At 45.1% G+C, this 288,358-nt stretch overlaps 1 protein-coding gene across 1 annotated transcript in view; it reads right to left on the reverse strand.

Annotated features, from left to right (window-relative positions):
* Positions 1-284,474: 284,474 nt before the first annotated feature.
* Positions 284,475-288,358, reverse strand: part of ALK (ALK receptor tyrosine kinase) — a 2,452,973-nt gene continuing 2,449,089 nt past the window's right edge. The window contains exon 30 of the mRNA XM_078647129.1: positions 284,475-286,186. Coding sequence (XP_078503255.1) covers positions 285,491-286,186 — 696 coding nt within the window. The 3' untranslated portion in view covers positions 284,475-285,490. The remainder of the gene's footprint in view (positions 286,187-288,358) is intronic.

Raw genomic sequence — 288,358 nt, forward strand, 5'->3', positions numbered from 1 at the left:
CAGGGGGGGACGCAGACGCCAGACTGACAGAGGCCAGGACGGACCATGATCGACACCTGGAACGATTGCGCACCATTAACTTTGCGGCACATTCTGCCCGAATGCATCGCCAGGGTGACAGACCTGGTAAATTGCTGACCTGGCTGATCGCGCAGGAGGCCCGCTCGTCCCCCATCTCGGCAATACGGGCGGAAGGAGGTGACTTACTCTACACTCAAAGTCACATACATGAGGCGTTCACCAGTCATTACTCGATTCTGTATCGTTCCCGACTGCGTGCCTCGATGACTGACATAATTGAATATCTCCTGCCGATACCCCTGCCCGCGTTAACAGCAACGCAGCGAGATGACCTAGGGGGGTCCTTAGACCCAGAGGAACTCCGAGACGCCATATACCACCTTTCGAATGGCAAGTCTCCGGGGCCAGATGGCTTGCCGGCCGAATTTTACAAGGCTGCTTCGGACGTCCTTATTCCCCAGCTGGCGAAGATGTACACGGCAGCCACAGACGATTTCCGCCTGCCCCCGACTCTTAACGAGGCCACCCTGGTGTCACTGCTTAAACCTGGCAAGGACGGTGAGCTGATGGGATCCTACCGCCCCCTAGCCCTCCTAAACACGGACTATAAAATACTCGCCTCCTCGCTCGCTCGCAGACTGGCCCCTTTCGTGCCCACGCTGGTACATCGAGACCAGAACGGGTTTGTACTGACACGACATACCTCCCACAATATCCGTCGGTTTTTCCGACTTCAGGAATATGCTCCACGACAATGGCCGCGCGCTGGTTGTCTGGTGCTAGATCTGGAAAAGGCGTTTGATTCTGTGGAATGGCCCTACCTCCGAGCGGTCATGGATAAATTCGAACTAGGCGACGACTTTCTGACCATGGTAGGCCTCTTGTACCGAGAGCCCACTGTTAGAGTCCGCACTGGTGCTCTCCTTTCTGACCCGATCCCTGTGCGGAGAGGCACCAGGCAGGGCTGCCCACTGTCGCCCCTGCTTTTCTCATTAGCGGTGGAACCCCTGGCTGAAATTCTTAGATCCCATGGGGAGAGATGGGGAATTCCGATGGCAGATGGCCTACATGTGGTGTCGCTATATGCCGACGACCTTCTCCTTTATGTAAAAGACCTTAGTGATGTTCCAGAGTCCCTTACTGGCATCTTTGACACTTTTGAGGCGATGTCGGGCTTGAGAGTTAACTGGGCTAAATCAGGAGCCTACTCCTTTGATCCAAGCACACCGGAGAGTGAGATAACCATCAGCGGTGTGACCCTACAGTGGTATCCCACGACGTTCCGGTACCTGGGGATACATATCTACCGGGAACCCGCAGATATCCTAGACGGGAATCTGCTGCGGGCGGTCGCATCCATCCGCTCGCAGATTGGATTCTGGAAAACGCTGCCGCTGAATGTTCCCAGTCGTGTAGCCCTGATGAAAATGATCGTGCTGCCGCGCCTTCTGTACTACTTTGCAAATATTCCCACATATGTCCCTAACCGGGTATTTCGGGACCTAGAGGCATTATTGCGGGACCTACTTTGGAACAAGGGCCGCCCACGCATCGCACTGGCGAAACTATACATGCCAACTGAAGCGGGAGGCCTGGCTGTTCCCCAACTGGAGCTGTACTACCTGGCAGCGCAAATGCAGTGGGTGTCGGGATGGCTGGGAGGGAAGGACCTGGGAGACACGGCCACGGATGTTATGATCTGGACTCAGTTACAGGTCCAGGTACTCTTCCACCCTCTGACCAAGACACCAAGTCCGTCGCAGCTTCATCTCGCGACGGCGCGCAGGTGCTTCCTCTGCTGTCTGCGCCTAACGCGGGCGACCACACCATATGCTCCGGTGCTCCCCTTACTGGGCACCCGACTGCGACGGGGGCACTCACAGCCGCACAGCTTGATAGCTGGACCGCAGCAGGAGTGGAAACACTGGGGGACCTTTACTCCGACGGCGCTCTACTCCCCTTCGCCACCCTTGCCGACGACACATCTTTACCGGCTGGACAGTTCCTATTACACGCGACCCTCACACACACGCTGACCACGGCCTGGGGTGACGTCGCTGATGAATTACCCACCCATAACTTCCTACAATACCTACACGTCATGAGTAATGGCACACACATAATTCACTGGCTAGCACAAGCTCCCTTTCTCCATACGCATCCTGCCACGGCGCAATTGAGGGGAAAATGGGCAACTGACAGAGGACGGGACTGGACAGATAAGGAGTGGGCAATGATTTTAGCTGGTCCGATTAATGTCCCCCGCAACCCCCGCTTTAAAATTATACAACTATACATACTGCACCGTGCCTACCTCACCCCGGACAAGATTAACAGGTACTTCTCAGTCGGGGACGCAGCCTGCAACCGCTGTTCCCAAATTGGAGCGGACCTTTTGCACATGCTCTGGCATTGTCCTACCCTTCAACAGTATTGGGACGGGGTGACCACGATGCTGACGCATTGCACAGACGAACGAGTACCGAAAACGTGGGAGGCCTGTTTGTTGGGGTTGTACAAACGCACACGCCTTAATAAAGTTCAGGCCCGGTACTGGGACCTTGGACTCATCACGGCAAAACGACTACTCACCAAGCGGTGGAAAGCCGATGCGCCTCCGCACATCCGGCACTGGAGCCTTTCACTGGCAAACTGGGCCCGGGCGGAGAGCACAGCGCTACGACGCGAGGAAACAGCTGGCCTACGAAAATTCCCAATTGCACAACACTGGGACACTATCCTCCAGTCCTTCCAGCAGAAATGTATAGAACAAGGGATCACATGACGGACTATGGACCACCCCACCATCCCCACGCAGCGTTGAACAGCACGAGCTGTGCTCACTTCTAGGGAGCCTTTTCCATGTGCCTATTCCCTTCCTCCCAGGTCCTGCTGCGATACTGAGATATAACTGCTGCTACAACGCTCACCACTCCCCTAGGGATCCTAGGTCACAATTGCTACACGCTATGCGCGCGACTGCCCTGTATTGCCGAGTACGCAGTATTTTCCACACCAGTGCCCCCACACACGCTACCACAGATGGGAGTCTTCCTGCCGCCTACGGGCGGAACGATAGTACCCGGAAGTGACTGCCCTCACAGATCTGACGCGCAGACGAGCCCCCTCCTTCTGCTCACCCCACTACTTTGCTACTTACATACAGGAGATACCTCCCCCCTCACCACATGGCTACCTCTATCACACTCCCCCTCATCCTTACATACGCGCTTCCCTAGTTACCGTTACAACTGTTTTTTTTACCTTTTGGAACCCCCAACCCCCAGACCACAATCTTCCCAGCTGCCTATCATACGCATCACGCCTTGGGGTCTTAGAGGCCGCATGTCAGGGCTACAGCTTGACTATCCAGCTTCGACAATGAGTGCCTAGCACCACCGACAAGCTGACCGTATCATCTACCCTCCACTTACCGCCACGCTTGCGGCACTGTGCTACAACATCTCTCCCTCATGCAATCTCGCGCCCTTCTAGGGAGCGAGATGTCTTACTACCCTCCACGTGCCTCGCAAGTGTTTTGACGATCCATGGCTTACATACGGTCGCTGATGCGTACTCCCAATACACTGAGTTCTTCCTTACATCTGAACGCTGTGTACTGTATATTTCCAATAATAAAGGTCTTTTTAAAAAAAAAAAATTTTAAAAAATGAACACCATGCGCAGGGTATTCGCAGATCTAGCGCGCAAAGGCCCTGGAGCAGGGTCCTACATTCGGGAGGCCATGCTCCCTCCACCAGGGCACCCAACACTCCTCCCTCTTCCCCGAGAGCAACAGGAGGTGGGTTCTTTGCTTCCGCTGCAGGTCCCTCGACCTCCACGGACCAAACCCCTACGGTCCATGTCATACAAAACCAGGGCATTGCGCTAGCCCCTCCAGAACGGTTTTTTGGGGATCCTAAGAAGTTCGAGACTTTCCTGAACCAGTGTAGGCTCCATTTCCTTTGTAAACCCACTGTGTTTAGGGACGATGCGGCGAAAACCGCTTTCATGATGTCCTATATGGGTGGGAATGCGGCCAGATGGACCATACCTCTGATGGAAAGAAACGATCCGGTGTTACACCAATTCACTGACTTCTGTACAGCCTTGCGGAAACTGTTTGACCGCAAGTCCCACATGTTGACCCTGGATAAGGAACTGCTTACACTGCGACAAGGATCACAGGACCTGTTATCCTATATCACTTCCTTCAATCGTCTCGTGGTTGAAACAGATTGGCCACAGCAAAAGAGAACCTCTTTGTTCTACCAGGGCCTAAGAGGAGAACTGAAAGACGTGCTTTCCCAAGTGGTCCAGCTACCAGCCACCTGTGAGGAGGTGATCGATCTTACGGTACAGTTGGACCATAGGTTGTTGGAAAGACGAGGGGATCGGAATAGGGCGAGATAAGAGGTTGGTATCCCAAACCGAAACCCCTTACGGACAAAAACCCCAAGCCTACCGACGGAACCGAGCCTATGCAGATCGGGGGTATTCGAGGCCCCCTTACTACGGAAGAACGTGAACGTAGGAGGAAGCTGAAGCTATGTTTATACTGCGGCAAGAGCGGTCACTTCATAAGAGAGTGCAAGGCAAGGGCCCAACAACCAGACAGAAATCCGGCTCCGCGCAGAACCGCTGCTCTGGGACAGAAAGAGGCATCGGAAAACTGAAGAGTCCGAACCAGACCGAGATCACTGGGTTGGACGTAAGACACACACCGATCTCCTCATTACTTGCTAATACGTTGATGCCAGCTGTGGCCCACCTCAACCTAACCGTATCATTGTGGGTTACGGCAGAGGAAGCCACCATAGTGGATGCCCTATTGGATTCCGGGGCTACCGATAACTATATAGATATCGAGTATGCACGCTCCTTGGGGATCGCATGGGGAAAGAAAGAGGAACCTGAGTACGTGAAAGCGGTGGACGGCTCCGCGTTATCCTCTGGACCCGTAGTAAGGCATACTCTGCCTCTTCAAATGCACATCCAAACAGAACATTCTGAGTACATCCAGTTTGATCTAATCGCTGCTCCGCAATTCCGTCTCATCCTTCGTATGCCATGGCTGACCTTACATAATCCCACTGTGAGCTGGGCGGCGCGCACGGTATCCCTGGACTCTGCTTATTGTAAGGAACATTGCAGTCATCCTCTCCCCTTCTCTTCAGAGGCAAAGGAAGGAGAAACCTCCAGTGCACACTTCCTGGCCGCAGCTGGCGCAACAGAACTGACGTGTAGCGCCACCACCCTGCCAGACGACTATGCGGAGTTCCGACCTCTGTTTAATAAACAGAAAGCCACTCGTTTACCACCTCATCGGGTCTATGACTGCTGCATAAAACTACTACCTGGTGCGGCCATTCCCTGCAGTAGAGTCTATGCCCTCACTGAAAAAGAAAACATATATTTGAGAAACTATATAGACGACAACTTGGCCTCTGGTTTCATTCGTCACTCCACGTCCCCTGCTTCTTCGCCCCTGTTTTTCATTCCGAAGAAGGATTGTGCCGAACTAAGAACGTGTATTGACTACAGGGCCCTGAATAACATCACGGTTAAAAACAGGTATCCCCTTCCTTTGATCTCGGTGTTGATGGACCAGTTACACGGAGCACGCTACTTCACGAAGTTAGATTTAAGAGGGGCCTACCATTTAGTCAGAGTCAAAAGAGGAGATGAATGGAAGACGGCCATCCGGACAAAGTTTGGTCTTTTTGAGTACAGGGTCATGCCGCTTGGGCTTTGCAACGCCCCGGCAGCCTTCCAGTATTTTATGGACGAAGTATTGAGAGGATTGCTAGATACCATTTGCATGGTTTATATTGACGATATCCTCGTCTACTCTCGTACTTTACAGGAACATGTAGAATACGTCAGGGAAGTACTGGGTCGACTGCAGCAGCATGACTTGTATGCCAAACTAGATAAATGCCTCTTTCATACACAGGAAGTGTTCTTTCTAGGATATGTGATTAACGCTAACGGTTTTGAAATGGAGAATGGGAAGGTGGAAGCCATCACAAGATGGAAAACCCCTCAGTGTGTCAAATCCATACAAAGCTTTCTGGGATTTGCAAATTATTATCGGCGGTTCATCAAAGACTTCTCCAAGATCATCCATCCCTTGTCCAGACTGTTGAGGAAGAACGTTCCTTTTCACTGGGGAGAGGAAGCCGAACATTTGTTCCGGTACTTAAAAGAAAGATTCACCCAGGCACCGATTTTGCGACATCCTGATGCACGACTCCCCTACATACTGGAAACCGATGCGTCCCAATACGCTTTGGGAGGGGTCCTGTCTCAAAGACATCCCACGACAGGACAAATCCACCCAGTGGCGTACTACTCGAAAAAACGTAGCCCTAGCGAACACAATTACTCGATCACAGACAAAGAGCTATTGGCTATAAAGAGGGGGTGCGAAGAGTGGAGACATTACTTGTTGGGAGCCCGTCACCCCTTTGAAATCTACACGGACCATCGAAACCTACTGTTCCTCAAAACAGCCAAGGCGCTGACACCGCGACAGCTCCGCTGGACTCTCTTTTTCTCGGACTATGATTTTATCATCAGGTACCGCCCAGGTCCTCAAAATGGGAAGGCCGATGCTCTCTCCCGGAATCAGGACATTCAACCACAACAGACAGCTGAAGACGCTGAGCCGCCATCCATCTTGTCCGAAAAAGCCTTTCCAGACCTCAAGATAGCCATGCTCACGACCTCTGATTTCCTCGAGGATCTCAAGGTGTCGGTGGCAGAGATTGACGACAAAACCTGGCTCCAAGAAGAACCCCAGTGGCGATCAGTGAACGATAGACTCCTGTACTATCGTCATGCCATGTATGTACCTGACCCAGGGCTACAGATACAAGTGTTGAATTGGGCTCATGACTCTGTGTTAGGAGGCCACTGGGGTGTGTACAAAACCATCGCCACCATAGAACGCTCCTTCTGGTGGCCATCCGTGAGAGACGACACAAAGAAATACATCAGGAACTGTTCGGTGTGTGCTCAGGGTAAGGCGCGACACAGCAGGCCGACAGGGCTCCTCCGTCCCATACCCATTTCACCCAAACCATGGCATACCGTCTCCATGGACTTCATAGTAGAAATACCCTTGTGTCAAGGAAAAACAGTGATCCTAGTCATAGTAGACCACTTGACCAAAATGGGACATTTCGTACCGCTAGACAAGGTACCAACATCAGCAGAACTTGCAATGGTGCTACTACAACATCTAGTCAGGGCCCATGGTGTACCGAGTGTCTTCATAACCGACAGGGGGGCGCAATTCACTTCCCGTTTCTGGAAGGGCCTATGCGAGACTATGAACGTCGACGCCAGGCTCTCAACGAGTTACCATCCACAAACAGACGGCAAAACAGAACGCCTCAATCAGACGGTGGAGCAATACCTGCGTTGTTTTTCCTTACAAAACACTACAGATTGGGTCACACTCTTATGGTTGGCTGAGTTCACTTATAATAACTCTGACCATTCGACCCTGGGTTGTTCACCGTTCTTCTGCCTTTTGGGCTACCACCCAAACATCCTTCCCTTCGAATGGCCTGTTAACTCCAATCTTCCCAGCATTCAGGAACATCATGCACAGATACAGGCGATCAGACTCGATGCACAACGCCATTTATCAGCTGCTCAAGAGACACAGAAACTTTACGCAGACAAGAAACGCAGTCCAGAACCAGAATACCAAGTAGGAGACAAGGTGTGGTTGTCCACCAAAAATATCCACCTTAAAGGCATCAACAAGCTAAAGCCTAAATACATTGGCCCCTATGGCGTGGTGGAAATCGTCAATCCCGTAGGTCTGAGACTGGCTATCCCCCACTCGTGGCACGTCCACCCTGTTTTCCATGTGTCTCTGCTCCAACCTTGTCCCTTAGACACTAGAATGCCCATCCATCCACCGCCTGTGCTAGTGGAGGGTTTAGAGGAGTACGAAGTACAGGAATTGTTGGATTCCAGGATACATCGGGGAAGGGTCCAGTACCTAGTGAGTTGGAAGGGATTTGGAGTTGAGGACAGGTCCTGGGAGCCGGAACGGAATCTCCATTGCCCTGATTTATTGGCTCGATTCCATCAGGCCCATCCGGGCAAACCTGGTCGACCGCCAAGTCGGCAGTCCTTGAGAGGGGGTTCTGTAGCGATTCTGAGCAGCAGGCATAAGGCGGGGCGTCGAAGACGCAACAACACTACAACTCCCATAACGCCCTGGGCTCTAGCAGTCCGGAACCGGCGAATGGGGGAGTGGTATTTAAGCGCCTCCCAGGAAGTATGAGGTGCTTGTCAATCGTTCCAGATTCCGAGCCAGAACCCGACTCCCCGCTACTTTGGACTACCTGCTGAGACCGCGGACGCTTGCCTTCCCGCTACTTTGGACTACCAGCTGAGACCGCGGACGCTTGCCTTCCCGCTACTTTGGATACACACAGCTGAGACCGTGGACGCTTGCCTTCCCGCTGACATTCGGAGGTAAGACCTAGCCTAGCACGGCCATGCTAAAAGCACTGTTACTATTATTTAGTTTCCTTTGACCCTGTTTGTTTATAAGTACGGGTGTACTTTTCCCGGTCTACCAACCCCGCCCGGCAAGAAACTAATTCGGCACTGAGGTGCTCCCAGTAAGCACAGTGACTCCTTGCCTACGCCCGAATTACCGAGCAGTCCTCTGAGCTCTGTGCAGTAACAGCCAGAGGATCTTCGCTTGTGTTCCTTACCCTTCCACCGAAGATCCAGCATCGAACGCTGTGGGGCATCCAGTGAGTGTTTCCATAAGTACACCTTATACGTATTTGTCTAAGCCTCGTCTTCTGTGCAGAAGTAACAGTGTCCTTTGTTTTCCTAGCTGCGCAGAACCACGTGAGACCAGACCTAGAGGGTGCCCCAGAGACAGCATCTTCCTTATCCTGTCCCCTTCCCTTTTCCCCCGGAGTGCTAGCTGTCTCCAGTGTGTTTGTAACATTGGGAGGGTTGGCATTTAAGGGAATTGGGAGGTCTCACTTCAGACTGTGGTCCCCGCGGGCAAGAAAAGACAGGTTAGTGGCAACTCCGTACTTGTTGGGGTTCCTACCCGTCTGTTCCGTGACAATAAGAAAGTTCTTCAAAAATCTATAAAATGTTTTTCAACAGGTCACTGTATTTTAGGGAATTTTATTCAGCACCCAAGGGTTTTGTCAGTCTGTCTTTAATTTTCAATGGCTCTTTGGGATCTTCAAACAAAAACTGAAGACCTTTCAAGTTGATGTCTCTCTGGCACAGTTCTTCCCAAATACCTCCACTCAGCCAGGGGCTGTGTGCTTCTTGTTTGGCTTTCTTGTCCCTTTGATTTACGTGTTGCACCTGCCTCTGAGAATTCTTCAGGATCACTAGTATGATTTTCTCTCATTTGTTCAGTTACTTTTGAACCACCAATTGCAAATTGACGACTTTGTGCAATGCTTCATGTGAACTCTCACTTTCAATTTGAACTTGTTTTCCTTGAGTTCTATTTGTGAGACTGAGCTTCCACTCAAAGTTCTGTTTTCATTGTTTGCTTTTGCACTTTGGTTTTCACTGTGTTTGCTTGTCTCTTCTGTCAACACCCCCTCTATATCCAAGTTTTGGTTCTGGCTCTCTGACTCAACAACTCGAGATAAAGTGTTTTTGGTACCCACACTCTCGGAGTGTGTGAAGCATGAATCCAAGACATGGCCACTGGTATTATGAGATTGTGCATAGTTAGTAACTTGCCTTATTTGCCACATAATCCATCAACTGCTGCATAATATGCAGATGTTAACAAAACAATTTGTTTCTTGCTCAACTGCTTCAAAAGTTATTACAAACACAGCAGCATGTGTTGCTGCACCTTTGCACAGCTTGTCGGATCACCTTTCCTGTTGTTAATTGCTATATTTATATAATTATGTATATGTAACTGCAAAAAAACCATATGATCAATGTCTAAAGCAGCGTAGATCCACTTCATGACACCTCAATCCAATTTGATACTCAATGACATTCCATACCTAGGGATCAACTCAGTGAGCTATAATTTTGAAACTGTCAGTGCATCACATCTCCTTGTCGGTACACAGTCAAAATATCGAGTTTAACATTTCGACCTACCAAAATATCGTGTTTGAAATTTCGAAGGTCCAGAATATCGATGTCAAGAATATCGTAGGACAGAATATCGACCCTAAGGTAAGTAATATCGAATTTATTTATATCGATGGAAGTAATATCGAAGTTAGTAATATCGATAGCATATATATCGATGTAACTAATTTCGATGTCACTAATATCGATATTTGTATTATTTTCATGTTTTTTATTATGTATGTGTTATATGTTTCTGTTAAATATTTAAATTAATTTATATTATATGTGTATTATTTTTATATATTAATACATTTATTTTTAAGTAAATTATATGTTTTAGTACCGGAGCGGGTTGTGGGTTTATAGGGGAATAGGGTGGGAAGTAATTTAATTGTAAATAAATAATGATTTTTTTATGTATAACATTTTTTTTATTTAATTATTAATTGGCAATTTATTATTTTAATTGATAAATTAATTATTTAATTGGTAATTTATGTACATTTTTATTAAATGTTATGTTTTAGTACCGGAGCGGGTTGTGGGTTTATAGGGGAATAGGGTGGGAAGTAATTTAATTGTAATTAAATATTTATTTTTTATGTATAATTTATTTTGTAATTACTTATTAATTGGCAATTAATTTTTTTAATTGATAAATTTATTATTTAATTGGTAATTAATGTTAAATTAAATTAAATGTTATGTTTTAGTACCGGAGCGTGTTGTGAGTTTATAGGGGTATTGGGTGGGAAGTAATTTAATTGTAAATATTTAATTATTTATACATTTTTTGTTATGGATAATTAATGTATTAATTATTATTAATTATTTGAATACATAATTAATTTATTTAATTGGCAATTAATATTTTTAATTTGTAATTATATTTTAATTAGTAGAAAAATTCGTCAATAAATTAGTAAACATTTTTTAATTTTTTTAAAATTTTGTATATTGTTTCTTTATTGTTTTTTAATTGTGATTTAAATTTAAAAAATATATATTATTTTTATGATAAATAGTTTTTTTTATATTTATTATTTGGTGAGTAATATTTAATCATTATTATTTATTGGTGTTTGTTGTTAATTTATTGTCAATTAATGATTCAAATGTTATTGGTTTTATTAATTATTAATAGTTTTTTATTGATGTTGATGTATTAAAAAAAATAATTATACATTATTTCAAATATAAACATTAATTATAAGTATGTTAAAATAAAATTCTACGCTATTGAACGCTTTCCCTACTGTTGCACCATTTGGAGTTGGAATAGTAATTTTTCACCCTACGCTATCCAAAGCTTTCCCTACTGTTGCACTCTTTGGAGTTGGAATAGTAATTTTACCCCTACGCTATCCAACGATTTCCCTACTGTTGCACCCTCTGGAGTTGGAATAGTAATTTTTACCCGTACGCTATCCAACGTTTTCCCTACTGTTGTACCCTCTGGAGTTGGAATATTAATTTTTACCCGTACGCTATCCAACGCTTTCCCTACTGTTGCACTCACTTGAGTGGGAATAGTAATTTTTCCCCCTACGCTATCCAAAGTTTTCCCTACTGTTGCACCCTCTGGAGTTGGAATAGTAATTTTTCCCCCTACGCTATTCAACGTTTTCCCTACTGTTGCACCCTCTGGAGTTGGAATAGTAATTTTTACCCGTACGCTATTCAACGCTTTCCCTACTGTTGCACTCACTGGAGTGGGAATAGTAATTTTTACCCACCCGCTATCCAACGCTTTCCCTACTGTTGCACTCTCTGGAGTGGGAATAGTAATTTTTCCCCCTACGCTATCCAACTCTTTTCCTACTGTTGCACTCTTTGGAGTTGGAATAGTAATTTTACCCATACGCTATCCAATGATTTCTCTACTGTTGCACCCTCTGGAGTTAGAATAGTAATTTTTACCCGTATGCTATCCAATGATTTCCCTACTGTTGCACTCACTGGAGTGAGAATAGTCATTTTTACCCACTCGCTATCCAACGCTTTCCCTACTGTTGCACTCTCTGGTATGGGAATAGTAATTTTTCCCCCTACGTATCAGAACCTTAGAACTTACTCTTGACTCTCCAGCTACTGCACAGGAACAGAGATGCTAGAACCCAAGCCCCTCTTGGCAATGCTGGTGGGTCTTTACATAGAACCCTCCATCATTACCTCAAGGGACGGGGGAATTGGATAAAATAATAAACAGAGAAGAGATTGGTCCTGCAATGGCTTCCTCAATCAGCTACCCTCGGTGCTGTCTTGCAGATGGAAACCTAAAAGCAATAACACATCGTTACAATCCTAACCTCCTGCTCTCTCTATTGGATTCTATTCTGTTATTTCCTCTCATCCACCACTATGCAGCTGAACCGTAGCTCCTCTTCTTATGTGTGTGATGTTTTCTGTTCTCCTCTATTAGTTGTCACTAGTGAGAGAGAAAGGAACAAGGATTGATTTATTTATATATGTATTCCTAGGATTCCTAACTGACTTAACATTGAGCTCTATGTAAGTGCACTTACTTCACTAATAACGGAGAATGCCTTCTATTTGGGTTTCTGGTATCTTGGTGTATTCATTAGATCACTTTTCCTGTTTTCTAACCTTGCCTTTTTCTTCTTTCCACAGATAGCTGAGTTATTAACACTCCTGACTTTTTGGTGAGTTCTTAAACATATTTACATTGTATTTACATTGCTTTTGGTAGGACTGCGTATTGTTCATATTTACTCATGGTATATTTCTCTTTTCCTTCTTCAGGTATGACCAACAAAACTGTATTTTCTTTCTTTCAGAAAAACACACGGTAAGTACTGAAGATTATGCTTGCGATTAAAGTCTATTAATTCTCTTCTTCACTTAGCTCTATTTTCGGGTCTGTGTTCCAGCGCTTTCCTTCGCCGTCTTGGAACTGTCTCTAGGCACTGACATCTCTTCCTCAGTCAGGCGCTCGATAACGGCCACCTTCAACTGCCGTTCTTCTGGGAAAAGCCTCGGCAACCCGCGCTTGCTCTAGAGCCGGGTACCGAAGGAGAAATGAGGTACTTCAACTGACGCTCTCCTGGAAACCTCGGCAACCCGCGTTTGAATCTCACGCCGGGTTCCGAAGTGCAACTAATTCTTTCTGAGTATGCGGGGGTATGACAGGAACTCCTATTACGACCTTCACTACTCTGACAGAAATTTACTGATGGTCACGAAAACGAACCTCCATGGGCGATAGACTTTGGTGAAGTGCGCATTTCCGCCGGAGCTCACGCTTCACATTGCGTTCACGAAGCTCGGGGTCAGAGAGACTAGCGTGCCTACTGAGCCTCTTCCATGGCCGCAGCGGCGGCCATCTTGAGTCTCCAGGAGCGCACCCTTTTCGTCCAAACATGTCGTTCCATGTTCATTGTGGTCGGATAGTAGAGGGCTGAACCTATGATTTGAGTCCTGACAGTACCCCCCAACAAGGCAGGTCCTTCCTTTCCTGGCTTGGAGGGAAATCGTTGATGAAAGGATCTAATTAACCTGGGTGCATTTACATCCTCCACTCTTTCCCAGGACCGTTCTTCTGGACCGTAACCCTTCCAGTCTATTAAATAGTACAGCTTTCCTCTGGATCTTTTGGAATCCAAAATTTCTTTCACTTCGTACTCAGTTCCTGTTTCTAGCTGAATTGGCTTTGGGGGTGATTGGCGTCGCAGGCTTGCAGGGGCCTTCTTTAATAATGAAACATGGAAGACTGGATGTATCTTGAACTTGGGTGGCAACTTTAGCTGATAAGTTACCTGATTGATTTGCTCCTCGATAGGATAAGGACCGATGAATCAAGGTTGAAACTTCCTGTTTCCCCTCAACCTCAAATTTCTGGTGCTCAACCAAACCTGGTCTCCATTAGTCAAGGATGGCCCCTTGCGTCTTTTCCGATCAGCGTATTTTTTGTACTTTTCCTTGGCTACTCGTAGATTGGCTACTGCTCTTTGTTGAATTAGAAGCAGGTGCGACATAACTTCCTTAACTGCTGGGACTGCTGTTTCCATTTGTCGAATGGTAGCATTTGGGTGCCTGCCATTGTTCAGGAAAAAAGGGGAATAACCGGTCAAATTGTTCTTCGCATTATTGTGGGCGAATTCCGCTGTCCACAAATAATCCGACCAATTACCTTCCTCTTTCAAAAGAAACAGTCGCAAATATTGTTCCAGTTCTCCCCCTTCCCCTTTGTGTGTCCCCCGGTTCGCTTTACGCCTCTGCCATTCTCTTGAACACACGTTCGGCTGTAAAAAATCAAACTGCTCTCTTTAATCTACTGGACACTGACCCCCCGGATTTCCTCTTTCTCACTGAAACCTGGTTTTCCTCCCACTCTCTTCCTGATCTTCTCGCTATTCTCCCGGCAACCCATTACGCCCTCCGTGCTGACCGCCCAGATGGTAGATCTGGCGGTGGCGTGGCGCTGATAGTTCACCGATCCTTGCAGTTCCAGCTCCTTTCGCATCCTGGCATTACCAATGTTGACTTTCTGGTGGCCCGTTCTCTCAACCTTCCGGTTCCCCTCACGGTGATTCTTCTGTACCGTCCCCCTCAGTATATGTCTTCTTTTGTGTACTCTCTGCAGGATCTCTTGGCCACCCTGGCTGTAGATAATTCCTCTCTAATTCTACTCGGGGATTTTAATTTTTGGCCGGGCGATCCGCAGGAGGGCCCCCTCTCGAAAGACTTTTCCGCTACTCTCCGCTGCCTCAACTTTTCATCTCACGTCTTGACCCCCACTCATACCCACGGTCACATTCTTGACCAGATCTGGTCTCTCCGCTGCAAACCCCTGGTGTCTTCTATTTCTCCTTGTGGCTGGTCGGATCATTTTCTGATCTCCTTCTCCATCCCCCTGGGTCAGCCCGAGAAAGCTACCTTGCCCAAGAACATCTGGGCTCGGTGCTGGAAGAATGTTGATCTTAACGACCTTTCCTCTTCTCTTTCTCTATCGGCTCTCGGCCTGACTGATCTCCCTGTGGAACACCAGGCGGATGCTATTCGCACTTGGCTTTCCTCGGCTTGTGATCAGGCCGCCCCTCTCAAAAAGATTAGATTGGCCCACCATCACGATGCCCACAGGTGGTTCTCCAACGACCTCAGATCCCTGAAGCTTGAGCTCAGACGGTCGGAACGTCGCTGGCGTCGTACCTATTGTCCCACTCTCCGCCTGAAGTATAGGGCTCTTCTTAATAACTATAAATCGGCCATTCTAGCGGCCAAATCTAAATACTTCTCGGACCGCGTTGCCCTTTCGGCTAACAAAACTCGCGAGATCTTTTCTCTGGTCCGTAGCCTTGCCACCTCTGACCGTACTGGACTTTCCCCTGCTCCTTCGCAATCTCTTTGTCTTTCGTTGAACACCTTTTTTATTAATAAAATAATCACCATTAAGGCCAACATTCCGACTGTGCCTCACCCTGACCTCCCGGCCCACCCCCCTTCCTCTTCCTCTGTTTTTGATCACTTCGCACCCATCTCACCCGAGCTTTTCCTTGACCTCCTCGTCAAGGTCAAGTCCGGCTCCCCGGCGGATTGCGCACCTGCTCGCATCCTCAGAACTCTATTTACCAGTTGTCCCACCCCTCCCCTTTCCTTCCTTAATTCCTGCCTGGCTCTGGGTTCTGTCCCTTCCTTCTTTAAGTCTGCCATTGTGCTTCCCATTTTGAAGAAAGCCGGCCTGGACCCCTCTCTTCCATCTAATTTTAGGCCAATCTCCCTCCTTCCCTATCTTGGGAAGATTCTTGAGAGCCACGTAACATCCTGTCTCTCATCCTACATCGAGGAGAATAACATCTTGGCCTCCCACCAGGCTGGCTTTCGACCGGGCCACTCCACTGAGGGCATGGTCCTCACGGTCCTTGACGAACTGAAGGGCAGGGCCGATGGTAATCTCCCTCAGGCCTTGGTCCTTTTGGATTTGTCCGCTGCGTTTGACACGGTCGACCATGCTATTCTTCTTGACCGTGTCAGCGCAGCGGGCATCCAGGGCGTTGCCCTCTCCTGGATCGCCTCTTTTTTGCAGGGACGCTCACAGGCAGTCCACCTCTCCACCTTCTCTGCCCCCCCCCTCCCGGTCATGTGTGGGGTACCCCAGGGCTCCTCCCTCTCTCCCCTTCTTTTCAACCTCTATATCCGCCCCCTTATTTCTTCGCTTCTAGAGCTGGGGGTCTCGGTGTATAACTACGCTGACGACCTCCAGCTCGTCTTCGATCTGTCTTCCCCCACTCACTCTCTTCCTAAGCTCAGGTCGACTCTTGTCTTTATTTCCCAGTGGATGAGCCTCAATCATTTGAAGCTCAACCCTGACAAGACAGAGCTCGTCCTCACTGGTGGCCCCTCTAATCCCTGGTCCTCTGCTCATTGGCCCCTTTCCTTTGGTCCCCCTCCTTCCCCGGTTTCCTCTGTTAGGACTCTGGGCATCAAGGTCAGCAATGATCTTTCGATGCAGGCGCATATTAGTTCTGTTGTATCCTCTTGTTTTCTTTCCCTTCGTCTTATCCGCAAGATCTCCCGGTTTTTTTCTGTTGATGCACTCAAAGTTATTATCACTGCCCTCATTACATCCCGCCTGGATTATGGCAATGGCCTGTTTGTAGGCATCCCTGCCTACGAGACTCGTCGTCTCCAGGCCATCCAGAACCAGGCGGCCCGTCTTGTCCTTCGTCTTCCCAAGTTCTCCCATACCACTCCCGCCCTTAAAACCCTTCACTGGCTCCCTGTTCAGTACAGGTCCCAGTTTAAACTTGCTTGCCTGGCCTTTCGGGCGCAAGCCCGTTCCGCTCCTTTCTTCATCAACTCCCTCATCTTCTCTCATGCCCCTCCCCGCTCCCTCCGTTCCTCCTCCCTCTCTCTCCTTCACGTTCCCCGCTTCCGAAAGTCTCGCACAGGGGGCACCCGCTTCTCTGTGCGCGCGCCGCAGATCTGGAACTCCCTCCCCCTCTCTATCCGTTCCATCCCCATCTTTTCTCACTTTCGGAAAGCCCTCAAAACTTTTCTCTTCCTTCAGGCTTTCCCGGACTAATTCCTCCCCCTATCTGTTAGGCAGATGCTGATGTGTTCCCCAGCGCCAGGAAGCCGCTTGGCCACAGAGCGCTCTATAAATCCCTTTTTCATTTCATTTCATTTCATTTCATTTCATTTCTTGCTTCACCCTTTCTGTCTACCCATCTGTTTCTGGGTGATAACTAGTGGAGAATCTGACTTCCGACCCTAAACCCTCCATAAAGGCCCTCCAAAAATGGGACACGAATTGGGAGCCCCTATCCGAGATGACAATTTTAGGGATCCCATGTAACTTGACAATTTGGGAACTAAAATGGGCGGCAAACTGTTTAGCTGAAGGAACCCCTTTTGAAGCTGTAAAGTGGGCCATCTTTGAAAAGGCGTCCACCACCACTAGGATGGTGTCGTACCCTTGACTAATTGGTAGATCTGTGATAAGGTCTAGTGTAACTGTATGCCATGGGTGGGGAGGTGTGGGTAGGGGTTGCAAAAACCCCTTTGGAGCCTGCCGTTCAGACTTCCCCTGCGCACAAATCTCACAAGACTTGACATACTTCTCTATATCTGTTGTCATCCTTGGCCACCAGTAATGTCTTTTAATTATCTCTTCGGTCTTAGCTTCTCCTTTGTGACCAGCCAATCTGTCATCATGGCATTCACGCATAACTTGCTGTTGTAACTCTGTGGTCGGAAGGTACAAGGCGTCTTGATGATAAGGCATTTGTTGAATGATTTTTCTGCTGGCATCCTTCTCCGCCCTACTTTGCATAGCCTCCGGGGTCATGATGTCAGTAATCGATTCTTGTAGTCGGATGGAGGTGATGGCTCCTATGATTTTATCACTGGGAATGATTGGCTGAATGTCAGTGACGGTCTTCTGTGATTCTGTACCAATCCTGGACAAGGCATCTGCCTTTCCATTTTGAGCTCCTGGACGAAACGTGATCACGAAATCGTAGTCAGCGAAATACAAAGACCATCGTAGTTGTCGTGGTGTAAGAGTCCTGGCTGTTTTCAGAAATTTTAGATTACGATGATCGGTAAACACCGTTACTTGGTGCCGGGCTCCCATCAAGTAGTGTCTCCACTCCTTAAAGGCATCCTTAATTGCCAACAACTCTTTCTCAGTGATCGTGTAGTTTACCTCCGCCTGAGTCAACTTTCTTGATCGATAGGCCACTGGGTGTAGTTGGCCTGTGGTCTTATGTCGCTGCGATAAAACTCCTCCCACAGCTAGATCTGATGCATCGGTCTCTACATAAAAAGGCTCTGATGGGTCAGCATGCAACAAGACAGGCGCTGTGGTGAAGTCCTGCTTTAGGGATTGAAAGGCCTCCTCCGACTCCGTTGACCACTCAAACTTGGTTCCTTTCCTCAACAGTTTCGTGAGGGGAAGAATCTTCCTGGACAACTCGCTAATAAATCTTCGGTAGAAATTGCCGAATCCTATGAAACTTTGGACTTCTTTTACACTTCTCGGAGATTCCCAGCTCTTAACTGCCTCCACCTTACGTTGATCCATCAGAACTCCCGAAGGCGACAACACGAACCCCAATAACTCCACCTGTGATACATCAAATGCGCATTTTTCTAATTTCACAAACAACTTGTTCTCCTGCAGTTTCCGTAACACTCCCTTCACTTGGTCATGATGCTTCTCCACGTCCGAGGAATAAATGAGGATATCATCAATGTACACTATCGCACACTGGTCTATAAATTCCTTCAGGACGTCGTTGATGAAGTGCTGAAAGGCTGCAGGAGCATTACACAGTCCATAGGGCATCACTTGATATTCGAAAAGCCCAAATCTAGTCCGAAATGCTGTCTTCCACTCATCTCCCTCACGCATACGAACCAGATGATAGGCTCCTCTCAAATCAAGCTTAGTGTTGACTTGCGCTCCCTTCACTTGGTCCAGAAGCACCGAAATCAATGGCAATGGGTACCGGTTCTTCTTGGTTATCTTGTTAATGGCTCTGTAGTCAATACACATCCGCAATTCTCCATCCTTCTTCGGCACGAAAAATAAGGGAGAAGAAACAGGAGACTGGGACGGTCGGATGAAACCATTGGCAAGGTATTTATCCAGGTACTCCTTTAGATGTTGGTGCTCCCTCTCGGTCAAGGCATAGACACGACTACATGGTAAGTTGGATCCCGGCTCCAGTTCAATTTTGCAGTCGTAGACTCGATGTGGAGGTAACTGTTCTGCTTCCACTTCGTCAAAGACGTCCGCAAACTCTTTATATTCTTCGGGAATCTCCTGAACGTTAATCACGCACATTGAATGCTCAATGGAGCACAAGGACAAGGCTGGGTTGTTCCTTACCCATTCGGTTTTTGAATTTAAACAATTCTCTCGACAATAACTCGAATCCATTACTACAGTTCTGGAACTCCAGTTGATTGTAGGATTATGCTCCGTAAGCCACGGAAGACCAAGGATCAGCTGAAACTGGGGAGTGTCAATTAAATTAAACTGGATCTTTTCCTGATGACCGTCATTGGCCGTCAATTGGATTACTTCCGTGTGGCTCACGATTGGTCCTGAAGAAAGATTCGTCCCATCCACGGCCCAAACAGGCTCGCTCTTCAACTTCCGGATTGCTTGGATTCCCACCTTAGCGGCAAATCTCAAATCACAGAAATTTCCTGTAGCTCCCGAATCTATCATGACCGATACTTCCGTTAAGGTGGTTTGCCCAAACTTCACTTCCATGGTCATGACTAAATGCGGAGCCACTGACTGTAGTGTATTTGCTACTTGATACTCATGCGGAGTTATTCTTTGAATCGCACCCACCTGCTCAACTCCTCCCACAGGTGGTGCCGTTAGTTTTCCTTCGGCTTGAAGGTACTCTTAGGCTTCTTTGGGCAATCTCGAACAAAGTGATTCCCAGATCCACAATACATGCATTGATTATTTGCCCTCCTTTTCTCCTTCTCTTCCTTGGTCAATGGGCCTCTTATTGTTCCGATCTCCATTGGTTCGGCTCCCGAGTGAGTCTCTGAGGTTCTAGCTCCATCTGACCGAACCCGGTCAAACCGCGGGGGTATCACCTTGAAATCTTTTTTCCTTTTTCCTCGTCTCTCCCCCTGGCGGAAATCTATCTCCAATACCAAATCTATGAGTGCTGATACCTCAGTAGGCCGATTAGGAATCTGAGCCAAGGTGTCTTTTAATTCATCTCTCAATCCACGGTAGAATATCGCCGCTCTCTTGCTCTCTGGCCAATCAGTCTCCACCACTAACTTATTGAACTGAGCCAGATAGGCGATTAAGTCTCGATTTCCTTGTCGCAAGTCAAGCAATTCGTTATCCACCACTTGAGAAATTCTCCGTCGGTCGAATATCCGTAAGAATTCTCGTTTGAAATCTTCAAAATTCCTTAACAAAGGATCATCCCGTGTGACTAATGGCATGGACCACGAAGCTGCATCCCCACTTAGATAAGAGAGTATGAAGGCCACTCTAGACTGCGCGTCTGGGAAGATTGAAGGGCGGCACATGAAGTGTAATGAGCATTGGGAGAGGAATATCTGCGCCTTCTGTGGGTCCCCGCTAAATCTCTCTGGAGCTGCCAATGGTATAACTGGGGAGAGGGAGTGTATTACTTGTGTGATCGTCCTATTGGTGGTCTCTAATACTGGATTCATGGCCTCCCTCTCAAAACTACTGGGTTGACGTAACCTTAGCGCCAATTCAGCTGTTTCTTTTCTGGCACTAACTACCTCTTGTCTCAGGTTTCGATTCTCCTCCCTAACTGCTCCCAATTCTTTTTGTATTGCGTCTAGGATTGTTCCTAAAGAATGGACATCAATTCCTTCCGCCATCTCTGTTCTGGTGCGAAGGCAACTTGGGCACTTCACTCTGTCAGAACCTTAGAACTTACTCTTGACTCTCCAGCTACTGCACAGGAACAGAGATGCTAGAACCCAAGCCCCTCTTGGCAATGCTGGTGGGTCTTTACATAGAACCCTCCATCATTACCTCAAAGGACGGGGGAATTGGATAAAATAATAAACAGAGAAGAGATTGGTCCTGCAATGGCTTCCTCAATCAGCTACCCTCGGTGCTGTCTTGCAGATGGAAACCTAAAAGCAATAACACATCGTTACAATCCTAACCTCCTGCTCTCTCTATTGGATTCTATTCTGTTATTTCCTCTCACCCACCACTATGCAGCTGAACCTTAGCTCCTCTTCTTATGTGTGTGGTGTTTTCTGTTCTCCTGTATTAGTTGTCACTAGTGAGAGAGAAAGGAACAAGGATTGATTTATTTATATATGTATTCCTAGGATTCCTAACTGACTTAATATTGAGCTCTATGTAAGTGCACTTACTTCACTAATAACGGAGAATGCCTTCTATTTGGGTTTCTGGTATCTTGGTGTATTCATTAGATCTCTTTTCCTGTTTTCTAACCTTGCCTTTGTCTTCTTTCCACAGATAGCTGAGTAATTAACACTCCTGACTTTTTGGTGAGTTCTTAAACATATTTACATTGTATTTACATTGCTTTTGGTAGGACTGCGTATTGTTCATATTTACTCATGGTATATTTCTCTTTTCCTTCTTCAGGTATGACCAACAAAACTGTATTTTCTTTCTTTCAGAAAAACACACGGTAAGTACTAAAGATTATGCTTGTGATTAAAGTCTATTAATTCTCTTCTTCACTTAGCTCTATTTTCGGGTCTGTGTTCCAGCGCTTTCCTTCGCCGTCTTGGAACTGTCTCTAGGCATTGACATCTCTTCCTCAGTCAGGCGCTCGATAACTGCCACCTTCAACTGCCGTTCTTCTGGGAAAAGCCTCGGCAACCCGCGCTTGCTCTAGAGCCGGGTACCGAAGGAGAAATGAGGTACTTCAACTGACGCTCTCCTGGAAACCTCGGCAACCCGCGTTTGAATCTCACGCCGGGTTCCGAAGTGCAACGAATTCTTTCTGAGTATGCGGGGGTATGACAGGAACTCCTATTACGACCTTCACTACTCTGACAGAAATTTACTGATGGTCACGAAAACGAACCTCCATGGGCGATAGACTTTGGTGAAGTGCGCATTTCCGCCGGAGCTCGCGCTTCACATTGCGTTCACGAAGCTCGGGGTCAGAGAGACTAGCGCGCCTACTGAGCCTCTTCCATGGCCACAGCGGCGGCCATCTTGAGTCTCCAGGAGCGCACCCTTTTCGTCCAAACATTTTGTTCCATGTTCATTGTGGTCGGATAGTAGAGGGCTGAACCTATGATTTGGGTCCTGACACTACGCTATCCAACTCTTTCCCTACTGTTGCACCCTTTGGAGTTGGAATAGTAATTTTTACCCTTACGCTATCCAACCTTTTCCCTAATGTTGCACTCATTGGAGTGGGAATAGTAATTTTTCTCCCTACGCTATCCAATGCTTTCCCTACTGTTGCACTCTCTGGAGTGGGAATAGTAATTTTCCCCATACGCTATCCAACGTTTTCCCTACTGTTGCACCCTCTGGAGTTGGAATAGTAATTTTTCCACCTACGCTATCCAATGCTTTCCCTACTGTTGCACTCTTTGGAGTTGGAATAGTAATTGTACCCCTACGCTATCCAACGATTTCCCTACTGTTGCACCCTCTGGAGTTGGAATAGTAATTTTTACCCGTACGCTATCTAACGTTTTCCCTACTGTTGTACCCTCTGGAGTTGGAATATTAATTTTTACCCATACGCTATCCAACGCTTTCCCTACTGTTGCACTCACTTGAGTGGGAATAGTAATTTTTCCCCTACGCTATCCAACGTTTTCTCTACTGTTGCACCCTCTGGATTTGGAATAGTAATTTTTCCACATACGCTATCCAACGCTTTCCCTACTGTTGCACCTTTTGGATTTGGAATAGTAATTTTTCTTTTCACGCTATCCAATGCTTTTTTTACTGTTGCACCCTCTGGAGTTGGAATAGTAATTTTTACCCATACGCTATCCAACGCTTTCCCTACTGTTGCACTCACTGGAGTGGGAATAGTAATTTTTACCCACCCGCTTTGCAACGCTTTTCCTACTGTTGCACTCTCTGGAGAGGGACTAGTAATTTTTCCCCCTACACTATCCAACCCTTTCCCTACTGTTGAATCATTTGGAGTTGGAATAGTAATTTTTACTCTGACGCTATCCAACGCTTTCCCTAATGTTGCACCCTCTGGAGTTTGAATAGTAATTTTTACCCTTACGCTATCCAATATTATTTATATTTATTTATGTATTTAATATGTTACATAATGTAGTATTTAATTAATTTTTTAAATATTGAAAGTATATTTAATTGTTTTTATTTATTAAATATAAGTATTTATTAATATTTATGTTATTATTTTATGAGTGTTGATGTATTTGTAATTTATAGTATTTTTTATTTTTTTAGATTAATTAAAATATATATATATATATTATTAATTAGCCATATATTAAATATTGTATGTTTAATTTTAATTAAATGTTTAATATTAAATATGTATTATTTAATCATGTTAAACATTATAACATATTTTTAAATAAGTTTAAATTATATATAAGTATTATTAACTTAATTTAACTTTTTTTATTTAAAAAAAAACAATATTTTTAATTACGATATTTTTAACATCGATATTTTATTTTCGATATTTTTGTACTTACCATGTTGTAGATAGGGTGTCGATATACTTGCCATCGATATTCCAGCGTCGATATTTTGTCTGTCGATATTCTGACCCTCGATATTCTGTCATAGATTCCTCCTTGTCAGGTATGCCTCAATACACTTTGAAACATGCACACCACTACTAAAATATACTTTAGATAATTAAATGATGGCATTTCCATAAAACCAGCCTGAAATCTAGTACCACATGCCTTTCCTATATGGCTCATCACTGAATGTGCTTTATTTCCAACATTATTTGGCTGATAGAGTGCACACCTCTGGCAATGACTTTCTGCATTATTACTAAAGTGGGGATTTCAGCAGCAGCGATGAAATGTATTATTCATACCATCTTTTCCAACATGATTAGTTCTATGAAAAATTTCACTATTTGTGCTGAAAGTGAATTTGGCAAGATAAATCTTTCATCTTTGTTTTTCAAGGAGCCACATTGTCCTTGTTTACAATCAGCATATTCCCCACTCTTTCTTTTCCTTATCTTGCACTTCCTGCAACTCATCCAATGTTTGTATTGACACCCAAGTGAGAACAAGTGCTGGGTAAACATCAACCCGCATTGCCAATTCATTACCTAGTGCTGCATAATAAACGTGCAACTGCATCTGCATAATTATGTCTTTTAGTGACATCATCACTCCCACATCAACGTGCCTCAGCATCATTTGTGGTCCATTTCAAATTGGTGTCCCAAGAGAAGTCATGAGACCACACCTTGACCACAATTCTCCAAAATCATGCACAAATCCAAAGGTATATTGACTGTCAGTCTAAATTGAAATACTTGGTGCGCGATCAATACAATAGGCTCTAATAGGACCAGTCAGCTTGGCAACCTGGGCAGAAAACACATTGCACACATACAATACTTAAAAAATATCTGCAAACATTATCTGTTGCACACACATTTTCTTCAATGTGTTTTAGACTAGAGCCATCAGCAAACAGAACCAAATTAGCTTAATTCAATTACACATCTTGCGTGCCAGGTCTGGGTTTTAAAAGACACACACTTGATGGACGGAATGCAGAACAAATCAAAACATTCACCCCAGTCAAGAGATCTGGGTTAAATCCATCATTCTTTTGCTCATCATTCTACCCCAGTTTAGACCTGACCATATGCAAATCAGTCTTGACCCTGAGCCTCATGGGAACAGTCCAGCCTGAACTGCTAAGCCAGGTCCTCCCTGGACCGGAAACAAGCATCTTAGGACCGGTTTTGGGGTTTCACCCATCTTCAGCCAGGATAGCTTGATTTCAGTGGCACAGTGAGCCCAGGACCCACGTCTGGGCATACCTGTTGCACTCTGGGCGAGAAAGCAAAAGACACACTCTTGATGGACGGAATGAAAAACAAATCAAAACATTCAGCCCCAGTCAAGAGAGCTGGGTTAAACCCATCATTCTTTTGCTGACCATGCCACCCCAGTTTAGACCTGGCCATATGCAAATCAGTCCTGACCCTGAGCCTCATGGGAACAGTCCAGCCCGAACTGCTAAGCCAGGTCCTCCCTGGACCGGAAACAAGCATCTTAGGACCGGTTTTGGGGTTTCACCCCTCTTCAGCCAGGATAGCTTGATTCTAGTGGCACAGTGAGCCCAGGACCCACGTCTGGGCATACCTGTTGCACTTTGGGCGAGAAAGCAAAAGACACACACTTGATGGACGGAATGAAAAACAAATCAAAACATTCAGCCCCAGTCAAGAGAGCTGGGTTAAACCCATCATTCTTTTGCTCACCATGCCACCCCAGTTTAGACCTGGCCATATGCAAATCAGTCTTGACCCTGTGCCTCATGGGAACAGTCCAGCCCGAACTGCCAAGCCAGGTCCTCCCTGGACCAGAAACAAGCATCCTAGGACCGGTTTCCGGATTTAACCCCTCTTCAGCCAGGATAGCTTGATTCCAGTGGCACAGTAAGCCCAGGACACACTTTGGGCGAGAAAGCAAAAGACACTGGGTTTCATGCACAATTCTGTGACGTCCAAAGTATCATGTTCTTTCATCATCATTGTCAATATCATTTTCTACTTTCTGAACTGGTAAAAGAATAGCAGGATTTAAAGTACGACATATTCTTATTGCCACATTTGGGACTGAGAGAATTATTAGTTCATGCTTTTTTAACCTTCCATGGGTCAAATTTTGGACCCTCTTTGGGTCAAAATTGTCTCCACTGAGAGTAGTGCAGAAGAAACAAGAGCAACCCAATATATACACATGAACTTGGGTAAAAGCGTAGTAACTAAGCACAGGTGTTCACCTGGAACTCATTTTCAAACACAGTGTGATTACACTGACTTCTGTGCAGTTAATCTTTTTACAAGTTCGAATAATATTCTGCCAGTCAGTATTCCATCATTTCTTTATCCAACTCGATTCAGCCAAATTGTTATGTAGAAATGCATGAAAAATTGATTCTCATCGTATTTATAATGAAGTGAATGGTGAAAATATTTAGAAAAACAGTCCATGGGAAAAAAACTGTACCAGACAAAGTAAAAGTGAGCATTTTGGTGAGTATGAATAATAAATTGGTTTCCCCTGGGAAACAGACAGTACTTCTTTAAATCATGAGACACAAAAGGTAAATACACAATGTGTTCATTGCACACAACAAAGGTCTGTCTCCTTTAGATTAGTTAAAGAAATTATGGAATAATTTTTTTCAGAATATTATTCAGGCCTGATTACGAGTTTTCCGTTCCGGGAGCAGGCCGCCATGCCAGCGCCCAGCTACAAAACTTCCAAACCTATAGTCTGTCCGCCCACTAGATTATGAGTTGTAATCCTGGCGGGTGGTACTGCCGTGGCAGTTCCATGGAGGTACCTTTCTAAGGCTCATAGGAGAGCCTTAGAAAGTTTAGAAAAGATTATTTGGGAGTTCACTGTAGTAAAAGAGGTTTAGGACGAGTCAGAGAGCCTGTAAGTTGGATGAATAGGATAAAGGATGGACAGAGGAGAGAAGAGTTTGGAACGAGTTGTTTGGGAGTCCATAGTAGTAAAAGAAGTTTGAGGTGAGTGAGAAAGTAGAGGAAGGGATATTTTGGAAGAGGAATAGTATAGTTGTATTATAATTGCCTCTATATATCACCAGACATTAGAACGCTACAGGGCCACTCTGTCCAACCCCGTCAAAGCCAATAGATCTCACATAGGCGAGACCTACTGGCTTTGCCAATGCTTTATTACTGTTCAAAAATGGCAGAAGGAGCAGTAAATAAATGGAGTGCTAAACAGTGGAAGGATACAAGTCCTACAATGAAACAGATGATAACGCGGCTTTTGCTCTGGGAAGGACAAATAGGATGTAGCAATGAGATTGACACGAAGGGCCAACCAATCCTACACAATGGGCTGGCTGGCATTGTTATTGCCCAAAATTGGTCTTTAACAGCAGATAGATAAAAGTGGTCTGTAGGCTAAACATAAATATTAAAACCATTTACAAGACAAGCAGCGAAAACCAGTGGAATATTTTCTCTAGTTCACTCTATTTGGACATTCAATAAAATTCACCACTAATAAGGATCCTAGGGCCATATATATTAAGCACTAATGCGTTCGCAAACGCAGAAATTCGCAGAAATTCGGCATTTGTGAACGCATTAGTGCAAAATGGTATGTATCACAGAAATCTGCGTGCAAAATAAGGAATCGCAAAATTGTGTTAATATTACACAAACACTGAAACAATGTAAAGGTGCTTTTGAAGAACTATGCAATTCTCTTTCATATTTCTGTTTACAAAATAATATGAACATACAATGATACAGAAAAGACAGTATCTCTGATAGAATGTAAACATCATGACTTATTACTCAATTTTCCCTACACTCTTTATCACCCTCTGAATTAACATCTGCATGTGGTTCTGCAAAGGCATTTAGTGAGTCAAGGCCTAGCAGCAAGGGAAACATTATGCATTCCGTTTATTGTAGCATTAAGAAATTTGGAACGTGTGCTTACCAGCAGTTTTATGGAGACCACTAAAATGGAATTGCTGGCACAAGTAGTGAACAGGGGCCCTCCCGAAACTTGTAAAGTGCTGCCTATGCAGATGCAATTATAATGTCCTAAAATAAACTACCAGGGTCACTACGGAGTTTGGCAAGAGTGCATACTAGGCGCATTTTGGGAGCTTGCAAAGATGAGTAGGTTAACACATGCAATATGAAAACTAGTGCCTCGAAAGTTGTATCAAAATTGGTGCCAGCCTACTAACAATTTGGAAGTACTTGACCTGAATTACAAGGATGGGTTGCCATGTTTCAACCTTGAAAATGCACTGACTCAATGCAGGAAACACCATGCATGTTTAGGCTTTACAAACCTGTTTCCAATACTCCAATTAATTGATTTGCTATTGACCTTGAGATGACCTTTTACACTGTTTATTGTTAACAATTCTCTGTCCATGAAAGAGCAGATTGCATCAGTATGTGGAACTTGCTGTGGTATTTTTTGCATGCTGCACAAAATCTATACTTGTTTCCAATGCAACTTCAAAAATCTATTACACAGGTTCTCATCCCAAGCAGATTGGATTGTGGTAATGCACTGTATGTGAGTACGGCGAACTAGCTTTAAGCTTCTAATCTACACGTACAAAGCCTTTCACCTTTTTGGCCCTCTATATCCAGGGTCACTGTAATTATGTCAGTGTGGGGCTGCGACGTTTTGTCGCATAGTTATGGGTCTGCTGCATTTGCAACATAATACATCACCTGCTACATAATCTGCAGATTTTAGCAAAAAGGAAATAGTTTCTAGCTCAATGGGTCCAAAAGTTACAAAAAATGCAGCAACACGTGTTGCCGCGCAGTGAATAATAATAATAATACAGATGCTTGTAGAGCGCGAACAGCTACCTCAGATGAGGTGTCCCGGCGCTAGCGAGTCCAACGGCCCAGGGCGAGTAGACAGGGGGAGTTCAAGATTATTGCATAAAGAGCCAGGTTTTTAGAAGCTTCCTAAAACTAGCTTCTGTAGTGGCAGATTGGATGGCAGGGGGCAAAATATTCCATAGCTTAGCAGTGCCAGCAGAGAAGGACCTGCCTCCAAGTCTAGCTTTCCTCACACGTGGAGTGGTTAGCTTGAGCAGGGAGTTTGAGCGGAGCTCTCGTTTTTGGTGGTAACGGGGAAGTCGAAGTTTAAGATAGTTGGGGCACGTGCCTTTTAGTGCTCTGAAAGCCAGGGTAAGCACCTTGAACTTAATTCTGCTTGCTACTGGCAGCCAATGCAGCTCGTGCAGATGCGGAGAGATATGCTGCCTAAAAGGGATATGTTTTATCAATCTCGCAGCCGCATTCTGCACGATCTGTAAGCGTTGCACCGCATAACTGGGCAGACCGAGAAAGAGGCCATTGGAATAGTCAAGGCGAGATGTGATTGTTGCATGAACAACCGTTTTTCGACACTCGACTGGTAGCAGGGGCAAAAATTTACGTACATTTCTGAGCTTGTGTAGGCAACCAGCGGTAAGCTGTTGTATGTGCGGCAGGAAAGACAGATTCTCATCCCATCTTACTCCTAGGTTTTTTGCATGCGTCCCAGGAGATGGGGCAGAGCCCATTTCCGTTGGCCACCAAAGGTCCGGAGGGGGGTGTTTGAGTTTTCCAAAGAATAACACCTCTGTTTTGCTCGCGTTCATTTTGAGTTTATTAGTGTTCATTCATTTGGCCACGTCACGAAGACATCCCTTGATTTTACTAAAAGCTGTCTCTGACGTGTCTGTATAGGGGAAGACCAATTGAGTGTCATCCGCGTATGATATAGCCTTAACCCCCCATTTAGCAATCAAGGTAAAGAGCGGGGCCAGATAGACATTGAACAGCAGAGGGCTGAGTGCCGACCCCTGTGGGACACCGCACCTGAGGCTTTTAGGTTCAGAGGAGAAGGGGCCCAGAGCCACTTTCTGGGACCGATCTGTAAGGTAGGAGTGTAGCCAGTTAAGTGCTTTGTCTCCAAGGCCAATGTCCTTAAGTCGAATCAGCAGTATGCTGTGATCTACCGTGTCAAAAGCGGCGGATAGATCCAGGAGCACCAGCATAGCTGATGCCCCTGAATCTAAGGACCACCTGATTGACTCGGCCACCTCAATGAGGGCCGTCTCGGTGCTAAAGCCGGCCCTAAAACCGGATTGAGTTTCGTGTAGGGCACCGCTTTCTTCAACAAAGCTGTTAAGCTGCCGTTGGATTAATTTTTCGAGCATTTTGCCAGGGGCTGCCAAAAGGGAGATGGAGTGGCCTGTTTCCAGCAGTCAGGGAACATACCTGTAGTGATGGACGTGTTCCATATATGTAAGAGGGGAACTGCGATTTCGTCAGACATTAATTTCCACAGTTTAGGTGGGCAAGGATCATCAGGTGCCCCCGATTTGCATTTTTTTATTTCTTTCAATGCCTCGGAGAGGGTGATGGGCTGAAATTGATTTAAGGAGGAAGCGGATGGCTCGGAAACTCCGGGCTCAGCCATAAATGTCGGCTCGGGGTTAGTAAAGGTGTCATATACTTTTAATATTTTGGTGTCAAAGAAATCGGAGATGGTTTCACAGAGTCTTGCGGATGGGATAATATCCGTTTCGATGGCTCTTGGTTTAAAAAAAGATTTAACAATCTTAAAAACCTCTTTACTCGATTGTTCCGCCTGCTGGATGGAGGTTGCAAAAAAGATTTTTTTAGCTTTTTTTATAGATAAATGTAAGGCATGGAGGGCCTTTTTATAACTGGTTTTGGCTGTATCGCCATAATTCGCTCGCCAAAGGCGCTCCAGTTTTTTGCATTTACTTTTTTCGGCCATCAGCTCAGGGGAGAACCACGGGGCAGAGGGAGATTCTCTGCGTGACGTAGCGATTCTGGCCAGAGCGATAGAGTCTACTACATTGCCAATCCACGCGTTCAATGATACAGCATCGGAATTAGCATCCGAGGTAAGGGGAAGGGAGTTAGCTCGTAGTGCCTGGCAAAGAGTGTCCGTTGTTAAATTATCCCATTTTCTTCGCACATAGGAGCGTTTCCCTGTGATCTGAGACTGAGAGGAGATTGAAATGGACAGAGTGATTAAGTAGTGATCGGACCAAAGCAGTGGTATCGGCGGATTAGCTTTTGTGTTTGATATGTTGGAAAAGAAAAGATCCAGCATATGCCCCGCCCGATGCGTAGGGCCTACAATAGCTTGAGTTAGATTGGCCGATTGCAGGGTAGAAATGAGGTGAGTGGCCTGTGGACAGTCAAGATTGTCGGCGTGAAGATTAAAATCACCGGCTACGATATAATGCGGGTGGGCTAGGGAGTTTAGGACTATAAAGTCCATAAGCTCACTCAAAGATGATGCCGGGCAGTCCGGGGGTCTATAAATAATTAGGCCTGTAAGAGACAGTTGGGGAGTAATTTGAAGGCAGAAGTGTAACCCCTCTGTACCTGGGAAAGTAGTGGGAGTGGAAGACAGCAACGAGTATTTTTCGTTGTAGATGAAAGCCACTCCTCCACCTCTACGGCCTTCCTTTCTATTAGAAAAGCTCAATTTAAAACCTGGTGGGATTGCTAGTGAGATGGATGCCATGTTGTCCTCATTAAGCCAAGTCTCCGTAAGGCACAAGGCGTCCCAATTAGAATCCGCTATAAATAAGCATAAATCATCAGCATGCTTGGGAAGGGATCTGCAGTTCAGTAGACCGATCCTAAGTTGGGTAGAGGAGGTAGTGCGAGATGGTTTACTTGTTTTTATGAGAGGTCGAACTATTTGGGGAGAGACAGTGCCAAGCGACTTTAGGCAGTGTGGGCAATGAGGCGGAAGATCCTGAGTCATCAGATTGAGCTCAGGCAATTGACAGGGAGTGGCGGCGTTCAGAGACTGTAGCTCCGCACTAGACCAAATAATCCTGTGATTGTGTGAATGGACACGGACAGCATGGCTGGCGCTGGACGCGATCCGGTCGCGGACGGGCGCAGACGGGCTTGCCTTAGGCGCGCCTTTGGCGCGCAAACGGCGCGCCCGCTGCGCCTGTCCGCTGCGCTTCCGAGGGAAGCACATATTTTTATGTTGGGAGGGGGGGGTGTGGCCTGGAGGGGGTGGGCGTGGCCGCAGTCTTCCCCTCACCCAGCGCCGGTGTGTCAAGATCCCTCCTGAGCGCTCAGTCGGCTCGTAGGGAAAGTGCCCGTGATAGCAGCAAGGTATTTGTTAAAAGCACAAAGATTTTACACACAAAGCTCTAAAATACAGTTTTAAAAACCTCCCGGCTTTTCGCCTCAGGAGTTGCAGGAACCGTGACCGCGCTAGTGAGTCAGCGCGCACTTATATAGCAGCGGGAAAAGGGGGCGTGGCCTGGAGGGGGTAGGCGTGGCCGCAGTCTTCCCCTCACCCAGCGCCGGTGTGTCAAGATCCCTCCTGAGCGCTCAGTCGGCTCGTAGGGAAAGTGCCCGTGATAGCAGCAAGGTATTTGTTAAAAGCACAAAGATTTTACACACAAAGCTCTAAAATACAGTTTTAAAAACCTCCCGGCTTTTCGCCTCAGGAGTTGCAGGAACCGTGACTAAAGTTGCAAAAGTTGACTGGTCATCTTTCAGCTGCTTATTTCTATGTTCGGGTGTTAAACTGTTACTAAGGAGGTGCAACATTTTCCCAGACAGTGTCAAGTGTAAAAATTACAAAATGATGAAGTGATACAATCAGAAAATGTGCTGTATTATACTGCATAATTTGCCTTTTCTTGTCGCATAATTTTGTCCACTCTGCCGCATAATTTGGCCCTCTCCTGCCGCATAAATCCAGTGGCCCTGTCTATATCTGTGCCACGGAATCTAGTTTTATAGACCAACCAGACCCTCAAGACCTGCTAATCAGGCTTTACCATATACTCATGGAATTATTTGGGCATAAGCAGGTGGCAGCTAGGATTCTCTCCTCAGTATCTCCATTGGGTTAAGAGAACTACATTGTTCAGAACACTACTAAAACATGGTTGTTCTTTTAAAAAATATATATTTTTATTGGTATTTTGCATAGTACAAACATATAAAACGTTGTGACATTTAACAAATAGGGAGTTACACGGGCGTGCCAGTAGGGTTGCATGATTTACACTTGTGTCTGCCCATACATTTCTGCTAGCGACATTAAACATTTAACATTGAACATGTAGGTGTATGCATGTGGGCGCTTGGTGTGGCGTAAAGACAAAACATGGATGTGTTTGGCGGCTGTTTAGTGTTAGATTACACTCCCTACGCTGGGTTATTAGTAGCTGGTCAGGCGTGTACTGTTGTTTTATGGAGGTTTGTATGAGCCGAGGAACTTGTCTAGTGTTGACCACATTCCTCGGTTTGGGTTTCTCCATGGTGTCGGTCTTAGTGCGGTGATGTCTGCCCCTCTTAGGAATGTGACTCAATTTAGCCACCCCTTGAATGTGGCTTTGGTGGTGTCTTTCCACTTGGCTAGTACTGTTTTGACTGCTGTCGTCAGGAGGAAGTCCAGTAGGGACCTGTCATGCTGTGTGGCTAGATCTGTTGTGATATGAGCGGTGGTTGTTGTGGCAAACAAGTGTTCTTGAGTTCATCCTAGGGCTTCGCTGATGAAGCTGAGCACCTTCCCCCAGAATGTGCCTACCTTCCTACATTGGAAGATGAGGTGTGCATGGTCTCCCCCAGCTGCGCCACAGTTCCAGCAGCTGTCGTTGTCTCTCAGGCCTAAAGCTGCTAGGCGAGCAGGTGTCCAGAATGCATGGTGTAAAAGCCAGAATTTAGTTTGTGCTAGCACTGGGGATATCATGTTTTTTGATGGGGCCGCCCAGAACATTTGTAGTTCTTGTTCAGTGAGATTGGAGCCAAGTTGCGTTGCCCTGTATCTGCTGGTCTTAGCGTTTAGTTTGGAGGATCCTGGGCGGAGGAGCTTGTACAAGTGCGAGACCTGGTGACCTGTCTTGTTTATGTTTCCCATGTACTGGAAGATTGAGGGCTTGTGTTTAGTTAGTTTAGATTTTGTTAGAGCTGTCTTGATAGCTAAGAAGTTGTATAGTTCTATGTCGGGTAGGTCGTGACGAGTTCTCAGGCTATTGAAAGTTTGGGGCGATCCTTTCTCCTCTAGCTGAGCTGGATAAGAGAGACCTGCTTTTTTCCATGTGTGCATATCGAGGGTCTTCCCTCTGTACTTAATCTTTGGGTTATCCCAAAGTGATTCCCAGAGTGAGTTCTTGATGCTAACTTCGAGCTTCTGGTCTACTTTGAGCAGAGCTTGCCTTGTGATCTTGAAGATCGGGTTGTTCTTATGTGCTTGCTTGTTGACTGTGAGGAGAGTTAAGGGGTCTGCATTATTTAGGATGGCTTTCTCTATAGAGAGCCAGGTTGGTGTGTAGGGCTGTTTGGTCAGTACCCAGTGCATTCCTTGTCTGGCTATGAAGGCTGTCTGGAAGGTTTTCAGGTCCGCAACATTAAGACCTCCTAGCTTCTTACCTAGTCTGAGCTTTTGGAGGCTGATTCTGGGTTTTTTGTCACGCCATATAAATTTGTTTAGTATTCGGTCAATTTTTGTGTGGAATTCATCTGTGAGAGCCAAGGGGAGCATGCCCGCTAGGTAGTTTACTATGGGAGTGACCAACATCTTAACAGTGTCTATTCTGCCCCACCAAGTGATGAACTTGGGCGACCAGGTATCTAGCAGATCTTTTATCTTTTCTAGAGTGGTTTTCTCATTCTGTTCCAGGGTTGATCTAAGCGTTTTACAAAAGTGGACACCTAGGTATTTGACAGAACTGGGTTGCCATGCTAGCCCGGAGGAGCCCAATACATCTCTGGTTGTGTGTATGTTGAGGGGCATACATTCCGATTTGTCTCTGAGTGCTTGGCGTAAAGTTCGATGGTGTGCATGAGTGTTGGCATGGAGTGAACGGGCTTCTCCGTTATCATGAGTATGTCGTCTGTGTAGGCTGCAAGTTTGGCTGTGGTGTTGTTAATGTTTACTCCCTCTATGTTGCTGTTGTCTTTGATATTTCTGATCAGGGGTTCGAGGGCAAGAAGGAACAGTAAAGGGGATAAGGGACACCCTTGTCTCATCCCCCCTTCGAGATTAAAAGGGGGTAAAGTCGCTCCATTGATTGCTATCTGGGCTTTGGGGGATTTGTATAATGCCATGATTTTCCGTGTGAAGCGTTCGCCCAGGCTATGCGCCTGCAAGCTTTTCTCTAGGAAGTGCCAGGATACCCCATCGAAGGCTTTTTCCGCGTCTAGCGTGATGGCTACAGTTGGGTTAAGTGTTTTGGAGGAGTGTTCTATGATCTGGCAGAGGAGTCTTGTGTTGTCATGGGACATGCAAGTTTTTAGATAGCCTACTTGTGAGTTCCCGATAAACTGTGGGAGCACTTTATTTAATCTTGTGGCTAGGATTTTGGCGTATAGCTTGCAGTCTAGGTTTATGAGTGAAACAGGGCGGTAGTTTTTGGGCCAACGTGGGTCCTTGCCTTCCTTGGGTATGACAATTATATTGGCTTGTGACATGGATTCTGTCACTGCCCCCTCTTTCCCGCAGTGGTTGAAGACTTTTCTCAAAGCCGGAGCTAATTGGTCTTGGAAGGTTTTGTAAAAGGGCGCGGTGTATCCGTCTGGTCCTGGGGCTTTACCGTCTTTTAGTGCCTTGATGGCTGTAATGATCTTGCTAGATTTTATGTCCTGACCTAAAGCCTTGGCTTTCTCTTTTTTTATCTTGGGTGGGTTAAGGCTGTCCAAATAGGCTGAGCAGCCCTCCTGGTCTAGGTTGTCATCTTTTTTGTAGAGTTCTTTGTAGAATTCCATGAATGTGTGTATGATTTCTTTGTTTCTGGTGTGTGGCTTGTTGTTTGTGTCCGTGATTGTAGAGATGCATTGCTGTCTTTGTTTGTATTTGAGGTATGATGCAAGTGTTTTACCCACTTTGTTAGCCTCACATAGGTTGATTTGTTTGTATTTCCTTATCCAAAGACCCGCCCGCTCGCTCAGAATTCTGTTGAATTCGTATTTTTCCCTTGTGAGTCCTACGAGGGCTGCTGCGTTCGAGGTATCACTAATGTGTTTCCTTTCAAGTTCTTTGATGTTTTGTTCTAATTGGTTTAGCTGCGCCTTAGTTTCTCTATCTTTCCTGGCCTTGATTTCTATTAACGTCCCCCTTGATGGTTGCCTTAAGGGCGTCCCATAGGCACTTTGGGTCTGTGTCAGTTGTATTGTTTTCTGCGATGTAGTCCTTTATGGCTTTCTCTATTTTGTCTTTGACCTCCTTTTTTGCCATGGTTATGTTGTTAAATCTCCATTTGCGTGTGATATGCTCGTTGTGTTTGCCCGTGAGATGTAGGCTGATGCACGAGTGATCTGAGATTGCTCTAGCCGGGATGTCTGTGTGTTCTATTGTGTGTGTGTGAGGCTGAGATGAGGATGAGGTCTATTCTACTGTATGAGTTGTGTGGGATAGAGTAAAAGGTGTAATCCCTTGTATCGGGGTGTTGAAGGCACCATGGATCCTCTAGGTTAAACTTTATGCATAGGTTTTTCAGAGTATTGAAGGATGCCGGGGGTCAGGTTTGTGACCCTGATTGTCTGTCTAGGGTGTGGTCCAGGGCTAGGTTGAAGTCGCCTGCCAGCACATTCATGTCGCACCTCTGATGAGCCTCTATTCATCTTGTTACCCCTTCCCAGTAACTAGTGTCGTCTGTGTTAGGAGCGTAGGTGTTGGTTATCAGTATGGTCTTATCTCCTCTTTTCAGTTGGGTGATCAGTAGTCTACCCTGGTCGTCACACTGTTCTCTCTCAATAGTTAACTTGGATCTGCTATTTATCAGGGTGATGACGCCCCTCTTTTTTCCTACCTCCGGTGATCAGGATACCTGACCTATCCATCTTGCTTTGAGCTTGATTACGTCTTCTCTGGCCAAGTTGGTTTCTTGTAAGAGGATGATGTCCCCTTTGGTCTTAGCTAGGTAGTCTAGTATTTTCTTTCTCTTAACCGGGTGGTTGAGGCTCTTGACGTTGAGGGAGACTATCTTCAGGTCAGTCTGCAGTGTGTTGTTGATGTTTGGCATCATGGTTTGCGGGTTAGTTGAGGTGGTTGTTTAGGTACATGTGATCTAACTGGGCATTTGTTAGTGACTAAGACAGGGACGTGGACAAAACAACACGAAACGACGATAAGTACGGGACGGACAATATGTACACAGAGCCCTACCTCCTCCCCCCTCTCCCTTTCCCCCCTCCCTGCAACTTAGTCGTACAGTAGACGTGTGACAGCAAGGTCCCCCCCACGCTACTTTCCCCAGGATTGTCAGTGTTCGTTATGTACTGCGCATAACCTTGGCTGTGCGACTATCGGGGTTGGGTCTGTATTTTAAAGTTGTCTTCCCATTGTTAGTTGTCGCTACAATGACCCCCCTCATATGAAAATTAAAGGATATAGTCATTCATGTGGTTCGTGTCGCGTCTCTGTTCGCTTCTTGTGCATCGTAGTGTAGGTTTGGGCTCTGCCATGTCTTTAGCGGGCCTTCCATGAGGTAGATTTTGTTGTGCAACTGATTCTTGGTGCGTTTGTGAGGTAGATTTCTCATAAAGTCAAGTGGTCTTATCGCATGTCCATTTGTTCCGTGAGAGTATCTTGGGATCTACGTTCTTGTGCTTTGGTTTTGTTCTGTGGAATTAACGAGTTGCATCCTGTGCGTTTGATTAGTCTGTGGAATGGTCTGGTGAGGCACTTCTCATGCTAGTGGGTACTGACGTCTCCATTACTTGAGTGGTTGGATCATCTAGGTAGCGAGCTAGATCCATGGGTTCTTCGAAGGTTAGTATGACTCCTTTGTTTATTATTCTGAATCTTGTCGGACCGGCGAATGAGCAGGTGATGTTCTCTTTCTTTAACCTCTCTCTTTGGGCTAGGAAGCCCTTTCTGATGTAGACTGTGGTTTTTGAGTAGTCCTGTGTGAGGATGATTTTGTTTCCTTTCCACTGCAGGTTGTGATTCTTCCTTGCCACTACGAAAATAGCTTCAGTTTGATGTGATCGTAGTGGTTTGCATATTATTGGTCTTGGTCCTGTTCTGTTTGAATGTCTTATGGCCGGGACTCTGTATGCTTTGTCCAGTTCAAATGGGTTCTCGAACCTGAGGTTGGTCGGCTTGGTAATGAGGTTTTGCAGGAGTGACACGCACGAGCCAGCCTTGTCTTCTTCGCCCTCTGGTATTCCCTGAATTTTTATATTACCTTTTCTGGTTCTCTCTTCGAACTCTGCCGCCTGTTTGTGTAGGTCTGTGGTCGCTTTAGCTATGTTTCCGATCGCCTTTCCAGTGAGCTTTGATCTGTCCTCAATATCACTGACTCTCTGTTCTACTTCGGAGAGCTTACTGTTCACTGTGTGAATGTCTGCCCTAACAGCTGCCAGTTCGAGCTGGATCACGTCTGTCATTTTTTTTGTAGTCTTTGCTAGGTCGTGGACTTCCACAAGTTTTTTAAGGATGCTGTCTACGGTGCTACTGATATCTGATTTTTGCTTTATTGGTGACTCCGAGACTCCTTCTGGTTTCGTCTTTTTCGGCATTTGCTTACCATCATTACCGGCCATTTTGACTCTGCCCCTTTTTTTTTTTAGTAGGCTATCGACTCTCTTACCTCCTCGTTGTGGAGATGGAGGAGCTTTATTTCTCTGTGCGCTGCCGCTTTGTGAGTCGTTGATCTCTTGTGGGTTTGCTCTTGTATGTTTATTCGGTAGCTGTTGAGAATGCCGCTTGGATTTTCTTAGCTCCAGACTCCCTGATTCGCTGACCTTGTTGTATGCCCTGCTTGCTTCGTTTGCAGATGCCTCCGTGGTTGGGCTGGCTTGTTTGTCCTGTTCCGGGTGGGCTGATGGTTTTGTGGGTCTTGACCTTTCCCCTTCGTATCTTGTTTGTGCTCAAGATAGCGTTGTTCTCGGCGTGGCTTAGAAGCCGATGTGATCGGCAGCAGGAGCACCGATCTCCGCTAAGGGATCCCCGCAATATCCTGATTTAACGATCCCCTAACCCACCCAAGCAACAGCCGAGGGTTGGATGGCGAGGGGATGTTGCATTGGAGCACTTTCGCTCCAAAACGGCGAGTTCTGGGACTCTAATAGCGGTTTCCAGGGCTGAACTGGCTGGTAGCGGCGCCCTCAAAATAGCGGCGCTGCCCTGACGAGAGGCTCCCGGGCTATGCCGCTGGAGCTGCGGACCGCAGCCTCGAAGCCCGAGGCAGTGCAGGATCGAATCTGGGCACAATACTGCACTATTTTCCGGGCTGCAATACGAGGCTGCGACAGTGGAGAGCGACCCGCATGGACCGCCGCTCCGGAGCCCGCTGCGGCTTCACCCGGCGCCCGGCGAAGGTTTACCCCCCCCAGAGGCTGAGTGGCGCGGTGGGGCCAACGGGACAGCTGTTGGTGACCGGGAGCTGCTTGGAGGCCCTGCACTGGTGAGTGGGGAGCGGTGGGAGCTGGGACTGCGGGCCGCGGAGGAGAACGTGTGACCCTGGGGACGCCGCTGCCTGCGAACCAGGGCACGGGTGGTAGTCGCTGACCTGAGACCTGAGACCTGTACCGGCACCTGAAGGTAGAGGGAAGTGGCCGCGACTGGTGGGGCCTTGCCCGGTTATGCCTGGGAGTGAACCCTGGAGGTGCTGTGCTGCACAGTGAGGCCTGAGGTGGCGGCGGAGGGAGGTCTGCTTTCCGAGCAGGACTGAGCGCTAAACCGGGGAGACTTCCAGGGCCTGGAATGCTTCTGAAGGGCAGAGAACACAACTGGGTGCTGGAGAGGCAATAACAGACGGGACCATTGAGACTAGGGCTGGTACCACCACAACAGCAGGGGGTAAACGGAGAGCCATGTACCTGTGCATTTACAACTGGCAGGGAGTGACGTGGTGCCTATGGCCCAGTGCACACTGGATTGAACAATGCTGCTGAGCCTGCCCTGCTCTGGCCCACCCTGACAGCGCAGTTGTCAAGCGGACCTATCTAGAGACGATGATATAGATGACACCGACTGCGGAGGCTAGCTCCAACTGACAGACCAATATTTGAAGTCACTTTGCTGGTGTTCATTCCCTGCAGCTGACTAATAGGTAACAGGTGATCTGGCACTGCAGGCCCATCGGGCACGAGCTGGCAAACTTTAATATGGGCAAGCCGAGAGGAAAAAAGGAGGAGGCGTACCAACTCTCAGATACTGAGTCCCCATCTCAAACTAGGCAAGATACACGGGAACACCCTCAGGACTCTGGTCTACAGCAACAACTTGATAGGATACTGACAGCCATCGCAGACTCTTGTGCTGCCCTGCAACAGGACATCGCGCAAGTGGCAAGGGGTCTTGGCCTCCTGCGGGCGGACCACTCGAAGTTGGCGGACAGGGTAAAGCATGTGGAAGGGGTGGTCCAGGAGGTGGCGCCTGCACAGACTATGCTGGCTGCGAAAGTGACAAGTGCCCTGGACCAAATTGCGGCGCTGGAGAAGCGTGCTGAGGACGCTGAAGGTAGAAACCGACGGAACAACATCCGCGTAGTGGGTCTACCTGAAAAAGCAGAGGGACCGGACATGGTGCACTACTTGGAGGACTGGCTGAAAACAGTGATAGCTCCTGAAGGTTTGTCTACCTTCTACATCCTAGAACGTGCGCACCGAGTCCCCGCGAAACCTCCGCAGCAGGGACGCCCCCGACCGGTGGTAGCGCGTCTATTGCATTTCAGGGATAGAGACTTGCTGCTCCAGAAGGCCCGTACTGATGGCCCATTCCACGTGGACTCAGCGGCGCGGCACGTCCTACCAACCAATCAGTCAAAAAGGAACTACGAGTGGAAGGGCTCCAGTACTCCTTATTATTCCCGGCCAAACTGCACATAATTCTAGATGGGAAAACTTGCTTCCATGAAACACCAGAGGATGCATGGACATGGCTGGAATCTTATAGAGCTGGTAAAGATGGACTGAGATGGGGGTCCAGAGAACTTGCTGTAAACCCTAAGTTCCGTAAATCACAACGGATAAGACACCCACGGCGGGGATTGAAGAAGCCATCCACCTCACAGACAGAGTTGGAACGCAGAGGAGCGCTGGATGCGGTGTCGGCGATTTCTGGTGAATTGTCGGTGACTTCGCTGAGAGACTCAGACCCGAGAAGGACAAGGATCAATCGGAGGCTGACTCCTCGGGTTCGGATAGTGTGCACTTACCGCTAGTCACACCGAGAACGGCGGATGGACTACTGGATGAGTAGAATCTGTAATATGTGAAGGGATGTGTCTGTTGGGGTTGGGGATGGAAGTGAGGTCATTACTGCTGACTCAATATGACGCTACCCCGAAATATTGAATGAATGAATGAATGTGCAACTTTTAAAGCACGAACTTAGCCCAAGGGCATCAAGGCGCTGAGAGCAGACATCATGCAGGCAAAACCGATTCTCACTCAAGCCGATCCTCGGGGGAACAGCCATGTCTTGAGGGCTTTACGGAACAGTGAGTGTTCCTGTTGCCCAAAGAGAGAGTTCAGCAAAGAATTCCAAGCACCTGCAGCAGCAAGTGAGAAGGCCGTCCCGCCCCATCTCATCTTTTTAACCCGAGGAACAACAAGGAAATTCTTTGTTGCAGACCGCAGATTTCTGGAGGGCACATACTGTTTAAAAATGGTCTTTAAACCCAAAGGGCCCCGGCCATAGTATGCGTTATGGGTAAGGCAAAGAGTTTTAAACATGATTCTACGATCCACCGGGAGCCAATGTAACGCCCTAAGGGAGGACGAGACCGAATGACGTTTTGGAATGTCCATCACCAGCCTGGAAGCAGCATTTTGCACCAGTTGTAAACGTCGCAGATGGCCTTTATTGATGCCTAAATAGAGGGCAATATTGAAGGGTGGAACCCCGGGCCTGGCTCTCTAAGGGCACACTTGAATGATGGCCGAGTGCTAAAGGGACATGGGATTATATGTGGGGGGAACTGGGAATGCTATGCTCCTGCGGGGTTTCTGAGGCGGTAAATAGGTGCTGTTTGGACTGATTGTTGTTTAATTACTAGGCTCTATCCAGCCCCCACCGGATGGTTCCCAGTTAGTATGCCTTAACACCTTGTGGGGCGATTGTTGGGTCAGTTTGGATGGGATTCACTATGTTAGTGCCTGTTCTAGGGAGGGAGGGTAACGTTGAGGGTGGGATGGGATTGTTGGAGGGGAAAAGGGATACCTTGACTAGGGGATGGCACTCACCGACGTGTCTAGAGAGGAACATTGAACTCCTGTGTTGGTTGCAATTGTACGATGGGTCCATTACCTGATGTAAAGTGTATGACTTGGAATGTGCGGGGATTGCACTCTATGCAGCGCAGATATAAAATTCATTCATATTTAGTAGGCAGGGGCGCGCAGATAGTGTTTCTGCAGGAGACACATTTGATTAAGGCGGAGGGGCTAGCACTGCAGCGCAGATGGCGGGGGCAGCTCTATTATACCACTTATTCAGCTTTCGAGTGTTGATTTGGGTAAGGGCAGGGGTCCCCTTCCAGATGACTGACCAACTGATAGACCCTGAGGGCTGCTATGTAGCAGTTAGGGGATGCTTATATGGGTGGGATGTAACCCTATGTAGTATTTACGCCCCTAATGTGGAACAGGTGACTTTCTTTGCACACTTATCGGACACCCTGGCAGTTTACTTCACGAACCCGGTACTATTAGGAGGAGACTTCAACTCCATTGCAGATGTAACCATGGATAGATCCCACCCTACGTTATCTACCGCCCCAATTCATAAACTGTCAAACATTAGAACCCAATGGCAAGAGAGGTGGGGATTTATAGATGTCTGGTGGGCGCAACACCCTGATGAACGAGGTTACTCTTACTTCTGAACTCTGCATGATTTGCATGTGCGGCTCGATGCGGTTTTATGTAGCTCTGGCCTTGCCACGATGGTAGCTGGTAGTGAATATCTATCGCGCACCATCTCGGACCATGATCCACTGCTGGTGAGTTTCTGCTGGGCCCTGGAGCGCCCAACTGTCCCGTCCTGGAGACTGTGTCCGGAATTGCTGGAAGACCCGGTCTTCCGCGCTGAGTTGGAAACGGGGATAGGGCAGTATTTTAGTGAGAATGAAGGCACGGCTACGACGACCGCCTTGGAATGGGACGCCTTTAAAGTGGTGATCCGTGGGTTTTGCATAACTAAACAGGTGGGTGTGCGCAAACTGCTCTTGCGAGAAATAGACACTGCAGAGAACCTTAGAGAGGCCGAGCGGGCCCACTCCCCTAACTCTGAGGTGCGGGAAATGGTTCTGAAATTGAAAGAGGCTGTAGCAGTGGTTGTGGAACGCTTGAGGTGCTTTGACCACAGGGCCTATTTGGCCCGTGCACACACTGAGAGGGATAAAGTGGGGACTCTTCTGGCATGGTTGGCCAACCCCCTCCCAAAATGCGCTCCTATTTTAGCACTGACCTCCTCATCGGGGCGCCTAGAATACACTCAACTTCAGATAAATACCCGATTTCGTAACTATTACGCTGATTTATATGATAGCCACTTACAGGCCGTAGAAGCAGATATGCTAGTGTTCGTGGAGGATTTGGAGCTGCCTACGGTGGATGCGGAACAGGCAGACTCCCTCGGCCAAGATATCACGCTTGCTGAAATTTGTTGCGCTATAAAACAAATGGCACGCAACAAAACTCCGGGAATTGATGGACTACCCATCGAGTTCTACTCGGCTTACGTTGATATCCTGGCTCCTAGGCTGCTATCGGTTTTTAAGGAAGCCCAACAGCTGGGGGTACTGCCGTCCTCGACTATGGAAGCCATCATCGTCCCTCTACTTAAACCGGGGAAAGCCCCTATGGACCCATCTGTGTATCGGCCACTATCTATGCTCACCACTGACTATATAATTCTGAGTCGTATTCTGGCTACTCAGCTCCTCCTCCAGATGTTGCGACTGGTTCATCCCGACCAGGCCGGCTTCATTCCTACTCGCAACACCGCCGGTAATATACGCAGGCTGATACGCATAATGGGTGGAGACCACGGCGAGGACTGTAGGGCGATGGTCCTCTCAGTGGACATTGCAAAAGCATTTGATAGCTTGGAGTGGCCCTACTTGTTTTTTGTTATGAGAGCCTTTGGGCTTGGAGAGGGATATGTTCGATGGACTGAAATATTGTATTCCTCGGCGAGTGCTAGGGTGAGGGTGGGTACGGTCGTTTCCTCCTCTTACCCGGTGGGGCGCGGCACCCGGCAGAGGTGCCCGCTTTCCCCATTTTTATTCGCACTTGCCATAGAACCACTGGCAATACACGCCAGACTGGGAAGGGCGTTTCGGGGCCTGCAGCTCTGCGGCCGGAAGCATTTTATTTCATTATATGCGGACGACCTCTTGCTGTTTTTGGAGGATGCCTGAGAGGCATTAGAGGTAGCGCGTGCTCTCCTTCGCAGATTTGGGGACATCTCTGGTTTAAGAGTCAACTGGGCAAAGACTTGCACCTTCCCAGTGGTCTGGACATGCGATCCACCTGTGCCTATGCATGGTATTGCATGGGAGCCCAGTTGCCTCCCTTACTTAGGGACGCACATTTATCACGCCCAGGACGACTTGCTCGATGGTAATATCGGCAGGCCAATGAGAGGACTTCAGTGTAGCATGCTGTTTTGGGGATCTTTGCCATTGTTGGTGGCGGGCCGGGTGGCTCTGTTGAATATGGTGGCACTTCCCCGGCTACTTTATTTTTTCCGAACATTGCCAATACGGATACCTGTTGCAATTTTTAGGCGGCTCCGTTCAATGGTGAGCAGCTTTGTCTGGGGGAAGGGGAGACGACGGGTGGCGCTGGACACACTATTGCACCCAAGAGCTCAGGGGGGACTTGCTGTCCCGGATTTTGAGTTATACCACCTGGCTGTACAGTTCCAGGGCCTTACCCAGGCGGTGGCGCAGGAATTTTGGGGGCCAGAGGGAGTTTCGAGCCGGATGTGCCATGACATGTGCTGTCCTTTGTGATTATACAACAAAAGCTGCATGCAGACTCCCTATCCATTGAAGAGAGCACTCTGCGGCATTGCTGGAAACGTTACCACAACAGGGTCGGGATGCAGCGACCCTACGCCCCAGAGATACCACTGGGCATGTGTGCAGCCCTTCGGCATGGTGGAGATTGGTCGGTCCTTGCGAATGGGAGTCCTTAGGATTGCAAGTGGTGGGAGACTTGTATGGAGATGGGGTCTTATTGCCCTATAGTGCGATCCAGGAGAGCTTTGGGCTCCCGCGAGGACACTACTTAATGCATACGGCTCTAGTTGCTGCCATTCATAAATACTGGGGCACGGGCCTATTGGAGCCACCGGTGAGTGCGGCGTGCCAGTACGTAGTGATGTGATTAAGGCAGGGGAAACCCAATTTACCCTTGTAGGCTTGGGCACTAGATCATTAAGGTCAAGGGGTGCTACAAGGGACTTGATTCTGAAAGCAAATGTACTCAGTTGGGAGTCGTATTAAATTATCGCACTCCAATGTATCAACAAGATATCACGTTTTTTTTTTAAATCAGAGACTAGAGTAAATCAGTGGAAGGAGAAGGATACACAGAGAGAATAAAAATGTATTCAAAAGAAATTTTATATGTTTAGTAATACAGTTTCAAATGAAATGTAGGGAGACAAGAGAAAGTGAATTCAAGCAAACGAAGTTATGAACAGAGGTATAAGTAACATAAACACATCAGTTCACAACTAAACATCAACTCCTGACAGTTATAACAGACAACCAGATCAATTAATTAACAGTGGTTGTGTGCTTGTGCCAACGCAACGTTGCTGGAGATGATGGGAGTGTCGACGTTTTGGTCTATTATGCTGCCGTCATGCAGACCATCATCAGGACCAAACAATTCATTGCTGGGAAAAAAAACCTAAATTAAAACAATAAATCAACAATTATTCTTTATACAGGTTAAAATATATCTCATCAGTTTGTTAAAAATTGTTCCGTGTATCAGGTAAAAGGATAGTAACCAAAACTGTAAAGCATAATACCCCTTCCTGGTACTGCTTGGTTAAGAAAAGACGCATCACAATTTATGAATAGATTCAAAATTAATGCAAAACCATCAAAATGAGGCTACATTGAGATAACAATAGATGAAAATTAATTGTAAACATAACAACGATAAGTCATAATTCTATCTTTGAGAAACAACATAATTAAACAATACTATAGAAATTGACATTGGTAAACATAAACATTGAGCCTTAATATGGATAAAACCATAATGATGCCTAACAGTAGTGCAGAAAATGTATTAGGTTCCTCAAAGTTAACAGATACAAAATGTAAGACATTCTGATTGTCAGAGGCCCATTTAGAATCATATTGAGACAAATACCTATTTGTTCAAAAAATTATTGATGTCTACTAAATAAGAAATGATCTCGAGTGTCACCTGAAAATTCACAATGGAAAGCTTCTCTTTGAAATGAGAAGTAAAGGTCGTTGAAACCGGGAGAGGAGCTGGATCTACAAATGAATAAAACAGAGTGGTAGCTCATGTCTGAATAGAACAGAGGCATCGGGGGAGGAAGGGGAAGGAAGGAAGACCTACCTGATCTACGGCGTGTGAGTTAACGCTGAGATGTGCAACGCTATCTGAAAGTCGTCATAGGCAGAATGGCGTATGGAATCTGCAACAGTGTAACAAAGCGTCCGTGTCAAGCTACGTATAAGTTCAAGGTATCTAAACACGCGATAACTGACAAATAAGGGTCGGCTACTAAATGAGCATAGAGAAAAGGGGGTCTATCTACGTTACGCTAAAAACCGACATGACTTGGTGTAGATACTATACCATCCACTTCCAAGCAATCTTTTTTAGGACAGGGACAGAGAGGACAGGGGCCTCCTCCCAGAGGGCAACAGAGACAACCACACAGAGGATGGGGACGGAACAACTACACCCCTGGGTTCCGACGTACAAGGAACCAGTACTACGAGTGGTAGAAGAGAATGTGAGTTTACCTATTTTTAATTTATCCAAACACACTTTAACCACTATTGAAATAAATGTATAGTATTTATATAGCGCACTTCTACCCGGAGGCCTCGTAGCGCTGTATTCATACCGCTGTGGAACCCATCCTGGCTTTCCTGTGAAATGTCCACTCCTGGGCACCCCCAAGGTGAAGCCAGGCATCCAAGCGCTGCTGGGGCCGTAGTGGAGATTAAGCAAGCTATTTCCCAGAGTCACAGAGTGGGACCCATGATTAGACTAGGCACCGAGGCGAGAATTATCAGGTCCGGGGAAATTGAGTCCAAGAGCCGCTGAGGCGGGAATTGAACCCTGATCCCGGGCCAGACCTCTGCATCAGGGTCTGCCGCTCTAACCATTGAGCCACGCTTCTCCACCATTGAGCCACGCTCTCTCAAGGACTATCCTTTGTGCCTACTTTTAAGAATGAACTCTTTTCCACCAAGTTAGAGTTATATAGATTCTTCAGAGCAATTCGTCTTAAGAACTTCTTTGCCAACAAAACCACAATTCCATGCCTAGACGCTACTGGTCTATGCCCCAATTCAACCTTCTTTCCCCCAAATAACTTGGTAGCCAAATAAATCATCACTTTTGAAAATGTGGTTTTGACTGAGATTGAACATCTTCTCAAACAACCCAAATGGGCTCCATATAACCTCACCAAGGAACAACAACAGGCTCTATTCCATCTACAATCCCTCCCAGACACCATTATCAAACCAGCCGATAAGGGTGCTGGGATAGTACTCTGGGATGAAACAGCGTATAACCTAGAATTACAAAAACAATTGTCGGTCGAATCCAACTACCGCAAATTACCTTGTAATCCAACCACTCAGTTGGCGATGAGGATTCTAGCTCTCTCTAACAGAGGATTGGAGGGTGGTTGGTTGAGTGAAAAGGAGGCAGCCTTCCTTATTAACAAGGCACCTACGGTGCCAGCAATCTATATACTGCCTAAAGTCCGTAAACATCTGACTTGTCCCCCCGGGCGCCCTATTGTGTCAGGGTGTAACTCCATCCTAAAACCCCTGGCACAATATGCGGATTTCTTTATCAGACCTTTCGCCACAGAAAATAAGAACTATATTAGAGACACTATGGCAGTTATCAACAGCGTTGAGAACATTGATTTTGATAGTGAGAGAGAACCTTTGGTGTCCATGGACATCGAAAGTCTCTACACTAACATTCCTCAGAACGACGCATTAAACATCTTGCTGTCTTTACTCGAGAGTAGACCCAGACCTCACTCAGTTCCCTCTGAGTTCATCATTGACTGTATTCGCATTCCTTTATGCGAGAACTTTTTCATCTATGACAGAACCTTTTTCCAACAACTGAAAGGTGTAGCCATGGGTGCAATTTTTGCACCAGACATTGCGAATATTCATGTCGCGGATTTTGAAGAGAAATATGTCTATAACATGAATAATCCTTTCGCAGCCCATCTTAGATGTTGGCTGCGTTATATAGACGATATTTTCTATATTTGGCAGGGTAACTGTGAAGAACTTAATGATTTTCACAATTGGATAAACTCTAGAAACAACAACTTACAGTTCACCATGGTCTCCAATAAATACAGTATTGACTTTCTTGATATTTCGATCAAAGTCAATGAAGATAAGACCCTCTACACCACTTTATTCACCAAACCCACTGCTAAAAACACTCTCTTGAAGTACAACAGCTGTCACCCACAAGCTTTACGCGATGGGCTCCCGTTTGGACAGTTTCTACGTTTACGTAGAAATTGTTCCAGACGGATTGACTACTTTCGAGAAGCACAACTTCTTAAAATCAAACTGCTCGCACGTGGTTATCCTAATAGACTTTTAAAACGCTCTTTGAAGCAAGCTTGGTACAATGACCGAGAGTCACTACTTCAGGTTAAGGCGAGAACAACTGAACCAAAACTTGTATGTGTGACGACATTTGGCACATATAGTAACTCTATTAAAAAATCTATTTCAAAGCATTGGTCTCTGCTCTCAGATCTACCCGAATTGGTTCTGAGAGATAGGCTGGTACATGCGTAAAAGAACAAAGAAACTCACCTAGTGGGTAATATGAGACAATTGAGTCCACTACAGGGTCACTATAAATGTAATCATTGTACAGCTTGTAACACCACTAGCAATATTAAACAGTTCACCTTAAACAACAAAAATTTCCTTCTCAAAACGTTCTCGAATTGCAACACAACCAACGTTGTTTATTGTATTGAGTGCCCTTGTGGCCTTAAATACTTTGGCAAGACATCTCAGCCCATCAAAAAACGAATCCTCCAACACCAATCTAGGATCCGCTGTCGGACTGAAAATGCTCCACTTGTGGACCATTATTCTGCCAAAAAACACAGCGAGAACGAATTATTCTGGTGGGTCGTGGAGGTTGTCAAACCTTCAATTAGGCAACCCAACGTGGACCACTTATTGACTCTTAAAGAACAGCGTTGGATTTGTTTGGCTGAGTCTGTCAAATTTGGTCTTAACTCCAGTACAGAATGGCATGCGTTGGCGTGCCTGGGTTAGGCCAATTTTTTTCTGCATAAATAAAATCTACAGCCACATAGACTTTCCCAATTTGTCATTATGATATGTCTAACTCTTAAACTTTTTTATATATATAGATGTAATCTGTTGTGATAACCAGATGGAACTAGCTAGCATTATTGTTTTTGTTAACCAATGATATTCGTCTGTCACCTTATACTCCACGTAGACCCTGCCCCTTCCACACTTTCGAGGTAGTCCTTCACACTAACTGTGGACGACACACCTTGGCTGTTTGTTTCTGAGGGATCTTTTAAATTTTCTGATATTAGGAACGCCAATTAACATTATTATATGCTTTTGAACTCCTTGTTTTGGGAGTGCCCCCATTCCATCATGGCGGCTGTTGTTATGTGTACGATTGAGGTTTACCGGACATTTTCTATCACTTGGATGGTCATCAATAACACTATATACCCCACGATCATTTACACATGAATTTGGTGTGCCACAGTTGGGGTTTAGTTGAATAATCCCTTAACCTGGTATCCTGATCTTTCTTCGGCTTTTCCTAGAGCAAGAATGTAGTTAATGTACTTTCTCCACCCTAAAATGGCGGCCGCGTTACTACATTTTTAGATAGGGTAACTGAAGGAAGTCAGTCCTCTGTCTACCTCTTAGCGGTACCATCTGCGCTGGCTTTAAAAACCGCGCAATTACAAACACATTTGACAAACTTTGTTACTCTTGGACCCTGTTTCCGGTTGATGTACACAGATTTGCTGAACAACAAGGAATTCAGTAAGTAGTCATCATCGTCTTGCGCTTATGTCTACGATACTGTTGTTTGACCTGCGAGTGTTCTATAGCCTTGTTATTGTTATTTTATTAACTCGACACGATTAGATTGCATTACTGTGTCCAACTCCCCGACTTAGTCCCGTGCCACTAGATTGGTTTAGAAGCATTTCTCTTTCTCACTGTTGCTCCCACGTCATGAGATAGTATAGTATCTACACCAAGTCATGTCGGTTTTTAGCGTAACGTAGATAGACCCCCTTTTCTCTATGCTCATTTAGTAGCCGACCCTTATTTGTCAGTTATCGCGTGTTTAGATACCTTGAACTTATACATAGCTTGACACGGACGCTTTGTTACACTGTTGCAGATTCCATACGGCATTCTGCCTTTGACGACTTTCAGATAGCGTTGCACATCTCAGCGTTAACTCACACGCCGTAGATCAGGTAGGTCTTCCTTCCTTCCCCTTCCTCCCCCGATGCCTTTGTTCTATTCAGACATGAGCTACCACTTTGTTTTATTCATTTGTAGATCCAGCTCCTCTCCCGGTTTCAACGACCTTTACTTCTCATTTCAAAGAGAAGCTTTCCATTGTGAATTTTCAGGTGACACTCGAGATCATTTCTTATTTAGTAGACATGAATAATTTTTTCAACAAATAGGTATTTGTCTCAATATGATTCTAAATGGGCCTCTGACAATCAGAATGTCTTAAATTTTGTATCTGTTAACTTTGAGGAACCATATCCATATTAAAGCTCAATGTTTATGTTTACCAATGTCAATTTCTATAGTATTGTTTAATTATGTTGTTTCTCAAAGATAGAATTATGACTTATCTTTGTTATGTTTACAATTAATTTTCATCTATTGTTATCTCAATGTAGCCTCATTTTTATGGTTTTGCATTAATTTGAATCTATTCATAAATTGTGATGCGTCTTTTCTTAACCAAGCAGTACCAGGAAGGGGTATTATGCTTTACAATTTTGGTTACTATCCTTTTACCTGATACACGGAACATTTTTTAGCAAACTGATGAGATATATTTTCACCTGTATAAAGAATAATTGTTGATTTATTGTTTTAATTTAGTTTTTTTTTCCCAGCAATGAATTGTTTGGTCCTGATGATGGTCTGCATTATGGCAGCATAATAGACCGAAACGTCGACACTCCCATCATCTCCAGCAACGTTGCGTTGGCACAAGCACACAACCACTGTTAATTAATTGATCTGGTTGTCTGTTATAACTGTCAGGAGTTGATGTTTAGTTGTGAACTGATGTGTTTATGTTACTTATACCTCTGTTCATAACTTCGTTTGCTTGAATTCACTTTCTCTTGTCTCCCTACATTTCATTTGAAACTGTATTACTAAACATATAAAATTTCTTTTGAATACATTTTTATTCTCTCCGTGTATCCTTCTCCTGCCACTGATTTACTCTACTCTCTGATTTTTAAAAAAAACGTGATATCTTGTTGATACATTGGAGTGCGATAATTTAACCGCATGCGTGCGGGCGGAATTCCGCTCGTACGCGGAGATTTTTAAAAGCGCATGTTACGTGACGAGCTGGGCTCGTCATCAGCGTAGCAAGAGGCTACCTCATGACGAGCCCAGCTCGTCATCAGCGTGGAAGGGGTTAATACGACTCCCAACTGAGTACATTTGCTTTCAGATTCAAGTCCCTTGTAGCACCCCTTGACCTTAATAAGTACGTAGTGATGGCGGCGGGCACTTATAAGCTGTCACCTGCTTATATAGTCGGATGCTCGGGGAGGGGATGTCACCTCTGCAGAGGTTGCGCGCCCAATGGGAGGGGGATGTAGATAAAGAAATTCCTGACTCGGCCTGGTCGCAAATAATTAAAAGGGCGTGGAAAGGCACTAGAAATGCCAGATTCCAATTGGTCCATTTTTTCATACTGCACAGGGCATATCTTACGCCGGCGAAGATCAACCAATATTTTCATGTAGACACAGCACTATGCCCCCGCTGTAAGTTGCAAGACGCGGACCTGTTACATATGCTATGGGATTGACCGCATCTGGGTACATACTGGGATGATATCAGTACCTTACTTTGTAGTATAACAGAGTGACAGCTTAGTCCAGACAAGGGAACCTGCTTACTACATTGGTTTCCACATACCAGTAAGACTAAATTGACGAGTAAATTCCTAGATTTGGGGTTAATGCTTGCCAAAAGGCAAATTACGTCCCGTTGGAAAGCAGTAGAGGGGCCCAGCTTTCCCAGATGGAAGGCTGCGCTACTCACGTGGGCGGGGAGTGAGAGCACGATTCGCCTACAGCAGGCTCAAAGGTCCCATAATGATAAGGCATTAGAAGCAGCATGAGCATGGGAGGCCCTGGTTGTAGAGTTGAGGGCCACAGATATGGACTCCGACTCCGAATCGAGTGCCCTTACCGGGGATGGGGACTCGTAAAGGGACTGGCATAAGCAAAAAATGGGAAAGCGTGGGTGAATTTTTTATTTTTTTTATATTTTTTGTTTTTCCCCATCCTGCAATAGTCATAATATTTAACATCGCTATATATAAGGTATTATGTCTAGATTCCAACTATATAATTTGCCATTTTGTTGAACTTTGCTATTATAGTTGACACGCCGGTGAGTGGTTGGGGGGCGGGAGGGTTGAGGGAAGGTAACATAAGTAGTCCTGTTAAATAAGGCCTTGCAACATACGTAGACAGTTGTGCATGACTATCCTGGTATTAATATTGAACAATTCACTGATTACAAGGTTATTGACACCATGGTTTGTCTATCAGGTATTCTGCCCTGAATGTAGCATTACATAACACACGATTCTCCAAGTGCCTTAGAATATTATGCTTGTTGTAGATATTATTGGTCAGTATGTATGTTGTTTGTATTCGGAAAATTAATAAACAGAGTTTAAAAAAAAAAGATAGCGTTGTTCTCAGGCCCACTTTGTTTCTGTTATCCCCCCTTTTCTTTCTTTGGTGACTTGTGATGGTTTGTCTCGTTCGCGTTTGCGCACCCTGCGTGGTGTTTTCTTGACCCTTTCGGTTGTGCTCCTCGGTGGTGTGGGTTGCACTGGTGTGGGTTGCGCTTTATCTCCGTGCTTGGCCTTCTAGTTAGTGGCCAGTTGTTCCTTTCACGCAGTTGGTGGCTGGCTGTATGTACTGGTGCAGCTTATGCTTTTTACATGAGCCTCATTGATGATTGTTCCAGCCGCGCCAGCCCTGTTTCTCCTCGGGTGGGTCTGCTTATTGTTTCGGTTTTTCCCCCTTGTCCGAAATGGGCTCCTCGCTTGGTTGGTCAGCACAAAGATGGAGGTTCCCTTGGTTGTTGTCAGATTCTCCCTACGCAGATCTGGGCTGGGCACTGTTAATTTTCGTTCCTTCTGTCTCCACCTCCCCAGTAGTGAGTTGAAGTTATCCCTATAGAGGACTTTGTTTGTTGCCCACTAGCCTTAGTCGCGCCGTCCGCAGCTGCTGGGGTGTCTCAGTGGGAGGCGATTGTTGCACGCCGTTCCTCTTTGGGTGTGTCAGCACAAGATGGCGGCGCCCTTGGTCGGTTTCGGTTTCACCTCTGCTTTTTTGGGTTGGGCGCTGACGCTGACTCTGTGGGCGCTGACGCTGTGTCCAATTGTATTGGTATCTTCTTTTAGCAGGTCGGGTGGTTAGTGGAAGCTGTAAGGATAGTTAGGGCTGATCAGGCCGCTGGATACCGCCTTTACCCCCCAGGATGCGCCCCGGCTGTCTGGCTTCTCAAGATGGCTGCACCCTGCAGTTACGTTTACGTTTAGTTTCACTTTCTGCGCGCCAGTGGTGAACACGGCCCTTGCCAGGGATCAGGGGAGTGGGGTATACTACCTGGGGAGGAGATGATGCGAGTACTGACCTCTTGTTGGCAATTTTCCGAGGTAGACTACTTGCGCAAGTGCCTTCGTCGTATCGCCGATTTGTTTTTCCTTTTACTCAGTCGCCGCCATTTTGTTTTTGTTTTCCTTCTGTCGGGGTTTATTTTCTTACACCGATTTTGTTCGTTGAGTCGTAGTTGTTGTTCTGTATCTCTGATGTCGTTCTGCTCCCCTGAGTTTCCAATTTCGTTTGAGTCGCTTGAATTTACATCTGGTTAGCAGGTATTGCGCTTAGGACTCGATGTTTGTCCTGGGTGTAGCGGAGATACCCCCAGGGCTGATATGGACACTATAAATAAGAATAATTTAACATACTTATGGTAACTTGAGTACGCTTTGAAATTTTTTTACGTTATTGTATTTCAGCATGCCCCTGTAGCCCATAGTGGTCTGCTGGCTAAGTTGCTGATTTTTGAGCCTGTGCCCTAGGTTCAAATCCCAGCTACACTGTACGCCGGGAAACAGCATGATACTGGACAAATCACTTCATCTCCCTGTACCTAACATTTTTCATATGTGTGAAATAGAACCCTAAAACAATTCTTGTATTACAGTATTCAAACTAACAAGCTTTAGCAATGTTAATAATAAAATGCCACTTATAAAGCATCCTTTGTTGCTACATTTCTTAAACAATGCGGTTCCAAGAAAATAAACAAATTCGAATTAACTAGAGAGAAACAGTTGCGAGAAAATACATTTAGAATAGCTGTCATAATTCTACAACATAGAGCTTCTCAGGGACAACACCTGTAGGTATAACACATATTGCTACATTTTATGTGATTCTGCTAAAGGCAGCTAGGTGAAACCTTGAACATGTACAATCTGCTGAAACAACGTTTTATTATCTTGGGAAGGTCAGCGTCGTGCCTGTGAAAACACATTCAACATTATTTTACAGAGAGATGAAAATACGAGTTTGTCCACGTGATACAGAACACTGGTAGCAAACATCACAAAGCAAATTGAATATGAGGCTTACAATTGCAGTGTTAGCTTTTTTCTCATTTATTTTTTGAAAAACAAAGTTAACAAATCCTCCTCTGATGATTCACTAGAATCATAACATCTTGACCTTCTAAACAGAGCTTTCACAATTAGAAGTTGTCAGCTTGGGATTTTTGCGCCTGGATTCTTCTAGTTTCCTTGTCTCATCATAAACTTGACTTTTGAGTTCCTCAAATTTGATGGCACTCCCTTTCCTTTTTCTTCTGCTTGTTGAGGACAGCTTCGTCTTCTCACAATTTGTCCCACCCCCTTTCATATGCTTTTGAGAATCGAGAAATAGGCTTGGTCGCCCAGATGTATATGTTTGAAGACATAGGCCCAGATGTAGGTAATAGCAAATTACCGAATGGTGAATACCGAATTTTACCGATTTGGTATTTACTATTCGGTAATTGCTATGTAGGTAAAATATTCGGTAAAAATACCGAATCGGTAAGATTCGGTAATTACCGATTCGGTAATTACCGAATCGGTATTTGCTATGGAATCCTATGGACCTCGAAGCCCATAGGATTCCATAGCAAATACCGAATCGGTAATTACCGAATCGGTAAATTTACCGATTTTACAAGGGGGACATGGTGTCACTTTGACACCCTGTTGCACCCCTGTTTCAGGCTTGTGTGCCATGTGACACACGTACATGCCCTTAGGGCATGTCTGTGTGCCACATGGCACAGGTGTACATGCACAGATGTGCATGTACACAGGAATTCGTGTAATAGTATTAAATGGTAAATACCGAATCCTGAATGGCCTGTTAACAGTGCTACTTACATAGCAAATTACAGATTCGGTATTTTTACCGATCGGTAATTTTACAGAATCTGTAAATTTACAGATTCTGTAATTTTACCGATTAATTACCGATTCGTTAAAATTACCGAATCTGTAGGTTTTTCACACCCCTACATACCAATGTCCAAATACCGGTCGGAAACGGCCGAAAATCGGTATTTTCGGCCGTTTCCGACCGGTATTTGGACACCTACATCTGGCCCTTAGGGCCTGATTTTAATTTCAGTGGACGGGTTACTACGTCACAACAGTGACAGATATCCCATAAGCTGAAATAGAAATCCCATTGGAAATTATGGGATTTATATTTCGACAGACAGGATCTAAATCAGGCCTTTAGTGATAAGTACGTTAACCCCTTGGCCGCGGCGGTAATTCCGCCGCGGCGCTAGGGGTAAGGGGTGCCGCGCGGCGCCACCATGCTCGTGACGGAACCACTCCGTCACGAGCCACGGGCGCGCTGTGCTTGCGACGGAGTGGTCGCCATCACGGCCCGCCTGCTCAATAGAACATGCCGCGCAGGCGCGGAATTCCATCAGCGTGGGTGGGGCGGCCGCGCCGTGACGGAACCATTCTGTCACCAGCACAGCGGGTCCGTGGCTCGTGACGGAGTTGTACGAGCACGGAAAGGGTTAAAGGTGATTCATAATCAGAATAAATCAGCTTGATGGTGTACTGGGGACACCAAGGCAGGAAAAATGATAACTTGTACTTTGATCTCATTAGTGTTCAGTATCAGTTCAGTTCTTTGGTTGTATCAGTTCCACCACATTCTATGCTACAGACCTTTTTCTATCAAGATATCTAAATTGGCAGTCGCCTTCTGCAGCTGGATACCTATGGGTTCTAGAGTCTTTCAACTGTTGGCCTAAGGTACCATTTTAAAAATCTTTTCTCCTTTCAGTGAGGTTTTACATGTTAATAAATCATTTGACATAATTCTTTCCCCTTGACTACAATCTCTACATTTCACGGGGGCTATCCAAAGATAATCTGAAAGTCATTTAAGTCAGCATCACTTCTCACAAGGTAAGTTCATTCAGGGCCTGAGTACTTCTTGTTCGGTTTTCCGAGTCTTCTTGGTCTCTTGACTTCTGGATGCTCACTGTCACTACGATATATATCCTCTATATTGCATTTACATGTAAACCAGCCGTAGCCCTCCTAGCTGATCAGCCAGAGCGTGAGTTTATTATGGAATGTTGGTGACTGTGATGCGTGAAATGCCTGGGTGCCTGAGTGGATGGGTGTTGGCAGTTAGAGATGGGCTGAGCAGCTAGGTAGGCTGCTCCTGGTGGGGCTGGTACTTGACCAGAGCTGGCTCGAGTTAAGATTGTTGTTACTTGGACATGGAACTAATAAAGAAGACTTGGGCACTTAACATGGCTACCTGTGTCTACTGGTGTAAGACACAACATTATTTTGGTGACGAGGATGGGATACGAACCCACGCATGCAAAGCACAATGGATTACGTATGTTGTGATGCCGCAGTTTTATGCTTATCAAAGGATGGGTGGTCCATGGGTTTTATGGGTGGTTATCACAGTCAGTTTATTCCCTTACATGTGGGATGGGTTTGGGTAACAGTCCCATTTTAATTTCACAGTCTGTGACCCTTACATGGGGGAAGGTATATGGATGAGCTCCCTTGTACCTGGATATGGTATTAACCCTTACACAGGGTTGGGTTGTGGGTGTCAACCCCACTTACATGTACAAAGGTACAACCCTTCATAGAGTGGGTGTTATGGGTGCTAGCCCCATACACAGGTTCCATGGGTCACTGTCCCATATACTTGTTAGTTCCCTTGCAGTTGGGATTAGTGTTGCGGGGTGTGTTACCCTTTGCATCACTTTTCTTGATGTTGCAATATGTTACTCTGCAAAATTTTGCAAATGGTTTTCGCTACAAGTTGTTACAATGTGTTTACGCTTCGAAATGTCTTAATAATTTTTCATGGGTTTCATGGGGGAGGATGGGGGATATTGATACTTATGTATGTTGTATTTTATCCATCCTTTCTTGTTTTTTATTGTTCCCTCTCTCGTGATGTTTTGCTATATGTTGCATCCCTGAGTTTAGAACAATACTACTTTATTGTGAATAGTTCTTCTCTTGAAGTTTTGTTATTTTTGTTTTAATTTAAAGGAAAGGGATAATGTTATATTCTCTATATTGCATTTACATGTACACCAGCCTTAGTCCCCCTAGCTGATCAGCCAGTGTGTGAGTCGGTTACCGAATGTAGGTGTGACTTTGATGCGTGGAATGCCTGGGTGCCTGAGTGGATGGGTGTTGGCAGTTAGAGATGGGCCTAGCAGCGAGGCAGGCTGCTCCTGGTTAGGGTGGTACTTGACCAGAGCTGGCTGGAGTTAAGATTGTTGTTACTTGGACATTGGAACTAATAAAGAAGACTTGGAAACTTAACATTCCTACCTGTGTCTACTGGTGTAGGACACAACACACTACCTCTAAGCTCTACCTATTCTGCATCCTCTTGGTCTCTTTTTCCTCACTAATGGTCTCTGGCCTTCTTGATCTTGTCAGCACTCTACTCATAAATCCATTCCATGGATGTAGTTCTTTCCACAGAGGTGCTTGCAACTTCTGATTCATGGTGCATATTTTCACCTACAGAGTCTGAATTTACCCATGCTCCTTCTTCATCATCTTCAACTGGCTGTGCACAGATTCCTGGTTGGTGGCTTTCTGCTTTCCAGAGCCCAACAGGTACTCAGCAGATGCGACGTTTCAGTAATAGTCTCTGAGTTTCTCCCTGAGCTAAAGACTCTGGTACTTATTCTGGGCTTCACTCTGGCTACTTTTTAGGCAGGTGGTGCTGCAGACTCTCAGGTGTCACCTCTTCTTCCCCTCGCTCCTCTGATTCTTCAGAAACGTTGAACTGAACTGGACTCAGAGAATCAGCGAGTGTTTCCCCCAATTCTTCTTTGCTCTGTATATTCGAGGTATGTATGCAATTTGGTAGGCCTGCATATTTCATGGCAGTGTTCATCACAAGGATTACTTGATGAAGTCCTGTCCGTTGCGCTTCGAGACATGGCATGTGCACATGCTTCTTCAGGAGAACCTACTCGTCTGGGTTCAGACCGTGGGAAGGTTCGGGCCTCATTGCTGGAGTCACCAAGTCAACCTCATGAGAGATAGAATGTACCACATTAGCCAGCCCTTTGCAATAGTTGAGAACTATGTCATCTGCAATATTCACAAGGGCAGCTGCAGGCACAGAAGGAATTCTTAAGGCGTTACCATCAGGATTTTGTAGGTGGAAAGTCCTATTCTTTTGTACGGGTTACTCCAGATGCTCATAAGAATCAGCTTAGTTTAATCATCCTGTTGACCCTCACCATCATTCTGGATGCTTCTGGCTTATAACTGCAGTGAAACGTCTTATTGATGTGAGGAAAATTGAATTTTGCCCTGCTATGTGTCCCCTACGTGTTCCCCAACATGTAATATATATATGCATGATTTCTATGCATGTTTCTTCCATGGCCGAAAATAAAGACGCATTTACAGTTGCGTCCAACGTTAGTATGTCAGTTATCCAGTCCGTGAAAGCAACGTGAATTAGGCTTTTAGGCCTATGTTGCCAACGTATTTACATGGTGCACGTTAAATCATCGAGATGCACCCGTTTCTAAGGCCCCACAGGGCCCGGACACCAGATTCAGGCCTCAGGCCTCCTGAACCGTTCCGAGAGAAGCAGCCCCGCCCGCATCCCTGACCCTTCCCTTACTTCCTACCAAGCAACGCGGTGCCCGGCTCGGCCTGGCCTGCCTGCCAAGAATATGTTATGCCTACAGTTATCTGTTCAGCTCCCCGGAGTCACATTCCTAGCTAACGAACAGCATAAACATATCCATCACAGTCTAGTCTTTCTGTCTCCATGCAAGTGATTTACTGAATTAATATCCATAGAAGATCCATAGCTCACGCAATACATGAAGAAATATATGCATACACTAGCCTTTAGTGACAAGTAGCCTTTGCCCTGATGACTTTTAGAATCAAGCAACATGTACTCCAAACACAAGATATCAGATACGCTATAAGTACAGGTCGTTCTGACATCCCAGACTTCAGTCTCCTCTACTAGTGCTAGAAGTCAGCGCTCCCCAGCCCTCCCCAGTTACACGTCATGACTCGTTTTGCGCGCACCAGTAGGTTAAAGGTTCCAGCTGCCCATGACACCCCCTCCATGTGTCCACCCACCTATGACACTTCTGTGACGTCTACATCACACACCTCCGTGCAATCCCTGTGCACGCCTTCTTTTACGCCCATATGTTCTTATCTTTCTTTTTTCACTTGTTACGCCTACTGTATTCAATACAACTGTACAGTTCTACTATATATATTGTATGATGTTAATGAAATGTTGAATGTCCCTTCCTGAACCTTAGTAGGTGATGGAACACGATGTCCATTGGCTCGAGCCACTTAATTAAAGCCCGTATGACTCAGATACCACGGACTCTGCCTCTCATTTATTGAGCTATCCTTTTCATTTAATGCATAGAAAAATAGTCCCGGTAATTATTATTTACCACATAATGGCGCCCGAACAGGGACGTCCCCTTCCCCACGCGCCGGCGATGTAACGCAGGCCCCCTGACCCCTTCTACAGCCGTGACGGACCCCTTCTGCGCACCTGCAGGTTTTCCTGCTAAACTCCCTCAGGCCCACGGAGGAGACGGAGACTGCGGTCCAGCATCCAGACGAGGCGGTGAGGAAGGCGGAGAGTCCCGACCAGAGCCCAAGCCGAGAGAGCAAGGTCCGAGGTATCTGGAGGCCCACCTGTTTCCGAAGCCCGAAGCGCATGCGTAGTGCGTAGCAGTAACCAGACGTCGTAGCAGTCCAGTCCAGTCCAGTCCAGTCCGAGGCCTTCAGTATTGCTTCCCGGTGAGTACCATTGCTGGGAACGCATCTAGACGGGTTCATTAATTTGTGCCCGGTCCAGACGGGTCTGGGTACACAGATCCGGTCCGACGTGTTCACCTAGGTGGATACGGTATGACGTGTCTCTTTATGAGACCGGTATGTTCTGTACTGTTTTAGCAGTGCATCCAGTAATTCTGTTTTCTAGTATAGTCTCTCGAGATTTCCAGTATTATGTTTCCAATGTACTAGGTAGTATCTGTTCGAACTGTTTTTTTAATGTGTTTTGATGTCGTGGTATGAATGATTTGTTTGCTATTTCATTACTGTGTTCATTGTGTTCAAGTTCAAGTACGTTCAAATATGCCTCTGTTTTCAAAGTTACGTCAGATAGGAACCAGAAAAGGGATACTCGAAGAATCAGTTCCTGTCCCACCTAGGGACAGTCCTGGACATTTCATGTATCATAAACATGGCTTAGATGCCATACTGTACTTAGACTTATGGGTAGATTATACCAAAAATCTGGAAGAGAAATATAGATGGCCTGTTTCAGGAACCTGGGATGCTGAGTGCATCATGAGAGTAGAAGAAGCATTATGGAAAAAGAAAGCCAGACAATCCCAGAAAGATGCCATAGAATTGTGGCGTAAAGAATCGCATAAAAGAACAGAAAAAGAAATCAGAAAAGCAGAACTAAGTAGGGAATCATCAGAAAAAGCCCAAGAAAGGGAACTACTAGAAGAAGGTGAACGAGTTAGAGCAGAACAGTTAGACAGACAAAGAAATGCCCTTATTAAAGGCATGTATCCCCTTCTCGCCGAGGGCCTGCCTAAGGCGACCCCGGAAACACCCTGTAATTTACCGCCACCATTGGTCCCGACTAAGCTACGTCATAAACCGACCGCAGCTGAAATTTTCCTTTCTTCCTATTTAGACGACACTGTCCCAGAATATACAAATCCGAATCCTCCTCCGCCTGCTCAACCTCACAACCCTGTTAATAACGCAATTACTGTTCCTCCAGCCACTGGTCCCGGGAATCCTTTTAATCCACCAGTAACCCAGGACCAACCCACATTACGCTTGCCTACTTTACCAGTCACATTACCAGCAACGGCACATCCAGTATTAGTTGCCGATTCTAGTTCAGGAGGAGCAGGGGGAGGTATCCCTATTACCCCGCCTCAAGTAAAACGAATGACGCTGAGAGACGCAGCATTACAACGCACGCCAAAAGTGGCTACATACGCAGCCCTCAAACAATACCTTACTGATTGTAGATATGACCCAGTGCCAGGCGAAGATCAGATGATATTATATTCCATACGTCTACAACGAGTTGCAAGCTATTTGACTATCATACCAGAAATGAGGGAACATTTAGACAACATATATCATTTCATCAGGACAGGGGAAAGACCAGAAAGTATTCACGAGGCTATGGCACACAGGAAAGTCGAGACTCAAAATATGATCTTGCAGTTTTTGATAAATTGTTTAATAAGAGAACAAGACCAGCCAGGTAAAAACAAAGACGAGATGAAAGTCCTGATAAAATGGAGTGACAACATAGCAGACGGAAAACACAGTAAACAAGGTTGTATAGAATCCATGTATAGAAAGATTCGTAAGGAAATTCTAGGCATACATGAAAGGGAGAAAGCAACGAGAGAAACCGAGAAAGAGAATGACACCTCAGACGAAGATGTAGACACAGAGAACCCAGATAGAATAGCATACGTAGGAAGGACGAGACCTTTTGACAGACACACACGCCTAGAATGCAAGAAAACTTTTCTTCCTCCCGTACCAGAACAGTGTTCTCTTGAGCATTTATTCCAAGCTACCGATAGAGTTTTGAAACAACGAATAGGTTACAGTGAGCGTAGTACCATGCATGAACAGGAACTAGCCCGATCAGCAGTTCAATGGACTAGTGATTCTAGCACACTTTCAGACGAAGTAGTGGCTCAAACGTTTCTGAAACTTTCCCCAGACGAACAGCGACTGGTGGGTATGTACATGATCCAGCACCTCATTACACTGTACGAAAGTCAGCATTCTGACCCAGGACCCCTATATAATGTATTGGACGAGTTACTCCTAAACAAATGGAAAGGCCTAGGTACCGATTTGATTAATGTCATTTTAGAACAACGCCACAAATACAGAACGTTCCTGACTCCACATTTCGTTCCTGTTCCACCCCCAGTAAGGAAGACATTTTACATAGACAGACAGAATCCCTTGCGAGAAGTCCATCCTGTTCGGACAGGGGGAGGTGCGCTCGAACGAGTATTTGTTTACACCCCTTTAACGAAAATAGAACTACTGGAAATGAAAAAGTTAGTGCCCTGTCACGATAAAGATCCAGCAGGGTTCCACCGTGAATTAAAAGACATGCTCCGTATGGGAGAATACACGTATCCCGATATCATTAAAATGTTAAAGGTCCTGTTGCCTGCAGGCATATATGAAAAACTTAAAGAAAAAGAATGGGAGGTGGGAGAGAAAAAGATTGACTGGGCAGAATTAGAGAACGAAGATAAAACACGAGTTCCTGGTACTGGTCTCGGGGAAAAAGCCAAAGCATTGCCTGAGTTGTTAATACAAGTCTTGCCAAGATTACTAGCCACGAAAAAGGAAGACTGGGATGCCATCTCAGCCTGTAAACAGAAACAAGACGAAGACACTAGTGATTTTTATTCCAGATTTGAGAAATGTTTCATTATTAATAGCGGCTTGAAAACAAGTAGTGAGTCGTATCCACATCTTTTTGTTACCAAATTAGTAGAGAATTCCTTATCACAAGTTAAAAATCGAGTACTGAAAGTTGAGAGTACCTGGCAAGCTAATACCCCGTCCCAAATGTTACAAATGTTACAGTATCACCAGAACCGAATCAGAGAAGAGCAGGAACATGAAAGGAGACGTATGAAAGACACGAAAATGAAAGTACTAGTTGCACAGTCTGTTCCGGTGGATAGTCAGAAGAGGGGTACGAATCAGACCAGTCACTCTGCAGCTCCTGTAAAAGGGACATGCAATTACTGTAAACAGCCAGGTCACTATATAAACGAATGTGCTGTTCTGAAACACAACATAGCTACTGGTAAGACGAAAGAAAGACCGCGTCCTCCTAGACAGGAACATGTTCCACAAAACACGCAACCACCACAGAACGCACAACAGACAGTAACAGTACCGCAGCCTATAGCTGCCACACAACAAGTCACACAGCAGATGTACCAGTACGCACAGTCAGATTATCCAGATTATCAGCAGTATTCATGAAACAGCCTGGAGAGGGAGGTTGGCTTGCCTCTTATCGAGGTTCCTGTAGATCAAGAGGGTCCCTATGTACACAGTCAGGTATTAGGGAAAGACAGAAAATTTCTGATTGATACAGGGGCAAGTAGAACTACCATCAGTCATGACGAGGTTCCAGGGGCCCCTCTCTCAGGCTCAAGAAATGTTTCCCTGGGATTTTCAGGAAAGCCTATTGTTAATGAAATATCGAAACCAGTTTCCCTAGAAGTTGGTCCATTGTATCGAACTACAGACTTGTTACTTACGAAATCATGTCCAGAAAACTTACTTGGTATTAAAACATTGAAAGAATTGGGAGCAGTGATTTGTTGTTCTCCAGAAGGAGTGAGATTGTTTTTACGTGATTTTAAAGGACATTATGTGTTAAGAGATTTCGATCCAAGATTATTGAATGTACCACAGCATTTATGGGCGCAAGGTCCAACTGATGTAGGTTATATGCACATTACACCATATCGTGTCACTCTGAAACAAGGAATTATACTACCGCGAATCCGACAATACAAATTGCCACCTGAGGCTGTAGCAGCCCTATCGAAAATCATTGACGAGCTCATTGCTCAAGGAGTGGTTGTAGAAACTGACTCCAATGTATGTAATTCTCCTATCATTCCGATTCTTAAACGTACTGACCCAAATGCACCTCCAGTTTATCGACTAGTGATTGACCTTCGAGAACTTAATAAATGTATCATACCCCAGTACCCAGCGGTTCCAGATATCTCTTCCCTATTGACTGCCATTGATTCCGAAACTGCGTTCTTTACTGTTATCGATCTCAAGAACGCCTTCTTTAGTGTACCCATTCATCCGGACAGCCAGTTCCTTTTCGGATTCTGTTTAAATGGACGAAGTTATAAATTTACACGTGCACCTCAAGGGTTCACAGAAAGTCCTAGTATTTACAGTCAAGCACTGAAACGACAGCTAGATAGTATTCACATGCCAACTGACACTGCCCTGCTCCAGTACGTTGATGACCTATTGATTACAGCCCGTACAGAACGTGACTGCGAATGTGCGTCACTAACAGTCTTGTATTTTCTGGCAGAAATGGGACACAAGGTATCCCCTTCGAAACTGCAATTCTGTGTCCAGCAAGTGGTATACCTTGGTCACTTACTGTCCAAGAGGGGTAGACAGCTGACACCTGACCGTATCCAGTTAATTGCACATCTTCCACAGCCCAAGACACAGAAGGAGGTACGAGCTTTTATCGGCCTCACTTCTTACTGCAGACAATGGATCCCTCAGTACGCATATCTAGCCAAGCCACTGATACAGTTGACAACACAGGAGGCAGCGACATCGACTGTCCTCCCTTGGACCCAGGAACATACACTTGTTTTCGACGAATTAAAGAAAGCTTTATGTCAAGCACCTGTCTTAGCGACGCCATGCTACAATAAACCTTTTACACTTTTTGTCACTGAACGTGATGGTACAGCATTATCTGTTCTCACACAAGATCAAGCAGGACAACACAAGCCTTGTACTTATTTTTCTAGCACATTGGATCCAGTAGCCCAGGCTTTGCCTGCGTGCCTCAAATCAGTTGCAGCCACAGCTTTAGCTATCAGACAAAGTGATTCCATAGTGTTAGGACACTCCCTGACAGTACAGGTTCCACACTCCGTGGAAGTTCTTTTAAACCGAACACAGACTCAGCACTTGACAATTGCACGATTGACAGGATATGAACTGACACTGTTTCAGCCACACATAGAGATCAGACGATGCAACATATTAAACCCTGCTACACTGTTACCCTCGATTACCTCAAACCCTGCAACACATGACTGTGTGGAAGTTATTAACACCATGACGAAGCCAAGACAAGACTTGACGGACATTGCATTACCTGACCCAGACCTGACACTTTATGTGGATGGTTCATGTATGAGAACAAGTACAGGAGAGTTAGTGGCAGCATATGCAGTGACTACTGAAACTGAAGTTATAGAAACACATCGTATTGACACCCTGTCTGCTCAAGCAGCAGAGCTCATCGCTCTGACCCAAGCCTGCCTACGAGCCAAGAACCTGAAAGTAAACATATATACAGATTCAGGTTATGCATTCGGAGTCGTTCACGACTTTGGAGTCCTCTGGCAAGAAAGAGGTTTTATGACCTCTCATGGAGCCAAGATTCAGCATGGCCCCCTCATTCAAGTTTTGTTAGAAGCAATACATTTACCTACAGCTATAGCCATCATGAAGTGCAAAGCACATACGAGAGTCACTGACACCATTTCCCAGGGTAACGACCTGGCAGATCGAACAGCCAAGCTTACAGCCCAGACTCCAGACATTCCAGCTGACACGACAAAGACAGACGTTTCAGTCCTGACGACTTGCATGACAGTCAAGGATCCTACACAAGACGTACTAGACATACAGACACATGCTACTTCAGACGAAATCAGGAAATGGACTGAACAAGGAGGGGTCCAGACAGATCAGGGATGGTTGACGAAGGGAAAAGCCACATGGTTTCTCCCCGACTCTATGGTTCAAGTCATTATTAATACAGCACATAGTCCAGCACACTTAGGAGAAAAAGCCATGTTAGACAGCATCCAGAACCTCTGGTTTAACAAGCATTTACGAGCAGCAGCGAAGCAGAAAGTGCGTACCTGCATGATCTGTTGTCAGTTCAATCCAGGAAAAGGTGTTCCCGTGGAACAAGGTGGATTTCATCCTCCTGACCATCCTTTTGAAGTCCTCCAGATGGATTATATTCAGATGGATCGATGTCGAGGATTCAAGTATGTCCTCGTAGTTGTATGCGCTCTGTCCAGATGGACAGAAGCATATCCAGTCCCAGATTATACTGCCGTGACCACTGCCAAGCAGCTGGTTCGTGAGTTTTTCCCTCGATATGGTTTGCCCCGTGTCGTGTATTCAGATAATGGACAGCCATTCTCGTCCGAACTCATGAAACAGGTATCACTTCTGTTAGGGTACCAGTGGAAATTCCACTGCGCACGACACCCCGAGGCAGCTGGCCTCGTCGAGCGACACAATCAAACTCTGAAAACACGATTAGCGAAGGTCTGTGCAGAAAAAGGTGTAGATTGGATGGTAGCCCTGCCGGTTGCCCTCTTCTATATGCGAATGGTCGCCCATTCTAGATCTGGTTTGTCACCATACAAAATTGTTTTTGGTCGTCCCCCAAACATGTGGGGTACACCTATGCCTCGTAAAATCACCGATGTTGACATTAACATGCTGACAGATTACCTAGCTTCCTTGATGTCTGCACTACTCTCTTGTCGTTCACAGGTCGCGGCTGCCTTCCCGGACAACACCCAGGTGAAACCGCACGAGATCGTTCCTGGAGATCTAGTTCTGGTTCGAAATTTTGATCGCTCAAGCCCTCTGGAGCCCCGCTGGAAGGAGCCAAAACTCGTTCTGATGACAACAAGGACCGCCGTAAAACTAGAAGGAAGAAAAGGCTGGCTCCATTCCAGTCATATCAAGCGTTTCCATGGACCGTGTCCAAAGACTTTTTTCAAGGACTGCCCCGATACTGACTCTAAACTTCCCCTGTTAGAGAAAACTCCGCAACAGGAGTATAAAGTCAAACTGAGGTCTAGTAAGTCAGACAGCGTTTAATTGTTTAAGTCCCCCTCGGATGAAGCGGTTAGACAGGTTTTCTGACATGTATGAGATAGACCCACATAGTGAGAGAGATAGATGAAACTTCAAGAAAATGAAATATTGTAAAAATCTCCGAAGCAGATGCATCGTTACATTATTGTTTATGTTTATTCTGAGTCTTGCGATCACATGTATAAGTTGTATGTTACATGTATTTTTTCCTCCTCTTGGTTCACATTCACACCTTTCCTCTAATGATACTGTAGAGCACACATTTAGTGAACTACCCCCTCACGAGTTATCCTATCGACTTGCAATGCGCAACAATACTTTTATTCGTATGTTACACTATTCGCATCAGACCAGCAATGCCACTAATTGCTGGGTATGTGGCCGACTCCCCCCTTACCAGACAGTGAAGGGAGCTCTGCCACTCTTTCCCTATCCGTTTTCACACAATGGTTCGTGTGGAGCATGGTTTACATTGACGTCATCTTTAGACGATAAGTCCACGGTTTCCCTTCTGAATACAGTTATGAATAAAACCTGTTTCCCAGACAAGGACGGTCTTCCCCATAGGACAGGGATAGATCTAGAAAATGAAGTATATGATCTAGGCAATTTTTCCTTTAACCTCATGGTTTTGAATGTTCAGTCCGAGACTAATTCAGACTTGCCTTCTATAACAGTTCTACCAGTAAAAGGCGAATTATGTGTTAGAAAGAATGGTTCAGTACACCTAGGACACAGTGATTGTACTACTGTGGTCGAATACAGTGACAGTGGGAAGTCTACTTTCAAAGCCTCACGTCATTCCTATTTTATATGTGGTCAGACCGCTTATGTACGTTTGCCCCTAGATTGGGATGGAACATGTTACATTGCATTCCTACTGCCACCAGTTTTCCTAGCACCATCCGATTATCACCGAAATACCCATCTAGTACACGTCAGACATAGGAGGGAGATCGAGTCCCCAATTGTCGATCAGACTGAAACTGCATTGGAACAGTATACGGATTTCAATAAAGGTTTCTTTTTCTTCATAGGTCCTGTCCAGAATAGTAAATTAATACGCAGGTTAACCAGAACCCTTGAAGCAGTAGTGAATGAGACTACTTCTGCCCTAGGTAACTTAACAGAAGAGCAGTCTGCTATGAGATTTGTTGTTCTTCAGAACCGCCTTGTCCTTGACGTCATCCTGGCCGATAGGGGCGGGGCTTGTAGAGTCATCGGATCTAGTTGTTGCGTTTTCATTCCTAATAACGCACCGTCTGTGTATTCAGCAATAACTAGACTTCATAAAATAGCTCATCAGCTACACCAGAATCCAGGCACCTGGACTTGGTCCGGCTGGCTCTGGAGTGTAATATCTGCATGGGGATGGAGAGTACTGTCATTCCTGGGAGTAATAGTAATGATCATATTCAGTTGTTGTCTCTGTTTACAATGTGGCCCGGCGATTTGCGGCTTGTGCGCTACAGCCTGTATTCCACGTCCACGATCCCATACCCAAATGAAAAAAGACGAGCAAATGATGCTGTATGAACAGATAGACGGCCTCATGAATATTGATGTTTCCTGAAGGGAACGTAGGGAACAAGGAGGGAATGAGGAAAATTGAATTTTGCCCTGCTATGTGTCCCCTACGTGTTCCCCAACATGTAATATATATATGCATGATTTCTATACATGTTTCTTCCATGGCCGAAAATAAAGACGCATTTACAGTTGCGTCCAACGTTAGTATGTCAGTTATCCAGTCCTCCGTGAAAGCAACGTGAATTAGGCTTTTAGGCCTATGTTGCCAACGTATTTACATGGTGCACGTTAAATCATCGAGATGCACACGTTTCTAAGGCCCCACAGGGCCCGGACACCAGATTCAGGCCTCAGGCCTCCTGAACCGTTCCGAGAGAAGCAGCCCCGCCCGCATCCCTGACCCTTCCCTTACTTCCTACCAAGCAACGCGGTGCCCGGCTCGGCCTGGCCTGCCTGCCAAGAATATGTTATGCCTACAGTTATCTGTTCAGCTCCCCGGAGTCACATTCCTAGCTAACGAACAGCATAAACATATCCATCTACAGTCTAGTCTTTCTGTCTCCATGCAAGTGATTTACTGAATTAATATCCATAGAAGATCCATAGCTCACGCAATACATGAAGAAATATATGCATACACTAGCCTTTAGTGACAAGTAGCCTTTGCCCTGATGACTTTTAGAATCAAGCAACATGTACTCCAAATACAAGATATCAGATACGCTATAGGTACAGGTCGTTCTGACATCCCAGACTTCAGTCTCCTCTACTAGTGCTAGAAGTCAGCGCTCCCCAGCCCTCCCCAGTTACACGTCATGACTTGTTTTGCGCGCACCAGTAGGTTAAAGGTTCCAGCTGCCCATGACACCCCCTCCATGTGTCCACCCACCTATGACACTTCTGTGACGTCTACATCACACACCTCCGTGCACGCCCTGTGCACGCCTTCTTTTACGCCCATATGTTCTTATCTTTCTTTTTTCACTTGTTACGCCTACTGTATTCAATACAACTGTACAGTTCTACTATATATATTGTATGATGTTAATGAAATGTTGAATGTCCCTTCCTGAACCTTAGTAGGTGATGGAACACGATGTCCATTGGCTCGAGCCACTTAATTAAAGCCCGTATGACTCAGATACCACGGACTCTGCCTCTCATTTATTGAGCTATCCTTTTCATTTAATGCATAGAAAAATAGTCCCGGTAATTATTATTTACCACAGATGGCTAAAGCTTTGCATAGCACCTCACTTTTAAAATGACTGCCTTGATCTGACTCAAAACAAACAGGCCTGACAAACCTGTCAACACAAAAGTTGTTTGGCCTCAGTCAGACTATCACATCTCTTCAGGTATGCCTCAACCGAATGTGAGAACAAGCACACAACTACTAGAAAGAGAAAGAGACTAGTGGTGCATTTCCAGGAAATCAATCTAAATGTGGTTAAATCGGCCATCTGATTTGCCTATGTGACTCATGGACACAATAGCCTTTCTCCCTGCATTTACTTTCTGACACTAAGTACATCTTTGACATAAATCCACAGCCATGGTACAAAATTGTGGGTTGTACTAATACCATTTGAAGATCTGCACCATTCCATTGCTGCTGGTGTGGGTTGAGCCATGTAAATGTTGAAACATAGCTGCCAATATTGAACTGGTTTCCCATCACTAGACACCCAGATCTTGCTGGCATGTCTCACACAACCTTCCCTTTCTCATTTTTCTTTCTCAATCTCAGGGACCTCGTTTTGAAGCTCTCAGAGCTCACCAAAGGTCAGCACAGTGTTTAATAACATGTTTGGGATAATTTAATTTTCATCATTGTATGGTTCCTCCAATTGAAATGTGCTGGACTCAGGGCACAATACCTGCAATTTTCAACAGTGTAACGATTACAAGTCGCACCAAAATTATCAGTAGTTTGTGGACAGCACACTTCACAACTGCTATTTACCAGGGTGACTGAAGTGCATTTAATAAATACATGCTGTTTGTATAAGGGAAACATTGAAGGTCAAAAAACCTCTCTGCGACCACAGCTGCCCGAAGTCGTGCAGCATGCTGAATCCATACTGGCTGTCAGTATAAATGGTAACCCTCAGCCGATCAAACATGTAGCATGCCCTTGTCAATACAATTATTACAACTACTTGTGCCGAGGTTATATTATAAGTAAGATGGTTCCACAACACCATTCGTTGTGCAAATGGCACAGACTGCTCTTTAAACAAGAGTCATCTAGAAATAGTGCGCAAACAGATGCTTCGAGTGGAACATCCAGAATGTCTGGTCTCGGCTTATCTCACAACTCTGTTACATTGACACAACTACGGTCGAACTCATCCTTTTCAGAATCACTGTCAGGAATGGGCAAAAGGGGGGGCGGGGTCACCTACATTACATCACCTTAAGGACACATTTTCAGCTGCAAAACTCATCTGCTCATACAAAATAAGGTGGCTACTCGTTATGTATTGAGTTTGAGTGCGAGTCAAGAGGATTCCGAATGAATGCTGGATCACCACGATGAGTGCTTAATTAGGCCTGTGGCCAAAAGAATATATTTTGGGTGGAGGGGCGCACAGCCCTCAGCTATCACCAAACATTAAAGCTGTGCACTACAGGTGCATTCTTTCCTAAATACGTGTTGGGAAAAAAGTACAGTATGCAAGGTTTCAAAGCACAGACTACGTTTTGGTAATTTTGGATTATTATTGGTTTGATTCGATGTACTTCTAAATATTGACCCCAGAATATCGGGGTACAAGAATATTGAGGGCAGAATATTGAAAGGTAAGTGCACATAGGGAAGTATAGATTTACAATTCCTAACTCCACATCTATGTAGCTTGAAGATATGTATATTGAGTAGGTACGTAAATGTGGAGTGAGGTAAAGAAAATGTATGCTTACCTACCTGTCAATATATTGGGTTACCTACCGGTCAATATATTGGGTTTCATATTCTGTCCTCAATGTTCTGTGCCATCAATATTCTGGTTTCGATATTCAGGGTGCACATCGTGTGATACAATGTGAAGGAAATTGTGAATTTTTAAGATGCTTCTTAAATCACACTCAATCAGCTTTTCATACTTTAACTTAAACCCTATTAATTAGATGTGATTTAAAGTAGAGGGGTGTAAAGTTGTAAAGTCATCTGACTTGCAACTTTGTATATTTTCTAAAATGTTCGACCTTTGTGAAATGCAAAGCTTCTGAATTTCTTTTTTATTAAAAAATAAGCTGGCTTCTGATGAGAGCCCTCCCTCCAGCACCTCTTACCTGAGGTGGTGGATGTGCAGCTTGCGCACAACATTTTTGCTGGGGGATGCCCTTCCTAGGACATTCTGCATCAGGAAATCATCACATTTGGAAGGCCCAATGGGATAAACTTTACGTGATGTAAAGTTGAGAAAGTTAATCTGCTTCATAAAGTGTGGAGTTTCCTAATTCAGCCCAACTTCGGAAGTGAAGTTTTAATTTAACTCGCCACTAATGTAAAATAACTTCAAAAATAGCTTGAAGCACATCCATCAGGGATATTTTGGGAAAGAAGTTGCAAACAGTGTGTTTTAAACATTTTAGGGTTGCAACAATAATGAAAACGAATAGAATTTAAATGTCATTTTACAGGAAAATTTGGGGAGGTCTCAACATTAATTTCACTATAAGGTTGTGACAAATCATGGGTAGTTCAGTTAGTTTGATCTAAAGCATCAGTCAAAACTGCATGGACTTGAAGTAGGCTTCAATATTGGCATAAACCCCTCGCAGTTACAGGCAGTTTGTGCGAAAGGTGCTGTACAAAATGACACTTTGTAAAATGATAGGGATAGGTGATTGTGTGACCTTAGGATGGGTCCATTTGAGGCCTGTGGCTTGGCTGAGGACACTAGTTCCATCTCGAGTTAGAAGAGATATAGATGGGCAGGCTGTAGCTTTGCCTCTGAGGCTTTGGTTGGTGGTTTCACAGGTTGAATCTAGGATCCTGCTCTGTGATAACCTCTTTCTTGCTGCTTGCATGGTGCCTTCCATTTGGATGCTACAGAGCTCTCCATTTCTGGAATTATGGACATTCTCCTCTCTTTCACATGCAGTAGACTTCCCAGCAGACTTCCATTGTGGGAGCCCTCTGGGACTGGAGAAGTCCCCTACAACCATGGAACAAAGAATTTAGTACAATCTGACCATCAAATCCCAGCAGCTCGTTGTCCATTCTTGTTGGACAGGACTTTAGGCTACATTTATTTGGAGGGTTGCACTGCTTTAGGGCAGAGGAGAGCCCGGTGACGTCCACTGCAATACCTTCACAGAGTGGTGGACTTCAGCAGGTTGTGCACAGCACTTAAAAAGAAAATATTTCAGGTAAAAACACCAGAAAAATTGACTTTTCCAAATTGAAAGTCATGACGCAAGGGAAATTTTCCCTCGAGTCCCGATATTTCTTTTGTTTTGCTGTTTTGCGTAGCACACTGTGCATGCTGATGTCACAGCAAAATAAAAGTGAAATCAGACCACGCTTATGGAATCTACATGATCCACAATTGTCCTACCACACAGCATTGCTACTCTTTTCTGAATACCAATGGTACCCCACTCGTGTGGCTGGAAAGGTCCCAAATACAACAAGAAAACATCAAGATTGTGCAAATTGCCAATTTTGGCAATGTGGGTAGCTGCAGTATTTAGGCCAGGGCTCGGTCGTCACCCAGGGAAACGTGCCAAGCTCAGACATTTCTGAAACAAAATGCACTAAGGGTAGTTAGGGTGCTGTGGCGTGCGTGGATCCTAATACCTTTCTTACCCAGAATGAACTGCAAACACCAAATTAAAAGAAAAGTCTACCAATCAGCGTTCCCACACTACTTCTAATAAAAATGGTACCCCAAATATTTGCCAAGTTTTATGCATTTAGTGCATTAATTACAATTGACCTCATAACAGCAATTTATTTGCTATAACCATACATTAGATCAATATAAAGCAGAATTTCAAAGGAGTCAATACATTCCTAAAAGCAGATTCATGCTACATAGATCTGAGATTACAATATTTATAAATCAGAAAATGTTAGTCGATGTTGTGTGGAGATGTCTAGAGAAGTGAATTATAAATAATCCAAATGCTTTCAGCCTCAGGTGCCCTGTTTATAGTTGCCACAATATTTAGTTCATGGAGATGAATCATCAGCAGGTTGACCCTGGCAGGGTTATCTAGATAATAACCATTTCTGAAAAATAGATAGTTCTTTATAGCACCCCTTTGTGGCATGGCAGGCAATATTGGATCATTTCAGTTTTACACTACTACTAGTTAGGAAATGTGCAACCCTCTGCATCAGGCACGTTAACTTACCAAACTATCTGACTCCTGCAACAACAACAAAAGGTCTCTAGAGCACACATTATCTCACCAGGCTATTTTACACAACAAGATGTTGCTCCTAGAAAGGCTGTAGAGTAGAGTAATGTCAATCAAATGTAAGTTGTACCTGACCTGTGATGACTCTGTCCCAGCCCAATAGGGCTAAGGGAAGTACTATGCCATATTGACAGACAGATGTACTGATTGGACATTACTTCTGAAGGCTGATAGGTTTAAGTAGTGGCAACCAGTTATGTATCTGGGATACGAAAGGTCATGGAAATTGCTGGCTTAAGAACCACATGACTGAATGTGCTGCACAGTTGTGCAATATTTTAACACAGCTAATTCTTGTTTGGCATACCATATGTGAAAAATGAAAAGGGAGTTCAGCTAATGCCCATTGGATTCTTGGCCTCTTAGCTGTGACTGAGAACTAGTGTTTGTACCACCTTTCACATCAGCTCCTCACACAACTCTGTGGGGTCCCTCAGGGGTCTATCACATCCCCTCTATTATTCAAAACCTACCTGATCCCCTTACTAAACCTGATCAAACAAGTTAACCCCTCACCTGTTACAACTATGCAGATGACACAAAAAATCATTTAAAAAATAGATGGTTTGGAAGACCTCTACAATTAAAAACTTGATGACTGCCTTTGGACCATAAACACATGGATGATGAATAACCATTGAAAGCTCAATACCGCAAAGAAGCATGTTGTGAGTTTCAGTCAATGGCAATACCAGCCTGCTACCATGTGGGCTAAAGAACATGAGACCCCCTACAACAATATCAAGAGAAGTCAGAAATGAGAGTTAACTATGGATTCAGACCTATACTTGTTACCAGCCGGGGTCAGTGCAGGTAAGAGTGGTGGGGTGGGGGTCGACTGACGACATTGAGGAAAAATTAAATTAAAAAAAATGAAAACCACTTACCTTGCTCTCGCAGCAGTCTAACTCTAATCCAATTCTGAGGTATTTGGTGTACCTTTCCTTCCTAAAAACATCCGTGGCCTGCTCCCTCATTGGGAGGGGGTTGTAGCCTGCACTATGACTACGATTATAATGCGAGGAGGTTACCTTATGGTGAAGTATGCCACCTTCAGTGGGTGAGGGAAACCGTCCTTTAACCCCTCCCATGCTCATGACGAGCTGAGCTCGTCATGAGCCACGGCGCTCCGGTGCTCATGACGAGCTCAGCTCGTCATGGCCCGTGGAACGCTCAGGTGCTGGGAGAATTCCCCCGCTGTGCTGAGCGTTCCACGGGAGCCGGTGCACCTGTGACGAGCTCAGCTCGTCATGAGCACAGGAGCGCCGTGGCTCATGACGAGCTCAGCTCGTCATGAGCATGGGGGCGCTGTGAGCGCCCCCCCTCACCCCCAGCACAGCGGGGGAATTACCCCCGCAGCGAAGGGGTTAAAAGGGACACTTTTATCCTCTTCTGTAGACCCAGGGGTTCTTTTGTGGTATTGCTAGACAATACCCCCACTGAAATATTACATGAAGAGCTAGGCATGAGTTACTTTGTAGATTACATTCAGTTGCCACCTCTTTTCTTGTGGTGTGCTGTCTGGCTAAAGGATGCTCCAAGTCTGAACAGATTTGTTATGTTAGACTGCATTAAACTAGACAACATGTGTAATATTACCTGGTTGGCATATATTGGAGAGAGTCTAAGAGTTTTAGGGAGACCGTAGCTATATTTTAATCCTCAAATTATTACTAAAAAAGATGTTGTATGGTTAAAGGAGTCTTTTAACTTAAGAATGACAGCGGAGAGGGAATCCTTAGCATTAGCCAAGTCATTATTCTGGAAATTTGTTATGGTTAAAATAGTTTCCTGGATAGAGCCGAATCTTCTTTTTAAAATGCTTACCCACCAGCAACGTTTTTTGATTTTTTTAAGCTGGGTTTGTTCCATCAGTTGATCTATCCTGAGGGAATTTGGCAAAAGTACTCTGATGTACTTGTGATGTTCTCTCCAAATGCGATACTCTGCACATTGTATTGATATGTCCCTTTTATAAATCTCTTTGGCACAAGTTTTAAAAACTTTTTTAACTTTTGATTTTTATCAGGCTAGGCCTGCCATTTTATATTTTCAACTTTTAACATCCAATGAAATTTGTCACAATGTGTCAATGTTTCTTTTTGTGAGTTTACAGAGCAGGTCAATAGGGGAAGTTTAAAAATTAGAGATGTGGCTCTTGATATTTTTATGTAAGCTTACATTAGTATTTAGATTTGTGTATGTTTTACTGTGCAGTTGTGATACTGATCATCTTTCTGTTGTGACTTGTATGATTTTATTCTTAAAATCGAACAAAGTAAAATGATGATGGGTATTCCTGAATCAGCTATGGGAGGCAATATGGAAATCTTTGTAGCAGAATTACTGAATAAACTGTTTGGCCACAAAAAGTTCTTGAATGTCCTCATCGTGGACAGAGTACATCTCATCTTAGCTTCCACTCCCAAGCCTGCCCAAAACACTAGGCCTATCACTGCAAGACTCCTTAACTATAGGGACAGGGACCTAATACTGAGACTAAATAGAGCAACACCTGATTTACAATATGAAGGCTCACGCATATCTTTCTATCACAATTTTACTCAGGCAGTGGAGGAAGCCCAACACTCTTTTTCAGAGGCAAAGAGACCCCTTAGTTCCAAAGCAATTAAAAACTCAAAGTTGTCCCCAGCCAAAGTATGCCTGGACTGTAATGGAAAAACTCAGTTTTTTACACATCTGAAGGCGGCACTTAAGTTAATTGACCAAATCATGATACCCCGGAAAGCTATGTAGCCAGAACCAACTAGCCCGGCTTCCACCAGAAGTGGCAGGTTGCCTGGTGCATCTGCTCTAAGTGTCAATGATTAACTTCTCATGCCTGCTTCTCATTGGCTCATGCTCCATCTCTGCTCGAGTTTACTATTAGAATTATGTTCTCTCTTTGTGTGGTACACTAATGTATAAACATTGGATACTATGTATACAGCAATGTTTGCTAAAACTGTTCAAACTTTCTAACTGAATGCACACTATTGTTGTTGTAGGCTGTCTACTACATTTACATGCAGTTGCCATAAGATAAAATGGTTGACTTGTAACAGCAGTAATGGGAGCTATGCCCAGGGCTTTGCAGTGGTCCCTGGTCCCCCCACGCATTTAGCGCACATATGTGGTCTAGGTTTATCATGTAGTTTGTAACTTTTTTGTCAGTTACTAGGGTAGGGATAATCACTAACGTTGGATGTTGGCATAAGAGGGAAGGGTTTCTTTACTATTGTTGTTTTCTGTTTGCACTACCACAGTTCTCCCAATGGATATGAACAAGTCACAGCTAGCGGCACCACATCTCTCCTGGTCGAAGTGGAAACTATTAGTGAGGGCAGCTATCACTGTCTCATGTGTGAGCCCCTATGGTTAAATTTGTTACTTTACATTCGTAAAGCTTGCCAGTTGCTCACATACCTTGACTACAACAAAATAGACACAGCCATGTTAGAGGAGACGTATTGCTTCCCAATGGGAACTCCCCGCTTTGAATCGGCTTGGGGCCCGTAAATACTATTTTTCCTCCTACTCCACTTACTCTTGTGGGGTGGTGATCCTCATTAGGAAAAATCTTCATTTCACTGTAGTAGAACATGTTAAAGATCTGTCTGGCAGGATGGGTGCGGTTGTTGGCATGTTGGAGGGTAGACGATTATTGCTTTTGAATGTATGGCCCAAATACTGATGACCCCAACCATTTTGATGATGTCTTATGCTTATGTTCCAATTACAAGAAGTGGCCAATGATATAGGGGGGAGAGGGGTTTATTTCAATTTGACATTCCCTGCATCAATTGCCAGTGCTTCTGAGATGCCCGACTCAACCTCTCGAGCATGCAACGCGCTTGCTCTTATAATGCAGTTATGTGATTTGTTACATGCCTGGCATACATTACATCCACATGTTTTTGAGCATACTAAATACTCCCCTGTGCATGATGTGCCCTCTAATCTTGCTATGTGGCTGGTGTCAGAGGCACAAATGTCCATGGTAAATAGCACTGAGATACTCCCCCGTATCTTATTGGATCACGATTCAGTGACGGCTGAATGTCCTACCCCTCCTCCATGATACTAAGCCTTGTGCCTAAAAGGCATTGAACTGTGCGACTGAAATTAGGGATGCTATATATATAGTGGGTTTTTCTAAATAAATGAAAACTCTTTTTGATGACGTGGCTACATTATGGGAAGGCTTTAAAGCATACATAAGGGGAATATGCATAGCTAAAAGTGCTGGTGTTCTCAAATTGATTCATTTTTCTACGTGACTGCTTGAAGTCCAATCTTAGATTACTAGAAAACACATATGTGTCCTCTAGGGAAAAGGCGATTCTTGCCCGAGTGCAGGAGACAATGTCTATATATAGAGAGGAGCTGGAGCGGAAAGTCCTATACTTGAGCCGAGATGCCCCTGCCGTCATTTTGGTGAGGGAGAAAGGTCAGACAAAACACCTGCTTGGGTAACTAAAAGGGAATGAACATCCAAGAGTATTAAATATATCTGTCCCAAGAGTGCAGAAATCACTTTATACCTTACTGACATCTTAGAGGAGTTCTGACAGTCCTAAGCCTGTCTATATACCCCACTAGTACACTATGACAACCCTGATCTGTCGACTTGTGCTTGCTTGGCTTGATGGTCCAGCCATATTAAACTCTCCAATAACAACTCTCAAAGTTGTGAAACAGACAATAATAAGTCTCCCTAGTGGCAAGGCCCTGAGTGGGTACGGGCTCCCCGTAGATTTCTACAAAGAATATATTGACCTGCTGGCACTGCACCTCTTGGTTATGTATAACGCAGTACTGGCTAAGAGCTCTCTGCCCTCCTCCAACATGGAGGCTGTTATTACAGCACTGTTGAAACCAATCAGAGACCTCAGTGCCTGCTCCTCCCATAGACTACTATCTTTTCAAAATATTGATAATAGAATCCTGGCAAAACTATTGGCTCAGCACCTCCAATCATTTATGCAATTCCTTGTCTTACCAGAGTAATCTGGATTCATCCCACAGAGATCTACTGCCTTTAACCTTAGAATGCTGATGGCCATCCTCCACAGAGTAGATCCACTGCGGGCATCGACAGCAGTGCCCCTGGACGCTGAAAAAGCATTTGACTTACTCAAAGAGCCCTTCATGATGGCAGTCCTCTGAAGAATGGGCTTTGGGAACTATTTCCTGTTACTGATCACCCTATTGTATACTTCCCCCATGGTAAGAGTTCCCAGTGCTAAAACTTCAAATACTTGGGAATATGGGCCACCTGGGACCTTGATGATCTTATAAATGGCCATTTTAGCATGGCGTTTGAACGATTTGAATGTGTACATCAATAGATAGATCCACCTACCCCTTTCTAAGAGAGGGCAGATTTTCCTAATCAAAATGGTAGTGTTACCGAAATTCCTATATTTATTTATTAACATTCCGGGACCCCTTGTGACACACTTCTTTAAACAGTTAAGACAAGTCTTTCTCTGGTTGGTATAGGTAGGAGGCAAACAGGAGTTCACTGGGAGGTGTTCATGTGACCTTCAAGTCAAGGAACCCCGGACAACTGACATTAGGCTTAGCCTTATATACAAGGCTTAACGCTGCCTTTTAAATAAGGCTCCCTCCCACGCTATGCTTAGCATGAAAGGGGTGGGCTGTGGGTGTTGCGGTGGGCGTTCCACCGCTACACCAATTAATTTTGACGCTGCCCCCTATTTACAAGGTCAGCATAAATAGGAGGCAGCGCCCAAAATTAAGACCAGGGAAAACCTGGTATTAACTTGGTGAAATGAGAAGAAATGCTTTATTTCTCCTTGTTTTTGCTTTTTCCATGTGTGATGCCCTGTGCAGAACACATGAAAAGAGCAAAATGCCTTGGATTGTTTATGTTTAGGAAGGTGACCCTTCCTGCACATAAAAAATCTTTTTTTTTTAAATGACATTAAGCAGTACACATAGAAGTGACAAAATGGCATTTAAAGATTGTTTATGTGCAGGAAAGGTCACCTTCCTGAACATAAACAATCTTCCCCTGCATGCAGACTATGGTGCAAGGTCGCCTGCGTTGGTGCTATACTGCTAAGTGTAGCGCCAGTGCAGGGAGATATGCAGGGCTGCACCATATTCTTATAAATATGGTGCAGCCTTGCATTTCTGAAGTGGCGGAGTGCGGGGTTAGGCCATGACGGCTAACGCCTTACTCCGCCACTTCTTTATAAATATCCCCCATAGTTTACATGCCAACAGCTGCTCTGCCTTATTTTCTACTACATAGCATAGTGTTTTTGTCTGGTGCAGAGTAGGGCATATTCTGCCTTGCCGTAGTTTAAGGGGCCCATTAGGATGTTGGGCGGATTGCCCCTGCCAGGCTGGCGGTAGCCACCGCCAGCTTGGTGGGGGCAATCCGCCCGACATCCTTCCCTGAATTCCCCCCCGCCATATTAGTATGGCGGGGGGGACCACGGCGGAAGAAAACACCGCCCGCAAGGCGACCGGGGCGGAAAATGTTGAATATGGTGGCGGTGTCTATGAGACACCACCAGCCATATTACAATGGCAAGAGTGCAATGCCTTTCCGTGGTGGCAATGCCGCCACGGAAAGGCAGGTGGTCTTCACTCTGGGGGCCCCCTGGGGGCCCCCAGAGTGAAGGTGAGTGGGGGGGTGCACACGGGGGGTACCTTCATTTTCATTTCCAAAGCGGCAAGCACCGCGCGGTGCCTGCCGCTTTGGAAATTAAAATGCTGTGATGTATTGTCAGCATTGTAGCGGGCGGTGCAGAGAGCACCATCCGCCACAATGCTGAGAATACAGGATGTGCCCGCCACTGTGGCTGGCACATCCTAATGGCACCCCCGGGACCCCCGCCCTTAAGGCGGGCGGTCCCGTTGTTATATAGCTCCTATATATCCTTATATCGTGTTAAGTTAGCATAGGTACATTTGAGATTTAAACGACATTTTTCCTTTCTTGCAACTTCTGCACACGACCCTTAATTGTTGACTTAGCTTTCAACCTAGTGGTTTGCCGTGGTGTATGTGAGAATAATATGTTATTGCTCTGATATCAGTTTTGTTTAATAAACCATGTCTGCACGGAGAGTGCTGAAGTTTCAGGAGCAACACGATATGGAATTGTTATGAGGTCTGATCTCCACGCCTTCATAGTCATAACACAAGTGCAGCCTTTGCCAACTTGGGCTTGAGGCGGGATTGATATGGCTTTGCACGAGAATTGTTAACACACTTGATGCGGTGCACATGCAGAGAGAGCTGGTGTATGCTGATGTGATTCCTTCATGCTAGGACACTAAGGTATGGGCCCGCCCTAAAACAACCCAAAGAGACCTTCTTAGCTAATAATATAGTATATGTGTTAGGGAGGGTGAGATATAAGTGTTGTTAACTCTTATTCATTACAGCATGTTAACATGCTGTCACCATTCGCTTTTTATGTCTTAGTAACTATGCTGATAATTTTGATACTGATAATAAGTATACTTGTATTATCTAAGATACTGCGCCTGAGAAGACGGCATTAGTAAATAAACATTTTAAATGCACATGTGTCTTCTTTACTCCATGTTCTGGTTTGTAATGATAATATAACAAAAGAGTGTTCATGAGTTCCACGTACCCTGAGGTACTGTAAGTTCATGTTCTGGTTTGTCTAAACATTGGGAGTTTGATATGTCCAATGAGACACTGTAGCTAGCTCGGTAAGGGGTGAGTTGGTTGCTAAGGTAAGTTTTGGGACATCCTAATTTGCCGAGGTTCCACTCCTCTGTGCACAGTTCTGTGTGAGAACAGAAACCCTGCAACATGGCGCCCAACGGTTTCGGTGGTCTTATATCATGACACTCGAGTAGTTTATCGTTCATGCCTTAACCCCTTCACATCCGTTTCCGGAAAACGGGGTGTCGGTGAAACCTACCTATTTTTTGGAATAGGTCTTTATTCAAGCTTGATTCTTTCTTAAACGGTTTCTTTGAATTACTACCCAGTTGTGCTACAAAGTATTCTTTGTGTTTTCTTGTTTCCATTGTTGTCATGGCGGCGGTGGCTATTGCGCGGCATAGTCGCGTAGCGGTGCGCAACCATCTTCAGACGTACCAAGTACCGGTGGATGGGATGGCTGTGATTTTCGTGGTGTGTGCAGATCCGGCGTTCCCTTATGAGTTGTTTTACTCTTGGGTTACGTTTCCGGCTGTGGACGCCAATTCTGGTTTGTTCCACTCCTACACCGCCTCGGCTGTCCCGGCTGAGTATACACCGTACAGGGCATTGGAAATACCTATTGATCATTGGCAGCATCGTGTTTGGTTTGATGGCGCCCTCCCCCACTCTTTGTCCGCTGCGAGGTTAGGTCCACTCTCAATTCCAGGTACAAATTGGCCTGCGTTGGGTGGCTTTACCCCGCACCCGAATCACGGGGCTTGTACCCTAGCAGAAATTCGCAGGCTACATGTTGTTTCCATTTCCGTGATTCGTGCTTTAGTGCAATACATCGGTCGACATCTACCTGGTGGTCCCCAGGGGGGTGCGGCCGCTCCCGTGGATCGAGGCGGAATGCGTCTCAATCCAGTGATGGTTAATTCGGTTTTTGGTGCGCGTCCAGTTGACAACGATGACTTCCCATTCTGGCTAGCTGAGAAGTTTGATCAACTGGAGGCTGTTTTTCCGAATTCTACTCCTGCTGATAAACATAGAATGTTAACGATTACTCTACCGAAGGATATAACTCCTGAACTTGTTGACTGTGAAAGCTGGGGAAAAACATTTGCGGCAGTTTATACAAGGTGCTTCGGCACCCCGTCTATGACTGCCCTGCCTGAAATCATTAGACGTGTTCAGAATGATCACGGTCCAGAGGCAGCGGTTGAATTGGGTATGCGCCTGTGTGGTTCTTTTGAGATTGTAAGTGATCTCATTCTCTCCAATGTTAAAGGAGATGCAGTTAACTTTCAGGTGTCGAATGCTTTGGCTGCTCTGCCCGATGCCGACAAACCCCGCCAGTTAGCAAAGATTGTGGTGGCCGCTTATAAGACAATTGGCCGCACAAGTAGAGGTCTGAAATATTTTCCAGTTAAGGAGAGAAAACAACCTCAGGGACAATCTGCAGTGACGGATGTCCAGCCCAAGTCCAAGAAACAAAATTGGCCTAAGAAACCGACACAGGGGAAGAAAAATACACAGACTCAGGATTCTTTTCCTGCAGTACAAGCACCTGCGCCGACAGAGAAAGTTTATGATTTGCGCGATCGCGCGATGATTAAATCACCTGATCGATTTCAGGGTTCTGATCAACGCTCTCCTCGTTCCTTTCAGGAAACATCGGCCCCGAAGACCGGTGGAGGAGGAGGGGGTGGACGTGGACGTGGTGGCCAACAAGGACGTGGTCAGTCCCGCCAGACGGACGGCGCAGTGAAGCAGGAAGATTCTACGCCTAAGCGTTCGCAGTTTGCGAAAAAGAAAGTCGCAGCCTTAACAGCGCATAGATATGCCACAGATAGTGAGAACGCGGCTTCGGAATCTGACGTGGGCTCTGACCTTGCTGGACAGCGCGGCGGAGATTACCATAGTCAGAGAGGCGCTCCGTCCACTACTGAAGGTGACAGCGACTGATGTGTTTGTTGTCATAGAAACAGCCGATACGAGATTAGCTCCTCCTGAAAGACTTTTTGAAATTGTCCTGTTAATTGAAGGTGACATACAGCGTACGGTCAGAGGGGTATTTTGGGAGAACATGTCGTCTACGTACGACATTTTGCTTTCTGAGGCTGACTGGCCCCCACCTTTTGTGCTCGCAGCGCCGCGAGGGGAGGAGGTAATCCTTCCCAGTTTCGCGCACACTGTCTCCACTGAGCATGCGCAGCATTTTGCAGAAGAGTGGGCTCGGGCTCTTGCACCGGCTCTCTACCGCAACCAATGTGGTTGGGACAAATTGTCCCCTTGCCACGAAATTCCTTTGCGGTCTGAGCCGCAGCCTCAGCCTCAATATCCCATACGACGTGAAGCAAAAGCAGCCGTCGCGGAAATCCTTGAACAATTGGAATATCAGGGAGTTATTGAAACGTGTGTGTCTCCAATGAATAATCCCCTTTTTACTGTGACCAAACCTGACGGATCATATCGTTTGGTATTGGATTACCGGCATTTGAACTCGCATTGCCGTAACTGTGCAGTACAGAATACTCACGGCTCTGCGTTAGTGGATAGTCTAGTGCGTAAGCGTTTCAAGACAACGCTTGACATTTCCAATGGTTTTTATGCCCACAGACTGGATGGCTTTAGCTCCCAATGGACAAGTTTTACGTCCGCTGGTGTGCAAAAATGCTTCCGGCGACTCCCTATGGGCTACAAAAATAGTCCTGGAGTGTTCACCTCCAGAATAGTCACTCTATTGGAGGGTATCGATCCCGATGCATGTTCTTATGTGGATGACATTTATCTCACAGACGACGAGATTTGGATGCATCTGTGTCGAGTGAATTCCATAATTTGTACCTTTGCTGATATGGGTTACAAATTTAATTTTGCAAAATCGCACATTGCAGAACACACAGTGTTGTTCCTCGGCTATGAGCTGAACAATGAAGGTAGAGGTTTGGCTCCTCACTTCTTGGAGAAATGCGCACAATTGCGCGCTCCTACAACACTGAAAAAATTACAGTCTTTGCTGGGCTTTTTGAATTTCGGCAGAACTTACATTCCGGAATATGCCCAGCGTATCAAGCCGTTGTATGCTTTGATACAACCAACTTTCTCAAAATCATGCTGGCTGCCTGAGCATTCAGCCATTTTGCAATCCTTGCAGGCTGATCTGCTCGCTTCTAAATATTTACTGACTCGTGATAACCACACCAACCTAGTAATAAGAATAATTCCTGGGACGGTGGGTTTCACATACCTCACTTTTAATGAAGGTGACACAGTACCTATTGCTTACAAGTCGCACTTGTACACTTCGGCTGAGTTGCGGTTTCCCACAGTGGAAAAGGTTTTAACTGCTGTACAGATGGCAATTCTTAAGGAACGAGCACTGTCTCAGGGGAAACGCATGCTAGTGGTAACACCCTGTCCTCATTTGGAGGCAGTCACGAAAGCCAGTGTACCAAATTCAAAAGCTTTGCACCCTCGGTGGATTCAGTGGGCTGCGTCGTTGTCATCCACGGATGTCATGTTTATTTTTGACGCCTCCTTACGGTCGCAAGAGTACTTGCAGTATGAATTCATTCATCCTGCTCCTCTGGCTATGCGACCTTTGGAGGACTTCCATTGCATCATTTACACTGATGGGTCGGCGCAGGTTGCGCATGGCTCTAAACATGCCTACGTTTCCGCATGCGCCATTGTGGTCGGTGCTATGTTGAATGATGAGTTCATTTCCAGGGAGGTGCACACTATGCCCCTGGGCGATTGCACCGCACAATTGGCAGAGCTTCGTGCTCTATTACTAGCGTTAGAGTACGCGGATCCAAGTGTTACAACTCTGATTGTAAGTGATTCTTACTACTGTGTCCAGTCTTACAATGAAAACTTGTTCTTTTGGATTCAAAATGATTTTCATGATTCCAAGGGTAGCACAATAAAACATAAAATGATCTGGGTTCGAGTGGCAGAGCTTAAGGCTAAGTTGCCACTCGTTTTTGTTATTCATACTCTCGGTCATCAGCGCGTAGGAGTTCACGCTGTTGGCAACTCGCTTGCTGATGAAGCAGCGAAATCAGCAGTATCTACATACTTAGTTGCAGCAGTTACTAGGTCTAAAACCAAGATTGATAGCGACATCTTGGCAGCGATTGCTGCCTCTGAGAAGGGAAGTAAACATCCTGCGGGATTCCCTTCGAAGTATAAATACCACTTAAGTCCCGAAAAGGTTCCTTTTGTGACAATTCCTGATGTTGGGGAACGGCTGATTCCCAACTCGGATCGCAGAACAGACTTGATTACAGCGGCTCATGAAGGTGTGGCGTCTGCGCATGCGGGCGTCTCGGCCACTGTAACGCAATTACAACTACGTTTCTGGTGGCGGGGCCTGTACAAACAGACGCGTGATTATGTCCTTCTTTGTGACATATGCCAGCAGATTAAACCTTCAACTGCTACGCGTCCGCCACAGACTCAGTTGTACATTTCTAATAAACCGCTGGGCTGTGTTTATTTAGATCACTGCGGTCCTTTTTCATCTGATACTGCATATAAGTACATCTTAGTAGCAGTTGACTCATGCACACGCTTTGTGTGGGTATGGCCACATCGCAGCGCTGATTCACGGACTGTCATTAGAGATTTGCGTATCTTTATAGGGATTTTTGCCTGTGGTACCTTCCATTCGGATCAGGGTCCGGCTTTCGCCTCTAAGGCGTATAAGGATGCCATGACTTCGTTGGGGGTCCAAGTCAAGTTTTCGTCTCCCTACAGACCTGAGGGTAATAGTGTAGTTGAGCGAATGAACCGTGATTTAAAGCAATCTTTGACAGCCCGAGTTATAGGCACTGGCAGAAACTGGCTGGCTCACCTCTATGGCGTGCAGCGTGCTCTTAATAATCTCCCTAGAAGGTCTCTGGGTGGGCGGACCCCATACGAAATGCTCTTTGGCATCAAGATGTACGTCCCTGACCTTGACGGTCTAGACTTGGTGGTTCGCGCCACTTGCTTTGACGCAGATGAACATTGCAATGTTTTACAGAATCTACAAAAGACCAGAGACAGTCTTGCAAAGGAACATTTGCCCTCCACGTCGGATGATGCGTTGCAGATCCCGGTAGCTGGCTGGTTACCTCAAGTTGGAGAACTGGTTCGAGAGAAGATCGATAACAAGAAAGAATTTGGTCCTTCCTATCGAGCTCCGGTTCCCGTCCTTGGAGTGAAGGGCACAAGAACAGTCATTTTACCACCACTTCCTGGTCGTAAGGAAAACAGGTTTATTTCAATTGACAATGTCAAGATACACAGAGTGGCCGATTCTTCTTAGCATGACACCGGCTGTTTCCTGTCCTTCCATTGTGAGAAATTCAGTTATGCCCACTGCTTCTAATATTGACCCTGAAGTGGCCATCAAATTACCTACTGTTTCCAGTCCATTATTAAATAATTTACCCGGAACTAACGTTGATGAGTTGGACTATGCATACCCCACTGATTTGTCCATGCCTGACCTGCAAGCTCGTTTAGCCACGGAATCCAGATTTTCATTTGACTCTGCTTCCCTTGCCTCGAAAAAACCCTCTCAAATTGCAGTTTATGCTAGTCTGTTTAAAAAACATTTTTTGATACCTCCTTGGACATACATTTGGCTGGTCCTTTTTTCGGTTTACCTTTTTATGTCAATTGGTTTTGTGTTTTATTTTTTTCGAATTATGAATGGACACTATGTCGAGGAGAGAACTTGCATTACTCATTTAAATGGAACTTTGGCCCCACTTTCCTCTTCACATTCTACACACAGATTAAAAAGAGACTTGACTTTGGTTAACATCACAGCATGGCCTGTTCTGGATGGAATCGCGTGGGATGCAGTTCGGTTTCAAATTCATGGCCCAACGGAAGTCGTTAATGTTCCTAATGTACTTAGAGTGAATATGGGGGATGTGGTGAAACAAAACATTCGTTCTGATGTTTGGGATGTTAATGCTGTGGAAAGTTTGTTTTCTGATTTGAAATACTATGCTGCTTTTGATGCTGAGGATTTATATTTAGAATCTGCTAATTATGGTGAATTGTTCTGTTACCAACATTATGGCAATCACTTCTTACACAAAACATCTTCCCGAAGGGATGCTGTTAATTTTACTCAGTGGGAACATTGCCCGGCACCTACACAAGGGAGTTCAGAAACGTTTCTTAAAAAGTATACTTATTTCACTGACTTTAATCAGTCCAATCCCGAGTCCTTTTATTTTAAATTTCACAAACAGCCACTGTCCAAAGTTAGACTTACCGATACAAAATTGTTGTATTCGAAGGCCTTCCTAGATCAATTAGTTACTGGGGGCTATGAGTTATGGAAGGAAACAATAGACCTTAAATCGGTTTGGGGTTCAAGGGACTGGCAGGTACGAGGCACTGAGGCTTTGCACCGTGCATGTCTCATCCCGAATCATATGTTGTTTTTAAATGAAACCATTTCCCAGACCACATGCTTTGGATTGGCTACATCTAAAAGGTTAAATACCCCGTCTTTCCCGGAGTTGGAGGAATATGAGGATTGGAGTAATTTTACTCAATTGTCCATTAAAGATATACAGGCTCTGCTTCTTAATTCCTCCTTTAACATTTCCAGTATGAATTCTAAGGGTTGGCTGCTTTGGCACCGTAGTGCTGATTCTTGCCAAAAAAGATTTTTAAATATAACTGACGGTTTTAAGACTGTTAGATCTGATCCCCGGTTTGATTTGAGTCATACTGTCACCTCTTACTCTGTGGGCAAGTTGTGTCAAGCTTGGCTGAAACATTCAACTTTACCTGCGGTTAAGTATCACCTTTCCAAACTGAATGCAGACATGGATTTGAATGATTTCATTAAAGGCCCAGCTAGTGGCAGGTCGAAAAGGTGGTTATATGGGGTTTACAATGAAATTTGGAAACTGTCACAGATTGAGGCTGCTTCACGCCTTAGGGCTATTGATCAGGCGAATCTTGAGAAAGTGCTTGCAGTTGTTGACAATAGCATTAACGTGCTTTCCTCTAGAATTTACACATTAGATAATATTGTGTCGTCTGTTGTTGATATTGTGCATGATGAAGTGTCAGTATTATACCATGGTCAAAATCAATTACGGTCAATCATGCAGTTTGCATGGACACTTCAGACTCTGAAAATGGGTAAAGTTCCCTGGGGATACATGAACGTTTCCTCTTTATTTGCACCGTTTAATTTGACAGACAAACAACGCTTGCTTTCAATGCGTGATGCTTCCTTTTCTATGCTACATATTGAAAGGTTGGAATCTTTACCTTTTTCTGTGGCAGAAGCCACTGCTGCTACGTGGCTTATCCACGGTTTAATAACACTGCCTTTTGCTTTATATAAGTTTTCAAATTGTATGAAATATGTGCCAATAGGTCGTTTTGAACCCTTAGGTAGCGGTTTTCTTCATGAGGTCTGGTCACTCCCATACACATACAGATGTTTCAAGGATAAACAGGAGGTTTATCTAACAGGGGATGAGTGTACTGAGACGCCAGATCATTCTTTAATGTGCAGACACATACAGTTACACGGTTCATGTAAGAAGGACCGACCGAATATGGCTTGCGTTTTACAGGGCACGCCTGTTCCTGCTATCATCCCCACGTTTAAATTGTTAGAGAATGGTAGTTACTTAATGCTCAATAATGAAAACTGTTGTGGGTTAATTAAAGGTATAGCTTTCATAGTAACAGTAAGTGAGCGAGTTATTTGCTGCAGAAATGTTCTTTATCCTCCCACACGTGAACATAGGGAGTCTTCCATTTGGCCACAGATACCGACCTTGGGAGCAGAATTCAGCGGCATGGCTAGAATAAGAGCTCTTTTGTCCCAGAAAGAGGTGGCCTTGAGCTCGGCCCGTGAAACTTTCGTGCTTCACATTGCTAACACCCGTACGGAGGTTCAGGCTCTTTTAAATACTGATTTGCCTTTGCATTTCGGAGCCATGGTTCGTTCTATCTTTAACGCATCCTCCACAACGGGCCTAGCACATTTTTTTAAAGTTGTTAGCAGTGGTCTCGTGACTTCCTTTGAGAAGATTTTTGGAGTCATCCCTGCCTTCTTCCATTCTATTTTTTCATCCTTATTTGGAGGGTTCCCGTTTTTTCTTGCATTAGCGGCTGGCGCTTTGGTGGTTTTCTGCCTTTTTAAATATGGATGCCCTTCCTGTGCAAGACCACGCTCAACTGCTACTGACGCGGTTTCGCAACCGCATGCTTGATTATTATGGCACACTGCCGTTGGCGACTCTAAGCACGGCGTTTGGATTATCTTTTCGGTTCTCCTATTTCACCTGTGTCCAGCCTGTATTTCGCTGCCTGACCTGTGATTTCCTTTGGGCCATTGATTTGTGTCTCTGCGGACCGCTTTCTTCTGACGTCGATTTTGATCAACTGATGAGTCCTATCATTGCTCACGAGTTGGTTTGTTCTGACGAAAGGATTATGGCCTTGGCGGTGGCACATGGACTAATGGGTCCCTGGGATGTATTGTCGGCAGCGCAAAATTTCTTGGAACGAAGTTTTCTTGAAAACCCACCGAGCTGTCCTCTGATGGTTATAGAGGATCCGGTGCTGGGAGATCACGTATGTTCTTTTCATCTGTTAAATTGGATGGCTGAACTGTTTTCGGATGAGGACAGTGACTTCCTCCTGGAGGCTGTTGCAGCTTACTTTTCATATACAGTCTTATCATGAACACTGCCTCGAATTGACATGCTGATTAATAGCGTTTCCTTGATTTTATTGACTTTCGGTCAAGACATTTTATTTTTGCTTGCCTATTGGCTTGAGCCACATTATACTTGTGGGCTATTTTTTAGCGTTAGTTTTTATAATTGAATTTTTATTCATGCTCGTTTATTGTTGGATTCTGCTCTCATGTGATGGCACTTCTGTTATCTTATTTAGTCCGTTCTCGGATCATGGGGGGGTGTTATATAGCTCCTATATATCCTTATATCATGTTAAGTTAGCATAGGTACATTTGAGATTTAAACGACATTTTTCCTTTCTTGCAACTTCTGCACACGACCCTTAATTGTTGACTTAGCTTTCAACCTAGTGGTTTGCCGTGGTGTATGTGAGAATAATATGTTATTGCTCTGATATCAGTTTTGTTTAATAAACCATGTCTGCACGGAGAGTGCTGAAGTTTCAGGAGCAACACGATATGGAATTGTTATGAGGTCTGATCTCCACGCCTTCATAGTCATAACACAAGTGCAGCCTTTGCCAACTTGGGCTTGAGGCGGGATTGATATGGCTTTGCACGAGAATTGTTAACACACTTGATGCGGTGCACATGCAGAGAGAGCTGGTGTATGCTGATGTGATTCCTTCATGCTAGGACACTAAGGTATGGGCCCGCCCTAAAACAACCCAAAGAGACCTTCTTAGCTAATAATATAGTATATGTGTTAGGGAGGGTGAGATATAAGTGTTGTTAACTCTTATTCATTACAGCATGTTAACATGCTGTCACCATTCGCTTTTTATGTCTTAGTAACTATGCTGATAATTTTGATACTGATAATAAGTATACTTGTATTATCTAAGATACTGCGCCTGAGAAGACGGCATTAGTAAATAAACATTTTAAATGCACATGTGTCTTCTTTACTCCATGTTCTGGTTTGTAATGATAATATAACAAAAGAGTGTTCATGAGTTCCACGTACCCTGAGGTACTGTAAGTTCATGTTCTGGTTTGTCTAAACATTGGGAGTTTGATATGTCCAATGAGACACTGTAGCTAGCTCGGTAAGGGGTGAGTTGGTTGCTAAGGTAAGTTTTGGGACATCCTAATTTGCCGAGGTTCCACTTCTCTGTGCACAGTTCTGTGTGAGAACAGAAACCCTGCAACACCGTTTTCCGATAGGGTGGCAGGCGGGTAAAGCCCGCCCGCCATCCTAATGAGGCCCAAATCTCTTCGTTGTTTCCTAGCTAGCGCCAGCTATCTCCTTATCTTGTGTTTCCCTCTGCAGTTGTGGGCCTCTTCAAGGTCATTGACTTGCCCAACTAATCCTCTATCTTTGCGAAAAAGGCATTACATTCTGTTGACAACATTTGTCCATTCAACAAACAAACCTCCAGATATGGCCAACCACTCCTCTGGAACCTGGAACAAAGTGCCTCAAACCCGAACAAACGAGAGAGGCCCTGAGCCAAAAACTAGAACTGGAACTTCAGAAACTCAGTCCTGGGAACGATCAGGCCTGCTTCTGCTCTGAATCTGTAGGACAAAAATAAAAAGCGGATAACTTCCTCTATACACCACACAGTATCTTTACAAGGAGGGAACAAGGATAATAAGACAGAGCAATTCAAGTAACAATAAGTAAGGGTGGGATAATCCTCGCCTTCATTCCCTTAAAAGAATTGAATATTCTTGACGTGAATACTTGAAAATGTTTCATTCCATATCAGATTGGAGGCTCAGATTATGCTTGTTCAAAGCTGATCCACCACCACAGAAGCCATATTCGCAATAGGCTTACAATAGAAATGTTTAAAAGTGGAGTCGGAAGGCCAATCAGCAGCTCTCATGATGTCCTCCAGACGGGAACCCAAAACAAAAGACTTTGATGCCATGGCCTCCCTGACAGAGTGGGCACCAAACACATTGACATCCACACCTCCTTAAGACCGCAGCCGCCATGGGCGCAAAAGGTTTCTGTGACGTAATCAACAATTGTCCGGCAGGATCACACCTAATCGAATGGGTCACTAAATTGTACGCTTTGAGACACTGAACAACACCCAGTTGAGAATTTTCAGGAAAACTGGGGTAAAAATGCATTTGGTGAAATTCTTTGTATGCCTGGCAATAGTGAAAGAAACTCCCTAGGTAGTAAAAACTCTATCTGCAACGTCGAGAGCCTTCACATCCGAAACTCTGCAGCAAGAAATAAGGTACAGAAGATGAGTCAACTTGGACGACAATTAATTAGGAGACAACAGTGGATTCTCTGGCCAATTCTGCAGAAATCTAAGCACGACATCAACATCTCAAAGATGACAGTAGCAAGGAACAGATATATTTAATTTGCGAATGCTCCGCATAACCTTGCAGAGCAACGGGTACTCCCCAATAGGTTTACCATCAAAAGGAAGATTGCAGGTGGAGATGTCTGAGCGAAAGTTGCTAACCAACCAACGGGCCACAACAGGCTCCCCAGTCCTACCTGCATGCATCCAATTTCATTATAATGTCTGGCTGAAACTCAAAGATCGCCCTAATGATCCATGCCTCCATGTGCTACAACCACCATTCCATCTCTTCCTGGGTCTCCTGGGTCAGGGAAACCTAATACGAGTAGGATAAGCTTCTGAAGAGGTGATGGATTTTGAGCTGTTAAAAAGCACGGTAGTGTAGAGGGCACAGGAATGTGGATGCATGGAAGAGGCTGAGACCCATGATTCCAGCTATTTGACACAAAAAAGACCAGCATCTTGTTAAGAAGGGATCTCAGTTCCTGGTTGACATCTCGCATTTTCTGAGAGGGCAACAATAATTGGATCATCATCAAAAGTATTTGGACACCCAGGAATTCTACAAAACGGGAAGGAATCAACATGGACTTCTTCACATTTATGAGAAACCCCAACTGATGGAGGATGGAAAACTTCCAATCCAGGTGAGATAGAAGGAGGTCCCCTCCAGGGCGAGGATCCGAAGGTCATCCAGTTAAATGATGAGCTTCACAGTGTGAGCATGTAGAGACTCCACAATGGACTTATTCAATGTGGTGAAGCGCCAAGGGGTGGATGACAGCCGAAAGGAAGTACTGAACACTCAAACCAAAGGTTCCACCATTGTAACTGGAGGAAGCTACGATGAAGACAATAAATTGGGATTTTTATTTAAGTATCCTTTAAGTCCACCCAGAAAATCCAGTTTCCCTCCTGACCCTGATAAATACCCTCCTTCTTGGACTGGCAGTAGAAAGCTCAACCTTTGAACTCCCGGAGATGCAGAATCAACCTGTGACCTCCTCTCCATTGGGGAACCAGAAAAATGGTACTACAGAACCCCCTTGGGTGATGTTGAGTAGGGGAAATGGCCCCTTTCTTTAGAAGATCTCAAATGTCCTCATCTATGACAGTTTGGTCTTCAAGGAAAAAAGATAGCGGTCGGGGAGGAACTTGCTGAGAAAGGGCCTCATAGAACTCTATCTGACACCCCTGCACCTTCTGGAGGATCCAGGCATCCTGAGTGAGCTGAGCCCAATTTTGAAGGAAGAAGTGAATCAAACGCAACCAAAAAAATCTCTGAAGGAGAAATCAGTCTCACATGTGATAGTAAGCTGATTTTCAGTGTAGGCACCAGAGCGGGTGCCGCCTCTGCTGTGTCTGGCTCTAAGGAAGAAAGAGTGAATGGGGTAGAAGAGAGATCTGCTTCTAGCGTCCTTCCAGGAGGAATGGCGGCAATCATCGTATTTAACACTGGTGGCCTCTCAGGAAGGCACGGCTGGGCGAGCGGACTTGATAACGCCCACCCGCCCCCGGTATAATAGGCCCTTTTGGAATACTTTTCTTGGAGACAGCTGAGCCTTGGCAAATGGGGTGAAAGTGTGAACAGATTTACACAGGTCCTTAATAAAGGGACCACCAAACAGAAACCCATTAGCCATGGAACCGGACTCAGCAAAGACCCTCTCTTATAGTTTCGGATTGTTGCATGTCAGGGTGGACTTCCTGAGCTTTGTGGAGAGGGGGCAGTTGGTGTTTCTGACTTGGCAGATGGCATGTTGGACCCACCCTGCCAGAACCTCGTGGTCAATTGGGGTGCCAGACTCTTTGGCATCGACTGCCAGCTCTAGAATTTTAGCCAGCTAACCAGTGACGTCTAAGAAATGGTCTTGACATGAATGCCAGGCTTTGTTGATGCTCTTCTTAGTGTCTTTAGAATACTTTTTAAGGAAAGTCTTCATGTTGGCATCCACCTCCGGAGTGTCTGTTGTCTTGTCTACCAAAGTAGTGCAGGTAGTGCGGAGTCTCGTATGCACCTTCTTTGTCCAGTCCTTTGTGGAGCATTCATGTACGTAGCCACCTCAGAGCAAGGAGTTCAGTCACTGGATCTGGGCTGGACAATGTTATCAGGTTCAAAATCAAGGCGGTCTATCTCAGATGGGTGCTAGGGAGGATTGTGCAGGACTGTTTATCACTTCTTGGGAGGGAGGTGGTCAGGGGAAGAAGAGAACGATGGGTCCAATGGAGGGAAGTTGTCATCCTGTTGATTAAAGGTAGGTACAGAAGAGGTGGTAGGAGGATTCAACTCCTGGGATTGCTGTAAATATGGTCTATCATAAATGAGTGTGAGAGGTGGGTAAATGTGTTGGAGTGGGGCCCTTTGTCCTCCTGCTGCCTGGGTGGGTCCTTGGAGGGGCCCGGAGTAGGGGCAAGAAGATCCACAGGGATATGGGGAGGTGTGATGGGGACTCAGTCAGTGATAAAGTATGATTGTTGGGGTAAGTGTTGGAAGGCCCATGCCAGGGCTTTGTTAACTGAGTGTTGGACAGAGGAATCAAGGGCCTCAGGGTGTCTTTTCCCCGTGGAAACTCCTCTGCAGCATAGGGCTCAAATGGGTCTTGGGCAGAGCCAAATTGATGCATAGCTGAAGATAAAATCACCCCAGAAATATAGGGGTAGAGGAGAGGGGGTGTATGTACCAGATACAATCACGTAGTCGCACAGCTTCCCCAGTCCAGTGGATTGTCTAGAGGTCAGCGCCTCGTCTCTACAAGTGTCCTGTGTTTTCCACAAATTCAGAGCCCCTCGGGGCTAGGCAATCAGCTGAGTCAATAGTACACGGGAGGAGCATGTAGCATGAAAATCAGGCCGAATCTGGCATGGAACTTGATGGGGAATAAATGCAGCATTGCATTCCTGAGAAGCACTGACCCAGTCCCTCGCTGATGGGGAAAAAAGGCTCAGGTAAGTCCCGAGAGAATTATTGGCTCTGTGCAGCTCTCATGAGTGCACGGAGGCCGTGTGGGGGTGGGATCTGGCCCACCAAAGGCAAGACAGAAATAGGACTGAAAGTGGATTGTGGTCACAAGCAGGCCACTGTGGAAACACAAAATGGAACAGCACAAAGCATGCAGGAGGCACAGCTGGAAAAGTAAATAAATCTGCAAAATAATGAAGAAATGACAATCTAGTGAGTATAGCATTATACCACAATACACCTCTGTTGGACCTGGCCCTTTTTGCATGATCATCCCCTGACTTTTTACCTTCACGTCTCCATTTTTGCTGAATTCATTTCTGTTGGCCTTAGGATTATGTGCACTTTACCACTGCTAACCAATGCTAAAGTGCCTGTGTTCTCTCCTTTAAACATGGTAACATTGGCTTACACCCAATTGGCACATTTAATTTGCTTGTAAGTCCCTAGTAAAGTGGTTCTAAATCCTGTAAATTAAATGCTAATCGTGGGCCTGCGGCACTTATTGTGCCACCCACATAAGTAGCCTTGTAAACATGTCGCAGGCCTGCCATCACAGCCTGTGTATACAATTTTAAACTGCAATTTCAACCTGGCAAAATAAACCTTCTGCCCGTCCTAAACCTTCTTTATTTCATACATATAAGTCACCCCTAGGGTAGGCCGTAAATAGGTCAGGGTGCAGTATATTTAAAAAGTTGAATATGTACTTTTTTTTTTTCACAACCGTATTGAATATGTACTTTTACCTTTAACATTTTGTGGTAGTTTTCATTTTTCCCTACTGCAAGGCCATTTTCTTTTCCTACTAATTTGGTGCCTGCAGTCTGCCACACTGCGCAGGGATGTTTAGGGGGACACCATAAGTGCCCCCAGGCACAAATGTGGAGGGCTAGGAGGGAAGGGGGCCAAGCCAAGGGCCCCACATGTCACTTTCAGAAAGCCTTTTCTTGTCGGAAAGGCCAACATGGAATGACTGTCGGAAACCAACATCATAATCCCGACGGCAGAGCTGTCGTCATTAAGGTATTATGAACTGTTTCTGATGGTCCGACGGGCTCTTTGATCCCCATTAGAAAGAGACGGATGGTTCTTCTGCCTGCTGCCTCTGACCGCATGCATTGTACTGCACTGGTCAGACCGCAGCAGCAGATGGCGATCGGACCGCAACAGCAGTGCGTAAGGAAAAATAATAATGAGTGTGTAAGCAACGTGGTCCTGATGAAAGCAGCGGATACCTTGTTGGGTCCATAGACTGCAGAAACATGTCAACCGTTACGATTTAAATAGTAGCTATTTGTTCAACCTACTATGTTCCCGCACTGGTTTTTAAATATTGGAAACATGGGAGGTACAGAATAAATTCTTTTCCTCCTTGTTCTTCAATTTTATATTCTTTACGTTGCTTACACACTCATTATTATTTTTCCTTACGCACTAGTTTTTCAGTTATCACTACACGGTCACCTTCCGCATATCCTCAACACACTGGGCCATCCACTTTATAGTTTCCAAGTGGCTGCAAGAATATTCTCCTTGGTGTGAGGAGGCCCAGATGATGATAAGGGCGTAACCGGATGATAACTGATGGGTACTTTCATAGCATGGAAGGATCTTGTTGCGCTTGAATCTGGAAGACAGCCAGGAGGTCATGAAGCTCTGGTATGACAAGAAGGTCACTTTAGTCAAGTTTCAGCCTGGCCAAAAAGTATGGGTAATGGACCCCTTTGATACCAGGGCCCATCAAGACCGATGGTCTGGGCTTTACGAGGTGAAGGATTGCAAGGGGGATATCACCTATCTGGTGGACCTTAAGACTTCAAGGAACCCGTTATGGGTCCTGCATGTCAATCCCCTAAAACCCCACGTTGAGAGGTCCAAGGTTACCATGCGCCTGGTCACTGATGATGGAGTGGAGGAGGAGAGTGAACCTCTCCCCGATTTTCTTTTCTCTACTCTGACTCTAGAGCAACAGAGAGACTGCCGTCAAGTATTGGGGCAATCTGCCCTCTCTCCTCCTTAACCCCAGGGCTCACATCATGGTATACCCATAGTATTGACACTGGGGACAGAATTCTTGTGAAGAATAAGATCTACAGGCTATCTGATAAGATGAAAGCCAGCATAAAGGATGAATTCACTAAAATGCTGGAGCTAGGGTTAATTCAGTCCTTCAGCAGCCCTTGGTCCAGCCCAGTTTCATGAAAAACTCTTATATTTGTTTTCCACTACTGCAATGCCTACCTCTCCCATGGGATAACATTGGATGGACTTATTACATTTAAAAAGTGATATCTTTCACTTGGGAGAAGGTAGGAACATCATGTTTAGAGTATAAAGAACTGCAAATTAAAAACGCTCTTAAATGGTAAAGTAAATTTTAGTCACAATTCTGACAATGTCACTTTTAGAAAGTTACGCAAAAGAAACAATTGATGGACGGAATGCTGGACAATGCACACATTCACCCCCAGTCACAAGGATCTGGCTTAAAGCCCTCATTATTTTGCTCACCACACCACCCCAGTTTGGACCCAGGCATATGCAAATCAGTCTTGATCTTGTTCCTTGTGGGAACAGTCCAGCCCGAACTGCAAAGCCAGGTCCTCCCTGTACCGCAAACAAGTATCCTGGGACCAGTTTCAGGGCATCACCCTTCATCAGCCAGGCTAGCTTGAATCCAGTGGTGTAGTGAGCACGCGACCCACGTCTGAGCATACCCTCCCCAATTAGGGCGACATATGCAAAAGAAACAATTGATGGACGGAATGCTGGACAATGCAAACATTCAACCCCAGTCACATGGATCTGTGTTAGATCCATCATTCTTTTGTTCACCGCACCGCCCCAGTCTTAACCCTGTTCCTTGTGGGAACAGTCCACTTCACAATTCTCTTTTTGAAAATAAAAAATAAAACATTTTGGTGCAGGGCTTCGCCTTGTTGATGGAACCCTACACCAAACACTAAACAGCTTGGTCCCTGCCATTGTTTTAGAAATAACTGCTGTAGGAAAGTGGATTATTAGTAGGTTGGGGTATTCACCTTCAGCTAGTAATTATACCACAATCACTAACATGTCCAGCCTAGTCTCAATAAATGTATCTGTAGGAAGGTAGATCCCTGACTATGGTTGCCCCCAACTTTTTGCCTGGTGTTTTGCTGGTTTTCTGACTTAGTTGACCTGGGGCCCTGCTATTCGGGACCCCAGGCCTACTGCTCTCTCTGTAAAATGGATTCCATGTACCCTAGGTACATATCTAATTGGATACTGAGTCACCTTATCAGTCCCTGTACAGTGTACCTTAGGTACCCAGGGCATAGGTGTACCCAGGGCCTACCAGGGGCTGCAGCATGTATTATGCCACCCCTGGCTGGCCATCCAAATCTGGCACAACTGGCTGCACGACAGCTGGGGCAAGGTGGTGTAATCACCCTTTGCTTTAGATATAGTATACCTATATCTAACCCTAAAATGGACACACAGATCTCCTATCAGTCACTCCTATGGCAGGCCTTAACAATCCTGAAGGCAGAGTGCTTGGAATCGTGTGAGATGGTGCTCTGGCATGAGCTGAGCCTGTCTGCGGCTTTCGGGATCCATCCCTTAGCCGTTTCCATGATATCGCATACCATATACTCTTAAGTGCATTATAATCCTCGCGGTTATATGCCAACTCTGGTATCGCTTTATCAAAACATGTCGAGTAAGGTGTCATACGAATTGGAATACTAACCCCTCGCCAGTTCTGGCGACGGGGTTAGCATTCCACCCTTCTAGAGGGACACGACATGTATGTAACCCCTAACCCCGGTTAAAGTCAAACAGAGCCTCAGCTCCACAAAATGGATGCTGCCACCGAGACACAAGTCTGCCCTCCTGCTGCTGGGAGTCCTCCCAGAGCAGGAGATAAGGACAAAGGGTTTCCTGCCAGGGGCGGTGCCAGCACCGTCCCAGACAGGGTTTTGTGTATTGTAGGTAGGCAGGGCTTTAGAGGAAGGTGACTGCACGTGGCACCCCGGTGCTCACTGTGCATAGGCTGGCTGGAACCAGTTCCAGGGTCACTCCAGACCCTGTGCTGGGGAAAAGCCCGCCAAGGAAGTGGGTGTAACCACCCCCCTCCTAGTCCCACCCCTAGGGCAGGACTTAGTCGCGTGCCAGCCCCTTTTTACAGGATAAAGGTAGAGACTGGCCCCCTTCCAAATCAGATCATCTTTGAATCCTGAAACTACTTTCCACGAAAGGAACTCAAGACTTCTTCCTAAGATTTCTCCCTTGTGACTAAGGAGTAGTCACCCTGCATCCGCAGGCACCATCTTAAGAACACTGCGGTCTGCTGCAAGTCTCTCCTCCGGATCAAGACTGCCCAGCTCGACGAGAACCGGCTTCCCTGGCACCTCTGACCTCTACCTGCATCATCAGTCACGCTGAGATTCGTGGGTGTGACGAGACCTCGAGGGACCGGCCATCTTCAAGACTGCACGACTTCTTTCCAGCAAGCCCGCCGAGTGAATTCCTGGTGAGTGCTTTGGGGTCCGAGAAGCCCCCACCCTGAGCAGCTCCAGCACCGAAGTACAGCCCCCCAACATCTCCACGATCTGCGTGGGGCCCTTCTGCTTTTTGCTGCTCACCGCGTTGTTTGGCTACTAGCCCGCTGGCTTGTGGCCTTCCTGACGACGCCCGACGACATTTCTGCTGCTGGTCTGGTTGCTCCAGACTGGCCCTTGCTTCCCTCCATCGGAGAAGTACCCTGGACCCTCCTGGTCCGCCCAAGACGCCATTTTAGGTCCACCGCGTGGGCCTTGCATTTGCCAAGACTTGTTGCCCAATCCTGGGTCCAGCGACGTCGACAGCAAGAACCGTCGTGGGACAGCTCGCACCTCCATCCTGGTCGCCGACAACGCCTCCTGGTCCGAGAGACTGCAGAGCCCAGCAGCGCCCACTCACCTGACTGCGGTGACTTCGCCCGGTGCCATCCTGGTGCCCACTTAATCACTGGCTAGTGATTCAAGAACTTGGTCCCCTCTGCTTTCAGGTTTTCTTCTTCCTTGATCCAGGCTTGGATCCATCGAACTTTTCTTCACTGGTCGCCTGCCAGCAACTTCTTCCTTCCAGGCTCCTGGTCCGGCAACGAGATCCCCGACGTCTTTTCAGACCTATGCAGCTGCAGCCCCTGGGCTAGGTAACTTCAGCACTTTGGTGTCCCAGCATAGCCTCACTATCCTAGGGTCAGGATCCACTGTCGTTTTCTTCCTACCAGGTCGGGTTCGCCCGTGAACACTAACTTTGCCTTTACTAGCTCCCATAGACTTTGTCCCGCATCCCGCGTGAGAGTGCACACTCTGCACCCGAGTCCCCTAGGTCTCCTAGAAGTAATCTAACGATTCTATAGTCAAGTCCTAGCGATTCCAAAGCCTATTAGAACTGTTACTTACCTGCTAGTAATTCGCATTCCACTTTTAAAGTATATGGTTTTTCGTGCCCCTCGGGCATTTGTGTATAACGTGCTAACTTAAGTATTTTCGTAAGAGTTTTGTTGTGTGCTTAGCTCCCTGTCTCATAAAGAGCCAGGGTAGTCTTGTTATAAATAAATACACTGTTTATTTTCATAACAACTTGTGTGGTGTCCTTTCACTGGGTGTTCAAGGGGTAATGTGATGGTAAAACAGCTGGCTTAACACGCCCTCTAGAGTCTTAGCCTTAGACTGCTCGTATCCATGCTACTAGGATAGCTGGTCTATAAGGTTGACTTACAACCAATCATCAATAAGGGTTGTTTGGACTGATATATAGTGATCACTAGAATAGTGAACACTGCACATCAGGCCAACTTCTCACATTGGTGAGCAGCGGTTGGGATTTGAGCTTGCTGTTGTTTTACCACACATGCCCTAAGAATATCTTGTGAAAGATCACATAAGTACTAAAGGTACATATAACTTAGCTTAGAATACTCTGAGTTCTACTGAACCAGCTGTTGTAGCTCCTAGGGCCTAGCACACCCTAAACTACAACTCTAGCAAGGGATCAGTAGGCAAACATATAGTGTAGGTAAGTGCACCACTTACACCTCACTAGAAAAGCATGTCTACCCAGGGAGATTCTACTGAGACTCCCCTGGTCAGTGTTGACCCTCCACAGGTCACTTCAAGATATGCAGCTCTCAGTTTCCAGGAGATGAGACAGATCTGTGTCTCCAGAAAACTGAAGCAGGGGTCTAACCCCACCATTCCCTTTCTGATAGGTCTCTTAGAGACATATGATGCCAGAAAGCTTTCTCAGTTACATGAGAACATGCCAGCCTTAGAGGGAACCTCTGGGGATCCAGACCTCCCCAACACTGCTACTGCGGTTGAGGAGGAGGAGGATCAGGAGGAACTCTCTGGGGATGAGGTAGACAAAGGTCTTGAGGTAGTCAGAAGGCTAACTAGGACCAACTTAGACTTACTTGGGCTAGGATCTGGGGGCCCCCCAGTACTAACCCGAAGTGGGCCTAACCTTGGAGTTAGGAGAGATAGATCTCTTTCTAGGGACTCCAATAGATCTCTGCACTCTAATGCCTCTTCTCAGGGGAGAAGGAATCCTCCACAGAGGAGATTTACTTCCCCTCAGAGAAGAGAGCATGAAGCTAGGATGAGACAAGCTGAACTAAGGATTGAAAGGGAAGAACTTGCCCTGGCCAAAGAGAAGCTTGCCTTTGCTAGAGAGCAGCAGATGAGTGGGTTAGCACCCACTGGTGGCAGCAATCTCCCAAGAGATAGAGAGAAGGGTTTAGATACTAAACACCTGACTAAAATAGTGCCCCCCTTTAAGCAAGGGGATGACATCCAGAAATGGATGGCTGCTTTGGAGAGGGCCTGCACTGTGCAGTGCATTCCCCAGAGTCAGTGGGCAGCTATACTGTGGCTCTCCTTTGATGGTAAAGGTAGAGATAAGCTCCTCACTACAAGAGTGGAGGATGCTAATGATTACCAGGTCCTAAAAAATGCACTGGTTGATGGGTTTGGTTTAACCACTGAGCAGTACAGGTTGCTGTTCAGAGACACCCAGAAAACTCAGTCTCAGGACTGGTCTGACTTTGTTGATTGTGCCACTAAGGCTTTGGAAGGCTGGCTACTGGGTAGTAAGGTTACTGATTTCAAGGGATTGTATAATCTAATTATGAGAGAGCAAGTCTTAAATAATTGTCAGAACCAGTTATTACACCAGCACCTGGTAGACTCTGATCTGACCTCTCCACAAGAATTGGGTAAGAGGGCAGACAAATGGGTCAGAACCAGGATTAGGCCCAAGAACCAAGGTGGTGACCAGAAAAAGGAATCAACCAAGCCTCAAGAGAAGGGTGGGAATAAATCTACAGATCAAACCACATCAGGGCCCCAAAAATCCTCTGAGGGGGGTGGGTCCCAGAATCCTTCCAACCACCAGAAGAAACCTTATTGTTATCCCTGTAAACAGGTGGGTCATTTAAAAACTGACAGCAGTTGCCCAAAGAATAACAATAAGGAAAACATACCCCCAAGTAACATTCCCAAACCTCCTGTTACTACTAGTAGTAATCCCCCAAGTGGTGGGAGTGCCCCCAAGAATTTGGGTGCATTTACTTTGGGAGTTCCTGGGGACTCTGGCCTAACCAGGTCCCCTGACTTAGATACTCTTGTCTGTGAGACTGGCATGGGGTTTGCCAACTTCACAACTTGTCCCAACACTTTGGGCAAGTACAGACAGGAGCCCCTCATCAATGGTATAAAAGTTGAGGCCTATAGAGATACAGGGGCTAGCATCACTATGGTGACTGAGAGTCTAGTCCCCTCAAGGCAACTTTTACCTGGTGCCACATACCAGGTGACCAATATTGATGGAGTACAGAGAGATCATCCCATGGCAGTGGTCAATCTCAGCTGGGGAGGTGTCACTGGCCACAAGAGAGTGGCAGTGTCACCAAACTTGCCTGTAGATTGCCTACTGGGGAATGATTTAGAGCTCTCAGCCTGGGCTGAAGTTGAGCAAGAAACCCATTCTAAAATGGTAAACACCCATGGTAAGGTTAGTGGGGCAGTGATAGCCACAGCCCTAGTCCAAGATGTCCTCCCTGAACAGGTCAGGAGGGTTGTGCCAGTCACAACCCAATCTCAGACAACTTCCTTCCCAGAACAGGTTGTCAAGGCTGTCATGGTAACAGCCCACACCCAAACTGAGCCCCCTCCTGAAAAGGTTGGGAGAGTTGTGATGGCCACAGCTCAAACTCAGACAGATGATAGTGTTGTGAAGCCTGAAACTATGGATCACTCCACTCAGACAGAGAGCATTGAGGAGGAAGAGAAATCTCCCTCCCACCAGACTTTAGGAAAGGGTCAGCCTCCCCAGGGAACTGATCTGACCCCTTGTGAAGAAACTGCCACAGAGGTAGTCAGGCCTAGCCTGGCAGAACCCCTGATGTCAGTGGACCCTTCCAAGGTGGGACCCAGTCTGGAGCAGGTAACCTGCCCCTCTCTACCCTGCCTCAGTCAGCCCAGGGCTGTAGAGGTCAGGGAGGCCAGTGTTGGACCCCAAGGGGCCCCCTGTCCAAAAGAATTTCCCAATCAGCAGATTAAGGGCACTGAAGCTAGTAGTCCTAGCCAAGTGAAAAGAAAACATACTCCTGAGAGATCCCCCTTAAAAATAGTTAGGGACCTCCCACAGATGGACACTGTTGGGCACAGCCAAACTTGGGACCTGAGGGCCCCAGACCTGACCTGTCCCTCCAGTAAGCCAAACAGAGGGACCCAACCTCCAGCTGTAGGTAGCCAGAGGTTGACCCTGAGAGCCCAAAACAACTCAGTCTTGGAAAGAAAGGCCTCTATGGTGGAAAATGATTGGAGGAAGCTGAGCCCAAAATTAGTGGAGCCTCACTTCAGTACTCCATTTCAACACCAGCCTTTTACTTTGCCAAAACACACCACAGGTAGAGATTCCCTATGGTGGAGACCCTCAGACACCCTTAGGGTGAGGGATTGCTTAGTGGACCATGAGATAGGGGGTAACCATGCCAGTGCTGGTACTTCCTTATATGGCCACTCAGGCAATATAGGCTTACCTGGCAAGGCTAGCCTTATCTCCTTTCGTTTGGGGGGGGGTTATGTAGGAAGGTAGATCCCTGACTATGGTTGCCCCCAACTTTTTGCCTGGTGTTTTGCTGGTTTTCTGACTTAGTTGACCTGGGGCCCTGCTATTCAGGACCCCAGGCCTACTGCTCTCTCTGTAAAATGGATTCCATGTACCCTAGGTACATATCTAATTGGATACTGAGTCACCTTATCAGTCCCTGTACAGTGTACCTTAGGTACCCAGGGCATAGGTGTACCCAGGGCCTACCAGGGGCTGCAGCATGTATTATGCCACCCCTGGCTGGCCATCCAAATCTGGCGCAACTGGCTGCACGACAGCTGGGGCAAGGTGGTGTAATCACCCTTTGCTTTAGATATAGTATACCTATATCTAACCCTAAAATGGACACACAGATCTCCTATCAGTCACTCCTATGGCAGGCCTTAACAATCCTGAAGGCAGAGTGCTTGGAATCGTGTGAGATGGTGCTCTGGCATGAGCTGAGCCTGTCTGCGGCTTTCGGGATCCATCCCTTAGCCGTTTCCATGATATCGCATACCATATACTCTTAAGTGCATTATAATCCTCGCGGTTATATGCCAACTCTGGTATCGCTTTATCAAAACATGTCGAGTAAGGTGTCATACGAATTGGAATACTAACCCCTCGCCAATTCTGGCGACGGGGTTAGCATTCCACCCTTCTAGAGGGACACGACATGTATGTAACCCCTAACCCTGGTTAAAGTCAAACAGAGCCTCAGCTCCACAAAATGGATGCTGCCACCGAGACACAAGTCTGCCCTCCTGCTGCTGGGAGTCCTCCCAGAGCAGGAGATAAGGACAAAGGGTTTCCTGCCAGGGGCGGTGCCAGCACCGTCCCAGACAGGGTTTTGTGTATTGTAGGTAGGCAGGGCTTTAGAGGAAGGTGACTGCACGTGGCACCCCGGTGCTCACTGTGCATAGGCTGGCTGGAACCAGTTCCAGGGTCACTCCAGACCCTGTGCTGGGGAAAAGCCCGCCAAGGAAGTGGGTGTAACCACCCCCCTCCTAGTCCCACCCCTAGGGCAGGACTTAGTCGCGTGCCAGCCCCTTTTTACAGGATAAAGGTAGAGACTGGCCCCCTTCCAAATCAGATCATCTTTGAATCCTGAAACTACTTTCCACGAAAGGAACTCAAGACTTCTTCCTAAGATTTCTCCCTTGTGACTAAGGAGTAGTCACCCTGCATCCGCAGGCACCATCTTAAGAACACTGCGGTCTGCTGCAAGTCTCTCCTCCGGATCAAGACTGCCCAGCTCGACGAGAACCGGCTTCCCTGGCACCTCTGACCTCTACCTGCATCATCAGTCACGCTGAGATTCGTGGGTGTGACGAGACCTCGAGGGACCGGCCATCTTCAAGACTGCACGACTTCTTTCCAGCAAGCCCGCCGAGTGAATTCCTGGTGAGTGCTTTGGGGTCCGAGAAGCCCCCACCCTGAGCAGCTCCAGCACCGAAGTACAGCCCCCCAACATCTCCACGATCTGCGTGGGGCCCTTCTGCTTTTTGCTGCTCACCGCGTTGTTTGGCTACTAGCCCGCTGGCTTGTGGCCTTCCTGACGACGCCCGACGACATTTCTGCTGCTGGTCTGGTTGCTCCAGACTGGCCCTTGCTTCCCTCCATCGGAGAAGTACCCTGGACCCTCCTGGTCCGCCCAAGACGCCATTTTAGGTCCACCGCGTGGGCCTTGCATTTGCCAAGACTTGTTGCCCAATCCTGGGTCCAGCGACGTCGACAGCAAGAACCGTCGTGGGACAGCTCGCACCTCCATCCTGGTCGCCGACAACGCCTCCTGGTCCGAGAGACTGCAGAGCCCAGCAGCGCCCACTCACCTGACTGCGGTGACTTCGCCCGGTGCCATCCTGGTGCCCACTTAATCACTGGCTAGTGATTCAAGAACTTGGTCCCCTCTGCTTTCAGGTTTTCTTCTTCCTTGATCCAGGCTTGGATCCATCGAACTTTTCTTCACTGGTCGCCTGCCAGCAACTTCTTCCTTCCAGGCTCCTGGTCCGGCAACGAGATCCCCGACGTCTTTTCAGACCTATGCAGCTGCAGCCCCTGGGCTAGGTAACTTCGGCACTTCGGTGTCCCAGCATAGCCTCACTATCCTAGGGTCAGGATCCACTGTCGTTTTCTTCCTACCAGGTCGGGTTCGCCCGTGAACACTAACTTTGCCTTTACTAGCTCCCATAGACTTTGTCCCGCATCCCGCGTGAGAGTGCACACTCTGCACCCGAGTCCCCTAGGTCTCCTAGAAGTAATCTAACGATTCTATAGTCAAGTCCTAGCGATTCCAAAGCCTATTAGAACTGTTACTTACCTGCTAGTAATTCGCATTCCTCTTTTAAAGTATATGGTTTTTCGTGCCCCTCGGGCATTTGTGTATAACGTGCTAACTTAAGTATTTTCGTAAGAGTTTTGTTGTGTGCTTAGCTCCCTGTCTCATAAAGAGCCAGGGTAGTCTTGTTATAAATAAATACACTGTTTATTTTCATAACAACTTGTGTGGTGTCCTTTCACTGGGTGTTCAAGGGGTAATGTGATGGTAAAACAGCTGGCTTAACACGCCCTCTAGAGTCTCAGCCTTAGACTGCTCGTATCCATGCTACTAGGATAGCTGGTCTATAAGGTTGACTTACAACCAATCATCAAAAAGGGTTGTTTGGACTGATATATAGTGATCACTAGAATAGTGAACACTGCACATCAGGCCAACTTCTCACAGTATCCTTGCTCAAATCTTGGTAGCTTGGCAAACAAGCAGTCAGGTTTAACTTGGGAGACAGATCTGTGTAAAACATTTAATATCACCAAAACAGTAAATACATAAACATCAATTTATAAAAATAGAGAATATTTCTATCTTTAACTTAATGAAGTCTATCTATGTTTTAGACCTGGCTAGCAATATCTTTCAAAGTCTCAAATTAATGGCCACATTAAATCCAACAACTTGCCAAGGTTAGATTTGATGTCACTTTTACAGGAATGTATTTTTAGAACTTACTATCCTGCAGTTACCTAAAGCTGCTCTGTAGCAGCCTCTTCTGATTGGCCAAACTTTAACAGCCTGAGCCAATCTGCTCCCTGAGTAAGTGTGAAGAGGACTGGGGCAGAAACAATACAGCCATTTGGTGGGATGAGACCTGCTTCCTGGAGAAGCCAAGGAGAAGAAGGGATTGTGGAGATAAGTTGGACTTTAAAGGCAGAAGAACAGATATCACAGGACGCAGGCCAGACCCCCATTCCATGATCCCAAGCCAGATGGGAGCCCCCTAATTAGATTAAGAGAGGGGCTGAAAGGGGAGTGTAGTGAGTTGTTAGCCACACCTTTGGGTTGGGTTACATAGACACACACAAAGGAGAGATTTTCTCCATTTTGATTTTTGTGAGAACAGTGCATTCTGGGTCAGAAAATATGGCACAATTCGAAGGAAGTGGTCATAGCAGAGGATGGTAACTAAACTTCTATTGGTTGGGGTGTCCCCTCCTCTTGCCAGCCCAGAATAGAGGATAAACATGGGAGGGCTGCAGGAGCTTCCGATCACTGCCAGGAACATCAGAAGAAGGATTGCCCTGTTGGACCTTTGGACTGCATACAGAAGGCTTGAACACAGAAGGACTGCACCTGCTGCACTCACAAGGCTCCTCAAAGAAATAACTGTGTCTGACTCAAAGGACAATGAGTGGACTCAATGAGCAGCAACAGGTACAATAGACCTGGAAGAAGCTACCTGCGAAGCCATGCTTAAGTGCATTAAATCCACTGGGGTTTCTAAACCTAACATGCCCTACCATATTCTAGGGACCTACAGGTAGGTTGTCTTGGCCAATTTGAATAATACCAATTACCACATACTTTTAGAAGACAGAGCACTAGCTATGGGCCTGGTTAGCAGAGCACAGGGCACTTTCGGAGTCAGTAACCACCAGCATCAGTAACAAAATGGGGTGATCAGGGCAAAAAGGATGAATTTCCTACAACTGCCAGCTCGGAAGTAATTTCTAAATTAGGTGGGCAATCCTCCCTGAGGGCGACGGAGTAATTTACTTTGTCTCCCTGACGGAGAAATGGGCCGTCTGCCTATATATAAACTTGCAAGACACACAATTGATGGACGGAATGCAGAACAAATCAAACAATTCACCCCCAGTCAAGATTTCTGGGTTAAATCCATCATTCTTTTGCTCACCATGCCACCCCAGTTTAGACCTGGCCTGATGCTGCATTACCCCTGCTCTGAGTTCCCAAATTTGAAATAGGCATAACATGGTGATAATGCATGTTTTCCTCCATATCACTCTGAAAAATCTGGTATATTGTGGTTTACCCTGCCAAAATGGTGCCAGGTTTCACATTCAGAGATTTGTGCAGGGAAAAAACACTGGGTCAGTGCAAAATGTGTTCACTACTTGTAATCTTGATTTGGATGCATACTATTGGGGTTCTCAAAATGAGGGCCCAAGGCCCTCGCTGCTTGTGCGGTGGTAATTCCACCTGGAAAAAAATTACAAACCAGAATGATCCGTTTTTCCCTGTGTGGTATTATCTCATCCCTCCAAGGGTCAGAATGGAGAAATAACAGGGTAAATGTGCTTTGCAATAACAGATACACCCATCGCTGAAACTACTATCACAATTGCATGTTTCCCAATTCTTCCCAAGTGCATGTCTTAATTGTTCCAGAATACACCGTTTGGAATAACTGCTGTGTCTGTGTGAGATTTGTATACATCTAGTAATCCTAATTCAGGTGCAAATTCGCATTTGAACCTGAATCAGGATTACCAGTTTGATTGTAATGGGTACCAAACAATATCCCCCAGATGCATCAAGAAGCCATTTTGCTATTCCTTAATAGCGAAAAATAACGATTCACTATTAAAGAATAGCAAAATGCAATGCATGAAGAAATCACAAAAAAATTGCGATTTCTTAAAATTCCTTAATTGCGACTCGCAAATTGCAAAACGCAATTAAGGAACACCTCCCCATTCATTCCTTTGGGCCTAGAGGCCCATAGGAATGAATTTGAAAAATGCACTTTAGTGCATTTTTCAAAGTTTTTGCAAATTACCATGAAGTTCAACTTCATGGTAATTTGCGATCCCTATTAGCGAAATCGCTATTTTTTAAACTTTAATGCATTGCATTTAAGGAATCTCAATTTGAGATTCCTTAAATGCAAGTAATCGCAATTTTGCGATTTCTTAATTTGCGATGTTTGCATTTGGGATGATGCATCCCAAATGCAAAAAATACCGGTCGCAAAGGGGCAGATTCTAATAATCTGCCCCTTTGCGAGCGGATTTTACCTTGATGCATCTATGCCTATGTTCCCACTCGTGTCTATAGGGCCTAGGTAGTAAGGTCTCATTCCTAGGCAGTAATTGAATGGGAGCCCCTGGGGTACAAATGCTGCCTCCGTGACCTGGCAAAAAAAGATCGTGGTAAAATGCGTTGCCTTCTCAGCAACATTCAGGCAAAGACTCTTGCGCTGTAACCTGTATTTGGTACTCTTTATGCGTTGAAATAATGAGAAATAAAGTAGAGTATTGAATTGAATTGACTCTTGCACTTTTGCTTCCCTGTGCTTCATCTCTTAACATATAATTCCCCCTTCTAAGTCACATTTTATGCTTACTAAATTAATATTTAAAAAAAGTCATTGGCAAAGTCAATAGGCCCACCGCAAATGCATAAATTCTTAAACACTGCATTGGGGTGAAAGGGAGGGTGCCGGGGGCTTACTGTGCATACGTTTATGCTCTACATGCTTATTGGGGATAAAAATATAAAACCTATCTTGAGGATTCATGTGTATGTATAAGGCCCGGTTGGGCCTTCTTGTTGGCAAAAGCCCAATACAATTTGTTATGAAAAAATAAAATGTCAATAGGCCTAAATTTTCAATAGCGGATGCTCTGACATCCATTTAACGTACCTGCACACACAGAGTCATTGTAAAACACATGCAAGAAGTGTGTGCATTATGCATAGGACAACAAACCTCAAGGCAGTCTTGCACAGACAAATAGATACCCAAGCATGCACGCCTAGAGACAACAATTCATGTATTCATTTTTTATTTTAACACACAGCCCACATAAAGATACTCATGTACACACAAAACAGACATAGAACACCTATATACGCAGCCAACATACACAGAGTACTCACGTAGACAAGGATAATACAGACACACAAAAAACATACACAGACAACACACATGAATAACAGAAGCAGACGACCATGCCCCCGAAAACAATATACGTAAAGACACCAACATAGATACAGGCAACAATGCCCACAAAGGCAACACAAACACACATATCCCCACATGCATCATTCCCCCACATGCATCAAGCATTTTTGTATTCGCAAACGGTGCGATTCCTTAAAATCGGCCGTTTGCGAATGCAAAAGTGCTTTTTGGGATGCATGAAGCAATTTTAGAATTCGTAACATGTGTGCGAATTCTAAAATTGCGGGTGCTTTTAAGAAGTCGCAGATGTGCGATTTCTTAAAAGCAATGCATCATTTTTTTAAAAAGTGAAAATTCGCAAATAGGGTGCCAAATTTACCGAGTGGTTGAACCACTCGGTAAATTTGGAAAAAGTGTGTAAAATGTGTAAAATGTTTTTTTTTCAACATTCATGTTACGGACACACATGTCCTTAGGACATGTGTGTGTGCAACATGATGCGAAAAATACATTTCAGGGGTGCATGGGGGGGTCCTTTGGACCCCCCCCTGCACCCATGAAATTTTCTAAGTGCCACTCGCAATTTCCATTGACTCCTATGGGCCTTTTGGCCCATAGGAATCAATGGGAATTGCGAAAATTAAGTTAAGAAATCGGTATTTCTTTGGGATTCGGTAAAAATTGCGATTTTTACCGAATCCCAAAAGAATACCGAAAATATTGATGCATATCATTTTGCATTTCTTAATTTGCGATTCCTTATTTTTCGCAAATTAAGAAATGCAAAAAGACACAATCCCCCACATGCATCATTGTGTCTTTTTGCATTTCTTAATTTGCGAAAAATAAGGAATCGCAAATTAAGAAATGCAAAATGATATGCATCAATATTTTCGGTATTCTTTTGGGATTCGGTAAAAATCGCAATTTTTACCGAATCCCAAAGAAATACCGATATCTTAACTTAATTTTCGCAATTCCCATTGATTCCTATGGGCCAAAAGGCCCATAGGAGTCAATGGAAATTGCGAGTGGCACTTAGAAAATTTCATGGGTGCAGGGGGGGGTCCAAAGGACCCCCCCATGCACCCCTGAAATGTATTTTTCGCATCATGTTGCACACACACATGTCCTAAGGACATGTGTGTCCGTAACATGAATGTTGAAAAAAAAAACATTTTACACATTTTACACACTTTTTCCAAATTTACCGAGTGGTTCAACCACTCGGTAAATTTGGCACCCTATTTGCGAATTTTCACTTTTAAAAAAAATGATGCATTGCTTTTAAGAAATCGCACATCTGCGACTTCTTAAAAGCACCCGCAATTTTAGAATTCGCACACATGTTACGAATTCTAAAATTGCTTCATGCATCCCAAAAAGCACTTTTGCATTCGCAAACGGCCGATTTTAAGGAATCGCACCGTTTGCGAATACAAAAATGCTTGATGCATGTGGGGGATAGAGACAGAGAAAATAGATGCACACAGATGGACGGATGTTCGGTTCCGGTCGGAAGCAGGTGTGTACGGGTAAAGGGGTCAATGCATGACAAGGTGTGGGGGATCCCTGGATGGATAGGCGGATAGATGTGTGTGGGTACATTCACAAATGGGCAAGGGCAGGCTTTATGTCTTGCTACCTCTAGTGCCGCAGTGGATCGCTCAGAAGAGCGTATTTCCCTCCCCTCTGGTCATTTTTCACGTGCCAGCATGTCACATTTCACGCACGCTGGCTTCACGTCAGCACAGCTGCACAAAGGGACAGCTCCAGAGAGCCGCAGCCAGGAGCACGTGACCTCCGTCACAAAGGAACCGGACACATACGTCACCCGAGTCAGGTTTAACACCATGGCTCTTTAAACTGAAGGGTGCTTAGCTTCTGATGGGGGAAACAAGGCTTGGGGTCTGCTGGAAAAAGGGTAAACCAGCGAGCAGTGACCTTCGAGCATCCAGGCCGGGGCAGAGGAAAAGCTGCCTCCATGGCCCACTGCACCTTGGTCTGTAGGAGGCCTTGGCTCTCATTAGCTGGCTGTGCCTGGGTGCACTGCACACAGCTGCAGTGGAGGAAACTGTGAAATGAACCCTAATGCTGGTGGTGACATATTCTGTTTCCAAAGAGGCACAGAAGGCAAAAAAAGGAGAAAGGTCTTTGTGTGCTGAAATCCATTAAAGCAGCCTGTAAAAGGGTGCTCGAATCTTTACACTCCACTAAAGGCCTGAGATTCATCATGTGTAGCATGCTTGTGATGGAGCAGGGTTTTGCGAAAATAAAACCTGCTCGAATTAAATCCCCAGTAACATTTACTAACAGTTTGCTCTGAAATTAATGTACACAAACACGAAATACACGAGATATATGCTTTGCGCATACGTGCACTAATGTGTGAACTAATGCATGACGAGGCCGCATTTCGCATATCTGCTTTGAAACTAAAATAAAAATATGCTGCTTTCTGCATTTAATGCTTTTGCAAGGAATATAATATGGGATAGTCCAAAGGTGGGTGGTAAACAGTGAGAAGTAAATTTCATGAAATGAATAAATGTCTATGTTTTATTCATCGTAGTGAGGGTATGCAGACAAAATATCGAACTTTTAATATTGACATACACTAATAGCGGAGTTTTAATATCGAAGGGACAAAATATAGAAGGTAAGTAATATCGATATATTTAATATCGATATTAGTAATATCGAAGTTTAAAATATCGATGTAAGTAATATCGATGTTAATAATTTCGATGTTACTAATATCGATTATTTAAATATTTTTGTGTATATTATGTATTTATTATGTTTTTAATTTAATTATATGTAATTTATTTAAATTTTGTATTTTAGTACTGTAGCGGGTTGTGGGTTTATAGGGGAATAGGGTGGGAAGTAATTTAATTATGTTAAATTAATTATTAATTAGTAGGAATTAAAAATTAATAATTATTAATTGGTAATTATTTTTAATTAATTGGTAATTAATTTTAATTAATTGATTAATTGATAATTATGTTCTGTAGCGGGTTGTGGGTTTATAGGGGAATAGGGTGGGAAGTAATTTAATTATGTTAAATTAATTAGGAATTAGTAGGAATTATAAATTAATTTTTAATAATTGGTAAATAATTTTAATTAATTGGTAATTATTTTTAATTAATTTATTAATTGATAATTATGTTCTGTAGTGGGTTGTGGGTTTATAGGGGAATAGGGTGGGAAGTAATTTAAATGTAATTAAGTAATGTTCTTTAATTAATTGTTTTGTTAATTATCTAATTGTTAATTAATTATTAATTGTTAATTAAATATTATTAAATGGTATTTTTATAAATTCTTTAAATTACATATATTTAGCTCATCATGTTTTTAATAATTATGTATTGGTATTTGTAAATAGTTTATATCTATTTAATAGTTAATATTTTTATTCTTTAAAATAAAACATTTATTTATAAGTATGTTATTTTTACTCCTACGCTATCCAACTTTTTCCCTACTGTTGCACTCTCTGGAGTGGGAATAATAATTTATACCCCTACGCTATCCAACACTTTCCCTACTGTTGCGCTCTCTGGAGTTGGAATAGTAATTGTTACCACTACGCTATCCCACATTTTCCCTAATGTTGCACTCTCTGGAGTGGGAATAGTAATTTTTACCCCTACGCTATCCAACACTTTCCCTACTGTTGCACTCTCTGGAGTGGGAATAGTAATTGTTACCCCTACCCTATCCAACACTTTCCCTACTGTTGCACTCTCTGGAGTGGGAATAGTAATTTTTACCCCTACGTTATCCAACACTTTCCCTACTGTTGTGCTCTTTGGAGTTGGAATAGTAATTATTACCCCTACGCTATCCAACACTTTCCCTACTGTTGCTCTCTCTGGAGTGGGAATAGTAATTTATACCCTTACGCTATCCAACACTTTCCCTACTGTTGCACTCTCTGGAGTTGGAATAGTAATTGTTACCCCTACGCTATCCAACACTTTCCCTACTGTTGCACTCTCTGGAGTGGGAATAGTAATTTTTACCCCTACGCTATCCAACACTTTCCCTACTGTTGCACTCTCTGGAGTTGGAATAGTAAATGTTACCCCTACACTATCCAACACTTTCCCTACTGTTGCACTCTCTGGAGTGGGATAGTAATTTTTACCCCTACCCTATCCAACACTTTCCCTACTGTTGCACTCTCTGGAGTGGGAATAGTAATTGTTACCCCTACGCTATCCAACACTTTCCCTACTGTTGCACTCTCTGGAGTGGGAATAGTAATTTTTACGCCTACGCTATCCAACACTTTCCCTACTGTTGCGCTCTTTGGAGTTGGAATAGTAATTATTACCCCTACGCTATCCAACATTTTCCCTAATGTTGCACTCTCTAGAGTGGGAATAGTAATTGTTACCCCTACGCTATCCAACACTTTCCCTACTGTTGCACTCTCTGGAGTGGGAATAGTCCTTTTTACCCGCGCGCTATCCAAAATGTAAATACATTTTTTTATTAGTTTTACATTGTTATTAATTGTTATTTATATTATTATTTTATGTATATAAATTTATTTGTAATTTATTATATTTTCATTTATTTATAATTTATTAAAATAATTATTTTACAGTTAATAATAATTAAGTATATACTATGTATTATATTTATATTATAATTATTTTTTATTACATTATTTATATATATATTTTTAACTATGTTGATTATATTTATAAGTAGTATTTTGTTAATATTACATTTTTTTTAAATAAAAAAACAATATTTTTCTAAAAAACGATATTTTTCTAAAAAACGATATTTTTAACATCGATATATTTTTTTCGATATTTTTGTACTTACCTTGTTAGAGATAGGATCCCGATATTATTGTCCTCGATATTTTTGTTGCGATATTTTGGTACCTCGATATTTTAGTAGTCGATATTTTGTCATAGATTCGTAGTGAGAAAGCAAAGGCCTACATTTTTCTGCATGACAGTTGGGGTTTGAAATAAATAAGAGACAAATGAACTGGAAATCGAGCTCTGAGTGGAGTGGAGAAGGCGAAGGCTGATAAGTAACTGCCAAGTAACGGAAGGACAGCCGTGGGACCAAATGCAAAAGTATAAACTTCTTCTGTGGAAACCAGCTGAGGCGAACAAGAATTATCATCATGTTATATGTTGAAAAAGACGTATTCACAAGTCATGAATAACGTAATGAGAACCTTAGAAAACAAAGAACGCTGTGAAAAATATGAATGTGACTTTGGTGGTGTGATAGAACACCCCCTGAATCAGCCAATGAGAGACTGAGTTTCTGCAAATGTTTCAACTACTGTGGGTTGGACATGCAGGTTTTAGGGTATAATTGGGGTGCCCAGGGGGTGGTAGGTAGGTGTGTCTGCCTAAAGCTAGAAGGAGTTTGTCTCTGTCTGTCTGTTTGCTGTGAGAGGCCTAGCTGTTTTCCTGCTCCTGTCCCGATTCCAGTATCCTGTTAATCTTTGTTCCCTGACTCTATGTCAGGGGACCCCCACTACCTCCGTGGCCGGGGGTGCGGGGGTGGCATTTCTCTGAATCTCTTGGGTTAGTATAGCTATATGATTCGTACTTTACATAATCATTTGCAAATGTATTTTATCTCTGAAACTACTGTCTCTTCTCCTATCTATTCCTTCATTTGCATTTTGTTAATTTGATATGAAGTTTGACATTATTTGCATTGCTGATATTTTTCTCTGTGTGAGGTTTATCTTCTTTACCCTGTAAACCTGTACGTGAAGAGCATTTATTTTTCACATTATTTTGAGTTGATAAACATTATAAACCTTACAGCGAGTTTGTGATTTATTCAGCCAGTTAGACAGAGAGATAGTACTTATTATTACCATCAACTTCTCAACTTTAGGTTCATCAACCAGAGGAAAGTGAGTTGATATGCAGGTTCAGTTATGTTTTTAGTGTGTCAGATACAAACCTGTAATATGAACAACTGATTTGGTCACAAAACTTGAACCCCAGCGCAACAGGGATTTCATGAGTTGGGTAAATGTGTATTGTCCATATGTTTGTGTTGTTATTGAGTATCGATCCCTGATAAGATAGCGCTGGATCTGTTTTCTGGTAGCAGAGGATGGTTAATTATTGATTAGTTTGGTAATAATTATTGATTATTTGTTTTCCTAACATGAAGAGTTAATGTTTTGTTTTATATTGTCTGGAAATGCTGATACGGAGTTACCTGAGATTCCGGGATAATGTTATTTAGCCTGAAGTAGGCAGAGGAAGAGTGCGGATAACGTATCACACTGAAGAAGTACTTTGTTTGTTGTCGTAGTACAAAAAGGCGAAAGGCTGCTGGTATTATATTAGGGACTATTCAGATGTAGATTGCTTGACAATGTGAAGGGTCCACTTCTGAAACTCTGACCTTATCCCCAGGGGAGTACCAAGATCTCTTTTAAACCAAAAAGTCCTCTTGAGAAACTTTAGCCTTATCCCTAGATGAGTACCAAGTCCACCTGTAGCTTGTTTGGGTGTAAAATATTGCAGGTCGTTATCCTTACTTGAAGTAAAAGAATCTCTTTTTGAAAAGTGAAGATTATCTCTTTAATTAGTGACACAGACAAGGTAGCATTGATTTAAACAAAAAAAATTGGGTGAAGAAAACCTAGAATATTTAGCCGTATTATTTTTTTAAAGGGAGGGTCATGAGCAGGAGTAATACTGACGTCACAAAAAGGCCGTGCTGGCATTGGTCAGGCAGCGGGCGTGTGGTGCGCTCTGATTGGCCGGTTGGTGTGAGCCGTGCTTGTATTGGTAGAGATAGTAGATACGTTGTGATTGGTTAGTTGGTGTGAGTTGCGCTGGCATTGGACGAGTGTTAGCGCATAGAATAAGTAGAATTACGAAAGCATCTTGTTTGTTTTGCTGAGGTATTTTAGCATAAAGGGTCAGAAAAATGAAGTTGATTAATAAAATAAACAATTTCTTTAAAAACGACAAACCAATAGTGACTAGAGAGGGAATTCCTATTCCGCCTCAAAGAACGCCTGCTTCTTTTATGATGTTTAAATGTGGTTATCATACGTGTACTTGGTTAGAGAACTGGATGAACTATACAGAAGACGATGGTATTTTGGCTTTTCCAGAACTTGGTTCATTTAATGTAAGGATTCTACAGAATTTGAGACAGCCAATGAATTCACTAGAGCCAAATCCCAAACCTACACAGGATGAAGCGCTGGAGGAATGGGAACATGAGGCATTGGAAAGAGAGAAATTTAGAGGTAGCAGAAAATACAGAAGTATAATGTCTAGATATCCTTTTGAAAGACGGGATGATACAATGAAGAGGTGGAGAAGAGCTGTGATAAAGGAAGGTTTATACCCAGTCTTAGTTACTGAAGAACAGACAGGAGGCAAATGTAAAGAGAAAAAGAAGACTGTAGAGATAGCAGGATTAAACTTTGATGACTCTGATGATGAGTTGTTAGATGACATTTTGACTAAAAGACCTCCATCATATCAGGAAAACTCAAATGATACGGTTTCAAATGCACCATTAATGGGAACCCCACTAATTCTGCAGGTTCCACAAGCCCCGGTGGTTACTGGGATAGTACAAGAGAGTGAAATGGACCTATTAAATAAGGCAAAAGAAGAGCTGACACAAAAAATTAATCAGTTGAATCTGAATGCGGAAGTATTGACAGTGCCGGTAACTATTGGTCCTATAGTTCCATTGTATGGAGAAAAACAGAATATATCAAAAGTAAATGCATTGGCAGTTCCGAAGAATGGTGTCAGGAATGAGGTGGTGATGGTAGCAGATCAGGTTAGACAGGCTGAAATGAGTACTTCATTGATTGATCTTCCGGATTCTGAATTGATAACCGAAACCCCTAAGAGAAGCCCACAAATTGATCCGAGGAGAACACTGCAGAATGTCACTCCAGTGTCAGGGAGTTCAATGGGTCCTTTGCCAGATGAATTAGATTATTGGATAAGGGGGATGGAAAAACAGAATCCCCAACCACAGAGTATAGATGTGGGTAAAATGAGAGTAGATTTGGAAGAAATGATTATTGGTACAATAAGTCCAGATAGATTAAGCTCTTACCGAGACAAAGAGTTTTTATTTATGTGCAAAAATATTACTTGGAAAGCAAGAAATCTTCATGAGAAATAACAGAAGCTGCTTGTGAATTTGGAGTAGAAGTCAAAGGTGTTACAGAAAACGTATAGACTGAATAATACTGAAAAGGATTTGAAGAGTTTGAAGGCGTCTGGCAAAAGATTGCAGATAAAAGAGTTGATGAATATCTTGAAGAAATGGGGAGATGTAGAACGGTGGAAAGGTAGATGGACGAAAAAGAAACAAGAGCAGATTGCCAGCAAAAATGTGTCTTTTTTTCCGTTAAGGGAGACAGGACAAGCTGAAATGGTGTGTCCGATGAGAGAAGTTCCAGGTGGTGGATATGTTCAAGTACCCTGGTCTAGACAGGATATATTATTTTTTACAAACGACTTCCCCAGGTATATAAAACTTTATAAATAAATAAATAAATAAGGGCGAAACCTCTAGAGTGGTACAAACAGATAGAGAGGTTTGTGAAAGTTTCAAAGGTTTTATTGAAGGACTTAGATGGTTTGTTTGAGATTGTTGTTCAAGCTGATTTATGGACAGAGTGTAAGATTATGGTTGATTGGCCTAAAGAAAAATATCCTAGTGATCCGAAAACAGGTGCACCTTCAGATAAGGTGATGAAAAAATATAATCAAGTAATCTCTTACCTGAAAAATGTCTCCAAAAGAAACAGATTGGGTTAAAATAGACAGGATAACCCACGAACCAAAAGAATCGGTACATGCTTACTATGAGAGGTTATTGCAGGTATTCAAACAGTACAGTGGGTTTGAGAATATTGGAGATAAAGATATGGAATATTTTGTGTATAGTTTTGTGTTTGGATTAAAACCAGAGATTAGTAACATGATTCAGCAACATTTGATTTGCTGGCAAAGTAAAATAGTTGACGAGATTTTAAGGTATGCTAAATATTGTAGTGATGATATTGAGTCAAGACAAAAAAAGTTAAAGTCGAAAATGATGTGGCACAGGTGAAAGTGGCAGAGCAGCAGGAAGGAAATGGTGGTTCACAAACTGATTATTAGATGAAAGGTCAGGATCAAAGTGGTCAGGTATCTAGTGGAGGTAGAGGTAGTGGTAAAATGAGTAAAGATGAGGCGAACACGAAATATCCTTGTCATGCGTGTGGAAAGCTTGGATATTGGAAGAATGAGTGTAGATCTGTTCAAAAGAATAATGGAGTGAATCAACATTTAAATCCACAGATGCGGAATGAGGTGGTTGTGAATCAACAACAGCAACAGCAGATAGTTACTCCACAGTTACAGGTGCCACAAGCTCCTATGCCAAATATTGTGAATGATCAAGTACAGAGGTACAATGCTAACACTGGATTTCACGGGGGTAAACAAAATGGTAAGAATCAAAATGTGCAAATGTTTGCGCAATACTTGTTGCAGTGTATTGAGAGTGATTCAGACTCATATCAATGATGGTGCGTGAGGGGGGAGGAAGAGTGTGTGCTTGGTGCATCTCTAGTGGTAGATCAGTCAGGTCCATTTGTTGATGGAAAAATGGAAGGTAATGACATTACATTCCTAGTGGATACTGGTGCTACCCGTTCTACTGTGAGATCAGCAGAAATTCCTAACCTACCCCTCTTGGGAGAAACTATCCAAGTTGTAGGAGTCTCAAATAAGCTTATTAAAACCGCAGTCACAAAGCCTATAGAGGTCATACGAGTCCGGTGAATCTTTTGGGAAGGGATTTGCTTTGTAAGATGTACTGCACCATCTATTGTACACCAGATGGTATTGCTTTCCAAACACCAGATGAGGATGTTGCATTAAAGATGATGCTAGCGAAGCAAGGGACTGAAGTGGATGAGTTGTTTTCACTTCTCACTGAAGAAAATTTGCCTACAGAACTAAAAGATACAGTACGGTCTGATGTTTGGGATTTTACAGGAAAAGAAATTGGACTGATGAAAGATGTAGATTCTATTCAGGTTATGGGGAAAGATGGTGAGACATTTCCGAACACACCTCAGTACAAATTGAGTCCTGAAACAATAACAAGAGTTACTCCTGTGATTGATCAAATGATTGAGCAAGGTATTTTAAAAGAAATACTAATCCTTTTAATTCGCCTATTATGGAAATTAAAAAGCCAAGTGGAAAGTACAGTATAGTGCAGGAGTTGAAAACGATTAATAAGATTGTGGTACCCTGTTGTCCAATAGTGCCAAATCCAGAAGTGATCCTTTATCAATTCCCTGTGCTGCTGAATGGTACACAGTGATTGATTTGTACCAAGCATTTTTCTCGATTCCTTTACATCCAGATAGCCAGTATTTATTTGCTTTCCGGTTCACCAACCGTGTTTTGGCATGACGCTGAGTTCCTCAAGGGTACACGGAGAGTCCCTCGATTATTAATCAGATCCTGGAAAAATGTTTGGAGACTTTGGTTATGTTAGAAAATTCCATTTTGGTCCAGTACATTGATGATCTACTGGTGGCATCAAAAACACAAGAGGCATGTGGACAGATACAATTGCCTTACTGAACCATTTAGCAGAAGGTGGATACAAAGTGTCCCCAGCGAAATTACAATTTTGTAGACAGGAGGTCCAATATTTGTGACACAAAATAGAGAAGGGAGTCAGAAAGGTGACACCAGAACGAATCAGTGTGATTCAACAAATGAGCCCACCTAAAACCCAGAAGCAAGTTTGAATGTTTTTGGGAATGGTTGGATATTGCAGACCAAATTGCCAAACCTCTACAGAAGTTGACACGTGACTGATCCGATTGAATTGGATGATGAAAGCAGGAAAGCTTTTGTTAAGTTGTGGGACAGTCTGAGTCAAGCACCTGCGTTGTGAATGCTTGATTATACCAAGGATTTTTTGTTGTACTGTTGTGAGAGAGATGGGTGTGCACTTTCAGTTCTAACTCAAAAACACGGAATGGCACGAAGTTCAGTGGCATATTTTTCTGCTACTTTGGAGTCAGTGCCAGCAGCGTTACCAGGCTGTTTGAAAGCAGTAGCTGCTACATGTGTGAGTCTGAAACAGAGTGAAGCGATTGTGATGGGATATCCAGTCAAAGTATATGTGCCAAAATCAGTTGAGATTCTTTTAACAAGAACACGTACACAGTACATGACTTACAGTCATCTGACTAGGTATGAAAGAGTGATTTTGGGTGCTGAGAATGTGACCATGGTAAGATGCACAACAGTAAATCCGGCAACCCTGTTGTCTAACTCATATTTTGAGGAAGTGAGAGATGATGCAGATCATGATTGTTTGGATGTGACAGAATTGTGCACGAAACCAAGGTCCGATATCCAGGATACACCACTAGACGAATCAGACAAAGTGATGTTTGTTGACGGTTCATGTCTGAGGAATGAAGAGGTGTATTGAATTGTTAGCTCTGATTAGAGCATGCAAATTGCTAAACATTTGAGAATAACCATATTTACTGACAGTCTATATGGTTTTGGGGTAGTGCACGATTTCGGAGAGTTATGGATGCAAAGGGGATTTCAGACTTCTTCAGGTTCCCCAATTAGAAATAGCAAAAATGTGAAAGATTTGTTGGACGCCTTGCAATTGCCCAAAAGGATTGAAGTGGTCAAATGTTGTGCACATAAGTCAGGAAATGATTATGAGATGAATGGCAAAAGATACGCTGATCAAGTAGCGCATTTCTGTGCACGAAATTCAATGGCCATAAACAGAGGGGTGGAAAAGAAAAATACCAATTGTTACCTAATGTTTTCCTCTTTGAAAACTTGGGATAAAGTTAGGCATTGCAGGGAGAGGCAAGTGACAAAGAAAAAGAAATTTGGATAAAATCAGACTGCAAAAAGAGAGCAGAAAATGAAGTGTGGGTTTACACAGATGAAAGACCGGCCGTGCCATATTGTTTACTTTCACAGATGGTAAGGGTGTAACATAGAATTGCACATGTTGGAAGAGATGCAATGATCAGGCTCTTCAAGCAGTCATGGTATAACCCTAAATTCAGGGCCATTGCAGAGAGTCTATGCCAGAGGTGTGCTATATGTCAGCACCAAAATCCAGGCAGAAAGACAGTTGTTAGTTGGGGACAAATTGGAAAAGCAGCAGGACCATTTATAAGACTTCAACTTGATTTCATCAAACTTCCTGTGTGTAAAGGACTAAATATGTGTAAGTTTTTATTTGCTTGTTTTCTGGCTGGGTAGAAGCCTATCCAATGAGAAGGAATGACAGCCTAACAGTTGCAAAATTGCTTCTGAGAGAGTTGATCCTGAGGTACAGATTTCCAGTCACTTTAGCAACAGATAGGGGAACAGACTTCAATAATGACTTCATTTGGATGATTGAGCAAAAGCTGCATTGTGCCTATCGACCCAAGGCATCTGGAGTGGTTGAGCAGATCAATGGCACTATAAAGTTTAGGTTAGGAAAAGTATGTGCATCCACAACACTGAAATGGCCTGACGCTTTACCCCTGGTATTGATGAGTCTCAGAAGGATTCCTGATAAAATACTGGATTGAGTCCTCATAAAGTCCTGATGGGAAGAGCAATGAGAAAAGCAATTGTACCAGCAAACAAACTGATGAATATTTCTGATTGTCTCGTGCTTGATTATTGCAAAGGATTGGCTGATCTGGTGCGTTCTGTGTCTCATCAGGTTGGAGAAGTTGCAACCACAACGCAGCCGAATTAAGCACATGATCTGAGTACAGGAGAGTGGGTTCTTATCAAGAAACACGTGAGGAAGTTGTGTTTAGAACCCAGGTGGAATGGACCATATCAGATTATTCTGGTGATTATTCTGGTGATAACAACAAAGTGAAGTGTGGTGGTTTGCCTAATTGGATTCATGCAAGTCATACAAGAAGAGTCCCAAGTCTGCTTGAAAGACAAGAAGAGCAACAACTGGTAAAGAAAAGAAAAGAACCAGAAGCTGAAGGTTGTGAAGCTGAAGAATCTAATGTGACAGATTCTAAAGAGTATACTGATGATGAACAACTAAGCACAAGTCAAGTAGAGTGGTCACCAGCTACTGGATCTTGTGAGACTGCTGTTGAGCAGGAGGAAGAGAAAGTGACTGAAAATCAAGAACAAGTAATGGCCAAATAAATGAACTGCAGAGAAAGAAAAAGAAGGTGAGAAAGTGGTTCAAGTTAAGAGAGCTAGAAAGGGGGACAATTGGCCACGTGGAGTGAAAAGACTGAAATACATTCTTAAAAAGAGAAAATTAGAGAGAAAACCAGAACAAATAAATGAAGTTACAAGCCAAACTGAACAGGTAGAGTCAGAAGGAGAATTGGTGTGAAAAACAAAAAGAATAAGAATGCCAAGCAAGAAATACACAACTCCAGAATGGATATGTGTGATATCAGAAGAAATTGAGATACCAAAGGGGATGATGGGCGGGGTGTTTGAGCAAATCAAACACTCAGCCCCAGTCAACTGATCTGGGTTTAATCCATCATCATTCTTTAGCTCACTCCACCACCCCAGTTCAGACATGGCCATGTGCAAATCAGTCTGACCCTGTGCCTCATGGGAACAGTCCAGCCCGAACTGCCAAGCCATGTCTTCCCTGGACCGGAAACAAGCATGCTGGGACCGGTTCCGGATTCATAATCCTCATCAGCCAGGCTATCTTGATGCTTTTGCATCGGAAGAAATTGAGAGCACAGATCCTAGAAAAGAAAAGATTAGTACTGATACTGAGCAAATTGATGAAAGCAAACGCGAACCGCCTCAAAAAAACTGCGAAAACTTGAAGTGCAACAACTTCAGTCAAAATAAGTTGAAAGTTCCATAAAGAAAAGAAAAAAGGGATATAGAAGAAAGCCTTGAAGTGTAGGATAAACAATTTCCCGGAAGAATTTTTAGACATGTTTTTAAAGTAGATAGAGATTTCATAGATTTTTATATATTTTTTAGGTTTTTGGGTTTTTTGCAATGCAGAAGCAACAGTGACTGGATATCAAAAACCTAGTCTAAAATGTAGATATATTAAAGCTTGCTTATGTAGTGTCTTATTACTAACGTTAATGAGGTTATTATTTACTGGCATTGTGCCTATTCTAATGGTAACTAATAACAAAAATAATACTGACAATGTAATAAGTGAAAGAGTGAATGCTGTTACTAAAGAAACACCTGTTACTAATATAGAACAGATAAATGAAAATATTTATCATCATGATAAATCAGTTAATGACTTCTCGTCAAATGTATTTACTAAATTGTTGTATGAATATGTGGACACAATGGATGTGAGTGATTGTTATGTGTGCATGCAATTACCTTAGTCTGTCTCATAGGGGGTGACTTACCATCACCTACCTTTAACATATGGTGTATCGTGCAGTGTCTTAACCAGCTTATTTTACATGACGGGGAAGTTAGAATACCACTACTCAAGCATGGATTTAGTGTTTCCAGAAATTCCTATTAGAAAAGACCTGAATAAGGTGTCTAGTAGTAAGAATGCATGTTATATGGGAGAATGTTTTCATATAACACAAACATTGGAGTTTGCTTGCTGAAGAGAATGCATTTATTGACATGGTAGGAGATAGAACACAGGATTTTCAAAGAAAAGCTGCTGAACAGAAGTCACATGTACCACCATGGGCTTTTAGAGAGGAAAATTATAAGAAAGGCGAGACATACGCTGCAATGTCCCTGGATTGGTATCATAAAGGGAAAATTTGTTTGCTCAGACTAAAAATTGACTATAATAATTATTTAATTGGTACTAGTGAAAGTGAACATACTATTCTAATTCCTGGTGGATGGGGATTAAAAGGTGGAACTGATCCTGTTTTCCCAGAAGTTTATTAAGTGTGTGGTAAGAATGCCTATTGTAGGTTGCCTGCACATTGTTATGGTAGTTGTTACTTTGGGATTGTATTTCTCTAAGTATATCACATAGATAAAAGTAATAGAATTAATTAAATAAAACATGGACTAACATGTAAAAAAGAGCGAGTTTTTCAGAAATAATAGGTGATATTTTTAGTGCACTGATACCGTCAGTTGGAGTCGTTCTGAATCGCATAAAATTCGAAAAATGTCTCCAGTGGTTGATCGTATATCAACAGATAACTGCTGGTGGATTCTTGATTATTGATACTGGAATGGTTGCAATTAGATCGATGGCTATGCAAAATCGACTTGCCCTTGATATCTTATTAGCAAAAGAGGGTGGAGTCTGTGGCACGTTGAAAATTCAATGCTGCTGTACTTATTTTCCTGACAAAAGTAAAAATATTGAGGGATATATTAAGAATATTAATAAATGACATGAAGATTTGACCCAACTGGAGGTTGACGGTGTCCTCTGTACGTAAATGGTTTCCTACCTTTGGGAGTAGCTTATTAGGAAAAATACTAATGCCGATCATTTCAATAGTTGTAATGATGTTATCAATAATAATTATATATTCATGTTGCAAGTGTCGTCGTGGAAAGAAAGAGATGACAAAGTCAGATAACAAACGTAGAGCTAGAAAAAAAGGGGTAAAATAGAATTAGAACACATGAGAGGAAATTATTATGAAATTATGAAAAATTTAGATGAGAGGACGATGAAGAAAGAGAGAAATTCAGAACGATAGATAAAAATAAAGATGGCAATTGGTATGAATGCTCGAAAATACCATGTAAGGGGGGAATTGATGGAGCAGGGCTTTGCGAAAATAAAACCTGCTTGAATTAAATCCCCAGTAACATTTACTAACAGTTTGCTGTGAAATTAATGTGCACAAACACGAAATACACGAGATATATCCTTTGCTCATGCGTGCACTAATGTGTGAACTAATGCATGACTAGGACGCATTTTGCATTTCTGCTTTGAAACTAACATAAAAATATGCTGATTTCTGCATTTAATGCTCTTGCTAAGAATATAATATGGGATAGTTCAATGGTGGGTGGTAAACAGTGAGAAGTACATTTTATGAAATTAATAAATGTCTATTTTTATTCATCATAGTGGGACAAGCAAAGACCTACATTTCTCTGCATGACAGTTGGGGTTTGAAATAAATAAAAGACAAATGAACTGAAAGCTTTGAGAGTGGAGTGGAGAAGGCGAAGGCTAATAACCTTCAGAAAACCTGTGTGTCTCTCAAGTAACGAAAGAATGGCCGTGGGACCAAATGCAAAAGTATAAACTTCTTCCGTGGAAACCAGTAGAGGCGAACAAGAACTAGCAACATGTTATATGTTGCAAAAAACATATTCCCAAGTCATGAATCACGTAATGAGAACCTCAGAAAACAAAGAACGCTGTGAAAAATATGAATGTGACTATGGTGGTGTGATAGAACACCCCCTATATGAGCCAATGGGATACTGAGTTTCTGCAAATGTTTCAACTGCTGTGGGTTGGACATGTAGATTGTAGGGCATTATTGGGGTGCCCAGGGGGTGGTAGGTCAAATGTCAAATGTCAAATGTCAAAGGTTCTTATAGAGCGCACTTATCACCGCAAGGTCTCAAGGCGCTATGCAGCACAGGACAACAACTAGACTTCAAAGGGAGCTAAAGATGCTTATTTAGGAAAGAGCCAAGTTTTTAATTATTTTCAAAAAGACATATAATCAGTGATACGCAATAAATGGGGCGGGAGTTTATTCCACAGATGAGGGGCAAGATAAGAAAAAGCCCGTTCTTCATTGCGCAAACTGCGCACACGAGGTTGAATCAAGAGGGATTGAGGGGAGGATCTTAGTAATCTTTGAGGCCGATACCATGCCAATTTTTTTGCAAGGTAGATAGGGCCAGTGCCATAAAGTATTTTATGAGTCAAGCTCAATACTTTGAAGTGAATTCTTTGACGGACAGGTAGCCAGTGTAGTTTTTTTAGATTTGGAGCAGAGGCTGACCTGGCAGGGAGATCTAAGATCAGTCTGGCTGCCGTGTTCTGCAGCACCTGCAACTTGGACAGAACATTCACATTTAATGAGGCAAACAGTACATTGCCATAATCCATACGGCTAATGACTAAGCCCTGCACCAGAGGCTTTCTGGATTCTATAGGTAGCCATCTGAAGATTTTGCGTAACTTGCTCATAATCCCATAGCACATGCCTAATGTTTTCTTAATGTGAGGCTTCATGGAGAGGTCACAGTCTAGAATGATTCCTAAGTCACGTGCAGCCTCTTTAGGAGAATGGCAGGTCCCTAATTCTGAGGGCCACCAGTCCTGTGACCAAAATTCAGCCGCCTTGCCAAACAAGATGATTTCCGTTTTTTCATAGTTCAACTGGAGCTTATTATTGCTCATCCAATTGCTGATGTCCAACATACATTTTTTAAACTTACAAAATTTTTCACTGTAGTCCGAATTGCACGTAATGAGCAATTGGGTATCATCAGCATAAGATACTGTATCAAAGACGTGCGATTTTATGATGTTTGATGGAGGGGTTAGGTACACATTAAACAGTAAGGGACTTAAGATAGACCCTTGCGGGACCCCCACTTTAACAGGCCATCTATTGGATGTTAGTGACTCCACCTGAACCGTATTAAACCGGTCCATAAGATAGTTTTCCAGCCATCGGAAAGCCTTGCCTCTGACACCTATCTCCCACAACCGATGTTTCAAAATGCTGTGGGAGATGGTATCAAAGGCAGCTGATAAATCCAATAGGATCAGGATAGCAGAATCACCACCATCCAAAGCAAGTCTAATGTTATCGACTATCTCCACGACAGCAGTTTTGGTCCCGTGAGCAGCACGGAACCCAGATTGTGAAGAATCGAGGAGAGAGTGCCCCTCTACGTATGCAGTAAGGCGCTTATTTACCAAGTGATCCAGTACTTTCCCAAAAAAGGGAAGTAAGGAGATAGGCCGATAATTAACAGCAAGGGACGGATCACTGGTTGGTTTCTTCAAAATGGGCTTCACCTGCACATGTTTCCAGCTATAGGGAATAGTGGCTTGTTCCAATGAAGAGTTAAAAATAATGGAAAGAGCATTGACCAATAGAGGAGTGATCTCAGAACAGTTCCGAGGGGAGAAGATGTCCAGAGGGGAATGAGTCTTTATTTTTTTTAAACCATCGAGAACTTCACTCGTGGTAATAGGATCAAATTCAAAGAGGTATGTTCCCCCCGGATTTCCTGTATTGAGGGCATTGTTCTCAGGGTCCCTATCAAGAAATGTTAGATATTGACTGGTTGCCGGGAAGGAAGAGTAAATAGATTAAATTTTATTCTCAAAGAATGTTGACAGTGAGTCAACCCATTCTTGCGAGGGGATAAATTCAGATGATTCTGATTGGGGTGAGGTAAATTCTTTCAAGATCTTATACAATTCTTTACTAGAATTGGTGGCTTTATTTATCCTGACGGTAAAATATGTTATTTTTGCAAGCTTAATCTTGACAATATATATTGAATGAAGCTGTCTGTATTTGGTACGATTCTCGGGGGTTTTTGTCTTTCTCCACGTGCGTTCAGCCATCCTACTAGCCTGTTTGTCTTTTTTTTGGGCATCAGTGAACCACAGGGCGGCAATGTTTTTTGAAAAGACACTGGTTTCAGGTATAATTTTATCCAAGGTTTCCACAATTGAAGTTTCAAATTGTTTTAACATTAGATTGACATTGTTACCTAGGTAGGTGTGTCTGCCCGAAGCTAGAGGGAGCTCGTCGCTGTCCATCGGTTTGCTGAGAGAGACCTAGCTGTTTTCCTGCTCCTGTCCCGATTCCTTATCCTGTTAATCTTTGTTCCCTGACTCGGTCTCAAGGGACACCCACTACCTCCGTGGCCAGGGGGTGGTATTTCTCTGAATCTCTTGGGTTAGTATAGCTATATGATTCGTACTTTACATAATCATTTTCAAATGTAGTTTATATCTAAAACTACTGTCTCTTCTCCTATCCACTCCTTCATTTACATTTTGTTAATTTGATATGAAGTTCGACACTATTTGCATCGCTGATATTTTTCTCTCTGTATGAGGTTTATCTTGTTTGCCCTGTAAACCTGTACGTGATGAGCATTTATTTTTCACATTAATTTGAGTTGATAAACATTATAAACCATACAGCGAGTTTGTGATTTATTCAGCCAGTTAGGCAGGTAGATAGTATTTATTATTACCATCAACTTCTCAACTTTAGGTCCATCGACCAGAGGAAAGAGAGTTGATATGCAGGTTCAGTTATGCATTTAGTGTGTCAGATACAAGCCTGTAAGATGAACAACTGATTTGGTCACAAAACTTGAACCCCAGCGCACCAGGCATTTCATGAGTTAGGTAAATGTATATGGGCCATATGTTTGTGTTGTTATTGAGTATCGATCTCTGATAAGATAGCGCTGGATCACTTGCAAGAAGCCAAACTTTGGAATTCGCTCCCCCAACACCTAAGATTCACAAACATCCATCTTACCTTCAGCAGATCACTCAAGAACTGCTCTTCCCCACCAGACAACTATACTTGCTGCACAACACCACACCACAGCAGTATACCCGGACATGAACAATTATGCTTCTCATGTTATAGAGATGAAGTTGTTGTTATGCATGTCATTGCACATTAAACTATGCCTCCCGTTATAAGGAGATACATTCAAATAAGGAGAAATGTGTATATTACACCACAGGATACATGTGTATGACAATGTCATAATTGCTGCTTTTATGTAAATATAGGTGCATATACAGAAGAGTTTATGCCTGCTACTATCACTTTTAAAGAAATGTCATAAACGAATATGCAAACTTCACCACAAGATAAATGTGCACATCAGACCATGTAAATATCACTACTTCTGTGCACATATGTGTTTATATAGAGGGGTTTTCTCCAGCAAATACAACCTTACCAAGTGTCATGTGCATAAGGGTATGTATAAGTTAATTTCGTTTTTTTATATAAAAAACAATTCCATCCTTTTTAACCAGTGTCCCATCCCTCCTCTCTCTGATGCATCCCAAACCTTTCTGACTACTATGAACTCCAAAACATCCTTCTCAAACTTTCCTCTCCTCTTTTAGCCAGGTCACACAACTACAGGCCCACGTGACCACTATTTACTTAATCAACTTTCATGGTGGGAGAAAACAAGGGCCTCATTAGGGTGACGGGCGGGGGGTCCGCAGCGGATGGAAAGACCGTCCGCCGCATTTCCGCCCCGGTCGACTTGCGGAAAAGGCTGCAATATGGTGGAGGTGTCTGTTTGACACTACCAGCCATATTACAAGGTGCTGTTGGGAATGCCTTTCTGTGGCAGCATTGCCGCCACGGAAAGGCATGCGGAGTCATGCGGGCCCCCAGGGACTCCAGGGGGGTTGGGGGTGCACATGGGGGGACCTATGGTACCCCCCAGCAGTTTAATGCACAACATGGCAGGCACCGCGCGGTGCATGGAAGTGCACAACATGCCTTCCAGACATTGTGGCGGGTGGTGCTGAGTGCACCGCCCACCACAATGTAAGGAATGCTGGATGCGCCCGCCACTGTGGCGGGCGCATCCTAATAGCAGGCACGGGACCCCTACCCTTATGGCGGGCGGTCCCTCTGTACGACAGGATGGCGGGCGAACTTTGTCCGCCCGCCATCCTAATGTGCCCCCAAGTTTTTTAGAAAACTATTATTCCTTCCAATGGGCACACCAATAACACCTATTGTAATGGATATAAACATACGTTGTATAGACCATCAGGCAATTTTATGACCGTTATTGTATTGGTTACAACTGTGGACCACGGAAGAACTCGCCCACTATGAAGATGGGCTAGAGGACATTTTAAGATTTAATAATAGGCCTAGGCTTGCCATGGTTTAAGCACATCTATAGTTGGTTTCATAAAATGGGATTGAAACATTTTTGGGAAGAACCAGCACAGTTAACAATGGCCTCTAAGAAAACATTGACGCTAACCTTTTGGGTGTACATTCAAGATAGTTTGTCCCATAGTCTTGCTACAGGTACATTAACAACACGATTCCTTTTAATGAAACCAACAGGGAGCTTCGAGTCTTTTCTAGATGAGTTGCAGCCTCAGCTAGCAAAATCATTATAGTTGAAATTTCGTTATGGTGTTTTACATATAAAATCATATATGTTAAAATGGTCCTCTAAACAAGGGGAGGAAAACTGGGTCGATTCCGATTAGGGAAAAAACGCTCCGAATAGCCGTTTGGAGCATGTTTCCCGTACGAATCGTACCCTGCAACGTCCCCCATACGTACGATGAAGTACGCTTCGTACCAGGAGCCGTACTCCATACGAGTCGTACAAGACACCGCACGACTCTAATCTCCGTACGATTCTCCCTTGGAACCCGCTGTAAGCGACATCTGTACAGTTCGCGGCTGATTTTTACGACCCAGCAAGTACGATACGTGTCGGGTACGCACCGTACGACCCTTTTTCTACAAGAGCTGAAAACAGCCATAAAAGCAGAGTTCGTGCCGAAACAGGTACGGAACGGCCCCCCGCGCACGGTGCGTACCCCCCATGATCGCAGGGGTACGCACCGTACCCCTGCGATCATGGGGTGTACGAGCCGAACCCCCATTGTACGATGGGTGTACGAGCCGTACCCCCATTGTACGATGGGTGTACGAGCCGTACCCCCATTGTACGATGGGTGTACGAGCCGTACCCCCATTGTACGATCGGTGTACGAGCCGTACCCTCATTGTACGATCGGTGTACGAGCCGTACCCCCATTGTACAATGGGTGTACAAGCCGTACCCCCATTGTACTATGGGTGTACGAGGCCGTACCCCCATTGTACGATGGGTGTATGAGCCGTACCCCATGTACGATGGGTGTACGAGCTGTAACCCCATTGTACGATGGGTGTACGAGCCATACCCCATGGGGGTACGTCTCGTACACCCATAGTACATGGGGTACGGCTCGTACACCAATCGTACAATGGGGGTACGGCTCGTACACCCATCGTACAATGGGGGTACGGCTCATACACCGATCGTACAATGGTGGTACGGCTCGTACACCCATCGTACAATGGGGGTACAGCTCGTACACTGATCGTACAATGGGGGTATGGCTCGTACACCCCATGATCACAGGGGTACGGTGCGTACCCCTGCGATTATGGGGGGTACGGACCGTACGGTGTGTATGTGTTTGTGTGCTTTTCCGTACGACTCGCCCTTACCTGACGTGGACCGTACGAATCGCGTCCTCATACCCCGGTCCGGATCGTACTCGTCGGGTCGTACGGCATGTGTACGAGTCGTACGGTATGTGTACGAGTCGTACGGTTCACGGTTTCAGCCTTGCAATACGTACGGATCGCGACAATTCGGACGGATTCACGGAATACGGATCGTACTTCGCAACTCGGACGGACGGGTAAGATTCGTATGAAGAGGGCTCCGGATACAAATCGTACGGACGTTTTTTTTCCCGAATCGGAATCGACCGAGTGTTGTGCACCATGTCACACAGTTATAAAAGAAAATGATTTACATGTATTATTCTTCTGCCCAGCATATACAAAATATAGAATTAAATGGATCAAGCCCATTTGCCAACTATTGGGCATTAGATCCTGTTATGAGGCAGAAAGAATATTGAGAACAGATGCATCTCAAAGAGTGGTTTTTAGTGTCAGCAGATATCTATTTGGTGTAGATCTAGTAAGAAAAAAGGAAGGTTTGAAATTTTAACTTTACATTTTTATAAAAATGTTTCTCGCACTTGCACTTTATCTAGTATGTGGAGAGTATTATTGCTATATTAATTTTTCTAAATATATTTCTGAAAAATATATATGGAATATTTAAGGGATGCCAGACATACATTTTATAGTCCTTGGTTGCCTATATATTATCTGAAACTCCTCAATGTTTTAGGTTTTATTAATTCCCATATTTTACTCATATTTATTCTTTTTAAAAATCAAGAAAGGTCTTGTATTAGAAATATGATTTCTAGCAAGTATGCATTGGTCTAGCGGTACCTTGTGGATAATGATATTAAATGAATGTTTTTAATATTATGATGTGTAAATTGTTAAATGTATATCTTTCATGGTTTCCTAACCGAAATAAAGATTAATTGAATTGAAAAAATAATTCTGTCCCTACTCTGAACTTTACTAAACATACAAATCAAGACCACAAACATAACACAACTAATAGAAAAAGAAACAAAAATGAACCACTCTACTAACCACTAATCTTGGGTTCTGGAGAAGCATGCTACTTGCCGCTGAGCGCTTCAACACCTCGTCAGGGGTAGTAAGAGCTATATATTTGCAATTTACAATTACAATACAATCACAATTGCATTGTACCAGAGTTCTATGGATAAAAATATTAACATCAAATTATAATCAACATATTTAACACTGCACAGCACATTCAGCTGATGGCCCCATTTAACTTCCCCATAAAATATAACAACAGAAAATGGGGCATGTGGGTTTTGTTTCTAAATTTGTAACATTTTAGCACTCCCACTTTAAGATAGTGAAACTCTCACTACAGTACAATGCAGAACAGTTCTAGGAAAGTTACATTTCACTTTGTGAAGCAAGAATCCATTAACATAGATGGGCCTTATTTAGGCTTAATTTTCTATTACCAAACCTTTTTAAGGTGGGGGTTTGGCTCCATATTTGAAGTCCAATGAAATCACCATTGGTTCTACTCTTGTTCCGAATGTATAAGCATTTCTCCTATGCAGTTGAGGCTGCACTGGTGGTACATTGTCGATTCCTACCTGCAGCACATGCTGCACCTGTTCAAGGCAGGATGCATCACGTTGGTATTACAGGAGTTCTACCTAATCACACCACACTCTTCTCATGAAGAGGGGTGTTAGTACACTGTTTTCTTATTGCCTCTTCAGTTATATTATTCTGATAAATATTATCTTATTCGCCCTGCTGGTTTTCCAAGAAGTGATAATAGTAGCCCATTAACAACACTATGCTTCTGTTTGCATTTGAAAGGCCATCTGTGCCCTCTCACCCACTGGGCTGTTTACCCCATGATTGCCTACAAGGAAAAAGGTATACATATATCAGTTGATGATGGTTCAGCACTCACAGTGTTAATTAAATTTAATCAGTTTCATGTGAGTTCGGCACAAATCTCAATTCACTTGTAACAGTAGTTTTCATGGAAACATAACACAGTGTGAAATTAAAGCATGTACAGAAGATGTCTGTATTCATTTATTCTTTATTCATTTTATTCTTAAAAGCACGTCATTGAACAGTGGTGGAGAGTGAGTTTTTGTATATACGTATTTATAAAAATATATACATTTAAAATGAAAACAATAAAACTAAAATGTATTAAGTCAATATACATTATTGAAATGCTTATTTTACATATTAAATCATTTTACCATTAGTAAGTAATAAATACATTTTAAAATTAATAAAATAAAATATATATATATATATATTTAAAACACTTCTATTCCACTTTCCTTCAAGTCCAGTGGTGCTTGGTAATTAAATACACGTCTTATAACTTTTAAAATATAATAACCATAAACAAAATGTATCATTAAACTAAATAAAAAATAAATAAAAAATAATAAAACATATTAATAAAAAATTCTAAATCGCAAATTTGAAAACATATTTAACAGTTTTATTAAACAAATGCTCAGAAAATGGTCAATAAAATTATTTATAATAATTTAAATATTTATTAAGCAAATGGCTGAATTAAACTCAATAGTAATATTATATATAGTAAAAGGATTTCCATCCTACTCCAATACAAACTCAACTACTCACTAAAAGAAATTCAAAATAATATTAACAAATATTACAAAATATACTACATGCAAAATACACACAAACAATACACAGAAATAGTAATAGTAATACAGAACATTATATTTAGTAAATGAAAAAATAAATGTACATATAAAACGTATTATTTAAAATAAATAATATTTAATCTATTTAACCAATTGGAATATATTTATTTTAAAACAGTTCCCATCCTATACCCCTACACACCCCGAAACCTGCCAATCAATAAAATAACTACATTTAAATAAAGAATAATTCTATACTTATGTTGCTAAACCCAAAAAGTTAACTTTATTAAAGAAAATACAAATAAATCCCATAGACATAATATAATAATAATAATACTAATACAACATTACAAAACACTGATATTATACATAATGATATTACATAAAACAATATTAAGAGTTTTCATATTTTTAATAAAGTAAAAAAGGATATCTTGCAAATGTATTCCCCACAATATTTTACAACAATATTAAGGTTGAACACCTCCTACTACCAATTACAAGCAGCCATCACTGCCAGTCTCAAGTAATCCAAAGAACTGACAGTAGTCACTCTTTCTAAAGCAGACATGCAGGGTGTATCCCTCCAGACCACAGACGCCCATTCGGGTCACAATGTCACTAACTAAAAAGAATCCTAAGCAAAGAGACAAAATACACCAGAGAATCATCTAGGTATGGCTCTGTAAATGGATGTAAGCTTATAAATCATGCATGCCACATTCTCATTCCAACATGTAGAGTTGTTTTCTAATCTGTTATTTACAACTGATTGTCCTGTGTGCCTTAGGAAATTCTGTGCTGGTGCCGGACCCTAAATCGTCAGATCAATTTGCAGCTGTTTCCAAATTCACAACGAGACACCTTATAGAGGACAGATCCCATCTATCTTTTTTAGTCTTCTTTCCCAAGAGGACATGACATTGCCTAACCTTGTTTATCTGATGGCCATTGGCACAGTCGCAGGAGTGAGATCAATTGCCATTGCTCCCGAGCGATAGAGGATAGATTATAACACCTGCCTACCTTCTTCCATTTGAGATACAGCAATATTTGACCGAATTACTAGTAGATTCTTAGGTGCCATAGCCTAACCACCCATCTCCCCAATGGAGTCCCTCAGTATTGAGTACAGTTGGAGTTGAAACAACATTTTGTTTTGACTGTTTTAGATATCTATTAATTTCTGACCCTACTCCCACAATGATATATAGATTTAGCTTCTCCTACTTCAGGACTTTGAATAACAACCAAACATGGGCTACGTTTATTGTTTTCCTCTTTGTACTTGGAGTGTTCACGTTTATGGTTCATGGTGCTTTGTGTGAATTATAATGAATAAAGCAGTTACAGCACTCTGCAACCCAATCATCTGCACAAATGATAAAGTACTTTTTTTTAATACATCTGTAAATACATGAACACTGTTGTTTCTTTCTTTTGATTACTGTCCTTTACGTCATTTAGAAATAGTAAGCAGTTGCTACTTTAAATTAATGTGTTTGGTGTTTAAACAGTAATTCTAGCCATGAAGGTTAGACAGCTGTCTTCTGAAAAGAGATGGAAGGCACAATTGACTGTGATGCTAACCCATCATGAAATAATCCCTCAAAATACAGAAAATGTTTTTGTACTTCTCTGTTAAATGTAATTCTGTAGAGGATTATGTGGATCACATACCGGAAGTGTTTATCTATCTGAAGGAACATGGCGTATGGGTAAAAGCGGGTGAACCTGGAAGACTCCATGGTACACTTTGATGAGGTATGGACATTGTACCTGAAAAGATAAACTCAGGTTTCCTTCACATTGTTAAGCGCACATGAGATGCACTTTGAGTGTAGCAACTGCTACTGATCTAGATTGAAGCAGATTTAGTGAGCCAGTAAAGATGTTCACCTTTTGAGTTTAGTAAAACATGATGCACCAGATAAGAAAAAATTAATAGACCAGAAGTTAGGACAAGCAATCACACTGTCTTTCGATTTAGGCCCCTCATTAGGAAGTCGGTTGGTAAACCTCTGACGGCAGGTCGGAGGCTTTCTGACCAACATCCTTGGTTTGAATTCCGACCGCCATATTAGGATTACAGCTGTCAGAATTCAAACGTCCAGTCATTCCGGCTTAGCTCGTCGGCTAGTCGGAAACCAAATATAATCCTGTGTGTACGGCATTTCCGCTGTCAGGATTATGATGTCGGTTTCCGACAGGTTTTCCATATATGGCTTGCCGACATGGAAAGCCTGTCAGAAAGTGACTTTGGGGGCTCCAAGTAGGGCCCCCCTCTTTGTGGCCTCCGGTGCACGGTGCAGGGATTTACAGTGACTCCCATTCCTCAATGGGAGCTTGTGTTGCGGCCAGTTTTTGACCGCCTCACAAACTGCCATAGGGAAATGGGGCTCTGCGACCGCACCATGTGTGGTCGCATCGTAATTGCGGTGTTGGCCCGCCGACCCGAGGTTGGTCATTCTCTAAAACGCAGGGATGTCGGTCAAAGGAAACTCCTACCAACATCCTAATCAGCCACTCTATGGGGCCGATTATGATGGCGGACGGACCTGAGTCCGCCGCCACCATAGAGTAGGAGGGACCGTCCGCAGGGGCAGCGGCGGTCCCTCCATGCAAATTAGCGGCGGTCCCTCCGTGCAAATTAGGATGTGACCGCCACCCTGGCGGTCACATCCTGTATTTTTAACATTGCGGCGGGTGCTGCTTGAAGCAGCACCTGCCGCAATGTTAAAAATGAAAGTTGTGCATTTGCGTGCACAAAGCGGCAGGCACCGCGCGGTGCCTGCTGCTTTATTCAGGCAAATGCAGGGGGGTACCATAGGTACCCCCCATGTGCATCCCCCACCCCCCTTCACCCAGGGGGCCCGCAATGGGCCCCCAAAGTGAATGTCCGTATGCTTTTCCACGGCGGAAAAGCCGCCGTGGAAAAGCATACATTCTACGCCATCCTAATATGGCTGGTGGTGTCTGATAGACTCCGCCAGCCATGTTAAAGCTTTTCCGCCGCGGTCGGAAGGCGACCGCGGCGGAAAAGCTGCGGACAGATTGCAAGACCCACCAGCCATCCTAATTTGGCGGTGGGTCTTTCAAGGCTCCGCGGCGCTTTTCCCGCATCCACCGGGCCGGCGGTGGCTTCCGCCGGCCCGGAGGATGCGGGAAAACCGCTATCGTAATAGGCCCCTAAGTTAGGACCTGGAAGGGTTTTTTGATAAGTTCAGATGAGTATATTGTAATCGGCAGTCCGACCGAAAGACTGTTAGCGGTCCGAACTAAGGGCTTTTGGCAGTCGGTGTGCAGTCCGACCGCCATCAAAATGAGGTACATAGTTTGTAATTTCAGGTGTTTTAGTAATTTATTTTTTATTTTAATTAGTAATTTAAAGTTTAGTAGCAGGTTGTTGGGTTTGTAGGGGACTAGGGTGGGACGTTTTTAAATTATAATTAATTTAAATGTTATCGTAATTTTTATCACAAAATAATTATTTAATTGATTATCATGTCAATTGTTTAATTGTTACATTATGGGCCTTATTATAATGAGGTCCGCAAAGGCTTCAACCGTCGGTGAGAGCCTTTCGAGGTCACAAATCCGTTTAATTTCCTACCCCGCATTACAATGCAGGCAGTCGAAAACTAAACCGTACGGTCATTACGACTGACTTCTAACAAGCTCAAGGAGCCCGTCGGCCAGTCGGAGGACGGTCCGTTATCCCAAAGGGCAGCCTTTCCGCCCTTGGGATTATGATACTAGGTCTCCTGCAGGCTCTCCATTTCAAGCTTTCTGACATTGAAAGCCTGTTGGAGAGCGAGTATGGGGGTCCTTAGAAGGGCCCCCTTGCCTCTGCAGCCTCCGATTGTGGGCCGAGGGGGTACCTACCCTGAGGTGCCTGCCACACATTGCAGGGCTGAACACAGACTCCGATTCCTCTATGGGAGTTTGCGTTACTGTCGGTTTATGGCCATAACACGAGCTCTCATAGACAAATGGGAGTATGCGACCGAACAGTGTTTGGTCGCATAGTGATTTGGCGGTCAGGACCACCGACCGGATGGTCCAGTTTCCGCCTGTTATCGTAAGTCCGCCCGACATCGTAATCACCCCCTATATGTTTTAGTTTATTTTGATATTTTATATTGTATATTTTAGTTCTAATATTATTAATAATATGCTATGTTTTGGTAGTGGGTTATTGGTTTTGTATGGAAATAGAGTGGGAAGTTATTCAAATTAGAATTAATTTAAATTTATTGGTACGTATTTTTTATTGTAAGTTAACTCTTTAATTGATTATTAATTATGTTAATTGTACATTTGTTTAATTGTTTATTTAATTGATTTTGTTTTAATGCATATTTTAATTTTATGATAAAATTGCATTTTATATTTTAGTACTGGGTTGTTGGGTTTGTAGGCAAATAGGGTGGAAAGCAACTTAAACTAAAAATTATTTTAAATTAATGTTATTTTTTATTTTAATGAAATATCTAATTGAATATCAATTTTTTAAACTACTTTTTATTACTTTTTGAAGTGTTTCATTTTTTATCTGTATTTTAATTTTAATACATTCATTATAATTTCTTTTTTGAAGGGGTAATGGGTAGGAAAACTTTTTATGTGATTGCTCAGTTGGTAATTGATTTTGCTTAATTTTACAGCTGAAATGTTTTGTTAACTATTGTGCAGTTTTTTATTTATTAGTTATTTAATTTGTAAGTGGTTTTGACTCTGTGGAACTTATTACGATGTCTGATTATGATAAAGCCGGTTGGAATTGGAACCGGCCGGTCATTCCGGCTGGATTTGAACGGGCTCCAGGAGCCCGTCTGCCAGTCAGAGACCGGCCCGTAATCCAAATGGAAGGCATTTCACCTTCTAGATTATGATGCATGGTTTCCGGCAGGGTTTCCATGCTGGCCTTTAAAACATGGAAACTGTTAGAAATGGCAGTCTCTAGTTGGTAATGGTTTGCACCTTTGTCCAAGTAGGGACACTTCTGCCTAATCAGGTTAAGAGGGATACACTTCTAAAATAAACCCTGCTCACCCCCTTGGTAGCTTGGCACGAGCAAACACCCATATGTCAGAGGCAATGTGTAAAGCATTTCTGAACACATACAGTAATACAGTGAAAACACCACAAAATGGACACCACACTAGTTTAGAAAATAAGTAATCTTTATTTAAACCAAACAAGACCAAAACGACAAAAATCCACAATACAGTAATAAATAAATTACTTTTAAATGGTGGAAATAGTTCTGTTCAAAGCAAATTACAGATTCAACACTTTTCACACAAAGTACCTTAGATGCCTTGCACACACAAACAAAAACTGTTGCAGAGAAGGTGATGCATCGGTTCCTTACGCCCAGGGAAGGTGATGCGTCAGTACCTTACTTCAGGGGAGGTGATGCGTTGGTGCCTTACTGCCTCGCAGGTGCGTTGATGCAACGGTTCCTTACTGAAGGGGAGGTGATGCGCCAGTTTCTTACTGTGGCCCCGGTGTTCTTGCAGGTGTGGCACCCGAATGCAATGCGTGAGGTTCAGAAATGCGTCAATCCCACGATGCGTTGGTTCTTGCAGCCGCACAGCAGGGCCTGCGTCGGAATCGGTGCTGTGACTTGGGACTTCAGAGATCAGTGCACGAGATTTGGCTTGTGGCGACTTCTCAAACCGTGGCAGGTGCTGTGAAGATTTCTTCGGCAATGCGTTGGAATCAGGTGCAGATGCGTTCCACTTCTCGAAGTGGCGTTACTTTTCCAGCTCCCAGTGGCAAACTCCCAGAGGTCCAAAACAGCAGCAGGCACCTCTGAGCAGGTCAGAACTCCCAGCAAGGAAGTACAGGGGAGCTGGTGGGGAAGTTGTTGTGCCCCTGAGACTTCAGAACAGGAGGTAAGCTCTCTTTCAAGCCCTTGGAGATCTTGTTCTAGCAGGGAACACACTGACACATCCTTTCTCCTTTCCTTGGCAGAAACAGCCACTGCAGGCCAACCCCAGACAGCAAACAGCACAGGGGCAGTATTCTTCCTCAGTTTCTCCATCTCTTCTCCTTGGCAAAGATTCCTCTTGATTCCCAGAATGATCTAAAAGTCTGTAGTCTGGGCATCTAATTTTATAAAAGTCTGTAGTCTGGGCATCTAATTTTATAATACAAAATCCATTGTTCTCTGGAGGCAGAGAGTGTCTTTGCCCAGCCAAAACCAGTTCTGTCCTCACTGGTGTGGCTTCCTGGCAGGAGGTGGAGACAGCATTGTTATTGGGAGACCAGGCAAATTCAGGTGTGAAAGAAATCTCCTCCCCTACTCTGAATGCAGCCCACGTCTATTCAGCCCAGCCCTGACTCACCCTGGAAAGGCAGGTCACCCCCCACCCAAGTGACTGTCTGAACAGAATGCACTTCCACAGCTCCGCCTACTCCAAAGCCAGCTTGCCAGACAGTCATACTACAACCTAGCACAGGCATACTGGATGGTTTGGCAAGAAAATACTTACTTTCTAAAAGTGGTATTTTAAAACACAGAATGTAAAATTCACCCTCACTAAAAGAATGCATTTTGACACTCTGAGTTCAGACATAGCAAACGTTATTTTCCTATCTTGTTCCCCATGGGCAGTAATGCTCATAAGATGTTATTAGAAAACTCCCCATTCTATCTTAAGGGGACAGATAGACTTACTATAGTGAAAAACAAAATTGGCAGAATTTCACTATCAGGACATGCCACACACATCAGGTCATGTCCTACCTTTCACTGCACTGCACCCTGCCCGCAGGGGTACATTTGGCCTACCTTAGGGGTGACTCACATGTGAGAAAAGGTAAGGAGAGGGCCTGGCAAATGGGTGCACTTGCCAGGTTGACATGGCAGTACTAGACTGCACACAGGCACTGCAATGGCAGGCCTGAGATCTTGGTGCAAAGCTGCTTGGGTGGGTGGCACAATCAGGGCTGCACACCCGCTAGCAGCATTTGGTTTACAGGCCCTGGGCACACATGGTGGACTGTACTAGGGACTTAATAGTAAACCAAATAACCCAATCATGGAAACACCAATCTATAACAGCAATTTACTAAGGGAGCACTTTCACTTTGGCACTGAACAGCAGTGGCAAAGTGCCCAAAGCATCTAGACCAGCAAAATGAAATCCATCACACAGTAAAACCACGGGAGGCAAAGGCAAAAATGCAGGGGAAAACCAGGCCAAGGCTGCCAGGTCTATCAGAAACCCTTTCAGAAAGCATGTCTGGGGGCCCCTTGCAGGGCCCCCTTCTGTATTTGGCCTCTGGTTGGGGACCGAGTGGGCACTTATAGTGCCCCCTGTTGATCCCGACACCTTGTGGCAGACACCTTGAGGTGCCTGCCACGGGTGCAGAGATGAACACAGACTCCCATTTCTCAATGGCAGCTTGTGTTGCGGCCGCTTAACGGCCGCGACTGCACCATGTGTAGTCACATTGTAATTTGATGGTCGGGACCGCCGACCGGAAGTCGGTCGGTCCTGTGTCCGGGGTCCGCCTGACATTGTAATAAGGCGCTAGGGGGTCCATTAGGATTGCGGGCGGATTGCCACCACCCGTATTGCGTGGCGATCCGTCCATGAAAAACCTCTGCCCGCTCTGCATTTACCCCCCGCCACATTACCATGGCGGGGGGGACCCCGGCAGACGGAAAGACCGTCCGACGGTTTTCCGTCCGGTCACAGAGTCGACCGGGTGGAAAAGATGATAACATGGTGGCGGTGTCCGAGAGACACTGCCATCCATATTAGCATGTCTGTGGGGTTGTGCCTTTCCGTGGCGGCGTTGCAGGTGGTTTTTGCCATTGGGGGCCCGTAGCAGGCCCCCTGGGATTCGGGGGGGTGCGGGGTGCACATGGGGGGTACCTATGGTACCAGTTCCATGCACAACATGGCAGGCACCACGCGGTGCCTGCCATGTTGTGCATGGAAGTGTACGCCATGCCTTCCTGGCACTGTGGCGGCCAATGTCAGGAATGCAGGATGCACCTGCCACTGTGGTGGGCGCATCCTAATGACAACGATGGGACCCCCGCAGCATCGGCTGGTGGTCCCAATCCCCGAAAGGATGGCGGGCAGACAAAGTCCGCCCTCCATCCTAATGACCCCCCATGTCTGTGGAATGAATCTTGTTGTAAGATTTCATTCTTGTTTTTTAAGTATTAATTTAAATACTTTTTTATTCATTTAAAATATTTAATTTCTTTCTACTTTGGAAAGTCAATGTGATGGTAAGCAATTTAATTGTTTGCTTTTTAAATTTTTTAAATTATATTTTATGTTTGTTAGGTCTCGCCTGTCGATGCGCATGCGCATCGAGCAAGCGAGACTATAGGGGCTCATCGACTCTTTATCTAACTTGCAAGGAATCGTGGCGATTCCTTGCAGTGCCCGTGACTTTTAAGCTCAATGCGCATGTGCATTGAGCTTAAAAGCGCGTGCACAGCCGCCCGCATTCCTCCGACACCTTTGAAGTGAAGCTTAGCTTCACTTCAAAGGCCCGGCTTCTTCACACCCACATGCCGCTCTGCCCCGCTCCGCCCCCTCCCCTGAGTCATCCTGCCTGCCCCTTCCCGCCGTGTCGCATTTCTCCTCCCCCCTCCCCTCTCTTCCCTCCGTCTTGTTTATTTTACCCGCTCTGGCCCCTCGCATTTCTCCTCCCCCCTCCCCTCTCTTCCCTCCGTCTTGTTTCGCATGTACCCCCTCCTTTATCCCAATCCCTCTCAGCAGTTTCCCTTTTAGCAGCTCTCGTCTTTACTCGCACCCGCCTCCCACACCGCGGACGCTTCCATCTCGCGTGCACCTACTCCCTTCTTCCATTTCCTTTTAGCAGTTTTATTTCCACCAGCTCCCCTGTCTTTACTTGCACCCGCCTCCCACACAGCGGACGCTACCATCTCGCATGCACCTACTCCCTTCTTCCATTTCATTTTAGCAGTTTTATTTCCACCAGCTGCCCTGTCTTTACTTGCACCCGCCTCCCACACAGCGGACGCTTCCACCCGCCCACTGCCCCTGCGTCCATCCAGACAGAGGCCATTTACACCCGCTGCCACCGTTTTAGCACTGTCAAAGTTTAAATATTTTAAAGTCTTAAAATTATAAAGTCTTAAAATAAACATTTATTTAAAGACGCATTTTAGACGAGAGCGTGTGAGTGTATATGTGCGTGAGCATGCCTCAGTGCCTTTAGTTGCACCCACCTCCCACACATCTGACGCTTCCACCCGCCCACTGCCCCGTTTACTTTGTGTACTCCCCCACAGAGGACATGCCCACTCACTGCCACCGTCTTAGCAATGTAAAAGTTTGCATTTATTAAAGGGCTAAAATAAATTTTTAATTAAAGTCGCATGACAGACAAGAGAGTGTTTGTATATATGTGCGGGAGCATGTGTCCATGCCTTTATTTGAACCCGCCTCCCACACAGCGTACGCTTCACATGCCCACTAACCACGTTTAGTATGTGTACTCCCACACAGAGGGCATTCCCACATGCTGCCACCGTATTAGCACTTTAAAATGTTGCATTTTTTGAAGGATTAAAATAAATGTTTCATTAAAGTCGCTTCACAGACAAGAGCGTGTGCGTGTATATGTGCGGGAGCATGCCTCCATGCATGTGTGTTTGAGTGTGAATATGTGTAGGTATGTAGGAGTGCCTGCATATGTGTGCTTGTTTATGTGTGTGTAAATTGCTAATGCCCTATATGTTTGTGCATGCTTTTTTTGTGTGTATATTTATGTGCGTGTGTAAGTTTGTATGTGCTGGTCGCTGCATGCATGTGTAGTTGCATACATCAGTGTATACGGCTGCAAGTGGATGGGTTTCCAAAGGTGTGCCTGGTCTGTGTTTGCACGTTTTTTTTTCATCTGTGCTTGCGCGTTTGTATGTCTCTGTGCATCGGTGAATTTAGAAGTTTTATTTAATTGCAATTAAGTCTCTGGGGTGGATGAAATTTTTTTTTTTTTTACTAAAACCGAGAGGTGTGACAATAACTAACGGCGCATAATGAAGAACCCAATGCAGGGAAATCTCTACAAGCTTTAAAAGTTTACACTAAATTAATACATCTAATTATTTTGCTACGTATTTTGAGACAAATATAACATCTATCCCTTCTTACATGCAAACCACCAACATTTCACTTGGTAGCGAAACAAACGTACCGAAACAAACGTACAAGATTGAAGGGATTCAACCTATAACCTGTAAAGATCGCTTTTCAGGATACAGCCTGGAATTATTTCGCACTACTCCTTTACATTTGTGTACAAGTACACAAGGGAAGCACAGTTCATTTTCATACATGCCCAATTATATTACATGTGGTTTGAAAACTCAACAGGGCTTAGTATGCTTGTTCCACAATATATAGAGCGCGTGCATTAAGGAATTCTGTTTGCGAGGTGCAAGGTAATTTTCAAAAAACAAGCGCTTTTATTACATTAAGTATTTACTGAAGGGAAAAACATTTGCGTGGTTGTGCATTTTGTTACAGAAATACCGGTTCTACACTCTGTTGGTACACATCTGTGTCGTTTTTTTTCATTTTCTCTGCTACAATTATTAATTAGCAAGTGTTACTTTGGAACCGACAACTGGCGCCACTGGGGACAAGGCAGACAGAGCCATTCTTATGGGGGTACCCCCTCCCTTCTCCCTTAGCAGCATGTGCATCCGCCTTCTCCAGCTCTTCTGCTTGAAACAGACAACAGGCGCCAGTGGGCAACAACATAGACAGAGGCATCCTGCTTGACGATGGGTTTGTCAATTACGTGTTAACACTAAACCGACCCGAGGAGCCAGGAGAGCACAAGCTCTCTCTCTACACATCGCTCTCTCTAACTCTCTCTCCACACACCTCTCTCTCTCTCTTTCTCTACACACCTCTCTCTCTCTATATGCATCTCTCTCTCTCTATATGCATATCTTTCTCTCTCTACACACCTCGCGTACTCTTACTATCTCTCTCTCTCTCTACACACCTCTCTCGCACTCTCTCTCTCTACACAACTTTTATTTAAGTATTATTATTATTATTTTAAAAAAAGCCATTGTTATTTGTAATATCAATATATCCAAGTCTCACATAAATACAACACATATTGCATTACAAATACTATAGGTGTCACATTTGCTATTGGCATTGTGAATGACAAAGCTATTAATTTTGCTATTATTTTTATAATTGTATGGCTAGTGTTGACTAGACTTTGAAGCGCTAGAAGGCCTGCTTTGCACTACTTGGGAACCCAAGGCTCGAGTAACCAGACTTTTGTTGTTTTTCTTCCCGGGGATTGGGTTGCAGCGTGTGAGGTGGGACGCCAAAGAATGAGGAGCTTTCTCGTGTTCAACCACTCCGCTCTGCGAGTTTTAACTGCATCAGTGACTGGAGAAGCCTCGCCCGCGGTCTGAGTCAAAATAAACATCGCCCTTTCACTTTCCTATATTATATTTTGTTAAAAAAGCGTCCATACACGGTTTGCAAACTTCTCACAATTTCCGGTCTCCTTCCCATGCCCCAAATAAAACACAGGGAAACTGTGCTGTTCGTCATTGCAGAACGTTTTATCAACAATAAGTTTTTATATGTATCCAACCAGAGACATTTTGGTATGTTGCATCTTTGACCAAGTCCATATGGAGCAATCGTCCTGGCAAGACTGACATCCCAGAGACCAGGGACCCAGGTCAGCTGTGAAACAGCATCCCCCACTCTGCCTCATTCCGCCTCACTCCACCTCACTGTTCCTTACGGTGCCTCATTCCACCTTATTGTGCCCCAGGCTCTGTACATGGGCTCAGCTGTGTAACAGCATTACCCATTCTGCCGCAGTGCCACATCATTATTTGCAACATAATTACACTGCACTCCATGCAACTTACACTCCAAATACCACTCAGTGCCACATAATTACAAGCCACATAATTACACTGCGCTCAATGCAACATAAATACACTCCACATAATACCACTCAGTACCACATAATTACACGCCACATACTTACTCTACTCAATGCAACATAAATACACTTCATATAATACCACTGAGTGCCACATAACTACACCATATAATTACACTCTCCTCAATGCAACATACACTCCACACAATACCACTCAGTGCCACATCATTATTTACAACATAATTACACTGCACTCAATGCAACATACACTCCAAATACCACTCAGTGCTGATCTGCTGCTCTCTTCCATCCCACCTCCTCTTTAACTCCCTGTTCTCTTCTCCTGTGCTGATCTGCTGCTCTCTTTCACCCTGCATCCTTCTTTAACTCCCTGTTCTTTTCTCCCGTGCTGATCTGCTGATCTGCTGCTCTCTTTTACCCCGCCCCTTTTTCAAATCCCTGTTCTCTTCTCCTGTGGTGATCTGCTGTTATCTTCCACCCGCCTCCTTCTTTAACTCCCTGTTCTATTCTCCTGTGCTGATCTGCTGCTCTCTTCCACCCCACCGCCTTCTTTAACTCCCTTTTCTCTTCTCCTGTGCTGATCTGCTGCTCTCTTCCACCTGCCTCCTTCTTTAACTCCCAGTTCTCTTCTCCTGGGCCGATCTGCTGTTCTCTTCCACCCGCATCCTTATTTAACTCCCTGTTCTCTTGTCCTGTGCTGATCTGCTGCTCTCTTCCACCCTGCATCCATCTTTAACTCCCTGTTCTTTTCTCCCGGGGCTGATCTGCTGCTCTCTTCCACCCCGCCCCCTTCTCCAACTCCCTGTTCTTTTCTTCTGTGCAGATCTGCTGCTCTCTTCCACATGTATCCTTCTCCTACCGCACACACACATACATACAACCACGCACACACACACATACAACCACGCACACACACACATAACCACACAAACACACACAACCACACCACGCACACAACCACACAAAAAAAACAACCACACAAAAAACCAACCACACACACAACCGCACACCGCACACACACAACCGCACACAACCACACACACACACACACACACACACCACACACCACACACATCAATCTGTCGCCCTCACTCTATCTATCTATATGTCGCACTCACTCTATCGATCGCACTCACTCTATCTATTGCCCACACTCTATCGCCCTCACTCTGTATCTATTTATCAATATATCGATCTATTTGCCTCACTCTATCTATCGCCCTCACTCTAGTTATCTATCTCTCTCTCTATATCTATCTATATATTTCTATCTATCTATCTATCTATCTCTATCTCTCTATCTATCACCCTCACTCTATCTATTTATCTATCTATCTATTGCCCTCACTCTATCTATCGCACCACCACAGCATCACTCAGGGAAATGCAATAGGTCTCGCAGCATTAGAGTTTGTGCTTTTAGAATTGTTTATGGTTTTTTTTTTTAAATCTTTAGCATTTTTGTTTCCTGTAGGCAATGCTAAAGAATTACAAAGAAAAAAAAGCCATAAACAAATCTAAAAGCTCTAACTCAAATGCTCCGAGACCTATTGCACTGTGTGAGGGTGAGGGGTTGAGGGTGAATGCAATAGGTCTCGCATTAGGAAAGTTTGACCTATTGGTATTGTAAATGACACATTTTGTATTTATGTGGCATTGCCTACAGGAAACAAAAATGCTAAAGATTTAAAAAAAAACCCCCATAAACAATTCTAAAAGCACAAACTCTAATGCTGCGAGACCTATTGCATTTCCAATGCTTGTTTTTATTTTTCTTAAGTAAAGTAGCATTAATTTGTTCTATGTACTATCATTTATTATGTTTTAAGGGCTCGGCAGACCACGCCCTCGCCACCATCTCTCGCATCCGAAGAGTGACCGCTGGCGGCAGATCATTCTCCCACCTCGCTGCCAAGACATGGAACACCCTCCCCATCCGCCTACGGCAGACTGAAGACCTTCTAACCTTCAGGAGACTCCTCAAAACCTGGCTCTTCGAACAGTAGCAGTAGCCCCCCCCCAGCGCCTTGAGACCCTCACGGGTATGTAGTGCGCTTTACAAATGCTATGATTGATTGATTGATTGAATTACTGTTGCTTAGACTGGAGTGAGAATAGTAAATGTAACCCCTCTGAAGTCTCACATATTCTCTACTTTTGCTTAGACTGGATAGGGAATAGTAAATGTAACCTCACCAAAGTCCAACTCTTTCCCTACTGTTGCATAGAGGGGATTGGAAATAATAAATGTAACCCCTCTGAAGTCCAACCCTTTGCCTTCTGTTGCTTAGACTGGAGTGGGAATATTGAATTTAATCCCTCTGAAGTCCAGTGCTGTCCATACTGTTGCTTAGACTGGAGTGGAACTAGTAAGGGCCTCATTATGACTCGTGCGGTACAAAGGACGCTGTAGCTGCGGGCGGTCTGAGCACCGCCACACTGGAAGTCCAACCGCCGTATTACAAGTGCGGCAGTGAGACAGCCACACCAGCCGGAAATCGTGGATCCCATGGCGGTGGCGCATCGGTCTGAGGCTGCAATCAGGTGCCAAGCATTTTAAAAGTTTCCTTACTGCCCTCCTATTCATGGTGGTGAGCCAGTCATAAAAAGGGGTGGCAGTGAGGAAACTCAGGGGGCACAAACCACCTCTGTGCATGGGGGTGCATGCAGAGGGGCACATGTTGTGCCCGCCTGTATTTTTGCACCCCCTGTTCCTGCACGGAAATAAATGCACAACACTGTGCATTTCTTTCCATGTAGGAACAGGCTGCAGCAGTCTCACAGCAGTGCAAGTGTAAGGCACACCTATGTGCCTTATATACGCACCGTCGTGGGACCGATGCAGCAGGACAGCCTGCACAGGATTAAAGTAATCCGGCGGGCGGTCTGACTATGGGTTTGGCCATCTTGCAGCAAGGCGCTGGAGTGGCAGCCTTCTGCAAAATCACCAAACTGGTAATCAGGCCCTAAATCTAACCCCTCGGAAGTCCAGCGCTTCCCTACTGTTTCTTATACTTGAGTGGAAATAGTAAATCAATCCCCTCTGAAGTCCAACTTTTTCCTTACAGTTGGTTAGAGTGGATTTTTAATATATATTGTATTGTTGTTTATTGTTATTATTTTGTTTTAACATTTTGTATTTGGAAATGTTTATATTATCTTTAGAAAAATGTTTCTTTACTTAATATTTTGTTATTAAAGTTTTATAAAGTGTTTTATTATCTTTTTATATTATTTTTGAAAAGGTGTAAAATTATTAAACGTCTTATAAAATATGTTACACAAATTATTTTGGGTATTAAATGTATAGTACAGTTTAAATAAATAACATTTGTTTTAATATATTTATTTATATGTTTTAATATTTTATCTAGTTTAATTATTTCACTGTTAACATTTAAAATTAAAATATTTTATCAAATGTTTGTTTATTGTTGACATTTTTATTATTATGTGTATATATATATATATATATACATATTTATATAAATACTAGCAGCCCGTCCCGACGTTGTCCGGGTATGAATTGCTGCCGTCCAGTAGTATATTGTTTTGTAGGATTTCGTTTTGATAGCATTTCTTATCTGTGACAGGCCTGTGAAACGCTCCGATTCACAGTGCACTGCTGATGCACTTAAGAGTGCGCGTTCAGTAGTGTGTGAACTCGAGTTTCCCTACTTTATTTTCCCTTGCAATATTATGTAGCGCGAACTCGACAACATGGCATGAGCACAATTTACATTACAGAAGAACACATTCATTTGTGGTAGGCACGGGGAGACAAAGCGATTTGCCTGGAATCACAGGATGTTGAGCTGATGCCAAGATTCGAACGTACCTCCCCAGCTCTAAAGTTCGCAATTCTAGAACTTGTGGCGGGAGGTGTGTCTAAAAGTGTATGTCGGTGCTGGCCATCAAAGAGAGAGACCTGCGCATTTTTCAAACCGGTGGTGAAAAAATAAGAGTATGTTGCTGGAGATGTGGGCCGCCGTGCCACCAATGTACTTACCGGGGGAGGGTAAACACCCATTATTCCGCCACTTTCTTTCCGCATACCATACCTCCGCATACTTTTATTACGAAAGTACCATGACTCCGCAATACCATTATAACGCATGGCATTACATTTTATATGCTTTTACCATGCATACATTTACAACGAAATTCGTTGTAAATGCATGAATGGTAAAAGCATGTTTTTTTATGTTTGGATAAGGTAAGTATGGGTATAGGGGTATATGTTTTGGGGTACCTAGGTATATGTTTTGGATTGTTTGGGTATTTTAAGGGTTCAGATATAGTTTGGGGTTATGGGGTACAGGGGTAGTTTTAGGGTTTAGGGATAGGTATGGGTTTTGGGGTACAGGGGTATTTTTAGGGTTCAGGGCTAGGTTTGGGTTTTGGGGTATAGGGGTATTTTAGGGTTCAGGGGTAGGTTTGGGTTTTGGGGTACAGGGGTATTTTAAGGGTTCAGGGCTAGGTTTGGGTTTTGGGGTACAGTGGTATTTTTAGGGTTCAGGGCTAGGTTTAGGTTTTGGGGTACAGGGGTATTTTAGGGTTCAGGGGTAGGTTTGGGTTTTGGGGTACAGGGTTATTTTTGTGGTTCAGGACTAGGTTTGGGTTTTGGGGTACAGGGGTATTTTTTAGGGTTCAGGGGAGATTTGGGTTTTGGGGTACAGGGGTAGGTTTGGGTTTTGGGGTACAGGGGTATTTTAGGGTTCAGGGGTAGGTTTGGGTTTTGGGGTACAGGGGTATTTTTAGGGTTCAGGGCTAGGTTTGGGTTTTGGGGTACAGGGGTATTTTTAGAGGTCAGGGGTAGGTTTGGGCTTTGAGGTACAGGGGTATTTATAGGGTTCAGGGCTAGGTTTGGGTTTTGGGGTACAGGGGTATTTTTAGGGTTTAGGGATAGGTTTGGGTTTTGGGGTACAGGGTATATTTATAGGGTTAAGATGGGTTAGTGTTTAAGGGTGTTGGGGTATTTTAAGGAGTAAGGGTGGGTTATGATTATGGGGTGCAGGGGTATTTAAAGGGATCAGGGTGGACACCCGGAGCTGGAATGTACAGAACCTGGGAAGAAAAAACAATGAAATATTGGGCACAACGCTCGCTTTTTTTCCGTAATCCCGCCCCCTGCACACGCCGACGCCCCTAGCACACGCCCACAGCACATGATATGAGACATGGCATAAAGGGCGGAACGTACCACACGCCCCCAGCGTTTGTCACGCCCCCAGCACACGCCCACAGCACAACGCAAACACGCCCACAGGGGACTACTTTGCTGGCACGGTTCTTTTACCTTTTAAATGTATATGGTGGGCATCTGCATAGCCTATATCCTTCTGCTGCAACTGCCCTTTCCAACGCTGTATTGGGTGTTGTGATTGGTGCTGTGGTTCCTGAGATTACCCGCCTCAAAGGTTTGGGCTCCCTCTTTATTATATTAGTATGGATATATACATATATAGTGATATATATCAAAAATGCTTAAAATATATATACACATCATTTAAAATATATACGTATATACAATTTGTAAAATACTTATAATATTGACATATTATTAAATATAAAATAGATTACATTTAAAGGATACACTTTTTTTAATACACTAAAAAAACAATATTTTTACAGGTTTTTGGTTGATATTCTTATACACAGTATTTTTGACACAATATGTTTGTTATTTACTTTATGCAGACATGGGCGTCCGCAGGGGGGGCACGGAGGGGCGTTTGCCCCCCCCCCAGAGTGACCCTCCTTGCCCCCCCTGAGCATGCCCATGAAAACCGTGACTTCAAGACGGGGTTCTCACTCTCTTTCCTCCCCTTTCTTTTACTTGCTTCCCTGTGAAATGGATCCAAAAAAGAAAGACGCTTTTGCTGGAAATGTCATATTTTTCAGAAATTTTTATTCCAAAGTGCAGCATTGGGAATACAAGACTAAAAATATGAAAAATAAATAAATAACTAAATAAAGTAAGACAGAGTGGTAGCAAACTGGCCAAACTGATTTTATTCACACTGAAACACATTAGTGCCACTTTAACAGAGTTTGCCAGTGAAGCGCTATTTTTGTTTTCTTGTCTTTGTTTTCCCTGGACTTGGAACTAGTGCACCAATCCTGGAGGTACTGCACTGTGTGGATTGGAAAACAAAATGTGTGCTGCGGCTCTGCGTCCAGGGATGTGGTCTTTTTACCATACTGCTTACGTTTTGTAAGGATATTAGCAATGGCCATTAAAATGGGTCCATTGAGGGCCCTGTAGTCGTGTCCTTAACTTTTCAGGCAAAAGCACTCACTGATTTCTGAATAGTGAGTGCAAAAGCATTAAGGTAACCATGTTTTCCTGCTTACATTTCCCATGGTTTGCTAAATTTTGCATTCCCTATGTGTTTGCTTTTTCCAGGATGTTGTTACTTTTTTTTTGTAGGCCGCATATTGCTCTTGTCTAGTGCGTAATTTAAATTGAGCCGCATCTAGGTGTTTATAGCGGGCAACAATTGGGTTGTAGTTGAAGACAGTGGGAGTTTTTCTCAGTGGGGCAGTACGGTGTTCAGTGGGGGAGAGGATGTGGCACTATGGTCAGAGCTGCTGAATTTGAAACTGGGAACCAGGTTCACCCTTAATAACCAGTCCACCAGACCACTCTCCTGCGATAGCACAATCACATGCTAGACCTTAGAAGGCTTCGCAACACCTTAGAAGTCCTGGTGTCTTCGCACCAGCAGGTGGACCCTAGCATGACAAGTGTAGGTTAACCTTCAAGGCTTGTCCACCACTATCCATACTGAAGTTCACCTCCAGTCTTGCGGAAGGCCTATGAAGAAGCACACCCTAGGACAACAGTCACTGAGGTCACAGGACCCTTGAGAAGGGCCAGCTCTAGGGCGGTGCAACTATTGTGACCGCACCGGGTACTGACTTTAGGCGGAGGCATCATGTTTGCAAGTATATTATGGTTTTAAAAACGCTTGCTGCCTCCTTCCTGGCCTCCAGCAATTTTCGGCAACAATAAAAATGTCATGATGACTCTGGTGATTAATGTTCTTCCTAGAGAGAGATCAGAATTTTGTCTAGTGGAAGTTTTGACTGGAAAGGTAGCTCGGAGGGTTAATATACTGGCTGCAAAGAACATGCGCCATGCAGATCACAAAGTGCACATAATGTAAATAGGTCAGTGGGCTACTGCTTTTGTCAGAGAGATCCTTTTGTTACTTGCAGTTTATAAGTTAAAATCCTAACTTAAAACAGTGAGCTATTAACTGTCATCTAAGAGCTGCATACAAACTGCAAGGTACAAATTAGAGCGTTATGTCCCCCTCCCCCACCCCCCAGTCTTTGATTATCCTAATGTCCCAAAAAGTGTTCTTTTGGACAGAAATCAATTCTGATTATTAAGGAGAAACCACAACCATGGTATTACATTTTAAATTCCAGGTATTGTGTTTCTCCAGACCAAACGCTATAAAACTATACGGGCTACTAGTATGGTTGTCATGTGACTCCTACACCTTGTAGTCCTTAGTCTTATGTAACATTTTTTATACAGTGATTTACACACATATTGATTGTCTCTGTGTAATGTGTGTGATGTAAAGTGCTCTGACACCCTTCAATGGTATGAGTGGCGCTGTAAATCAAATTAAAGGCAACTGAGAGAGAGTGGTTATGGAAACTTGGGGGGGCACAGTTAAAGGGTGGTAGTGAGGGAATCCATGGCAGAGGTGGTCACTGGGGGGCCCTAACAAACATTAATGCACAGGACACCACCAGTGCTATGGCTGGCCCTGCCCTTGAGGCCAGTCTGCCTCACCCATAGGTACCTCCATTGGCCTTGTTTCAGCAGTAGTAGCTGCAACTCACCAGGGATTGGCAATGCACGATTTGTACGCACACCAAACTAAGTTTGCAAACTTACAGTCACCTGGCTTCATTCACAAGCACTTTTAACATGTGCTGCCTGCTGTGGGGCCACTGGAATTAATTATGCAGCAAAGGATGACAACATTATGCCGTAGTGTTGACTAAATTATGCATGAAAAAAGGCTGCAGCGTAATTCAGTATATTTTCAGATATTTTATTATTTTGACGTGTGTACACATGCTAACAGTCTCTGGAAAGATTTTGCCTTATTAGTACCAGTGTAACATACAAACGCAGCAGTGAGGAAGGTGACCAGTCAACCTTTACAATACGCCATCCACTCCGCAGCAACACAAGTCACATTTTATATTAACTTTTGATATGTTTGAGCTACAAACAATTTATTAGTTTAAATGATCTGATCATGCAGCAGATCTTGCATTATGAGGCAAATATGGCAGAGCCATAATTTTAGAGAAAACATTTGCAAACTAGGATATTTTGCCATTCATGTTTGAACTGCTGTTGTGGAAAAAGGAAGCAGTGCTGATGACAGAAACTCCATGGCTCGGAGACAAAATGGCTTGTGTTTCCACATTTTATCGTATTTGGTACATTCTGTGATTAGAAGCATATCCCACTTTGTGAATATATTTTAATGTCAATAACTCATTATAACCTTAAATAATCATGTGTATCCATTGGTTGATTAAACTGGGCAGTGAAATGCCAAACAAATACTAAAAATTGGGATGTCTGCGCATTCTGGCCACACCTCTGGCTCCACTCACAGATCCAATCCTTGGGTTATTCCCACCCACTGTTCCCCTACTTTTTTCCCCCACTTCGACCACTGTCTAAGACTCAGCATCCCTGGACCTGTGATGTGCCGCCGCATGTGCCACACATTTACGGTGCCGGGCTTCCGCATAAGGGATCTGGCCATTATTGTATCCCTAAACGTGGGCACGTTGTCAGTTTGACATTGACTACATGTAGAGGAACTCTAAGTTTCTTTTATAAAATATAGCTAACATTTGGACCTATACATTTTATTTTGTATAAATTAATAGAATGTGCGTAAAATGTAGCAATGCCCAGGGAATTCTAGTAAAGGGAGCACCCATTGGCGAATCACTAGCGTGTGTGATTGATGCATTATTTATTACTAACTTTGACGTTGTGCTTTAACTTTGGATGAAAGTTATCATGAATTCTAGCACCAAGAAGCCAATATTGGCAAATATGCGTGCTACAAATAATCCCTAACATACACTGTGCATACAGTATATTTAATCTGGTGCTTTAATCATAGGCTGTTTTAAAGTATTCTGATAAAAATCAAATCGTGCTGAAGACAGCCTTGATTGGTGTTGGATCGAGGACCCGGAAGTCTGCACACCTAGCAGACAGAGATAAAGCACTTTGTCAGAAAGTTTAGCGTTTTCCCTACAGGTGGTGTTTGTTGGCCGGTGGCAGGGTCAGTCACATATCCTGGATTCCTGGGATTTAATTTAGTGTATCCCAGTTCTGCGCCCCAGTGTTTCTTGTGCCCCAGCTGGCACACATCAAGTCGGAGGATGGTGATGACGTTAACATTTTGCCCCCCCCCCCTGGAAAAATGTCTGCGGATGCCCATGTATGCAGGTAGGGCGACAATAATTTCTGTCACTCGATATTTATGCTAAGCTAAACTCCCTACCAAATAAGAGCTGTGGGCTGAAACTTGAATAAAATCAATCCTACAGGTTCTGTAAGAGGCAAGTAGAATAGGAAGACACTGGAGGTTGGTGTTTGTCTCCTGGACCTAAGGATTCCATACGTCTCTATATCTCTCTCAAGGAGTACAGAACAGCGGGGGTAACATACACACCAGAGGGACACCAAGTCCAGATATAATCATAGGCACAGACAGTTTGAATATGAAAATATATAACAACACTGAAAAAGACCAATCCAATTTAGTTCACATGATGCTCTGATAAGAAGCACTGATAACAAACAAGCTCAGTAGCACCAGGAGATGCAGTCAGTGACGCGACGCCTGATTAGGTTCAGGTGTAGAAGATATGAACCGGACAAAGGAGCAAAGGAGCCTTCTTCCTAGTCGTAAGTAAGAAGAAGCAAGAAGGAAAGACATGGAAAATAAAACAAAGGTGCAGGGAACATCGAACTGAGTATACGAGAACTACTCAACCAAGAAGTTGGAAGGCGACTTGTTCCCACTTTACTGCTGCTTAAATTGTCCTAGCTACACTCCTTCCTATGTTCTGATTAGTCTTATCTCTCTCTGACTGGGCCCTGTACCTCAGTCCTAGCCTTCGCTGTCGCTCTTCCACAGTCTCCAGGTTTCTGGTCTGGTTCTTTTTGGGGGTCCATGTTGTTCTTATCTAAGACTTTGGGTTGGGAGTGGGCACTTGAGGAAGACAGGAATTGTGGGCCCTTCTTGCATCTTTGTCCAGAGAGCCTCTCATTGGTCACTGCTGAGCCTGTCATGGCCTTCAGTTCGTATGGTAGGCCATTTAAGTGCTGACTCTGCAGGCCTCCACTGCCTCAGCCTCCTCCTTCCCCCATTCCACCTTCTCCACCATCACAGCGGGAGTCAGTGCAACTCCAGACCCTTCTGTTTGACTCATTATATACGGGTTAGTTGCATTGCATCCCCTTATTCAAAACATAACAACTTATTCACAACAACATCAGCTACAATCAAAGTCACTGTACCCGCTGGCAATAATGACAGTATACATGAGTATGAGCCCGGCTCACCATCCCTATGAAATGTAACATGAACTAATCCCACAAAGAATAAAAAAGAGAACAACAAAAAAGTGCAGATATTTAAAAATGAAAAAATGAAATGCCAAAGAAGAAATGTAAACTCTACCAATGTGACAAGAAAACGCTCCCATAATCCTTGTAAAATCCCAAATGCCAAGGAAAGTAAGAAAATAAAAGTCCAGGAAAAAGTCCATGCCCTTAAAAAGGTTTAATTCAAAATAATGCAAGCGTTCCCTGACAAAGAAAAAATAAGATTCAGAACAAAGTATGATTTGCCTAAAAAAGAAATGAAATTTTACAGAAAAACTGGTCACTCAAAACAGAAATACGTGTCAAGGTTTCTCTCTCCGGGGTTATCCAGACATGCCAAGGCGCGAAAAATAACCAGTTGTTAGTTGCAAGTGGAATGAACTGGAATTTATTTTCTTCCCAGCAGTTCAGTGGACGCTCAGAAACCAAGGCGCTAGTATCTGGGTTTAACGTAATCCCTATGTAAGCGCTGAACCGGGTACTCCACCCCGGAAAATCTACACTTGCGGTCCCTTAAATCCTAGATACGTCATTAGGAGACCGATTGAGCACACAGCGACAGCTTTTTGCTACTGACATGAAAGCGAGCAGGGCTTATCTGTCCTCAGCAGCAGCCGAGGTCGCCTCGCCGCCTGCAAGAGAATGAGACGGCGCTGTCTCCGACGGGGGCGCGCGCACCTTGCCTCGAGCTCGACCAGAGTGACAGGCAGCAATCCAGAGACCACAGAGGGGGCCCCGGCATGGATGGCTCTGTGGCCCCAGGATGGCTCTGAGGTGTCCTCGGTATGACTGGCTCTGTGGCCCCAGGGTGGCTGGCTCTGAGGGGGCCCGGTATGGGTGGCTCTGTGGCCCCAGGATGGCTCTGAGGTGTCCTCGGGATGGCTGGCTCTGTGGCCCCAGGGTGGCTGGCTCTGTGGCCCGGGATGGCTCTGAGGGGGCCAGGATGGCTGGCTCTGAGGGGGCCCAGGATGGCTGGCTCTGAGGTGGCCCCGGAAAGGCTGGCTCTGTGGCCCCAGGATGGCTAGCTCTGTGGCCCGTGATGGCTGGCTCTGTGGCCCTGGGATGGCTGGCTCTGTGGCCCGAGATGGCTGGCTCTGTGGCCCGGGCTGGCTCTGAGGTGGCCCCAGGAAGGCTGGCTCTGAGGTGGCCCCTGGAAGGCTGGCTCTTTGGCCCCGGGATGGCTGGCTCTGAGGTGGCCCCGGGATGGCTGACTGTGGCCCCAGGATGGCTCTGAGGTGTCCTCGGTATGACTGGCTCTGTGGCCCCAGGGTGGCTGGCTCTGAGGGAGCCCGGGATGGCTGGTTCTGAGGTGGCCCCGGGATGGCTGGCTCTGAGGGGGCCCGGTATGGGTGGCTCTGTGGCCCCAGGATGGCTCTGAGGTGTCCTCGGGATGGCTGGCTCTGTGGCCCCAGGGTGGCTGGCTCTGTGGCCCGGGATGGCTCTGAGGGGGGCCGGGATGGCTGGCTCTGAGGGGGCCCAGGATGGCTGGCTCTGAGGTGGCCCCGGGAAGGCTGGCTCTGTGGCCCCGGGATGGCTGGCTCTGTGGCCCCGGGATGGCTGGCTCTGTGGCCCCAGGGTGGCTGGCTCTGTGGCCCGGGATGGCTCTGAGGGGGCCAGGATGGCTGTCTCTGAGGTGGCCCCGGAAAGGCTGGCTCTGTGGCCCCGGGATGGCTGGCTCTGTGGCCCGAGATGGCTGGCTCTGTGGCCCTGGGATGGCTGGCTCTGTGGCCCGAGATGGCTGGTTCTGTGGCCCGGGCTGGCTCTGAGGTGGCCCCAGGAAGGCTGGCTCTGAGGTGGCCCCTGGAAGGCTGGCTCTGTGGCCCCGGGATGGCTGGCTCTGAGGTGGCCCCGGGATGGCTGACTGTGGCCCCAGGATGGCTCTGAGGTGTCCTCGGTATGACTGGCTCTGTGGCCCCAGGGTGGCTGGCTCTGAGGGGGCCCGGGATGGCTGGTTCTGAGGTGGCCCTGGGATGGCTGGCTCTGAGGGGGCCCGGTATGGGTGGCTCTGAGGTGGCCCCGGGAAGGCTGGCTCTGTGGCCCCGGGATGGCTGGCTCTGTGGCCCCGGGATGGCTGGCTCTGTGGCCCCAGGGTGGCTGGCTCTGTGGCCCGGGATGGCTCTGAGGGGGCCAGGATGGCTGGCTCTGAGGGGGCCCAGGATGGCTGGCTCTGAGGTGGCCCCGGAAAGGCTGGCTCTGTGGCCCCGGGATGGCTAGCTCTGTGGCCCGAGATGGCTGGCTCTGTGGCCCTGGGATGGCTGGCTCTGTGGCCCGAGATGGCTGGCTCTGTGGCCCGGGCTGGCTCTGAGGTGGCCCCAGGAAGGCTGGCTCTGAGGTGGCCCCTGGAAGGCTGGCTCTGTGGCCCTGGGATGGCTGGCTCTGAGGTGGCCCCGGGAAGGCTGGCTCTGAGGTGGCCCCTGGAAGGCTGGCTCTGTGGCCCTGGGATGGCTGGCTCTGAGGTGGCCCCAGGAAGGCTGGCTCTGAGGTGGCCCCTGGAAGGCTGGCTCTGTGGCCCTGGGGTGGCTGGCTCTGAGGTGTCCTCGGTATGACTGGCTCTGTGGCCCCAGGGTGGCTGGCTCTGAGGGAGCCCGGGATGGCTGGTTCTGAGGTGGCCCCGGGATGGCTGGCTCTGAGGGGGCCCGGTATGGGTGGGTCTGTGGCCCCAGGATGCTCTGAGGTGTCCTCGGGATGGCTGGCTCTGTGGCCCCAGGGTGGCTGGCTCTGTGGCCGGATGGCTCTGAGGGGGGCCGGGATGGCTGGCTCTGAGGGGGCCTGGCCCAGGATAGCTGGCTCTGAGGTGGCCCCGGGAAGGCTGGCTCTGTGGCCCCGGGATGGCTGGCTCTGTGGCCCCGGGATGGCTGGCTCCGTGGCCCCAGGGTGGCTGGCTCTGTGGCCCGGGATGGCTCTGAGGGGGCCAGGATGGCTGGCTCTGAGGGGGCCCAGGATGGCTGGCTCTGAGGTGGCCCCGGAAAGGCTGGCTCTGTGGCCCCAGGATGGCTAGCTCTGTGGCCCGAGATGGCTGGCTCTGTGGCCCTGGGATGGCTGGCTCTGTGGCCCGAGATGGCTGGCTCTGTGGCCCGGGCTGGCTCTGAGGTGGCCCCAGGACGGCTGGCTCTGAGGTGGCCCCTGGAAGGCTGGCTCTGTGGCCCCGGGATGGCTGGCTCTGAGGTGGCCCCGGGATGGCTGACTGTGGCTCGAAATGGCTGGCTCTGAGGTGGCCCTGGGATGGCTGGCTCTGAGGGGGCCCGGTATAGCTGGCTCTGTGGCTCGAAATGGCTGGTTCTGAGGTGGCCCTCGGATGGCTGGCTCTGAGGTGGCCCCGGGATGGCTGGCTCTGTGGCCTGAGATGGCTGGTTCTGAGGTGGCCCCCGGATGGCTGGTTCTGTGGCCCGAGATGGCTGGTTCTGAGGTGGCCCTGGTATGGCTGACTTCCAGCTGCTGATTTCCTCCAGACACAGCCCTAGCTGAGGGGTTCGCCCGGGGCCGTCAGACCTCGAGCGGGCTCGTTTGTTGCAGACAATGGCAGCAGCCGGGCTGATTCTAATACAATGAACGGGCTGCATCCTGCATAACTCCAGGCCGTGCAAGGGCGTCCGCCAATGTGTCTGGTGGTGGAAACAAAACACCGCTGCACTGCAGCAGAACGAGCACAAGTGACACAGTCAAGGAGCCGAGAGGGAAGGCCCTCGGGCAAGCTCTGAGACCACTGGCAACAATTTAACAAGGAGTGCTTTTAAAAGGACTGTCCGGAAAATTATGTCACAATATGTTTCAAAACCCAAGGATATCACAGAAAGCAATAATCTACAAACGGTGGCACTCAAAGTACGGCCCGGGGGCCGCATGCGGCCCTCCTGACCTTTACATGCGGCCCCCTGGGGCTACAGTAGCACTTGGCTGCTGTGTTTACTGACTCAGCACTAACATTACATTAAAAAATAAACAACCAGCACACATTATTTTAAGCTTAATTGCAGTTAAAGAAAGGAAGTAATTAAGGTATACTGACCCCTTAACTGTAGGAACACCTTCATTTTTAAAAATAGCAAATGTTTAAAAATATGTATTTCATCAACCTGCAGAACCGTTTCACCTTGGTAAATCAGATTATAGCAGTGCATCCAGAATTTTTTTTTTTAAGTGATAGCTTTCAAACATGAATTTAGGAACGTTCAGGCACCCTGACAACACTGGGCCCGATTCACAGAACTAACTTAAGACAAAATCCTAAACTTACTACCATTTTGGTATTCACAGAAGGCACTTACTCATTTTGGTATTCACAGAAGTCCTAACTTTACTACTCCTAAACTGAGAAAAATCCTAACTTTAAGACTTTCGGTATTCACAAAAGGCATTTAGGAGTCCTAAAAGTTAGGACTCCTAACTTCTGTGAATACCGAAATTAGTAAGTTTAGGATTTTGTCTTAATTTAGTTCTGTGAATCGGGCCCACTATCATTAGTGATGAAATCCAAACACAGGAAAAGGTTTTGTACAGCACGCATCCTTAATTCTTGTATTTCGAGATTCTCTTATATGTGATAATGAAGAAAAAAGGAGGGAAATTAAAGTAGAACAATTGCCCAAAATCCCACAATTTGCTCAAGTGGGGATCCAGGATTCATCCCAGGTTCTCTGGGCAATTCAGTTCAGCAACTAGATGTACATGCTTCCCCTACACCCAATTTATTACCCTTCCCCTTTGACCACCACCCTGCTGGCATCAGTGCAGCCCTCGGTCACACCTAAGACCAAACTTTCAGCCCCCGGGAAAATGTTTACAAGTACCCATGGTCTATAATGCCTTCTTTTGGTGTTTGTTACAGATGCAGGACTGGGAAAAGAGAACAGTTTTTGATTCACTGGCTAACCGATTTAAGTCAATAGTGAACAGGCCTGATTTACGAAGGATTTTGACATGGCTTGAGACAGTTTTATGATTAGCTTTTGTGGCTTAAGGCAAACCTAAGGCTGTTGGAACTGATTTTCAAAGGGTTTTTCTTAACACAAGGTAGACATAAGACTGTTTTAATCCAGGGCAAAGCCCTTTTTAAATCAGGACCTCTTACCTAGCTTATGACAATCTTAAGATGGCCTTAGAATGAAAAAACTCCTTCCAAAATGGGTCCACAATTATTGGTAATAAGTTCGGGGATGTTTGATTAATACTTATGTTTGCAGCCCATAAGAGACAGAGAGCCCTTCCCCTAGAAACAATGGGGCTTATTTATGAGCCCTTGTGTCACTTTTGCACCGCCGGTGCGTCACTTTTTATGACGCACCAGCAGGGTAAAAAATGTGCCATGTTGCATAATATTAGATGCGCCACTTTGTAAACCTCTGCACCACATTATACCTGCGCCAGGTATAATGTGTGTAGGGTGGGCGTCCTCACGCAAGTATGCTTCGTAGAAGTCACACAGTGAAATCTATGAGATTTCACTGCGTTACTTCTAGGACGCAAATGCGTCAACATCAGGCATAAGACTGATACAGGCACATTTCACATGGGACTTGCCCATGTGTAATGATCCATTGCTAGATTTGCGTCCTTTTTGTGACACACTCCAGCAATGCATCATTTTCGCGCCTACAGATACGTAAAAAATACTGACGTATCTGTAACTCCTTGCGACATGGTGCATTATACTGTAAATATGATGAATCCAGCATGCCGCAAGGAGGGCGCAATAAAAAGTGACATATCGCTGTTTTCACGCAACAATGCGTCACTTTTCATAAATGAGGCCCAATATTTTGTGAGACTGCCATATTTAGGCTGTATCAGGAGTCATTTATCAACAGCTTAAAAGGTGTTCTTTCCCACCTGTAAGAAAAAAAGAGTTCTATAAAAATTGGTTTATTTCCTTGTACCTTTATTGATGGTGTGCCCTGCCCATACCGACCCTGCACAAAAAGAGAAGTCAGGCCTTAAGTCAAGGTCCAGGTCAGGTCTGTGGTGAGTAGCACAAATACCTTGCAATTTGCAGATTGCCATTGACAGGACAGTAGCTATCAATGGTACAGTAGGTGCAGTGATACCGGGTCCCAGTAATGTGAGTGCCCGATGGGGCCCAATTATGGCTGCAGACCCAGTTCTAGAGGGTGGGCCAGGCCCACCCAAACATCACCCTTGGCCCTCCCAATCACGAAATAATAATCAAATGCAAAATGTTAAATTCCTATTGATTTGTGTCATCGGGTCGAATGTTGTGGTGTTCTTGAGCTGGGCTTGGCTGGACAGTTACTAGCATCCTATCTCAGCCACACCCGAGTTTTTCACAGGTCTTTCAAAGACCATTTACATGTCTTTGTGAACTAGTTAACAAGGCTTTGGGTTATTTTCACTGGTTACAGTACTCCTTGGGTCCCACTCTACCTATTCTTTAAATTTGTATTTTACTTTTACTGCCACAGAGGGAGAATGCATTTCTTGAAAAGGCATATCACGAGTCGGGTTGCCACCTTCCCAAGAGAAAAATATCAGCCATTTGTTGTTTAAAGAGTCTGCAAAGGCCTGGCTGTGACAGTAAATAGGGCTGTAAATACAATATCAAATATTTATTTGTAACATGACTTTTCTGTCTTTGTTTCCTTTAATTATTAGTCATGAATCAATAATGCAGCTCTAGAAAACATTTAAACATACTTTCTATTTATATATGCTGTTTGAAGTATGCACCGATAAGGGCTAAGAATACAGGCTTTAGGTGCTTTTTGTACTAGCCGGAACATCAAAATACCAGTGGTGGTAGAAATCCTTTCAGCTGGCAACCCTAATCACCAGTTTTTGTTTGTTGCAGGATCAGCAAATTATTTATTTCCCCACCTTCTTTCCCCGATTGATGCCATAATGGCAATATTTTAACTTATATCGGAAACCCTACTCGCCAACAGTCAATACATGCTGAGTTACTCCAAGTGTCTCGGCATACCTCCTGCATTCAGACAAATCACTCCTCATTTTTACCACTCACCCTGCACTCACGCCAATCAAACTGCACTCACACTGCTCACCATGCACTCATGCTGTTACCCTGCAATCACACTGTTCATACTCCTCTTACCCTGTGCTCACACGAGCACACTGGTCACCCTGCACTCAAAGCGACCACACTGCATTCACGCCACTTGCATTAAACTCATGCCATTCTCCCTCCACTTACCCTGTGGTCACATGAGCACAAAGCTCACCCTGCACTCACACTGTTCACCCTGCACTCACCCTGCAGTCACACAAGCACACTACTCACCTTGCACTCATGTGACCCTTCACTCACTTGTCCCTATCACTGCTCACCCTGCAATCTCACTCAAACTATCACATCACTCACCATGCATTCATTCTTCCCACTCTGCACTTTAACCTGCACCCAAACACATATGGTCACATCACTCAGCCTGCAGTCAGTCCTCTCACCCTACTCTCACACTGGCACATCACTCACCAAGCAGTCACATAAGCACTCCCACAGCAAACCCTTCTCTCTCATGGGCACAACACTCACCCTACATTCACACCAAGCAAACAAGCACATCACTCACTCTGGAGTCACAACACTCACCCTGCACTCCCTCCTCTCACCCTGCACTCACTCGGACACACCTGTCAGCCTGCACTCATACAGACACTCTGTTCACCTTGCCTGCACACAGCCACAATATGGTGCTGGGACTCATAGGGGCACTCACCCTGCACTAACTCCTCTCACCTTGCTCTCACTAGTCACTCTCACAGCTCACCCTTCACTCTTGCTGCTCTCCATGCACTCACACACAGGCACAGCATTCACCCTGCATTTACACTGCTCACGCCGCCCTGCACTGACTCCTCTCACTCTGAATGCACTCCTCTCACCTGACACTCACATTGACCCACCTCTCGCATTGCATACATGCAGCTCACTCGACATTCACATCGGCACAGTTTTAACCCTACACTCACTTTTGCTCTTGCACTAGGGCTCATGACACACTGGCAACGCCACTGACAGCAGTCAGAGATGAAGGCTCTTGTGGGTGAGGCTTTTTTATGTTTGTGTTTCGAGATTAATATTATAGCCGAACACGGTAACTTCTAACTCTACTATGGGAGATCTCGTGACGTGAGAACACAGTGCACCTTTCTTAAGAGCGCAGTGGGGTTGGCAAATTGGTGTGATGGGATCGTCTTGACGCTGATGGAGCCAGATCATTCCCAATGCATAACCTAAAATGATGGGGGCCCTGTTGCAGAATGTGATGAGGGATCCCTGAGCTGCCCTTATCTCACAGATATTCATTGGCCTTGGTATGACTGGTGCCCTCTGAAGGTTTGAGGGCCCCCCCTGCACCAAAAGGCTGAAGAGGCCTAATTTCACCCTGGCCATCCTATTATAACCTCTGTTACTCTGGGTGCATTCACTTCTTGTGGGCCCTCAGCATTTGATCTTGAGGATTTTCTTCTGAACACCTTCACCTTTTGAGTCTCTGCTTTGCCTCCAGTTCTTGTAGATTTCTATTATGTCAACCTACTCTTGCTTATCTTCCTTACTCCTCTTACTCAGTTGTCCGAGATGGTGGAACTGCGTTGTTAACAGTTCCATGTGATATGGCGTCCCCAAACTCCTGTGCAAAGAACATGAGCATTGCAGCCTGGAGATTTGGGGATTTCAATCCCAATTCCAGCAGTTCTGTCTAAGCAGCACTCCATTTAGGAAGCTTTCTGGAGGTCCGAGAAGCATTCACCTGTGTGTGTAGGATGACAACTTCCCTCTGTAGGAAAGTAGGGTCTGCTATCCTATGGTCACCCCAAATTTTTGATTTTTGCTTCACTGGTTTATGACTTAATGTGGCTGTGGGCCTGCTAATCAGACCCACAGCCTGCTGTTCTCTCTCTAAATTGTTACCCATGCACTTTAGGTGCATAACGAAATTGGAACTGGTTCAATTTATTGGCCCCTGTAACAGTGTACCCAGGTACCCAGGGCATAGGTGCTTCCAAGGCCTACCAGGGGCTGCAGCACGTATTGTGCCACCCCTGGCCTGGCCTCCATATTTGACACAACTGGCTGATCACTCAGCTGGGGTAAGTCGGTGTAACCACCCCTTACTTAGGTGTAGTATGCCTATACCTAACCTAAAATGGACACATATGTCCCTATCAGCCACTCCTATGGAAGGCCTCATCAATCCTGGAGGCAGAGTGCTTGGTAATATGTGAGATAGTGCTCTGGCATGAGCTGAGCCTGTCTGCAGCTTTCGGAACCATGTCCTTTAGCTGTTTCATGATACTGCCATACCATATACTCTTAAGTGCATTATGAACCTCGCGGTTAAATGCTATCTTTGGTTTGGCTTTATCAAAACATGTCGAGTAAGGTGTCATACGAATTGGAATACTACCCCCTCGCCAGTTCTGGCGACGGGGGTAGCATTCCACCCTTCTAGAGGGACACGACATGTACCTAACCTGAACCCCGGTTAAAGTTAAACAGAGCCTCAGCATCACAAAATGGATGCTGCCACCACAGACACAAGTCTGGCCTCCTGCTGCTGGGAGTCCTTCCAGCGAGGGCAGCTTGGACAAAGGGTTTCCTGCCTTGGGAGGTGCTAGCACCACCCCAGACAGGATTTTGTGTATTGGGTAGGATAGGGCTGAATAGAATCAGACATGCCTGGGGCACACAAGGTGTCCCTGTGCATAGGCCAGTTCAAACCGGTGCTGGGGCTTTCCAGCCCCAGTCCTGGCGCGAAACTGGACAAAGGAAAGGGGATGTAACCACTCCCCTTCCTGGTCCCACCCAGAGGAGGGACCTAGTAGGTGATCCGGCCCCCCAGATTCGAATAAGAGTGGGAGCTGTGTCCTGAGACTTCAGATCATCCTGAATCAACTTGAAACTAAGAAGACGACTGGACTTCGACATTCTGCTGCACAGAAGACTGAAGAGCATCTCCCTTGTGGCCTAGGAGTGGCCACCCTGTGAACACAGGCACCATCCAGTAACTCGACGTCTGCTTTGCCGTCGAAGCCCGAGCCCAGAGCCTGACAAGACCCAGACTCCCAGACTTCTCACAGCCCGATCCACAGTCCCTGCAAAGAAGGGACCCGTGGAGGCACCGAGAGACGTGGGACCGGACCTCTTGAAAGACCCCCGAGAAGCTGACTGCGCATCACCCGAGGCACCCTCGATGCTGTGCTTTGGGGTTTGAGAAGCCCCAACCTCGAGCAACCCTTGCACCGAAGATCAGCCCCCCAGCATCTCCACGATCTGCGTGGGGCCCTTTTGCACTGTGCCACTCGACGCGCCATCCCGGCCACTTGCCACGTGGCTAGCGGCCATCTTGGTGACGAAAACGACAAACTACACCACTGGTCTGGTTGCTCCAGACTGGCTCTTGCTCCCCTAAAAAGGAGCACCCGCTCTGACCTTGCTGGTCCGTGTGAGAAGCTTGAATCACTTCCTGCGTGGCTTGCTTTAGCCAAGGCCTGTTTGCTCCAATCAAGTTGCCGACACCGCCATCAACGAGAGCCTACGTGGGACAGCTCGTGACCGACTCCTGGACGTCCTTGACCTCTTCGTGTCCACGTGGCTGCAGAGACAATCTTCACAACATCACCTGTTTGCACCCGACATCGCCTGGTTCCTTCCTGGTTCCACGGTAGTCACTGGCTAGTGACTTTGAACATTGTCGCCTCTGCTTTCAGGTTTTCACCTCTTCAGATCCACCCTTGGATCCACCGGAACTCTTCACATCGAGCCGCCTGCAGCATCTTCAGCTCCAAGCACCATCGACCTGCGTGACGAAACCCGACACTACTTCGACCCTGTGCACCCGCTTCCTGTGGGTGAGGTAACTCAGCAACGCCGGTATTCCCACACTGGTATACACCTCTAGTGTCTGTGTCTAAAGTTTCATCCTTCTAGGTCACTCGGAGGGTTCCTTAATAACTAACTTTGTAATTTTTACGCACCATTGACATTGCATTGGTAATGCGTGCACTTTCCGCACTGCACCCGAGTCCCGCGGGCCTTTCCCGACTTCTTCACTGCTAGTCCCGAACAGCTCCAGCGATTCCCCAGGCCCTAGGCCTCTTCACTTTCCCCATAGTGGTTCTTATACCACTATTTTAGTATATGGTTTAGGTGGCCCCTAGGGCTCATCCATAATTGTGCAACTTTTGTATATTTAAACTGTGTTTTGTTTTAACGCATCTGCTTCTGTGCTCATAAAGAGTATAGGGGATATTTATAGAAATAAATCTATATATATTTTCAATATATATATGTGTGGTGTCCTTTCATTTGGTATTCAAGGGATTGTGTATGGTAAAACAGCTTGCTTCACATGCCTTTACAGAGTTTAGCCTAAGACTGCTTAGTCCATGCTACCCCTAGGATAGCTTGTCTATAAGGTTGACTTTACAACCTGCACCAAGGGGGTTGCTTGGCATGGTACAAGGTGATCACTAGAACTAGTGAGCATCATATACCAGGCCAACTTCTCACACCCTCCATGTTCGCACAGACATTGTTTCCAGTCACACACTTCACACTCGCAAATCATTGGTATTCAGTGTTTGTCTAATTAATTTGATAGAAGTAAACTAAGACTACAACACACAAAATGCTTACATCCCTGTACCACCACCCACCCCTAAACCCTAAAATAAACCTTAGCTCAATTTACCACTACTCTACCCTCTATCTGCTCTGTGTATACACATAATCCCCTATTTGTATGTTGGTGCCTGGAAGTAGATATGATGTAATCTAAGACTTGTAGAATACCTCCAGAAGGGCCATAAATTGGGCCCGCCGTGCCCACCCGAAGACACCCTTGGCCCATCCAGATGAAAATTCCTGGAGCGGGCCTGTATGGCTGTCTGTTTTGTTTTTGCCAAACTATGGGTAGGTGGCACATTTTGCTTGTTTTCCACCCTTGCAACTCCACTGGCCCTTACATGAATCCCATCGTTCTAGAGGGGAATAGTTCAGTTCACCTGAGCCAATGCTTTGATGTAACGCAATGTAATGGAGCCTCACTGCAGAATGTGAAGAGGGACCATGAGTCTGCCATAGCTCACAGATACTCATTGGCCTTGGTCTAACTGAGGTACTACCTGAAGGGTTGGGGGACTCCTGTGTCACAGGGGCTGCAGGGGCCTGGGTTAGGCCCCCAAGCCAAAGCCGGTGTGCACTGGCCCAAGCACTATCAACAAGTGTCCAATGAAGCTTGAAAACTGGAATTCTGGGTAGTTTTCGAAACAGGATAATATCTCTGGGTTGCGTTTGTCAAGTATACTGAGCCCTATGTGGTCTAGTTGAACAACATAGGATTTCCAGACCCACCCGAAGGGTCAAGTAGTGGGCTAAAGTTGACATGCACTGGGTGTCACCAACGTTTAGGAGTTGTTAGATTAGAAATGGCTGATGTTCAGACAGTGGGACCAGACACTGATTGGCTCCTACCCCTTGGAGACAACTTGCAATCATGATTTGTGGTTATAGTGAAACCAGACCTTTTGATCATAAGATCTCCGGAAACCACAGGACAATGGTTCAAGCTGACCTGGCCCCAGGGTGAGAAGCTGCAGCTATCATGAAACACCCAAAACACCTAATGAAAAAGGAAGAAATTGCCGATAACGTCTACAACAAGGTTGGGTAGGATGAAGGACATGTCCTTTAATCACATCAACACAATGGGTATGCAAAATCTTTAATAGGCAAGCATAACTTTGCTACGTTCCTGCTTTTTGGACTTCTTGATGCCTGCATAGCCTGCTGCACAGTCTTCATTTTGCAAGACTTAGTTGGGACAAAAATGACTCTGGAAAATAGATGTACACCACATGTGCTGCACTAGTAATCTTCTCGCAACTTCAAATAGAATGATGGTCGTAAGAACAATTTTTCTCTTGACAGACATTTATTTAGAAATTAGTAGTTGTCTGTTGTGAAGAACATTTTGGGAATTTTCACTTGCCAATTAAGTTAATGATTTTTTAATATAAGAACCACCAGAGAGAGGAGTAAACACTGTATTTCCTCTGCCTTCAATGCTTATTTCCTCCTCCCTTCCTTCAGATGTCACACTTGTGCTTGTTCACTGGCTAGTCATTCTGCATTTAGATTCTGGATTAAATGCATCATACATGCTAGCTTCCTACTTTGTCTGCATCATCTCCTGTATAAAGTAGGAAAATCAAGTAAGTTCTTGTTAATTTGTAAGAAAGTTTTGTTATGTTTTTATTTTTGTAATTGTTTGTACTTTTGTTTGTTGTCGGAGGAGATAGGATGCATGCTGGTTAGGGCAGCCTCAAGTGAAGACTCAACAGGTCTTGGTTTGAGTTCAATGGGTATCCATTTTGTGAACAGTGTGTGTCTGTTTTCTATCAGAGATTCTAGCTGTGTTAGGGGCTTTGTGGTTCAAAGACATTTTTCTTGATTTCAACGATTCATTTAAAAACATTCTTGTTTTGTCCTGGCACGTTCAAGGACTTGTATGTATGCCACATATATAATTCCACCATCCCATCATTTCAATTGTATCATTTTTTAACAAGTCTCCCTGCTGATGCTCTGAAAATATCCGGATACCAGTTTACCCCACAGATATATTCTCGATTCTATTGATTTGTTTCCAGTTTTCTACATTTGTCCTGGTGTATTTGTGACATATGCCACACCAATTATTACTTTTTTGCTTGACCAGCAATCCTGCTGATGTCCAGGGGGTGGTAGAGAAGGTGGATGGTCTTAGTCCTAATGCCAATAAAAATGAGATCAAATAAAATGGAGGAGCAAGGCAAAAATGTCAAGGGGAAGACCACCCTAAGGCTGACCGGTCCAACAGTCTTCTTCATGCTTTTGTACTCTGGCTGGGCAATAATTTTGAGGATGGATTGTAAGTGAAAGAGAGAGAGTGTATGTTAGACCTGGCAACCTTTTATTTTTTATTTCTTTATTTGCATTTTATATCTTACATATTGATAAACACTGAGTATAGGATTAAAATCACATCTTATGGTGAAGTCTGATTTTACATTGTAAGTCTGAAAATGCCACTTTTAGAAAGTTGGCATTTTCTTGCTTCAACCATTCTGTGCCTCTGCATGTCTCTGAATACACTTATGGGTTGGGTGACAGCTGGGCTGTGTGAATTACCTCTAGACATTCACACTAAGGGAGCTGGTGGCCCATCACCAGACTGATGGGCTTCCTGAGGTAGATTCGGTGGGAGGAGCTGCCACTTGCACCAGAATAGGGTTGTGCTTGTCCCCACACAAAGAGCTGCATACCCCTCTGTAGAGAGTCTAGAGAGCCAGGGCAGGAAAGGCCAGGACTTTATGATCTTCAAAGGACTCTTTGAAGTCACCCCATTTCAAAAGCACATTCGGTATAAGTACTGAACCCCTGACACCACCAAATTAGACCTTTGTTGGAACCAATGACATTTTGCCTGGACGAAGCTGTGCTGTAGAAGGGACTGCCACGTTGCTATCTGCATTGCTTATTTTACTTGATGCCTGCTGATTGCTGTGCTGTACGATGGACTGCCACTTTGCTACCTGCTCTGCTGTGTTGGTCTGCTTTTTTTCCGGGAGTGAGAAGGATTGGACCTGTTCTCTACATCCTTGAACCCAAGTTTTTCCAAGGGCTTGTTGGCTTGCCTCCTATGCTCTGAAGTCTCAGGATCACAAAAGACTTCTTGCAACTCTGCTGCTGCTGCTAGACTTTGCCATCTGTAAATCCTACCCCGGCCGGAGGTGCCCCCTCCATTAGTGGGCCTCATATGTGGGTTCTGCAGCCCTTTTCAGCAAAAATCGACACAGTGACCCCTTTGCGCGGATCAGAGCTGACGCAGTGCCCTCTGGCTGATTTATTGGCGACGCGGGTCCCGACTGCGAGGTTTGATGACGACGCAGCACCGATCTGAAGATGCCACTGTGAGGCTTGCCTTTGACACAGCGCCAATCCTTCTACACTGCCTGAAAGGCTCGACTCCGACACATTGACCCAACTGTGTGAATCGGAACCAATGCATCGAGTATTCCATGTCAATGCTTGCCCCATACAAAGCTACTTTTGTGGCGGGCCCTGCATGGGTCTTGTAGCCAGATTGCTCTTCATCTCGATAGGCCTGAATTTTGGACTTTGGTCTAGCGTGACCTCAACTAACCCTTTAGTGCTATTGACTTCTAAGCACTGTTTTGGGATTTAATCTTTAAAAATTAATATTTCGACTTCTATGAATTGGATTTTTGTCGTTCTGGTCTTGTTTTACTCAGATAAATATTCTTGATTTTTCTAACCTGGTGTAGAGTCTTTTTGTGGTTTTTACACTGTGTTACTGTAATTAAAGTGTGCACAAATAATTTTCACATTGTCTCTTAAATTAAGCCTGACTACTCAGTGCCAAGCTTCCAGCTGGTGAGCATAGGTTAATTTAGGTTGTGTATCTGACTTACCCTGACTAGGATTATGGATCCTGCTTGAACGGGGTGTGTACTTTGTCAACCAGAAACCTCAATTTCTCTAATAGTATGTATCCTTGATTAATTTCTTTCATAATTTTTCTGCTAGGGACTTTAGGTAAGTGGTGGCATTTTGGGGTCTACCACTGTTAACTGCAACTTATATCATTTTTTTTTCAAATTTGCTGCTCATGTCTTTCTGTGTTTGCGGCCTTGTGTGAAGACCACAACTATAATTCCAGATTTCTATCAGGATTGAGAGAGAGAGAGAGCGTGAGAGAAAGAGAGAGAGCGACAGGGGGAGGCAGACAGAGAGGGAGTGTGTGTGTGTACGCACAGTTTCACTAAACTCTTAAAATGTCTGCAACTTTCGTCATATTTTTACGGTGGATTCTGGCAGCAGTCTGGGAATTTTGGAGTTCACACAGATGTTAATCCTAATAGTATTGCTATTTCCAAATTTCCTGCTTTTTAACTGGTGTCTTTGTGCCCATTCTTGTGTGTAGACCACATTTATTATTTTAGATTTTTATCATTTTACCCGTCTTTCTGCTGTTGTCATTGGATCTTAGTTGAACCCACAGATATTAATCCCAATTTTATTGCATGCTTTCAAATTGTTTGCTAATCTTTTGGTGTATCATGGGCTTGTGTTAAAACCACATGTATTATTCCAGATTTTATAACTTCGCCCCACTCTAGTTGTTGCTTTCCTGAGTATGCTAGGTGCCTGTAGATAGTTCTAAGAGTTTTTCTAAATCAGGCTCCTCCAACGAGTAGCTTGTGAGCTAATTGTAGCTCTCCACCTAACTGGAAGTAGCTCTCCTCTGTGTTGTTTTATCTATTAAATTAGAAGCTTTGGCTTGGTTGAATATGTATAGCAAAATTTGAAACTGTACTTGAGAAGAAAATGTGTGCCTTTTCAAAACTCCTAAATTGATCTTTGTAGAAAATGGTTGAAGTTCCAAAATATGCTTAAACTAAAGCTGATAGTTGAGTGATAAATCATGCTGCATTGGGCAGACTTATTACTAATATTATTAACTTGGTTCCGGGGCATTACACTATGGCTGTTATGTATTACTGTGCTGGGACATTCGCATGAGTAGTCCTGTGCTCTATGTTTTTTCATTCATTAATTCATACATTTGTTATCTATTTGGAGGTATTCTACATTGATAAAGCATTTTTACATTACTGCCGACAACTGTGCCAGATGCACTGAGGTGACCACTTCTGGCAATCCTACATACAGTGTCTACTACTGCAATCTTGTCTGATGTCATCACTATTACAACACTAATTTTATTAGTACCTCATTATGGTTCTCATTGAATGTAAGTAGCTCTTATTACTGAAAAGGTTGGAGTTCTAAATATTAGATTTTATTTGTTTGTTTCACAAGCCTGGCTGCAATGATGCTGCATTAGCTTTCTGCTGTACTTCGGGAACAGTAACAAAGAACCTATGTCTGTTTTGTGATTTCTTTTCTATTCACAAGACTCTTCGCCATATTGCGGTGTGCATGCTTTGCGAAGCTGAATTGTCTTGTGGGACTCCAGGCAAACATCTTGGAATCATGGGCCAAATGCTCAACTCTAGAGAGAGACATGCATGCATAAGGAAAGACAGCGATTAAGCTTCAGAATCAATAGTAGGCAAAGGAGGAGATGAGGATTATGATGGTGCACATAGTGGCCCAGTGCCACCTCCATTTGTCAGATGGACACCACACGCTGCTTCCTCTAGCTTGTACACAGCATCAACAACCACATTGTGACACAAGGATGTCACTCCTGGTCTTCTTCACCCAGACATTGTAACACTGTCAACAAAAAAGCACTATTGTTATCATTGCAAGTTGGGCACAGTTGCGAACTGTGCACCCATAAATACTGATAGATCAGGGTATTGTATTTTCTGAGTGAGCATTTGCGCCCATTCAGATTTATGCACCCTGGAATGCGAAACAATGCGCTAATTGCACTTGTTATTCACCATTCATGGGTTTGCAAATTTCAAATGTGTGTTCTCTTTCCACACGATCGTCCAAAACAGTGGTGTTCCCAATCAGTGCCCAGAGTCTAATCCTAATTCAAGTGCTCTATGATCCGCACACACATTGGAATGAGGTATTATGATAGCAATATTCAGCAAATTGACAAAATAGTATCAAAACTATCAAATGGTATCAGTACTAATAGCAGTTTATGAGTTAAATGGTATACACATTCAGTGGCAGCTGGCATCTATGGGGAGAAAGGGGGTGGCAAATATAAAAAAAAAAATATATATATATATACATAAAAAACACTTACCAAACATGTCATCCTCGCTCCAGACTTCCAACCTCTTTTTTCATCGACTGCAGGCACAAACTCCCTTGACCAATACTGGGGCTGCTCACGTGCTATTAACCAGCATGAGATCAGCGCTCTGATTGGAGGGAGCGGCCTCTCTCGGCTCTCCCCAGCACACTGGAGGCCTGCACTTGCTCTAAACCCAGCGGCTTAAGACAGCTGGGTTGAGAGGTTTAAAGTGCACATGTGTGGCTGGCTGTCACAAGATGGCCGGCCAAAGAGACATGATCACTTTAAACAGGGCACGGCAGCCCTCCGCCCCCCCCCCCTTCTCACTGCTGCCACTCAGCAGGCCTCGTCCCGTTCTGACACTCGGTTCAGGGTTGGATGATGAAAAATAAAATAGTAATTAATTGCCATTTTATTTTTCATCTCTGGGGTTTTGGGGGGCATTTAAGTGGGGTGATTCTCTTCCGCTCTCATGGAGGAGTCACCCTGTGCAGATTTGAGGCAAAACCTGGGGGCATATTACCAACAACTAGCGATAATTATCGCTATGTTGGCTTAGCAGCAATAATTTTATCGCCGTGTTGCGGCGATGTTTATCGCTTAGGAGCCTTGCTATTACCAAGGTTTATCTCCTAAGCGATAAAAATCGGCCGAAATGCATGAATATCGCTGTAAAGTCAGCGATATTCATGCATTACCGAGCTAATGCTCTTAGCCATGTTATCCACCTCCCATTGGATAACATGGCTAAGAACTGCTCAGGGCAGGTGTTAGCTTTTGGAGATATTCGCGCTTAGCGCTAATATCTACAAAAGTTGGTAATAGGAGATAGCGATGTTAGCGACTGTTTCCAGTCGCTAACATCTTGGCACGCCCACTTTGCATGTCATTAGTGATAAATATCTCTGACATGCAAAGCGGGGCCCAAGATGGTCGCTATGTCCTACTAGCTGTCGCCAAATGGTGTTAGCGACAGCTAGGTAATAGGGAGATAATTTTATCTCTGCTTTCTTGGCTTTTAAAGCCAAAAAAGCGGAGATAAATTCCTTGATAATATGCCCCCTGGTCTTCCAAGAGATGCTGCTGTGAAGCACTGTTAAGCTCACTACTGCAGGCCTCAGGTGAAAGGGTGGAACAATGGAAGAGAAGAGAAGAGAAGAGAAGAGAAGAGAAGAGAAGAGAAGAGAAGAGAAGAGAAGAGAAGAGAAGAGAAGAGAAGAGAAGAGAAGGCACACTAGCTTGACGATTGGTTCAGGGTGATGTCAATTTTTGGCTCGAGGTGGCCATTCACTGCCCCTCATCTGTTAATTGGCGCACTGTGGAGTGGTGAGTGGGCTTCGGTATCATGCATGAAGTGTCAATAATGTAATAGTCAAATGAAGGACGTGGGTTCACTTACCAGCATGAACTGTGGTCAGGCTGTGACAAACCTCATGAAAGAGCAGGTGACATCCTGGAATCCGAGCGATGCTGGAGCCTGCCTGCAAGGTGGACCCCAAACACAGGACAAACACAACAGGCAACAAAGAGGAAAAGGGAGCAGGTGGTAACTTGGAAATGAGAAAAGCAAGGGACCAAGAAGGTTACAAACCAATACAGGTGCAGAAATGCAAAGCAGGGGAGTGGACAAGAGAGAGAGGCAGGAGCTACAACAACCCAAACAGTATTGCCAGGCATCATGGTCAAAGTTCACAGCCTCTTTTATTGCTTCTGCCTAGTGGGACTCCCAACTACTGTGTGGCCTAAATTTCCTTAAAGGGCCAGATGGCCTGGAATTACAAGTTCTGAGAACACACTCATTTTGAACCCAAATGTCAAAGGTCTGTTCTCCATAATTGCCAATACCAAGTACCCAGTCTTTCGCAATATTATCCTTAAGTTATTGTTGGTTAATGCCTTGTCATGTCCTGAGCCCTGTTTCTACCCGCCTGGTGCTCAGATGTGTGTTCACTCCTCTTACTTCCTCTGTGTGTACATGATGCTGAACTCCTCCTGGGTTAGTTGGTGAAAGGAGTGGGGTTGCTGGAATTTGTGGCGAACATTTGTGATAATGGAAAGTACCGGGCCCAGCCTATTTCACTTCTGTGACTAGGGCTACCCAGGGCAATGCTAGCCTTGGTTGTAACTGTAATTGTGGCGACGTTCCTGCACACTATCCATCTGATAACAGACAGTTGGAACACAGTCTTGCTAAAGAATATGGGGGAGATTTACAAAAAATTCACACAGCGCAGCCCCTTGCGAGGCTGCACTGTGTTGTGCGACAGGGAGGGAGCAGGAAAGCGCCATATCTTCAGAGATATGGCTCTCTCCTCCCCTTTCCCTTGCGTTGGCACTGATTTTAGCTGCCGTACGCCAAGCACAAACCATTGCGCCAAAGCGCTAGGGTGTGTGCATTAGTCTAGCATAGGTTTTGTACAAAATATGATAACCAGACAGGATGCAAAGTGTTTCCCGCTTTGTATGCGTGCTGCACAGTGCAGCACGCCTGCAAAGTCGCAAAAGGAAGGAGAAATTAAAGCATTTCTCCTTCCTTGCGCCTACTTGAAAAGGGTGCAGTTTTCTCACGCAAAAACACAATCTACTGTATGTAGTAATTTGAGTTTTGCCTGAGAAACCTTGGGTGGTTGCATGGAAACGCCCATGCTCCACCCTTGGTATAGCCCCCATTCCGCAAAGTAATGCGAAGCAGCGTTATGTGCTGCTTCACATTACTTTTCTGTTATTTCCAGCACTAAACAAGTTCCGCGCTGAAAAGTAAATTGAGAAAAAAATATTTTGCGCTGTAAATCTCTCCCTCTGTATGCATCACTGCCCAAAAGTTCATTTTCAAGGATATTGGCTGGAAGATAACCACTGTCTCTAATTCTGTGGAAAACATTCAATAGCAGGTAATTCATGATTGCTATGATCTCCTTGGAAAAATCAGACACCAGTGTTAACATCCTGTAAACATTAAATGTCATGGTATCACACTGGTTTGTAGCCTGGGGTCTCTGTGGTGGATTTGTTGCCACTGACAATGGAAGCAGCATTGCCTGGATCTCATTGTGCAGGATGTCTTCAAAAAGGAAGCACCAGTCCATGACATGCTGGTCCCCTGTCACAGGATCTGCACAGATTGTAGCCATTCCTGTATAGCCCAGACACAGGTGAGCATCATTGAGGCCTCTGATGACCTCCCATGCATTCCTCACAGAGAAGGTTCTGACTTGTTGGAACTCCAACCTCTTCACACCTCAAGGACTTTTTTAGCAAAACGAGGCCTTGAATGAATAAGTGATGTAAAAGAAATATAACGCATCCGTCACCGCCATGTAATTGACAATAAGGGCCAATAGAGTGCATCATAAAATGTCTGCATCCTTCGAGGATGTCACAGAGACGATTTGCAGAGACAATGCTACCGTGAGCAAATAACCTAGCCATTACTGCAAATGCAGAAGTCTCAGTTGCATATTTGCTAGAACAAAATCATCATGCTAAACTGGATATAATGAAGCTGCTGGTTTTGTTGACAGCTTACTCCTTCATCTAGCGACTGATAACAAACTGAATGAAATGAAATGAAAAATTACATTTCTATAGCGCATAACTACCCGGAGGCCTCGCAGCGCTTTAGACTGATTACTGTATCGGGCCTACGGGTAGTTAGTACGCTTTTGCAAACAGGTAGGTCTTTAAGGCCTTCCTGAAGGACTGTAAGTTACTATCTTCTCTCAAGGTCACAGGCAGAGAGTTCCAGAGCCTTGCCGCTGTATGACTGAAAGAGCGGCCGCCCCATCTGGCCCTCTTAACTCTGGACGAAGTTGCCAGATGCAGTGTTCCAGAGCGAAGGGCTCTGGAAGGGGTGTAGAGTGACACTAGAGGATGTAGAATGGCCGGGCCTGTTCGATGAAGAGATTTATGTAGGATACACAAGGCTTTAAACTGTGCTCGAGCAGCCACCGGGAGCCAGTGGAGATCTTTTAGCGCCTTCCTGGCGGACTGCCAGCGAGGGATGTTAAACAGCAATCGTGCGGCACAGTTTTGGGTGACCTGGAGCCTGTTGACCACTGCCGCAGGGGCTCCCAGATATAACACATTTCCATAGTCCAAGCGGGAGAGTACAAGGGCCTGCACCATGACCCTTCTCGCCTGGATTGGGAGCAAAGGGAGCACTTTGCGGAGCATTTTCATCAGCCCGACGCAGGTGGAGGCAGTTTTACTGGCTTGAGCTGAAAAGTCCAGTGCTTTGTCGAGCCAAATTCCCAAGCTTTTTATCAGGGGCTTAGGCTTGAATGCAGATATAAAGTCATCTGGGCAGCACTGCTGTGCCACTGCACAGGATTCATGCTACAAACCTGAGCAGGCTCCTTTGATTCGCTTTTAAAAACACAGGATGCCTGTAATTAGATTTTCAAGTGAGTGCCTGCATCTGAACATAAACAGATGAACATAAAAGACTGCAATGAATGACAAAAAGAATAGTACCCTCGTCATCAGATGATTCAGAGCGAAGCGGTGGACCGGCAGTGTCACATTCGTGCCACGCAGAGGTGGGAAACATTTCCACCCCTGCTTCAAAACAGACCAAATTAAGAAGGTTTTTGTGCCTGTTCAGCAGAATAAGGTTTACCCCACCAAAAAAGTGCAACCCAATTGCTGCTTAGTGCCCTGTCAGTGGTCGGGCAATATAATTACTATAACAATAATTTCATGAAGGTATTTACATTGCCCAGACCGCTGACAGTGCTCTTAAAAGCAGCTTCCTCAGCAGCACCTGCCTGCAAAGTCCTCTTGGCACTCTAGAGGGGATGTGCCACACACAGGCTCTGCTGCTAGTGAAGTTGCTTTCAAGCACTGCGAGGGGCTATCAGTATCAATCAATGAGCCAATCATGCATTTGTAGAGTGCGGCAAATCTCCCCTCGGGGTCTCGAGGCGCTGGAGCTGTTTGCTTCTGCAAGGAGGTTTGAACATTCAAGCGTCCAGGTATGATTAACTGAATGCAATTGCCACTAGGTTAATTACTCAGCCTGCATCTTACAGTGCTGGACCGCAAAGGTATTCTTCATTCTGTGCATTCCTCACTGTGATGAGACACAATTAGGGCTTGTGCTGCAGGGAATTCTACCTGCATTTGAGTTTTTTCTTTAAAATCAGGGGCAGGCGGTTTCAAAATCAGTGGAAACAGGTGAAATGTTGCATTCGCTTATTATGGATTAAAGAAAAAGCCCACCCCTAGTACCACATCAACGACTATCTCTGATGCATTCAGTTTCTGACAGAAGATCACTTTTTTCACTTCAAGCATCCAGTTAAAAATCACCTTTAGTATGTACATCACTCCTGCCATATCATTTTTTGGTTGGTCTATAGACGTTTCAGAAATTGTGACATCCTCGGAGTTGGAAGAAACTTAACAGGTCAATGTTAAAAAAGACAGTTGAGAAGATGGGATGGGAAGACCTGGCCAAAGGAAAACAACCCAATAAAGGAAGGACCTTTGATATACTGGCACAGCAACTGGAGGAGTGTCTAGAACCCAGAGGGCTTGCAATACATTATTAATTGTGTCCTGACGTCAGCGTATCCTCTGAAAATGTTTTCAGTGCAGCTCAAACAACTGCCACTGTAATAAGAACTAGTCTGTCTTCTCAAAATATAGAGATACTGTCGTAATCAGAGGGATACCAATCATGATTAGAATGAACAGGCATGTCCTTTTCCAGATGAAATGGTGTCAGTAGAAAATAGGAAATAGACAACATTTCCTAATGTTATTACCAACTCTTCAGAGACAGCCTCCAGTGATGATGAAAGGGACATAGTGCACAAAGGTATGTTTAGCACAATGGTGATTGTAAAAAAGAGAAACAGATAATACAACACATAACAAATGTGTACGAATGTATAACAAATAACACAAAAAATTACTATGACAACTAATACCCAATACTATGTGCAAACATTTCCTCTTTCAAAATTATGAAAATGGCCAAACGTTCTCAATGTGCAGCGAATATATGTGGATTTTTCTCCCTGATTTTATTAAGGACACAGTTATTCTAGCCTGAGGAAAAAGAGACAGGGCCTTATTAAGAGTATGTCAAACTGGGTACTCCATCAAAGATGTGTCAGCTGACCCACGTTCCTTATTACAAATCATTGTAGTAAGTTGCACTCTGAATACAGCATACAGGGCATTCACCACTTTTGATGGAGTACTCTGTCCGATAATAAGCCCTAAAGACTTTACTATGGATGCCGGCTTCTTAAAATTGAAACTACTGATTCCTGAGCTACTGTCATTTGTTCATGCTATTCTATATTTTGTTCCTATCACTAAAGACAAACACCATCAGGTCAATTAAGAAACTAGATGCCACACCCAGCGCTGCAACGTTGAATTACCATGCTGAAATGCTGAAGGTAGAATCAGTGCTGGAGACCTGGCTGACCCCCTCCTCGGCACCTGACATCGCCATAGCCATCCCGAAGGCTACAAGATCACCCGCAAGGACCGCACTAATGGAATAGGAGTGGGAATTGCCATCGTCCATAGAAACACTCTCAAAATCTCGACACACGCGGACGACACCCTCTGCACCGCCGAACACTTGCACTTACAGATCCACACCGACCCCAACACCACCCTCAGAGGCACTCTCATCTACATACACCCCGGGCACCGACACCAGTTCAGCGACTCCATCACCGACCTCGTCAGCACACACGCCCTCGCCTCCACGGACTACATCCTCCTCGGGGACCTAAACTTCCACCTCAAGAACAACAACGACGCCAACTCCTCCACCCTGATCGACAACCTCGGCAACCTCGGACTCAGACAACTCTTCACAGCACCCACACACTCCGCCGGCCACACGCTTGACCCCATCTTCTCAGCGAGCACCCACGTCTTCTTCGACCGCACCACCGAACTCCACTGGACCGACCACTGCTGCATCCACTTCACCTTCCGGAAACCCACCACACACCACGGCACCCAGCAGATTCCTCGCCGCAGCTGGGGCAAGATCACCAAGGACCAGCTAACCGCCGCTCTCACCCAGAGCCCACCCACAGATCCAACCGACCCCGACGCCGCAGCCTGCAACCTCAAACAATGGATCAATGACTGCGCCAACACCCTCGCCCGCTCAAAAAAAAAACACCCACACCAGCAAGAGAGCCAGCTGGTTCACCGAAGACCTCCAGGCCCCCAAGGGAACCTGCAGAAAACTAGAAAAATACTGGACCCGCGAAAGAACACCGGAAAGCTACACAGCCCACAGGAACCCCGAACACCGACACCACCAACTCATCAGATCCGCCAAAAGGACGGCCTTTAGAGACCGCCTAGACAACAACGCATACAACAGCAAAGAGCTCTTCAGCATTGTGAAGGAACTCTCCAACACCAACGACATCCCACCGTCACAAGAACTGTGCGACTCGCTGGCCACCTTCTTCCATCGCAAGATTGCAGACATCCACAACAGCTTCGACGCCGTCACCACCCCGGCAACAGCCGACACCCCCGCTCCCACAACCACCACCCGCACCAACCCCCTGATCGCCTGGACCAACATCAACGACGACGAAACCATCAAGATCATGAACACCGTCCACTGCGGATCCCCGGAAGACCCCTGCCAACACCACATTTTCAACAAAGCCAGCAGCACCATCGCACCCCACCTCCGGAAAACCATCAACATCTCCTTCGAGACAGCGACCTTCCCAGAGAGGTGGAAGCACGCAGAGATCAACGCCTTACTAAAGAAACCCAAGGCGGACCCCAAGGACCTCAAGAACTTCCGACCCATCTCCCTGCTCCCGTTCCTGGTGAAGGTCATCGAAAAGGCCGTCAACAAACAACTGACCAGCTTCCTCGAAGAGAACAACATCCTGGACCCATCCCAGTCAGGGTTCCGCAGCAACCACAGCACCGAAACTGCCCTCATCGCCACCACCAACTACATCAGGATCATGGTCGACAAACGGAGAAACCGCGGCCCTCACCCTCCTGGACCTGTCAGCCGCTTTCGACACAGTCTGCCACCGCACACTGAGAGCACACCTCCACGATGCCGGAATCCAAGAGAAGGCCCTGGACTGGACCACCTCCTTCCTCTCCGGGAGAACCCAGAGCGTCCTCCTCCCCCCCCTTCTTCTCCGAAGCCACCGAGATCATCTGCGGCGTACCCCAAGACTCATCTCTCAGCCCAACGTTGTTCAATGTCTGCATGGCATGACTCGCCCACGTCGCCCGGCAGCACGACCTAAACATTATCTCTTATGTCGACGACACCCGCTGATCCTCTCACTCACCAAAGACCCCCACACCGCCAAAACTAACCTCCACGAAGGAAGGAAGGCTGTCGCCGACTGGATGAGGAACAGCCAACTGAAGCTGAATTCGGACACGTCCTCATCCTCGGCTCCACCCCCTCAGCCTGGGACGACTCCCAGTGGCCGACGGCACTAGGAGCACCCCCTACACCCACCAACCATGCACGAAACCTAGGGGTCATCCTCGACCCAACACACTCCATGACAAAGCATGTCAACGCCGTCTCCTCCTCCTGTTTCAACATCCTCCGCATGCTTCGCAGGATCTTCAAGTGGATCCCCACAGAAACTAGAAGGACGGTCACCCAGGCCCTCGTCAGCAGCAGACTGGACAACGGCAATGCACTCTACGCAAGAGCCCCGGCCAAACTCCTGAAATGACTCCAACGCATCCAGTACGCCACCGCTTGCCTGATCCTGGATATCCCCCGCAGCAGCCACATCACACCCCACCTGAAAGACCTGCACTGGCTCCCCATCAACAGGAGGATAACCTTCAAGCTCCTCAACCACGCACACAAGGCACTCGACAACACCGGACCAGCGTACCTCAACAGACAACTCAGCCTCTACACCTTCGCCCGCCAGCTCCGCGCCGGAGACCACGCCCTCGCCACCATCCCCCGCATCTGAAGAGTGACCGCCAGCGGCAGATCATTCTCCCACCTCGCCGCCAAGACGTGGAACACCCTCCCCATCCGCCTACGTCAGACCGAAGCCCTTCTACCTTCAGGAGACTCCTCAAGACCTGCTCTTTGAACAGTAGCAGCATCCCCCCCCCCCAAGCACCTTGAGACCCTCACGGGTATGTAGTGCGCTTTACAAATGCTATGATTGATTGATTGATTGAGTGCTTCAAGATCTACTTACCACGGTACTAAAGTGAGGACCAAGTCCCAGTATCATTGGAGCCACTTGGACTTAATGGGATGGCGCCGTTGACATTCATAGCTCTTGTCTTCTTTGTGACTGTGGGAATTATGTTCTTCATATGCTGTGGCGCCTAGAGCCTAGTGTTGAGCATGCTTCCCATTGCAGGTCATCTGGATTACTGAATATATGTTACCTTGTGCATTATTACACTCGGCTCCTCCAAACTCTTTGCCACTGGAGTTCTAACTCACGAGGTGGATTACACCTAAGTTTACTTTGCTTAATATGTTGCAATACATATAATATGTGTGTTCCTGTTTTTTTTTTACCTTTTAGCTTAGCTAACAGTCTACCCTTTCTTGAGAGTCTGTGTGGGTCATCTATGGCCATTGGCAACAGTAACAAACCTGTTTTAGTCAGTAGGATAAACACCTAATTCCATTAAGCAAATTTAAAGATTTAAGCATAAAAATTTTGAATGTTTATTGTCTTAAAATGTCATCTTATTTCCTAGACATACATGTGATACCGGCTGGCCTGATGTCGGCGGCTGATGACCATGTCTCAGTTTTTTCCCCTCCAAACAGGACGACTGCAAGCTCTGGCGACAATCTCCTGCTTCATAATATATCACCCACAGAACATTCTAGAACAGAAAATCATTAAGGTTATGCTAGGTAGCCATTCTTCCTGCACTTTGTCACAAATCTCGTGGAGCCGGAAATGTTGGCTGACTTCATGTAGTCCAAAATTTCCTCAGTCAACTGGTATACAAGCATTATAAATATTTATCTTCCACACACACCATCACTGACACAAGAGATTCATTTCAGAAGAACACACACCCAGCTCAATCCTACCTAACACCTACGTCTTTTGTAAAAAAAACCTATTTTTAAAACCCCTAAAATCAAATTTCAATTTGGACGTTTCCATGTTCGGCGTCTGGCTGTCTCGCCGTAATGTTTGGCAAGACAGCTTGCATATGACCTTGATGTTTGTGGGTCAATATATAAAAATGTAACTTGATACTCGTATAGCACACTACTCACCCGCAAGGGTCTCAAGGCACTTGTACGAATACCGCTGTGGAACCCATTCTGGCTTTCCCTGTGAGGTGTCCACTCCTGGGCACCCCCAAGGTGGAGGCCAGGCATCCTTAGCGTTGTGGGGGCCGTTGTGGAGATTAGGCAAGCTATTGCCCAGAGTTGCAGAGTGGGACTCTATGATTGGAATAGGCACCGAGGCAAGAATTATCAGGTCCGTGGAATTATGAGCCCAAGACCCACCGAGGCAGGGAATTGAACCCTGGTCCCAGGCTAGACCTCTGCATTAGGGTCTGCCGCTCTAGCCATTGAGCCACACTTCTCCAATATATAGTAAGCAGAAGCATGGCCATCAAGAGGTAACTTAACATGTAAACTTATTTCACGTTAATTAAAATGCAAACAATTACATAGAAGCAATTAGAATAAACAGTAAAACTAATAAAATACATGATCTTCAGTAAAAATCAACATTTTTCTCATTTTTGGTGCAAATCTATAAATAGTTTCAGAAAATCTATAAATAGTTTCACATTGCCCCCCCCCTACAACACCAGATAAAATTCATCTAACATGAGCTCATTCTTTTACAATTTTTCCATAGCTGTACTCTAGTTGGTTATTTAAAATCACTACACTCGGGGATTTTGATACCACAAAATTCATACATGATCCCAGAGATGCAAATAAATAGCTTGATCTAACCTCTAAAATCCAATTAGCAGCTATAGTTGTGTTTCAAATCTGTGTCCCTGTACAGTTTATGGACATGTGGTTAGGCTGTTCAAGTATGAACAATCTAAATTAATAAGTAAGACAGGGGATTTAGGAATTACTCTTCATCCTCTCCCGCCACTTACAAAAAACCATGGACCCTAAAAACCTCATGTGGTGCGTCAGATTTTCAAAGCTGCCCACAGAAAAGATGCAAGCGTATAATATACGAAGGGATTATCCAGTCGCTGTAAAAATGACAAAGCAATAAGATGCTGTCTAAAATTATATTTCTGTAATAATGGAATCAAAAACTTTTTCCTCGGACAAATGCATACGGAACAGAAAAGAAAAGGGCATATTTACAAGCCCCTCTCGCCATCACAACGTCACTTTCAGTGTAAAGTTGTGATGGTGATGGGGCCTCGCCTTATTTACAAGGCAGTGTTAAGCCACTTAATGTGGCTTAACTCTGCCTTGTAAATAAGGCCCCCTTTCACACTATGCTTAGCGTGAAACGAGAGGGCAATTGGTGTTCATGTGAGCGTTCCACTGCAACACCCATTGATTCTGATGCTGCCTCCTATATTCAAGGAAGTCATAAATTGGAGGCAGTGCCATAGTTTAGACCAGGGAAAACCTGGTATTATCCTGGCGCAACGAGAAGAAATGTTACATTTCTTCTTGTTTTTACTGGTTTCATGTGTGCTGCGTTGTGCAGCACACATGAAAACAGCAAAAGGCCAATGATTGTTTATGTGCAGGAAGCTCCTCCTTCCTGCACATAAACAATACATTTTTAAAAGTGCCGTTTTGCAACTTCTGTGTGTGCTGCATTAAGCAGCATACATAAAAGTTACAAAACAGCATTTAAAGATTGTTTATGTGCAGGAAACTATTTTCCCCTGACACAATCTTGCAGGATTCTTTTATATTTTGTATTCAAACGTCGTCAGCTGTGCACTTTCGTGAATCAGCAACACGTTTCATCACAATATGTAAAGCTGTAGCTTTGCAACAAAAGATTTTACCAACAATAGCAAATACACGATATAAAATATAGCAGGCCACAAGAAAAATAATGACAGAAATTAAAATAATTAATAATAATTGTGAAATATTATACAATATTTACCCCTAGGCCTTGGTGTGTCTCCGCCTTGAGCCTGAGGTGATGCTGCAGTGACCCTTCTGACCCATGAAACCTACCCATTGGTCCACCACCTGGCGCTGGGAGTGTGCAGCTTGTGTTATTTTGTGCATACTCCTCCGTACATGTCCCCTCCCAGGATGCTACCTACCGCACTTAAGGGAGATGTTGGTTCATTCATTAAAAATAAGAGCAGTGTATCCTCGCCCATAGAAAAGGTTTGTGTGGCCCGTGGATCGGTGAGTGCCTGGCTAAGCTGTAGTACTAGCCCTGTTGACAAGAATAAATGGGAAAATTAGAAACCAAAGAAAACACAACAATAACCAAACAAATGACAAAAAAGGAAAAAAGCAGCAGGCGAAAAAAGAGCAGCGAAAAAAGAGCAACGGAAATAGCACCGGTAGGAAGGGTTGGGCATATTAAAATCCCAAGGCAGCTCTATGCAGAGAAAGTACAATGACCACACAGAAAAGATGCAAGCGTATAATATACGAAGGGATTATCCAGTCGCTGTAAAAATGACAAAGCAATAAGATGCTGTCTAAAATTATATTTCTGTAATAATGGAATCAAAAACTTTTTCCTCGGACAAATGCATACGGAACAGAAAAGAAAAGGGCATATTTACAAGCCCCTCTCGCCATCACAACGTCACTTTCAGTGTAAAGTTGTGATGGTGATGGGGCCTCGCCTTATTTACAAGGCAGTGTTAAGCCACTTAATGTGGCTTAACTCTGCCTTGTAAATAAGGCCCCCTTTCACACTATGCTTAGCGTGAAACGAGAGGGCAATTGGTGTTCATGTGAGCGTTCCACTGCAACACCCATTGATTCTGATGCTGCCTCCTATATTCAAGGAAGTCATAAATTGGAGGCAGTGCCATAGTTTAGACCAGGGAAAACCTGGTATTATCCTGGCGCAACGAGAAGAAATGTTACATTTCTTCTTGTTTTTACTGGTTTCATGTGTGCTGCGTTGTGCAGCACACATGAAAACAGCAAAAGGCCAATGATTGTTTATGTGCAGGAAGCTCCTCCTTCCTGCACATAAACAATACATTTTTAAAAGTGCCGTTTTGCAACTTCTGTGTGTGCTGCATTAAGCAGCATACATAAAAGTTACAAAACAGCATTTAAAGATTGTTTATGTGCAGGAAACTATCTTCCCCTGACACAATCTTGCAGGATTCTTTTATATTTTGTATTCAAACGTCGTCAGCTGTGCACTTTCGTGAATCAGCAACACGTTTCAACACAATATGTAAAGCTGTAGCTTTGCAACAAAAGATTTTACCAACAATAGCAAATACACGATATAAAATATAGCAGGCCACAAGAAAAATAATGACAGAAATTAAAATAATTAATAATAATTGTGAAATATTATACAATATTTACCCCTAGGCCTTGGTGTGTCTCCGCCTTGAGCCTGAGGTGATGCTGCAGTGACCCTTCTGACCCATGAAACCTACCCATTGGTCCACCACCTGGCGCTCGGAGTGTGCAGCTTGTGTTATTTTGTGCATACTCCTCCGTACATGTCCCCTCCCAGGATGCTACCTACCGCACTTAAGGGAGATGTTGGTTCATTCATTAAAAATAAGAGCAGTGTATCCTCGCCCATAGAAAAGGTTTGTGTGGCCCGTGGATCGGTGAGTGCCTGGCTAAGCTGTAGTACTAGCCCTGTTGACAAGAATAAATGGGAAAATTAGAAACCAAAGAAAACACAACAATAACCAAACAAATGACAAAAAAGGAAAAAAGCAGCAGGCGAAAAAAGAGCAGCGAAAAAAGAGCAACGGAAATAGCACCGGTAGGAAGGGTTGGGCATATTAAAATCCCAAGGCAGCTCTATGCAGAGAAAGTACAATGACCACACCTTTACTCACTTCCATAACAAAAAGAACAACATAAAAGCTGGCCTGCTTTTCTCACAGGCACATCCTGTCACATGATGGAGGACGATGGGAACTTTGGGGCATTTTATGTGTAGATTTCCTTGCAGTTGACTCGACAGTTCGCACTGGCAGGGCAAAGCTTCCTGAGGTCATTACACTCACACACAAAGTAAGAAGTTGGTGATTAGAACACTGTGAAAGCCCCGATTTTGTACGTGGAACTTAACAAATGTCATCCAACTGTACCCTGCGTCTGATGGAGTACTTGAAGGAGCAGCGGAGGAAGTGAACAGAAGTGACCCAACTGTACACTGGGTCAGGTGAAGTATTTGGAGGAGTACCGAGGAGTACCAGGGGAACTGAGCAAAAGTGACCCAACTGTACACTTAGGGGCAGATTTACAAGTCCCTTGCGCCACTTTTGCGTCTTTTTAACATGGTAAAAATTACGCAAAAGTGGCGCAAGTGGCTTGAAAATCTGCCCCTTGGTCTTATGAAGTACTGGTAGGAGTACCAGGGGATTTTTCACAGCAGTAACCAAACTTTACACTGGGTCTAATTGAGTACCAGGGGAACTTAAAAAAAAGTGACCCCAATGTACCCAGGGTCTGATGGAGTACTTGGAGGAGTATCAGGAGCAGTTAACAAAGTGACCCAACTGTACACTGAGTCTGAGAGAGTACTTGGAGGAGTATCAGGAGAAGTTAACAAAGTGACCCAACTGTACACTGGGTCTGATGGAGTACTTGGAGGAGTATCAGGAGAAGTTAACAAAGTGACCCAACTGTACACTGAGTCTGAGGGAGTACTTGGAGGAGTATCAGGAGAAGTTAACAAAGTGACCCAACTGTACACTGGGTCTGATGGAGTACTTGGAGGAGTATCAGGAGCAGTTAACAAAGTGACCCACCTGTACACTGAGTCTGAGAGAGTACTTGGAGGAGTATCAGGAGAAGTTAACAAAGTGACCCAACTGTACACTGGGTCTGATGGAGTACTTGGAGGAGTATCAGGAGAAGTTAACAAAGTGACCCAACTGTACACTGAGTCTGAGGGAGTACTTGAAGGAGTATCAGGAGAAGTTAACAAAGTGACCCAACTGTACACTGGGTCTGATGGAGTACTTGGAGGAGTACCAAGGAACTTAACTGAAGTGATTCAACTGTACACTGGGCCTGGTGAAGTACTTAGAGGAGTACCGAGACGTACTAAGGGAAATTAACAAAAGTGATACAAATGTACACTGCATCTGATGGAGTCGTTAGAGGAGTACCAAGGAACCTAACAAAGGTGATCTAACTGTACACTGGGTATGATGGAGTACTTGGAGGAGTACCAGGGGAACTGAACAAAAGTGACCCCAATGTACACAGAGTCTGATGGAGTACTTGTGTAGTGTAGGTCCTATATTTCCAATAGGCTCTGCGCATTGGAATAACATAAACAGCAGTTAAGACGTAGGACTGCGGTCATCTAGGTCTCTACTGACTATGTTAGACTTAATTAGGTTTGCCAGCTAGCTCAGAGGTCACTAGAAACTTTCTCGAGTAAACAAGGAGGTGTTAGCTCCCCATAATAGACAAGAAGGGATTAGCTTCTGGCAACCGCATAAACATGACAACTTTGTTCCCTCAGAATAAAGAGTATATCTCTAGAGTTGTGTGAAAACAATAGACAGCTATTTCACTCAGTCAATCGTGCATGCTTAATTTCACCAGGAGTGCAGAGAAATAGAGAGACGGGCGTTTTCAATAAAAGTTGTTATTTATTGAGCAGTCTTCTTTCTCATGCAAGAGAAATGAATTGCCACAATTGCAATACTTATCATGAAGTAAAATGCGTACAGTAAAAGTAGTATTATGAAATAATACTGTAAAAGCATTGATATGTTTTCTTAGCCATATGATACTTTAAAATGGATAACATATATACATACATAAAAACATTGACTAACGTACTCATCTGGTGCTTCTAATATACGCCTACCCCGGTGTACCTGACCTAAGCCTAATACGTGGGAAGGAGTAAGTAAGTTGCAGTTTAAGTTAAGTTAGTTTTTTGCCAAGAATCTGAATCAAGAATTATCTTAAGGTTTTAGTCAGCTCCGTACCTTGGTTTCTAGAATGAAGGAGGTCTTGTATCTCTCTCTCAGGACTCGATCTCCCAGCAACCCGCAAGGGTGACTGGAAACACCGGAGGTGGATTTCTCGGCAGGAGAAAAGACAGCGTCTCTCTCAGTGCGTCAAATGGGAGGGTCGGCTTCCTTCACCACTCGCATCAGCTGGGCGTAGGGCAAGTAGATAGCCGCTCTGCTCCAAACCACCGTGTGTTTGCTTAAGGCAACGTTGGTATATTTATACCTGAAAGGTGCCGTGTTTGACGTAAGGTTGGACATAAGACGTCACTAAGAACTAACAGTTCTTTCTGGATTCCAGGAGTTCTTGTGCAAATCAAAACAAAAGCAGGGGGAATTCCCGGGCTGCTGGAGGCTTGGTTTGTTTAAAGAACGCGTTGTACTTTCTAGGAGTCTATGGGAGTATCCTTGCCGTATTTGGACTGCATTGGCTATGGCTAAATATGGACATAATTCTTATGCCTTTATATGGGTATGTTTTGTTATAACCACATAAGGGCATGAATCGGGGATATCTAATTAAGGTCCTAGATAGATTCACAACACCCACTACAGGTATTAATGTCCATCATTACTAAATACTAAGTAATACTAAACATATAACGATGCATGTTTGTTTTCCAACCCACCCCAAAATACATAGATTGCATTTGAAATGGTGTATGGTATATACACGAAAAATGAGTATTATACTGTACGTTTTTCAAGCAGTGATATCATTCAGATAATGCATATATAAATATCGGCTGAATGAATTGCGAAAATTACATTTATGAAATGGCTCTTAATACAGAAAAGGTCGAGACCATTTCATCACATATTTATACAATACTGTACATGTGCTAGAGGCTGAATCAAAATAATGTCTCTAGAGTTTCAAAATAGAAGTTCTGTTCTCTAAGAATAGTTCTACTTTAAGCAGAGTACCATGTGCCATAAAAAGGTAAATATTTTGGAAATGGAAAAATAATTTCGTTTCCATGGGAAAAAATAATTCTAATTGTTTTCAGTTGTGCGGTTTATCAAAAAACTGAAGGCCGAATTCAGAGATCAGGGAACGCTGTGTGCTCGTTGTTTTTAAAAGTTATTCTCGTTGTTAGGGGAGAACATCATATCAGACAGGCTTGCGAAAAATTGGTCTACAACAGTAGGTGACAGTTCGACCAAGTTCGAAAAAGCTGAAATTGTGCAAATGTGAGAATCATTGCTATCATCGATGTCTGGATCAGCAATGGTCACGGAAGGTTGTACCTGTGTGGTGCTGCTTTCATCTCGTACTTCACCGCCACCTAATCGTAATGGTGAAGTCTCAACGAATGCCGTCATCAGAATAGGTAGCCGCTGGGGACAACACGTTGCATGAGCCGTTACCAAACCAAGCAAAGTATCAATATCCATAGGTACTGCTGATGGTAGTGTAAGACAGACGTCCAACACGCATTCTTCTCCGCATAGCAGACATCAAAGCACAGGTAAGATGCAATCTTGCCAGATTGGTGTGAATGAAAGAAACCAGGTTGCACTCAGATCTCTTAGCCGGGCCAATCCGAGGACTCTAGTGATTCCGTCTCGGTAGCTTATTGCTAGGATCGTTTCTTCCATTTTAGCTGGAGTTTTGTCTGTGGCTTGGCTTGCCATATCGGAGCAGAAGGAGCAAAAATAAAATTCCTGCTACGAGTCCCAAAAGAAGAGGCAGGCCGGCGAATACAGAATGCACAAAATTCGGGAAGATGCCCAGAACTGTTTCAAAGGGTGCTAACAGTCCCGAAAAAATTGTCTTAAATACATGTGCGATGCCACTGGTATCAGACATGTTTAAAATTTGACCTAACATTTCTACGAAATGTACGGGGCAATTTGTTGATAATAGGGAATGTATCTCTGCCGCTGTCCTTGCAACTTGCAGATCATATGTCTCTTTGGACGAGGTTAAAGGCGCAGTTGTCTGTAAAAGAATAGACTTCATTCCGCTTAAAGTATCAATTCGAATAGAAGAGATATTCAAAGAAGGCCATATTGCAGCCTCCATGTCTGGATTGCCGTTTGGAAACAATACTTGCATACAGCAAATGACTCTGGAAGTAACGGTTACGAGATAGGCTTTTCCTGGCACCATGCCACAACAGCTGTGGTCACTTATTAGAACACAGCTGCCATTGGAAAGCTGTCTGAAAAAAGGCTCTATCTGTGTTGCAGGAGTGCCATGCAGGTGACATGAAAGGTTGTTTGATGAACCTTCGCAGGCTCCATGCAAGTTAATACCTTGACACAGCAGTGTACCGCTTAGCGATTTTTTACAATTGTTACCACTAAGGATTACCTCTTTTTTCCCTTCACTATAACATTTATGTGTATAAGGTAATTTCCAGGTTGATTTGATGTATCCTTTACCCAACCTTTCATACAGGCCTGCTGGTATATACTTTTGGCAATATTTAAACTGGAAAGTTGTTATTGGGATTGTAATTGTTCCATGTATTATCCATTCAATGACAGGTCTCTCTGACATTGTCAATGGTAATCTCTCAAGCTTTTGAATGCTCAGAATCGTACAGTCTGCTCCTGTTTGTGCCAAACTGATTTGTTTATCAGTAAGGTTAAAGATAGAAAATAATGACGTTGTGTTGATTAGACGCCAAGTTGATTAGACGCCATGGCACGTAGCCTGAACGCAGGTTTTGCAACGTCCAGCCTAGCTGTACAATAGAACGTAATTGGGACTGACCATGTTGTAACATTAGCAAGTCCTGCTCTACTATATCAATGGCAGATGATACAATACTGTCCAGTGAATAAATTCTGGAGGACAGAGTCTTTAACCCGTTGTCCACTACAGAAAGTGATTTTTCCAAATTTATACAATGAAATTTCTCGTATTTTTTCTGCAGTTTCAATTTGCGTAACTTTCCAAGCTTCGTTGTAAGCAGCGTATATACCGGCGTATATGAAACGTTTTTGACGCTGTTTGCGAGGTCCCAGTATGAAATCTCGCAAGTCAGCACCTTCTTTAAATAAAGTCAAGTGTTGCTTAATTTCTGGCAGTGTGGATTTCTGTAGCCACTCAAGGCAGAGTTTTCCTACACTATATGATGTAACTATCCCTGGATGTTGTCTCTGGGAATATCTTGGGTCTGGCCTGTTCTGTTTGAACCCTTGTGTTTTGTTCAGGAATCTATCTTGACAGTTATTTGTGTCTGTGGGCCAGATCAACCATTTTTTCCAATCAGGATTTGTTCTGTTTTGGTGTAAAATATGGGATACGTCTATCCCCACATCTGTAGTGCTATTACTATCAGGTATGGGCTTCGGAATAGACGGTTTGTTTAAGTTTTTTATCTTGGCTAAACCAAGACAGGTTGTCTGTTGAATGGTGTCATTCAGGAATATTATCTGTTCTGGGATCATGCAGGCTCTAAATAATGCTTCTAGACCTTGTACCTGCCAGTCTTTTGAACCCCAGATGGTTTTTGTTTCAATGTTGTTTTTCCAAAACTCAAAACCAAATGTAGACATTTTATCAGAAAATTGTTCAGAATAAATCAATTTAGTATTTGTCAACATTGTTTTCATTCCTGTCTTATTTAACATTTTAAAATAAAACGTTTCTGGATCACTGTTGTTAAACCCTGAGAAGTATGTGAATTTCTCATAAAATGTTTTCGAGCTGCCTTTTGGCGGTGTTGGACAATGTTCCCATTGATTATAAGTTAAAACATTTCTAGGTTGAGCAGATTTATGCAAATAGTGATGACCATAGTGGTTAAAACAGTACATTTCTTCATAGTTCGATGAACCCTGCAAATAATCATGTTCTGTAAATTTTGCTGACATTACTAAATCTGACATCATATTTTTAATATTTTCAAAGTCCCAATCATCAGAGAAAGTACTTGGTGTCACAAAGTCACTTAAGGAAACCTTGAATTGATGTGGATATTTCAAGAGCTCAATCGGGCCATAGATTTCATAATCCGTTTTGTCCCATGCTACCCCACCGGGTATAGGATTGGCTGTGATGTTTACTGATGACAGTTCTCTTTTTTCGATGTGTGATGATCTGTGAGGCTTTAGGACCAAGTTGATGTTCTGACTTGCTGTGTCCATTGTACTATATTTTCCATCAACAAATCTACCCAAACATAAAACCATGATGAGCCAAAGTAGGAGGAAAAGTACACCTAACACAATCCAAAATTCAGTCCATGGTGAAATCAGATATGTTTCTTTGAGTTGATGAAAGAGTTCAGTCATTCTTTCTTTGAAAGTTTTTGTTGCTGGCGTTTCTTCATGTTCACTTGGATTATCAGAAAAGTCATTGAAATTGATGAAGTAGCCAGATGCAGTTCTGTCAATTGTTGATATTGCTTCCGGATTCTCATTAGTCTTTGCATTTTTCTTTGTTTCATTAGCATAGTCTGAGGCTACATCGTTGTAGACAGGCATTTCTTGACAAACTGTTGCAATTTGGGTTTCAAGAGGCACAAGTTCCATGGGTTTGTTGCATAGTCCTTTTCATTCACTGCAGGTTTATCAAATGTGATTAGTTTCTCAGTTTGAACCTCTTGGATTGTAGCAAGATTTGGTCTTCTGCTATTTCTTGGGAGTCCACTGGGCCTACTACTTATTATTGGCCACATGATTGTGGTTTTACTAGGTCGATGGATACAACTCTGTTCTCCTTTTTACCAGCAAGGGGCGGTAGTACTACTGATCTTGTTCCGCTGACAGCTAAGACAGGTACTGCTTTCCTGTAAGAAGGCCCAAATTCCTTCTTCACCGCGATCTTTTCTCTGACTAGATCCCCAATCTTTGGAATCCAGACAGGTCTTGCTGGGACAGATGGTTTCTCTTCAGTGGCTGTTGGCTTTAACTTTATGTTACTAAGACTTCTTCTTGTTTCATTTAAGTCCTGTAAAACAGCCAAACAACCTTTTATATCAAAGGCTTTTTCTTTTACCACTGAAGTCTGACAATCTAAGTCCTGGATTTTCACTGGGCCTACTACTTGTTATTGGCCACATGATTGTGGTTTTACCAGGTCGATGGATACAACTCTATTCTCCTTTTTACCAGCAAGGGGCGGTAGTACTACTGATCTTGTTCCGCTGACAGCTAAGACAGGTACTGCTTTTCTGTAAGAAGGCCCAAATTCCTTCTTCACCACGATCTTTTCTCTGACTAGATCCCCAATCTTTAGAATCCAGACAGGTCTTGCTGGGACAGGTGGTTTCTCTTCAGTGGCTGTTGGCTTTAACTTTATATTACTAAGACTTCTTCTTGTTTCATTTAAGTCCTGTAAAACAGCCAAACGATCTTTGATATCAAAGGCTTCTTCTTTTACCACTGAAGTCTGACAATCTAAGTCCTGGATTTTCATTCTAGTGCCGAACAATAGTTCGTAAGGAGTGATACCTTTAAGAGAATTTCTTGGCAGATTGTTAAGACTACGTTGTACACTTGTTAGATGTTTGACCCACCCATCACCCGAACCTAATACCCTCGCCGTTATAGATTGCTTTATGTCACAGTTTTTTCTTTCCACTACCGCATTTCCCTCAGGATGGAAGGGAGAAGAGTACCGCAATGCAATGCCCATGCTGGTCATGGCCTCTTTGTAAGCTCGAGAGCTAAACGCAGGACCCTGGTCAGAATGTAGCATGCCAATTGCGTATGTGCCGATAAAGACTCGCAAATCTTTTATAACAGTTCTGGCGTCAGTCGAGCGCTGGGGCCACATCTTAAGTGAATCTAGTCTTAATACTTATGGGAACGCATTTCTCCGGCTGGATTTCTGCGTTTAGATAGCCTGATGCTTTCTAATAAAGGTGTCCTGGCAGTAGTCTGGTCCCGTTCAGAACTGCGATCTCTGTTGCAGTCTTGACAATCCATTGCAAAGTTGTAAATTTGCAAGCTCATCCCCGGCCACCAGTATTCTGATTGTAATTCTTTTAGAGATTTCACGATCTCTTGGTGCCTCAGACAATGTCCCATGTGTGCTTCTTGAATCAAGTAAGCCCTCCGGTTCGTGTTTGGAATTACTCTGTCCCCCACTCCAGAGATTTGAGTAAAAGGAACGGAGTTTGTATCAATTATGTATGTATTACTGAGTGGATAGTTGAGAGGTAATGCTGCATAGTCGCCTTTTAATGAGGATTTTACTGCCAGCATGGTTTCTCCATCTATGTGATTTATAGAACGCTTTTTTGTGGCTACGGAAGCCGGTTGAACCGCTGCCGCTGTGGCTCTATTAGCCAATGAATTCGCTGCAACGTGAATGCCATCACGATGATGACTCAGTGTATGTATCACGTGAGTCTTTTGTAGTTCTTTCTGCAAAAGAACTACTTGTTCCCAGAGCTTTTTATGCTTTATTGTGGCACCTGTCCCATCTTTGTAACCGTTTTTGACCCAAGTCTGCATATCATTATTGTAAGATTTGACACAGTAATGCGAATCGCACACTATTAGTGTGGGGAATTCGCGATCCGCATTTTCGAGCGCCATCTTTAAAGATCTTATTTCAGCTCGATGAGCTGTACAGTTTCTGAGTGATTCAGTTTTGGTGATTATCGGTCTGAATTTACCTAAGCCCCAGCGACCTTTAACAATCGCGCACGCTGCATTGTAAGACTTTTTATCCACAACGTAGTGTTGTGCAAATCTGTCCGTGTAGATTACACAGGTGTACTGTTCTAGAGGCAGAATTTCGATTGGCAGAGGATATTCATGTTCGTATTCTAGATCTTCTAGTTTTTTCATTTTTGGATCAAAAGCGTGTTTCACATCTTCTGCAGCAAGAGAATTTTCCCATTGTATCCATTTTGGATCTAATGCCACAGCATTTGGAATGCGTGGTCTTGTTACTGCCTCAAGGGATGATTCTGCTGTCAAAACAGATATGTTTCTCCCTTGGACTAGGGCTCTTTCTTTTGCTACAGCAGTTTGAACCGCAGTTAGAATTTTTTCAGTTGAACTGAATTTCATTTCAGCTTGTGTGTACAAGTGTGATTTGTAAGCTATTGGTACCGTTTCTCCCTCATTAGAGGTCAGGTACGTGAATCCGCATCTTCCTGGGATGACTCGGATTACAAGGTTGCGTATGTTTTGGCGTGTTTGCAGTTTTGTTTTAGTTAACATGTCTGTTTGTAATGATCTTAAAATTTCTGTGTGTTTCTGAGTCCAATTAATTGGTTTGAAATCAGGTTTTATTAATTCATAGAGAGGTTTAACCCACTCTGCATAATTTAGAATGTATGTTCTTCCGAAATTCAGGAAACCTAGTATTGATTGTAAGTTCTTCCGCGTTTTTGGAGCTTGGAGTACAGTACACTTTTCCAAGAAGTTGTCTGCTAGGCTTTTGCCTTCACTTGATAATTCATATCCTAAAAACAGGACAGTAAATGGGAAATTTGTGACTTCTTAAAGTTGAATTTATACCCTTCAGCTGCAAACCCAAGTATTATGGTGTTCACTCTTTTCAAGTGTGTCTCCAGGTCGTCGTCTGTAAGATAGATGTCATCGACATATGATAATGCCTCATCATCATACATTTGTAGTAACTCTGTTACCCTTGCTGAGAATAATCCTGGGCTATTCTTGAATCCCTGTGGGAGTCGACAGAATTGTTTTTGCGCTCCCATTGTTGAGAAAGTGGTCAAATACCTGCTTTCAGGTGCAATGTTTTGACAAAAGAAGCCATTTGAGATATCTAATGTTGTCTTATATTTTTTGCGCACGATGTTATTCATTAGTGCTGCATTGTGTGAGTTTTGTACTGCAAATGTTTTGCAGCAGGAGTTTAGGTGTCTGTAGTCCAAAACTAGACGATATGAATTGTCTGGCTTGGAGACAGGAAACAAAGGATTGTACATTTGTGAGGTGCATGTTTCAATCACCCCTTGATATTCAAGTTGATCTAAGATCTCCCTGACTTGTTTTTTAGCTTCTTGCTTAACAGGATAGTGCCTTTGTGCAGTGGGTTGATTTTTTAACTGGATTTTATGGTGAGGAGAATCCTCATCCCATCCTACATGATTTTTATATAATGCAGGAGCTTGGGCCACTGCCCATTTTCTAGCAAATGTGTATTTTTTATGAATTGGAATATGATTTGAGAAGGCAGGCATAATCATTTCTTCGCCATGAGGGCACTCCCTGACAAGCTCTGGTGGCCAGTCTTTCTCAGCTAACAGGATGTCATAGCCTTTCGAAAGGTTATCCCAAAAGATACCCCTTACTTTCCTAGTCTTGTCCCCCTCTATATGTAATGTTATTTCATATAATTTATGGGGTTTGCTAACTCTGGTGTTTGCAGTTTCCACTTGAATATATTTATTCATGTCCACTGTCTCCAGAAGATTCATCAGGATCTTGCGAGCTATGGTTACTTCTGTTGCGCTGTCTAGCATTGTCTGGGCCCACTCTCCGTTTTTCAGTTGTGTCCACAGAATCTTCGGCATGTTTTATTTTAATACTAGCTACCTTCTTCTTTGGAAATTGTATTTTTTAACTTTGATGAGCAGGTTCCTTGTCTTTGGACTTGACGTGCTCTTCTTTGTGTTCTGACCGTCCTCTTCTTTCCGATTTCTGTGAGGAAGTCTGAAAAGATCGAGAGGGACGTGTATCAATATCTTGATATCTCTCAGGTTTCCTCAATTTATCCCTATCTCTAAGGTTGTATCTTTTCTCAGAGGGCTCCCTCTGGGGAGACTTGCCTCCTCATTCTGGAGATCTATCTCTCCGTTGAGGAGATCTTCCGCTGGACTGAAACCGTTTTTCTCTGGGAGTGGATTGTTTATTACCCTCCCAACTCTTTTTTGGAGTGTTGAGATTATTTTTAATAAACATTTTTTCAGGATTTTCAATTAGTTGGGGTTTTAGTGGTTTCCCACCCAAACTATCTCTACCTAGTTCTTCATAGGATTTTTCTATGATTCTGGCAAGTTCAAAAGGTTGTTCTGCTATATCTGTTTCTTTCAATTTTTGCAGGTATGTTATATCGTCCATTGCCAATTGAACTAATTCTCTATATGCCTTTGTTAATTCTTTTAGTTTAACTAAAAGTTCTTCACTTGACATCTTTTCAATGTCAGGATGTGGTGTGTAGCTGGCTAGAACCGGCCACGTGGCTCCTGGTCTACCTAGTGGACCGAGCCTGGTAATGTGATTTTGATGTTTTAGGGCGCCATTAAACCAGAGCAGGTGCTCTTGGTATGTTAGTGGGATTTCAACGTCCTCGAAAGGAGCGTATTCATCCGGAGGTTCCTCTATTTTGTAATAGTGGAAACTTGTGTCACAGCATGTGCTGCTGGAAAATGTATCCATGAATAGAATACCTCGGTCTGCCGATATTCATGGGCCTCTACCACGAATATGACTGTACCACCTCTTGGTGATAGTCCATTTTCTATAAGTTTAAGAGTTATAGTTCTTCTTACATTTACCGGAATGATTATAGCATTCGGGTCTTCTTCTCGGAGACTTGTGTCATCCGCTAGGAGTTGAGCTGCTATTCTAGCTCTCTCCCTTTCGTCTTCACTTTCTCCCATTTTACTGACAGAAAGTTTTTGTTTGCAGAGCAAGTTTCAAGGGAAACAAAGATTAGGTGCACAATATTTTGGAACACTGTATCCTTCAACGTTGACTAAACCAAAAACTAATACATAGGAATCTCTTCCTACTAAGTTCCGGCAGATATTAACCTTTTACCCACTCCAGACGTCTATTGGAGTTTTTACGGGAAAAAGGGGTCTGTGTGAAAAGCACGACTGAGTTACTCTAGAGTCTTGCGTTAGATTATCGCCTTACCAAACGTTGGGCGCCATGTAGTATAGTTCCTATATTCCCAATAGGCTCTGCGCAATGGAATAACATAAACAGCAGTTTAGACGTAGGACTGAGGTCATCTAGGTCTCTACTGACTATGTTAGACTTAATTAGGTTTGCCAGCTAGCTCAGAGGTCACTAGAAACTTTCTCGAGTAAACAAGGAGGTGTTAACTCCCCTGAATAGACAAGGGATTAGCTTCTGACAACCGCATAAACATGACAACTTTGCTCCCTCAGAATAAAGAGTATATCTCTAGAGTCGTGTGAAAACAATAGACAGCTATTTCACTCAGTCAATCGTGCATGCTTAATGTCACCAGGAGTGCAGAGAAATAAAGAGACGGGCGTTTTCAATAAAAGTTGTTATTTATTGAGCAGTCTTCTTTCTCATGCAAGATAAATGAATTGCCACAATTGCAATACTTATCATGAAGTAAAATGCGTACAGTAAAAGTAGTATTATGAAAACATACTGTAAAAGCATTGATATGGTTTCTTAGCCATATGATACTTTAAAATGGATAAAATATATACATACATAAAAACATTGACTAATGTACTCAACTGGTGCTTCTAATATACGCCTACCCCGGTGTACCTGAGCTAAGCCTAATACATGGGAAGGAGTAAGTAAGTTGCAGTTTAAGTTAAGTTAGTTTTTTGCCAAGAATCTGAATCAAGAATTCTCTTAAGGTTTTAGTCAGCTCTGTACCTTGGTTTCTAGAATGAAGGAGGTCTTGTATCTCTCTCTCAGGACTCGATCTCCCAGCAACCCGCAAGGGTGACTGGAAACACCGGAGCTGGATTTCTCGGCAGGAGAAAAGACAGCGTCTCTCTCAGTGCGTCAAATGGGAGGGTCGGCTTCCTTCAGCACTCGCATCAGCTGGGCGTCGGGCAAGTAGATAGCCGCTCTGCTCCAAACCACCATGTGTTTGCTTAAGGCAACGTTGGTATATTTATACCTAAAAGGTGCCGTGTTTGACGTAAGGTTGGACATAAGACGTCACTAAGAACTAACAGTTCTTTCTGGACTCCAGGAGTTCTTGTGCAAATCAAAACAAAAGCAGGGGGAATTCCCGGGCTGCTGGAGGCTTGGTTTGTTTAAAGAACGCGTTGTACTTTCTAGGAGTCTATGGGAGTATCCTTGCCGTATTTGGACTGCATTGGCTATTGCTAAATATGGACATGATTCTTATGCCTTTATAAGGGTATGTTTTGTTATAACCACATAAGGGCATGAATCAGGGATATCTAATTAGGGTCCTAGATAGATTCACAACACTTGGAGGAGTACCAGGGGAAGTTAACAAAGTGACCCAACTGTACACTGGGTCTGATGGAGTATGTGGCGATGAGTACGTGGAGGTGTATCAGGGGAGGTTAGCAAAACTGACCCAACTGTACACCGGGTCTGATGGTGTACTTTGAGGAGTATCGGGCAAGGTAATTAAAGTGGCACCAGTGCATACTGTGGGGCATATTTATGAGAGAAATTGTGTTGCTCTTGCACCACACAATGAGGTGCAAGAACGACACTAGTCCAAATTGTGATTTACGAAGCAACACATGGCCACCTTGCGTGGCCCGGAGTGGTTTCATAAATCTGGAGTAGCTCAGAGCAGTGCAATTGCTGCGTTGTGTTACTCTGCCTTGGGAAGGCTTTCCATGGGCATTGCGTGGGAGTTCCCGCGCAACTCCCATGGATTTTAACGCATTCCTAGATTTACCATCATCGGTATACCTGGGAAGGCACCAAAAAGATAACCTTCTCAAGGGAGGCGTAACGAGGAGAATTATCTTTATTTGTCGTCACTACTTCCTCTTTCTATATATGCTGCATCCTGCAGCACACATAGAAAGAGGAAAATGCCTCGGGGCAGTGGCGGTCGGCACAGGTAAGAGCGGTGAGGTGGTGGGGAGGGGGCAGGGCAGAGTGTGGTGAGTTGACAGATTACAGGATATGTTAAATAAAAAATAAAAAAACACTTACCTTGCGCTCGCCGCTTCGCCGCCTAGGCAATGCGAAAGGTAAGTGCTTTTATTTTAATTTTTTAATTTAATTTTACCTATCCCGTCATCTGTCAACTTCCCCTACCCTACCCTGCCCTGCCCTGCCCCACCGTTTTTACCTGTGCCGGCCGCCATTGATCAGGGGATTATTTTTGTGCAGGAAGGTCCACCTTCCTGCACATCAACAATCCTCCTTACAATGCAGGCACCCTGGTGCCATGATGTGAGGAAGCCTGCTTTGGCCCTAGGCAGCCAAAACTGCACTAGTGCAGGGACAAAGGCAGGATTGGTCCGCATTCTTTTAAATAAGGCACATTCCTGCCCTTTCACTGCCACGTAGAGCAGCACAGCAAAGTCACTTGCTGCGCTGTGCTGCTTGACTTCCTCAGGACCATGCCCCTGGGTCTGATGGAGCACTTGGAGGAGTACTGGGGGAACTTAACAAAAGTGATCCAGCTGTACACTGGACCTGATGGAGTACTTGGAGGAGTACCAGGGGAAGCTAATACATGTGATACAACTGTACACTGGGACTGGTGCCGACACATTTTTGCAATTACTGGGTACACTTCAAAAGAGGTAGACTCACAAGGGCTTTGTCTTCATTGTGCTCTGCAGGCAGAGTCCTGTGGTGCTTTTTCCATGCAAACAAAGCTTTCAACCGCAGCAGAGAACGTACTCAGTAAATCAGCTTCCTCACAAGTGAAGAAGTTAACAGATGAGGAGACTGTCAGCCCTGAGCTGGAAGAGGTAAAACGACTAATGGCTTCTTTTAGGAAAATCCATAACAAATTGGAGGTCATGGAACAACGGATAGTAGCAAATGAGGCTAAATTGGACTAAGTTCCGCAAAGAATTATGGAGGTGGATAAAATATGTGCTCCACAGATGAGGGACATAAAGCTGATGAGAAGTCAATGCATCGGGTGCAGATGGGGTTATCAGGAGTGGCCAGGTTCCAGAGTTCTGACCGGACTTCTGTTTGTAGTCGAAATCAAGTGGAACCATCGGTGGCAAGAACCTAAAAATGAAAAGGATTTCGTCCTCACCTGTGCATTTGCAGGTTTGGTCCTATAAAAGAAAATCCTTGAATTTGAGGAGAAGTTGACCAAACTGACAAGGGTATGCCAACTCTTGGCGAGGCACTAAGGGAAGGTGGCAAATGCAGGAGGATTATCTTCTAGATGCTTCAGGAAAAAGATGCAGAAATAAGTGGACAACTGACCGGTCAGAAATCAAGAATCTCTCTTTCAGAATCTGAACCCAATAACAATCGCAAGGAACAGAATTTCAAGGAAATGAGGAAATAAACATAAAGTAATGAGGGCCAGACCTAGAACCTTTATGCAGCAAATCAAAGACTGATTTTGGATGGCAAGACCATGGTCTTATGCAGGGGGAAGCAGCAAGGGCCAAAAAGTGTTGTGCAATTCCCTAATTGCAAATCTTTGCGATTCGCAATTAGGGAATCGCAAAACGGCATGCATGAAAGTGTGTAGTACACTTTCTGCGATTCCTAAGGGGCTGCAAATGACCTATCTCATGAATATTAATGAGGTAAGTTGCAATTTGCGCCCCTAGGAATCGCAAAAATCACAGGGATGGTGGCCTGCCGAGATCAGCAGACCGCCATGTCTGTGATTGCTCAGCCCGAGATGCTTTATAAAAAGAAAAATTAAAAGTTTTCTTTTCATTTTTTAAGAGCAGGCAGTGGTCCCACGCACCACTGCCTGCTCTTAAAAATGATATTACAAACATTCACAAAGGGGAAGGGGTCCCTTAGGGACCCCTTCCTATTTTTGAATGTCTTACCAGGATGTAATATGTGAATGTTTTGCGCCCGGATTCACAGTAACAAAACATTCATGCATACTGTTAGGATTCGCTATTTGGAAGGGACGCCCTAAATACGCCTCTTTCAAATAGCGTATCGCAAACCCATTTTGCAATTCGGTTACAAATCACCAAATTGGGTTTGATGCATCGCCAAAGCATTTTTTGTGATCGCAAACGAGCCAATTCTGCGAATCGGCCCGTTTGCGAGGAGAAAAATGCTTGATGCATATGGCCCCAAGTCTGTTCGAACTGAACCATGGTCAGAGGGGACCACGAGATGCTGAATCAAAAATAGTGTTACGTCCTCCCTCCATGGTGGGGAGAATGGGGACAACAACTGTTAGTTTCTGCCTCCTTGCCGGTTCGATTCTTTAGTGCCCCTTTTCCCTGATGGGTGATATAATGCCTGGACACAATTGATCAATATGAGTGGGTTTTGTAAGGGCTAAGGAGTCGTCTTTTAGGCATAAGAAGTTTTTACACGGCCAGCAAATGTAGCTCCTGCCTCCCTAGAGGCAACACCCCTTATTAGGCCACCATTCTTTCTCACTACAGGGGCATATGTACCTCTGTCCTGTCCTCTTGCCTCCACCAGGCAGTGTTATCTTAAGGAATTTTGGGACCCTGGGCAAGACATATTTTTGGACACCTGTTCGTAATTATACAGCGCCTTCTGGGCCGACTCGCTTACCATTGGTCCTCTGATAGACCTTTTTATCCAACTGAGAGGTGATGGGAGTTCAAAGTTACATCAATTAAATTCAATTAACAGAGCAACACATTTGGCTACACAATAAGGACCAGGAATCATAGCTAGGGTCAAAAGGTTCATTACAAATTCAGAATCAAGTTGAGATACACAACACTTTGCTACAGAAGTACAAAATATCAACAGGCAGGCCCAACCTGCAAAAGAAATTGAGGCGGCCCAATATTAGTTAAAAAAGGAATTCGGACACAGCAATACAAAAGATCAGTAAAAGAATCTGATGCTCAGAAAAAAGTTCCAGATTTGGCTGTCTATACATGGATCAATCTAACCGCCAAAGTAAAATCCCAAGTAAAAGCATTTTTTTTTTTACTTTCATATAGCGCGAACTCGACCCGAATATACCAGGTATCAGAGCACTTTCCAAGAGCACCAGTTTCGTTACAGATGGACATATTCATTTTTGCTGAGCACAGGAAGATTTAGTGACTTCCCCGGAAACACAGCATGTTGAGTTTCCCTACTGAGACTCGAACCTGGTTCCCCAGCTTTGAGGTCAACTGCTCTAGATTGGTTCTAAAAATCTACAGGATCTCACAAATCAGGAAATTCCATGACAATGATGTGGGAAGAATCGAAAAGGCATCTGGAAAGCATTTGTTGTATAACGGTATGAACACTAAACAGTCGATTCCAATGTCTGACGGACCGAAGTCTGTCCATCATCGGGTGGAAACTGGAACCGAACGACCTCCTGTTATCGGTTCTGATCCAGCACCAATAACATCGGTACCCATCAACATAAAACAATGGCCCATACATTTTCACGCAAAATCCCTGATGCGCCGGTGTCAATTTGTTTCCTTACGTCAAATGTTCTTCTATTGATCCTTTTGGGACCTTTATCTTATATCTAATCTTTATATCAACTCTTCCTCTCTTTGGTCGATGGGCCAATTAGTTGAGTAATGATAATACTATTTTCTCAAATCATTTAGTCAACATTAATAACAGACTCTCTGTAAGGTTAATAAATGAATGTATCTCAAATAAGGTGTATTTTTTTTTATGTGCTTGTATAGCGCTTGAATCATACCCGTAGGGATATCTCAGCGCTTGCAGATCGTTAATAAGAAAGCTGACACATAGGAGCAAAAGCTAGAACAGAACAGTTTTCAGTATTTTCCTAAACTGCAGATGGTCTGGGCACTGTCTCAAAGCAATAGGGAGCTGATTCCAATAAAGAGGTGCAAGATATAAAAATGCTTCCCCCCTGTCCTTAACTTCTTAATCTTCGGTATCTTAAGGAGAGATTTCAACAAGAGCGGAGATCTCAATGTGGGATGTAACGGTTACGTTTCTCTACCAGGTAGATAGGTCATTTACCCCACACTGCATCATGAGTAATTGAACAATCTTTAAATTGTATTCGTTTGCGTACAGGCAGCCAGTGGAGCTTTTGGAGAATGGGGAGAGAGGCAGTTCGATAAGGGGCATTCAGTGTTAAGCGGGCTGCCGTATTCTGTACTACCTGTAGGCGATCCAGGGAAGACTCATTGGCTGCAATCAGCAAGGCGTTGCAATAATCCAACCTGCTCAACACTAGAGCCTGAATAAGAGACTTCCTTGTAGAATCAGGAAGGAAAGGGAAGACTCTCCTTAACAAGCTTAACGCGTGGAAGCAAGAGCTAACCGTATGGGTCACATGTTCCTTCATGGTTAGGGTCTGTTCGATCGGAACCCATACGTTTTTTACCATTGTCTTAGGTACTAGATTAGTCCCCAGCTCTCTTGGCCACCACTCTGGGGTCCACACCAGTGGGGCCTCTCCGAACAGCATGATCTCAGTCTTTCCGGCGTTTAGTTGTAAAAAGTTGTCACGCATCCATTGAGATATTGCCAGCATGCCGGAGGAGAAGGTGGCTTGAGCCGTCTGGAGAGATTTCTTAAAGGAAAAAGTAAGTTGAGTGTCATCTGCCTATGATATCGGGATGAGCCCATACTTCCTTAGAAGTGCGGCCAAGGTTAAATGCTCAGATGCAATTTGGTCACAATCAAACATCGAAATCTCATGGCAAATAATAGTTTACAATGGATGTAGACTCACTATGCAATGACATTGTGCAATGAAGGAGGGGATAGAGTAAGAGACAAAAGTTCAGCAAATAAGTATGCCAATCAATATTATACCTAACAGAGGGACAGATGAACAGACAATAGATTCATCTAAAATAATTCATATCAATACTTTGTTGACGGTGTGGATTGGAGGAGAGACAAAAGAATTCAGAGATAACATATTAAACTGCTATCTGGCAACGTTATTCGCTAAACACAAACCTAAGGATCTGTAGGAGGAACCACCCCTGGAATCTCGTGATGACGGGAGTTTCCCAAGGTATACAGGAACGCAAGATCTCTAACAGGAACAGGATAAGATAGTGAACAGCTAGGCATCTCAGCAACCCGACGAACAGCGATGCACCTCCTCTCTTCTCTCCTGTCAGCCTAAGCTTCTCCTACTAAAAAACACACCCTTAAAGGTACATCAATTATAGTCTAAAACCCTACATGTCCGTCCCACATTAGTTGCTAATTTTATGAAGCTTGACAAGGGATTGGTTGGGTTTGGGGGGCGGGATGTCACACCACTGTGATTATGCTTAAATTTTGACTATCCTATTTTTCCACTTCCTTTCCCATAGTCTAACTCGCAGTTCTTTCACGTGAAATTTACAAAAGTTACAATTAAACATTTCTTTATTCAAATTAGAGAGCATCCACGGAAGTTGTCACCTTTCACACTGTCGATCAAGGCCCTTGGCAGGCAGTCAGCATCACGACCTTCAAAGTTTAGGCATCTTCTGCTGTGCTCAGCGCTTCTGGCTGCTTTGACATGCTCCATCTCGCTCCCATACAAGGCCCTCCCTTTACATTTGCTAACTTAAGGGAAAATGGTTCTTCATCCACTCCACTAAAACGAATGAAATATAGACATTCATTAATTATATGACACTGCATCCCTCACTGTTTACCACCCACCTGTGTATAATTCCCCATTAGTGTTACCTAGTATAAGTGTTGATCAAAAAGCGGCATTATTTAATATTTCAAAGCAAAATGCAACCTGCAACTACTGGTGCACATGCGACCTATTCGTGCAGTATCTCTTGTTTCTTTTAAAGCACACTGCAAATAGAGGTTTAGTTATTTCGTAAATGTATTCACATTAGTACAGACATGCGCAAAGCAATTTCTCTCGTGTTTGTTTGTGGTGCTCATTAGTATACTATTTCTACTTATAGTTAGTACGTATTATAGGGGTACCTAATTCGAGCAGGTTTAATTTTTCGCGAAACCCTGCTCCATCAGTTCCATCTCAGGAAGTAGGATGCGACCGAACCCTGTTCGGTTGCACTCCTATACTTTACAATGGGAGAATGCATTCCAAATGGAATGCATGCTCTCATTGTAAAGAGCAGAGGTGCAGTTCATCCCTGCACCCGGTGGCAGGCACCTTAAGGTGCCTGCCACCAGGTGCAGTGATCAACAGGGGGGCACCATAGGTGCCCCCTAGGCCGCCATTTGGTGGCCTTGCACCCATAGGGGCCCTGCTGGGGGCCTCCAAAGACAGATTCCCAAAGCCTTTCTATATCGGAAAGGCGGCACTGAAAGGATTTGGGAATCTGCCATTGTAATCCCTCAGCTGGAAAGAGCCGCGCAAGTGATTACTGAAGGCTTTCCAAATGGCGGACGGGCTCTCTGAGCCCGTTGGAAGCCATTTGAAAATCCAACTTGGATTCCCTTTTCGACTGACCCCATCAAAATGGGTCGGTCGGAAAAGAATCCGACCAACCGATCATGATGCGGGCTAAGGGGCTCCGACCGATGGTCGGAGCCATTACAGCCTGCATCGGAGCCATTTCAGCCTGCATCGTAATCGGGCCCTAAATTATAATGCACAAGAGTCTTCTTGGGGCAACTCCCCTTTCCATGCATCATGAGGGGTCTATTGTATTTTTCCACTTCTCACAGGCTAACGTTAACTCCCCTATTTACAGTATGTTATTCTATTTTGATGTAGACTGCAACAATTTCCAAATATCCCAAATCGAACATGGGAACGGCATTGTCTTATCGTGCCAGGTTGAAACAATGCTGATAGGCTTTACAGTTCACACTGTGGCTTCCCATGTTCTTTCGTAAGGTCTTCTTCTCTGGCTCTTTCTTTATCAACAGTACAGTAATGTATCTATTCTTCAACTAACAATGCGTGTGAATACCTGCAAGAAATGTCATGTTAGCAGAAAATGAAAACCAATATTCATGCAGCATGAAGAATCATAGGCCTAAATTGTGTGTGTACATGTAAATAACCCATGAATATTAATGATCGGTACATTAGGCTCACCTTACATAAAGCATATATTAAATCCTATGAATAATCATGTGTAAGTGTGGCTAAGAACTACATTTAAATGGAATATATGAAATATTAATGCACACATTACATAAACTCTTTGTCGCTTCTAGTGTAATCACATTCTACTTATATGAGGATGGTTCTTATCCAGTTATCCAAAAAGCAAACATTATTCAATGTATTAAGTCACACATTATGAAAGTCGAATTTCGTCATGATAGTGAGTGCATATCTACCAAGTAAGGATGGTTTATTAATACCTCATTTAATATAGTTAAACACATAGGAGCAGATTTACAAGCCCCGTACACCACTTTTGCACCGCAATTGTGTCACTTCTGAGACGCAACAGCGGCGTAAAGCCAACGCCATGCCGCGTGGTATTTACAACGTGACGCATCTAGGGAGATGCAGCAGGTTCTAAAGCCCTGCGCCACATGAAACCTGCGCCAGGTTTCATGTGGGCATTCCGGAGTAGGGGGGGGCGTTCCGGCGCAGTAACGCCTCGCAAAAGGGGTTGAATGAAATCTACAAGACTTCACTCAGTCACTTTTCCAACCCCGCTGCGTCAAAACCTTGCGCCTGCTTGAAGCAGGCGTGAGGCTTGACGCACCATATTGGACATAGGCAGGTTTTGAACAGTGCTGGAGTTGTGTCGCGCCTGCGACGCAACTCCAGCACTGCGCCAACCCTATGCCGGCGGATGAGTCACGCATCTGTTTATCCTTGTGCTGATTTGCAGGGATGCTCCAGGAAATGTGAAGCTGCCCCTTAGTTTGAGTAAATTCATGAAATTCACTCCAGCAAACAGCACCTTAATAATAATGTCAAGTGCAACACTTCAATATTGTTAGACCATATAAGAACTGAGTGCTAAATGCACATTCATGTCGTGTATCTGTTATGAAGTTGTGACTTATTTGTGACATCACGTGTAAAGGATGGTCAAAATTGTGATGCACCAGTAAAAACATTGAATTTTATCACCCATTATCTGCTAAAATGAATTATCCATGATGCCAAACAAACTTGAACAGCTGAAATATGTCTTTCTTGTCTTTCTGCTGGCATAATATTCATTCTTATTAGACTGGGCAAAGAGAGACGGAGTCAAAGTTAGAGGTAGGCAGAGAGAGGGAGAAAAACTGGGTTAAAGAAAGACACAGGGGGTAGCAAGAGTGAATCCTTCCCCATGGGGCCCCTTGGAAGATGGGGTCCCTGTGCAATTGCCCACTTTGTCCATGCCTTAAAACGTTTCTATCACCTGGACCATTGGCGCAATTTAAATGATCTTTTCGTTGGCTGTACCGCCCTTCTTGTTGTCCCTTAAGGTCTGGGATTCGCTGGTCCTCTCAGACAAGTGTCACCTCGCCTCCCTTGCGAATGTAGTGAATCCATATCACAGGGGTGATGCGAGGACAAGTATAGAAATGCGTTACTCTAACGCTGAATGAGTGACACTTAGCAGGGCTGTTCTAGCTGTCAGTGGTGCAGCTGCTGCAGGGACACTGGGGCCCAGGGCTTTGAGGGACCCCTGCACCCCAGTTACTGATGGTTTTACTACTTAGCAATTGGTAATGGTGGCCCATTTTCCATGCTTGAATTAGGGCCCGGGACGTGGCATCTTTTCTGGGCTGTCCGTCGGGCTACAAACCATTAGCCATCGGTCACGTTACTTGATCTCACCGTATTGACCTTGGTTTATGACTTCGAAGCACCGCTCACCCTTGACTCGATCGGCAAAACCACAAGCATTTAAGTGTTTACTTGACGTCTTTGTTCTCGTATTTCATTTACGCAATCGATGGATGTTTGCAGCTCCTGTAATTGTGTGGATTGCACTGACATCTAGTGTTCTTTTGCAGTACTGACTCCGTAGAATACCCTTCAAAATGTAAGTCAGATGACAAAACAGGAGATTGGTAAAACCCACCATCCAGTATTATCTCTCAAACATTGCCTTCTGTACTTAACTATATGTTAGCGATCGTGTATCATAACAAACAGCGACGTTATTCCTAAACAAGCATTTGCAATGCAATCGGTCTCGCCTTTGTGACCTTATAAGTATTTAGCGATGCAGCACATTACTGCAGTAGCTTCGCTCACATGTATTTTTAGCACAAAGGATATCCCCAGGTGAAGGTAATCACCACAACCCAGGGAGGACCCAACGACTTCCGGTGATTATTATATATATAATCATAGAAGCTTGATTAAAAGCAGTAAAGTATTAATGATGGCATCAGCCACTAAACTGGAAGGCGCATTAATAAAATATTTGGGATAATCGCAGGCCTGCTATATGGGAGGTTGGAAAAGATTACTGGGTAAGATGGCTCCGCTAGGTTCACAAATAAAGAAGCATTCAATACGCTTTTATTAGGCGCCGCAACTAATACATTCAATGGTTGTTGCTGCTTAACTTCATAAGGATGAAAGTCCCAGTCAAAAGTGCTAATAAGAAAGATTAAAAAAAAAAACACTACTCCGTGCAATTTTATAGTATTATTGTTTGCGACAGAGACAAGAATCAACCACAACCTAAGGAATCTCTCACATCTCAGGCAGACACCATATTACAATGCCACACACTATATAACAGCAACACAAATAAGCGGACCACAAATTGATCTCCAACTAACTAGCCATTAATGTACAGGCAAAATAAAAAGCTGGTATTGTAAAAAATAATAATTTAAAAAGCAGACTTTGAACTGGTTTTGACACTAAACGACTTTTTTAAGGCGGATGTGAGCAATGTGCACCGGCTTTTGCAATCACTCAAAGGGAAGGGAACCAATGGGAGAAGTGAGATGACCAATGCTAACCGCTGTTATGGGAGGAAACAAAGTTGAATGACAGTTTAACAAGTCAGAGGTTTAAGCTTGCTATTTAAAAGCCCCACTATGCTTATCTATGCATTCTTTTTTTGGAAAAATAATAGTGAACTGTTTCAAAGGGCAGACCTAAAAACAGTGCAATGAAGTCACAGCATAACAAACAGGAGAACCCTTAGCCTTCAATGACAGACAACCACACAACATGTCAGAAAACACACACCAAAATGCTCAATGAGATGAAAGGATTGAGCAGTTATGCCATTATGCCCAAGCTGGACTGTGAAAAATAAAATGTAGGTGCATAGTGATGGAGAAAGCTGTTTGAAAACGCATGACAATAAGCAGAATTACTTTTTAAGTTAAAACCGGAAGAGTATGTTGACCTCTATGTATTTCCACGATCTTTGTTGCACACACTCGCACCAGAGACTACTCAAATGCGCAGCGTTTGTGACAAACCTTCCACTTGCTGGATTTTAAAAGTTAACAAATGCCACCACTGTTGTTCTATTTGAACAGAGCTAAAAGTGATTTTTGTGTGGTGTATTATATTTTGGCTTAAATAGGTGATAGCTTGCTTGGGAAGCAAACTGCAAGAAGTAGATGGTTTGGTTCTGAAGGATTGTTGGGCTGGTCCCTTCTGCCCTGTCAGGATTCAGACAGCAGGAACCCTGGTGAAATCTGGGTGGGGTATATTCGACTGGTCCCAGGATGTCTTCCACATGCTTGCCTTTTGCTCCCCATCACACGTCTCTGGGCAGTCTGTAATTAGCAGGATGCCACAGCGCAGCTTGTGATTACCAGCCCCAGGGATGGCAACCAACTCCGGCCAGCCTGGTCAGGTTTTATAGCCCTGCATTGTCCTTGGCCAATACAGCGGGCACCTAAAAGTAGCAGTCGGCAGCACGCGTGATGCAAGATGGCCGCCGAGTCTGAAGCTCTGTACTCACCTGCATATTTGACGACTATTTCCCAACGAAAGGGGAATTTATTTGGATCCTCTTTCGCAGCAGTTCCTCTTCACTCCTTGGGGAAGCTGCAAGTGCAAATTCAGGCCCCTTGTCCAAACCAGTGCAGCACAGTAGGCTCAATTTCATTCTCCTCAGGAGGGGCTACTTTCACCTGCAGGGCTCTGTGTGTACAGGGGAGGAGTCGGACATGTCTTCCCAGCACCTCCTTTCTTCAGAAGCTTTCCGCCCCCTTACAGAGATTTTCTATAACTTGGTCTGCCTGGATTCTTTCACTTTCCCAAGTTTAAAGTGGATTTCCTTCATTTTTCCATTAAGTCTACATTGAAACTTTGTTGAATCTCTATTCAAGAACTTTTTGCTCTGTTTTTCCTCCAACAAAATTAATATTTCACCATGAAAGCCATAGCATACTTCAAGATTTTTGTTTATTGTATGCCATTTACTTTTTTTTATTTGTTTACAACTATTTAAGTGCACTCTGTACTACAACATGGAGTCCAAATTGGTGTCAAACCACTCAGATAAACAACAACAAGCTGTTTTGCCACCTCCTACGAAGTCCAAAGCTATAGATTCACAAGGCAATTCACTATAAAAAGAATTGGAGGAAATGCAAGCTATTCATATAAATACTGATACCATTTGCTCATATATTAAAAGCATTCAGAGAGATATTACCTCCCTATCTATGAGAGTGGCTGACAATGAGATAAAAATTTGTGACAATACTAACGCTATTACGAATATGGCTCCACATATTCCTCAGGTTGCTTTCCTCCAACGTTCATTGTTTGATTTGGAAAATAGAAATAGACAGTACAACCTACGTATATTTAATGGCCCAGAGGAAGTCGAGGGACAAAGTAGTCATATTTTCATAGAAAACCTAATACCTAAACTTTTAACAACAAATTCCCAGATCGTTTTGAGCTTGATAAAGCTCACAGAATTCCCTCTATTCATAAACCACATCATGTTAAACCCCGACAAATCATATTTAAAGTTCTGAGACATCATCACCTATTACTTATAAGGAAAGTTGTGCGAGAGATCTCTTCTCTCTTGATTGAAGGAAATAAAGTCTTTATTCGCCAAGATTTTGCAAAGGAAACAGTTAAAATACAACGCCAATTTTCAGATCTGAGGCTGCAAGTATGACCTCTTAAATCCTTTGGTTATGCACATTTGGAAAAATCACGTCTCCAAGTCTTTCTCCTCACCTTAAGACTTAATACGATTTCTGGACCAGCATGACCCTATTCTCATGGGCTCTCAACCATCCAGATCTACAGGCTAATGTTAACTCCCCTTATTACAGGATGATATTCTATTTTATATAGCAGGTGCACATAAGGTGGTTACTCTTGCTTTGTATCTCTGTCTCCACTGTTTTATTGATGTGAGGTCTTGGAGGTTGACCTCTTTATATGTTGCATGTCCTGTTTTGTCTTTTTTTATGTGGGCGTCTTTTCTTTCTCTTTTTTCTTTATCCTCTTTCTGCTGTGTCTACGGCACAAAAGTTAGTAGGCGCTTCATTAAATGTCAAGGGTTTAAGGCACCCTGTTAAAAGGCGTAACAGTTTCGAATATTTGAAAAAGTCTAATGTAGATATTTGTTTTTTGCAAGAAACTCATGTGGATGATAAAATGTTACATACTGTGTGTAAGGGATGGGCAGGACTTATATTTCATCTTCTGCTGCAAAACGTAAAAATGGGGTACCTATAATTTTTTCCCTTAAAGCTCAAGTACAACTAATGTCTCACCACCATGACTCAGACGGTAGATTTGTTTATGCTCAAGTCAAAATTGATAAACATATTTTAAACTTTGTCAATGTATCCTAAATCAGATGATCCTGCTTTTAGGTCATATGTTTCTCCTGAAACACTAAATATAGGTAACCCGTCCCTTATTGTGGGTGGTGATTTTAATCTCACCAAAGATTTTTTGTTGGACCGTTCCTCAGCATTTAAATTTTGAGCTAACTAATCTTTTTTTGGTTTGAAATCTTTTTATTCCATTACTAAGTTGGTTGATTTCTGGAGATTAGAACATCCTTCAGACAAAGATTTCACTTTTTATTCTAATGCCCAATCTTCTTTCTCTAGAATTGATTACCTATTGATTTCACATAATTTATGCCATATGATTAAGGAGTCTGTTATACACCCTATTACAGTTTTTGATCACGCCCTAATCTCTTTTTCCTTATGTATTTCTGACTCTTACACTTCCAAAACAAAGATGGAGAATGAACTCTGATGGAGTTCTTAATCCAACTAATTAAAACAAACTTGCCTCAGCCATCAGTGAATATTTATTGCATAATAAATCATGTAATACCTCCAACATTATTCACTGGAATGCCTTTAAAGCTGATATTCAAGGAGTTACAATTTTATTACGGCACATGATAATTTTTGTGTCAACCTCTCCAAATTGGAGAAACACATAGCAACTGTGTAAAGACTTTTCATTTCATCTTGTGATCTACAATATATTTGCCAACCTCAGAAATATAGATATGAATATAATTGTATGCTTCGTAAAAGAGCAGGATTACTAATTTCAAAAGAAAAATCTAATTTTAACTATTGGCTATCTATATACGCATTAAGCATAATAGAATTCAAAGTTCGGCCATCAAAACAAATAATGGTACTTTATTGACAGGTGTTGAGGAAATACTGAGTGAGCTCTTATCCTTTTACTCCTCTTTATATCATGAACCTCTCGCTCTTCAAAATAATGTCATCATTGACTTCCTTAATACTTGCCAATTACTTACCTCACATTTCTGACACTGACAGACTAGCCTAAGAAAATCCCATCGATATTCAAGAAATAATCACAGCCATTAAAGCACTAAACCCCAATAAAACACCTGGCCCTGATGGTATTCTGGCTGAATTCTACAAATGGTTTGAGGACCAATTATCTCCTATCCTACGCTCTCTTTTTACTAATTTTCAACGCACTTCCATGATGGGGGGCTCTTTTAATGAAACCACTATCATTGTCCACCCCAAACCTAATAAAGATTCTACTTTAGTGTCAAATTATCGTCCCATATCTTTAATTAATAAGAATTGTAAAATATATGCCAACATTTTAGCTAATAGATTATCTCCCCTACTTTCCTCCATTATTCAACCTGACCAGACTGGCTTCATGAAGGGTAGGTTGTCAGCCTATAACACTCATATGCTTTGTCATGCCTTTTCTCTTGATAAAGACATCAACTGCCCAGTTGGTGCGTTGGCCTTGGATGTGGAAAAGGCATTTGATAATGTAAACTGGCAATTTTTATTTAATACTTTGGAAGTTTTTCAATGTGTGCCTATTTTTCTCAACATGATTAAAGCATTGTACTCGCCACCCTCGCTTCCATTTTTGTTAATGGTAATTGTTCTTCTCCATTCCGTTTATATAGAAATAGACGTCAAGGGTGTCCACTATCTCCTTTGCTATTTCTTATTGCCATAGAACCCCTTTTATGTGCTCTCCGCATTAGTGATAAATACACAGGTGTTGTTTTGAAAAATACTAACATTAAAGTTTCTGTGTACGCTGATGAAGTATATTATATTTTAATGATCCTCTTATCTCCTTACCTATCATTCTCAATATTATTCATAAATATGCTGCAGTTTCTGGATACTCCTTGAATGTTGATAAGACAGAGTTTTTCCCCTAAATGTTTTTTGTAATTCTACAATGTTGGCAAATACTGATATATTATGGTCTTAAAAAAACACAGATATTGAGGCATAACATTTACTGATTCGGTTAAAAGTACAGTTCCACCATTTTAGCTAGTACCAAAGAGAAACTAGATAGATGGTCTAATCTTCATTTAAATTGGTTGAGGCAATTAAAATGTCTATCACCCCACACTGCCCTTTTCTTTTCCATCTACTTTTTATGTTAAACTTTATAAATTATTTATTAAGTTTATCTGGAATAATAGACCTGCACACATTACTCTTAAAACATTGGAACTGCCCAAATGTGAGGGAGCGGTTGGTCTTCCAGATTAAAAAAAATATCATGTTGCATTTCTTGTGGCATAATGTTCATTATGGTTTCATAATATTTCTCCTTCTAATTCACCAAAATGGCTTACTCGAGAGGAGAACATATTGACACCATATCCATTACCTGCATTCCCTACTATGGTCAATAGTTCATTTGGCAAATGATCGCCCATTATTGAATTACTAAGAAAGTTTCTCTTTGGTTTAATCCCAAACTCCAATATCATAAGCATATTACTTTTTGGAATTTATGGATCGCTGCTGGTATTTTCTTTGTTGCTGATATATGTCAGGATCATATGTTTTATTCCTTTGATTATCTTCAAGCTAAATATAATTGACCGTTATCTGATTTTTCTGAATATACATTACTATGTAACACTGTTCTTAATGCATATATCCAACTGCTACCTATGACCCAAATCTTCTAGTATGGTGTTTTGTGTGAACATGTTCAGTCATACAGGACATATAGCCTCTAAAGTCTATAAAAAAACTTTCTACTGCTATTTCCTCCTTTACATATTTTTCTCAGCAAAGGTCACCATCCATACATATTCAACTCTCTAATATGTTATGGAAGGATATTTGGAAGTCCAACACTGCTAGTTATCTCCTGGCTAATCTCATACAAACTAATATTCATCTGCTATACCAATGCTTTTGGTCTCTGGATAAACTATTTAAAGATAAACAATTGTATACTCCAAACTGTTGTCATTGTAATACTATGACTGGAGATTTAAATCATCTATTTTATAAATGTCCTATGATCTTTCAGTTTTTGTCAGATGTATGCAATATCATAACCCAGATCCTTAAAATCCAAACACCTTTATCTTTCTCCACTTTAATCTTTAAATCTTTCCTTAAGTCTACATTATCTCCAATGGATTGTAAACTATTGAACATCCTTATTCCTACTACACTCAAATCCGCCACTTTTAATTGGGAAGATGCTACATTACTTTCAGTTAATGCTTGGTGGGAATGGATTATTTTTCTTAAACACAGGCAATTCTCATTTCCACATACTCCTAATGAATCGTCAACTTCCAGGTCTAACATGTGGTCTAGCCTAGATTCATATATTACTGCTAGTTCCGCAATTTAGAGCATTTATTTTAGACTTCATTCGTCAATACACGTTCAGTGTAGTACCCTTTTTGTTTTATTTATTCTTTATCTCTTCTATGCAATAGCTATTTGTTATATTCTAAGATTGCTGTTTTACTTATGTTAAAAGCTCTTTCAATGTCCTATGTATTGCTGTAGATTTTATACTGAGCTTATGTCATTGGGTTTGTGATGTCACTGCAGTTGGAATGTTATTATTTCAATGCTGGGTTGTTAACTGGGATCTTATGAAGACTGCTGGCAGATGATTAGCTGTGTCAACCTGTTACTCTACAATAAACTCATTTGAATCGCCTCTGGAATCCTGGATTTATTGAGTTTACAACATATTTTTGGCGACAAGGACTCTACACAGCTGAACCCACAACTATTTTCAAGATTCAAAATCGCTCTGCCCATATTTGACTTTAATGACTCAAGGACCTTACAGTATATTTTTGTCTTGTTTTTCACTTCAACGTTGCAACTTAAATACTTTCAAGCAGTATTTCGCCTTCTAAAGTGAGACTTTGAGCATGTTTTTATTTGAAATTAGCCTTACCTGACTGTTGCTTCTCCTCGAGCAGGAGACATCGCGCATTCACAGCGTCACTGTTGTTGCTCCTTCAGTCACAAGTTACCGCTCTCGTGAGGCTTTGTTTCTATCTCGCGCATGCTCAATCTGGAAGTCTTGTTTTGTCAATCACGCGGTTGGCATTTACTGTTGTTCTAAGCTACATGCAACGTACGTGCTGCGTACTAATGCGAGATTTCGAACCAAGAATCTCGTTCACGCGCAAAGAGGTTTTTTTTCTCTTCTGACCACATTATTGCCAACCAACAGTGTATCAACCATTTTTTTTTTGTCTCTTGCCATATTTGCCAACCATGAGGTCATAATCAAAGCAGAGAGAAGGCTGATTCTTGGAGGAATTCCGAACATAATTCACATTGTCCCTTTGTTTTGCTTTGAAGACTGTGTTTTTCTGAAAGGTTTAATTTTTAATTTTCATGTCACAAAGGATTGTTTCCTTTTCTTCAAGACTTAAAAAAAAAAAGGGTTTTTCAATACTAAAACTTTTTCTTTGTTTTGTTATCAACAATAAAGCGTTCTTTGGCGAATCATATCCTCAATACCACTGTGATTCGCACACTTTCGATATTCTCTACAAGCAAGTCTTCTGTGATTTGCACACAGTTGTGATTTTCTGCAAGCAACTTTTTTCTTCCAATAGTGTCTTACTGTGTTTATTCTATTTTAATTTGTGTGCTTATGTGCACCTAATTGATAGTATTTTACTGGTTATGTCTTCCATGCAATCAATCAATGCCCCTCCTTCTTTCCTTGAAACTCCTGGTGAACCGGCAGTGAAGTGGGACATCTGGTTTGATGCTTTTGAAACATATTTAGGTGCTATTGGTGCGTCACGGTTTCGACCAGAGAGGAAGAAGTGTTTGTTATTACATTCTCTGGGGTTTGAAGGCTGATCAATTTTTAAGCACTTACCAGATCTACCTGATGGGGGTGAAATATTGGATGAGTATCTGGGCACCGTTGCTAAACTCAAAGCACGCTTTGATAAACAACCCAATGTGATTGTATTAAGGCACAAGTTTTTTAAGAGAAAGCAATCTGATAGCGAGGATGTTGATGACTATGTCTCTGTTCTCAGAAAACTTGCGTCTGTATGTCTGTTTGAGAACTTTATGGAACAGTTAATTTGTGATCAGTTTGTTGGGAACTGCAAGGATAAGCATATCAGACAAAAGTTGCTGTCCATGGACAACCCTCCCCTCGATGAAACAATTAAAGTAGCCAAGAGCATTGAGACATCCAATATATCTCTCAAAGAGTTGGAAGATAAACCTGCTGATTCTAATTCTATTAATTATGTGGATCAATCAAAAAAATCTAAGACTCCATTTGTTAAAAAAGGTGGGTCTAATTTTTTAAAAAAAAGGTCAGATAGCCCCATACCTTCAAACATCTGCCTACGTTGTGGTAGCTCTCCTCACACTAAGGGTTAAAAATGTCCTGCTCTCAATTTCTCATGTAATTACTGCAAAAAAACAGGTCATTTCGCTAGTGTTTGTTTAAAAAAGAAATTTAAAAAAAAATCTGTGGCCTGTGTTATGGAGTCTGATGATTTTGATTCTGAAGATGAGATTGTCTCTGTTGTCAGAGACCGCAGTTATTCGAATGAGTCTCCCATTCCACTCACTGGGGATCCTTCTACATGTGTTGATCCTATTGTTGAGATCAAAGTCGGTGATAAAGTAATCAACTTATTAGTTGACTCTGGGGCGAGGATTACCATGATAACCCAAAAACTATTCCAAGAGACATGGGGAGAGAGGGATCTCTTTCCTCCTGATCGATCACCAGTCTCCTACGAAGGAAGAAAGATCGATCTTATGGGTTTCATTGAGGATTTTCTGGTATTCAAAGGCAGGAAGATCAGGGGGAAGATATATGTGGCTGCTAAAGGTCTTAACATCCTAGGGTGGTTTCACCAAGGGTTGTTTGGTATGTAGTTGAGACCGGGGACAAAGGAACAAGTTATGCTCATCACTTGTGATGAAGCAAACACAAGGTGGGTCAATGAATTTCCGACTGTCTTCAGCACTGAGTTGGGCAAGATCTCAGGTTTTAAGCACAAAATTATTGTTAAAAAGGGCGCCACTCCTGTTAAACACAAGCTCAGGAGTGTCCTGTTTAGCGCCAGGGAAGATCTCGATAAGGAACTTACTTCTTTATGTTAGAAGGGGGTCATTGAACCCACTGACTCTTCACTCTAGTTATCTCCCTTAGTGGTTGCCCGCAAACGAGATGGTAAACTGAGAGTGTGTGTGGATCTCAGGTCTCCCAACAAAGAGATCTGGGTCGACTCACATCCATTGCCCAAAATAACTGATTTGTTCTCATGTATCAAAGGTGCTACTGTCTTTTCTAAGCTTGACTTGGCTAGCGCCTACCATCAAATAGAGCTTCATCCGGAATCGTGTTCTTTGACTGCCTATGTCTCCCCTCTTGGTACATTCCATTATAAAAGGATGCCATTCGGGCTAGCCTCCGCGGCATCAGTTTTTCAGAGGGTTATGCAGAATATGTTGAGGGGCGTGGAGGGAGTTCTAGTGTTCCAGGATGATGTTATTATCTATGCCAAGAATAATGTAATTCATGATGACATTATCAGGAGAGTGCTTGAGATTTTCAAAAAACACGGTGTGGTATTAAAGATTGAGAAATGTAAGTTTGCATGTGATAAAATATAGTATCTAGGCCATCTTTTATCTAAGGATGGTATCAAGCCCAGACAAGGTCTTATTGATGCCATATTGGAAGCCCCTGTACCCAGTGACAAGACGGGAGTCAAGTCTCTATTGGAGCTGTTAGAATATTATTCCAGATTTGTGTACAATTATGCGTCCATGGTTAGACCTATCAGTAATCTCCTTAAGAGCTCCTCAAAATTTGTTTGGTCATCTGATTGTGATTGTGCCTTCAGGGAGATTAAAAAGGTTCTTCAGGAGAGCAATGCATTGACGCCTTTTGACCCAGCACTACCTTGCTTTATTACGGTGGATGCATGTAAAAGTGGTTTAGGTGGCATTCTCACGTAAAAGTCTTTTAAACAAGAATGTACTATTGCATTTGCGTCCAGAGTTTTGAGAGGTGCTGAAGAACATTATTCCGTAATCGAAAAGGAACTACTAGCTTGCTTGTGGGCTATTGACAAGTTTTGTCCGTATGTTTGGGGAAGGCATTTCAATTTGGTCACTGACCACAAACCTCTTGTGTCTATATTATCGTCTGGTCCAAGTAAATGTTGTACCCCAAGGATCACTAGGATGGTCAGCAAAATGTTACAGTATCAGTTTGATATTACCCACATTTCTGGGGGTAAAAATGTTAGAGCTGATTATCTGTCATGCTTTCCACAATCTTCTGATTTGAGTGAAGGTACTGGTTTTCAAGAAGCGTGTGATGAGGATGAGGAAGATTGTTTTGTGGCATCGGTTGACATTCCTGTTTTGACGGTTGGGTCTGAGGAGGATTGGAGATTGGCTTTTTCAGAAGACAAGATTCTTCAAGATGTGTGTATGTTCGTAAGGAACGGATGGCCGAATGAGAAAGCTCTTTCTTTTGAGCTTCAGCCTTATTGGAAAGTTGAGTCTGAGATTTCATTAGAGGATGGTTTACTGATGAGGTGTGACAAGCTGATTCCCCCACATTCTCTTAGGTCAGTCATTGTCAAAGAATCTCATGATGGACATTTGGGCATTTCACTTACTATACGACGAGTTCGAGAGAATTTTTGGTGGCCCAGTATGGATAATGAAATCAAGACTTCTGTTGAAAATTGCCTGTTGTATTCTTCTTCTGATAAGACACTCAAAGCTAATACACCTCCTTTATCTCCTGTTGAGTGTCCGGCTGGGCCATGGTTTAAAGTGGGTGTGGATATAATGAGTCCTTATGATGTTTTACCTCAGAACTTGAGGTTTATTATTGTTATGATAGATTATGCTTCTAAGTGGCCTGAGGTCAAAGTGGTTAGAGAAGCAGGTGCTTCTAGTATCATTTAGTTTATGAAGGAAGTGTTTCTGAGGGAAGGTTTTCCTCAATTTCTTGTTTCGGACAATGGAAGCCAGTGTATGAGTAATGAGTTTCAAAATTTTCTTAAGTCCAGTGGTATAAAACACCTAAGGAGTTCGCTATATTATCCACAGGGTAATGGCCTGGTGGAAAGGATGAACAGAGTTGTGGGAGAATCTATTAAGTTGGCTGTCAAGGGAAGGCATGATGTGTTGTCTTCGCTAGATAGTATGTTGTGGTTTTACAGAACCACTCCTCATTCCAGCACTAAATGTTGTCCCTTCGAGGTCTTGAGGGGAAGGAAGGCTAATACCAGTTTTTGTCCTGGGTGGATGAACAAGTGGTTTGACTCTTTGAGTGATGTTGAAGCCATGATGTACAGGGTTAAATCTAATGTGGAAGTGATGCAAGATAAAGAAACGGTGTGGTTTGATAAGAAAAGGAATGTCAAAGTTGTTCCGTTGTGTGTTGGTAATTTTGTAAGGATAAAAAAAACTATACATAACAAGAAAGGAAGTGGTAGGTTTAGTGATCCTGTTGAGGTGATCAAAATTGGTAACAATTCTATTCAAGTAGTAGGTGGTAATTGGTGGAATGTGTCAAAGGTTGTCAAAGTTAAATCATGTTCTGTAGGTGGTTCCAGTAGTAATGTTTTTGAGGGTGCTGAGGGTAGAGTTTCACATCAATCTACCTCTCTTATGCAGAATAGGAGGAGCACAAGAGTTAAAGTTGTTCCACATAGGTTTAGGGATTTATAAGTTTAGTTATTTATAGGTTTAGTTATGTTTCATTCACTATCTCCCTTTCTGTTTTGTTTTTGTTTTTTTTGGTGTTTTCTTTTGTTTCATGGTTTAAGAAAAGAAGGTATGTTATATTCTAAGATTGCTGTTTTACTTGTGTTAAAAGCTCTTTCAATGTCCTATGTATTGCTGTAGATTTTATACTGAGCTTATGTCATTGGGTTTGTGATGTCACTGCAGTTGGAATGTTATTATTTCAATGCTGGGTTGTTAACTGGGATCTTATGAAGACTGCTGGCAGATGATTAGCTGTGTAGACCTGTTACTCTACAATAAACTCATCTGAATCTCGTCTGGAATCCTGGATTTATTGAGTTTACAACACTATTGTTATAATATTATATTTGGATGCAAATGGATGCTTTTTATATTCCTTGTATTTGTAATACATTTCAAATCTTTACAGTTCGGTGTTATTTTCTGTATTGTGTTTATTACATGAGAAAAGTACAATTATTAAAAAAATGTGAACACTAAAAGTAGCAATCGCCCGACTCCTATGTCTTCATTGCCTGTCTTTCTGCAGCAATTAGCATTTTATGAACTGACGACAACTGTTTGTTCTGGATATTTTCACCTCTTCCTGGGAATGCCTTCTAGCACAATTTCGGTGCTCAGTGGGGGTGTCTTTTCCTTAGAGGACTCCTGCAACCAAGCTAACCATCTTTACTTTTAAAGCCTTAACTACCTTTATGGTGGCTGGTAGACTATCCAGTCCCCCAGTTACGAATAGTTTCTGTTGCCTCCGACCGCTGATATATGTTTTTGTAATCATCAGGTGAAGTGTAATGCATACAACTACAGTTGATTTCTGGTTTATTGTGAAATGTAAGGATTAATGCTCAGTTTGATGTTTTTATTTAACATGTAGACATTCATTTTTTTCCCTCCAATGGTCATATATAGTCTAATATTCCACAATGCACTTAACGCAACCGTGGCCTCGATAATGTAACACAACCTTTTCTATTTCACGTCAGAATGGGATCAATGAGGAAGCTGCCATGTTATGAATGGCTGGTCTTTCCACTCCGGACCTGGGTTCTAATTCAAGTCTCAGGCACGTCACTGAAAACCGTGTCATCCTAGGCACATCGCTTGGTCTCACTGTTCCCAAAGCTGAAACTGTGTGTGAAATAGTATGTCCTTCTGCAATTCAAAGTTGGGAAACCCCAATTGTTGTGCACCACCCTGAATGGCTCCTTTGCTACTCAGCTTGCCATTTATAATAGATACAGGGTCAGATTCATAAGCCCCCTGCACTACCAGTACGTTACTTATTGTGACATACTGGAGGCGCATTTCACTTCTCCATATTTACAAGGAGAGGAAAAGCCACCATGCGTGACTTTTCCCCTCTTGTAAATATGGCCCCTTCTCACGCAGCACTTTGCGTGGCAGGGGCATTCCATGGGTGTTGCTGTGGGCGTGGGAGGCATAGGGAGCCGCAACGAGGAGAAATGATTTCATTTCTCCTCGTTTTTTCCTCTTTCAAAGCGTGCTGCATTCTACAGCATGCATTGAAAGAGGTAAATGCCTGTAGTGATTGTTTTTATGCAGGAAGGTGCCCCTTCCTGCACAAAAACAATATCCCCATGACGCAGGCATCCTTGCACCATGGTGAAAGGGAGCCTGCGCCGGCGCATGGTGGCAGTTTGTGCGTCAGCGCAGGGGAGAGCACAGGAATGCAACATATTATTATAAATATGTCACATTCCTGTGCTTCGGAAGTGTCGCAGCGTGGTGCAGCCAAAGGGCTGGCGTTGACGCTCTGCGGCACTTCCTTGTAGATCTGCCCCACAGTACTTGTGTATAGTGACACCTATTTTCTGTAAACCAGCAGACACTACAAACAGTTATTGTAATGTCCTTTAGTGCAATTTCAAAGCAGAAGTGAAGGAAAGAAGAAAACAAAAACATAAAGACACGCATATGGCCACCCTGACAACTTGAAGTGCAGTGCGTCCTCCTAAATATACAAATAAATCAAAGTTCATCCCGTGTAAATGCCGCCGCAAAGAACAGTGCAGACAACAGTTACAGGCAGCGTAAGGCAGCTGCCTTGCTTACAAATGCGTGATGACCCTCCTCCCCACTTTGATCCTGTACCTGAGCCTCTCCGGGTGCCCCTCACTCAGGCAGGCTTTGCCCTCCATAAACAGCGACAGGAGCAGGACAAACAAGACGGGCATGCACATAGCCACGCTGATGACCTGAAGGGGCACCATACTAATAAAATATAAGCCCAACGGTCTCCTCAAGCATATAAATAAACAAAGTTTGTGTAATTAAAGCATGCCACACGTGCAGGGTTGGTTTTAGCGCTGGTGGCGCCCAGTTCGATAATTACTTTTGGCACCCTGTGTCCCATGACCGCCTCCTCGGATTCTCTTCCTACCACCTGCAAAAGATATTGCTAAACCCAGTGCCCCCCTGAGGTCACAACACCCCCCTCCACAGGTCAGCGCCCAGTGCGGCCGCACCAGTTGCACTGCCCTAAAGCTGGCCCTGCACACACGCTGCATGCTCCCTACGACATTAAGCGAATTAGCAGCAGCAACGGGGGCCAACACAGGCAGAAAATGTAGGATGTGCGGGAGTAGTTGGAGGGAGGGCACAGCAAGCCAAGTCAAAACAAAATAAGTAGTGCATTAAACTACCAAATGGTCAAAAGTGAACTGATCCTTGCAACAGTGTCAGTCTCTAGAGTGTAAACAAAGAGCCAAAAGGCAGGGTAAAGACACCTAAGGCACCATAGGAAAGTAAGAGGAGGGGCACTGCAAGGAACCAATTAAGAGCGAGGGGTGTGGCCAAAGCCCATACACTGATTACAGCATGTCTCCTGATAGCGGATACGCTGTCTAGGCTCGACCTAAAAATTCAAACGTATCAATATCCGTTAAAAATAAGGCAATGTCACATAAAATAATAGATTGCATTTTCTATTATTTTTCTAGGCCTTTTTTTGGGCGGAACAAGCCATTTTAGGTGTCAAAACCATAAATGGCAAACCAGTGATGTAGATATGAGGAGGAGGCGATATAATCAACATAAACCCCCTTTGTGTAGGGGGCGTGGCTAGGCAAGCCACGATGGCGGCTGTGTTCTGCTGAGGCTCCGCGATCGGGCTAGCATCTTGCCCTGTTCCTGAGATCGCCGGGAGCCTCAACTTCCGAATTCGGCACCCGGGGTGCCCCTACATCCAGCGATACCCCCCTGGAGTGGAGTGGACAGCACTGCCGTGCAGCAGCCCGGGTGCAACCTCCAGCCGGAGCCGCGCGCCGAATTGCAAAATGGCGGTCGCGGCTCCGCTACGTTGAGACCGGCGCCACTGTCCGCCTGGATTGCCGGTTCGGGAGCCCTGACCGGTGCGTTCGATTGGCTGCCCAGGAGATACAGGCCGAGAGACGCGGCCGGCCCAGTGCGACGTGGACACGAGCGGGCTCCCTGCCGGAGTTCCGCACTCGAGCGCAAAATGGCGGGCGCAAGACGGAGACCCCGCATTGCCTGCGCTTCGTCTCGGACGGGAGTCTGACCTACCTCCCACATCAGCCCAGCCTGCCTTCGAGACCCGACTGTGCTCGCCGGCGCCGGACCCCACGGACAACCGCGATTCCTCTGGGCGGTGAGTGCCTGCCCCCTCCCCCTACCCAGGGGTTCTGACTCCAGTGTCCTGGCAGCCCCCCACGCCCTCCAGGGCGCATCGGAGGACGCCTGCTCCTCCATCTCCAGGGCGGACTGCCCGGAACGTCCCTGGACCCGGGGGCGACTCCCCGGTCAGTGCTGCCTGACTTCAACATGGCGCCCGGGGGGTTCCCGGCGCCGGGCTTGATGTGAGCTACCGCGGCCCCACCTTAAGGACAGCGGCACCCTCGGAACAGCGGCGGCCATCCACCGCACAGAGGACACCCCCCACCACATTGGGGACCCCTAGGGCCTCACCACATGACCCCCGGCCCGCCATGGGTGCATTAACCACTCTGTGGAGGGGATGGGACTCTGCAACACGTAGGGGGAGGGGCCCCTGCCTCGGAAAAGACCTGTTGTGAGGATATACCTTCCAGTCCATCTGCACGGACGAACATTCACCGGACCCCCTCCCACCCCTCCGAAGCCACCAGTAGCTGCGGACCACCGGCCCGCTCCGGATCCAGGCCCTCCTGGTCTTCATCTACCCTGAGTTTCTGGATTGTCGAGTGCTCGGAATCACTTGACCACGTCTGAGCACCAGCTGTCTCCGCTCTTGACACTTCTGCTGCTAGGCGCGCCGCTGGGACTCGGCCACCACACCGAGGGAGCCCCGGACCACCCCTGCACCAACGTAAGCAGTGTAACTAGCCCCTACGAGGTTGTTGTCTGCCCCGGCGACCTGGTAACCGGCGGCCAGCTATTTCCCCCCTACATACACGGCGGTGCCCGTCCCTACGGCCCCATGGGGAAACCGAGAGGCCAGCAGGCGACCGCCGTCCCTGAAACGGCCCCTGAGAACATGCCGCAAACGCGGGCCTGGACGCAAGTCAACACCCCACACACCGACCCCACACTGTCGGCGAAACTGGACCAGTTGCTGGCAGCTATTGAACTGTCCCGGCTCTCGATGGAAGAACGATTGGGGGTCCTAACGACAGACATTAGCCTGATTCGCGATGACCATCGTAAACTGGCGGACAGGGTGAAGGAAGGGGAGCAGATTGTGGCCGAGCTACTACCCAAGGTGAAGACTCAGGCGACGGACATGCAAGACGTCTTGCGTCGTGTGGCGGCCCTCGAGGAACGTACGGTTGACTTGGAAGGGCGCTCGAGAAGATGCAACATCCGCGTCCTGGGGCTGCCGGAGGGAATTGAGAACTCTGATCCCCTGACTTATATGGAATCATGGACCAGCTCTTTCACCCCCGAATCAGAGCGCTCGGCATTCTTCTCCATTGAGAGAGCTCACAGGGTCCCCGCCCGGAAGCCTCAGCCGGGTTTTCCTCCACGCCCCATGCTGGGCAAGTTCCTACACTTCCGAGACCGCGATGCGGTACTTCGAGCGGCCCGGGCAGCGGGCCCCCTGCAGGTGGAAGACCAACAGGTCATGGTGTTCCCGGACTATGCCCGAGAAGTCCAACAGCGGAGGTCTACCTTTCTGGACGTTAAAAGACGCCTCCACGCGAACGATATCCAATACTGCCTGCTGTTCCCGGCTCGTCTCAAGGTGCTACACAAAGGAAAGGCCCTATTCTTCAACACTGCGGATGAGGCACAGGACTGGGCTGAGTTCCACTGTCCGCTGATCCCCAAGGCCAGGCCCCAACGGGAACACACTAGCAATTCACGTCGATCCAGAAGACGGGGCACGAAACGCACCCAGGCGGGCTCATCCAAAAGCCACAATTCCTCCCCCTCGGGCTCACCCGACCTCACGCAAATCATGCAGGAGAGACGAGACGCTCTGAAGGCGGTGGCAGATCTACACCTCTCCCCCCTTGCGCCGGACCTTGAACGCCAACCGCATCTATTCACCCCTGAGAAGGACCGAGACAGCGATGGAACAATGTCAGGGTTCGGCCCGATCTCTTCCCCTCTCATTGTCACGCACATGGTGGACGCTACCCTGATTGGACAACCAAGCGCCTCCTCCTGAAGGGCGGACTAACTACTGCTGTATCCTCTTTTCTTGGTCGCTCTATGTGCTGTTTGTGAGCCACTGCTGCATGATTGATTGACTGTGTGCGCTCGCGCGCGATCGACACATCTCCTACAAAGGCCCGATCCGCGCACAAGCCCAGCGGTAACACATGCTGCCACCCCCGCAGAATTTTGCTATATTTCTCCCCTAGTGGGACTTTGGTGTGGATATGCCACCCCCGGTGATATATCCCCATGTATTGGGACTGTTTCCCACCCTTGGTTTTACCTGTTTTTACTCCCGACAGTTCCCCCACCGTCCTTATGGAAGCAAGGCGCGCAAGAGCACACACGAGACGCACAACCACACTGCCCCTGGGGACTGCAGGGGGGCCCAGTTTGCACGCACAATCCCTCAGTGATGATGGCTCCACATCCGGACGTTAGTGTCCTCACACTTAATGTACGAGGTCTCCACACGCCTAGCAAACGTTACTGTGTCTACTCCTACATAAAGCGAATGTCAACTAATATTGCACTTTTACAAGAGACACATATAAATGCTACTGAATTAGGCCGGTTACAGGCCAAATGGCGGGGGACCTTCTGTGCCACGGCATATTCAGCGTTTGCGCGTGGCGCCTTGATATGGGTTAGGCCAGGAACCCCCTTCCGAGCACTTAGACGAGTAGTAGACAAGGAAGGCAGATATGCACTACTAGAGGGGCTCTTGGCCGGACAGGGGATCCTCATTGGAAGCATTTACGCCCCTAACACTGAGCAAGATAAATTTTGGGATCGCCTCACAGGAGTATTAGCCCAGTTCACTGCAGTCCCGTGGGTCTTGGGGGGTGATTACAACTGCACGTTGGACCCTTCTTTGGACCGCTCACACCCCCTCCTGCGCGTTCCCCAATCCCCCAGCAAGCGGAGCTATTCAAAGCATGGACCACGCACTGGGCGCTTACTGACGCTTGGCGACACTTATATCCCCATGCCCACATTTACTCCATCCACTCGATTCCCCACAACCTCCGAGTCTGACTGGACAGATTCCTATGCTCTGCACCGATCCTCCCTAAACTACTCTATTCGGACTACTTGGGTCGGATCATCTCGGACCATGACGCCCACATACTGCGCTTGACCTTTCGCCCCCCGCACCCGCCCGTCCCCACTTGGCGACTCCCTAAAGACTGCTTGACAGATCAGGTGTTCAGGGACTCACATCAAAACAGCATACAAGACTACTTTACACACAATGCGAACACGGCAACGTCAGCACTAGTGGAATGGGATGCGTTCAAGGTGGTGGCGCGGGGGAATGCATCAAACAGATCGCAGGGGTTCGCCGCACATTGGAACAGACACTCTCATCCACGGAACAGCGCCTAGCTGCACTCACTAAACAAGCCGATGACTCGGAAGAACACGCCGCGCTCATAGCTGAGGCGAAGTCAGCATACCAGGCGGCCTGTGCTGATCTCCGGAAATATAATTTCAGGGCCTTTGCCGCCAGGGTCCACAAAGACAGGGACAAAACAGGAGCGATGCTGGCCTGGATGGCGAGGCAAGACACCGAGATCAAACCGATCACTGACATCGTTAACCTGGAGGGGATACTAGTGCGATCACAAGCTGAGATCCTCCTGGCGTTCCAGCGCTATTACGCAAAGGTATACGGAGTCCCAACACGACCCTCTCTGTCGTTTCCTCGATCCGCTGTCGTTACCCACGATATCGGATGCTGACAGGCGTACACTCGACGCTAAAATAGCACCCTCAGATATCACCCAAGCATTGCGAGACCTGTCTCGTAATAAAGCACCAGGCTTAGACGGCTTCCCGCTAGAATACTACCTGACATTTTCCCCCCTGTTGGCCCCTCGCCTGGCTCAGGTGTTTGCAGCGGCCCTTGATATGGGTGTCCTACCCGGTTCATTACGAGAGTCAGTGATCGTCACCTTCCCCAAACCTCACAGGGACCCGCACCACATGGGTTCATATCGCCCCCTCACGCTCCTATCGGCGGATTGCAAGATACTCGGGAAGATACTAGCAGACAGATACGCCCAGGTCATATGTCCTCTGGTCCACCCTGACCAATGCGGCTTCGTTCCGGGGAGAAATACCTCACAGAACATCCGCCGGGTCTTCCATATCCAGGATCAGGTGCGAGACAGATTCCCTAGTGCCGCCTGCCTCATATTAGATCTGGAAAAGGCGTTCGACACCCTCATCTGGCCGTACCTTTTCTCGGTCCTAAGCCGACTCAACGTTGGCCCGACACTCACAGCGTACACACGCCTTCTGTATACCGATCTGACGACACGTGTCAAAATTGGGAAACACATCTCACCTGTGTTTGAGGTCCGTCGAGGCACTAGGCAAGGATGCCCCCATCACCTCTTCTCTTCGCCCTAGCAGTCGAACCGCTGGCGATTAGACTGCGTCAGGAGGGAATACTCTGGGGCATCCCGCTCGCGGACGTCACACACTGTGCCTCAATGTACGCAGATGACCTCCTCATCTATGTACGAGACCTCGACCTCGATCTCACCCCCATAGGAGTGGCGCTCACTGAATTCGCAGATGCCTCGGGACTCCGAGTGAATTGGGACAAATCCACGATCTACCCCTTCCACCCGGAATTACCGCCCGAGACGTTGCACTGGGGACCCATAGCCTCGTATGGTCGGCAGAGGCCCCCCGATACCTCGGCGTCCGCCTGTATCACTCCCCGACCGACATCTTCTACGGTAATCACCGCAGAATGCTAGCTAGCCTTCGCCCGACTGTTGCATTCTGGACCAAGCTTCCGCTCGCCCCGATAGGGCGGATAGCTCTGGCCAAAATGGTAATGCTTCCCCGGCTCCTCTACCATTTCACCAACCTACCGGTGGTGCCACCAAGGTCCTTCTTCCGAGACCTCGACTCTCTCTTGAGTACCCTTATTTGGGGCTCAGGCAGACACAGAGTGGCCCTAAAAACCCTCCAACTCCCCACGACGCAGGGAGGGCTGGGAGCACCCTCCTTCGAGTCCTATTTTCTGGCGGCGCAGCTCCAATGGCTATCATATTGGACGGCGGATCGACATATCCGGGAGGCCTGCACCCCGACCGGCAGAGTCACAAACCCGGAGCTTATCCGTCTCCTCCTTCCGGGCACCAAGCCACGACGTACATATCCCCTTCAGGTCGCGATGGCGCGTCGATGCGTGATGCGGATCCACCGGATCTCCCCGGGGAGAATTCCGTACTCCCCGTTACTACCGCTGGTTGGCTGCCCCAAACGGGAACTCTGTTTCTCGGCTCCTATGCTTGCCGAATGGACGCGCTGCGGCATCACGGACATGGAGTCGCTCTTCGAGGAGGGTCAGCTGAAGTCGTTCGACCGGCTGGTCGCTGAGTTTGCACTCCCCCCGGGGCAGTTCCTCAAGCACCGACAGTTGCTAGAGGGTTTCCGCCCTTACCAGACTGGCGAACCAGTAACACATCCAGTTATACACGCTATCCTGCGTATGGGTGTGGGACGCCACTTAGTCACCTGGCTCTATAAATCAATCCGAGAACTCTCGTACGCCCCGCTAACGACCCTACGGGCCAAATGGGAGGAAGACATTGGTCGTGCACTACATGATTCGGAATGGACCAAGGCGCTTGAGGCCCTGAAACGAGTCTTTAGTAACGCCCGTTTCAAAAACATCCAATACTACATACTACACAGGGCTTACCTCACACCGGCGCGACTGCAACAGTTCTATCCCACAACGTCCTTCCTGTGCCCCAGATGTCATTCCCCCACTGCGGACTTTCGCCACATGTTTTGGAGCTGCCCCAACCTCCATTCCCTGTGGCAAACGGTACATGACACGCTGACAGATCTCACAGGCCTTACGACCCTAGCATCCTGGGAGTCCAGTGCACTGGGCATCTTTCGCATCTCTAAACGGGCCCCGGCACACAGATGTTTTGTGTCCCTAGCGCTGCTATTAGCGAAAAGGTGTATAGCTATGCATTGGCGATCCCCGGAAGGTCCTCCCATAGCGGCATGGACGGGGCGGTCTGTAAGTGGGCGGCGGCCGAGGAGGATGCCCTCAGGGAGGAAGAAGCCAGGGGTGCGCGCAAACGTCCCATTTCTATGGAATGGGCCATGCTCCTCCATAGCTTCCGGCAGTCCTTGCGCGCTGATGTCCCACCCACGCCTATCCCCCCCCCCTCCCCCCCCCTCCCGCCCACCTGAATGCGCCCATGATCCCCGACTGATTCCCCTCCCTGCCAGTACCGGATCCCGACACCGCGTGCCCCCTCGTCGACAACGCCCCCCCCCACGCCGACCACCCTACTGCCCTAGGTACGGGACGGCTCCATCCCCTGACCGCTCTACCTCACTGTGACCGAACACTGTGAACCCCCCTTGCTACCCATCGTCTAACACCCGTCTCCTCCTGCTAAGCTCTTGCTATCGCCTTCATGCTCCCCCCCACAGTTATGTCCCCCCAGTTACATGGCGCCACCACTATGTGAACTGTACAGGCCCTGATCCAACGACCCCCACAGCGGGGGCTCGCATGTCCACTATTCCTCTCTGTTCTCCCATGTGGAGATTATTATCTGTATCCTAGCCTCAATACTTGCTTGAGTGACCTGTAATGTTCAGTGGATGAAATGCCAAATTGTCTAGGTTCATATGCAGAAAAGTTGCGCGAATAGCTGACCGCGGCTGAATGTTGACGCCGCGCCAGCAGATGACTCATACTGTTTTTATGCTTAAAGATGCAACAATAAAAACAAGTTTAAAAAATAAAAAAAATAAACCCCCTTTGTGTAGTGACATTACATAACATATGAGAGTGCCTGAAATGTGATCACATGTTCTGAAAATTATAACTTCAGATCCCACTGCTGATACATGGATGAGGTAGGAACACCTCAAGTAAAATCTTTTGCAATTCTTGTACATAAAATATGGAAGCACATTCTGAAAAATATAGTAGCAGCACGCCAAGAGCCGCTACTCCTGCGGGAGACTCCCGATTTTTGCAGCCCAAAATGGCTGTGTTTTGGTATCTCCCGTCTAAAATTGCCTCTACTGCAATATAATCCAATGGGCAAAATACATTCCCCTGATTTTATTTTGAAAATCTCCCACTTCCCAGCTTGAAAATGTTGGCATGTATGCAAGGCAATTGTCAGTACGGGGTGTGAGGGGGACTAGAGCACTCCCAGAGCTGCAAGTGGAAAGGTTTTAAAATGTGGCTGGGATGCTGAGATTATGTAAGGGCAGGTATATAGGGTATATAGTGATTTAGGTCATTGATGGGGTGGCAGAGCCTTCCAATTTTCCAAAGGTCCTAGGGCACTCTTCGGAGTGCATGGTTAAAAAGGGTGTTGGTTTTAGATTGGCATATATGGGATTGGCTGGGGAAGGTGCATTAAGTTTGGATACTTAATCTAAACATGGTGTGCATAGAGGTCATTTAGAGGTCGCATTTGCAACACATAGCTTGCCTCTTGCGACCCCTGTTACTACTCTTGCGACCCCTGTCCTATGATCGCTGAACTAGAGTCAGGAATGCTAAACTGGGATTTCCTGAGCTTTTTTCTTTTAACTTGCAGCCAACATTAATTTGTTGCCTGCCATAAAAACATTCAGCAGTGAAACTACACAGCATTGAAACAAAATGTTGCCATTTGTGGTACATGGGCTGAGCTGCTTTTACAGCGTGCATCTCCACAAGAACCTAGCAGTGTGGTAAACTGAAAATAACAAAACTTTGCAACATAATTTATTGTTGCTGATTGAGAAGGTCCAGCAAAAAGTGCAGCCATGTCTTTTGCTATTTCTGGACATGTCAGGGGAGAGGAGAAATACAGCAGAGAAGAGAGGAAAGATGTGTTAAGAGAGGAACGAGGGAGCAGCAGAGGGACCAGAAGAGAGGAAGAAGACACAACAGATAGGCAAGATACAGAAACAAAAGTGGGTGTGCGAGAGAGAGATAAAGAGACAGAGAAAGAAAAATAAAATACTAAGAGAGATGGAAAGATAAAGAGATATATGGTGAGCGATAGAGCCAGATAGGCGTGAAAGAAAGAGAAGTTTAAGACAGACATACGAAACAGAGACAGCTGACAGAGGGAAAGACAGAGATGTGACAGACAGATGAGAAAGATACAATAGAGACGAAGAGATGTAAATTGGAGAGATAGAGACAGACAGGTGTGAGAGAAAGAAAAACAAGCGATTTTGGAAACAGAGAAGTAAAAAAGATGATGGACTGTGATAAAGGCAGAGATGTGTCATGCATATAAAAGTATGTATGTATGTGTCTTGTAAAGCGCACTGCTGCCCTGAGGCGTCGTGGCGCTGTAGACCGCTGGGGAACCCGTCCTGGCTATCCCTGTGAGAAGGTCCCTACTGGGTATCTCCAAGGTGAAACCAGGCATCCCCGCGAAGTGGGGGGCCGTTGTAGAGATGAGGCAAGCTAATGCCCAGAGTTGCCAAGTGTGATCCCTGGTTAGAGTAGGCACCGAGGCAAGAATTATCGAGTCCGCTGACCCTGGTCCACGACCCTGCTGCGTCGGGAATTGAACCCTGGTCCAGGGCTGTTCTCTGCTTCCGGGTCTGCCGCCTCTAACCAGTGAGCCACACCACTCCACGAGAAAGGTGCAATATAGGGGAGACAGGTGTGAGAAAAGGGCTATAACCGAGACAGGCCAAAAAACATTACCGAGAGGGAACCGCGTGAAAAAGAGGCATCTAAGAGATAGGTGAGATGGAGTCGAGTAGGAAGCAGTTTAAAGAGACAAGGTAGAGAGTAGGAGGCAGGTGTAAGAACGTGGGATAGAAAGACTGGTGTGAGAGAGCTCAGAGAGAGACCAGGAGACAGAGGTGGTACAGCTGGGAGGGAGGGAATAGGAACAACTGAGTGGAGAGGGAATGGGCAGGTGGGAAATAATTCATAGAGAGACTGCTGAGAGAGGAGGAAAGCAATCTAGAGAGGTGATAGAGAGGTAACAGGCAGATGAGAGAGAAGTGGGCAAAGGGACTGATGCAAGGTAGATGATATCGTGAGAGAGGCCAAATAGGTGAGGAAGTGAGCGGTGCGAGAACAGTGAGAGAAATAATAAGGAGACGGGTGAAAAAAACACTTCAGAGAGGGGGCTGGAAGGCTTTCTTAAGACAGACAGTATGAGATAGGGGAAGGGGAACAGAAAATCTGATGCACTACCTTAACGAGAGGAAGACAGGTGAGAGAGTGAGAGCTGATAAAGAGATAGCAGCTTAGAAACAAATAGCTGAGAGAGGTAGGTAGGGTTGACAGGTGAGATGTAGATGACAGACAGCTGCAAGAGAGGAGAGAGCAGAAACAGAAATGGAACAGGTTGAGAGAGCTGAAGGGAAGATGTGGGTGCTTTGATAAAGAGGCAGATTGATGAGAAAGAAACAGCTGGATGAGAGAAGCAGGTAAGTAGGTACCTAACCTCTTTATCAGCCTTGCACTTATTGCATGATTTGTAACTGCAGGGATTTCCATTATCAATCAATCAATCAAAAGGACTTTATTTCGATCACTGTGGATCAGAAAAATACACCATATAATTACACACTTACAGCCATACAGTCCGAGTAAAACATCTCATTATGAATAACCATTTGCAATCAATATCCAATCACAATATAATGAATCAGTCAAAGTGCATCAGTGTATGTGCAAAAAAGGGAGTTCACTATAACAATAGCAGTAAATAAAATGACTAGTTATTTACAATTTCAAAACTTCATCAAGGTGTATTTGGGGAGAGAATGGAACATGATTAAAACTAGACTCTTATTAAAAACAAAACATAGAATAATTTAAAAGACCTTCACAGCCTATTTACGGTACAGCAATATAAGTTGCCCAAAATACATATTAAAGTGCTATGTGCTTGTACGATGAACCAGAACCCCCAATAGAAACTTTACGGCGCCATGGTAATTGGTACACCCTACATCCAAGATCCTAGAAACTGACAGGGGAGCACTTAGTGCGCCTGACCCACATAGCCATTAAAAACTTGGATATGCAGAATACAATCATACGTGTTGTGTTCGTCTTCAATATTCTGTACGCCTCCTTATATCTCCTAACTCCCAGATTTCTGCAAAGGGGGGGAGTAATCAATTTCAATCGTGATAGAGTACAAAAAGGACAAAAAAATAAAACATGTTCAGGTGACTCGGAAACCCCCCCTAGGTAACAGGGACAGTAGTCTTTGACGCTCTCTCCTGTTTTACACCGGTTACTTCTAAAGTGATTTAGGGGTGGCAGCCGTACCTAAACTGTAAGTATAATTTCCTCGTTAATGGGGGTTCGATTTCATCCATTGTAGGCTCAAATACCAGGGTCTGTTTAAAATTCATAAAATCATTTGAAAGTGATCCATTACAATTCATTATCAGATCTGTTTCAATAAAACCACAATACACTTTCTTAAGACTATGCTTATTAATCTGACAGAGAGTTTCTGGTTCTCGCCAATAAGCAACCAATCCTTGCTTAACTAACAACTAGCAAATTCTTAACCGCAAGTATCCAGGATATCTTAACCACACAAGATGCTCACGAACATCCTTCTCATGGTGTCATCAGAGTAAAATATCTTGTAACATAACTACCTAGGATGAAATTAGGTGAAGGTTTGCATAATGTCACTTTTTGTGATGTAACTGGGGACGGTTGAAGGGCAAGGCTTGTTACATCTGCCATACCTGGGATTTCATTACAAGACTGGAGGCTACATTATGCATACAACTTTAATGCAGATCTCCCAGCAGCCGCATCACAATACAAAGTTCCAAATGGAATAAAGGCAACAGCTAAATGCCATGAGCCAACTACACACAGCCTCTTTTAAATGCGGCTCCCAAGCAGATAAGTCTAACCTTATACTTTTCTCTGATTATCTCAGTTTTCTCGTTTTTTAGAGGTTTTTATATGTTACATTTGTAATATATATGGGGTTTTCTTTGATATTGCTATGAGTGTATGCTTATGGTGTGGCAGTTCCCTTTCCCCGTAATCCTACACACCCTTTCCACTACCGATCTCCAATATATGGAGATTCCCTCATTGCAAACCCCCCCCTCGCTTACACGTGGTTTGGTTGATTTTACATTTCTACCTTAAGCTTATAACTCTCTCGCTAACGACTCCCGCGACTCGTCGAAATATTTAAATCATTGACTCCCTTTTGTTCGTGCCTCGCACGTCTTCTACCTGGCGATAAACATAGTTTCTTATCAAGTAAGTATCGTTCTATTACTTACTTTTCCCTTATTTCTTGGTCGGCTTTCCCCTCGCGCTCACAACCAGAGACTCGGGCGCATTAAAGGAATGACCCTAGGCAACGGCGACACGGCGTCGTCAGGTTGCTAAGGGCATTTCCTTTACACTCCTCACATCGGCGCAGGATAGAAGGGTGTTTCTATGACAACCCCTCATTGTCAGCACGCGCTCGTGTCCACCGGCAAGTGACAGGAGAAGTGTGGCTCAGGGGTTAGAGGCAGCAGACCCAGAAGCTGAGATCGGTCCTGGACCAGGGTTCAATTCCCCGCCTCGGCGGGGTCTTGGGCTAAAAATTCCACGGACTCGATAATTCTCGCCCCGGTGCCTCCTCGACTCACGGGTTCACACTCTGCGACTCTGGGCAATAGCTTGCTTAATCTCCACAACGGCCCTTCGCGGCGGGATGCCTTACTTTCACCTTGTGGATACCCTGCTATCTCACAGGGGAATACCAGGAAGGGTTCCCTAAGCAAGCGCCGGGAAACCCACTGCGGGTAGCTGTGCGCTACATAAGCTCAACTACATTTACATTTACAGTTGGCATATTTACGAGCGAGTGGTTTTTTGGAACATAAATGTTTGGATTTTCATTTTGAGCTTTCTTAAGAGCTCGTTTATTGAAATATCACTGATTGCCTGAATCTAAGAGATTATTTCCCTCTTAGGTTATTACTGATTTGGTTTCTCACTCATTGGCTCTGTCTATTGATATAGACACCATGTCCAGCTCTGGTTCAGAGGAGGCTTCTGCACCTTCTCAAGATCTCAACAGTGACAAATTAAAAAAATTACTCCAATTAGAGAAGAGATCTTGTCTAAAAGAAGGACTTTCTAATGTCATGAGTTCTAAACGTCCTACACAACAAGATGACACAGTCTCTGGTAAAAGGTTAAAGAAGAGCAATAACGTTGGTTTGAGCATGGGAGGTCTTAGCACCTCGTTAAACAGTAGAGGTCCTAGTACCTCAAGGAGCGAGGGAGGTCTTCGCACCTCAAGTGGCTTGGGTGCCCTTGGCGGTACAAAGAATAATGGTGTATGAAGCGACACGCATTTTAGAAATGCTCACTATGATGATGATCGTACCTCAGATGAATCTGAGTTTCTAGACGAATATGTTCTTGATCTTAATGACCAAGACCATGATTTTGGCGAAGGTCTAGAGAATACAAATTCCTCCACTAAGGACGTGATTTGCAACCCCTTGGGTGAAGAGATGCTCTCGCCTCAAAATTTGAGACACCCACGAAGCTCAGAGTGGTGTCCTCAGGAACATGTTTCCAAATTTGTTAAAAAATTGATTAGATATCCCTTGGAGAGAGAAACTCGTAACATTTTGAGAGCAGAATGTACAAGACCCTCTGTCGGTGATAAGACTTGTTACACCCCCAACCTTGATCCTGATTTGATCAAATTTCTTTTTAAATTGGGGCGTGACCCCAGGAAGGGTATGGAGAAATCCTTTAAAACCTGTCAGGATTGTCTTCTCGACATCCTTGGCCCTCTTACGAGAATCCTCGACTCTGCAGAGGAGTCCCACCTGGAGGGAACTCACCTCGATACTGAACTAATAAGAGGATGGAGCCAAAGGGCTATTATTCTTTTGGGGAATGCCAATGCAAGCCTTAATGCTGAAAGGCGTAGAGTGGTCCTTACTCGTATTAACCCTAAACTCGCCGATCTTGCTGATAAGGAACCTACTAATAATCAAAAGGGGCTTCTCTTTGGCGAAGATTTAATTAAATCTCTTGGCAAGTATGTTTCGACATTCACTGCCTTAGACAGAGCGCAACAAAACATGCGCAAAGTTTTTAATACTGGAAATAATCTTTTTGGGAGGGCCGGAAGACGAGGCCAACCTTCCGGCCGTTTCTCCCAGAGGCCCAATTTTAGATCACGTGGAGGTGGCAGAGGCTACCAGCAATACCAACAATACCAATATACAAGTCCGCAGTTCTACCCTCAAAGGGGCAGAGGACAGCGTGGCAGAGGATTCAGAGCACGTGGATCAAACATCCTGAGTACCCCCTCAGGTGAGTGTTTCCCCTCTACCTTCCCTTTCTTTCCCCTCAAAGGTGGGCGGGAGACTGAGGTATTTCCTGAAAAATTGGGAATCCATTACTCAGGATACTTGGCTTCTAAACACTGTAAAGGGTTTTACAATAGATTTCAATCAAGAACCTGTTCAGCTTTCTCTCCCAAAAAGTATTCCCATGTACCCAGAACAACAAGCTATAATAGAAGAGGAAATCTCTTCAATGATTCAAAAAGGTGCGATTTTGGAGGTTCCTATGGAACTCATAGGTTTTGTGAGCAACCTTTTTTTGGTCGAAAAGAAAGACAAGGGTTGGAGGCCGGTTATAAACCTTCGACAAGTAAACAGATTCATTTCTTACAGACACTTCAAAATGGAGGGTATTCACCTCCTGAGAGATCTACTCCTAGAAGGGGACTGGTTGGCCAAACTGGACCTTAAGGACGTCTATTTTACTATCCCCATGGCCAAGGTTCATCAACGTTTCCTCCAATTTCTATGGAAGGGTCGCTTGTACCAGTTTCAAGCTCTACCATTTGGTCTCTCTTCCGCACCATAGTGCTTCACAAAGGTGATGAGAGCCGTTGCCTCCCACCTAAGATCAAGGGGCGTTCGTCTAATTATCTACCTAGACGATATTCTAATTATGGCACAAGAAAAATCACACTTAATGGAGACCTGGAATTTACGATGGAACTCATAGAAAGTCTAGGTTTCATCATAAACAGGGAGAAATCTTACCTGATTCCCTCAAAATCCTTAGAGTTTCTAGGCTTCACGGTCGACACCACCCGTTGTCTCCTCCTTCTTCCTTCAAAAAAAATCTCAAAGATAAAGAAACAAATAAAACATGCTCTAAGCAGACAGACTCTCTCCCTCAGGGACTTAGCAAGGTTGCTAGGTCTCCTTTCATCTTCAATTCAAGCAATTTTTCCAGGGTCACTCAATTATCGGGCTCTTCAGAGGGTCAAAGCGAGAGCTCTGAGGTCAGGCCTTTGGTACGGAGATCAGATTTCTCTGGACTCAGACTCACGTTCAGAATTGATTTGGTGGCTGAACAACCTGGAGGCTTGGAATAGGAAGGCCATTTTTGGCTCATCCCCGGAATTTGTACTGGAGTCGGACGCCAGCCTGCACGACTGGGGTGCTTGCCTCTCGAATATGAACACTGGAGGACTTTGGTCTCAGGAGGAGTCTCTCTACCACATAAACTATCTGGAGTTGATGGCCGGACTTTATGCTCATATGAGCTTCAGAAATTCGCTTCAAGGAAGGTCTGTCCTTTTAAAGATGGACAACATGTCGGCGGTAGCTTATATCAATCGCCTAGGAGGCACGAGGTCTGCAGACCTCTCGGATTTAGCAAAGAAACTATGGATGTTTTGCCTAGAGCACAAGATTGCTCTAAAGGCAGAATACCTTCCGGGCGCTGCGAACTCGTCCGCCGATTGGAACTCCAGGTTCCTTGTGGATTTCAGCGATTGGAAGCTGAACCCTTCTGTCTTCAGGACCTTGAATCAGATTTGGGGCCCTCTGGAGGTGGATCTTTTTGCAAGCAGACTCACCTCCCAACTTCCAGAATATTTCAGCTGGATGCCCGACCCGGGTGCTCGGGCATTCAACTCCTTCTTCCAGTCTTGGAGGGATGTTCGGGGATATGCCTTTCCCCCCTTTGCGATGATTCAGAGAGTGCTTCAGAAGGTGAGACAGGAACAGTGTCTCCTCATTTTGATAACTCCCTTCTGGCCCTCCCAAGCGTGGTTTCCAACAGCTCTGGAACTAACTTGCAGTATTCCTTTCTTGATCCCTTCTCTGGGAGATCTTCTCACAGATTCAGACGGTCGGATACATCCCCTTATTCTCAATCAGACTTTATCCCTTCTTGCCTGGAAGGTGTCAGGAGATCTAACGAAATCTCAGGACTTTCGGACGCGGCTTCAATTCTCCTCCGGGAGTCTTGGGCACCAGGCACACATTACAGATACAATAGAATCTGGAAACTTTGGGTTCGTTGGTGCTTGGAAAGGGACCTGGATCCCTTGGAAGGCCCTATCGTTGACGTGACTAATTTTCTAGTTGAACAATTTGAAAGGGGACTTAGTTATAGATCCATTAATTGCTTTAGATCGTCAATGTCTGCAGGGCATACCCTCGTTAATGGTAAAACCATTGGAAAAAATGTCATTATTTGTAGGGTTATGAAGAGTATTCGTCTTAAGAGACCCCGTAGACCCAAGTATGATATACTTTGGGATGTTAATTTGATTCTTCGTCTCTTCAGTAATTGGCCCTCTAATTCTCTCCTCAACAGGAAGAATCTTTCTAGTAAACTGGCTACTCTTTTATGCCTAGTTTCTTGCAGAAGATCCTCAGATATCCGTTCTCTTGATATTTCCTATCATTCTTACAATGTTTTTGGCGTCAAGTTTGATATTCATAGTCGTACTAAAACCATGTCTGACTCCATATTTTACCCACGATTCGATCTGCACCCTAAACTCTGTGTCGTTGAGTGCATGAAGGAATATGACCTTAGAATGTCTGGACTCCATCCAGTTGGTGTTAATCAATTGCTTATTTCTTTTATTAAACCTCATAAAGGTATTAGTTCCTCTTCTATTGCTAGATGGATTAAAATCGCTATGAACCTAGCTGGAGTTGACTTGAGTAAATTTCAGGCTCATTCTCTTAGAGGTGCTATGGCTAGCAAATCACTTTGGTCAGGAGGTAAGTTGGATGACATTTTGAAAGCTGCTGGTTGGTCCAATGCAGGTACCTTCGCTCGTCACTATTGTAAACCCATCCAACACATGTCTGATGCTGTTTTAGGAAGCTTCCAACATGCATAATGTAGTCTCCGGTCTTGTAATGAAATTGCGATTCTCATATTTACATGACTAGAGAATCTGGATTTCATTAAAGACTCGGAGGCTGACATTATCCCTCCCTCCCTCCTCCAGAGGCATTCCAATAGATATTGTTACCTTGTACAATTTATTGTAATGTTAATTTTTCCGTACTCTGATTTTATGACCCTTGAATTTGAATTTTTCTCATGACATGTTTTGAATAGTGTCTATTGAGTTTTTTAGACTAATTTCTTTATCTTTTCAGATAATGCCTGATCTTGACTACGCCTTTTTCAAGACTACGTCCTGCCTGAAATTCTTCCTTTCCTGCCTTCTCCAGTCAAGTTTCAAGTTATGCTGTTTTTTCCTTCTCCTATGTTCCGAAGTTTGATTCTTCTCCTCCTCAAGCATTTGAACTTTGAACTTTATCTTCTTTGATGTCCTCATTTAAAAGAGGCTGTGTGTTGTTGGCTCATGGCATTTAGCTGTTGCCTTTATTCCATTCGGAACTTTGTATTGTGATGCGGCTGCTGGGAGATCTGCATTAAAGTTGTATGCATAATGTCAGCCTCCGAGTCTTTAATGAAATCCAGATTCTCTAGTCATGTAAATATGAGAATCGCAATTGTGATGAATTGACGTCCATGATGGTGTGGCGTCATCGCCACACTTAAGCATGGAAAGGAGAGGTGGGACTAGTATAGTTGCTCATGCGGATACATATCATCATTGGATGCAATGTATACACAAGTAGAAGCCAGCATTGATGTGGATCACTGGGGACACATGTAATACACTGTAAGGAGCGACAGAAGTCCTTCACCTAAATGTACAGTTAAGCAAGCAGAGAAGTTATATTGGGTCTGAAGAAAAGTGCCAGAAATCCAACCCCCAGTGCATACATTAAAGCAATTAGAGAAACTATATTGAGCCACAAAACAGCGACACAAGCCCAACTCCTTGAGGCACAGTTCAGCAGTCAGAGAAAGTACATCGGGTTCACCCAGAAGTGACATAAGCTTCATCTATGGAGGCTTGATTCAGCCACAAGGACAATTCATTCAGGAGCACATCCTGAAGAGATAAAGAAGCAAGAATTGGGCAACCAGCTATAGAATACACCCAGGGAATACTTTGAGGAGCAGCAGGAACACACGGTTGGAAAGGGCATTAATAATTAAGCCGCGTTGAATGAGCTATAGTGTCCACAGGTGTGTTTCTGTGCCAACCTATCAGTGTTGGAGGCATTAAGAAAAGTGAGGAGAGGGACCATCTGCGAATTTGTGGAGGAATGCATCTAAGTCGCTAAACTAGGAGAGTTGAACCACCAAGGGAGAAAGGATTGGTGTGATATCAAGGAGGTGCTCTGGCCTTGGCCCTTATCCCCTTCCAAGTTTTAACAGGCCCATGCAGGGGCGATACCACTGAGAGATGCTCTTAATTTCTCTGCCCTTCACCTGGATACAAGATGGTGGATGTCCTGGGAGGGTGGTCTAAGTAGGGAAACAGGAGAAAGTTCTCATAACTAGGCTTTATTGTGGGGCCCCCAGGTGGGAGAAGTTATAAAGGTTCTGGCTTAATCATTGCTTAATCTTTCTCTTGTCATGTATTGATGAATTGTTGGCTCGAGTAGGAGGGATTGAAATCATGCAAATCTGTGGGAGCACAGGAACAAATATGGTCAGGTAATCAGAGGTAAGGAGTACTCCGCAGAACTCCGTAGAACTCCGTAGAAGTCAAAGGGCAGAATACATGTTACATATTATGTTATGCTATACTATGTCATATTATAAGCACATTTGTAGAGCCGAATCCCATCTATTTGTATGGCCCCAAAGTGAATCTGGGTCACCTTTACAATTTTGCGAGTATTGTTGACAGAAGTCACAATGGTCTGCTGAAGCTGTGTTTGAGTTTCACTCTAAGCTAGTGGCTAATCCCATTGGGTAGTTGCCTGCCAGATTCACTGGTTTATTGTATTGTTTACTAATGTCATATAGGGGAAATAACCAGTTGGATCCTGCATGGATGATCTGGAGCAAGGTGAATGGGTGAGTATGCAGAATGATATTGCTATTTCTCTTTTGTTTTCTTCGGAGTATGGTAATTCTTTGCTTGGCTTCGGATGGTTGTAAAGTTATCAAGATAATGCTTCACCAATATATGGCTTTGATATAATTTCATGTTGGTGATGAAGGTTTGCATCAATTTCCTCAGCATGGTTAGAAAGTGAATGCTTAGCTAATTATTACTTGGAACCATGTTTGCGCGTGAAGGTGTCAATGATTGTGCCTAATCTATACATGATAACAATACATGATTTCCCCTAAAAGAGCATGACACCCTTCATCAGCATGTCTGTGACAAACAATTTTAGATGAAGTTGTCATTACCCTACTGTAGTATACACCCCAGCCCGGTGGCAAGCAAAGGACCATGCCACACATATCTTTATTCTTCGGATTGCATCCATTAACTGTATGCACTGCATCATGAACATTATTAATCACACCCAGACACACCCAAATGATTACGCCATTCTCCTACGGAGGCCATCAGGGATCAGAAGGATCCCGCTATTCATATCTACAAGACACTACATCTACAATATCTCGCAATTAAGATACTGCCTAGAAACCTTCCAATTTCATATACCTCAACAGCTTCCTTCACACTCTTGTAAACCATTCTCTATGAATTTACATTGGCTCTTTCTTTCAAAAAGCTATGCGGGTACTCCTGCATGACATGGTCCCGTATGAACCAGATCCTACATCTTTGTTCACATATTCTGCTTTACTATGCAATCTCTTACCCTTTCCGTAACAATGGCAGAAATAGCTCTGAACACTATACATGTAACGCATGCCTGACTGCTGGGCATGATCTAGGTATGGCAAGGAAATGCACTGGTTCACATATGCATAAAATCTCAGATCACCATATATAATATACAAGGCCAACAGCTCTAACAATCTGGCTGGAAATATCTAATTTAGTGGCCGCACCTGCTGCTAAAACAGGATGATTACTGAAAGATAAAAAACCAGTACAAGACAATATGAGAAGAGAGGACTTATGCCCCCTGGTCCAGACCTCACCCCAACTAAAACTTCTACCCCCTCTCTTGATCTATCAGGAAAGAGTCCAAGACACTCCTCTTCGCCATACGTCTTCTGCTTAAACTGCCACTTGATCAACAGATTTTCTCCCAATACTTGTCAATTGATGGCTCATTTGTGCAAAAGTCCTTTCTTCCCCCTGCAGGCATGCCTTTGAACTTTCTTTTGGTTTCCATTCTTATGCAGCATTTGTGACTTGTTTACACATTATCTCCAATGTGCTAAAAATCAACATCAATGTCTCATGCATAGTTACATTCCCCTTTTACCTTTAAAAATATCCACTTGTGAATATTGCATGATTTGGCATGAACCCTCCCCCCTTAATGCTGCACTTACCCAAGGTTCTCAGTGCTTGCTCTAGAAAAACTAACAAATAAACATGTTAATGTTATGTGTATTTATAAAGCACACAATCACCTGCAAGGGTATCCTGGCACTGACCACATGTGTGTGCCTAGCCATGCCTATGGTAGTTTGGTTAATTGAAGGGCCAGGTCGTAAGCTTCTTGTGGAATTCAAGTACAAGTGGAGGCTTTGATGTGGAATGGGAGGCTGTTCCACGCTTTAGGAGCAATTTAAGAGCGCACCCATCCTACTGATCTGGTTCTGTCTATGCATGGCATGTGTGCGAATAGGAGTCCTGTAGAGCGGAGGTGTCTGGGTGATTGATGGAAGGAGATGCAACTGTTGAGCTAGCGTGACCTAAATTGTGTAGTGCCTTGAATGTGTGTAAAGGAGCCTGAAATGGGTACGTTTATGTATTGAGAGCCAGTGGAGCTCCCTGAGGAGTGATGTGATGCCAGTGTCTGTTGCAGGTAGAGGATGAGTCTGGCTGCTGAGTTCTGGTTGGTCTGTAGCCTTCTAGTGACTTGCTTGGTAATCCTGGCATACATGGTTTCCTGCACTCCAGCTTTCTGGTGACTAAGGTGTGAGTGATAGGTTTTCTGGTGTTGCTTGGGAGACATTTAAAGATCTTTTTCAGCATCTTCAGGGTGTGTAAAGAGGATGCAGTGATAGCTTTGACTTGTGCGGTCAAGCCCAGTTTGCTATTGGTGAATATTTAGAGATTCCTGGTGAGGACGCTTAGAGGCCCATTAGGATGGCGGACGGAAACGTGTCCCTTCCGCCATGGTCGCGGCAAAAACACTCCCGACCGCACCGCGGATAATCCGCGGTAGCAATTAGGATAATTCTGTAAAGAAACACCGACCGCGGCGGACGGATCACATCAAACACCATCCGCGGCGGACGGATCACCCCAAAGTCCGCCGTAAGAGGACGGTACCAAAGAAACACCCTCCGCCGCGGACGAACATGACCGCGGAAACAGGCCCAACCGCCGCAATAACTGCAGAGGTTCCGGCCGCACGATTAGGATAACACCGCCATTCCAACGGAACTCATCACCTCCCTCGACCGCAGCGGAAACAATGCTACGAAAAACGGAGCATGACTGCGGATGTACCAAACGAACAACATCCCTGCCGTCAAACCAATTCCAAAATGGCTGACGGAAGTAAATAGAAAACACACTAAACAGGACACACACCCACCTGAAACCCCCACCCCGAACAACTACACGCCCCAATGACAACCCCTCCCAAGCCCCGAATAATGCACCCAAGTCACCACACCCACAGAACACCTGACTGGCAACAACCATTGGGACACAACCACCACACAGAGTATAAAAAGAATCCCTCCCATTACCACAATCCTTTGCATCACAGCATAGCAGCAAGAAAGAGGCAGAATACCACAAACAGCATACACACACAAACACACATACAACCTGCACACAAACACACCCACCAAACAAACCCCCACAACACTATCCCTACACACCACACACCTGCACACCCCACCCCACCACACACACACCTTGCACATCACACACCATGGCACCCAAGAAAAACCCCAAGTTCACAGACAGTAAGTTGAAGGTCATGGTGGATGAAATGATCTGTGTCGAACCACATCTGTTCGGTACCCTAGTCCAGCAGACCACCTTGGCAACCAAAACAAACACGTGGGACAGGATAGTGACCAGAGTCAATGCGTCAGGGACCGTGCCACGCACCAAACTCGAGATCCAGAGGCGGTGGCACGACCTCAAGACAAGGGTGAAAGGCATCAGGGCCAAGAACCACCTGCGGGCACACCACACTGGCGGCGGCACTCCCCCGGAGCCTATACCATTTGCTGAATGGGAGGAGAAGGTGCTGGGCATACTGCACCCTGAGAGCCTGGAAGGAATCGAAGAGGGACCAGAGGCTGGTAAGTACAAACCAATGACCACTATCACACTGCCATGGTCTGCCTTGCACAACTGCAAAGACACATCCCCCATGCACCAATCCATGCATGTGGGCCACATAGTCACCCAAATGTGAAGTCCTGGGCTAAAATGCATCCACCATGACCAAACACCAATGTTTCCTCCTACGTTCCCAGCCTTGCATGTTGTCAAAGCAGCCAGCACCACAACTCTCAACAGGCCCACATGTCTACAGGGAGGGTGGTGGTGGGTGGGGGGTGTGAGAGAGGTGGGTGGGGTGTGTGAGAGACCAGCACTACACCTCCCAACAGGCCCCCATATCAACAGGGAGGTTGGTGGTGGGTGGGGGGTGTGAGAGACCAGCACTACAACTCCCAAGAGGCCCCCATGTCGACAGGGAGGGTGTTGGTGGGTGGGGGGTGTGAGAGAGGTGGGTGGGGGGTGTGAGAGACCAGCACTACATCTCCCAACAGGCCCCCATGTCTACAGGGAGTGTGTTGGTGGGTGGGGTGTGTGTGAGAGGTGGATGGGGGGTGTGAGAGAGGTGGGTGGGGGTTGTGAGAGAGGTGGGTGGGGGGTGTGAGAGACCAGCACTACAACTCCCAACAGGCCCACATGTCGACAGGGAGGGTGTTGGTGGGTGGGGGGGGTGTGAGAGAGGTGGGTGGGGGTTGTGAGAGAGGTGGGTGGGGGGTGTGAGAGACCAGCACTACACCTCCCAACAGGCCCCCATGTCTACAGGGAGGGTGTTGGTGGGTGGGGGTGTGAGAGAGGTGGGTGGGGGGTGAGAGAGACCAGCACTACACCTCCCAACAGGCCCCCATGTCTACAGGGAGGATGTTGGTGGGTGGGGGTGTGAGAGGGGTTGGTGGAGGGTGAGAGAGACCAGCACTACACCTCCCAACAGGCCTCCATATCGACAAGGAGGTTGGTGGTGGGTGGGAGTGTGAGAGACCAGCACTACAACTCCCAACAGGCCCCCATGTCGACAGGGAGGGTGTTGGTGGGTGGGGGTGTGTGAGAGGTGGGTGGGGGGTGTGAGAGAGGTGGGTGGGGGTTGTGAGAGAGGTGGGTGGGGGGTGTCAGAGACCAGCACTACACCTCCCAACAGGCCCCCATGTCTACAGGGAGGGTGTTGGTGGGTGGGGGGTGTGAGAGAGGTGGGTGGGGTGTGTGAGAGACTATCACTACACCTCTCAACAGGCCCCCTTGTCGACAGGGAGGTTGGTGGTGGGTGGGGGCTGTGAGAGACCAGCACTACACCTCCCAACAGCCCCCATGTCGACATGGAGGGTGTTGGTGGGTGGGGGGGTGTGTGAAAGGTGGGTGGGGGGGTGAGAGAGGTGGGTGGGGGTGAGAGAGACCAGCACTACACCTCCCAACAGGCCCCCATGTCTACAGGGAGGGTGTTGGTGGGTGGGGGGTGTGAGAGAGGTGTGTGGGGTGTGTGAGAGAGGTAGGTGGGGGGTGAGAGAGACCAGCACTACACCTCCCAACAGGCCCACATGTCTCATCCCAGAGCAAGATGGAGTCCGCCCACCATTTCCTGACCAGTGCATCTCCTCCTTCAAGCTTACAGGTACATATACATCTTCACAGGGGCACCATCCAATAGCAGGGACGGACCACACATATCCAAGTATTGTCTCCCCACCTCCACGCCACCATATTGGCCTGTACTGTCAACCACAACAACATGATGACAACAACCATGTCCTGATACCATAGTGATTTGTAATGTGACAACCAAAAGCCTGTCATGTCCACAGCATTGATTCTGAAATTCTTGTCCCTCAGGTGATCGCAACTTGACAGGCGAAAGGAGCAACCGCCAGCAACAGTCGCCCCCCTCACAGCCCAGACTCTCTGATGAGGATTCCATTGACACCTCAGGTGCAGAGGACGATGCTGGCCCCAGCACACTTCCAGTGCCATCAGGCTCCCAGGACATCCCGGCCTCCACCACCTTGGCCAGTGTCACAAGACCAACACCTGCCATTGTGAGCTATGCAGCTACCACCACCACCACCACCACTCCTGCCTGTGCCACCCTGCCTGACCCCTCATCCGATGATGGGCCATCGACATCTCGGGCTAGCAGGGAGAGTGGACGGGAGAGGACACAGGTGAGGCCACAGCTCACAAGCAGGAGTGCAGGTGGTAGGCGTGGTGGGGAACGAGACCCACCCCATCCTGGGACGGAGACCCTGGATGCCATTGCCAGAGTCCATGCCTCCTATGAGCGGTCGCAGGCACAAGCACAAGCAGATCTGGCCCACCAAGACTCGCTACAGAGATGCCAGCTGTTGCGGTCCATTGACACTCGCATCGGCCAAATTGTTGACCTCATGGGGCAGCAAAATGCTCTTTGGAGGGAGTGGTTATCCCGCGCCACACCATCTCCCCCTCACCCAAGTGCCCAGCGGGACAGGTCACCAACACCACCGCCACCATCACCTGAGGCCACTGACAGGGAGGCTGTCCCTGACCAACCTGCCCCCACAGCTGTCTCCGCTCCGGCTCCAAGACGATCCAGCTGAGAGCAGTGGCAATGCACCACCCACCCGCTCGAAGAGGGGCCGCCACTGACTTCACCCTTCCTTGTGCCTGCCATTCACCCTGCGAACTATCTTGTCCCACAATGCCAAGCATTGTCACACGTCTGTTGGACTATGTGTACATCACACAATGTGGTGTCCCCACAGAGTTTTCATCTGCCATGACCTTCAGTTCTCACTTCCCCCCAACACCTACTTGTAAATATGCACTAACATCAATCCACAACCTGTTAATAAACACCATGTAAACACTCAATGCTGTGTGACCTCCATGTTCTAATCACATGTTTGTCTTATAAGTTGTCATTACCAGGTGCAGGGATCAATGTTCTTGAGAATCATGCCTCTGTGGGAGTGACCTAGGGATATTGAGAGAACAACAAGCACTGGTCAGGAAAGTGATTCACACCCATCACAACACACTGTACTGCAACATCCCACAAACCACACTCATCACCAAATAAGTGGATCACAGGACACACATCAGGGACCTTTGCATGTACACCATCTCCCACACCCATTTGCTAACAGAACATACCAGAACAGGCAGCATCCACACACCACATCCACACCCACACATCACCAGCAAACATACATCATGCATTGACCAGCAGCACAAGAGGTAGTTACTCACATTCATGGAAAGTAGCGATCAATGAGCTGACGCCTCTGATCCACATCTTCTTCCTCCCCACTATCCTCATCAGTGGACATGGGTGGGATGGGAGACGGAGCAACCTGTTGGTCTGCAGGGTCCATGATCAGTTCAATATTATTGCGCAAGGCCAGGTTGTGGAGCATGCAGCAGGCAATCACGATTTGGCATACTTTGCCTGGTGAGTATGGCAGGGCCCCTCCGGTTTTAGGCAGCGAAACCTAGACTTCAGCAGTCCAAAAGTACGTTCCACCACTCGACGTGTCCTCCCATGGGACTCATTATAACGCATTTCACCAGGGGTAGTAGGATTCCGTATGGGACTCAGCAGCCACGGCAGGTTTGGGTATGCAGAGTCACCTAGGTGGGGGGATAACAGACACATACATCATTTCCAGGATTGTTGGGAACAGCATGGCACACATACAACACAATAGTCCTCACAGCACACTCACCTACAAGCCACGCACGTTCCGGACGCAGATTAGCCATGAGTTGGGGGACAATGCTGCTCCGCAGGATTTGGGAGTCATGTGCGGACCCGGGAAATCTGGCACACACATGGGAGATAATGTTGTCAGACAGGCACACCACTTGCACGTTGATCGAATGGTAGTGCTTCCGATTGCGTTATACAGGTTCACGTGCCTGGGGTCGAATTAGACCAATATGTGTGCCATCAATGGAACCCACTATGTGTGGTATCCGGGCCAGGGCATAGAAGTCACCTTTCACTGCAGCCAGCTCTGCCGCACGTGGGAATTCCTTGTAATGCATCATGGCATTGAGAACATCCCGCAGCACCATGCTGAACTTGGATTATGACATCCGCCCGGCATGACCAACTGTGTACTGGAAAGGGCCTGTTGCGAAGAAGTGAAGTGCAGCCATCACCTTTGCTGTGGGTGTAATAGCTCCTGGATATGTCCTGCGTGGCTGCAGATGAGGTGCCAATTGTGCTACAAGTTCCTGTAATCTACGACGGGAAAGGCGGAATTTGTGGATCACCTCCTCGTTAACCATGTCCTCCAGCACAGTGTATGGTCGATGCACATTTGGAGCCCTCCTGTGTGGGAGTAGATGGGAGCAGATGTCAATTGACCAACACCGCATAGCTGTGCCACACTTTCACATCTTGACCAACACAATACATATAATGCATCTTTCAGACACTGACTCAATGTGTGACGTGAGCAATATATAAGGCACTACAGCTAACTACACACACAATGTTCACCCACAAACAACATCCTGTGTGCAAACATGTCCAATTTAACGTGCACACATGTCGAAATAACTGCCAACAACACATGATTGAGGGCCCTAGTGTGGACAAGCGTCCCCACAGACACACATGGACGTACACACACAACACGAACATGGAACACACCCTCCTTGTCTTCATGCACCCATGACCCCACCTTCAATGCTGTGCATCCTCACATGACATGCATGGACACACAACAGGCGACACACATACGCATACACAGAATGCATGTATACCCCCATCATTGCTACTTGCACACACAAACCACACACTCACGACAGCTTCTGAATGTGGGTACACAGCCTTGATGTACTGTGTAGATGTGTACAAATGGAAACGTGTGTCCGCAAAACCAAGACGCCAACATATCGCCATGCACATCTGACGCAACTTGGGTGCACATCAATGGCCTTTGTTAACCACTGGCAAGGTCAATAGTATGACCACACATGCAACAAACGGACATGAATGACACACGTGGACACGGGCCATTTACTTCACATCATGATTCTTGATGCACTCCGGACATGTCCTGACACACATGTACAACTATGAACCTTACATGTGTGCGGAGACATGCAGTGTGTGTACACACGCCATCCGGGTACGCCTTCCCCCAACACAGAAGATGATCCTTGATACTGCAATTGTGCATGACATATTCTGCATGGTAAAGGACCATCACGGTCACACCCCGCCAAACGCATGTGCGCACTACCGCGACGGTGCATCTTTTGAAAAACATCACTCACTGGCATCGCAATGGCAGAGCATGCATTTCGCGGGGGCGGTGCAGGCTAACACATACATTTGAATATGCAAGTGGAAATGGCAGTTGGTACCCCCCCTTACAGTCACATTGCAGCACCCATCGCAGACCGCCGGGTGCTGGCCGGTCACCCACCGCCGGTAGCTGCCCGGTCACATACCACTGGCCCAGGCCGGTCACCTACCGCTGGTAGCTGCCCGGTCACATACCAACGGCCCAGGCCGGTCACCTACCGCCGGTAGCTGCCCGGTCACATACCGCCGGCCCAGGCCGGTCACTTACCGCCGGCCCAGGCCAGTCACCTACCGCCGACCCAGGCCGGTCACCTACCGCCGGCGCAGGCCGGTCACCTACCGCCGGCCCAGGACGGTCACCTACCGCCGGTAGCTGCCCGGTCACATACTGCCGGCCAAGGCCGGTCACCTACCGCCGGCCCAGGTCGGTCACCTACTGCCGGTAGCTGCCTGGTCACATACCGCCAGCCCCGGCCGGTCACCTACCGCCGGCCCAGGCCGGTCACCCACCACCGGCCCAGGCCGGTCACCTACCGCCGGTAGCTGCCCAGTCACATACCGCCGGCCCAGGACGGTCACCTACCGCCGGCCCAGGCCGGTCACACACCGCCAGGTGCTGGTGGTGGGTAAGCGCCCTGTGCATTGAGGTCACCCTGGCATGGATGGTCCAGGCCGGTCACCCACTGCTGGGTGCTGGCAGTGGGTGAGCGCCCTGTGCATTGAGGTCACCCTGGCATGGATGGCCCAGGCCGGTCACCCACCGCTGGGTGCTGGTGGTGGGTGAGCGCCCTGTGCATTCAGGTCACCCTGGCATGGATGGCCAGGCCGGTCACCCACCGCCGGGTGCTGGCGGTGGGTGAGCACCCTGTGCATTCAGGTCACCCTGGCATGGATGGCCCAGGCCGGTCACCAACCGCCGGGTGCTGGCGGTGGGTGAGCGCCCTGTGCATTGAGGTCACCCTGGCATGGATGGCCCAGGCCGGTCACCCACCGCCGGGTGCTGGCGGTGGGTGAGCGCCCTGTGCATTGAGGTCACCCTGGCATGGATGGCCCAGGCCGGTCACCCCCCGCCGGGTGCTGCCCGGTCACCCACCGCCGGGTGCTGGTGGTGGGTGACCGGGCAGCACCCGGCAGTGGGTGACCAGCCAGCCCCCGGCGGTGGGGGACCGTGCAGCACCTGGCGGTCTGCAGTGGGTGCTGCAATGTGACTGTAAGAGGGGGTACCAACTGCCATTTCCAATTGCATATTCAAAAGTATGTGTTAGCCTGCCCTGCCCCCGCGGAATGCGTGCTCCGCCATAGCGATGCCAGTGAGTGAAAATTTCAAATGATGCATCATCGCGGTAGCGCGTACATGCGGTTGCCGGTGTGTGACCGTGACGGTCCGTGCACATGTAGCCAATGGGAACAGGTAACGCGGGCCGCGTAAGCGCATTCAAAATTAGCGGAAGCCGTGCACCGCCACACCAGGGCCAGTCATTAGTTCATTTTGAATGAGGCATCCCGGGAAAACCAATTGCTGAGACGTGTGCCATTGATGTGAGCTCAGGGCCCTATAAATGTGTGAATTTCAGCAGCACACATTCACTGCTTCCAGCCACTGCTGCCTGCACCCATCACCTCGACCTGCTGCTGCTGAGCTATCCAACAACTGCTGCCTGCACCCATCACCTCGACCTGCTGCTGCTGAGCTATCCAACAACTGCTGCCTGCACCCATCACCTCGACCTGCTGCTGCTGAGCTATCCAACAACTGCTGCTGTAGTGCCACAGTCCCGGACCTTGCCATGTCGAGATTGGGAGAGATCAGGTCTCGTCCCTTCAACGCAGCGGAGCTGGATGTCCTTGTGGACGGTGTGCTCCGCCACTATGAACGGCTCTACGGTGCCCCCGGACAGGTGGTAAGTGCAGAGGGGGACATGTTGGTGTGCATGAGGTGGTCAGTGACTCCTGGCTTCTGCTAGCTTTGCGGTGTGCTGTGGGACCTTCACATGTGTTGTACTGTGCATGGCTGCTGAAAGATACGTGTTGCTATTATGTCTGTGAATGTCCAACTGTCCACTGACCCTCCCCTCTTGTCTCCCATCATGGTAGGTCAAGCTGCACCTTCGCAAGGCCGTGTGGAGGACCATAGCACGTGATGTACGGGCAGTGGGGGTGTGCAATAGATGACACACACACTGCCACAAGTGCTGGGACGACATCTCCAGGCTCAGCAAGAATGTGGCGGAGATGACACTGGGGCTGATTCCAAGATCAACCCGGCTTGCACGACGTACCATGACCCCTCTAATGCACCGTATCATAGCTGTGACGCATCCTGACCTGTCCGCACGGCTGAGAGGGGATCAACAGCAAACTACCGGTAAGCACACTGAATGGGTTTGTGACTTGTGAGTGCATGCATGTATTGCTCCTCAGACACAGTAGTGACATCTGTAGTGTATATGTTGTGCTGCAATTGCATGTTGGTGCCATTAGCGGAGTGAGCGTTGGCATCCATGTCCGCCAGGTGGACATACCAGTTGCATTGTAGTGCAGGGTCCCAGGACATGCCGTTGAGGTCTGTGGTCCCATGGCATCACATGTGTGGTGGTCTGCATGCACTTGCCCTGTTTATTTGATGTACATGTTTCACAGGCACCCACGGTTCTTTGACATGAGGATGTCTTTTAGGGGTGGTTCGTGTGCAGGATGGGTGTTACATGCTAGTCGACTGTGAGGAAAGTTGTGATTTTGTAACCTTCAGTACGTGAGTGTGGCACTTAGGTAAACCTCTTTTCTCTTTCTTTCAGATTTGGCAGAGGGCACTGAACCACAGGCGACTGAGATGAGTGGTGCCAATGCTTCCGGATCCGAGATCACACGCACGCAGACTGAGACTGAAGAGAGCAGCCCCGGAGAGGGGGACAGAACTGTCCCTGAGGAGTCGCATGTGAATACACCATCGTCCTCATCTTCAGACAGTGTTGGTGAGTCAGCACTGTTGGTAGACACAGGGAGTGGGCAATCAACACCTTCAGTCAGTACACAGCACACAGGGCCCACACTGCCACCAACTGCAACAAGTACTGCTCGTGCTCGCCAGAGTAGGGGGAGCAGAGTTGCCTTCGGTGCAGGCACCGCTGCCCCTGCCCCTGTGACACAAAGTGCACTTTGTGCTGAGGCTGTTGATCTGCTGCGACAGCTGTGTGTAGGGCAGACCAACATGATCAATGCATTCCAAGACCACGATAGGAAGTTGGGGCAGGTGGTAGCATTCATGGAGGGGATGCATGGGGAAGTTGCTGGTCTCCACAGAACAGTTCAGTCATTAGCAAACACAGTGTCTGCAGCCATTGTACAGTCGCATGGACAAGGTTCAACTTCAGTTTCCCTATCCACACCACTTGATGTCTCAGGGGAGAGTGACATTTCAGAGCAGGCGTTATTTTCGGGTTACTGCACTAGAAGCAGCCACAGGGAGCAAGGCAGGGCACGGAGGACACAGACATCATCCCCTAGGACAAGGAAATCTATGACCAAACAAGACATCAGCTACCCTAGAGCTGACACACAGGATCCTCAAGGGGTGTTGGGGGACAGGGATTCACATGTAACACAAGCATCCCCCTCAAAAGGTACTCCCAAGGTCAGGGACACTCCCAAGGACAAGGACACTACAAAGGAAAGGGCAGCCTCCAAGGCCAGGGACACTCCCAAGGACAAGGACACTACAAAGGAAAGGGCAGCTCCCAAGGCCAGGGACACTCCCAAGGACACTACAAAGGAAAGGGCAGCTTTCAAGGCCAGGGACACTCCCAAGGACAAGGACACTACAAAGGAAAGGACAGCTTCCAAGGCCAGGGACACTCCCAAGGACAAGGACACTACAAAGTAAAGGGCAGCTCCCAAGCCCAGGGACACTCCCAAGGACAAGGACACTACAAAAGAAAGGGTACCTCCCAAGGCCCGGGACACTCCCAAGGACAAGGACACTACAAAGGAAAGGGCAGCTCCCAAGGCCAGGGACACTCCCAAGGACAAGGAAACTACAAAGGAAAGGGCAGCACCCAAGGCCAGGGACACTCCCAAGGACAAGGTTGCTTCAAAGGACAGGTACACTACAATGGACAGGGACACTACAAAGGACAAGCCTACTCCCAGGGACAGGGCACCGCCCAGGGATCAGGGACATACCAGAGACAGGACACCTCCTATGGCCAAGGCACATCCCAGGCCCAAGGGTTCTCCCATGGACACGAGCTCCATCAAGGACAGGCATACATCACCCCTGGCTGCCCTGAGGCTGATTTTGTTGAAGGAACGTAAAACACATGTGTCAGCGGTGGAGTCCCCCCATACCTCTACTCCTATCCACACCCCGCCGAGGCAGAGGAAGGAGTACACTGTTGTTACATCCCCCATTACACATGATGCAGAGGGCAGAAGGCAGGGCCACAGCAAACGTCAAGCAGGGTCCAGCACGTCCCCAAAGAGCAGACCCCCACCAGCACATGAACAACCTTTGATGGGTGATGTTTCTGATGAGGCCAATCCACTTACCAGTCCAGTTGTGTCCTGTGTGCCCCTACATATCCCAAAGAAACGGAGACACACACCAGTGACACCTGACCACCCCAATGTCGCTCCAGTACAGCTGTCCCCAGCTCCCAGAGCCACCCTGCCTCCTGGCCCATACAGCCCTGTGGCTCATCGTTTCAGTGGTCCTAGTGGGTCAGCTGCAGTTCACTCTCATGTGTCAGATAGTGGCACTGTGTCTGTTGTTCGCTGTCATGCCTCATGTAGTAGCACTGTGTCTGTTGTTCGCTGTCATGCCTCATGTAGTAGCACTGTGTCAGTTGTGCCCTCTCCTGTTTCAGGTACTGGCACTGTGTGTGTCCGCCACACTCATGTCTCAGATGCTGGCATGGTATTTGTTGGTCACTGTACAGGGACATGTCCTGACAGTGTGTCTGGGTCTATGGCTCATGTGTCAGTCACTAGAGGTGTGGCTGTGTCTCACACTCCTGTTTCTGGTGGTGGCAATGTGTCTGGGTCTATAGCTCATATGTCAGTCACTAGAGCTGTGGCTGTGTCTCACACTCCTGTTTCTGGTGCTGGCAGTATGTCTGGGTCTAAGGCTCATGTGTCAGTCACTACATCTGTGGCTGTGTCTCACACTCCTGTTTCTGGTGCTGGCAGTGTGTCTGGGTCTATGGCTCATGTGTCAGTCACTAGAGCTGTGGCTGTGTCTCACACTCCTGTTTCTGGTGCTGGCAGTGTGTCTGGGTCTATGGCTCATGTGTCAGTCACTAGAGCTGTGGCTGTGTCTCACACTCCTGTTTCTGGTGCTGGCAGTATGTCTGGGTCTAAGGCTCATGTGTCAGTCACTACATCTGTGGCTGTGTCTCACACTCCTGTTTCTGGTGCTGGCAGTATGTCTGGGTCTAAGGCTCATGTGTCAGTCACTACATCTGTGGCTGTGTCTCACACTCCTGTTTCTGGTGCTGGCAGTGTGTCTGGGTCTATGGCTCATGTGTCAGTCACTAGAGCTGTGGCTGTGTCTCACACTCCTGTTTCTGGTGCTGGCAGTGTGTCTGGGTCTATGGCTCATGTGTCAGTCACTAGAGCTGTGGCTGTGTCTCACACTCCTGTTTCTGGTGCTGGCAGTATGTCTGGGTCTAAGGCTCATGTGTCAGTCACTACATCTGTGGCTGTGTCTCACACTCCTGTTTCTGGTGCTGGCAGTGTGTCTGCGTCTATGGCTCATGTGTCAGTCACTAGAGCTGTGGCTGTGTCTCACACTCCTGTTTCTGGTGCTGGCAGTGTATCCGAGGTGACTAGGTCAAGCAGTCCACCCGATTCTGTGCTGTGAGGTGTAGCTCCCATCACTCACATGTCATTTGACTTGGTGTCTAGATTGTCCATTGTAACCACCCTTGCATTATTAATGTCCATGGTACGGTGCGCTTGACCCACGTACTTGTGTTGCCTCAGATGTACCTGCTCTTTGCCATGGACTGTTGACGCACTTAGCCCCTCTCATGTGCTGCCTCAGATGTACCTGCTCTGTGCCATGGACTGTTGACGCACTTAGCCCCTCTCATGTGCTGCCTCAGATGTACCTGTGCCTTGCAATGGACTGTTGATGCACTTAGCCCCTCTCATGTGCTGCCTCAGATGTACCTGCTCTGTGCCATGGACTGTTGACGCACTTAGCCCCTCTCATGTGCTGCCTCAGAAGTACCTGTGCCTTGCCATGGACTGTTGATGCTCGTTTCCCCTCTCATGTGCTGCCTCAGGATGTACCTGTGCCTTGCCATGGACTGTTGATGCACATAGCCCCTCTCATGTGCTGCCTCAGATATACCTGCTCTGTTATGAACGCTGCCCTGTTGCTGTTCTGATACTGCATTCTGCCCTCTGATGTGCTGACTCTGATGTACCTGCTCTGTTATGGACACTGCCCTGTTGCTGTTCTGATACTGCATTCTGCCCTCTGATGTGCTGACTCTGATGTACCTGCTCTGTGCCATGGACAGTTGATGCTCGTTCCCCCTCTCATGTGCTGCCTCTGATGTACCTGTGCCTTGCAATGGACTGTTGATGCACTTAGCCCCTCTCATGTGCTGCCTCTGATGTACCTGCTATGTTATGAACGCTGCCCTGTTGCTGTTCTGATACTGCATTGTGCCCTCTCATGTGCTGCCTCTGAAGGACCTGCTCTGTTATGAACGCTGCCCTGTTGCTGTTCTGATACTGCATTGTGCCCTCTCATGTGCTGCCTCTGAAGGACCTGTGCCTTGCCATGGACTGTTGATGCACTTAGCCCCTCTCATGTGCTGCCTCAGATGTACCTGCTCTGTGCCATGGACTGTTGATGCACTTAGCCCCTCTCATGTGCTGCCTCAGAAGTACCTGTGCCTTGCCATGGACTGTTGATGCTCGTTCCCCCTCTCATGTGCTGCCTCAGCTGTACCTGGGCCTTGCCATGGACTGTTGATGCACTTAGCCCCTCTCATGTGCTGCCTCAGATGTACCTGTGCCTTGCCATGGACTGTTGATGCACTTAACCCCTCTCATGTGCTGCCTCGGATGTACCTGCTCTGTTACGTACACTGCCCTGTTGCTGTTCTGATACTGCATTGTGCCCTCTTATGTGCTGCTTCTGATGTACCTGCTCTGTGCCATGGACTGTTGATGCACTTAGCCCCTCTCATGTGCTGCCTCAGATGTACCTGCTCTGTGCCATGAACTGTTGATGCACTAGCCCCTCTCATGTGCTGCCTCAGAAGTACCTGTGCCTTGCCATGGACTGTTGATGCTCGTTTCCCCTCTCATGTGCTGCCTCAGGATGTACCTGTGCCTTGCCATGGACTGTTGATGCACATAGCCCCTCTCATGTGCTGCCTCTGATGTACCTGCTCTGTGCCATGAACTGTTGATGCACTAGCCCCTCTCATGTGCTGCCTCAGAAGTACCTGTGCCTTGCCATGGACTGTTGATGCTCGTTTCCCCTCTCATGTGCTGCCTCAGGATGTACCTGTGCCTTGCCATGGACTGTTGATGCACATAGCCCCTCTCATGTGCTGCCTCAGATATACCTGCTCTGTTATGAACGCTGCCCTGTTGCTGTTCTGATACTGCATTCTGCCCTCTGATGTGCTGACTCTGATGTACCTGCTCTGTGCCATGGACAGTTGATGCTCGTTCCCCCTCTCATGTGCTGCCTCAGCTGTACCTGGGCCTTGCCATGGACTGTTGATGCACTTAGCCCCTCTCATGTGCTGCCTCTGATGTACCTGCTCTGTTATGAACGCTGCCCTGTTGCTGTTCTGATACTGCATTCTGCCCTCTGATGTGCTGACTCTGATGTACCTGCTCTGTGCCATGGACAGTTGATGCTCGTTCCCCCTCTCATGTGCTGCCTCAGCTGTACCTGGGCCTTGCCATGGACTGTTGATGCACTTAGCCCCTCTCATGTGCTGCCTCCAGTGTACCTGCTCCGTGCCTTGCCATGGACTGTTGATGCACTTAGCCCCTCTCATGTGCTGCCTCTGATGTACCTGCTCTGTTATGAACGCTGCCCTGTTGCTGTTCTGATACTGCATTGTGCCCTCTCATGTACTGCCTCTGATGGACCTGTGCCTTGCCATGGACTGTTGATGCACTTAGCCCCTCTCATGTGCTGCCTCAGATGTACCTGTGCCTTGCCATGGACTGTTGATGCACATAGCCCCTCTCATGTGCTGCCTCTGATGTACCTGCTCTGTTCTCTGCCATGGACTGTTGATGCACTTAGCCCCTCTCATGTGCTGCCTCTGATGTACCTGCTCTGTTATGAACGCTGCCCTGTTGCTGTTCTGATACTGCATTGTGCCCTCTCATGTGCTACCTCTGATATACCTGCTCTGTTATGAACACTGCCCTGTTGCTGTTCTGATACTGCATTGTGCCCTCTCATGTGATGCCTCAGATGTACCTGCTCTGTTCTATCCAGTGCCCATGCTCTTGGCTACTCTAGGATTACACCCGTATTATGTGTAATAAAGCAACTAAATCATGTGTAGCGGTTTGTCGTTGTCATTCCTGGTTGTCTCCTTGCATTGTTGATATATTGGCGCTAATCTTAAATGCTGTTTCCCCAACATGACCCTCCCCCTCCCTACGTCACGGCCCCGGTGGGTACTCATCTTCCGATAGCAATTGGTGTGTTGGCGTACCTGCGTCGTCGGCGGCGACGGCCCATGACTTGCTGGTGGTGGAGCACGAAGAGTATCGGAAACGCGTGTAGCACTGGGTCCATGACGGCGATCTGCTTGTGGTGGGTATCTCTGCAATGTGTTGTTTCTCCGCTGTGGTGAATCCGCCGTGTTCAGGCAGGTTGTTTTTCCGCAGCGATTTGATGTGTGTTTTCCGCCATCGTGATTTAGAGGACGGTCATTTGACTGTGTTTCCCATCCTAATATGGCGGTCGGACTGACCACGGCTGGCGGACTGTAAAAAGGCGTTTTCCGCCTACTCCAGGCCGGCGGTTGTCATTCCGTCCGCCATCGTAATCGACCCCTTAGTGTGGGTGTGGGTTTGAGTTCTGCTGGTCACCAGTTGGAGCCCATGGTGAGGTGTTCTTGTCAAAGATTATGACAACTGTCTGTCATGTTGAGCTTGAGACAGTAGGCTTTCATTCAGTTAGCAACTTTGGTCAATCAGAGGGTGAACTTATTTCTTGTGTCAGAGAGGGACAGTATGAGTTGCGTGTCATGGACGAAGAAGAGGATGTTGATGTCATGTGCACAGATGACACTGGCCATATGGATCATGTATGCAAAGAGGGTGAGTGATGAACCTTAAGGTAGTCCGCAGATGAGTCTACTCAACAACCCAGACTTGCCTCCAGCCAGACCCAGACTTTGCAGCTTAGAGTCAAGGTCACCCCATACATCCGATTGACTTTACTGATGAGGGCGACCCTAGTACGAGGGAGGAACTAATTATAAGACTTGTTCTAATGAGACAAGATGCATACAGACTCATACATGCTGGGCACTGGGAGGGAAGATGGTCTGCCAGAGCAACACTACTGCAAGAGGCAACTCCAATAGAAACTTTCTACCTTAACACCGTTAGATGAAAAGGCATATCCTGGCCCAACCGTTATACCCTGGCACTTACGCCCCCCAAGAAACATACATATGCAATAAAATGGGAAAGGGAACGGGAGTTTGAAATCTCTGACAAAACGTGGAGGGCTTTATGGTCAAGGGCTTCGAAGTCCTGTGTGTTTATACGCCACAAAGAGAGCGGTTTTAAACTATTAACATGGTGGTACCTTACTCCAGTATGTCTCCACAAGATGTTTGGCAGACCCGAGATATGTTGGACGGGTTGTGGTGAACAGGGCACACTTTTACATGACTGCTGGTCATGCCTGCAAGTCTAGGCTTTCTATGAAGAGGCTCTTGTCACCATACGGGCTATAACAAATATTGACTTTCCTCGCGACCCACTCCTTATCCTCTTGGGAGGTCCAGGGATGCAACAACTTTACCTCAAGACAACCCCCATGGGCAAACTATTCTCTCATCTTCTCCTAGCCGTCTGCTTAAGCATTGCCCTGCTAATGAAAAATCAACCAACACCTACACTCAACATATGGTGGGGTAAGGTGTGGTAGATATAAGCCATGGGAAAACTAAAGACTCTCCTTAGTGACAGATTCCCAAAATTTGAGAAAACATGCCTCTCGTCTGTCATGTATATAAACTGGGAACACAGGATGGAGGATTCCAACAGACAATGTCAAGAGCGTTGCATGTCTCAGGCATATGTGAGATACCCACCCCAGAGACCGACAATCGAGCAGGCGGCACAGAGTTGGAGGCCCGAAGGGGACTCTAAACGAGAACATGCTCTTCGAGCCAGGGAGGGGTTGCTGTCGAGTGACAGGTGGACACTAACTTGATGTTGCATATGGTGGTTGCAGCTAGCAGTCTATGATTTGTTTAAATAGGGACACAGCCGTTTGTACTAAATAGAAATATGTTGCATATCTGTGTGCACCCTTCTCCCCTTCCTCAATAAAATTCAAAATCAAATTGGAAAAAAAATGGTTGCCATTTGAGGTGCTACACAACCAAAGTGACTGTCAACCCCTGATATCTGCACCATACCCTTTGATATATTCTTAGGCTTCCATTTAGGCAGAAACAGTGTCATCTGCCTTGACCCTAAGCGCACTTTAGTTCTTTAAGTTAACTCCATAGTCTTCTTTTGCCTTCTAGATATGACTCATCTTGACCTGATGTATCTGTATAAAGTAACTGCCTCAAACTTTCTTATTCCAGTCCTTATCTCATCTTTTCATGACAGCAACAACCTTTCCCTCAACCCCCTTCACTGCCATCCAGTGACACAACTTCAGCAGTCACTGAAAACAAACATTATGGTATTCCAGAGAGGGTTTAAAGGAAATGCCACGGGAGAATAAAGCTTCTCCTAACATGCTCCTAAAATGCATTTGAGATAATGATTATTGTATAGCATTGGCTATAGAAACCTCGAAGAAGAAACGCTTGTAGAAAGGAATTCTTTTGATAATCAAGGCAAGACTTCACCTATATTGAGCAATCGTTCATTCACGTCGCCCTCAGGATTCATGCGCTATGAATTCATAAGCATCACAAACAAGTTGAAAGGATCTTTTTGAAAATAAGCCCTGATGACGTCCTAGACATAGGACGAAACGTGTCGGCTGTTGTTTATGTTGTGACTTCTACACCAAAACAGAAAATAAAAGAATATTCAAGAAAACAAGATTCATCGGAAAGATTGCTATTGAAAATTTTTGTTTGATTGTACTTTATTCATACATTAATATAGTATGCTCCTACTTTATTTTGTGTTTTCTTTCATGTTGTGTAGAGGTAGGACGGTGCCTCTATAGGTGGTAGAGCGTAATTTGGTCTAGTTCAAACTAAGTAAGAGAATTGCCCTTTAGGTGCACCAGTTAGATGACCCCACATCGTCCAACTTTGGAAGATTAGCTTTTACACTGAGACTGGCTCACAGACACCTAAAGTTAGAACTAAGGCAAGAATAGAATGTATGTCTAGGTATAAATGACAAGATTAGAAAAAAATCCATGTCAAGCATATCTTCTATCACTTAACCCTGGGCACAGGACTACGCTACGCTCACAGAGTGTGCGTAGCTTGCGCTACTACGCATAACGCAAATTACACGTAGCACAGTGCAAAAACGCGTAGCGTAGCGGGTATTTTTTGCTTGCTCGTGGTACTCAACGTCAAGTTGGTGACACCGACCGCCATGCATCTGAACTGCTACTTTTGCTCGCCGGTGCGGCGGAGGGGCTCGTAGTCCCTACAATGGTGTCGGTGCCCAACAGCCACCGCTGTAGGGATTACGATGTCCCTTTCCGCCCGCCTGTTCGTGGTGGGTTAACCCGCCATGAACAAGCAGGCGGAAAGGTACCTTGGGGGCCCATTACGGCCCCCCTTACTCCCTGACATGGGACCTGGGGGGCACATCCCTGCACCATGTGGCAGGCACCGCATGGTGCCTGCCACGTAGTGCAGGGATATGTAAACAGTCCCTTTTTGCTTTGTGGCGGGTGCTGCAGAGTGCAGCACCCGCCACAAAGCAAAACATAGGCATTACGACCGCCTCAGTGGCAGTCGCTTTGTAAATCATACTGTAGGACTGCCATCTTGTAGGCGGGCAATCCCAAGTACCAAACGATGGCGGACGGAGTCTTTCCGCCATAGTAATTATCCCCTCTGTTATGTCGACCATACCAGCACTGGAAACAAACACAAAGAGTGGCATCCCACATTCAAAAGCATTCCATTCTGAGTGTGATCCCACACTCAGGAGCTAAGAGTTTTTAGTGTACCAGAAGATTATACCGCTAGCTCCACACATACTGCTATTAGAAGTCTAACATCCTGTATTTACAAAGATTGGCCCGTTCAGCCTTCCATTAACACATAAAACAGGTATTTTGCTACATGTGGCGCTGTGGACAGTAAGTTTAAAGGTGAAAAATGTAAGCCCCTAAAAACGTACACTAAGACATTGTTTGACGCCACTACTCCAATGAATTCTACCTTGTTTAAGATCAACAGATGCTTGGCCACTGTCACTCTACAATGATCAGTATGACATTTTATGGAGCTATAACTTGAGAGTGACTTGAATAATCAAATGATCTCTTTCTCAAGAATACTTAACATATACTTCTGCAATTTTACCATAAAGATCATGACTTGAGGTAATATAATCTATTGTTATGAACCTGTAGTGCCTTTTCTTGTAGGAGTTGCCTTTATATCAGGATCTACTCTTCCATTAACTATCACTCCATTAATAATTAAGAGCGATTCGAGGAGCAGTTTACCTCGTTTATCAGCTTTATAATTGTTTGGAAATGTGGATTCTGAAATATTCCACACTTTTTCAAGCTCTTCAATCCGATATGAGCTCAAAAGGAAATTTGAGTTCTTGGCGTTGACGTCACCCGCTGTCAAAGTCTGAAATGTTGTTCTTTTTCGGTAATAATTTCGATCTACTCAAAAATTTGAATCAGTATCCAATTGTTTTACTGTCCTGCAGGAACATAAACATTAGACAGAAAAAGATTTTTTTTTCTAGAGATTTTGCGATTTTGACAGATTTATTTGAATGCCTTGAATATTTTTGCAAGAGAAAGGTGAAATATTAAAGACCCAATAACAATCTTTTGAAAGTAAAATACCTAGATCCACTCGATCATGACCTTTGTTAAAATTCTGAGTAGTATGATCAATTAATACATTGTAGGATTCTATTATACATTTTTTGATGAAACAAGTCTCCTGTAAGTAAATGATTGTAGCATTTAAGTCTGCTAAGAGATCAATTTGTCTTTTGTGCATGCCTGCTAAATTCCAAGAGACTAGGAAAAAAATCTTGCTGAAACACTAAAATGCAGGGGCAAGTTTAAATGATGTGCTCATATGGGCACTTACCTGAAACTACTGATAAAGTGCCATGAACACCAATGTGTTCGTGTATCCCCTAACATTCGAATCTCCACATGCATTCGCCGGGAAGTGATTGCATGTGCTCCAGATCAACCGCCTCTTAAAAGGAATGCCCCCACACACCTAAAAAGTGTGGAAGGACTGCCCATCAACCCTTCCTTGCCACCTCTATGACTACTACTCACACAGAATGACCAAGATAGTAAATGCTTAGCCATCAAATAAGCTTACACAAAAGAGAGACCGGTGCATGCAACTACCAATGAACCATATTATTGGACTCCACCATTCCTAATCAAGAGTGATTTCAAGGATGTCAGAGATAGCGTTTTAAGGCTTTCTAGTATCTACCTCTGCGAACCGCGCCCTGAAAGGAAGTTTCAGTACCAAGAATTTACATAGCCTCTTGGGACGGCAGTGGTTTCGTGTACCATACTTCAAAGCTTTGGAATTCCATGCTTGAGATGCTGAGAGGACAATCGTATCTGCAGAAGTTCCGGACACAGTTGAAAACCTGGCTTTTTACTCTCTCATCTTTATTTCTGGCTAGGCATGGTATAAAGGATTTGTTGCAGATGCACAGCCCCAAGACTCCTTTGGGCATTCGTCGTGCTTTATAAATCTAAAATCAAATCAAACCATCGCGATTCATGAAATTACCTTTGTTGATAATCATGATTTGCAATTGACATTAAAGAATAAATTAACAGCAACAGTCTTGTTCGCAGATTATTTACAAGATATTGGCATAAACCTAGGGTCGAAACTAATGATTCTCGGGAAGTGGGCTCACTAACAGCAATTGTTACAGTGTTTGTAGTGTCCCCTGGGACTGTGCACACACCAAGACTGCACAGGAAACTGATAATTTTTTGAGAGGCCAGAATATGTACAGGGTGCACATACAGGATATTGTGTGATATTGATTAATTTGGTGTAACATAGTTTCAGACACTATATTATGTACAAAGAGCTATTAGCAATGTGCCAAGAAATACAAAACTGAAGTTCATATGAAATCAGCGGCTATGGTATATTCCAGACCTCCCGCAAAGGCTACAGTGCCAAGCCAGAGTATTTTTCACAGTGCATGAAACTAAGCAAACCACCCTCAGTGCTGCTAAAGTCATTGGCAGGACTCCCAGACCGGGAGAATTGATTACCAGTGGAAAATGAGAACAGAGTTTAATTTGACCATGCATATTGTTTGCATGTCAGGGAGACGGGTACATAAACTATGATTTTGCTACCGTTTGTGTGGTTCAAGAAGAATAAACAGGCTTTTATTAGTTACACCACACTTTACCTTGTGGCAAATTCTCTTTAATGAGCCTATAGCAATGCAGCGGCTTTAATTATATTCACAGTGGAACTGGGTTATTTGTAAACTGACACATCAGCAAGAGACGGTGAGTCACTTACCTTTGGTAGTTGCTGAAGATGACTACAGCAGCATTATCTGATTTGTAAAACCAAGACTGTATTGGTAGTAGACCAGAGACTGATACAGAACACACAGATCCTGTTGGGGTCTCCATCGTGCAGAGTATCACTTCAGTTTCAATTTTCAAGGAACCGTTGACACTGCAGCGCGTCAGGCTCCCAATGCTTTCAAGTCACTTAGACTCATTATCTACCTCCACCATGGACCAATGTTTGGATCACAATTTTGGCTTCTGCTATGTGGATTACAATTGTGGTTTTAATAACACAAATTGTATATAAACAGAAATTAGTGGATGTTTCTATTCTGACTACAATCTTCATAGAACTGCCACCACATTCCTCATGTCATTGTGCCCAGAGATGTGTGTCACCAGTGAACATCACTGATGTACTGTTCTCATGAAAGATGAGATCTGCTGGGAAAAGGTCAGGTGTCACATACAATGACCAACCAAATGTGTGCAGGTACCTCATATTTTTTGCACCAGTTTGAGTGAATTGTCTTTGTGCCTTCGGATTCTGTCAAGAGAATAATGAGTGAGCTGAAATTATATCTGAAGATACAGAACAGTATCTAAAGCCATATCATTCTAAACTTCTTGATTAATAATCACCACAGTGAATCCCACTGACATGCATGAAGTTGTAAAATAGATAATTTTCAATAAAAGTAAACATTGCCCAATTCCATATCCAGACAGTGCGCCTTTTATTTTTTTTTAAAGTGAAATTTCCTTACTTTTAGAATCCATTCACAAGAAGAGCACATACACATTACTTTTTACAGAAAGATCAGAAATTACCTGCTATTCTCACAACAAGCATGCAGCAATTTGTTCAGCTATTTGCATGGAGTCAATCCTGACAGCACGTTTCAAGAAGAGCAATGCGTCAATTCTCAGATAGCCCTTGATGAAAGGTGGTTTAGCAGAGAAAGGGATTACATACACATCTTCCCTGCAGGCATGCAGCTTATGTCATCTGCAATGTCTCCAGAATGCTGCAGTGAGACTTTGAAAGAACATTCCCAAGTTTCAGTCAGTTTCTGGAAGTTCACAAGAGCTTCACTGGTTTCTGGTGAAGAAAAGAGTTAGATTCAAGGCCCTCTGTCTCGTCCACAAAGTCCTCTATGGAGCTGCCCCAGACCACCTTAAGAAAATTCTCACATGGTACAACCCCAGCAGGTGACTAAGATCTACTAATTCTAGAACAATCAATGTCCGGAAAATTTGGAGATCCAACTGGTGGGGCAGCAGCTTCATCCACACCACATCTCATCTCTAGACCAACGTACTGGAACAGCTGAGACGTCAACCCAACTCTGACCTTCAGAAAATGCCTTAAAACATCGCTGTTCATTAGTCCGTAAATTGAGAGGGAAAAAAAACTGTTCATCCGCAGGAGTGCATTAGTTAGTATGGTAACACTAGCTCCAAGACACTACTGGCATTTGCGTGCTTTACATATCAATATCAATCTTTTGAATGAAACAGTTCAGCAAATTACATATTCAGGGTTTGCAACCCTTGAAGTGGCCACAATTTCATTAGTCTCTCACAGAGACTAATTGTACCTTAAGAACTGGTCGGGGATAGGGCCCTTAAAAAGAGAGAGCTGAAAGAAAGTATAGCTAACTGAACTTTTAGAAATGCATATTATGCTTTTAGAAGGGGAAGAGTGTTGGCCTGAACTCCAGATATGCCCAGACATGGGTCTGGTGCTCACTGTGCCCTGTGCCACTGGAATCAAGCTACAGTGGAATCAAGAGTCACAACTGGGACAAAATTGGTCTAGAGTTGATTGTGTTCCAGTTCCGGGGGCAGGACTGGATTGTTCCTATCAGAGCTGGGTGAGAAACGATTTATATTTGGTTGAGCCCTAACTGAAGTGGCATGGTGGGTAAAAGAATGATGGGTTAGAATGCTACCATGAGTGATTTCCAGTGGTTAGACTTTTTGCATGCTGGGCCACTATCAAATAAACTAGATCCTAGATATACACTTGACTCACTAAATATATTGTTTATAGGCAAAGTATACTAATCCTGGGCACAAACACAGTCTACTGTAGATATAAAGATTCACATGGAACAATACCTTAATATGAGAACCATAAATATAAAACGTTTTCTTCTAGGACTCTCATTCTAAGGAAGAAGAAAATTTGAACTGCTGAGCAATTTACATTTAAGATGAATGGATGGAGGGATTGCACAGAAATAAGCATTGAAGCACACAAATAAGCAATGAAGCACAAAACCAAGCAATGAAGCAGAAGAGCGGATGCAAAATTGAACAACTAAGAATTAAAATAGGTTTCCCAGGACCTCAGAATGTACAGGCTTCCTTGGAACCTAATAAATCATACAGCTCTGTTTTGCAATATACTTTGAATACAAACCAATGTGCATTGACATGAAGAGGGGCCTCATGAAATATTAGCAGTGCAATGGATTAACGTTGATCCATACATTACAGATGATGGGCTTCAAGTTGTGTGATTGCTCAATGGGGTAATTACTTTCCAAAGAACCTTCCAATTAGCAAGCAATGAGGATGTAGGATGTTTGAGACTGGACTCCTTGGAAAGGGATCAAATGTTTGGAAATGGTTATTTAGAACATAAGTAGAGTTTAACATACAAATAGACATAATTAATCGACAATACACCTTAGTTGATCAGTACTGATCATTGAGAAAATCCAACTAGGGCTTCATTTGGGTTAGATTGGTAATTCTGGGCCTGATTCCCAGGGTGATTCTTCATTTTGGGCCATATTTCCCCCCAAAATCCCTCAAGAGCAATAACCTTAATTTAATTTGACTAAACTGGGGGAAATGCCTACTGACAGTGACAACCCACAGTCTTGTGCAAGGACTTCTAATGTTGTTGAAAAATGGTTCACACAATTTGCAATGTTTTTTACCTTGCAGTTAGGAATACCACTTAATGGGACGGTTTAATCTCTTGTTGGATGAACTTTTCTCAGCCTCCAGCGGTAACAGTAACTGAGTTGGGTTGCCCAAAATTGGATTAAGTACCTTGCATTTGGTTAAACTTAACAAGTTACTTGGGGTACTGCCGAGAAGTGATTTTACCCTAACTTCCGCCACAGACATGTGCAATAAGAAGTTCTCTTACAGCTGCAGAAACCCGACACTTCAACACACTGCATTCCCGACTTACTGTTCAAAATCCTTGGAGCATCTCATACAACAGGAATGTCTGCTTTTTTAAAGAGCACTGCACAGGAATAACAGATGCTTTCAGAACAGTGTTTTAAAGTTCAGGAACAGCATTTGGGAGTTCAAATTTTTTGCTGCCATGACACCATTTCTGCGGTGGATGTTGCTTTTCTGTGAGTCCGAATGGTCATGTGAAAAAGAGGTCTGCGAATCCACTGATACGTCATAGTGAACTTCTGATTGTAGGGTACCTTGCAGTGGCAGCTGCAATCATTGCTTAGTGGTGAGGTGGGGGGTGGAAAAAAAATAAAACTACACACATAATTAAAATTATTAAAACTACACTTACCTGCTGCTCCGATGGCTTCCAACTTGCTTCGCTCCTCCGATCCAGGGCTGACTGCACACTGCGTAGGCTCCGATACCAATCCCAGGGCTTCTCTCATGCTGGGAATTCTATTCCCAGCATGAGAGAAGCCCTGGGATGGTCTGAGCGGATTTGTTTGCCGCTCACACAGTGCCTGGGAGCCTGTGGTGTTTCTCCAGCTGTGCAACACAGCTGGGTTGGAGAAACCTAAGTGCGCATGTCTGTTTGGTCGGCGTCATATGTGCACTTACAAGTGCCCACCATTCCTTCCCCTTCAATGCTGGCTGTCAGTTTCAGTTTCAGTTTTAATTCACGTTTATTTTGACCATTGGTCCTCAAACAATACATATATTTGTTAAAATACATCTAAAAGTACACATCATCAAATACACCAAAACACATCTTAAAACACATGCAATTATAAAACCCTCCATTGCCTAAATTAGGGTAAATTGTTTTGCTAAAACTCATTAAAAAAGGATAGAAATAAGTGCCTTCACTCTTTGCATAAATTACCCAATAGCAATGGCAATATCTAGGCTGGCTGTCACACAGGATTGCCTGGCCCGCCCTGCTAAAGACTTACGTTATCAGCTGCCAGACAGGAAAAAATAAAATGATAATAAAATCATTTTATTATAATTTTATTTTTCCTCTTTAAGCAGGGGGCGGCGGTCCTCCACCACTATGAAGGAGCCGCCTCTGGTACATTGGTGACTTCCTCCTGAGAAACATTTTTCGAACAAGTCAAGTGTTACCATGCATGAGAGATGAGTGTGAAGCATTTGAAAACTGTAGAGTTTGTAACTATACCGCACACATCTGTAATAGTGACTGACAACGAGAAGCTATTTATAATGTTCATCTGATTTTCCTAGCGACATCGGTAGCTTCCTTGGATTCAACTCAAAACAGCTCACTTTGACTATCATCTTCTGTGAAAGAAATAACTGATTCTTCAATGGCTGCATCTTCTGTGAGAGAAATAATGGATTCAATGATGCCTCAGTTGTACCACCTGCATGTTCTGCAGGTGTTTGAAACTGATATAAATGCTGGTATTTTCACGCTATTAATCCTTTTCCTCCTACAGGCCATTGTAAGGCTGTCGCCTGTCTTTCGAATGAATAACCAAATAAAAATATTTGTTAAAATTTTTTTTTTAAAAATTGGTGACACTGGATAATTGACCTTTTGATATTTGTATGACCACCTCAAAATTGGATTAAGCTTGTTTTTGTTTCTTGCTGAAGGATAAAGGTGTTATTTTTAAGTGTGTGCACCTTTTTTGGTCATGAAACATTCAAAGAAGTTATTGTGCTTTTTCAAACTAACTCTGAATGCATGCAGTTGCCTGCACCATTGAGGAATACTGATGAGCAGCTACAAGACATTTCCCTCTCCACTGCTTCACATGATCAAGGATATAATGGCTAGTGTGGTAATGCATGCTATCAAACACCGAACAGGTATGTTGAAACTTGGAAAATTAAAGGCAGAACCTTTGTCCTTTGAGCGTAGTGAGCCCACACCGTATGTATGACCATGACCGGGGCATCAATAAGCTTCCACTACGTAGCCAATATTCATGTGGGAATAAATACTATCAAACATCAAACTGGTACATTGAAACTCGGAAAATTAAATGCAGAACCACTGCCCTTTGAGTGTAGTTAGTCTACGCCGTATGTATGACAATAGCCGGGGCTTCAATCAGCTTCCACCTCGTCGCCAATATTCATGTAGTAATGAATACTATCAAACACCGTACAGGTACGTTGAAAGTCCCGTGCCAGTCCCCGCATCGCCTGCCATCTCCCGTCTTCAACTGCCACTCACTCATCTTGCGTTCCATCCTCAACACTCTACATTCACATTCCATTTTTACCACATTCACAAGAAGAAAGGCAGAGATGATGGCAAGCCAGGCACATAACATAGGATACAACAGATAGATAACATAAAAAAGGTTCAGGTGTTTTCATCACACATCAATTACCACAAATGTTATTATCCACAGGAGGTGTTACAATTTCTGACCCTCTTTGGGAGTATAACCTCTTAAATTTAGCTGACCTTTGACCTTAGTCATTGGCCTAAAGGCAAGGTAAAACACATAATATGGGGTCCCTACTTTGTGATTGTATGCAAGTATTTTTGTACTCATGGTGTTTTGGAAAGGCTGCATAGAAAATAAGTATGCATGTATTATTGTCTTCATTGAGCACATGCGCAGTGGTCTGCGTTGCACGGGCTCTCAACAATTGAATGAAAGTATTACAAGGTGTCTGCAAGTAATCGTCTATTTCTGTTAGCAAATGGAAGGATATCAGTTAAATATATGTTTTAGTAATGAGACTACTGAACCCAGTCTTCACCTTTTCTATCAATGCTCACCAGCTTCCGTAAAGCAAGGACCCAGGGGCTGCCAGAGCGGACACTAGAAGGGAAGCCTAAAGCTGCAAGACCCAGAGGATGGGGGGGGACAGTGGATAGGAGCTGCAAGTGAATCAGGGGTGAAGGCATTGGTGCAGTAACCTGAAGAGACCTGAGGAGGAAAAAAACTAAAAAGTTGCAGGACGAAGTTCGGTAAACAAACTGCATGAAATAGGACAAGACTATCAGTGCAAAGTGTTGGGAGTTGCAGACAGACCCAATTCCTGGAGCTAATTAAATAACTTAACCCATAAAGGGCTGTCTCGCAAACTGGGCGCCAAACCACACTCTTTGCATTGATCCAACATCTCAGCCACCACATTCCGGTGTTCCATAGAGGCTGTTCTCCAGAGCCACATCGGAAACAAGTAACCGCATGCTTCTTAACCCATGAAATCCTGACAGAAAAACAGATTACACCTACTTCTTAAAACCTTATCCTCAATTATTTGGACTTAAGATGGTATTTATGTTAACAAAGTCTTCCTCTAGTAAGACATAGGAGTGGGTGCGGCCCCATTTAGGTACATCACTCTCCAATGTCTGGGACACAGCAGAAGAATTCAATACAAAAAAGGGGAACCAATTCTGGACGATATTTAGCGGGGTCCAGCTGTTCCGCGCTACCGTAGGAGCGCCATGCGTGTGGGTAGGTTTACGAGCCCTGGCTGCACGCACTAGAGGTACCGTACCTTACCGTGCTGCCCCACGGGAACAGACTGCGGGGCCCATTAGGGACACCCTTAGGGTCACCACACTACTGCAGGACCTCTTGGCCTGCCCTCTTACTGACCCAGAGAGGTTGTATCTTTTATTTTTTTCTTTATTGTTTTTTCATCACTGTGTAGTACTGAGCACTTGTGGTCCTGAGGAATTGCCAGTTGGGCAAGAAACATGTCGACCTGACCAGAGGGTTCGAAGTAGTCCGCTGTGCCCCTTACAGTCTCTATCTCCCCTCCCACTCTTTTAATCAAGGGAGTTAGCCACGTGAATAAATGTCCTTGTGAACTGACTCACCTTTTTTAACCACAATCCCCTCACGACTACACCTTCACTTGACCCCTCACACGCACTCAACCATTGGCTGGAACAAAAGAACTCCAACAAAGAGCGCCTGTTAGGCGCCCGTCAGACATTGCAGCGCCAGTCTGACGAGGAGCAGGAGGCCAATGATGAAGCATGACATCTAGCTCACTGGGTGTGTGAGGCCTTCCAGTTCCAACAAGGGAACTACTTGTTCCCTGCCTTTGCTCTCCTTCTGTACAACACACACACTTTCTTGTCTATTACCCGGGGAACTTTGTACCTTCTGCTGTTTACACAGCAGAAGAAAACAAGTTACTTACCTGTAACTTTAGTTCTCCAGTATTGGAAACTTTCATAGATTCCCATGCTTGAATCATTCCCGTCGTCGAAATGGGAGTCCCAGTATATATAAAAATAGCAATACAAACCCTTACAAATAGAAACTAGGCCTAGGCCCGTTCTAGTTTGTAACATATCCACCTCTTTTTGTAAAAGAGACCAAATAAAACCAACAACCAATCAGAACAGCCTCACCCTCTAGAACCCTGCTGTGAGAACCTCAGACCATCAGATTTTCGCAGCCGTAGTGCCACAGGATAACCATAAAGAAGCAGAATGTCAAGCTTTTCCAGGGGAGGAGGGTGAGTCGCATGTGAATCTATGAAAGTTTCCAATACTGGATAACTAAAGTTACAGGTAAGTAACTTGTTTTCTTACTCAGTGTTGGAACTTTCATAGATTCCCATGCTTGAATTAGAGTAGCTAGCAGTCATGAGCACATTTCTTTGTCTGTATTACTTTCAAGCGAGATCAATAATGCATTAATAAGATTAAAGAAGGAGAAAAGAAATTGCATATCTCACAGTTTAGACATTATCTTTTTTTAAAACAGTGAAATAAAAGAAATCATCCAACATTGAAATGCGAATCCAATATATATATATATATATATATATATATATATATATATATATATATATATATATATATATATATATATATATATCAAAACAAAACCCTTTCAGGCATAGAGTGACGCATAAATTATGCAAAAAGGAAGGAGAGAACTCTGGGTAGGTCTCAGTTTAGGTGGAAAGCAGCTCCTGTTAGAGCACTCTCAACACCAGCGACACTCTAGATCTGCTCACCTCAAATGTCTGTTTTTCTATCAAAGTTTTTAAGCATAGGATTAGACAGTGCTATCCATGCCGAGATAGAAAATGACAAAGTCTTTCGCCATTTAAACAGCAAAGTCTTTAAGCATAGGGCTAGTACAGTGCAGTCCTTGCCGAGCTGTCAAATAACAAAAGCCATTTATCACTCCAGGCACAATATTACAGCTTTGAATTGGTAAAATACCAACTCAAGCCAACCTGAAATGAATAAAAGCAACCCCTGACACAGTGTTTCGCTCTAATTAGAGCTCTTCAGAGAGGTATAGCTTTGTCCAGACACAAGGGACCACCCAGTATTAAGTCAAAACAAAACCCTTTCAGGCATAGAGTGACGCATAAATTATGCAAAAAGGAAGGAGAGAACTCTGGGTAGGTCTCAGTTTAGGTGGAAAGCAGCTCCTGTTAGAGCACTGTACTAGCCCTATGCTTAAAGACTTTGCTGTTTAAATGGCGAAAGACTTTGTCATTTTCTATCTCGGCATGAGACCTACCCAGAGTTCTCTCCTTCCTTTTTGCATAATTTATGCGTCACTCTATGCCTGAAAGGGTTTTGTTTTGACTTAATACTGGGTGCTCCCTTGTGTCTGGACAAAGCTATACCTCTCTGAAGAGCTCTAATTAGAGCGAAACACTGTGTCAGGGGTTGCTTTTATTCATTTCAGGTTGGCTTGAGTTGGTATTTTACCAATTCAAAGCTGTAATATTGTGCCTGGAGTGATAAATGGCTTTCGTTATTTGACAGCTCGGCAAGGACTGCACTGTACTAGTCCTATGCTTAAAGACTTTGCTGTTTAAATGGCGAAAGACTTTGTCCTTTTCTATCTCGGCATGGATAGCACTGTCTAATCCTATGCTTAAAAACTTTGATAGAAAAACAGACATTTGAGGTGAGCAGATCTAGAGTGTCGCTAGTGTTGAGAGTGCTCTAACAGGAGCTGCTTTTCCACCTAAACTGAGACCTACCCAGAGTTCTCTCCTTCCTTTTTGCATAATTTATGCGTCCCTCTATGCCTGAAAGGGTTTTGTTTTGACTTAATACTGGGTGCTCCCTTGTGTCTGGACAAAGCTATACCTCTCTGAAGAGCTCTAATTAGAGCGAAACACTGTGTCAGGGGTTGCTTTTATTCATTTCAGGTTGGCTTGAGTTGGTATTTTACCAATTCAAAGCTGTAATATTGTGCCTGGAGTGATAAATGGCTTTTGTTATTTGACAGCTCGGCAAGGACTGCACTGTACTAGTCCTATGCTTAAAGACTTTGCTGTTTAAATGGCGAAAGACTTTGTCATTTTCTATCTCGGCATGGATAGCACTGTCTAATCCTATGCTTAAAAACTTTGATAGAAAAACAGACATTTGAGGTGAGCAGATCTAGAGTGTCGCTGGTGTTGAGAGTGCTCTAACAGGAGCTGCTTTCCACCTAAACTGAGACCTACCCAGAGTTCTCTCCTTCCTTTTTGCATATATATATATATATATATATATATAGATATTACCTACTGGCGGTCGCCAGTAGGTAGTTATAGCTAGGACCTAGTTTCCATAGGAAATTTGCAACATTCTATTCGGAATAACTTTGGCGCCGGTAGATGAATCTTCGCAAATTTCTCAAAGGAGATGGCCCGCTCCGCTCCTTCCCTAAAAGTTTTGGGGGGATTCGTCAAGTGGGGGCTGAGAAAAAAGGGGGGTCCCAAAACGTGTTTTCCCCATGTTATTCTCCATAGGACATTTACACAAGGCTACAGCCCGAACGGCTGAACGGAATTTCAAGAAATTTGTCAAAATGGTAGAGCCTGATTCACAGATCACGCTTTTGCTTAAATGGTGTTAATCCCTCCAGTAGTTCCTGAGAAAATCAAAAGAGAAAAAATATATATATCCATACGCGCGCACCGTACGCGTACCGTACGTGTACGGTACGCGTACCTTCGCGTGCACGAGCTGCATGCTGATTGGCTGCCACTGTCTGTCAACACTCCAAAACAGAAATTGTTGGCAGCCATCTTGTGCCTCGGTAGACTGAGGCACAAGAAAACAGAAAAACAAAGGTGTAGAACTCAAAAAGGGGGCAGGGTAGAAGCACCCTGACTCCCTAGGCCTGCTCAGGGGGTCTCACAGATTCTTAAAGGGTTCTTTGAAATCATATAGGAAGCACTCAGACTGTACTGACAGCATAGGAAGCTCTAATCTTTTTGCTGCCCTATCCAACAAATTATGGATACCGCCTACATCTCCAGGCGGAGAATCCACTGGCACCGGTGAAGGTGAAGCAGGAGTAGGGATAATATACTCATCCCATTCCCTGTCTGGATCCGGGAGAACTGCATTTTCCTGGTCGTCATCCAGGTGTCATCCTGACCAATTGGAGTCAACGGTGTTGGATCCACAATTAATTGCAGTGGTGGTGGTGGCAGCCAAGGGGTGGAAGGCCATGCAGGTAGAACAGCAAGAGTTGTAACCTGTTCTTGAGCCGGAGTGTAGTTGGAAATCTCCTTTTATAGTCTGAGAGCATGAACTGTAAGTCTGAAAGCAAGGAGGATGGCATACAAACCATCTCCTCTTGGTAACCTCCATGATAGTCGTGGGGAGGTTCATATTCCTGTTCTTCATATCCATCTTCCGAATCTAGGTCCTGGCACTTCATGTGCAGTTCAGAAGGGCTATGTACATACCCATATGGACATTCATCATCTGAATCCTCCTCTTCTAGGAGGTGAGTAGGTAGCAGAGGTGTCACTTTGCTGGGAGAAGTGAGCTCCGGAGTAATGCAACGTTTCCTGATGATTACCTTAGAAATTTGGCCACGGTGTCATCAATGTAGTTATTGTCATCGTCGGTACCGTCACCAATACCGTCATCATCATCGTCAAAATAGTCGCTGTCGTCATCATCCTCGTCATCGTCGAAGTCGTCGACGACACCATTGACGACAACTTCGCCGTCACTGTTGCATCCGTCGTCACTGGCGTCGACGACGAAAACTGCATTGTGGTCGATGAAGGCAAGGAAACTCTCATCGACGATCCCGTCAATGGAGTAGGAAAAGACTGAGAAGACTGTACCTTTTCGCTGCGAGTCGACGAAGACGATGACAGTTTCTTCGCCAACGATGTCGTCAACAGTGTCGTTGATGGTGGAATCTTCTTAGTATGTTTTCCCTCAGAAAGTATAGAGGAGGGCTTTTTGAAGTCCTTTTTTTGTCAGGAGGAGAAGATGGAGGAACAGAACTCTACTTCCTCACTCCAGATTTTCCTTTAGAAAGTCCTTCCCTCTCCTTTACACCTCGGTGAGGAGATTTGTTTGGACTTTGCCTGTCAGACCCATGAGAGGTCTTTTTAGAGGCTTTACCAGGTCGGTCTTCAAAAGAAGAGGACTCAGATCTCGACCTCTTCAGAGATCTCTTGGAAGATGAAGCTGATAAGGCCTCATCACTATCATTACTGGATAAATGTTCCCTTCTGGATTTCAGCTTTTGGAGCCAGGTCAGGAGACGTCCCTCATGGTCTTTCAAGGTTTTTGTGGAAAAAGTATGGCAAACCTTGAAATCTTTAGCCTTGTGATCTGGGTAGAGGCAATAGATGCAGTCCTTGTGAGAGTAATCTATGTAAAGCATTTTTTTAGAGCAGGTGGAACAGGCTCTAAAAAGGCCTTTCTTCTCCTTGTCAGACATGGTGACACGTAGCTGAAGAAGCCATTGAAGAAGCTGTTGATTAATTCCGTTGAAAAAATCTAGGAGTAAGCTAACAAGGAAAAAACTGAGCACAACGTACAGTACAAAATCTGATGGTCTGAGGTTCTGTCAGGAGGGTTCTAGAGGGCGAGGCTGTTCTGATTGGTAGTTGATTTTATTTGGTCTCTTTTACAAAAAGAGGTGGATATGTTACAAAACTAGAATAGGCCTAGGCCTAGTTTCTATATGTAAGGGTTTGTATTGCTATTTTTATATATACTGGGACTCCCATCTCGACGACAGGGAATGATTCAAGCATGGGAATCTATGAAAGTTCTAATACTGGAGTAAACACTTATTTTGCTAACCCTCATCCATGCAAAAATGGAGGTGCTGCTCTCTATGAAGTGTCCTCATTCCATGTTTTGTCTACTAACACTGATCTGCTTTACACTGATGCACCTTGAAATCATGTAAAGCATCTAAACTTCTATAACATCATCTGCATAAAAATGCATCTTCGCTTTTGAAATCTGTTAACAATTGTGAACACACATTTTAAGAAACCGAAAAACAAATTGGCACTCCACAGGGTACTAGGACAAAGCAAACTTAGATATAAAATGGATACGTCAATTTTCAATTCAGGGAGACAAAACACTAAAGAATATCTATCAGAACATTTAGAAAACATTCCCTTTATGCTTCTATATAATTCATTCACTGTGGACCAAGTTGCTCAACTTTTTTAACATGAACCTATTCTTTTAAGCCTGTAGTCTTAAATTGTAGACACACCTTTAAATTTATTGATGAAAAAAAGAATGATTCTAAATTGAACCTTTATTGAAATTATTACAATAGCTTTGACGGCAAGCGCTTCCATAACATATTTACATATATTAGTATACATATTTATATACTGTATACATACATGTATATAAGTAGGTTACATGGTTGAATGTTGCAGGTTTCATGGAACACACTCATAAACATGCAAAGGTGTTTTGACTGGGCCAGAATTGAAACCCACAATTGGACCAAATGTTCTTTTATTTCCATCTTGTCTCCTAAAGGGAATATGTTTTGATGATCTGTGATAAAGCTGTATCACATGTACGTCATATTGTCTGCTCCAGAAGCACCTCCTGGGTGAAGATAAGGTAAGAACAGTATTTCCATACATGACATTCTTACAAGCAAAAATCTTTGGATTAAATATTGATGATATGGTACCTGGAGACGTACAAGTCCAGCACCCATCATTCTAGCTCCTGACACCTGATCGCTCCTTACATGTTCAATAAATATAAAGCACTTTCAGTTTGCTTCCAGTAGTCAGTTCCACACATTATCAAATAAATCACCTAGATTCAAACCAACAAGAAGCATCAGTTCTGGCTTCTTCTCAAACTGAGTTTGGATTAGAAAAACAAGCACTGGCAGTGGCCGTTCTCAAGGGGATCGTATGCACTAAAAACTCAGCCTTCCAGTATACACTTTGTTGGGGGTCCCTGATGCTTGCAACCATATAAAATACAACTTTAAAGGTGTTTTCACAGCAGTTTGGCACAATAACTGAGATGGTAACGTTTGTGATATGGAAAATGGATATTATCTGCAAAACCCACAAGTTCTGAACATCTTGTCATGGCTTAGATAATCTCGCATTACTGCTGAGCTGTGTCACTGTTGCTTGCAACCATATGAATTAACACCTGAAAGGTGTTTTTGCTGTAGTTTGGCACATTAAGTGAGAAGGTACATTTTGATAGGTCTCTTGTTTGTGATAAAGAAAATGGTTATTTGCAAAACCCCAAAGTTCTGAACATCTTCTCAAGCAGTTTGAGATGATCTCGGCATCACTGCTGAGCTGTGTCGCTTTTGTTTCTAAGGCCAGAGTCTTCACCATTGGTAGAGCAAGATGCAGAGGAAGCCTCAAGGGGTAGACCTTGCTGTTGATAGCCATAGTTGACATTTCCACATGGAAAATGGCGGAGCCTAAACAGAGGCACGTCCGGTACATTTGAAGTTAGTGAAGTTGGTTCTAACAGTAGGGAGGTGGGAGGCAGTTTGGGCGTCACCGCTTCAGGAACGACAGTACAGAGTCCCTCATTGCTTGATGCCTTCTTCTCTGGCAGTTGTTTTTCAAGAGATTTTTTTTTCGCTGTTGCTTTCTCAGTAAACCATGACCCATAGGTGGGATTCCAGAGGTTGGTGGGTTTGTTTCCGGATGCCCTATTTTTGTGAATCTCATAGGGTGGGATAGACTGAGAGTATGCCATGTTTACATGGCCCTGTTCAATTTCCGGTCCACTGCTTGCTTGGGTTAGGGCATCACAAGGTTGCAATTTCACAGAAGAGTTCCCGTTACAGTCAGGGGGCGGCAAAGAATGGGGTGAAGGCAGAGTCTGTTCTGCATCCTTAACCTCTTGATCAGGGGAGACTAAAAGTGGTGGAATCCCTTCTGGGTCTTCTGGCCGCATGGGAACCTTCTCTTCATCCTCTATGGCTGGGCCATATTCAACAGGCAAAGTAGTATTGATGACGTCTGGATCCTACAAGAGATAATAAGGGTTAATCAGGTACAACATTTATATGCATTTTTAACTATTTTATATCACTTTAAATCATCAGATACAATTACTCCTATAACAGTACAAGCTAAGGCAGTTTATCACGTCCTTGCCAAGGGAGAGGTTGAAGTACGACTAAGAACATAGCCAGACAGCTTGGCCTTCACTGGGTTTTAAATCACTCATAGTTTGAGAATATATTTGAAAGATGGGTTTTCTCAATGCTTTGGGAATTAAGTTTAAAACCAAGTGCAAAACAAGTACTTTTTCCAAAATGAGTAAATAGGCAAATATCTTGCCTACACAAGAGAACATGAATGTTATCTGTTTTCCCCAAATCCTAGAATTTCATATAACCATGCCTCAAATGTACTCCTCCTCATACTTCAAATTAACTAGTCAGGCCTGGGCCAGCAGACCTCTTTTTCTGTCCTTGTTGGTACATGCCATTTACCACTCTCCCTAGTTTCCTCTGTTCCTCCTTCTTCCTTTCACTTCTTATCCACCTGTCTGTCTATTACTCTAAATCTTTCAAGGGTGTGAAATAAGATACCACATAACACAAAATGTTCTAACTATGCAGAAACATACAAAATGTATATCTAATTTATGAAACAGATAAGGATGTGAATTTACGTCTTTTTTACAATCACTTTGTTTAACTCTGCTCCTTCAAGTTTGCGTATAGGAGGTAATTTAACTAAAAGACAATAACATAGAATCACAAAACTGTTAATAGATATGAGATATTAACGGCACTCCAAAAAGACACCAGGATCTTGAGTCTAATCCGAGCCCTTAGTGGCCTTGCAAAGGATGTCAAACACCTTAAAAGCTACATTACAATACAGTAGGTTGGCTGACAATGATTGATGATTCCATGCAATGCAGGGGCACAGAAAATTCAATTATGGCTGCGTAGGTATGTAGATTCAGGATATTTTGTACAAAGGTTGTTAAATTTGCCCGGGGGCGTGGCTTAGCGCGACAGCATGGCGGACGTGGCTTGAAACAGCTCCGTCCCGCCGATCAGAGATCCTGCATTTATCCTACCTATTCCCCCATGCCCGAAAGCCCTAACTACGGGTTTCCTCACAGGGAGACCAGCGCTGCATTGCATAGCAAGTCCGAGTGACGGGCGAGCGCTGGGAGCGGAGATCCGGAGCTCCGAACAGTGCGGCCTGAGTGTTCATCCGGAGGCGGGACCTAGATTTTGGCAGCCCCGGCGGCCGCGAGAGGGCCCCCCGCGAGGGAGCGGGCCCGGACCCGGGAGCGGCGAGATCGGCTGGCCGGAGAGAATCGGACCAGGTGTGTGGAGCCCTGTGCTGTACCGTGCGACTGGACAGCTGAGCGCGGCGACCCTGGGTGGAGCGGAGGCACTGGGCTCTAGACGGTGCGGCCTATGCGACGGCTGGAGCCGGGACCTGGAGTTTGGCGACCCTGAGGGCCGGGTGAGGCCTTGTGGAAATACTGGCCCCCGGGTGCGAGGACCCTAAAGATCATCCAGCAGGGAAGCGGCAGGCCGGTGGTGCGGTGCGCGCCGGTGGATGACTCGGCCCAGAGCGGCGCTTCGCCCCCCGCCACCCTCCCCCCCTCCTCCTCTCCGGTGGAGCCGCCACGAGGCGCTGTGTCCTGGGCACAGTGGGACACGCAGCCTGAGGGGTGAGTGTGGAGTTGTTATTACCGGTGGTGGGGAGTGTGGATCCTTCTGGACTGTGGACCGCCACTTTCGCGCCCCGGGCTGCAGCGAGGGAGTGTGACGTCTGTTGGGCCCTTGACCACGGTGCACTGTCTTCTCTACGGGTCATCCGAGGATTTGAGAGGGACGCACCTGGGTCGGCGGCTGTACCGAGTCGCGGGAGCTGAGGTGCTGCATGGGTTCCTGGCACACATGCTAGACACAGAGCTGGGTGGCCACTACCAGACTAGTGGCAACAGAGACCTCTAAGTGGGGGTGCAGTGGGCCCATAGCCGGGAGTGCAGACTCTGACATCCTTCGCGGCTGCAGGGGACCGAGACTACCATGACCAGAGGAGGAAATAGTGGTGGGACCTCGAAACAGGGGCCTATGGACAAGTTCACAGGCCCGAGCGGGGGATCCGGGGCCTCGGGGGGCCCCCAAACATCGGGCCAGATAATGAGGCCCTTATGGGG

The sequence above is a fragment of the Lissotriton helveticus genome, chromosome 6 (genome assembly GCF_964261635.1).
Source record: "Lissotriton helveticus chromosome 6, aLisHel1.1, whole genome shotgun sequence".
NCBI lineage: Eukaryota > Metazoa > Chordata > Amphibia > Caudata > Salamandridae > Lissotriton > Lissotriton helveticus.